Source organism: Chionomys nivalis, chromosome 8 (assembly GCF_950005125.1).
Source record: "Chionomys nivalis chromosome 8, mChiNiv1.1, whole genome shotgun sequence".
Classification (NCBI taxonomy): Eukaryota; Metazoa; Chordata; class Mammalia; order Rodentia; family Cricetidae; genus Chionomys; species Chionomys nivalis.
The window spans coordinates 37,674,020-37,962,377 of NC_080093.1; the positions used below are offsets into that span (position 1 = coordinate 37,674,020).

The 288,358-nt window shown below is 37.6% G+C and overlaps 2 protein-coding genes across 4 annotated transcripts; one reads left to right on the forward strand and one right to left on the reverse strand.

The window, feature by feature from the left end:
* Positions 1–15,684: 15,684 nt before the first annotated feature.
* Positions 15,685–143,363, reverse strand: LOC130879654 (aldehyde dehydrogenase 1A1). Of its 3 annotated transcripts, XM_057778382.1 has the most exons (14): positions 143,191–143,363; positions 52,650–52,729; positions 44,010–44,114; positions 37,461–37,601; positions 36,180–36,309; positions 34,645–34,706; positions 32,288–32,416; positions 30,968–31,081; positions 26,862–26,964; positions 25,664–25,848; positions 23,117–23,281; positions 20,844–21,001; positions 19,007–19,081; positions 15,685–16,264 (listed from the first exon to the last, which is right to left on the reverse strand). In XM_057778382.1, the coding sequence occupies exons 2-14, from the start codon at positions 52,713–52,715 to the stop codon at positions 16,192–16,194; spliced, it is 1,506 nt and encodes a 501-aa protein (XP_057634365.1). In that variant the 5' UTR covers positions 52,716–52,729; positions 143,191–143,363; the 3' UTR covers positions 15,685–16,191. The 3 variants fall into 3 exon arrangements, with proteins under 3 accessions (XP_057634365.1, XP_057634367.1, XP_057634364.1); XM_057778384.1 differs by lacking the exon at positions 52,650–52,729 and having other exon boundaries at positions 143,191–143,360; XM_057778381.1 differs by lacking the exon at positions 143,191–143,363 and having other exon boundaries at positions 52,650–52,778.
* Positions 143,364–212,350: 68,987 nt separating this feature from the next.
* On the forward strand, positions 212,351–231,691 carry Anxa1 (annexin A1). The gene is made up of 13 exons (XM_057778144.1): positions 212,351–212,498; positions 218,253–218,332; positions 218,617–218,725; positions 219,333–219,427; positions 220,154–220,267; positions 221,237–221,327; positions 223,035–223,114; positions 223,907–223,963; positions 225,214–225,307; positions 226,084–226,179; positions 227,054–227,112; positions 230,356–230,478; positions 231,350–231,691. The coding sequence occupies exons 2-13, from the start codon at positions 218,267–218,269 to the stop codon at positions 231,404–231,406; spliced, it is 1,041 nt and encodes a 346-aa protein (XP_057634127.1). The 5' UTR covers positions 212,351–212,498; positions 218,253–218,266; the 3' UTR covers positions 231,407–231,691.
* The last annotated feature ends 56,667 nt before the right edge of the window (positions 231,692–288,358 follow it).

The window sequence follows — 288,358 nt, forward strand, 5'->3', positions numbered from 1 at the left end:
ACTGTTCTTATTTTATGCTCACCTTTTCATCACAGTAGGCCATTGTTTTATGCTTGTAAGGAATGAAAATTTCAAGAAGCTTTTGCTTAATATTTCTCTCTGTTGGTTTGTACTCTTACTTTTACATCCTCACATGGTCTTCTGATTCCAATTATAGCAAAGACTACCATGTCTCTGTTAAGTGGTCTTGAAACTTTTGATGAAAGTCAATGCACTTTCATATGTGACTTATGTGACTTATTTCTTGACCCTCTATTCCTAAATGGTGCTCTGTATGTCTGTCTTTTATTTAACTTATTTTAAATTTTCTTTAGAGAATTTCGTGCATGAGTACTGTAGTTATATCATTTCTAGTTTTCCATTTGCTTTCCTAGTTCCTCCACTAACACCCATACAACCTCTCAAATTCATAGCCTCTTCTTCCATAGCTATTATTGTGTATTATTATAAACATGCATTCAGGGCTGACCACTTGGGATTGAGCAACCTATTATAAGGTTTGCCCCTGTAGTAAACTGATTCTCTTTCAACAACTACTGATTGTCTACAGCTCTTCATTTAGTGGTAGCCCTTGTGAAACACTCACCATCCATATTTCCATGTTTATTGATTCTGTAATTATGCATGTCTAGTTTAGGCAGCCATACTGTTGACATTTCACCAGTTCAGCTTTCCTATCATGACTAGAAGATACAATATAGCACAAGACATTGTGGTTCTCTGGCTCTTAAAATGTTTCTGTCTGCCTTCTGTAATGTTCCTTGAATCTTTGGAATACAGGTTTGGTTGTAGATGTACCAGTATGTTCTGGGTGTCCCATAGTCACTGATTATTTTCATTTTAATCAGTCATGGATCTCTGTAACAGTCTGCTATCCCCAAGAGTGACAGACTGCCTTGCAAAATGCCAGAAATAGGGATGGGACATCCCCCTTTGAATTGTTGTCATGGGTGTCTGAATAGCCTATGGTCTAAAGGCCTTAAAAGTATAGACTGTTGCCATTGCCCTAAGAACTTGAAGCTAGGATCTTAGTGATGAAGCTCCCACATATATCAGACACAGGGTTTAGGGGAATCATATTGGAACTACCTCTCATATCAGAAAGAACTCCACAAGCTGGAAAAAGGGTTGGCCTTAAAAAGCTAGGTTCACAGCCCCAAAATAAAGAGGGTGCTGTGCTAGCTGCCAAAGATGAAAAACAATCAGTAGTTCTACCTGGCTATAAAACCTACAAATGCCAACAACCAGCTATGAAAGATATTCTCAATGGCACAATAGAGGCATCTCTGTCTTGGTTGCAAACAATAACTGTCTAATTAGACTTAAGAATCTCTCAAGAAGAGGAAATTTATGCCTTGCACAATTTACCTAATGAGCTACCCTGACTGGAAAGGCCATAGACTCTAGCAGAGAACCAGCTAATGCCATGTCCCTAAGCCAATATAATTTTAATTGTGCTCTAAATGGCCACGGATAAAATGTTCAGGATATTTAAGCATTGAGACGTGGATCAGACACTAGTCTACATTTTTTTCAAAGGAAATCTAATGTGTGATTAGCTAGTGGGTCCTGCAGCAGCCTTATGGTAAAATACGTAAATGCATAAATGCAGACCATATGTAGAGTCACCAGAGCCAAGAGTCATAGGGAAGGGGACTGCTGGTGTCAGTTTTAAAATCAGAGGTGCTAGGACTGATGCTCCGAGGGAGATGGGAGTCCTTGTAATAGATGTGAGGAGTGGTAGACTATGATGGAATGATTGTTTGTAGCATCCAGAAAAACCCAATTGAGTCTGTGATAAGTACCAAATCTCTTCTATCACCTCTAACCTTTCAAAGCTTTGTCAGAATTTCTACTGAAAGAAACAGAAGCCAGGCCAGACAATGTGATATATAAGGTCTTCATGTCTCTGTGTCTCTGTCTCTCTCTCTCTGTTTACTATATTACTGTATAGCCTTTATTGACCGGGAACTGCTATACAGGACTGCTGGCCAGGAACCCACAGAAATCTGCCTGTATTTGCCTTCCACGTGCTCAGATTAAAGGTGTGAGCCACATCCAGACTCACATTCTTGGTCTCCTCAAGGACTTTAAAACTGTCCTTAAGAATACTGAAAATGAGGATTGAGTGCAAGAAGCAAATGACAACCCAAAGTATTGCTACTGAAGAGCTTCTGGGAGTTTCAAATTTTTTTAAAAAAATTATTTCTTTTGTTTTTTGAGATTATAATTACATAATGTCCCTTTTCCCATTTCTTTCTCTAAATTCTTCCACACACTCCTCTTTGCTCACTTTTAGATTCGTGACTTCTGTTTTCACTGATTGTGGGTTATTTTTACTGGTTAGTGCATCTTCACCAGATGGAGTCAGAGACCAGGGTTAGACTTGGGAAGTTCATGTGGGAATGTCAGTTTGTTATCGTATTTGAATGTTATGTCAATGTGACCTGTGACCTCATTTCTAGATATGATTAGGACACTTCTGCTGCAAGGACGGAGTCATTCCATATGGCTAAAAAAAATAACTATTTAAATATATATAAGAACAACACAGGCATTTTAGAACAGAAGCAAGCAATGTATCCTAAACTTGCCAGCAGCAGTAGAGACTCTGTACATAGTCATTGTCAATAACATTTTGTGCTCATTTGTTCCATCTATTATACACTATGGCACTGGAGCTGGAAACATAGAAGAGACAAATGTTATACAAATAAGATCTCTAAATGCTATAAAACAATAAATACATTTTTTTTTAAAGTAAGGGACCTGGGAACCTGATATTAAGACTTTAGTGGATGAAATTTGTAAATAATATTTAAATGTAGACCTAACAGTGTGAATAGGAGTTGGTAAGATTCAAGATTTGACAGATTTTTGTCATTTAGAAGTGGCTGAACCAGAAATAATTGATTTATTTCATATGCAGATAGTAGTACTAGTACTATTATTTTAAAAACTTAAAAATATGGAGTAAATATGTACTTAGAGATTTAGACATGAATGTATGTGTGTGTATATTTGTGTCTGAATGTTTGTGTGCATGTATGCATGACACATTCGTGTGTGTGTGCATATATATATATATATATATATATATATATATATATGTAAATGGAAGAAATCTTAGCTTTGCTGCAGCAATCTATGCACGATCTTAACCAAAAGGCTGAGAAGAATGTTGTTGAAATATGTAAAATATACTTTGTTTATGTTGAGATTTGGCCATCATCTTTGCTTGATGCAGTACTAGGGAGTAAACATAACAAATTCATTGTCAAGTCTATGTTTCCTACCCTAATTTCTGATGTCGTTTGTAAGCACATGAAGAGCACTTACTTGCCTTGCATTTTGTTAAGTGATTTCTCTGTTTGTTACAGTAACTAGCAGATCAGGATCTTTTTCTCCCCCACTCAAGTGGCACAATGACAAGAGACTTATATCAGGCATGTAAACAGCATCTTACCTTTTAGAGACTTTAAAATCCAATCCTGGAAACCACAGCATACCCCCAAGGAGTACCGGTGCATGCTGATCCATATTTGACTCTTAGAGATTTGCCATGCAGTGCTGATTCTTTCTGCTCCTTCAAATGTCTCATAACAATCATGAATTAGTATGCCACTCTGATCCTGTTTCTAGTGGGTGCTCTCAGAGCTTCTCATTTCTCAGACCCTCCACAGGGAAACACATTGTTTTAATGGCCTCTTGATGATGGGTCTGGTTACTCTGTTGGTTTTCATGCTCTCTCGGTGGGGCTGGTGTATAAATAGAAAACCACAGAAACAAATGAACACAGATATGATGGGTGACCAGAAGCAGAACTTAGTGGTCTATGGCAGAGCAGACAGAATAGAAAATACAGGCTTTGTCATCTCAGTGATGGGCTATTTACACCATTTCCTGTTTATAATGGAAAAATATTCTACTTGAGGTTTTCTGAACCATTTGTAGAATTTTTGAAAAGGAGACAGTCTTCTCGTCCTTAGATTTCACCGTTCTTCTCTTGTTAAAAAGGGAAACAGCATCTAGACCTTATGTTCTCCATCCCCTATCTCTGTCACTCCTGCTTTCTCTACATTTGTCTTATGAGAACACTTTAGTAGAAATAATTAGCTGTACTTGATCACAGCTAAATCATTTTCTTACCCTGAGAGATATCATTTAGGGCCCGCCTAAAATGCAGCTTCATTGTCAGGGATAAGATTAATCAAGATTCAAAACTTATTTCAGCATTCAGAATTAAGAGATATTTCTTCTGGGCACCTAGGCAAAGCTCACAAACTACATCATTCAAAATAAGCTACAGCAATGAAGCCCCTGAAGATTAACTACAGTATTTATGAGGGGCTATAACTAAGTATAAAACATAAATTTTCCTTCTCTGTTGAAAGTCCTGGCTGCAGCTGGGGGATATGTAGAGAAAATGAACAACACAGAAACATGTTAGGAACACCCCTCATGCCTCAGGGCCTGATTGACTGAACGGGTAGGATTTAAGCATCAGCTCTCTAGTTTGTATCTGTGAGTTTTGTCAGTTCAGCTCTTTTTTTCCTCAATGTCTTTACCTATAAAATTGGAATCATTCCATTTTGTGAAGCTCGGGAGATTGTTGAGATTGGAACAAGATGAGTTTTTCTAAAGCAATTGGTCTGTAAATGTTTCTTTATTAAAATCACATCTCATTATTAATAGCCTATTTGCTGGCTTGCTTCTCTTTCCTAAGATATGCCTCTAGGCATTGATTCTCAGCTGTTGCTGACCTTGCTCCTTCATCTGGGCCACACTCATCAGTACCAAGAGACAGTTTGGTTGTCTTAGTGGCTGAGGAGTGTAAGTAGCAGGCAGAAACTTGAAACAAGAGGCATTTATAAACACTCTGCCATGACCAGCTTTTGTTTCATCAAGGGCTTGCATAGTCCGAAAACTCAACTCTACAAATTAGTAGTGTTCTTTCCTACTAAGTACACACTGTACAAGGATGTGACCTTTCTAGTGTTCTAGCTCACTCTATCCATCCTCCCATCATTCTGAACTGAGAGCTCTCAGTGAGGAGTGAGTTCACAGACATTTCTACTGTGACCATACCTGGAGTGTCCAGTTCAAGGACAGAAAAAGAGCTGTTGAAGTATGTTCCAAGTTTTTTCTTTTTATCAAACTTGCCAGCAAATGGCTAAACTTGTCCTGGAGACCTGTCCCTGGGGAGTGACCGCTCTGAACTGAGACTCAGAGCAGTTCTACTAAGGAAGAACAGAGTGCTCATGGCACAAAAAGCAGAGCATGGGCTTTGCATTGAGGACTGAAACTTGAACTCTGCCTTGAATTTACATTAAGCCTCTGTCTTGTGAAAACTATAAAGGCTTTTCACAGCTCAGCAAACTGACTGGCTTTTACCACTTCCAATAGTCAGGACATTCGTGGCAATGGGCAGCTTCCCATGCTGCAGAGTCCTCAGCCAATGTCTTCTACAAACAATGGAATCAGTAAGGTCTTTGTGCCATGCTAAAAAGATTAATGAAAGCCATGATGTACTGAGCAAGATTTAACAAATAGTTGCTATTATTGTTGCAACTTTCAAATTTCAGTGGCAGATGTCAAAATAGTAGATCTCCGCCTTGTTCTATTCCCTTGTCTTATCTCTTTACAAGACAAAAGCACAATAGAAAAAAAAGCAAAGCAAAGCAAAACAAATGAAATCAGGAGTCAAAGAAAACATTTAAATTATTCCTAAAGCCCAAGATGACATAAATTTTGTGGTAGCCAAGGTGTGTGTGCTCTTGTTTCTGTAGCCTTTCTGACAAGAGGAGGCTCTGATTTCCTTTACTTAGGTTTCTGGACCAGACTTAAAAGTAATAGAAGATCCCAGAAAGGTATGTACCTTTGTATGTGACAAGCAGATTGAAATGAATGGCATTACTATCATCTCCTGCCTTTTCCATTAGGGTAACTTATAGATAAGGCTGCTCTCACATTGAGAAAAGATATTTGTCAAATATATAATAATGAAGAGGAGAGAGAATAGAAGTTGAGAGCTTATTGTTTCACACACGTAATATAGAAATCTTTCCTGACTGAATGTGTGTGTGTGGGGGGGGGGATAGGTATATAGAGGGATGGGGGGATGGATGGATGGATGGATGGATGGATGGATGGATGATAGATAGATAGATAGATAGATAGATAGATAGATAGATAGATAGATAGATCGATGGATAGATGGATGGATAGATAGATTCACAGATAGACAGATAGATAGGAGAGATCCATTTCATTGGCTCATGCATATGACTTAGGATGTAATCTGTGTTGCCTTGAGTTGTGTGCCCAAACCTGGGGGATGGAGACTCTAAAGGAAAAGGATGGTTTTCTGACAGTAAGGGTTTAGAGTTCACTATATTTCAAAGGTGAAAAGTTATGTTTACTGATATCACATGAAGAAGTCTTACATTTCTTTCTTTTATTTTTTACCCTCTTTCTGTTCCTCTTCAGACTTTTCTCTTCCCTGCCTTTTCTCATCTTCTCCTTTCTTCCTTCCTCCCATTCCTTCCTTCATAATTTTGTGTTATTTTTCATAGATACAGAACTTCTTGAGGTGGTAGATACAAGTGATCAAAATCCCCATCCTCTTATATATTACACAGAATTAACAGTATACATTAAAAGTGATTTGCACTTAACAACACATTGAGTTGGAAAATATAGTGCTAGCTTTCCATCGTTACAACAAAAGGTCCAAGAACATCATCTTAAAAGAGCAGTGATTTGTGTAGCTCCCGGTCCAGAGATGGCAGTTATTGGATAGTAGGCTTGTTTCTGGGTATATGATAGTTCAAAGTATCCTGGTAGGAGCACAGTGGGGAGGAGGCCTCTTTGCTTCATTGTAGCCAGGAAGCCAAGAGAGAGAGGAAAGGACCAGAATCACAGGATCCTTTTGGGGGGCATGTCTTCAGTGACCGCACAGGAATTCAACTTAAGAGGCAACTGTAATGGTCCAAGCTGCAGCTGTAACAACATGAATCAAAATATGGCTTCCCTTAGATTTACTATAGTGTTACACATAGATAAGCACATTGAAAATGGAAAGCACTCTAAATAAAATTATACAAATAGTGCTAATAGAACAAGCATCAGAGCTTAGCAATGGGGCTCAAAGTGATGTGGGGACATTTTCCTCATGGTCATCTAGCTAACTGAGTACCTCAGAGGTATAAGGAAGAAGAAAACAAACTCCCTGTAATTGTACCTCATAGACACACACCAGAGAGCACTTTTCTCAGAACATTGGACTCTGACCTGTAGGCAGGATTTGCAATGATAAACCTATTGCCAATGAAGAGCAAAGGTCAGAGAGATAAAGGAACTTGGCATGGTAAGAATCTAGGTAAAGGTTAGGGCTCAACAACTACACTGAGAAAGATAGGGATTGGTAAAGAGGAGACAATATTACTGGTGGTTGACTAAGAAAAAAATCACTGACCTACTTATACTTAGTTTTTCTCTGGATGTAGGTGTTGCCTGAAAAGTTTAAGTTGACCGTGGCTTTCTTATTTCATCTGAGGAAAAAATAATGAGGTTCATGATAATTCTTTTTGATTTTTTTTTTCAGAGGAGGAGACAAGACCTAAGATAACATCTGGTCATGACTTAAAAGATTTTGTAATTATGACAACGTTTATATTAAAAGAAACATTGCAATTTCTGAGAATAAAAAATGGAAATTTTTAGAAAGAAGTAAGTCAATTAGATCATTTCAGGGAGAGTGTATTTGCTTCAAAGCCATCTTTCCTAACCTTTTCTTTCCTAATCAAGGTTTTTAAATATTGACACGATAGAAACTTGGGGTAGATAACATGGTGATGCTATTGCCTCTTTTGAACATTCGAGGATATTTTATACCTTGCCCAATATTTATCCATTGGAGGCCAATACTATCCCCCATTCAGTTATAGCACAAATAACAGGAAAAAAGTGTCTTCAGACATGGTAATTGCTCTTTACAGACACTTCAGAGTGAGTGATGGCTTAGCATAGAGATTTGTAGAGGACTGACTTTACATGGAGGTTCCTTCAGCATCCACATCAGTATCAGGCCTCTGCGTAGGGAGAACACACAGAAATCAGAAAAAGGAGCCATGTCCTCTCTCTGTGTGTCTCTCCAGAGAATGTGAAGCCTCTCTTAGGAACCAAGCTTAATATTCATGGGGATGTAATAAGAGCACCCGCTTTTTCATCCCAGCCACCAAGCTAGCTTAGCCCCAAAATAACCACACAGAAATTATATCACTGCTTGGCCCATTAGCTCTAACATCTTATTGGCTAGATCTTACATCTTAGTTTAACCCATTTCCATTAATCTGTCTATACAGAACCCACAAAGAAATGATTGCTAAGCTTGCCTAAAGGTGAAATGATCCTCCAGGGTTCCTGCTTCATAAAAGAGTCTGTGAGACATTCTGCAGGACACAGAAGAAAGTGACTGAACTGTCCTTGAAATTTCCTGCTTCATGGAAAAGTCTGCTGGATTCTATGGACCTGTAGGCTGAAGAAAGATGTCCAAATGGTATAGAAGAATTTTGGGTGACTGTCCAGGCAGTGAGATGTCTCTGTAAATCTTAGAGTTTTGGAAGTTGTTTATAATGCACATCCTGTTTACTTAGGTAATATTATATCCTTCTGGAGTTTTTGATGGAGTTGAAGAATTTACAGTTATAGTTATAGTTTTCCTTAGTTATGATAAAAGATAAAGTAGATATAAATATTGTAACTGTAATTCTTGCTTGAATTTGTTTTGTTATATGTAATTTTACTATGTTAAAATTAAAGTCTTCCTTTTTGTTTAAACAGAAAAAGGGAAGTGGTATATGAGGTTCTTCTATCTTGGAGGAGAACCTCCAACCACTACTTTATTAAACCACCACAATCCCTAGCTGTATTCTAAATGATTTTCCTTATACCTACAAATAAGAGGAGTTCTCAGCCCTTGTCAAGGAAACCTCTCTTTGCAACAGGTGGAGACCATTATAGAAAACCGCACATGATCAAAATACAGAGTTGTGGAGCCCAGTCCCAACTGACTCATTTACAAAATGACTCTCAAACCCAAGACTCGGGGATCATTACAGAGCGGGGAGTAGGGTGGGGGGTAAGAACGTTAAGTGCCAAAGCAACAGTATGCTTGGTGAGAGATTGTGTCTCCTAAAAATAAGAGAAACTACACATATGAAATCTCATTAACATAGTTGCAAAAAAGTATTTTATAAAAGACATCATTTGTGTTAATTAAATAAATGGTGGGGAAGTGCAGCCATTATACCTGGTTCTATCTCTTCTCCCTTTCAGTACTTGCATATAACTGTCTTATGCCTGATTCTTTATTTTCCAGAATTTTCATTGGTTTTTCCCACTAGTTATAATTTAGTATAAGATAATTATTAACTCTAAGGACTTTCTCATTTTCACATTTTTTTTCAAATTCAATTTTATTTGTTTGAAAAAAAAGAAAGTATCTTTAATTTTTGTTCCTAAATTATCAGGAGTGCTTTGGAAGCAATGAGAACTAATTGCATGACCTTGGGATTAATGTTTACTTAAGCTTTTATTTTTTTATGTATACAATGTTCCTCCTGCATGTACACTTCCATGCCAGAAGAGGGCACCAGATCTCATTACAGATGGTTGTGAGCCACTATGTGTTTGGTGGTAGTTGAACTCAGGACCTCTGGAAGAGCAGCCAGTGCTCTTAACCTCTGAGCCATTTTTACAGCCCCTAAGCTTTTCTTTTTTTAGACAAAAATCAATGAATACTAATTAATAAATACAAAGGTAAAACAAAAATGGGAAGTTATAGAACTGTTTCCTTTCTTGGACAAGTGAATAAAATATAAAAATAAAATACAAATAAAATGTGGATGAATGTTACAATAATTCATCAAGTGTAGAGACATATTTACAGAGTCCCATGGGACAAAGAGACTAATACAGAGCTAGCAGGAGGCTCAACAAGCTCTGCCCCTCGTTGCTTGGTAACTTCTCCTATGTTGATTTAGTCATGAGTCTACAATAGAAAGTTACTGGTTCCTGGGCTAGAAGAACATCAGGCTCCTTTCCAAGTCAGACACACACAGGGTTCCATAAGTAAGGGATGACTTCACAGTGGGCAGAAATGCTAAGCCCTCTGTCTTTCAGCCCTCTAATTCTCCTCATTGATTTCATGAGGTTGAGTCCCTGAATTAAGCAACAGGTGACCAGCATCACTATAGCTGCAAGCCACATTTGAAAACAGACTCTTCTATTTATTGTTCCCTTACTCCTCTTGTCTCTATTAGCTTAAAGATTAATTCCCTTGACTGTGCTGAAAGGCAGTGAAATTCATTTAATTAGAACAAAGTGTGCTTAACCAACTTTGGGGCTCACATTCTTCTGCACTCTATCCTTTCTTTGATAGCTAATCTTCCTGTTTATCTGAAGACAATAATGAAAAAAGCAAGCAGTTTAAAAAGAACAGGCAAATAAAACACATTTCAGGTGGGTTTAACTGAATTTACCTAACACTTTAAAGGAAGGCTGAGAAAATAAGCAAGCAGAAAAATCAAAAATACAATGCCAAGTTCAAGAGGAAGACTTGAAATCTTGAGTAATGATTGCTTTTTGTTGAATAACTTGTTCTAAGTTTTTTATTAAGTAATTTAGTATTAAGTAACTAAATAATTTAGTAATTTGTATTGTATATCATTAAGCACTTGTAATCTGAGGATCTTACCAAACCAATACTATTTCATTTACTAGAATAATTCAAGTGTATAGTTATCATTAGTCCTTTTTAATAAAACATAAATAGTAACTTAGGAACATGAAGCAATGTTGCCTTAAGTCCACGTTCCGTTGATTCAGAAGACTTTATCTAAACTCTGTAGTTAGGTTCCAAGGTCCTGATGATCAACAGTCTCTCTCATTTGCTGGATGGTGACTATGTGAGGAAGATTTGAGTCTTAATCAAAATAATGGCTATTGTGAGGGTTGAAACCATAATTCAGCAACAGTATGACTCCAAAGTTATACTGTCTCGTGTAACTTCACTTTGAAAAGATGGTAAAATTTCTCTATAGCTAAGAGACTTTTATCCATTTCATTTTAAGCAGTGTTCTCTCAGGTCTCCAGAAAGTTGGTGGTTTGGAGAATTTCTGGAAAAAATCCATGACTACAAAGACTGAATGACTGATTACGATGTCAACAATGTTGAGAGATTGGAATTTTGCAAGTCTGCAGACAAATTCTCTGAAAACATCTTTAGGTCCCTGGTAACCAATTTGCCTTCCTCTGAACATGAACAAACCAAATAAATATCTTTGTAACTATAGGGTAAGTCCTTTGAAACATGAGAACAGATCTCTAGTGTCCACTAACCAAAAAGCTTAGCAGGTTGTCCAATCGCAACTGAGGCCTATAATAGAGCAGTGCCCACTGTCTTTAATCCACCTAGTGATATAACCACCAATGTGTTTAAAAGCATATTGTTTTATGATTGTCTTTGTTCTATTACTATAAAAAGCTCATGCAATTGCTGTCTTATCAAGATAGATTGTGTGGGGAGTCATGTTCCCGGGTAATGGCCCTTCATATTTAGACCAGAATGCACCTTCTCTTTTGTTTGTTTGAGGTGAGAGCTGTTCCTTGCATCATTAGTTTCTTGTGACTAAGGGGCAGAGTTCAAATGAGTATACTAAAGCAGGAAATGAGAGAGACTTCCTCTAAGGAATATAGCTGCGTCTACAGTGGTCCAAGGAGGAAAACACATGTTTTTCCTCTTAATGTAAATATCTTTGCCTGGATTAGAATAAATAATCAAACATTTACTTTACAAACCCTTTAAATTATCCATTTCCTTTGTCTTTTCTCAGTCAGTAATATTGAATTTCATGTTTCTTAACTTTCCTTCTGCGGCGATTATCGACAATCTGACTGAACTAAGTATGCCGAAATATTTCTTTGTTGAGAATGAAGAGAAAAAATAAAGCAAAACATGGAAGATAAACACAGCATGGGATCACCCTCAATTTCTATCATGTATCTTTTATAAAGGTTTGATGAGACAATTATGAAATATTGATGAAAGCCTGGGTGTTAGGTACTAATACTGTCAGTGTTAAATTATTTCAGTGGGAGGTAATTCCACTGTATTTTCGTGAAAGAACAACTGTATTTATAGAACTGGAGAGGTAACTTGGGCTGACTTTCTAATATCTACAAAATATTCCTACAGGGAAATAGGTCTCTGTGTAGATAATGGGTCTGATAGAGTCAAGGCTAGAAAATACCTAAGATTAGTAAGTAAATGATGTAGGAGAGTTCGTTTCACTGCTCCTGCTGCTCTTCTGCAAGCTTGAAATTATTTAAAACTAAGTTAGAAACTAAGTTACTCGCTTAAGCCATTTCTGCACCTTCTCATATTTTCCTAGAGCTAACAAATCTTTGAGTAAATAACTTTTAAAAAGTCCAACTAAAATCCTAACACTAGGTGAAATCGTTCATAGTGCATCCATCTCAAGAAATTATTGAACACTGAATGGGGTTGGATGTTCAGGGGCTCTGCTCTTGCCTTGCTGTAGATACTACATGAGGTGAGAAATTTGAGTTTCTTGTGGTTGGGAATTGTTTTTCACAACTATGATTGCGAACCATTTTTCCCTTTGGGATAAACCAGAATTGAAGAACCAGTTCAGAAACCTGCTTTAGAACTGCTTTGGGGTGGGTAAATTTCAACAATGAAGTATTCAACACACTGAAAAATAGGCTACTGGGCTTTATAAGAAAGATATGAGGAGTGATAAGCAGATTCTATGGGAAGGAGACTCAATTGCTTAACGAATGGGGATTTTTAGGTAATCACTTTTTTCTGAGTTACAGAAAATACAAGTAAGATCTCTATCTTAAGTCAGTTCTGTTTTGTGTAAATATTAAGAAATAATCAAATCACCACCATTCACAAATTTCAATGAGGCTATTTCAAAAATAGTTACAGAAGTATATGTCTTTAAAAAAAAGAATGAAGGAGAAATGAAGATACAAAAGGGGAAAGAGGGCCGGGCGGTGGTGGCGCACGCCTTTAATCCCAGCACTCGGGAGGCAGAGGCAGGCGGATCTCTGTGAGTTCGAGGCCAGTCTGGTCTACAAGAGCTAGTTCCAGGACAGGCTCCAAAACCACAGAGAAACCCTGTCTCAAAAAACCAAAAAAAAAAAAAAAAAAAAAAAAAGGGGGGGGGAGGAGAGAAAAATTTCTGTAAGAGGAGACATTCAATAACCTGTATCTGAGGTTTGGTGCCCTTCTTCCCTGGATGGAACATACCAATTTCTGCCAATTAGCTTAGTATAAGTGAAAATGAAAATCTCTTACTACATCAACATTGTAGATAACGAAGTCATATTTACCATAGCAAAGCTAAATTCTTCATAAAATCGCCCACACACAAATTATTAAGGAAAGGCTTTAAGAATTACTGCTGGTGTGGTTTTCATACAATTAATAAAACACAGCGTTCAGACACTTCAGAGAAGCCAGTACAAAGCAGAGAGCTTTTTGTTTAATCCTGCAAAGACTTATTTACACAAGGAAGGCTTGATTTTTCAAATATTGGAACCTGCTTCTGGCTTTTGTCTTGTTCTGTGCTCAGCCTTCTCTAGGGTGTATGAGACATGTTCTGGCGAGGTGTGCTGCCACAGTATTCATGCGACTGCCTGCTAACTAATGCATGCACAACTCCAACGCATCTTGTGAAAATAGAGGATTTGTTCTGGGTTTAAGAAAATGAAAATTAGATGAAATAAGAAAATGACATCCTCTCATCTGCAATTCTAACTTTTTTATTTTCAATGATCAAACGCTGTTCAGTTTTCCCAAGATTTCCATTTCTCCAGATTTCCAAGTGGCAGTAATTATGTTGAAAATCTTACACTGTAATTTTAATGCTGGCAAAACTAGTAAGTTTATGTAAGTCTTGGGACCTCAAAATAGGAGTTGAAATTACTTTAGGTCGCTGGAGCCACTGAATTTTGTTGATTCTCACACAACTATGTGAAGATAGCTATCAAAGTGTCATAATGTCATGGTCATGATGCAGGACCATGATAAACTATTTTATTTGTGATCAGAATCTGGAAAGCGCTGGTCTAGAGATCACTAACTTTTAAATTTTAAGTCGTCAAACTAAGAACATTTAGAATACACACACCAAAGCACACAATACTATTGATTTTATTTTAGTCCACGTTGCTTTCCACATGGGAGCACAGGCTAGAAGGATAAGGTCCTACTTTGAGGGCATAATGGGCACGTGGGACTACAAAGAAGGCATCATCTCAGAGGACCTTATGATCTTCAGAGTGCTCCCTCTTCCAGCAGCAGTGCTTCCCACAACACCTTCTTTTTTTTTTTCTAACCACTGGACCATTCTTTATTTGCTTTCATTCAAATTATTTCACATCAGTTTTATTTTTTTTTCTTTTTTTCTTTTTTTATTTTTTATATGTATTTATTTATTTATTAAAGATTTCTGCCTCCTCCCCGCCACCGCCTCCCTTTTCCCTCCCCCTCCCCCATCAAGTCCCCCTCCCTTGTCAACCCAAAGAGCAATCAGGGTTCCCTGCCTTGTGCGAAGACCAAGGACCACCCACCTCCATCCAGGTCTAGTAAGGTGAGCATCCAAACTGCCTAGGCTCCCACAAAGCCAGTACGTGCAGTAGGATCAAAAACCCAGTGCCATTGCTCTTGAGTTCTCAGTAGTCCTCATTGTCCGCTATGTTCTGCGAGTCCGGTTTTATCCCATGCGTTTTCATACCCGGGCCAGCTGGCCTTGGTGAGTTCCCAATAGAACATCCCCATTGTCTCAGTGTGTGGGTGTACCCCTCGCGGTCCTGAGTTCCTTGCTCGTGCTCTCTCTCTTTCTGCTCCTGATCTGGACCTTGAGATTTCAGTCCGGTGCTCCAATCCCACAGCACCTTCTAACAAGGCTGCCTGAATAAGCTTGGTGTTAAAGGAGGCAAGCAGAAAAGCAAGCTCATGACTAAAACAGATTTGGGGAAATGTCATCATAAAACACACCTAAGCAGTTATAGGACTTCTCTGAATCTGTACTTTAAGTTCAGTATAGAGTTGTAAACTGAAGAAGAGCACGTGATAGAATGTTTCTGCTCTTTTTTTTATAACTAATAATACTAGAAAATGATATTTCTTTCCCTTTATGCCCCCAAAATTAGCTTGTTGTAAATCTAGTTGAATTCCTTCATGAAGTTATTCCCTGTTCCCTCAGAATTCATCTCTACCTTTTTGCACATTACTGAATGCAGGGTTTCAAAAGCCTCATTTCCATTACACACTCCCTTCTTTTGCTATGTTGGGGTATATGTGTTTGCTTTCCAGAAATAAACCACCTTGAGATGACAGTTATCAAGTATTAGTGGGATGGCACATCTGCTCAGAACTTTTAAGGCATTTGGAAATCAGTTACAAATCATGTTTGTCTCTACTATATGTCAACTATTTCAAGAATTCTTCTGAGAAGTAAATTTTTTGTTTATTTGTTCTTGTTTTGCATTGCATGCTTTAACTCAATTTAATACTGCTTTTGACTGACCAGTAGAGTTTATTGCCATAGCCCAAACTTATACCAACATAATTACAGACAAACAAAATCATGCAAAGGGTGCCTTTATTATGTTTTACATTCTAATTCCAGCTAGGAATTTCATTTGACAAGCAGGCATGACATTCTAGAAAACATTTCACCACACTCAGCGGGGATAACCACAGGGAACAGAGTAACCTACTCTGCGGTCATTATGTGTGTTGAGTAATTCAAGGGGTCACTGAGGGACAGAGTTTAAATCACTACTGGTTCTCCTTACCAAGTAAATATCCTAAACAAGTATCTACACTAAAGCACCTGATCATGACAGAGTCACAAAGAGCGTGCACCTAAATCTATCCTATTCATTTGGGGCATGAATTAGGGTCACATATTAGAAGGCTAGTGATTCTTTCAGATTAAGCTACATGTTTTCTACGTGTGACATTAATACTGATGAATCGCTTATGTTTAAGAAATCAATAGAAGAACGAGTTAAAGGAGAACAGCACTCTACTGGTGACTATAGATGTGTCCAATTGCTGAAGGGTTTCTCTTCACTCTGCTGGCTTCTCTATGAGTTCTTCTGAGATATTTTCATTGCGACAGTCTTGAGCTCAGTGTATTCATAAATGCCATGCTCACCCCTAGAGAGGAAAGAAAATTGCATATATAAACATGATTGTGTATTACAGTGAAAGTCAAATATAATCCCTGGTAATTTGGTGCAAGGGTTTTTTTTTCTTATCTGAATAGGGACAAAGTAAAATATTTACTAACTACAGTATAGTCCATGTAGTGGTTAGCTTACCACAAGCTTCATGACCAAATATAAACTCCCCAGTGCAGAGCAGTATCTTAAATGTCTTTTCTTTAAAATAATTCAGAAGTCTGATTATTTTCACAGAAAATATCCATTGTTTCCATTACTCTACTTGACCACATAACTAATTTTTCAAATCGTAATTCAACCTGGTCAGATTTTGTGAGATTACCAAGTAAAAGAGGTGTAGCTGCTATTGTACTGTATGATCACTGAAGATCAGTAGACGAAACTGCCAGCTCTACCAGAGCCTACACTCACCATCTGCATTGCTACAGAAGTGCTGAGCAGGTAGAAAGCCACCAAGATCTACTTTCATCCTGGGCTCTCTTCTTCTGAAGCTGTAGTTTTAAGGGGATCTTTTGATTCTTGGCAAAACAACAATCCAGTCTTTCTACCTTTTAGGTTGATTGTATATAATTTTAGGGAGAAAAGAAACTAGAGTGGCCTGAGTCAGGCTCTTGGGATTTCAGCAGAGGTTGACTTTCCATAATCATCATGGAAACTTCTAAGCCAACCCCAAGTGAACAGCAGCTGAGACAAGTCAATCTGTAGGTACCAAAGTAAAATTTAACCAGGGTTTTGCTCCAGACCAATTTTGGAAATTTTGGTTTCTTTCCACCTGGTGAATGATTTATTTAGGAGGAATGCGCTCAGCTATACTCTGCATTGTTTTGGTAAGAAGATAAATTGCATGCTCTTGGGACCATTCTCTATATTATAACACCTATACACACACAGGTTTGCAGAGGAGCAGGATTTTGGTCCTTCTTACTCAGCGCTGCTCCTGAATACTTCTCCTGTGTATATAGAGGATGTCTTATCCTGCCTAGGGTCACAATCTCCTTATATTAATTACTCTGTGAATAAAGTTTTGAAAATTATTCTTGAATGCTTCAATGAGAATGCTTTATCACAGTGATTAAAGGACTTCAATTCAACTTTCTAAATTCTATTAAAAGATAGTATTTTCGCAAGTGTTTTCTCTGAAAGAGGTAGATAATTTAGCCCATTATTTTGGCCAAATTGTTTTCCCTTCTGTTTAGAGCTGCAATCTCACTTGGCACTCACTGGAGAATCAAATGTATAATATTGTTCATTTTGAAGCTGACACTATTAGGTTTGGTCCATGTACATTTTCAAACACAGAACACAGGAATAACTGCTTACGGTTCTTTTTAGCTCAGAACGTCTATGACTTATGCCTTATGAGTTCTGTGCTTTCCAGGCCTTACGAGTTCTGGGCTTCTAAATCCTCACTGCACACATCAGCTGGTCATTTTATCATAGGCTGCTGATCATCGTGCTCAGCTCAGGATGACGTCTGTGACTGCATTTCCACTAAACTTCTGCATGACCTCATGCTTCTCACCACAGACCATGAAATACGTGGAAAGGCTTTAGGATCAGGTCGTGTCTGCTCTCCCTTCTGTGCCAAGAAATTAACTTTAACAATGACGCAGGGAAATTGCTTAAGTTGATAAATATAAAGTAAAATAAAAAAATCCTAGTTCTTGTTTTAAGAACAATTGTTAAGAATGTCTTCTTGCTCTCATTTTTATTGATTGACTGAAAAAAGAAATATCCTATGAAGTACAGAGAGATTAAATATGGAACATTCCCAAGATAAAGTAAGTAAATGTGAAGTGAGTAGGATTACAAAGAGCTAGATTTTTGTCATGCAACCTATTCCAGTGCCAGCAATGACCACAGATTCAGAAATCAAATCTTAGGCTTCCTGGATTACCACTGAATGTATTAGGAACTGCTTATCCCTAATTTTGACTTTTTGGGGCCCTGTTTTTATCTGATTTCATTGTTTCTACCTTTTTTTCTTTTTCTTTATTTTTTTATTTTCCTTTTCTTATCTTTCTTTCTTTTTCTCTTTCTTTTGAGACAAGATTTCACTGTGTAATCCTGGAGAGCCTGGGACTCACTATATAATCCTAGATGACAATTTGAACTCACTATGTAGACCATTCTGGCTTTGAAATCTCAGAGATCTGCCTGCATCTGTCTCCCAAATACTAAGTCTAATTCTTGAGAGTCATTAGTGAAAGTCACTTTTCTGGAGACATTTTTCAGCAAACTCCTTAACACATGCACCAGTTTTTAGGTAAATGTCACCAGAAGCATTTTATTTTGGGATAAGACAACTTTAATTCATTTTAGTGCTATATTTAAAGACCTAGAATGTTCCCCCATTTATTTAAATGCATTCCTAGATTTCCGGTTTATTCTTTTACTTTCTAAAATTTTTTTTTCCCTAATAGCCTATTGTCACTTATATCATAGACAATACTAAAAGCATGCAACAATTCAGCTATCATGGCGGGTACTTAGCCCAGTTCCTTATGAGCAAAAAGCGCTTAATAAAGTATACTCCTTATGCAGTTGCTCTTCTGCACTTTGGTAGTACTTCCAAAATTTTAAATGATATTCTGTAGTAAGAAACTCCAAGGAAGAATGCAGGCATACTTCACTTAAGGTGGTGAAAATGGATCAGTCTCCTTGGAGTGACAATCCTTTTCACAAAAATATGTTTGTAACACAAGGTTTTACTTACAATTCACGTCCATTTCCAGACATCTTGAATCCACCGAAGGGGCACTGGGCTGACAAGACCATATAGCAGTTTACCCTGAAGCAAGGAAGAAAAGGATATTACAAATAATTCTTAACTTACCCCATAATTACAAAGTGGGAACTGAAAGACTCAGAGGTCTCTTTAAGTCTTTAAGTCACTTTAAGGTCTATTATTCAGTGTTGTATACTTAATGGGATAAGAGGGGAATAAAGCAGTGCTGTAATTTACAAGGCAGAAAGCAAACACATATATTACCTAGGAACAAATAAATGGTACCACTATTAGTGTCAATAGTTATAAAAATGGATTCATCTGAATTACAGCAGAGGGAGGGGCCAGTGTACCAGGAAAAGAAGTGTGCAGTTCCAGGTTGTGAGGTGCCCAACTCGAGTGCTGGGAGCTGAGTTTGGATCATCTGCAAGAGCAGAAACTTCTCTTCATTGGTGAGTCAACTCTAACTCCACTTTCCTATTTCTGTAAAATTTATTTGTCTCTCTCTCTATCTGTCTGTCTGTCTATTATTTAGAGTGTATGTTTGTGTGCCTGATTTAAGAGGACTTATTAGAGGTTGTGAGGGCCTGGCTCTCACTATGCTAGTCGTTGCAAGGTCTCCATGAGTTCCTTAACCTCAGCAAGTTCCTGCTTTTACCATAGATATGATTAATAAATAAGAGCTTTCAGGTAAGCTTAAATGATGAATTTAAGAAATAGATTGCAATTTTGAGTTATTAGTGACTAACTGGTGATTTCCTTTGATGGAAGAAAAGATTTTTCAAGCGGGAAGGAGGGTAAAGAATTGCTTGGTTGTGTTTTTACGATGTGTTTTGATGCCTGATTTTCCTTAACTGTACTAGGTGAGAAAAGGGAAATAAGCCTGCTCTATTGCTAGGACTGAGGGAAGGAAGGCTTGATGAGAAAAAGGTTGCTGAGGAAACAGTCCAGGGTACAGAGCTGGCTGGGCAAAGCAGCAGTTTGAGAGGCACAGCTGAGAATGTAAGTTGAAGTATAAAAGCTGAAGACAGATTAGGTCAAAAGTGAGTGAAAATTGCTTCATAAATTTATAATGGTCCTAAAATCATGACATAAAAAGTGACATAAAAATCCTAGAATAAGAATTTACTATACAAAAAAAAAATACCCTAATATACAAGCTGAGCACCACCTTGCCTTGGATGCAAACCCAGGATCCAACTTACTCATGACCCTGACACAGGAACATGATGAGTTCAAAGCTAATCTGAACCAAAGAGTGAGTTCAAAGACAGACTCAGCAACTCGATAAGTTCAAATCTAACATTATATATATATGTATATATATAATGTAATATTATTATTTTATATTTATACATAATATATTATATATACATATATATGTATACACACACATATATATGTGCATATATATAATAAAACTGGAGACAGTTCTGAGGGCTAGAGCACTTGTATAGACTCTACAGGGCACAAGGTCTAGTATTCGTTGTGGAATATAATAAAGACAACATCAGCAGCAGTAATAACTTTCCACATACATAAGGTACCAGAATATTATCTAACATAAACTTGAACACAACAATTTTTACCTCCGCTGTTCAAAATAGTACTCCATACCTTGAAAATAATTATCTAGTAATTTTGACACTGTACAAAGTAACATGCATAAAATGTTTTAGAGAGGTAACTTGAAAAAGTTGGATAAAGTTAATTTGGCTTGAAAAAAAGACAATTACTTTTCTAGTCGGTCTGATAATTTCAAATGAGTATTCAAGTCTGAAGGAGGCCATACAGGAAGGGCACAGCTTACTTCAGATGCACTTACCACACTACCCCGGCCTGAAGAGCAGAAGACACAGTGACAGCCTTATCCAGGTCTTTTGTGAAGACTCCAGCTGCAAGGCCATAGGTAGTATTGTTCGCTCTCTTGATCACATCATCTATAGATTTAAACTTCATGATTTGCTGCACTGGTCCAAATATCTACACACAAATAACACAAAAATAGATTAACAGTATATACAGTACATCATATGCTTCCCTAGAAGCCATTCTCCATGGGCTAAGCTCTCTCACTTTAGACCTGTGTGTAAAGATCAAAACAGACGACCATGGTCAGTGAACATGGAAACATGTGATCATGTGTGATTGTCTCTATGGAGCACACACCAATCTTCGTGCAGCATTTATTCATACATGCTGTGACAGAGTGCCCCAAAATGTAAGGACCAAACAGCAAATCACTAAATGTATCATTTCTTTGGAGACATCTAAGCCTAGTTTTCTTTGTTGCTCAAGTTATTGTACAAGACAGCATGATCAAGAAAGCAGTCCTGTGCTCTACGAGTAACAAATAGACAATGACTGAGAACAATGTTTATGCTTTGAACACCAGTGTGTCATTGATTTAAATATCATCCATTTTATTATGTTTATAGCATTTCATGATTATAAATACTGTGTAATATAACACAGATTTTTATTTCCAAGTGTCACACTGAATGCTATGCACCAGTACTGAACAAAATGACTCCTTAGTCGAAGCCTAACTCTGGAACTAATCTACATTAAAGCCAGAGGTCCCTAGCAGTGGCCACCATCACACTTGATTATTCTAGTGTGAGCCAGTCTTTCACTTTTGCTGGAATCTAGTTAATAAAGCCCCCATACAACTCAGTCTATATCTCACTGCACAGGTAAGAAGAAGCACTTGTGTTTTCTCAGAGATATTAAGCTTTTGTACTTTGAAAAGTTATTAATCAAACTTAAATAAAAGAGAGAGATCTTGGAATGTTAGTATACTCTCCTGGGAAATATGAGCATGGTTGGCAAAAACTCAGAGGTGTCAAAAGGTTTTCTGGTTCTGAGTCTATTGGAATATCATGGGGGGAGTTAGTGACACCTCCCTGTAGGCTGGGGCAGACCCTGGGGTTCTAAACTCTCTCATGACCCTGTAACTGGGAAGCAAAATGGTGTGACTACTGGAAAGAAAAACAACTGGAGCAGGGTTATGGTGGATTTGCTGCAAGTTGCAGCAACTCGCAGTCTAGGCCCTGGGCTCCTATTTCGAAGCAGCAGATAGATGAGCTATTCTAGTGAGCACATTATAGAAGCACAGCAAATGCTTCTTGAATGAAGATTATTTTCTGCTTTACTGTCCTTCTCATCCATGTTAATCAAGTTCTACAAGAACAATAGCTCTAATCAAAGAGGATTGGCCAATAAGTGCAGAAATTCAAATGCAGTTGAGGAGTGAAATGATACAAACAATCTAAATGTATTGTATGATTCACATATGATGGTTTTATTCTGTTCTTTATATTTATTTCCTCTTCTGGCACAGCTAAATAGTCCCCTTTTCTCTGTATTTTCTGACATTGTGTAGGTAACGATAATAGCCTCTCAGATCCCCTGCCATATCAGGGACATATGTTTAAATTATGATTGCCTTTGTAGTGTAGTACATGTCATTGTAATTGTCCAAGACAAATGCTCATATCTTTGCATATATTAAAAGTCCTCAGACTCATGATATATATTAGCTACCATGTTAATCACGAACTAGTTCCTCTTAATTATTCGTTGAAAACCTGGGTACCATCCTTATTGATGCTACTTAGATTGCACCGCCCTCCAGAACTCACTTTCACTTCCCATACAAAGCCAGTCCACTCTGTCTCTGAAAGTTTGACTTTTTATTTTCATTTATTTATGTACTTATTTGTTTGTTTATTTATCTATTTTTTCCATGACTGAGATCATCCAGAGTATGTTGTTCAGTGCCTGGCATATGTAATGCAATGGTGTGCACATTTGTTTCTATTTTGACAAATGGCAGGGCCATTTCCCATTCCTTTAAGGCTGTGAATGAAGCACCTAGAGAAGCTTCTGTGAACTTTGTTCTGTGTGTGACATAAACTAATTGTAGACAATTGGATTTCTCATTGATCCTTCTTGATCTCAAATTACTTAAGGGTTTACCAGCAAGCATTTCAGGGGAACACTATTCAAGGAGCTGTGGGTTTTAGAGGGACATGGGTTAAATACAGAAGAACGTGACAAGCCCAGAAACAGAATCACGTAGAGTTGAACTATTACCTCCTCTTTGGCAATGCGCATCTCATCCGAAACATTGGTGAACACTGTGGGCTGAACAAAGAAGCCTTTGTTCCCCCAGCGTCCACCACCACACTCCAGTTTGGCTCCTTCTTTCTTCCCACTCTCAATGAGATCGAGTATTTTATCATGTTGTTCCTTGTCAATCTAATTGAAAGAAATAGAGAGAAGGAAAGTAAATGAAAGCCATTATATCAGTGGTCCTCAATATGTGAGTGGCAACCATTGGAAAACACATATTTTTGATAGTCTTAGGAACTCCCAGCCACAAATTTATTTTTCTGGTTACTTCATAACTGCAGTTTTGCTACTTAATGGTGACTCACTTCCTAAGACCACGAGAAATATGTGTTTCCAATAGTCGTGACCCACAGGTAGAGAATCACTGCATTCAACAACTCTAACATCCAGGATACCCTCAAGTCAGTTCAGCAGAGGTTCAGCTCATTCTGCCTATTCTCGGTTGTGTTTTTCCTGTGAAGTTTTTGGAAAGAAAAGTGTAAGGGTCTGTAAATTTAGTACATTTACTAAGCACAGTGACTGGACCTTTCACACATCTGTCATGTATTCGCCTTGGAAGAAATGTGTTAATGATTTAACACATACGCCTGAAAACTTAGTCCTTACGGAGATAAAAGAGTGACGGGAAAAAGAAGACTTTGATCTGTGTCCAGTGAGTATGTCACATGAGAAGCAGGTGTTTTTGACTATAGGAGACCTTTATTCTTCAGAGAGGGAACTGTAGTAAGGAGAGAGGTTACTTGTTGATTCCCAGACGCTTAACCCCAAAATAATCACACAGAAACTATATTACTTAAAACACTGCTTGGCCAATTACTTAAGCGTATTGCTAGCTAGCGCTTATATCTAGAATTAACCCATCTCCTTTATTTTATATTTTACCATGAGGCTCGTGGCCTACTGGCAAGGTTTCGGTGTCTGTCTCTGGCAGGGTTACATGACTTTTTTTTGACTCTGCCTTTCTTTCTCCCATCATTTAGTTTAGGCTTCACCACCTACCTAAGTTCTGCCCTATCAATGGGCCAAGGCAGTTTCTTTATTAACCAATGGTATTCACAGCATACAAAGGGAATCCCACGTCAGGGAATATGCCTATTCTTGGGTCATGTGTACTGCTCAGAATGCCCTTTCAAACAACAGGTTGGGGTCTTGCTCCATTCAGTGCAGTAGGCTGCATTCCAGTTTCTAACAAAAAACAGTTATCATCTTCCTGCTTCATTAAATGAACCACTTCTAAATTATATGGCCATTATCACAGAGGTATCTTGTTTGAAATAATATTTTGCATAAGAAAGAATTAAAAAGAGATCAGATTTCTGTTTGGAAAAATCGGAAGCACTGAACACTTAACATACTTGCTGAGACATGTGGGTTTCCGATTACCCAAGTTTTCAAAGTAGGAGGAGGTGAATGATGAGTCTTGGATTCAAAAGATTTGCGCAAACAGCCTGCCTGAAGTGAGACAGGGTTCAAATAGATGGAAAATTAGAGACAAGGGGGCTAAAAAGAGGGGTCATGTTTGGTATTGGTTTATTTTCTGTCTTGAATGGACAACTGGCAATCTTTACATTGTTGGACTCTGCTAATATTCCCAGTATTGAAATGATCAGAAAACCTTGTCAGATGTGCTTTCTAACTACACTTAACTCAGCCTCTACACTTTGTTAGAGTAAATGCTAGCTGCTATTAGCCTTTAACTGAGAAAATTTGGCATGGTATTTGTCAACCTATTGCTCCAAAATCTTCAATGTGCAATATTCCAAAGAACATTCCTCAAAGATTGTCTCATCATTGGTGTTCTGTTGTGGAATCCCAAGGGTTGCTTTAAAAGCCAAGACACTGATATTGCTACATAATGGGCAATAAAGCTAAGTTGTGGTGTTATGTGGATATGTCTAACTGAAGTATCCTAAAATTGGAGTGAACTGTAATAGGAATCAAAAAGCACACTGATTGAAAAAGGCAAGAAGCTGATAGTATTGGCAAATTCTCCTCTTCTTGTGTGTTATGTGTATGTGGTGTGTACTCATTGGCAAACACAGCAGAATAAGCTATCTCCATGAACTCAGAACTTATGAGTTTGACTGTTCTAGTTAGTCACTTTGCCCTGGAAAATTCCTGCCTTATTTCCTGAACTTTGGGGCTAAATGTCAACTACCACATACATTCAGTTTTTATCTGGGTGCTGGATTCAAACTCTGAACTAATGCTTGCATGGCAAGTGCTCTATCCACTGGGATATCTTCTCAGATCTTTATATCTGTACATGTTTCATTCCCAGCATTATTCCTAAACTGTTTCTAGATATGTAAAAGTTTTTCGCCAACACAAAATTAAAATGATTTCTTTACTATTGGGAATTAGCCTTTTTAACATAATGAGGTCAGAGTTATAATGTCCACTAGCAAAGCACATAGCTAAGAGGTAAAGTCAATGCTATCAACATGAGTTCTAGTAGTTCTTTACACTTGGATTGGAAATGCTTGTCTTTTTCTATTGTATACTTACCTGAGGGCCTTGATTTATTCCTGCGGTCAGAGGATTTCCAAGAACGTATTTCTTAGCTCGCTCAACACTCCTTTTCACAAACTCATCATAAACTGATTCCTCAACAAAAATTCTAGATGCTGCGACACAACATTGGCCTTGATGGTAGAACACACCGTGGTGTGCAAACTCAACAGCCATGTTCACTGCAAAGGAAACATTTACATTAAAGCAGAAATGTTTTCTAAAGCACACACTTGTGCGTGTGTGCACATACACTCACCCTGAAGAGATGGCTGAGTGATTAAACGCACTTGGAGCTCTGCTGGTGTACTGGAGTTGAATTCCCAGTGCCCTTGAGAGATGGGTCACAATCTCCTATCGCTACTTTCTCAGAATTTCTGAAGTCACATGTGAGCCAAGAGTTACTGATTCAGTTGTAGTGAGGAGATTTTAGATAATAATAAACTGGGGACCGTGCCATGTGTTGTGCAATAACCAGAAAATAAGTTTTAAAATCTCCAGTGAGGAGCACAACAGTCACAACAGCAAACTTGATGAACTATTTATGCTTAGAGTCTCACTGTAATTATGCAACTATTGAAGGAATGCTAGACCATAAATTTTAGTGAAATTACTCTGAAATCAGTAACCTGACGATTTCATTTGTTAGTAAAATCAGAATAGTTTGGAATTTTATGGATGGGTTCACATACAAATGATAAACTCAATGTATTTTAAGTTCACTAACATTAATTGGAAAAAAGAAGAAATTATTTAAACAGAATATTATTTAAATACATTATTCTCTATTCTTCTTCTAAATGGTCCTGAGTGAAGGCAGAAAGAAATTATAAAATTTCTGACAGCAAAACTCCTTTTGGCTCCAAATGGCTCAAGTATCTCATGTCCTATGCCCAATTAAAGATACGATGATACAGTATTATCAAAACCACATCAAGATTCTAGGTGCAGTTTATTTATACTACCTCAGATTGAAACTGGGAAGGAACAAGCTATTCCAACACAAGACAGAACCTTATCTGCGTGTTATTTATCTAATATATGGAACAATTCAAAGGCTTTGCAGAATAATCACAGACTCGACTTAATTCCTTACACCTTGAAGCAAAATCACCTGTGAGACTCCAGGTGATGTGTGACATCATCAGGCATTGGGAGGAAGAAGGTGAGATGCTAACAAAGGACTTGTACTCACAGTCAGCATCTGCAAACACAATGCAAGGACTCTTTCCCCCCAGTTCCAGGGTGACCCTCTTCAGATTGCTTTTCCCTGCAGCTTCTTTGATCAATTTGCCAACCTGAAATCAAACATCACAGAGCACACTTAGTTTGTTCTTATTTAGATAAGTTCATTTAATTCTTTCAATTTATAAGACATTTACACCACCATGTAATTTCATTCGGAAGAAACATGAAATGCTGGTGTTCAGGACCTGGCAACATCAGGTGTGAAAGCCTCCACCATGAAATCAGCAAATACGAGACAAATCAGAAAATGTTTGTGGACAAGAGCGGAGACACTGTAATTGAGAGAGCTGACTTTCATGTGTGGACAGATATCTTACTTTTCGTTTTCATCATAACTTTCTTTCTGTGTTTGACCAGAAATACCCCCAAACACATCGCATATTGAATTCTTATCCCTCTGGTGACATTTGGAGAACTCAGTTCCTCCTTAGTTTGGGTTCATCTCTTAGCACAGATTCTCTTTGAGCCCTCCTCTGATGACTCTAGATGAGTGGGATTCTTTTTTCCTAGTCTCCCAAAGAAACATGTGAAAATACACCTGGAATGCCCTAAATGGTATCATACATATCTGCAAAAAATTTCCCACTAGTCTGCCATCTTCTATGTCCCCGTGTGCTTCTCACCGTATGCTCACTGTTTATGGATCTCAGTATCCCCTTCACTCTGGGCTGGGCTTCCATCTCTCCTACACATGTGCTCACTCTGCACAATCGATACTGAAAAGACTGGCGCCGAGCTCTGTGTTCCTTCTGCCCTTATCTGTAATCCTCCCGTTCCAATTTCTTCCCTAATTCTACTTCCCTCATCTAATAGATGACATTAATTTCATTTTCTTTTCTTTTTTTTTAGATCTGTTTGATTGAAAGCTATTTTCTAAACAATAGTTTTTCTTTTCCATCCCTAAATCCAGCTTTTATAATGACTTGGACTTCATTATGTATACCACAATCACATTCTAATAAAAAAAAAACATTTGCCCTGTCTTCTAGAGGTACTCATTATATTTTGCTTCTTTAATCCTCTGTGTTTCTTGTGCTATTCCACATACTGGATAACTATTTCTGTCATATCAGAGTGTTGAGATCATTTCTATGTGGATACTGCATTGCAATTATGCATTACAGAAAAGATATTCATTCTACTAAGATTTTCATATTATTACTAATTTTATAAGCTTAAATTTGATTGCTAAAATTAAATGAATAGACATAAACAAGTTAGTCATGTCCTGGAGAAGCCCTACCTGAAATTTGCCTTCCCTACTTCTCTTTCATGCTTCTGCCTTCCTTCCTTTTTTGTCCTTTTTTTATTGCTGACAGTGTATCCCTGTATAGCTCAGTCTGATTTCAAACTTGTGATTTTCCTACTTTGCTTCCCATGTGTGGGTAGTGGTGTGTGCCACCATGCTGAGTCTCTGTAGCACAGTCTCTGTGACTGTTTTTATTTAAGAAGTTAGTGTTTTCTATATAACAAATTTAACCTTTCTGGAGTTACCTAATCAAATTAGTAGAAAAGTTCTCCTAACACAGCTAACGTTTGTCATGGTTAATGGAGTAAGACTAGAAGAAAATTTCTAAAGCTACACATGCCAAAGAATGAATAGGAAAGCTGGTTAGAAATATGAGGGTGGAATAAAGATTTTACATTTGTCGCAGTTTCAGGTGGACAATTTGAAGCTTGCTTGAATTTTCTCAGAAAAACAGCAAGTAATTTTTATCCCATTATTATATCCTCTTACTTTGAAACAGTAAAATTTAATTTTCCCAAAGAGGACACGAGAATGGTCAAAACCCAAACTACTCATCCTCTTGTGGTATCCCATGTGAAGTAGAGGTGAGCTGTGTTCGGGAAACTATGCTTACACAGTGTGGGTACAGTTCTTTTAAAAATGAGTTCTTTAAAATTTTTTAATGTCTAAATTACATGAAAATTTTTGTTAGATCATTTCATTATTGTGACCATGAGAGATGCAATCAATCTATCATTTGCTTCTGGATTAAAAATGGCTCAGGAATTTTAGTATAAAACAGGTAACAAACTTTGAGAAAAACGAATAAACAAGTTTCCACAGAGCGCTTGTGTTGGGCTAATGCTATGTTTCCCCTTATTGTGGCTTCGAAAATGGTGTTGTTATCATTCTACTATTTAGAGGCCACCATTGTGTGGCTAACCCTGAACAACAGAGTCTTTGAGACTAGCCAGACAAGAAAAAGAGATGAATCTGCAAGGACACATATGCTCTTGATTATCAGACAGTGGGAACACAGACGGAAACATTGTTTAACTCATGATTTTCTTAGCACTTCAGATAGGAGCACCGAGGCAGTGTGGGAACACTGGGTTCAGGTGAGAGGTGCAGATGCCCACAGGCAAACCAAAACCTGGGAAAAGGAAACAGTGACCAGGATATTTCCTGAGTTCTCAGGGGGGTGTTAAATGTCTTATTCTTCAGGCTCTCCTTTTTATTATGTAAAACTGAGAAAATAGATATTATATTCACCTTTTCAAATAAAGAAATTGAAATTTGGCCAAGATACTTAATTTTTTAGATACATAATACTAAGAGAGTTAAATTGGAATTTGAACCTGAGGTTGCCTGATCTCCTAATTTCAATGTTTATTGGGGGGAGGGTTCATATAAAGAGGCCTCAAAATGGTGCATGAATTAGGATCATTTATGATAATTGAGCATTCATGCTACATCTGGGGTCAGGACTAGAAGCCTTCAGCACCGATGGCCTGGAGAAGTCAGCACAGGTTTTAGACCCAGATATGCCCATTGAGTCCCCATTGCAGACGAGTGGAGATCTCAAGATTCTATCTGCCTGCCCTTTCCTTCCTTGATCTATTAACCTACAGCATCACCACTACAGAAGTTATCACCATGTGTTAGACATCCTCATATTTTTTTTATACCACAGAAAATCCTGAATGGAGCAATTAAAAAAAACATATCTCAAAGACTTTGCACCATGAACTATTTTTATACAGTCTATGGAAAAAAAATGAAAATGTGTTTTAGAAGATCAAGAATAGAATACAAATAGAATTAATGTTTATCAATTCAACTCTCTGAGAAGTTTAACAAAATATTGAAGCAACTAACTATGATTACAAGAAAATCAAATTTAAGTTTAGCTTATTTTGAAAGCTGTTCTTGCTTCTCAGTCCTCAAGTAGTTAAGAGAGAAACCATTCCTCAACACCTCCATCAAGTTTTGGCACCTGTCTGGCTTCAGCTGAGATTTCCTTTCCTTGATCTTCTGCCTTCTCCATCCTATTATCTTTTTGTAGGTGTGGATTGCTTGGTATAGTCTATTCTTGCTTATTTATCACCTATGCAGATGAAGCACGCAGTTATCTTTTCTGTTGAGTAATTAACTAATAAGTGATGGCCAAGTAGGGTGACTCAAACATGACTTTGCTTGAAATAGCATATTTTCTACATTTTTTTTTGTTTATAATCGAAGCTCATGCAATATCCAGAACTATATTCAAGCCTTTTTCTCTCCCTCCACCTGCCACTTCTTCTCATAGGGTTTTGGGGCTGTTTCCTGTTTTTCAACTTTGTATCAGTTGAATGGTGACATCAGAAGCACAGAACACTAAGGCTCTCCATCATAAACATGGAAGGAAGAGGAATTTCTCTACCTATCAAGGTATGTTGGGTACGTAGTACAAGCAAGATGCTAGTGTTGAGACTCTACTATTTGATTTTCTTAATGTAGAGGTTGTACTTACATTCACTCATATAAATCACTGTGGTCTAATTTATATGCATTACCATCCACTTTCCCACTCATCTGAAAGCCCAGAGCCTATATTTCTAAGAGATAACAAGAAACACTTTGAAAATTGCAATCATTCTGAATTAGTAGCAGTTATTTTCTTTTATCCTAAACTCACCCACTTTGTGCTTTATAAACATATTTCAAGGACAGGGTAAGTAACAAATCATTGAAACAAAGTTGTTTGAAGAAGTGTTGGCGGAGAACCAGCTGTGGAGACCAGGCTTGTTCTCATTAGAGAGGAGGCACCTGGAGACTGGCACTACCTGTGTTGATCCTGTGAAGGCCACCTTGTCGATGTCCATATGAGAGGAGATGGCTGCCCCTGCAGTTGGCCCATAACCAGGAACAATGTTCACCACGCCAGGAGGAATCCCTGCCTGCAAGTTAAGAGGCAGACAGTCAACAATCAAGAATTTAATTCTCAATAGAGGTGACTACACGACAGAAACTGTTTTCTTCTTCTAACTTTAAAGTTTTTTTCTACCAAGAAAACTTCACTTAAGTATTTATTCTTTACTATTATCATTTCCTTTCCTTTTCTATATGAAAATGTGCTCAAAGGTGATAAGATGGAGAAACACCTTCTTCCAACATTGTAGTTGCAATGATTAGCTGTGTCAACTGTCAGAAGGGGGAACTCCTTGAGAAGGGAGCCAGAAAAAATATGATAAAGTATGTACTCAGAAAGAAAGCATTTAGTATCCTCAACAAAGCTAAAAGTCTAAAGAGAGGGCACATTTTCAGTTTTTCACTCTTGACTTTCCAAGCAGAGTAGCAAAGCTACAAATCCCTAGAGGTGTTGTTTATCAGGAAGACATTGCATAGCAAAGCCTCTCATACCAGAATGATAGTACAGTGTGATTCCTGTTCCACTGAACGCAACAAAGACAGAGGCACTAGTTTGATGGGCATACTAAGATTTCAAGGTATTTGAATCAAAAATGCCTCATTTTGACAAATTTTGTCCATTTCAAATTGAAATGAAAAATATCTTAAGGATATTGTTTCAGATTTCAAAATTCTAAGTTGCCCTTTTGACTTTTTGGTATTATATTAAGAGAAGAAACCAGCAAGTTGTTTTTAAAGGGTGAAATCACTCATTTTGTTTAATTAAAGTGTCATGTACTCTGTGCACTTTGAACAGGAAAGAAACTTTATCTGAAGCTGTGATGGACAAGTGACCCAATGTTACAACAAACATATTGGCACATGTGGCCTCTAACCTTCAGTCACATTCAAAGTAAAATAACTGGAGGAATTCACAACAACAACCCAGCAGCAGTGACAACACACATTTCAGCAATGGAAAGAATGTCATTATGTCCTCAGGAATTACGTTCATGAGACTGGAGCAATATAAGTAATGGATTACAAGGTAACTGGCTATAAGCCGCTGTCATTACTTATGTGGAGACACACTTGTATTGGCTGGCAAAAGTCACAGCTTGTAGTTCCGCTGCTTTCTTCTCCATGACTGGGCAGAAGCCATGTGTGATCCGTGAAGCTCACCGCAGTGCAAAGCAGGCTGTAAGGTGAACGGGGGACCCTGAATTTACCTGCACATTTAGACTCTGGAGACTTACCTCTTTTACTAAAGATGCCATATGAAGAGCAGTGAGAGGGGTTTGCTCTGCTGGTTTGACGATCACTGTGTTCCCACAGGCAAGGGCAGGGCCTATCTTCCAAATGAACATGAGCAACGGGAAATTCCACTAGAAAGCAAAATTGAGCAATTTTACATTGTCTCAAAACACAGTTTCTAAAACAGCTTGCCTTGATAGATGTTGAATAAAAACTGGTAAATTCTGTGTAATTATAAGGCATACCTTACTTAGGTTCACTGCTAAAAGTAACTTGTGAATGATAAATGTTCTGAACTAACCACATAGAAGGGAATAGGGAAACACTCCCAAATTTAATCAACTGCTGTTATTTTGAATTCTTATTCTACAAGGATGATATTATTTTATGTTTTTTTTAAATAATTAAGTATGTCAAATATTGTAGTTAGTTTAAAAATATGACATTCTCACCCTATATCTCCCTAGAGAGCATTTATTAAATTTACCCAATTATAAGATCTTTCAGCACATTTTATGTCTAGGAGACTTCATTTTTTCTTTTTGGATCCTGGAGACTGAAACCAGGTCATGGACATACTGAATGTACTTTCCACAATACAGAACTTTGCTCAGCCCAAAATAAACAATATCATTGAAGGCAAATCAAGTTCACATTCAGTGGGATAAATGCTTGGGTTTGGATTTTAGTAAACTCTTGGCCACCTATAAGAAATAAGATATGCTACTGCTTCTCTCTAATGCATTCTCCACTCGTGAGTCCTGAAAACAGCACTCTCTATTTTAGGTATTGTCCTCAGGATTAATTGAGAAATTCAGAGCTATGGCAAAGCGCACACCTGCCTATCATGAGTGAAGCCCAAGGTTTGAATCCCAGAAAACCAGAACAACACAGGGGAAGTTAATGTTTAAATGTATCCAATAGTTCTAGCTGGTAGAGTGAAGTAAGTATATTTGAACATTTTTTAAGTATTTGAAGTACTGGACAGTTCCATGAAATACATTGATATATTCATCTCACTAAAAAAGGAGAGTCAATGTCATTCCGAAAACTTTGGGATAAACTTCACTGTGTTTTAATTTTGCCTTTTAAATTGTATCAGATGTGTCTGGCCAGTGTTCTCTGTTAATCTTGGAGGAAATCTGGTTACATCCGGAACATGATTTTTTTGGCTGAATAAATTTTTTTCTGTTTTTTTTTTTTTTATTAAAAATTTCTGCCTCCTCCCCGCCTTCCTTTTCCCTCCCCCCCACTCCCCACACCCCACTCCCCTCCCTCTCCCTCTCCAGTCCTAAGAGAAGTCAGGGTGCCCTGCCCTGTGGGCAGTCCAAGGTCCTCCCCCCTCCATCCAGGTCTAGAAAGGCAAGCATCCAAACAGGCTAGGCTCCCACAAAGCCAGTACATGCAGTAGGATCAAAACCCAGTGCCATTGTCCTTGGCTTCTCAGCAGCCCTCATTGTCTGCCATGTTCAGAGAGTCCAGTTTTATCCCATAAACTGGATGTCCTTGGGCAGCTGAGGAGAGAGAACCTGAAATGGCCCGATCCTATAGCCATACTAATGAATATCTTGCATATCACCATAGAACCTTCATCTGGCGATGGATGGAGACAGAGACAGAGACCCACATTGGAGCAATGGACTGAGCTTCCAAGGTCCAAATGAGGAACAGAAGGAGGGAGAACATGAGCAATGAAGTCAAGACCACTAGGGGGGCACCCACCCACTGTGACGGTGGGGCTGATCTATTGGGAGCTCACCAAGGCCAGCTGTACTGGGACTGAAAAAGCATTGGCTGAATAAATTTAAGTACTAATCTCTGTTAACTAATGGTGTGCAATACAGGCCACAAACTATTACAGTTTTCATGGAGATTTTTCTTTCCATTTAAATCAAAAGATATTTTCCAGGACTTGAGCAGTGTTGCTGTTGCTATTGTCCATGGTAGGAAGTCTCAAGGAGCAGACAGAAGTGCTGAGAGCTGTGGACCCTGCTGTGTCCCACTGAAATAGCTCAACACAGATGAGCCACATCAAACTTTGTCTTACACTTATAAAACACAGTTCATGAGAACCAGAACAGAGCACAGTTCCCAAAACAACCCATGCAGCAAACACTTAGGGCTTATTTGGCAACACTGAAACATCCTCACAGGGTACAGTAGTATATTGAGGGGGTTCTGGACCAGATAACTCATATCCAAGAAGCTCAGTTACAGGAATATGGTTCAGACAGTCAGGCTTACTGTATTTTCTGCACGCAAAAACCATCATATAAGCTTCACTTCTGTGGGTATGACCTTCAGATCAAATGGAATCACAGCTTTCTTTCCCCCATGGGAGTCATTAAGAAGAACTTACAGGGATGATTTGGCCACACACTCCAATAGGCTCACGTCTTGTATAAGTGAAAATATCTCCATCTGAAAAACAGCAAACACACCATCCAGCAAAGGCAAATGTGGGATCTACTCAGGGCAGGGTGCTGTGAGGTTGGTGTGAGAGAGGAGTTGCACAGTGAGGAACAAAGGGAAGCAAAATATCCCATCCTCAAGGTTAGTAACATAAACAACGGAGCTCTCAAACAGCAGTTAGAATGGAAAGGCTGAGATACAGGAAAATAAGTCAGTAGGTGGGCAAAGATCTGACAGGGTTAACTCCATTCCTAGTATTCTAATATGGCTGCCTTCCCTGCAGCACCCGTGTTCACAGAGTGATGTAGAAAGGAGCTGGGAGGTGAGGTCCCCTTTGTGTAAGGGTGGAGCCACATGCAAATGTTTCCAGCATTTCAAATCTCCCAGTAGTACCAATCTTTAAAAGGTAAAAGATTTAAAATAGCAAACCATCTCCCCAGAGTAAGCAGTCTTTCTCCTGACTTGAAATTATAAGTTTTTCTCTTGCCTATCAAACATAAATACAGTGTCTTCCAATCTACCATCTGGGTTTGGTCAACTCCTGTGCTACGCTTTGGTGTAGCTACCCTGGGAATTTTGCTGTTTTGTGTTTTGTTCTGGGTCTACTGCTACCACTGGGGTGCTTTCCTGTCAAGTCCTAGCAGTATTCTTAGCAGCTTCTTCTACCTTTCCTAAGAGTGGGGTGGGAGCCACAAAACATCCCCATTCATGTTCCCTCTGTTGTCTCATTTCTATCTTCTTACTTCCTAGTGACCACCTCTCAAACTGAATCCTTCATTTAGTGGAAATGTATGCTAGTGTCGGAACTGGAAGGGGACTCTTAAGATCCTGAAGTCATTCCAATTATAGACATGAAATTCAGCCTTTATTTTACTGCCAAATTGATTCTTTCCCTCTGGAAATACTTTTCATGTGTCTGTTCTGCTACATGCATACAGAGTAATACTTGTACAAATCCTTCCATGCAAACCTTTAAACTCAGCTAGTAAATATTTTCTCATTATGTTTTGTGTGTTTGGAAGCATGTTAATATGAATTAATTTTTTTAAAAAAATAAATTGAACTTAAAGGGGCACAAATAAGCATCCCTGCCTCTTTCTGGACCAAATGTCTTAAGCAATTACATTAAAGGTGGAATGTTGATGTTGTTATGGAAATGAAGCAGAAATCAGTGATTTCAGTGGCCAGCTTTGAAAGTTTGAGCATTTAGACACCTCACTTGGATTTGTAAATGATGATTCTGTGAGAATGGCTCACCTTACTGCCATCTGCACCCTCCATAGTTTTAATTCCCACATGATTACCTTTAAAATCTATTGACTCAATACAAGTCTCTTCTTCAGAAATATGTTTATCCAAAGTCAAGGGGAAAATAATTATTGCCTTATTGTTTGACATCTTTCTCAGAGTTTTAAGTTATCATCTCTATGGTGGTCACCTTGCCTCTCCCACCAACCTTGCTATTTTTCTAGGTATACTTACCGCTTGGTATTGTTTGGCCATGGATCTTGTCAGCCCAACCCGCACAATATTTTAATGCTTTTATGCAGCCTCCCAAATCTGCCAAGTATGCATTGGCGAAGACTTTCCCACCATTGAGTGCCTCCATTGTCTGAAAAGCCAACACAAACCACAGTTTACAATCCAGAAAGAACATTAGATTAAGAACATTGCCCTCTCTATCTTTCAACCATTTTCTGAAGAGGCAGCTCTCTGTCCCTCTTGTCCCCCTTCCCTTCTTCTCTTTTTTCTTCCCCCTCTCTCTCCATCTTCCTGTCTCTCTCTTCCAACATACCTTCCCAATACCCTCTAATAAACTTTCTATACCCCCCCCACAAGAACATTTCTCGATGGAGCAGGATCAGTGGAGTGCTGTTCCAGAAAATCCAGTTCAACCCCTACAAGGTAATTTACAGTTATCTGTAATCCCAGTTACATGTAATGTTATGGTTCCTTCTTCCCTGTAAACACATTAATCACACACACAGTACAAAGATACACATAGTACATAGATACCCCCCACACGAAACAATTTAAAATAAAAATGAAGAATCATATAATAACGTATGAATGAGCGGCATAATTGGACTCAGAAGTTTACTAACAAGAGTAAAAAAAGATGCAAAAAGTAGGTGGTTGGTATCATGAGGGGCAATGTTTTGGCAATTTTCAAAGATTCATGAATTTCTCCCTAAAATACTTCTGAAACAGTAAATTGGAAAAACCAGGGACAATGTTAAAGGAACATTTGACCATGAAAAGGACTCTAAACAATTCTAGAGAAAAGTCAGGATGTTTGTGTGCTTTCTTAATCAAAAAACTGGCTATTTCGATCAGTAAGTCCTCTTGGGAATCCTCCTATGTGCTGTGGAATGATCCTCTTGTACGCTGTAAAGATTTTTTACTCAAATTGGTTTAGTAAAATGCTAATTGGCCCGTAGTCAAGCAGGAAGCTAGAGGAGCAACCAAACTAAGGATGACAGGAAGAAGGGCAGATGTCAGGAGTCGCCAGCCAGATGCAGAGGGAGCAGGAGAGGAAGGTGACATGTTAATAAAGGTACTACGATGTGTCAGAATATAAGGAATACAGGTTAACTTAAAATGTAAGAGCCTGTTAGTAATAAGCCTGAATTCCTGACCGAGCATTTATAGGTAATAGTAAGCCCCCAAGTCAATTATTTGGGAAGCAGCCAAAAACAGGTAGGAAGAGAAACGTCCAACTACACCTAATGTATCTTGCTGTTGGTGTTGGTTAATACTCACAGCCAGCAGCAGACGATCTCTTTCCATTAAGTCAGCCAGCTTGTTCAGCAGACGCCCCCTCTCTGAAGCATCCATGGTTCGCCATGTCGAGCCAATCTGAAAAGCCTGTCGTGCAGCCTTCACGGCTTTGTCAACGTCTGCCTAGAAGTCACAGAGCATTCTATTCAGGAAAATCAAATTACTAGATGAACAAAAACAATATCACAACCGTATAAACAAAGACACAGTCCTCATAAATAGAAGCTAGAGCTTCATTAGCCCAAAGCCCAGAGCCTTCCACACTCTCTGCACCACAATATGCAGGAATGGTTTCTCTTGAGTAATATTTATACTAAGCGCCAGTAGCCTATCAAATAGTCAAACTCCTAGAATAGACGCTATGTTTGGATAGTTGTTACTTTATTCTATTGTGATGGAATATTGAGTATCTACTTTATTTAAAAAAATTTCCAGTTCGTTTACATACATTAGCTCATTTGATTCAGAAATAAAGGAGACTATCTCTTTTACCAAATAGGGGCTAAACTAGCAAATTTTGGTACATTTACAATGTATCCAGTTTGAAAGGAGAGTTTATGGCATACATGGTGCATTGGTTTGCATGAAAAATGTCAACTATACACTTAAATGTTTTACCAGTTGCCACTCAGGTGTTAGCATTGTTTGGAGAGGTTGTGAGACCTTTTGGACATGGGGACTAAGGAGCAGAAGTGGAGACACAAGTCATGAATGGCACATGGGTTATAACTGGGATTCAGTGGCATCTTGAGATCTCTTTCTGCTTTCTGGTCTAGTGGGGCCCTAGTATCACCCTCCTGCCACTGGGCTCTCTTCTTTTCCTTGACCATTAAGATAGACTTCCCCTTTCCTAACTGGGAGCACACACAGATCCTTCTTTTTTAAAGTTGCTCTGTCAGCTGTTTTGTAAGGAGGATGAGAAGAGAAACGCACTCAGACCCTTCCTTCTGCAACCAGCTTGCTCTTCCCAGACTAAAGGAATGTGCACATGTTTACAGTAAGAGTACAGTTCTTGTTTTCTCTTTTGTTGGCACTTTGTGAGACTAGAGAGGCTACAGACTCTCCAGAGACACGGAAGTTGTCTGTTAGTGCAGAACTTGAGCTAGGCCCTTAAATACTTTTCTCCCCATCAGCAAAGGAAGGAAATGTGATGCCCAGCAAGACATCCCCAGCCATCCAGGCTCTCTAGAACCCCTCAGCCACTTTAGGTTACCCCACAATTCACCATGAGGTCTTTCTCTTTGTTTCATTTTCTCTGTCAGGAAAATAAAAGATTCATTTGTGCCATATTATTATTTGAGATAAAAGAGACTACTATGTTTCAATGTGTAAGAACTTTATTTTAAATAAAAAACTTGGTGTGGAATTAAGGTAGATTAAAGTAACAGCTGCTAAAACACGTGACCCTGAGAGATGGCTCACTTGAGTCAAAGCCCTTACTGCCATGCCTTACATCCTTTTCCCACTCTAAAGCCCACATGGCAGCAGGGCAGCAGTAGAAAACCATTTATGGCAAGCTGCCCTTTAACCTCCACGTGGGTGCCTTGATACACGGGTGTGTCATTCAAGACAGTTTTTTTTTTTTTTTTTTTTTTTTGCGGGGTAACCCTGGCTATCCTAGAACATGTTCTGTAAACCAGGCTAACCTTGAACTATCTCACAGAGATCAACCTGCCTCTGCTTCTCGAATGCTGGGATTACAGGTGTGCACCATCACTGCCTGGTTAATATATTAATATTTTAAATATAATTATTTTTCAAAATGTTATTTCTAAGACCGGCATTGTGTGGAACCCCATAAATCCTACAGGTCAGTGGGTTGCATCTTTATGTAGGAGACTGAATTCGTCTGAGAATTAGAATGTCGGGAAGGAGAATACCCTATACTTTTTAATTCCTTACACTTAGCTGAACTTCAGTTTTGCCTTCACCTTAGAGAGGCATGGAAGGCTGTATTTCTCAGAAAGCATTCTGCAAGACAGCAAAGAAGTCTACATGTGTGTAAACTGAGATGGAAATAAAGCATGTCATACTGCAAATGCGCCTGCATTTATGAGACTGTATTATCGCTTACATTTGGACTCCGTTTCATTTCACAACAGATTTTCTTAAGTTTTACCTAAGAAAATCCAGTAAACACTTTTGGAGAAAAAAAAAAGCAAACCTCAAAAGTCTGAGTTTTCCCACGTGATCTATGGATACATTAACACACGTATGAGCATGTGCATACATGTACACACGTGTGTGCGCGTACATAAACACATCTCTATGATAGACCTGTGAGATGCAGTTCTTGTGTATTGCGTCATTGGCCTTCATCAAGTATTAGCTCTCTTGAGTCTCCTCCCTCTCCCTAAGGATGGATAGAAAACGATTTTGAAACAAATCTTACCGTTCCTACACAGACCTATCATAAACAAAATTTGTTCTTATGTTTATATCTTTTGGGGCCATGGCTCCCCTTTCACAGCATTTATGTAATCCTGTAAGACCAAAAAGCCAGAAAGAAAGAGTAGGGACTGTGAATTCTTTTTTTTTTTTTTTTTTTTTGGTCTTTTAAGACAGGGTTTCTGAAACTAGCTCTGTAGACCAGGCTGCTGGCCTCTACCTCACACTCACAGAAATCCGCCTACCTCTGCCTCCCGAGTGCTGGGATTAAAGGCGTGCGCCACCACTGCCTGGATGGGACTGTGAATTCTTAGTGAAACCAAACACCCAGCTTTGAATCCTTATTTTTTCCTTTTAACCACGTAAGATTTGAGGGATGCAAGCATCTGTGTGTCTTTACAGCATTCTAATTGTAGGCCGGCTAATGACAGGACACGGAGGTAAAGATTTTGTTCGGAAGCATTCACTAAGTTGGAGGACCATAATAACCAAACAGCACCTTATCATATTATAGATACAGCCTTCCCTCAGTATCCAGGAAAAAACCAGTTCCCAAGTCCTAGAAAGCTCACCTTGCTAGGTCAAACTGACATAGAATTTGCATCTAACCCGCAGGCCTTTTTGGTTAAATCTAGTTTATTTCTGATACATAAAACAAGGTAAATAGTAGTTAAAGAACAAGGGCTAAAAGGAGCCTGTGACCTCAGTGTCCATCCAGCGGTGATACACTGCACCACATTACACCGTCTATGTCAGCAGTTACACCTTCTTATCTCAGGGCGGTTTTATTTACCAACACGGGACTCATGGATGCGGACCGTCCAGTCTGTCTTAAAGTAACATACATTGTTTGAAGTTCATTCCTCTTATTCAGAACAGTTGTCTCACAGTTTCTATACATCAGACATGCTAAACGTTCATAGACAACTGTGGTCCAAAAGAGACCAACATGAGAGCGACTACAGTAGCGTAGTCTATCCCAGCATGCTTTTCACCTTTCTCTGTCCTCTTCTACACCGTTTCTGTCCTTGCATACTGTCCCCAGCCTCCCATTCATCTTCCCTCCCCACTGTCTCTCTAAGGCTTCCAGGCCAATATCCTTCATGTAATTAATCTTATCACTTTCCCTCTCATGTTTACCCCTGGTTGCTTCATCCACAATCCTAAGGTCAAGGCTCTCTGTTCGGTTTCAAAGTTCAGCATTTTCTGGCTCCACTTTAATGCTAAGACTTCCTGTTTGCCTTTCACCTGCTCCGCTCGAGACCTCCCTTCTTATCTTGGCTCCTGAAATTCCCGATAGAGAATGCTCTAGCAGAAGGTCCATTTACTTTTTTTTTTTTTTTGGTTTTTCGAGACAGGGTTTCTCTGTGGCTTTGGAGCCTGTCCTGGAACTAGCTCTGTAGACCAGGCTGGTCTCGAACTCAAAGAGATCCGCCTGCCTCTGCCTCCCGAGTGCTGGGATTAAAGGCGTGCGCCACCGTCGCCCGGCTCCATTTACTTTCAAAGTCCTGGTTCGGTGTGTTAACCTATGGCAATCATCACCAGGCCCACATCTCAGTGGCATATAGTAATTAAGAGCTTCTTATTGCTCTCCTGGACAGAATGCAAGTTCTTTATGGCCAAAAGTTATTACTATAGATAGTTATCATAAACTTTTTCTATTTATAATAGCAAGGAAATGGAAGCAACTTATGTGTTCACCAAAAGATAAAGGGAAATGTGGTTCACATAGAAATAGAATATTTTTCAGTTGTAAAAAAATGAAATAAAAATTATCAGGAAAAGAAATGGACTTAATACACTCAGGCTCAGAAAAGAATCAAATGTTCTTTCTCGTGTACAGATGCTAGCCTTTATCATTAATGTTTATATGCAGACTGTTGTGTGTGTATAGAATAACATCGATAAAGGCTGCTGCCCCACACTTGTGATACCATGAGAGGCAGGATGGGGCCGGTTGGCAACCCCATTCTGCTCGTGAATGAAATCTTCAAGACCGTTAGCCTTTGACCTAACAAGCCACTCCAGGATATATCAGGTTTCTTGTGACTCTGAACTTTAATCAGATTATGCTAGAGTGACTAAGCAATGCTAGCCACTCCTCATTAGATTCTTCACAAATTGTATGAACAGAAATAATTCTAAAAAGACATTGTTTAAATAATTTTTTTTTTTAAAAAAAGGAAACAGAGAGGAATGTGGTCGTGAAGCCAGCCCTAATTTATCACAAATAGTTTATATGACTGACAATTGCTTAGATGACTCATTTGTTCAGCCAACCATACTGGCACAGAGACTTAGCCTACAGTTTGCCTGGGTATGAATTAGTCTCCTTGATCTTTCTACGGGAGGGGCAGTTGTCACTAAGCACAGAGCAGATCAATGTTCACTGGCAAAGGTGCTGGGATGTTCACTGAATCTTCCTTCTGTGCCTGAGGAAGACAGCAAACCTCATTGACTCTCCTAGTAAAGTTCTGCCTGACAAGGCTTCTACTGAACCCAGGCAGAGTTTTGTTTTCCTATTGGGACTAACCCCATTGTCAGAGCAAGATGTTCCCTTGGAGCTAAATGTTCAAGGCTTCATTGTTAAAGCAGCAACAATATTTCTTTTCACTAACTGTCATCTATAGATTCATAGTCTTGAGTGACATTGAGAAGGCATAGGCAGCGGATGGGTTCTTAGCTTGTGTATATCTTACTGCATGTTTGAATTATTTTTCTGTTTGTTCCTTCGCAGTCTTGTTGGAGATAGTCAACGAATGAGGTTGGCATTTGAGGTAAAGCCATACTGTGTGTTGTATCTCAGTCATAGGTATAAAACATTTATTTCTCCCCTTTTTGAAAAAAAGAAATGTGGTAAACACATTTTTACTTTCTTCTGGGATTAACTCAGAGGATTCTGGGTCACCAGTGGCACATAGCTGTGGATGGTAATTATCTCTTTGCCTAAGTTTGGTTGTCTAGAAATCCATCAAGATGCACCCATCAAGCCAATTGTCCCAATCATCCTACCTTTATACTACTCCAAATCTATATTTCCCATTGTGCACCTGCAACCATTTCGACAAATGCATCTTTCATACAGAGAAACGAACCACCACATGAAGAAAAGTTAGTGTGAATCCTTCTCTTTTTTGATAAATAGAAATTAATTCGAATGCACCAATGACCTAAAGGAAAACACAGACCTATGCCATTACTGAAGGAAAATGGGCAAAACTCTTTTCAAGATATTTGATTAGACAATGACTGGAGAAGTTCCCAAAACACAACCATTAAAACAAATAAAATTTTTTAAAAAATCTGTGTAGTGTCAAGTTATAATTTTACAAAACAAATGGGTGATGAGCCAGTCTACAGGGGGAAACATTAGACTATTCATCTGACAAATGTTTTCTTTCCAAATTTTATAAGGGTCTAATATAATGAAAAATATTCAAAATAATCTAATTTAAATAGAAATTATCCCAAAAAGCATTGCTTAAGATGTGTAAATGGCCGACAAGAATATGAAACTTTGTTTCTTTGCTAACTATTGGACAAACTCCAAATAAAATGGTAATTGACTGACAGTCTCTTACTCTGCTCCTGATCATTCTAAGCAAAAATCAAACTGTGTAAAATACTGTTGGAACTACAGGAAAAAGAAACCCTTACATACTGTAGTGTAGTGGGAATGTGATTTTTCCAGTATTCAGTATAGCATGAAGATCCTTGATCTCCTTGTTCCCAAATCAATGATTTTCAATAAAAAAAAACTTGGTAATAAATTGTTCTAAATGTTCTATATCAGTCTTTGGCTTTGCTTAGCAGATGTGAAAGAATAACCGTAAACTTATAAAAGATTTCTCTCTCCTTTATCCTGATGAATTTTTTTCTATGAATCTGTCTGTATAATAAACCATGACACTATTTCAAGTGAAAAGCAGTCAAGGAAAAATAGTTTGGAAAATAAATCAGCACCTCACCCAAGGCATCCATTGATGGTGTTTGTCTTATGTCAAAAACAACAGAATATTTACCCAACTTCCAGAGCATCCATGTTTTCATGTCTTTCATTGATCTTACACTGGGTTTTGAGCTCAGGATGGTGAGAAGCAAAAACTCTTGGTAGAAATTTGACTTGTGGGTGTTAGAACTTACCTTGTCCCCTTCTTCCACATGGCAGATGACCTCCTCAGTTGCTGGGTTAATAACAGGAAATTTCTTGCCACTCACTGAGTCATGCCATTCATTGTTAATGAAGATCTGAGGAGATACAGAGAAAGCAGATACAGGTAATTAAATATGTATTAAGTTTGAGGCTTTTTAAAACTAGAGTGGAGGTATAATATGTCTACATATTGCATGTCTCTCCCTGTCTCAAAATGTCCATCACTTGTTTTAGTTAGCATGAATAAACATACATACAAACATTTGTGCATACTAAGTAAAAAAAAACGGGTAGTTTTTTCATCTTGACCTTTGGTCCCACAGTCCCTGAGTTCAGCCTGTGTGTTCCCCACGCTCCATGCTTCAGTTACCAGGTCCTCCTCTATTCCAGTTTTCTCTTCTGCTGCAGCCTCAGCATCTTTGTGTTTCACTTCAAACTAGTTTAACCAGCATCTCCTCATGACCTGCTCACTGGTTGCTCCAACTGAAAGTCATTTCTTTTGTTCCAAAGTAACACATTTCTCCTACTACAAGATTAGTGTATTCTGCTCTGTGTTAAAATTAGATACTCACAGTCTATGAGATTACAAATCAGCCTACATATTATAACTGGCCTTGAAAATTATCAAGGAATTCACTCGTCATCAATAATTCTGTCTTCTTTCTGCTATATGAATTGTGTTATTACCCCAGATTTTCATAGATAAACCAAGAGATCAATTGTATCATAATTTCTGAAACTTGTAATTTCACTTAGAAGTAGAGGCAAAGTTTGATACTAACCTGACCACATTTTGTTATGCTATTGTAAGACTAGCTAATTCTTGCCTGAGTCCCCATGTCCTTAGCTCTGTGAGTTCTCAGTGATATCCCTGCCATAGGTGACTTATGGCCCATGATTTCTTTTGGTGAAAGAGCAATGACAAAATGTGCATGTCATTTTGATATTAGAATCATTCAGGTAACCTGAACACTACTCCTTCATACTAAAGGCAGTAGAAGCTTCTGAATAATATTGAGGTTTATCTTGTAGGGATCAGGTGACTGCAGAGGGAGGCTTTGGATAACCCTGTGAGCGACTGTGACTCAGCAGCATTCAGGTTTAACCTTTAATACCAAAGAAAATCCAGTGTTTGTTTAGTTTTATTTACATAACCAAATCCAGAATAAGCACTGTAAATTTTTTTATTGAGTTGTTTTCTTTGCAATTTTGTACAAGTACTAAGGATATTCGGATTAGTGCTTCTCCTCACTTCTCTAAACTCTCCACTTCCACTAATCCTCCCAACCTCTTAGTACACCTGTCTTATCCCATAAGAACAAATATATTTGAATAACTACTTATTTTATAATTATATTAAATGGGTATATGGAGAAATTTAGTTCAATGAATATTTATTACAGAATTATTAAACCGATTTGAGCTTATTGAATGTCCTATCATGAAGAGAACTATACTTTTCATTTGCTGTTGACAAGTTTGGGGCACAGAGCTATTAAAATAAAATATTTTGTCACATTTAGTCATTGACTACATTATAATTATGATTGTACTCACAGTGCTTTAGGATATTGTGTATGTATTAGAGACAGATATTAAGCCGGACTTCACAGAAATCACTGGAATTTTAAAGATGTCATTCATAATCTAGGAATTCCAGGTTTTTTGTTTTATTATTTTTCAATCTGATAAAACAATCCATAATAGCTTTATGGGAAATTTAAATTTGACTTCTGCTTTTTGCACTTTTCATATATCAAATTAAAAATGATATACATACTACCCTCCTGTTTACTGGGTGTAGTTTACTGTCCCAACTTACAATTGTTAAAAAAACAAAGATTCCTATTCGGAGTCAAAGTTATTAAGTCTCCATGTATTTGATGATAAACAATTCTAAATAAGAAATTTATATACTCTGGTTTTTCTTCAGACCTTATAATTTTTTCTCCTTTTACAAAATATAAAATGTCTTCAAAACATTTCTCATTTAGAACAAAATGAGTTTAATTAATATCTTCTCTTTTTATCTGTTGATATGAGATTTGATGACCTATTGGTTTTTAATTCCTTCCAACAAAGTACCCCAAATTCAAATTATCTCTGCACAGTGGTAACTGGGCTATCAGCTCAAAGTTCTTATAATGGATTTCAATGTTTTCTTAGTTGCCAAGAGTGTATGAAAACACATTTTCAATGTACAAAGCATTTTAAGATTTTCTAAGGGAGAGAAATGCAAAACAAAAAAAAAAAAAAAGAAAAAATCAGTCCAGATGCCAGATCAGCAGTGTATGCTACCAATTCTGAAAGGCAGGGACACAGCATGGACAGTGATGGCTGATATGACAACATGTTGGAAATGATACATATAATAATGTGTATATTTTCTCATCGTTAGAAACCTGAAAATATACCAAGACTATTGGAAATCATGAAAATAAGATGAAAACTCATCGTTAGAAACCTGAAAATATACCAAGACTATTGGAAATCATGAAAATAAGATTAAAATCAGGATAGAGGTAACAGTATGAGAAATGGAACATGTCAAGTGGATCTTAAAGATTTTTTAAAAAGAAAAATAACCAAGACTAGATTACTCACAACTAGTTTTAACCTAAGCCCTGAGGCAACAAAGCAAAAGCTTGTGATTCAAAACTAAGAGGGTAAAGGAAATAAGAGAAGAAATACCATAGGGCAGGAAACTATCTTAGTCATGGGGTGGTGGCAACAAAGTGAGAGCAATGGGGAGAAATGCAGACTTCCTGTTATTTCGGTTTTACACTATTGCCTTACCAGTTATAGAACTGCATGGTCATTTGCCCTTGTTTTAAAGCCATTTAAGTCAAGGAGAAAGGAAAGATGATGCTGCATTTACTTTGGGCTACATCATCTCTAATTCCAATGGGTGAGAGAATGATATATATATATATATATATATATATATATATATATATATATATAGCATCTTATATGTTCTGGGTCAGAATTTATCTGTTAGAAGCACTAAAGCTTCTTTCTATATTTCCTCTTTAGCAGTATTAGGCCCTCTTCTTTCTAAAAAAAAAAAAATCAATGTAGAGCAAAGTCATTAACCCAGGTTGGATTGCTCTTCATATGGGTGCACCACATTTTCTGAATGTTCTCACATAGCCTTGTCATTCTGGAAAGGAGAAGGTGAAAAATTCAAAAGGTATGCTCTATGCTTGAAAAACCATGTGAACATACAGACTTTAAGAAATGGAAACAATAACTTTCAAAGGTTGTGTGCTATTTACTTTAGGATTTGTGTTGAGGTTTCCTTGAATGAGATTGGACTATCACTGTCTTTAGTAGTCAGGGAGAAAAGGATGGCATATAGAAACACATCATCTAAAATAGTATAATCTCTCAACTTTATATTCTGGCTTTCTTTCTTTCTTTCTTTCTTTCTTTCTTTCTTGCTTGCTTGCTTGCTTGCTTGCTTCTTTTTGGTTTTTCAAAACAGGGTTTCTCTATATAGCTGGAATTTGAGCTGTAGACCAGACTGACCTCAAATTCATAGAGTTCTGCCTGCCTCTGCCTCCTAAATTCTGGGATTAAAATCACGCACCACGACTGCCTGACTGGTTTTGTATCTTAAGAGCTGTATAACCTTGAACAAGTTTGCATGTTCTGTGAGCTCAGCTTCCAAAGCTTGGAAATAGGACCGACCATAGTACTATTTCCTAGTTTCTGGAAACTAGTTACTTATTAATCTCAAATGAGATAAATACTGTTTTAAGTTAAAATTACGAATTTTACTAGCATTGAAAGTTGAACCATTTCAGGACTCTAGTGTTAATCTTTAAAGTATAGTTCAGGAAGGTACCAATAATAAGTGATAGACTTCTAAGTACCAAATTAGACTTATGCATACCAAATAATAAGTGTTAGACACTGTCTACTTTCCATAAACTACTTACTTAATTCTCATAGCTGCTTCCCAATTAGCATCTTTAGCAAATGCTCATTCATAGATAGATAGAAAAACTTAAGTCCAAGCAGATTAGCAGTTTGCCTAAGTTAGGTTATGAAATAAGTATGAACTTTGGACATTGAATTCAGGTCTCTCTTATTAAACAACTATACATCACAGAAATTCAGCTACTTGTTCAATTGCTTCCAAACCCTGAGAAAATAAAATATAGTTTTAGTCAGAAGTTAAAAAAGATTTATGCAAATGAAGGCAACCATAGCATAGTCAGCTTTATCGTAAAGGTTGTTCTGCCCTCCTTTAAGTATCTTCAAGATTTCCTCCAGGCTCCATCAGCCAGTGTGGTCAAAGAAAGCATTCTCAGAGTTCATGTACTTTTCTATTCCATTTTATGACTTTGACATATCTTCTCAGTTTTCCACTTTCTTGCTTTGAGAACATTCCACAATTTTCTATTTAATGTATTCTGTCTACTTGTTTGCTGCCCAATAAATCCGTTAAGAATATAATTTCTTGAGACAATATATTAACATTATATTATCTGATATGGAGCAATCATACAATGAACTTATTAAACAAAGGAAAGGGAAGCGTTGGAGAATAGATGAGAAAATGGGAGAAATTAAGGAAAGCAGGGAGGAGTTATTTGAAATCTTAAGTAGCCTGCCTTTGTAAATTGTAAGAATTTTAAAAGAGAGAAAAATGTAGAGCTCAATAAAAATCAATTTTAAAGAATTTAAAAGAGATAAAAGGTGGGGGTTACTAAAAATGTCAATATTCAAATTGTGCCTAGCACAGAAAATTCAATTGTTCATAGTTCTTTGTACACACGTGCACACACATACACACTGATGGGAGAGAGAGATCAATGAAACCAGACACCTAAGAATGAAATCACCTGTTATAGCCAAGATTTAATCCATAGTGCTTGAAGTAATATAGTTCACATATAAAGTGTGCACCCGTGTCTCAACTTCCTCCTCACAATTTCTCCCAACCCAAACCTTCCTTTTCATTCTAGTGAACAGAATTGTTTTCATCTGCCTTCCCTATTATCTCCTTTCTCTCAAAACTGGTACTCAATAGCTTCTTATGTTCTGAAAAAAAGCATCCAAAAAAGTTCACAGTCAACACCCTCCAGGACTTAGGAATGGGCAGACAAAAGTCAAAGCAAAGAATTGCACACCGTGTTATTTCTATGTCCCTAAGTCATGGTAGTGACCATTGTAGCATGAAGGCTTAACTAGTCAGGATTCAAGATCTAGACTTGTTTACAAGCTGTATAAGGTTATATTCCTCAACCCTTTGGTTTCTTTATCTATGTAAAAAATTTATAGCTTCCAATAGGGCTGCTATGAGCAAATAAATGAAATTATTATCATTCATTTTCATTGCAATTATTTAGTGTGGGTATGAACTATCAGTAGCAGGTGAAAATGTCTTCTGAGCATGAAAGAACTCTAAGTTAAGGAGTTAAGTTCAATTATTAATAAAGTTTGAACTCAATGTGAAAATGTTTGCCTTCTTGAATTTCCTATTATCTCTTTTTAAAGGAAGGTATATAACATGAGAAAGAAAACTTGGAATTAACAAATCCTATGAGAGAAAAATCTTAGAACCCCGAAAGCCTGGGTAAACCTGGGAGGCTGATACTCGTGCTCGGGTGGAACAATAATATAAGGCAGACTAACAGAAAAAGTGGCCGAGAGAAAAGAGGAGAATGGCACTGTTAAAAACAGACCTGGGCAACAGATCAAAAAATGTGCAGGATGTGATTGTTAATGCTAGTCACTCCCCAGGAGCCAAGTTCTGCCTCATGTGCTTCTTACCAGCTGGGACGGCTCACACCCCTCAGGAAATGGGGCTCTTCATCACCCCATATCAATGGTAAGAAGGCAGAGGCAGGTGGAGGTGATGGAGTTTGACAGGGGGTCCTGTAACTTTAAAAGGCGCTCTTCATGCAAAAGCTCTGTACCAGGACTGGGGCACATGTAGCTATTACTTACAACTCCCAAGAGGGTAACGAAGATAGGGATGTGACGGGGGCTTTTGTATTGTCTTGTGAGATAGTTCATAAACTCCAAACTTCATTTTATGTACTCCATGATAAAGGAACTAAACTAGAGAATAGTCCTAGATGTATCATTGAATTGTTTGGCTTAAATTTTTTTCAAATAATTTTGTTTTGTTTTTATTATTTCACAATTATATAAATATATACATAAAAATATTCTTGAAGTTAAGATTATGTAGCTGTTCGGCTACAGGTGATATTCTTTTTATTTTTGTTATTGTTTATTGTTCTTTGCTCCCTCAACCCCAAACACCAACCTGCTTTAGATAATAATAAAGAAAAAAAGAAGCAGTAGGGAAAATAATACATAAATTGAGATACTGGTCAGAAAAGGTAATTTGACAAATACTCCTAACCCCTGCCTTTCGTTCTTTGCAACCAGGAACTAACAGCCATTGTTTCCATCTCTAGGGAGTGCAAATTCAATACAGTTCTTCAGTGGGACACAGTAAAGGAACGTGCAGAGGCATAGAGAAAGCTCCCATTGAGGTTTAATTGCATACATAACTGGTGTCCTCCCAAGTGTGAAAATGCTGTAACCAGCACATTAAATGTTATGATGCTTACTGAGTAGACCAGACTTATGTAGAAGATTAAAAAAAAAAATCAAACTTCACTGAGTTGTGTTGCTTATTATTAACTAGAGAAGTGCATGAACATCAAACAAATGCATTCTTGGCTCTTAAATCCTTAGGCCCACCATTCTCCCTCAGAAGTTCTTATGCAGTGAAGAAGTTTCCATCTGGAAACATCTGTGTTAAGGGATTATTGGTCCTGTACTTGTCCCTTGTACTTAGACTTTAAGGAGTACCCATTTTTTCTAGTACTTTCATTTGCATGCTTCCTGAATAAGTATTAAATTAAACTTAAATCAGAGGAAAAATATTTTACTTAAATTTTTTTCTTGAGATACACACATACATACACACAGGCTCAGTAAAGTTCATAAAAAACTAAGTAAAGAATGATAGGGCATCCCAACTACAAAATCTATTTCCAGCTGGGATCATGCAAACTAAACTCTTCGTCATGATTAAACTGTAACAATATAAACAGTGTCAATGATATCAATTTTTCTGAAACACTGGGTATACAGATTTGACAAAAATTTCTTCCAAACAAGCAAAACTGGGTGAGGCAGGAAGATTGAAATATGTGGTGTGTACACAATTTGACATTTATAAGGGGTTAGAGCTTGTGGACTCTCTAGACTTTTGCACAAAAAAAAAAAGAGAGAGAGAAAAAAAAACCAAAGCAAAAACAAAAAACCCCCTAAATTGTACAGCATGTTTTTTCTTTGAAAAGTTTGTGAAAGCAAGCTTATGCTGTTCTACCTCCTAGTCAGCCATAATCAAGGCTCACTCCTCTCTGTAGACCTTGTCCTCAGGAAAAGCACGTATAAGCCAGGCAGCTCCCACACTTGATGTGCTTAGAAAAATCCAAAGGCTGCTGTGTTTCAAAGCCACTCCTCCAAGTTCATGTATAAGGAAATAAATGCACAAAGTGGGTCACTTGGGCCCTTGTCATCTCTTTTAATACTCTTGGTTGGCATTTTCTAATTCAGAAGTCAACATGACTCTCCCCAGGGTTAAACAGTACATCTCTCACTTTATTATTTGAGTCATACCACACAGCTATTTTAAATAGCTTTTCGTGTGTGTGTGTGTGTGTGTGTGTGTGAGAGAGAGAGAGAGAGAGAGAGAGAGAGATTTCTTAATTTTGGAACCCTAGGATCTGTGACAAAAGTAAGCATGAAACTGTGTGGTAGAAAAAAATAAGAGAATCTTTCAGGACAACCACAGCCTGATCAGTTTCTGACTCTCCCTGGTTGAAGTTTTTGAAGTCTTGTCTCTCTAAATATTTATCAGCTTACAATCACATGTGTTCTCCAAAAGTCTCCAACAATAACAAACTTTCCTGTAGAAATAAATAAGCAGAGTTTCTATCTCACAATAAACAAATAACTCAAGTCCATTGGAGGTTTTGGCAACAACTTCCATTCGATGCTCAGAGTTAAGTCCTCCAATGTCAATACTCTGTTATCAAACATACGGTCATGTTATTTTGTTTTAAAGGGCTATGTCTCTTTAGAAAGAAAGAAAGAAAGAAAGAAAGAAAGAAAGAAAGAAAGAAAGAAAGAAAGAAAGGAAGGAAGGAAGGAAGGAAGGAAGGAAGGAAGGAAGGAAGGAAGGAAGGAAGGAGAGAGAGAGAGAGATAGAGGGAGGGAGGAAGCAAGGAAGGAAGAAAGGGAGGGAAGAAGGGAAGGAGGGAAAAAGCTGTTCCTACATGGCCTACATGTCTGGCTCCTTTCTAGTAAGTTCCTCTGTTTGTCTTACCATAAGTGCTCACTGCACAGGGTTAATAGACCTGCTGCTCACTCTGGTTCACTGCACTCTGGCACAAGAACCATTCACACAGAGCAAAATTCTTTTCCCTTGGATGTATGTCAAAATACAAACTTACGAGAAGTTGTCTGATATGGTCTAAAATTCACCACTGAATCAGGCCACTGGCTTTGCAAGCTTTTTGTCTTCCTGTTTGCAAAAAAAGCCCCAATCGACCATGCTTTAGTCAGGCGCCCACGGAAAGCCCTTGTCTTACCTTGGTATATTGAATCTTCAAATTGGCCAGCGGGGCAGGGATTTCAGGTTGTGCAGGGGAAGACATTGCTGGTTTGGCTCCTGGAACACAGGTGACAGGCTCAGCAATTTGGTTCTGTTAGGGCATTTGCTCCTTTTTATCTACATGCACTAAGGGTCATTTGCATATTAGGATATGATTGGATGGGCAGACTCAGTGCAGGGCAGAAAGAACACTACTCTCTTCTAACACCTAAGGCTGGCAGGGAGCCTTTGCCTTTAAATGTGAATCCTTAAGGAACCTGCACCTCAGCCCTGAAGTTCCATCTGGAGACTGCTCACTATTTACAGATGAATTAGTTTACAAAGCCAAACCTGTGCTGAGGGTGTGTGTGTGTGCAGCTGCTCCTGACGCTGGAAGCCAGTTAATTTTTCCCCTTGCCTGTTCATGCTTTGTTAGGTTATTATGTAACTTTTTCTTCTCTAACATTCTGGGTATCAAAGATTTTGATATGTAGAAGAGTCTAAAACAACATCTGTTCTCCCTAGTGTCCAGATGACCATGAATCTGCAGGACCCGGCTGCTAGCAAATCCATTCTTGTCCCAGAAGATCAGGGTGTTGTTAAAAAGAAACCCCATCTCTCTACACTTAAAAAAATTCAGCAACCTCTTCTCATACCAGAATCCTCAAATTGTCTATGTCTTTTCGGTGGGAACAGAACGCTGTGATACTGTGAAGGACTTCTCAGAGGTCACTGTCGCAGACCCTCAAAGAGCGTTATATCCAAGGCTTCTGTGAAAATCCGTTTAAAGCGAAAGTAGTGTCTGATTTGGGAAATGTCTACGCTTGTAAGTCATTACTCTAAGCAGTGTAGCAGGAAAGAATGTAAATATCACTCCCAAAGAGTTTGAATTCGGAATGGTTTGAGCCCAGAACTTCATAAAGGACCATTTTGACCTCTAGTGTTTTCATTTTGAACACAATGCTTCTCTGTTAGACGCTCCAGCACAAGATATGGCAGGAACTAGATAACATTCTTTGGAGGCTCTGGTTATTAAGAATTAGCGATAACCTCTTTGTAGTAAAGTTGCCATCTCCCCTGCATGGCATGGGGACTTAGCTAGGGGCAGGAACAGGAGCTTGGGAACCTGTTTCTCTTGCGACCCTGACCAGAGCTTCTCATTTGGTAAACAGAAAGTGGAATACAGCTTATGATCATAGACCTCACAGGACAAAGCTGAAATCTCATTTCAAGCAAAGCATCCCCAGTCAGTTATTCCTCCTTTCGATTTCTATCTTGATAACCATAAGATGATCCGCACATAGGCTGACGATCGGCTTAGTGTCTTGGCGTGAGTAGTTACATTTGCAGAAGTTATGTTTAACCTTTTATTCATCCAGGCATTGGCAGACTTTTCCTCATGGAACAGATAGGAAATATTTTCATCTTCCTGGAACGTACCAATTCTGTTTCAATGCGTTCTATGCCAATTAAAATGAACAACAGATGACAAGAAAATAAAGGCACATTTTTAAAAATGGAATTGTGTATGTTAAAAAGGAGGCCTCCAGATCCATGACCCTGACCATCTCCCCAGGTTCAGCAGGTCCTTGAGTATCTGTTCATCTTGCTTGAATCTGGATCAGAACTTCTGTGTTCTTTAAATATTCTCTCTCACTCTCTCTGTCGTCTCTCTCTTTCTCTCTCCTTATAGATTTTTCTTTTGAAAAAAATTGAACTGTTTTCTCTTGCATTAACGCTTTTGAGTTAAAGGCTCAATTGCTCAACAGCTATTACATAACACACAGAGTGGTGCTCAGGCCAAAGCCCAAACAGCTGTGTTTTGCAGAGTCACAGTTGTTTGTGGATTCGAAACTGGTTCATTTGGTGTCTAGAAGGGGAAAAACACAGGCTGCACAACATACTTGACATGCCATCCCCCTTATTCTCTGAATGGGCAACATCATTCATTGTATTTTCTTGGTTAATTATGTAATAATGTGCTCTTCAAATCAAGCATTATACGGGGAGCTAAAGGGCATTTTGGAGACAGCTGCCTTGCCTACCCACTTAGTTTCCCAAGTATTTACTAAGCAACGTATATGCACCAGCCATTCTTCAGTCTTCAAAACAGACCAGCAGAACTGATCTTTTTTTTCTCAGAAACCACAAGCCTGATATATGTATTTTGAAGGCTTGGTTTTTTAGAAACGCTCATTTCTCAGAATGGAATCACAAGTAAAAGATCTTTCTTTCTTTCTTTCTTTCTTTCTTTCTTTCTTTCTTTCTTTCATTTATAAGGGAAAAACTAGCTTTGGTAAGATGATGGGCACTAGACTAGAGTCACAGTCAGATATTTTCATCATATTCCAGAGCTAATGATTTAATTTGGTTTCTTCAACGGAGAATATTTCATCATTTCTTTCTCTGTGGCAAGTTAAATTGCTCTATCATATATACCTACACACATACTGGGGGAGAAAAAAAAATAGTTATGTGATTGCCTCTAGCTCTTCACAAGGCTGTTTTTTTTTTTTAATTTTTGTGGGATTTTTTTGCTTTTTAAGTTTTATTTTTAAACAAAAAATGTTATGTGAAAGTGTAGGCGGGAGATTGTGCATATGAGTACAGGTATTGTAGTAGATCATAAAAGAGTGGCAGATCCCTTGGTGCTGGACGTTCAATTGGTTGTGAGTCACCTGACATGGGAGATCTGAATAGATATCATGTCCTTTGCAAGAGCAGTGTGCACTGTTAGCCAATGAGTCACCTCTTCAGTCTATAAATCTGTTCTTAGCCCAAGAAATGTACCAACTACAACATCGGTCATCATTCAAACCAATTTCATCAGACTGCACATCCGTCCATGGCTCCATTCAAGATGACTTCTGGATAAGATGAAAATCTCTTCCTGACAGGAGTAGCTAAACCTTTTCCTAATATGAATAATTCAAATAAAATTGAGATCAGGTAACAAAAGTGAACTGCATGGTGAGATGAACGTTTCTTCAATTGACTGAAACTTTGCTTGCTCTCAAAATGAACATGCTGAAATCCTAGCCCACAGTGACAAGGTGAGAAGTGGTGACTTCGGGATACAGTGGACTATGAAGGGAATTTGTGGTGCTAGGGAGTGATCCATAGCCTCATGCACGCTGAGCAAGCACACTATGAGTGGCATACAGTCCCTGCCTCTCTTGTTGATTTCTTCAATGTGAAGATCTAAAGGGAAGTTAGGAGTCTGCCACCCAGACATTAGTGCTCACGTACCTGACTGGACTCAGCTCTGCTGGAGGACTTCTGGCCTCTAGACCTTGGAGAAATATATTTAGATGTTTATATGGTAACCAAGTTTCAGAATTTTGTTGCACTAATCTGAAAAGACTAAAATGGCTTTTTCTTTTTCACATTGTAGGGTTTCCAGATCCAAGCTAGCTGAAGGGGGCTCTGAGTCTTGGTTAGATAGATCCTGGGTCTCATGCCCCACCCCTAGAGCCACTCCTGCCTTCAGCATGACTAAGTTAGCCCCATGGTAGATATGCCTTTTGATAACTATAATTTTGCCTGATACAATGTCATCCTTGTTCATATTGAGGGTTGAGGTTTAAATAATTGTAAAAAGTAGTCCTTGCTTAACACGTGATTAATAAGCTGATGTTAATAGCATGCATTGAAAATTAAATGCATGCATTTGTGGGTTGATTTCTATTCACTTACTATTCTCCATTTAGACATATTTTATCGCCTCTGATTTCTCTGGCTTTTTACATGCTCTGTCATTGCTTTCGTGTTTGTTTCATGCAGCTAAGATATGACATGTAGCCCTGGCATTTGATGCGACTGGGACACTTACTGGAAAGTAAGCTCTCTAAAATTAACTGTGGCTTAGAGACTTTATAAGATATGATCCTTGGTTCATAAGGTTTAGCTTGCCAACACAGCACTCAGTGTTTTGTCTATACTTTCCACTTTGTTTCCTGATAGTGGAGAGCGAAAATAAAACCACTGCACACATTCGTGAGGTCATCTGCTTGGAACTACTTTAAAATATTTGGCAACTGATCTGCTTCATGCTTCCTACATTTGTGTCGTGCATAGATTTCCCTTCAACCTGTTTATCATTTTACTAGAAACAATTCTTCTTCTCCACTTGACTCAAAGCTTAAATCACATTATTTCCGTCATTTGAGTGAAGTACTTAGTGCATGTGGCATCAGGCTTGAGCCCTAGAAAACAGTGTTGGGTCAGAAATGAGATTTCAAGACATGGTAGGAATAGTGATCTTTTCCCCTCCTTTATGATTTATCAAACTCTTTAATACTTAAATGTATCACTTATAGAATGTTTAAAAGCCTTGAGAGTGCAAATCAATATGAGGCTATAAAATGAAAAAAGAATATAACCACCACATGGACACAGAAGCCTGTCAGAGTTTATTGACCTCACATGGCATTGCTAACCCTTTTCTCATCCTTTAAATTACCTCTACTCTGGGGCTGGAGAGATGGCTCAGCGGTTAAGAGCATTGCCTGCTCTTCCAAAGGTCCTGAGTTCAATTCCCAGCAACCACATGGTGGCTCACAACCATCTGTAGTGAGGTCTGGTGGCCTCTTCTGGTCTTCAGGCATACACATAGGAAGAATACTGTATACATAATAAATAAATATTTAAAAAAAATAAATAAATTACCTCTACTCTAACCTCAAAGACATCCAATTATTTAATCTCTGATTATGTCACTTGTCATGAATATATCTGAACATTTTTGCCAGGTGGCATGAGAAGTCCTTCCGTCTATGTGTTACAAGCATTTCAGGCATAGAGATAAGTTTGTAAAGATTTGTTAGGTCTACAAATTTCACAATGAAACATTTGAGTTCTTATCAATGTTGTGATCTTGGAGGATCAGTCCAAGCTTCAGAATCATAAGCTTCTTTTGGGTGTTTCCCCCACCCAGATCATCGTGATACTGAAGGCCATTAACATTCCTGGATTTATTTCCCAGGTTCCTCTGCAATCTACTGTCTGAACATATTGTGAACCAATCCCATGATGATTTTTTCAAAGGCCTTTGAGAGGAAAAATTAATCATCCCTGATTTGGGTACTACCTACAAATTAGCAAATGGGTGAGTGGAAAACTTTGGTTAATATTTCCTAGGGACTGTAAACTTGTCAAACAATAATACTAGAAAGATTATATCAAAATAGATTATTTTAAGAATTATCTTTACAATAAAAGTTAGTTGAGTTTATGTACTGACCAGGGAGCACAAAGTACATCTGATGAATGTTCACTTGCACTACTGAACACTTACCTAATAACTGACACTGTGATAATAATACAGGTGAGATGATAAACCACAGTGCTTTTTATAGAGAGGCCAATGACTGCAGTAAGTAACTAGGATACAGATGGTTTTCTGGAGGGCTTGATATTGTCTAACTCTTTCAAATATAATTTCTTTCTCAGAAAGTTGATTATAATATAGTTACTATTGCTAGCCATATGATTTTTATCCTATAATTTATCCTGTAATTTGACTGAATTTGTTTTTCATTGTGTTTGTGTGTGTATATCTGTGTGTATACATGTGTGTGTGTTGTGTGTGTGAAGTCTTTATGTTTTGAAATTTACAAAACCATGTTACTCACAAATGATAATAATTTGACTTCTGTTTTTCTTTTTTTTTTGAAATCCTTGGTTTAGTTCTTTTGATAGTGCTCTGGATAAGATATTTTTTTCTCAGAACTCTTGATGAAAGGACAAAGGAAACTTGAGTTCTGTGTCTTTGTCCAGTTGACTTGGAAAGGCCAGTTTCTATGACTGGAAACTGTCTCAGAGGAGTGGAGGCTTTGGGGAACCAACTTTTCTGTCTGGGCTGTGGTTATCAGACTTTAGGCAGAGATGTCTGAGGTATTCTGTGGCCTCTTCTCAAACACTGTCGGATTTAGTTCTTTGCTGATCCTTTTCTCCCTGCAATAATATATCTTGATAAATTTGCTTGGCATAAGGCATCAACTTATGCAAGGCCTCTTGTTCCCAGGTATTTTTTTTTTTTTTTTTTTTTTTACTTTTTGTCTTCTTCATTTCTCATTACAGGTCCTCTCACCCAACACCTTACAATTTTGGAGCCTTATTCCTGTGAGTTTGAGTCATTCTATATTAGATCTGGTTGGTAACTCAACTCATGCTCTGGAAGAATAGTAAGCACTTCTTAAATACTGAGTCATCTCTCCAACCCCATGGACATTTTAAAAATCAACTAAAAACTAGTATGTAAAGTTGCATCAAGTGGTTGAAATTCAGCTTCAGTGTGTGTTATGTTTTGAGTATGAACTGTCTCCCAGAAGATGTGCAGTGAGCACTTAGTCTCTAGGTGTTGACACTGTTTTGTGTGTGGGGGCAGGCAGTTCTTGAAAACTTCAGTAGGTTGAGTCAGGCTGCAGGAAGTTCTGGAATGATCCCTGGTTCTCTCTCCTCTCTGTTTCAGAAGGTAAGGTATTTCCTTTGCCACATTCCTGCTGCTATGTTGATATTCTCCCTCAGCGTCCAGAATCAATGGAACCAAGAACTTTGCTTTGAAATCTGAATCCATGTGCCAAAGTAAATAGTTCCTGACTTTGATCTTTTTCTGTCAGATATGGATCACAGAGAAAAGAAAAACTTTTACAATGTTAATTCTGATGTCTTGAAATTATGCATGATTAAAATATGATTTATCATCTATCTATCTATCATCTATCTATCTATCTATCTATCTATCTATCTATCTTTTTTCCTACATGACTCCAAAGGTATCACTGGAATATTAAACGGTAAAAAAAAGTTTCAGATTTGATTCTGAATCTTGAGATGATATTCCTGAGTATTTATTATATAATTGATAAGAGAGAGGCAGAAATTTGACTACAGCAGGAAAAGGCAAAGTTACCAGTGAAGGGACATGATGTGCTACCTGATATAGATATGAATAATTTACATTGGTATGGATCTTGCTTTATTGATATAAATTTAAGGTCAATCTTGTTATATGTATATTTCTGCTCTTGGTTAAGGTATTGTAATTGTGTAGTTCATTTAAAATGTAATGTATAATTAGGAAATATAGGTTGTTAATGGATAATCATTGATAATAGTCAAGCTTATAGTCATTTAGTTATATTTTCTAGATAAACAGGGATATATTTCAGTTAGATAGGCATTCTTCATATCTTTCAAAGACTACAGAACATGGCATTTAAAATGTTTTAATAACTTAGGGCTTTTCATTACAATGAGACATATCTGCTCCTGGCAGCACCAATCTACTTCAAGAGGAAGATGGGCATTGAAGAGGCTCCTTATGGAGTTGGTTAGCCATTTGGGCAAAAAACTGCTCTTGCCTGGACTGATGCATAAACTAGACATGAAAAACCCATAGAGAGAGGACTGCTGAACTTGCCTAAAGGTGAGATGATCCTTTGGTCTTCCTGTTTCATGAAAGAGTCTGCAGGATGCATAAGAAAGTGACTGAACTGTCTTTAAAATTTCCTGCTTCATAGAAAAGTCTGTTGAATACTATGGGCCTGTAGGCTAAAGATGGATACCCCAACAGTACAGAAAAATTTTGGGTGACTGTCCAGGCAGCAAGATGTCTCTGTCAATTCTACAGTTTCAGAAGTTGTTTATAATGTACTTCCAGTTTACATAGGTAATATTATATCCTTCTGAAGTCTTTGATGGAGTTGAAGAATAGATAGTTATAGATTTCCTTTGTTATGATAAAAGATAATATATATATATATATTGTAACTGTAATTCTTGCTTGATAACTGTTTTGTTATATGTAATTTTACTATGTTAAATTTAAAGCCTTACTTTTTGTTTAAACAGAAAAGGGGAAATGATGTAGCTGTTCCTTCTGTTTGTGTGTTGCTTTCATTAGATAATGAATAAAGAAACTGTCTTGGCCTAGTTGATAGGGCAGAACTGAGGTAGGCAGAGAAGTTAGAACTGAATTCTGGGAGAAAGAAAACAGAGTCAGAGAGCTGCCATAGAGCCGCAAGGTCAGACATGCTAAATCTTTCCTGGTTAACCACCACCTCATGGTGATATAGAGATTAATAGAAATGAGTTAAATCAAGATGTGAGAGTTAGAAAATAAGAGGCTAGAGCCAATGGGTCAAGCAGTAACTTGATTAATACAGTTTCTGTGTGATTATTTCCCAGAACAAACAAGAGGCCCTCTCTCCTTGTAACAGTTGGCACTCCAATGTGGTAAACTAACTCCATGTAAAACCAGAAAGGGCTTGAAAAGGAATTCTAGACACAAATATAATAGAGTTTATCACAGCTGGTGGTGTGCTGCAGAAAGTTTTTCCTGACTCAGCATCATACCACAAAAAAAAAAAAAAAGCCACGTGGTTTTAAAACATGGCTTCTTGGGCTGTGCCACCAGTGTGAACGCCAACTATTATGCATTTTAATGGCATTTGTGGGCCTGGATATTTCTTTGCCTACTCGGGGTTGCGAGGAAAGTATCTGAGATCGTGCCCGTGGCTCAGCTTTTCCTGCCTGGGCAGACTGTGGGATCAGGCTTGGGCAGGTGGGAGAGCATGACAGATTTCCACCACCATACAGAGATGCTTTCAGGCTGCACAGTGCTCTGCATGGCAGATGTGACTGTAACTCAGATAAAAAGAGTTTATGTGCTGCACGCTCATTCTCAGAGTTAAAGTGCTGAGTGTGGCTCCTACCTGGCAGCCCCAGAGCTAGCAGAAATGGTACATCCACCATTTTGAAATTGGAGAAAGGTGGAGCCAACATCCAGAGCAGCTGCAAGCAAGCTGCTTAGCATTTTTAAAGCTCTTCAAGACAGTAGAGAATTAAAGATAATGCAATAGGACAGATTCAGACACAAAAGACCTCCAAATGGTTCACAGTGTTGGATAAATGTATGTAGGCTTGAGAGAGAAAAAATAAAGAGTCATAAAGTAAAGTTAATGCTTAAAAGAGGGTAAAGTCTTTAAAGAGACAGAGTACAGAACAATGGCAATGGGTTTTTGATCCTATTGCACATAATGGCTTTGTGGGAGCCTAGGTAGTTTGGATGCTCACCTTAATAGACCTGGATGGATGTGGGTGGTCCTTGGACCACCCACAGGGCAGGGAAACCTGATTGCTCTTTGGGTTGAGGAGGGAGGAAGACTTGATTGGGGGGGGAAAATGGGAGGTGGTGGTGGGGAAGAGGCAGAAATCTTTAATAAATAAATAAATAAATAAATAAATAAATAAATAAAAAAGAAAGAAAAAAGATCCAAACTATAGTAATAATTAATTCTATCATTTTGTGCATAAATGACTTAATTCTCTCCAAAAAAAAAGAAAGTAAAAAAAAAAGATAAACCATGTAAAAACGAAAAATTCACAGAGAGTCTGGATTCTGTAGCTACTCATGTTGAGGCTGGTAGATGATGCCCAGAGCCGAGGAGCACCATGAGAAATGCTCTATACACTACAAAAAGCAAGGGCATAGCCACCACCCTAGAAGCCCTACAAAGAACAGACACTGGTCACTGTTTTAATATCATCCACTGAATCTGATTTCAGATATCTGAGTTCCAAAAGTGTAGGTCTATGGTCATACTAATTGGAACACTACTGATATCATCAAAACTATAAAACAATACATTTGTGTTGCTGTAGGACAAGCTCTCGATAGGCACAGTAAAGTAACTCCCTGCTAATTGGAAGCTTGAGTTCAGAGACACCCAAATCACCTCCTGTTCCTGATGGTGATGTGAATCATTCTTCATATCATTCACTTCATGATCCAAATTCTCAAAATTCGAACCAAACCCCAACAAAAGTCACACCCGTGTTGAGGTGTGTTAAGGGTTGATTGATATATCAAAACTTCATGAATATGGAGATTCCTAGGATAACTGAGCCACAGCCCAATTATCTTATGGGTCATTTATGGTCCCCATAAAAGCCATTCCTTTGATGATTTCTATGTCTGACCTAACATTTTTGAGACTTTCATGTAACATTTTTCAAAATGAATCAAACTAGCCATTTGCCATCCACCGACCCACATCTCAGAATGCTGTCAAATAATTCTGAGACATAAAGGAGAGCTGTCCTACTTTGCTATAACCACCTACATGTGATTTGGGTTTCCCCTTTGTATGTTGTGAATATATTTTATTACTATTGGTTAATAAAGAAGCCATCTTGGCCCAAGTTAGGCAGGAAAACTAAACTGAATGTAGGGATAAAGAATGCAGAATCAGGGAGACACCATGTAGCTGCTGAAGGAGAAAGATGCTAGAACTTTCCTGGTGATACATAGATTAATAGAAATGTATTAATTTAAGATATAAGAGTTACTTAATAAAGAGCCTGAGGTGATAGGCCAAACAGTGTTGTAATTAATAGAGTTTGTATGTGATTATTTGGGTCTAGGCTGCTGTGAAATGAATGTGCAGTCTTCATTTACATGAATGATATACTCACCAATGTATTTGAAAACTGATTTGGTTTATTGCTATCTTTTTGTTCTATAAAAGTTTATGAAACCATTTCCATAGAGAAGCCTGTTATTTGGGAGCAAGCTGAATCCATGTTCCTAGGCCATGGTCACGCATATTTAGCTCAAGAATAGACTCACATTTCCTTTGAAGTAAGAGCTGTTTCATGTTGATAGATATTGCTCCTCAACATGGTTCATCTTGAGCTAAGCAATCTGCTGGGTTTGAACAAGGTATTGGCTTGTATAATTAGCCTGTGTGCCTAATTAAGCATGTTTTCTTGGGAGGACATTCTTTCTGGGACCCAGATTTTCCTTTGATTTGGCAAAAGTTCATTTATTTATTCTGAATTGATTGAATACCATTTTATTTATTGATTTACTTATGTTTGTTTCCAGATCTTTTCTTTGACAAAATCTTGACATTTTGTCCTGCCACCTTTTCAATATCTAATTCTATGTTTCCTGTGACTTTTATTGCCTATTGTAACCTTGCAATACATATAAGTTCTTGATCATAAAGATGCCAATGATAGGGAACTCTTGCTCCTACCAACGCTACAGGGTATAGATAGCAACGGAAACTCCCCAGGTAGTGTAGTAGACTCATAGTGAAATCCAAGGCAGCAAGCCTTATCCCTGAGTTGGAAGGAATCCTTTGGTCAGCCAGGAAAGTTGAGGTACACAAGGAGTACAACTGAGGCAGAGTAGGAGGAAGAAATTTGGAATGAGACCTAAGGGGAAATTTCTCTTAAGCAGGAAGCAAGTCTCCTCCCCAAACAAATCCTAATAGCTATCTTAGAGAAGACTAGGATTTGGGGGTGAAAATGGGAAATGGGTTGAAGAAATGAGGAAATATGTGGAGAATAATTGCCTTTTGGTTTTCCAGCTTGTTTTATGATTGATAACTATGATTGTTCAATGTGAATTGGAAAGAGTTGTCTATGTTTTGTATTCTCAAATTGGTTTTATAATACCAATTGTGTTTAATAAAATACAGTAGAGTATGTGCTCAACTATAGGTACTATGAAATAAAAATGAAGATCAAAAGCTGGCAACATACTTTTACCAGAATTTAAAGGTACTTAAGGAAACAAACTAAGTAATTAAAAAAAAAAACTAAACAATTTAACCCTGATATGATACAAGTATATAAAAAATAATAAGAAATTTCTAGTTTTCAAAAAAATGTGTTTCAGAAACTATTAGAAAGAGATGTGATTTGAGAAAAAATTAATAAATTAATAAAGAAATTGTAAATATTTTGTCAAAATTGAGATGAATTCTGAAGAATTTGGCTTTTCAGTCCCCTACTCTTCTTCTACTGTTCTTCTGGTAATGTGCAAGAATAGAAAACTCTTTATCAAATGAGTAACATAGCTGAGATGATATCTAGAAGGAGAATAAATGACCCATAATATCTAGATTCCTTAAAAAATAATTAAAATGAAATACTCTGCATTTACTAAAGAATTTGAAATCAAGCGCTTGATATGAAAAGTAAGATTTTCTGACATTTATTTCAAATTCCCATTTGTCAAATCCCACAGATGGGTTCACCAGGTCCTGTTTCCTTAGTGAATTACTGGCTGGCTACCAATGACTTTCAAGGAAGGATAGTCACTATTTTCCACATTGTTGGCACTGGTGAGTACAACAAACTCCGAGGAACATCCCAATCCCAAGGTCACATAGACATCCCTGATTAAAATCAATGGATCACCAAACAAACAAAACAGAATACCACAAAAACATGAATGGAAGAAAAGGACTTGTAGGGAGGAATGGGGTTGACAGCAGTAGGAAGGAGATAAAGAAGGGTAGGGGTGAGAGTGCCTAAAATGCCTTCTATATGTATTGAAATTGTCAAAGAAAAGATTTAATGGAAGTTAAGAGAGACTTTCAATTTGTGAAGACCTCTCCTTCCATGCCTATTAGCTCTTAGGACACAGGGTCTTTACAGAAAGCTTTGCCTTCTGAGCCTTTACTGTCCTTAAGGAACTTCTGGCCAAGAATGGCATGGCTTATCATGTGTCCATAATGTGCACTCTGGTTTAACACAATTGTATTGAATGTGTTCATGATATCTGCATTTATATCATCAGTTTTAAAGTATTATTTTGTGACTGAAACAGAATGGGGCAAAACTTTAATCTGCCTCTAGAAATTTTCAAAATAACTGACTTGCAAAGCTATGATAGGTTTATTTTTACCTTCATTTTTTTAAACTTACTTTTCACTAAGACTATTGTTGTTACTACTATTATGTCAATATTCATTATTATTATGCCTTATTTAATATGTGTATATGGATGTAATTATAAACATTTTAGAGTGATTTCTGAATTGTGATTATGGCATTAATAGATAGGGCTTAATGTCTGTTTATTGGCATTTCCCTAAGCCTGTCTTTTTTGAAAAAACAAAATCTATTTTTCCAAGGTCATTACTTAGGCCTAAAATACAGACCTTTAAAAGTTAAAGAAAAATGAAAAGAAAGCAAAAATGTCATCTTCAAAATAAGTTTGCCTTGCCTGCTTAGAGGCTTACAGAAGGCAGACAGTTACCTTGGTTGGTTTTATTGTATCCTAGGTATAAATTAGATTCTGATCTTCTCTTCAATGTATGTGAGACAATAGTTTATATGTGTACCTTCAGGTTTTGAAGATGAGACAACCTGAGCTGACAGTAATTTAGATTATTATGTTTACTACAGAAGTAAACACATGACCCCAAAGAATTAAGGTAGACATACCAGGCTTTTTATTTTTTTTCTGCTTTTGATCGCCTTGTGAACCCAAGTGAGAAATCAATGATTTTTTTCAAAAGGGATTTTCACTTATTATTATAATAAGTGCTTATTATTATAATAAGACTTAAGTTATTGATAAATAGTTAATGGAACATTTGTGAAAGAGAAAGCATGACTGTGAACATGTTTTCTTTATGTTTTAAATGTTCCAACATATGCATTCTGCTATACTCATTTTTGTTAAAGAAATGTTCTCTAAATTTTGTAAAGCAAAATAAGTCAGAAAAGAACCATTAACGGATAAAAAAGATATAGATAGCTATAGATATAAAATATATTTTTGGCATACAAGTTTAAAGGGGAAAAAGGAGAGAAATTTTTTCTGGAGCAGAAAGGACTTTAGAGTGTAATTTAGTTTTGTTCTAAAAGTAAATGATTGTCTCAAAATGGAAATAGCAGATAAGGATAAAACCTAGAAGGTTAACATATGTCATATGAAAATTTGTAAAAGTTAAACCTGAAAGAAAGATGGTGTGGACATGACTGAGCTGGATGTAATGAAAGGTTATTCAAAATTCCTAAGGCCAAAATTCAACACACTGGTGTAGAACCAAAGCCTAACTCTGTTTACAACAAGGTTCCTAAAACACTGATCTGATCTTAACAGTGTTTACAGAAATAACTTCCTTGAAGAACAAGGATTTAAGGTTTCATCTCTTTACCAAATGGACATTTAAACCACAGTGACTGGCTTTTATGCAGGTGCAAAGACTATTTATTTCCCACTGGTTAGAGTTGCCATCGTAACAGCAAGAAAGATTCTATTAAAAAGAATTATTTCTACCTGGGATATTTTCTAAGATTATATAGTAGTCATCAAACTTATTTTAGTATTTAATATTAATTTATTATATTTTAAATTTTTAAATTAAAAATTTTAAATATCATACATTCTGCTTATGATTTCCCATTTCTTAGCTCCCAGCTCCTCCCTACCTTCATACTCACCCAACTTCATACCCTTTCTTTCTCTCTTTTTCTAGAAAACCAACAGGCAAAAAGAAAATAAATGAAAAAGAAAAAAGAATACAAAAAACACACCATATATATATATATTTATATATACACATACAAATAAAACTCATAAAATATAAAATAGGAAACCATAACAAATTAGTAATGGGCCAGTAAGACAAACAAACAACAAACCCAAACAAAACAATATGAGGCAGACCATCTCCAAAGGAACTACTGAGATCATTTTGTGTTGGTCCTACTGCTGGACATGGGGCCTGCTCTGAAGTCTGGTTTGGATACCCACTGAGATTCCATTGTAGAAAATTATCCTTTGCAGGCAGTTGTGAATTGGTGATAGCTTCTTGGTAGTGGATAGCGACTCATGCCCTCTCAATCCTCTAAGCACTGAGACCCACCCAATGTGAACCTTTTCAGGACCTGGGCATGTTGCCACAGTCTCTGTGAGTTCAAATATACACCAGTCTTGCTGCGTCTGGAAGACACTGTTTCCTTGTTATCCATCCTCTTTGGTTCTTACAATCTTTCTGCCTCTTCTTCCACAGAACTTCCTGAGACCTGAGGGAAAGGGTTTGATGAAGCGATCCCATTTATGACTGAATGTTCCAAAAATATCTCACTCTCTGCATGTTGTCTAATAGTGGGTCTATATACTAGCTCCCATCTACTTCAAGAGAGAGGTTCTCTGATGTTGACTACATGAGGTCTGATCTAGGAGCACAGCAAATATTTTAATCTGCTTGTAAAATCTGCTTTGTAATTCTCTTGATTGGTGGTTAGCTGATCAAATATTATATGCTTTTTAAAAGTAAAATAAATAAATAAATAAATATGTTCCTAAGACAAATATAATTGCATTAGTTCTTCTGAATATAAGATCTACTCCTTTTGGAAAAAATTATGTATGTATATATGAAACAATTACTGGGTATCAGGAAAATTGAGGAGGGGGCTGTATAAACAATCTCTATTAAAAGGAATCATTACACACTTACATTTAGTTTCGTGACACTGAAAACTAAAAACTTAGAGTTGATTATAAAATTCTCTGCAATGAGCTCCTGGAAAAAAAATACAAACAGCCAACCCACCACCAGCAAAAAACAAATTTAAAAAGTACTCCCAACAACAACAACAAAACTAAAGGAATTAGCACTAAAACCAGGTGATTTTGCAATTAGGAAAGAAACCCTGTCAACCCCCTCCTTTCAGCTTCAGTGCAAAGAGTCCTATCAAGTACTTTAAAGAACCCTTCAAGCTACGAAACTTCAATATATAAACCCTAGTGGCCAGATTTCTCACCTTGAGCTCACACCAACTTCTGAGGACTTGTTTTATCAGACTTCAGAAAATCTTGGTGCTACCCATCCTTGATTACAATTCTGTACCCCGATAACAGAACTCTAAACCCTCTGTCAGAATTTCCAGTAATCCTTTCTCTTTTATAGTTCTTAAATCCTGTTACATTTAGGAATTCTAACATTGTTTGATGTTGGAATTTTCAAATCATGAAAATGATAATGATCTTGATTTTAGTGAAACTACAATAAGAATGATATTATATCCTCTCAATAGCCATGTTTTTATATGGATTGCTTACTTAGCTAGGTCTTCTACTTTTATAATGAAATTTTCATGTTTCAGAAGATTTAAAATTTTAATACCTTCATAAAAGAATTCTCTTCTTACTTAGTATAGTTTTGTTAAAAATAAATACTGGTTTAAACAGATGAAGACCAAATTCTTTCAACAGGAACTCCACCTGAGAGGGGTATTACCTCTGCTTCAAGTTCAAATTCCCAGTACCTAAAGAAATAAAACTTCTTCCTACCAAGAAAATATTAAATGAATCAAACCAATTGAATTAATATGCTGTTGCTTACATTCATCATATTAATATATAGCATACTGAAATCTCTGGGAAGCATATGACATACAATGTGCATCTTACAGTAACCTTAACTCCACTGATTCTTTGAATCCTTAAATTCCAATTTTACAAAAACAATATACCTTCAATTACAATACCCATGGCATTCATACCTTAAGAGCTAGTGCTTCCTGGTTAAATATGTCTTCAATTATTTACCAGTTATTTCCTTGCCTTAAGATTGCTTTTTTATCTACTCAGCTTTGGATCTAAGGGAGACCTCTTCTGCCTACTGAAATGCATTAAACGATGCTTGACCTCCAAATGCACAAAATATGATACTTGAACAACAGGGAGAACTGTGGACTGAGGTTCCTAGACACCATAGCTACATTAAAGATTCTACAAATGCTTAGAACTTCATAATTATATTCTATAGATAGTTGGAATGTTGCAGATGCAGAGCCAAATTATCTTCCTCTGACTTTGGTGTTTACATAACTGTTTTTATGCCCACCTCTGTGTCTGTTCTTTCTTATGAATATCAGTATTTCAGACTATATTAACTTACAAGACCAGTAACTTCCATTGATCTAAAAGCTAAGAATGCCATCATCAAGAATAACATCAGCAGGGTGGTTGTGGCTCACGCCTTTAATCCCAGCACTTGGGAGGCAGAGGCAGTCAGATCTCTGTGAGTTTGAGGCCAGCCTTGTCTACATTAGCTAGTTCCAGGACAGTTTCCCAAGCTATAGAGAAACCCTGTCTCAAAAAACTCAAAAAAAAAAAAAAAAAAAAAAAAGAATAGCATCAAAGATCCTCAACAGAGGTTTCCCTGACGTCTGACTCCCATCTCCCTGCTGTTCCCATGAAGGTATCTGAAAAGTGCCTTGACTTATGACTTCAGTTCTGTAACTTTAATACATGATGTTGCAACATGAGCCTGTGTTTCTGGGCCAATAACACACATATTTGGCTCAAGAAGAATCTCTTGTGTTCTGCTCAGGGTGAGAGTTCTATGTCATGTCAACATAGTTATTTTCTAATATATAAATATTTGTGTTCAAATACAGGTAAGCTTTCTATCTGTCCTTTGGAACAAAAGGCTCTTCAGCAGGTAGGCTTCTTGACAATCTTGCAGTTCCAGTAGCAACATAAATGCATATTTATTTTATGCGGAAGCAAAATAGAACATACGATATTTGTGAAAGCTATTAGCTATAAAAACAATTTTTGTATTTACTTTTGCTTGCTTAAATGTGTTCTCACGTTAGAAATTTTTCAGACATAGCTTGATCTGTGACCACAGTTCCACTGGCCTCCCAGGCTGTGCTTTTACACATTAGCTGGATGTTGGTTTCCTAAGCACAATATTATACCAACTCTTGCATCGATATTTGCAAGCTTGTGGGCTATTTATTTGTTTTGTGTGTGTGTGTGTATGTGTGTGTTCTGTACACTTTTTCACACCTTAGAGACATCTACCTAAAGAACCCAGATTTTTGTATTGGGAAAGGCTGAAGAGTGATTTTTAGTTTGTGTAGTACACTGAGATCATTGAGTCAAATGAGAAACAACATATTCTCCCCTTCTGGGCTTGATTTGAGCTCAGGTATGAGGCTTCATCTGAAACACCTTACATAGGCGGAATTGCCTCGTTTCCTCATGAGACAGCCAACCATTGAGGGAAAACAGCTCTTGCCTCGTTTCCTCATGAGACAGCCAACCATTGAGGGAAAACAGAGGCTCTCAGATTGGTGACCCCTTTCACGTCATCTGGAAATTTTTTTTTTTTTTTTTTTTTTTTTTACACAAAGCTGCTAAATCAGAGACTTTGGGATGGGGCCACGACACTTGCAAAATAGCCAGTGTTTTTGAGGAATCGGTTGAGAGCAACTGCAAGGCCCCACTGCCGTGGACTTCCGCTCTTTTCGTTTGCTCTTACTAACCCACCTTCTCTTTTACTTTATATTTCCATATTCCAAAAAAAAAAACCTTAATTCTTTTTCCTTGATTTCTTCTTTCTCATGATAACCAAATCAAAACAACTAAACTTCAGCATTGCTGAGTTCCTGTTGGTTTTTCCTGAAAAACCGGTTCATTTAATGAATAAAAATTGGTTATATTCAGCCTACAATGTTTTGGTTTAGATCTGGGTTTAAATAACATGTCATTGGAGGGCTCTGAATCTGAGTTGTTTCTGCCTTTACTGCATAATTATATTTAACTTATGGTTAATATGTATTCAATATACATTTATATCTCTCGTGATTACTGATGCACTTTGTGCTTTCTGTTGGTCTTTGATTCCTTAGATTTAGATTCTACTGCACAAAATAGACACATCAAGTGGAAATGGGAGATTGGTTCTTTTCCTCTCAGACAAGTTTGAGCTTGATTCTGGAAACTAGTGTCAGAGTGCAGTCATATGGAGACTTCTTCCAACTTGTCCCTGCATTTCCGAGGCACACTTGCCTCTTGACTTCTTGACAAACAAAGGTTTCCACAACTCCTATCACATCACGTGTGACAGGACTTAGGATGAGAAATAAAAAGGAAGAAATATGGTTATCTATGTGTTGATACTTTCCTGGAACTCGGAGCTAGCAGACAAGAGTCCACTCACATGTCCACATCTAATGTCAAGGGAAGGATAAAACTGCCCATAACCCTAAGTTTCAGGCTCATACATATGGTATTTTCAAAGAAAGAATGGTTACTGGAGAGGCAGCCATCAAGTCCTGCTCTCTACTTAACTTTATTTATGCTTATGGCTTTTGCATTGCTTCCCCCTCTCACTACGTGTGTGTGTGTGTGTGTGTGTGTGTGTGTGTGGTTTAAGCACACGTGTGTGCTGGTCTTCTAGATTTAGCCCATGAACATGCATGCAGAAGTCAGAGATCAGCTGTCATCGTGTTGATATCACTTCAGCTTTTTGATCCTGCTCTAGCTTGAAAGAAATACGTGTTAGTCTACGACCATCCCATCCTGAACATTCCCAATCTTGTCTGATCTTGGAAGCTAATCAGGGTCAAGCTTCTTTAGCACTCAAACAGGAGAAATAGATTTTAGTGATTGACCTAAGCATTTAACAAGCTCATAAGAACGTTTAAATTCCATCCCTATACTTTTCAAAGAATGTAATGGCTTTTACCCCTTAACTTGGATGTTTGTAGGTTCATTCTGCATGTTAGAGTTGTCATTGTAAATTCTTATTGCACTTTGAATTGCACTCTCTAGACCAATAGGAATTATACTATTATTCAGTTAGTTACTATTGACCTTACTTACTCTTTAAGAATTTCATACATGAATAATGTACTTAAATCATTTTCTCCCCATGGTCTGCTGTTCTCTTCATTTTGACTACTTTCAGATTTCTGCAATAGTCTCCATTTATCGCAAAAAATAAGTTACTTTGATGAGGGGTAAGAGCTGCACTCATCTCTAGGGAAAAGTATTTAGAATACAGTTTAAAATATGTTAGTTTAGGAAAATGCCAATAGTGGGTTCTCCTCTAGGGTCTATGATTTCTATATTCGTGGTTACTTCACTGGATTTACAGGACCAGGCATGATTTCTCTCCTCTTTAAAGAAATTAAAGTCCAGTCATATAGCTCTTAGCCTCAAGATAAAGGTACCAGTATTGAACTATGAGGACTATCTTGCCATGTTGGTCATTGTAGTTCCTCTGGATAGCTCTATCGACTGCTTTTCTCCCTCGGCAGCTTGCATACGTTTACCTTCATATATTATGAGAGCTAGTCTCAGGGCAGAGGCTTCCGGGTTATTTTCAACTTGATTCCTCCAAGTTTTGTGTTTAAAGCGTGTGATTTCTTTTCTAATAGAATTTCACCTTCAAGTTATTGGCGCTATCCAAGAGCAACAGCAGAATCTATGTTGTTTGGGAGTCTCTTGGATCCCTCTGAACAACAACCCAAAGAGAGGATTCCCATGCTTAATACAGGGCTTTTGTTAGATAGTCAGTCCATGGCTCTTGGGGGATCATTACTACCCTATGAAGATGAGCTCTATTTTTATGTAGTTTATAATATAAAAATATCTATATATGTAGACAAAAGGCTTGTCTTCATCTCACCTAGTCCCACTGGACTGGTTTCTCTACACCCACAGGGTCCCCCTCACTAGTTCTGGCATTTGCTTATGAGATAACCACTATGAGGCTTATTATCAGTCACAACTGATTGACCATTATCTTAGGTTATTACTGGCTATTAAATTAACCCATTTCTATTAATCTGTGTATTGCCACGAGGCTGTAGCTTACCTGTGAGACATGTTACTCCTTTGGCCGCTACATGGTGTCTCCTCGACTCTACCTACTCTCTCTCTTTTTTTTGGTTTGGACTTCCCACTTAGCTTTACTCTGCTAAGCCCATTGGTTGAAACAGATTAATTTATCAACCAATAAAAACAACACATATGTAGGGACATAGCCCCACCCATTGGGGGCGTGTTCGCCTCGGGCTAATGTTTACGGATAAATCTGCCGGGCGTGAGCCCAACAGCCCTTTTTTGTCTTTTGCTCCGCCGCGGGAACCTGTGGTCCTGTAAGTCTATTTCCTTATTAAAGCTGTATATATCTATATAATCTGTCTACATTCATTTGCTCCGCCACATTTGGCGCCCAACGTGGGGCTATTTTGCCCCCGACCCGGCACAGGGGGGGCGCAAGCTCCACCTTTCCCGGCTAGTTGCCTGAGCTCAGGAAGGCGATTTACAGCGTGCTCCCTGCTCGCTTTCCCTTCCCCCACTCCAGGCCACTACGGTCGCAGAGCAGCAACCCCCACAGAGCAGTTAATAGCTCCCTGTTTCTTCCAAACCTTCACTGCCTGATTTAAGTGAAGCACCCGCGGTTTTGAAGTAAAAGCCACCAACCCCTTTCCTTAACAGGCAGTACAATAATTTTTGTTTTGAGTTAATTGTTTCAGACCGGCTCTGGCTTAGACCACGTGGACTCAGGTGCATTTCTTTAGCCACCACTGGCAGGAAAACTTCATTACAGGTACATAATTTTCTTTTATAAATAAGAAAAATGTCTGAAAACATTACCATTCAAGACTTTAACAGCCTTTTCAGTTGTACCATGTGGGAGATTTTACAAGAAGTGTCTGTCAGCCCACAGATATGGATCTTTCTGGGATTCGTAGTTTTCCTTGGTACTGTATGGTTTGATAATAGAAATATGATAAAGTCTTTACGAGACGAGGTTAAACGCTTAAAAATAATTGAGAATGACAACAATCTTCTCAAAAATCAGTTTAAAGTTCTCCAAACAGAGAACAGATCTTTGTTTAACACAACTCGACAAACTGAAAAACGCTTAAAAACAATTGAGAATGACAACAATCTTCTCAAAAATCAGTTTGAAGTTCTCCAGACAGAGAACAGATCTTTGTTTAACACAACTCGACAAACTAAAAAAAAATTTAAAAGAGGTACAGGCTGATGTTAAGGAAAAATTCATTACTATAAAAGAGGGAACAGCTGATTTAAGTTGTAAGCTTCAGTCCCTTTCAGTAGGAACTGAAATATTAACGACTAATATTAAGGAAAAATTCATTACTATAAAAAAAGGAACAGCTGATTTGGATCGTAAGCTACAGTCCCTTTCAGTAGAAACAAAAACATTAACTAAGAGAATCAAAACTGCTAAATGTGACAATCGGATTTTGTCTAAAGCTTATGACAGATTGACAGAAAGATTATCTGTACAAAAAGGCACGGTATATGCTATAAAACTTATGTCCAAAGATGAGACATTATCTCTAATGGACAAACTTCATACTTTAGAATCCTCAATGAAGGCTTTAAAACATAATTCTGGACAGGAGATTCAGACATTAAAAAAGGCAATGGTAAATAAAATTAAAATGATTGAGAAATTTCTAAATTGTGAAAAAAAAGAGCAAGAGGTAAAAAAGCATATTTTAACTAAATCTGTGGGTAAATCCCTCCGGGACAATTCCCACAAAGCTCTACCTACAGTTCTACCTGCCTTTCCAGTTGTAACAACTGAAAAAGTAGTTGGTTCCAAAAACCCTAGGTTCATCAAGAAAGATACATGGGAACCTGTCCGTATAAATGATCTCAAAAAAATTAAACAGGCTGTAATGACTTTTGGAATGAATGCCTCTTTTGTTAAAGAGATGCTAAGGTCTTGGGCCACCACGAATAAGGTCACGCCCTCTGACTGGTTTCAGCTGAGCTCTGCTGTCCTTGAGAGTGAAACACAATTAAAATAAAAATGCTTATTCAGGCAAGAGGCTAGACTTTTAAAACAACAAGAAAGAACAAAGGGAACTGAGATTTCCATAGATCAAATTTTGGGAGAGGGGCTATTTTCTGAGCCTCAAAAACAAGCTAATTTGGATAAAAACATACTCTCCGTGTGTACTACAGCAGCCTTAAGGGCTTGGGACAGGGTGCAAGACCCAGGACAGAGGATGAAATCATTTGTCAGAGTTAAACAGGGTCAGAGAGAACCCTTTAGTGACTTTTTACAAAGAATAACTAAAGCTGTACAAATAGGGATATCTGACCCAAAAGTAAGACATATAATGATCGAGACTTTGGCTTATAAAAATGCAAATGTAAAATGCAAATGCTGCGTTGGGGAAGGGGATTTGCTCTTGTCTCCACAGGTGAGGAAAAATTGTGGATTCCAACAAAATTGATAAAGGTTCGTTTTGATGAAGAAAAGCCAGTTGAAAAAGATAAATAACAATTCAATCACATGGATGACAATCATACTGATGGTAAGTAATACAAATAGGTTGGGGGCAGGGTTCTCTTCTTATCTCCACAGGAAAATACCCATCTTCAAAGAATTTAAGGTACCCCTAATATTTAATTACTAATGGAGGGACTTGTTCTATAAGTATTAATTTATATATATATATATATATATGTCTTAAACTTTCTTTGCTTTTCCTCATATCTGTGTCTTTCTTTATATGTCAGTATATGTCCTTGTTGTTAATGTTTAAATTTCCCATAACAAGCAACAAATTTTCCTACAGTAATCTTTAAAGTTTCCAGGATGAAGATGGGGCCCCACAACATCAACTCCATCTGGTTTTTATGACGTCATGATTTTTTTTTTAAAAAAAAAGCGCTAATATTAGACCTGTTTTTTGGTACCAACTACAAGAGACAATTTCGAATGGTACACATTTTTGACAACACTCTGGTCGGACCTTCTCAAAATGCTCTGAGACTAGTTACAATTTTCTTAGGTCAAAGGTTAATTTGGGAATTTTACCATCATTTGCTTTCACAGGACCCCCTAAGAAGAACGTCGCCCCCATGTCAGCTATAAGCAATCTTAGAGGACGACGTCCCCTCTCCCAACAGAGTTTGCCCTCAGGGTTGGGGACATCTTTTAGTGGTTGGTTTAGGGTTGAGGGGATGGGGTGATAATTTTTTGAAAAAAAAAAAAAAAAAAAAAAAAAAAAAAAAAGAGAGAGAAGAGGAAGAAGAAGGGGGATTAACTGGTTTTTTGGGATGATTGGTATTTGTAAATTACTGTTTATAGAAAATTGTACTGGTACTGTTTCTTGTATACTGATATGTTGAATATTAAATGTGAGTGTTCCTACCTCTATTTTTGTATGAGTATGCTTATAACTTTGTCTATATTGTATTGATACTTCTACCATATTACATTGTACATTTTTACCTCTGATACTATGACATTGTTTACAGTTAAAGATCATTGTCTTCATATATTGCACAGTTGTTTATTCTTTTAGTCTTCAAAGTTAGATAGGTATTGAGAATTATATGTTTGTCATATTTATTTTTAAGTTTATCAGGTCTTTTAGTTACATAGAGATTATATTTAGTATAGATAGTATGATCTTCAGCCTCTTCGAAGAGCTGTAGAAAATGGCCTTTAATCTAACCTAAAATTTCTATGCCAAAGAGACACAATTACTCCTGGCAACACCACTCTACTCCCGAGAGAACGTTGAGCACCAAAGACACTCCACTGGGAGTTTGTCTTCTTGGCAGAACTGGCCTTTGGGTTAAGAAAAGCCCATACCTCAACTTCTGACAAAGATACAGAATATCCCTAAGTGGATAAAACAGGATTGTCTTATCTTGCCAAGACAGGGTAGGATAGTCCTAAGAAAGTTCCTTGCCTTTAATAATGGTATGCCAGTTATGTTAGGCCTTAGCCAAAGTTGGTTGACTCAACATTACAAACGAGACTTTGGGTGATTGCCCAGGTAGTCAGTTGTCTCTGTCAATTGTTGCACATTTTGGATATCTCTCGATTGTTAAGTAATCTTTATTCCCTTCTCAGATCTTTGACGGAGTTGAAGATTATATAATTGTAGTTACTCTCTATGTTATTTAGACTCCTTAAGATAAAATGTTTAGCAAAAGTTTTGTTCTCAATATTGTTTGTTATATTTATTATTTGTTATTATTGTATATAGTTGTATTTGGTTTGGTTCTATCTTATTTAGACAAAAGGGGGAGATGTAGGGACATAGCCCCACCCATTGGGGGCGTGTTCGCCTCGGGCTAATGTTTACGGATAAATCTGCCGGGCGTGAGCCCAGCAGCCCTTTTTTGTCTTTTGCTCCGCCGCGGGAACCTGTGGTCCTGTAAGTCTATTTCCTTATTAAAGCTGTATATATCTATATAATCTGTCTACATTCATTTGCTCCGCCACACACATATACAGAAATGGGTTAATTTAATAGCAAATACTTCTTTCTTCTATGGTTTTCAGGTTATTACTATTTTTACCATCATGTGTCTAGTGAGTAATTTTCTTCTTTTATGTTTTCATTTTGATACTTAAATCCGAGTTTCATGACCTTTGTTAGTTTTGTAGATTTCTTAGTTTTTCATTTCATTAATTGTGAGAACTTCTCAATCTGAACTCAATCTATTTTCAAGCCTCCTGTCACCCTGTCCTGGCTCTGCCTGCTGATTAAGTTATCAAACTTCTAGCTTGGCTCCTCACTATTCGGTTCTCATCAACCTGTCTCTCACATCATCCATTGTGTCTTACTGAATTTTTCTACACATTTTTATAGACTTTCAGTAATTTATTATGTTGTATTTGATACTACTTTTAAGTAAGACAAATAATGTCACATTTAACTAAAGAATTCAGGAGAACTATGGGGTGTATTACATCTTTATGCATAAATGGTAAAGAAGAAAGTCTGAAGTTCTCCTCTGGACTAACATTAATGAAAACTCACTAAAGTTTTTGTTTAAATAGAGGTCTTGGAAAAGTCAATGCAGGTTCATTTTAAAAAGGATATGTTTCAAAAGACACAGAAGCAGCCATTTCCAAATTCTGAATGTCTTTAAAGGCTCATTTGTTTAAATAACACATCTAAAGATGTTTTAGGGAACTGCACAAGACTAAACACTTTCACACAGATCTCCATATGGGGGGGGCAAGAAAATGGAACTGAGATTTTCTAAGTATTTTCAACTTACACTTTATCAAAACTACACATAAACTGTGAAATTGTATCTGTTGCTGGTTGACTCTACAGGAAGAAGGAACCTTTTATCTACAACTTCCTGATACCCTTTCTTGGCATTTGGGAGTTACCACAGTGCTAAGTCTCAGTACCGGAACACCAGGAAGAATGACAAAGGCAATTTATCTTTGTTTATCAAATGTCAAGAAAGGAAGAATCTTTTTTCATCCAGTTCTGGCTGAGGCTATGACCACACCCATAGCCAGTCATTCAGAGACCACGTTTTTCTATTACATTCTTGAGTGGGTAGAAGTCATTAAAAGGTGTGGGTCTCAGTCTTACCTCCTCTCCAAGCCTTACTGTGCCTCTTTCCTGACTGCTCAAACCTTGGACCATACATAAGGTTGAAACCCCTGAAGGGCAGGAATGGCTTGATTTTCTCTAAGATTTCAGATTCCTCTCTCCTTGTGACTTTTGGAGTTTTGTCAACTCCCTCATTGGACCAGTTGCATATTTATCACTCTTACTTTGAATTTTCAGCTGTGAAGTATCTAGCCTGAATTAAATTCGCATGTCATCTAGCCCTCTAATGAAAGAAATGGAAATTATTTCTTTAATCAGAAAAGAAAGAGCACAATCACTGAAAGAACACCCGATTGGCTCATAAAACTGCTATGCTTTAATGATTTCTTAATTTTCAGCCTTGCAAGTTTTAAGAAGCTTTTTCTTACGAATAGCAATCAATTTCTGGGAATTTTCTTACTCTCTTCCATTATAGGTTTTTTTAAAAAAAGATTTATAGATGTTCATTTTTGGAAATGTGTTTCCTGATTATAGCCTTCCCCCACTCACCTCTTTTCTTTTTACAGACCTTCCTGATTAACTTCATGTCAAAAGTTATTTTAATCTTATTTGCTTCAATATTAAGTTTCATTTTGCTGTTTAGAGTTTCAAATTAAGCTAATCCTAGATAAAACTCCACTATTACTCAGACATCCTTGAATGTGTCTGCAGAAAATTAGTATTACTCATCAGGAGCACTTTTGCAAAAGGGGTTAAGATCTTGGTCAATAAACTCAGTGCAAATGGAAGCCCCAAATAAATTTGTGGCTGACAATGCATTAGTTGTCAGGGATGAGAGTTTAGTTTGAACGCACCCCAACAATTGCTACAGACATCTGCTTCTGACTCAACCTCCTCTCTTCTGAACATTAGTCTTTGGTTATGCTGGTAGGGACAGAGTATAGGGATATTAATAATTGAAAGTCATTAATTAATTTTCATTTTTCTTCACATGGACCGAGAAATTTAAGGACCACTGAATTTATCCTTATTCCCCCTGTGATAAAGAGAACAAGAAAAGGAAGAGATAGACATGTTACCTCACAGAAGCTTAGGGGCAGGAGCACTCTGAAGTGCAGTATCATATCTAAAGGCTGCTGTGTACCACTCACAGCTATAGAGACAGGGCACAGCCATGATGGGTGATAGAGCCTCCCGGTAGATAAAATAACAGACAGGCAGCAGAGAGGCACTGGCAGCTTAGTGACCACAAAGAGAAACAGTGCCCTTAGCTCTGAAATCAACTTAATGATGATGGACACAGGAGCAAACAGGTAGTTTCAGGTGATGTCACAAGCAGCAAAAGCCCTGTCAGAACTCTCGCATTTGGAATCAGGAAAGGGGAAACAGGTTGGCTGTCAAGGGAGAGGGGAGCAAGAGGGATATTTTCCAGTTAGGTAAGTGTAGTGGTGTAGGGCATTGTGAATGTAGGAAAGGCTAGTCAACAGACCGTTTCAAATGGTTTAATTTTATACTTAAAAATTCACCATTTTAGAAAGTAGAGATTCCATTTCAAGAAATCATTTTTAGAACAAGCCAGGTCTATTACAAGCAATGCATGAATCTTTGCAGGATACCAAACTTCACAGCACGGGGACAGAGAAGGCTTAAGGAACATGCTTCGACTTTATAAGTAAATATTCTTCGATACTTTCAAGTGGAGCCAGCAACAGATGCCCTGTGGAGATTTGAATTTGATTCCATCTGAAATGTTTGTCTACAATGACCTGGGGAACACTTCCAGGATCGTCCATAGGGCCAGTTTTTGTGCATTTTTCTTGTTGTTTCTGAATGTTTTCTAAAGAGAAAGTTTCCCTTCCTTCAAAGATGAAACCCAAAGCGGGTGTTTATTCAAAATGTCTGTAAGCTATCCTGATTACTTATTTAAAGGGTTTGCACAGAATCCTGACTACTGGAATTCATTTTTTTTCCTGAAGGGAGGCTACAGTAGCTCACAGTATAGAAAAGTTCAGCACATGTGTTTTAAGCATTCTCAAAACAAAGTTTGTGTGGATATGAGAACAGTTCTTCTTGGGTGATCGAATTATGGTTATTTTTTAACCCAGATTTCAAAAACCATCTCTCAACCAAGTGGAAATACTTCTAGAAAATGCCTTTCCCTTTAAAATTGCAGCAAGGCATTCATGCATGTTTCTCTAGGAAGATCAGTTTCTTAGGTGCAAGGGCCATTTACTTTGCAAACACCTACAGTCTACTAAAATGATCTATGAAAAGTACAAACTCTACAAAGAAGTTGCTGTCTGTATTTCAAAGTCCTCAAAGGACTCTGGCAAGTGCATTTAGTAATAGCATTTTTGTTTGTTTTGTTTTCCAAAATATGGAGGAATTTCTGCAATTCAATTCCTCCAAACTACAAATTTCTAAGAAACAGCTGATAGCCAAAATAGTGATGTAGGGCCATCAACACTGTGTGCATAGATCTCCCTCTCTACACAGAATAGTGAGTTCTCAAGTGAAAGGGCAATTAGAACTGACATAATAAACTATCTTATTTTAATAACTATTTAAGCCCATCAAACAATTGATCCTAATGGAAACATTCCCTTATGGTTTGAGTTTGGAGTTTTCTTTAATAATTCCAAAAATAACCATTTATTTTATCTTGACCAGCATAGAGAGGCCGCTTAGGATCTTCCAAAAGGCAGACCATTAATTTTGGAGACGAATATAAATAAAATCATTGTGGCCTAATGTAGAACTAAGGTTGGAAAACCTTGGCCCCCTTCAGCTTCTGGCTTAGGAAAATACTCCACTTCAGAAGTCTGTGCTAATTCCTGCTGCACTTTGCATCAGCACCAATGAAATGTACAATGGCTGTGATTCTAGTGCTGAGCAACCACCACTGTATTCAAATGTTAGGATATTGTTGCTTGTTCAAATCAGACTTCTGAAGAATTGTGTTGCCTACCAGAAACACTGCACTGGCACAGAGTTGTGGTTCTTATGAGCATAATTCCGCTCTAACTGATCTGAAGATCAAGGTAGGAACAACTTCTATTTGTTTCATGACCAGAAGGAACTGGAAAGGTTTGATAGGCTCAGAGTCATGTCGTCAGAGTCTGCCTCTCTTCCTAACAGTGATGGAGAATAATGGAGTATGGAGGAATAAGCTGGAAAAAACCCTTTCCTCCTCAAGTTGCTTTGGGTAAGTGTGCTTTACCATAGCAATAGAAACCCTAACTATGACATATCTATTTGATAGACTGCTAATGCGTCATTGCTTCCAAATCTGTGGGTCATAGTTCAGTCTTCAGCTGGCAGATAGGTGGCTCACACTGATGTGGTCCAGTAGAGCATCCAACACAAAGAATTTCTATTTTAATTTTCAGTTATAGTTTTTAATTATCACCACAGACTTCCAACGGTCAGTTATGGGAAAACCTCTGAAGGAAGAGAATTTAAGTTGCTTTTTTGGTTAATGTTCAAGGATACTTCCCAGAAAAGGAATGCTATTTTGCCTTGTGAAGTAGGGACTATAGCCACAACTTCTTCACAGCATTCTTGTTTTGGTACAGGTTCACTTTTATAGGTTCCTTTTTGTTGTTTATTGCCTTAGGGTAAAGTTAGTTTTTCTGTGATTATAATCATATGTTGTCATCCCAACTTCTTTTCTCATATCTCAAATAAATAAACACATAGAAGTCTCAGTGACTACAAAATATTACTTTTTACTAATCCGTGAAAGGGAAGGATCTTTACATAATGCCCACGGTTCAGTTTAAGAGTAGAAAGCCCTGGAGAATTTTGGTGAAGTTTCTTCCAAGCACACTTCTTTAATGCATAACTTTTTCATGTCTACCCTGGACTCACCGTCTTTATATCTCTGTACGCTGGCGTCCTCCTGCCCATAAGCCCACTATGTGATGGAGAGACTCCTACTTTCCATCAGAATCCATCATGACCTTCATCTGTGACAGCAGCAGCGTGATTGCCTATGACTGAACACACTTTTCTTGACTCTTCTCACTGGCTGCTCACAGACACTGCTCCGAGCAAATGCTGACGACTACAGCTTCCCTCTTCACCAGATAAGGTGGGAATTCTCTCTGCACCTTCAATTTTCTGGCCCTCCAGAACTTTAGCTTCATTTCTTGTTGCAACAGTAATTATTATTCTTTAAAAGGTCTGCTTCTAGTTTCCTCACTTGCTTCTGAGAACATCTGGACGATCCATGCTGTTTTTTTTTTTTCTTTTTTCTTTTTGGTTTTTCGAGACAGGGTTTCTCTGTGGTTTTGGAGCCTGTGCTGAAACTAGCTCTTGTAGACCAGGCTGGTCTCGAACTCACAGAGATCCGCCTGCCTCTGCCTCCCAAGTGCTGGGATTAAAGGCGTGCGCCACCACCGCCCGGCCGATCCATGCTGTTTAAGGGTGTTTGTAGAACCATTTTTGGTGTTCACCTCCTTTCCTGTTCTTCCCCAAACTCTTCCACTTAGTCATAATAGATGTGGATTTAATTAGAAATGACTTAATTATTCATAAGTGTGAAAATTTTTCTTTTTTGTTTACTGATTTTGCCCACCTGTTGTTTTTTTACATAATTTACACACTCACCATCTGCCAGGCTATGTCCTTTCTTCACAAACTATAGCTAGGATTCCTAGGTGTCTTCTGAGGAACAGAACTTTCTTATTTTTGTGAATTTGATTAATTATAAAAGTTTCATCTCGCCGGGTTCCAGAATAGGAACCAAAAACTACGGAGAAACCCTGTCTCGAAAATCCAAAAAAAAAAAAAAAAAAAAGTTTCATCTCATGGTGAAGCATATAATTTTAAGGACTAATTGCTTCCCCAAGACCATGACTTACTTATGTCTCTTTTATAGGTTTGCCAGGTTTTCCACCCACACTTAATATGTATTTAGCCGGGATTGGCTGTTTGTTGTCCAAACAGCATTTCTCTGTGGTTTCATTTTGTCTTTTGTTCTTATTCACAAATTCAGCACAAGCTTTACCTTGTCTCCTTACTTGATTCAAGTTGATCTCTTCGTCTGAATGTATAGATTTTGGACATGTGATGCACACTTATGTTTGTATACTGCTTCATTTACAACCACTTCCTGTACTTCTATACTAATTTTAATACACATTTCTACATACATGTTTGTAGCATTTTAAGCTTCATTTTCATCTTGTTACAGCACAAAATTTTACTCAATAGACTTGATATTGTACAGGATATTGACATGAGCATATCAAGCATTTATATTGTTCTTCTCTGAACTAATATACCTATATCACTGCATTGACCACCCATACTGAATAATCTAAGAATGACGTCTCATACCTATAGTCTTAGCACTCAGGAGGTGGAGACAGGAAGATCTGAGATCATTATCAGCTGCATGACAAATCTGAGGCTCCCCTGAACTAAATGAAACTATATAGGATACATATATTATATACATATATATGGTATATATTTTTGTTTCTAGGTATATGTATATGCATACACACAAACATATATATGTGTTTTATCCTTAAGATAAAAACCTAAAAACAGAAACGTTGGCTAAAAAAAGGCTATTTTGTGATTTTAGTATACCACAATTTGAAGACTATTATACTCAATTGCAAAATGATGTTTTTCAGATGTGTTCTTCCTCCAAGGAATTAGTAATAAAATAACACTTCATCTGAGTGAGTGTACACATGTATGCTAAATATTGAATTCAGAGATTTGAACATGTTAGACTGCTTTTGAGTTTCCCTGCATTTCTCTTGTAATGACAAGAGAAAAATCTTCCTAGATTTGGCCTGAACATTTAAATTGAAGTGTTGGAATTGTTTTCCAATTGCAGATTCTGGCTCTAGTTACATCGTGTCTATGAAGCCACTGCTTCTTAGACCTCTGGGAATCGCAGATTGAATTACTGTCATGCTCAGTGTTATAGGCAGAGATCAGCTTCAAAGAGGAGGACTTAGATTTCAACCCATTCACAGCAGCAGTGGCCATGGAAGCTAAATACCGAGAATCACCCTTCTTTTACTGTGGTGCCAAGTTCAACTGGCCTCATCGACAGTGTTTTACTCCAGATAAAGGAGCAGCACGTGCTATGTGATCTGTGCACACAGAGCTTGGATCAGATTGACTTCTGCAGACCTCGGAGTGCACATGGTCAGCACTTCCTCACATTGGGCATCCATCATCAGGCCAGAAACCAAACAGATGCATCTACTCTCACATCTAATCATGCACTAAGCCCTAGTCATTATGGATGCGGCTGTCCTTCAATTCCATTGCCACTTGTGTTCAAGGCCTTTAAGCATCACCTCCTTCTTGCATTTGTATCTTACTTTTTTACTCTTTACTAAAAGATCTTTAGCAGCAAACACACACACACACATACACACACACTTGCCCCAAAACAGCTTAACAAAGCAAAGTATAGTGGAGAGAAATTATCGATCAAACAATTTTAAGAACAGAGAGGTCTTCAGATGTAGCTTCATACAGAAGTTCAAATTATACCATTGAAATTCTGTCTCTTGGCTATTGTCAGATTGCTATTTTATTTTTATTGGCCTGGAAATCTTGTCTGTCATCTCAATCTTGTTGATTTTATGATGTGACAATGTACCTGTCCCATATCTTGACATTGGAACCACTCAAGACCAGCAATCATATCTCAGTCACCTTTCTTTTCTTTACTATGTACTGTGCTGCCCCTGGCTGAAGCCCAAATAAATATAGTTAATTGGATGAATGCACTTGTAAAATCAAATCCCAGGTTTTTGAGTTAAAGATTGTTGAAAGTATGTTTCCATCTTCTGATGGAGTCTAGTTTCTTAATTCGTGCTGAGAAAATTTGCCTATGATAGCTGAGCAGAATGGCGAAAACATGCTGGCACAGTCTTCCATTGGTGACGCAAGGGTATTTTGTGGTTTGGAACCATTTACAAATAGTGGAGAAAAAGATTTCGTAACTATCCCAGCGATTAGAGCCCTGAGTAAAGAGTCCTATTAGCAGTCTTTCTGGCAGTTGGATAGCTGGAATCCCACCCAAGACTGTATTTCTATATGCATAAATGTGAAGATTTACTTAAGACGCTCGCTCACATTTTATAGATAAACTGGGATAGAAGAAGTTCTTGAAATAACACATCTGTCACGACATTCTAATCTGGTTTGTGATATTTTCCTGTCGTGAACATATACAAATGGTTATTAATGAACACAAGGCGTCCATTTTTACAAGACTTGGGCTATTATGATCGAACACACTCAGAGCCACTTCACCAGGAGGCTTCTTTTAAAGAACAAGGGGCCTTTTGTCTGCAAGCCCTCACTAGAGTGTGATAGGCTCTGGGGCAGTCCTTGGAATGTCTTAACGGCTATGTTGTCCTGTGACAAACAATTGGAGAAAGCATGCACAGAACCAGAAATCAAGACAGTTTATTAAGAAAGGGAATGCACTCCTGAGCATAAGAATGAGATGGTGAGCTGAGGAAGAACCATGCCCTCAAGTAGGCCAAAGGCCTTGTTACTTAGCCGCCCTCTCTGATATTCGTTTAGTGTGTGCTTTTCCCATTCTCGCTCTGCTTTCTACATGAAGCCCAAGTAAGGCCTAGTTTTCAGTCTTTCCCTGCTACTGGATTCCTTTACATGTTAATTGTGGTGTTACTGTCTATATAATTCCTATTCTCCTGCCACAAAAGTGGTCATTAACTTCATAAAGACTAGGACATTGGAGTCATAGAATTCTGGGCCTGATTCACACGCAGGACATTGCAGCTACATGTCATTCACTTGTGTTTACTGGGTTTTGGTGTACCTTAGTCAAGCTCGAATTAAAGTTTGGTGCAAACAGCAACGCCTACCACAAAAATGCTCTTGTGGGCACTGCCACAGAAACCAAACACAAACAGGACTTCAGGTGTATACACAGGGAGTAGCCCAAGTTATAAAAGCCCAAACATAAAGGCCTTTTGAATTGTAAAGAGGTGGAAGGTTAAGAGAACATCATGGGAAATGATAAAGCTGAACATTTCAGTTTCATGGTGATTTAACAGTACATAAGGCAGTTAGTTTATCCTCTTTATCACAACCCAAACTGCTGATTCACTGTGCAAGAAATAATGCTGAGTCACTTTGCAAGAAGTTAAAAGTCCAACTTATCAAATTTCCTCAGAAAAAAAAAAGATAGTTTGATTAATAGATGTATGAAACCATGTACCAATTTACAATTACTTATTTTATTTATGTGTAGTGTGTGTGTGTGTGTGTGTGTGTATTTATGCCTAGGCACATGCAGAAGCTGGAAGGTTCCCAAAAAAGGGAATTGGATTCTTTGGAGTTGAAGTTACAGGAAGATGTGATGTACCTGATGTGGGTGCTAAGAACTGAATCTGGTCCTCTGCAAGAGCAGCCAGTGCTTGTGAGAGCTGAAGCATTTCTCCCGCTGTGGCTTTATTTTACCATGCTACATTAGCCACCCGGATGGTAGAAACATTCAGAGTTCCATATAATTCTATGGGAAATGTCACACTTCAGACGTATTTTATTTTCTATTTATATAGTTGTTCAAATTTGTGGGTTTGTCCTTCCTAATGGCTTTGTTTTTATAAAGATTTAAGGTTAAAAGGGGCCTTTGAGATGAGTCTGTTTCCTTTTTCACAGTGAAGTAGCAATAGAAAAGTACTCAGACGAGTCACAAACGACCAGCAAAACACCGAACAGTTGCGGCTTGTATGTGTTTGATGATAAAGTAATAAAGCGGTAGAGTTCAGTTTTATGATTAATGCTAGGTAAGAAAACCAGTTGACATTCTTTATCTCAACCAAAAGTGCTGACTCTCTTGCAAGAAATAATGCTGACTCATGTACCAGGGTTTCTCTTTTGGACCACCAACCAGCTCCCCAATCATGACATGGAGACTGATTAATTTTGAATGCTCAGCCTAGCTAGGCTTGTTTCTGGCTAGCTTGTTTTTAACTTAAATTGACCTGTTTCTCCTTCTTTACCCTTTGTCTTAGAGGTCGTATTACCTTCCTTCTGTATATATTACTTTCACAACTTCTAGTGTCTAGCTGGCTGACAGCTGCCTGGCTTTTGTCCCCAGGTATCTCACTGAAGCCTAGCTTTCTCCTGTTTATTCTCTCTGCCTGCCAGCCCCATCTATCCTTTCTCTCTCTAGCTATTGGGCATTCAGCTCCTTTAATCTGGTGCCTTAAGCAGGCAGGGTGAAACAAATGCAACACATCATTGCATCATTAAACAAGTGCAGCATAAACAAAAGTAACACACCTTTACACAGTTAAAGAAATGTTCCACAGCATAAACAAATGTAACACATCTTTGCCTCGTTAAAATAATATTTCACAAGAGACTCACTATGCAAGAAATAATGATATTTGCTATTGACATCTGAGTCATTTCTCCAATCTGTGGCTTTTATATATTTTGTTTTGTTTTTCAAGACAGGGTTTCTTTGTAGCTCTGGAGCCTGTCCTGCAACTAGCTCTTGTAGACCAGGCTGGCCTCAAAGTCACAGAGATCTGCCTATCTCTGCCTCCTGAGTGCTGGGATTAAAGTTACATAATAGTCTTTATTAGCCACTTAGATGGTGGAAATATTCAGGTTCCATACAAGTCTAAAAGAAATGTCAGAGTTCAGATGAGTTTTATTTTCTGTACATATATATTTCCTCAAATATGTGAATTTATCCTCCCAAAATGTTACGGTTTTCTGTCTTTTTAAGAGACAAGCCACGCCCACTTCCTCCCCCATCCTTTGAGGCAGGCTGACCTTCAGCTTCTGGCCTGAGCTTGCTCTCTTTTCCATCTTCCTCTAGGAGAGGCAGCTTCACTTCTGCCTCTCTCCCCACTTCTCTGCTTCCCCCTTCTCTGTCTCTCCTCTCCTCTCCTCTCCTCTCCTCTCCTCTCCTCTCCTCTCCTCTCCTCTCCTCTCCTCTCCCCTCCCCTCCCCTCCCCTCCCCTCCCCTCCCCTCCCCTCCCCTCCCCTCTCCTCTCCTCTCTCCCCCCGAATAAATATTCAACCTCACCCTGCATGTCGTGCCTATCCATGTCTCTGTCTCCTGCCCGCCTGCCCTGTGTCTCCCTGCCTGGGACCAGCCACCACTCTGGGACTGGCAGCTGTCTCTGCCTGGGACTGGCTGATCCCAGAGCCCTCTGCCTGCGACCACATGGCCAGTTACCACCATTTGGGACCTACAGCATTTCTGTTGCCTACTGCCGCAGGGATCTTGCAGCATTTTTTTTAAAAAAAGAATATTACAAAAGACTTTGTTTTATAAATATTAAAGCTTAGGAAGTGTCTTTGAGATCAGTATGTTTACCAGTATTATTGGATGGTACTTTAAATATATAAGTCAATATTAATGACTTCCTATTAGATCCAGTTTGTCTAAAATGGTAAAGGCACCGGTGTTTGGAGACAACTTTAAGAAACTATTTCTAATATAGGAACTTAAATTTTCTACAGTGATCTATAATTTTCTGAAAAATGTATGATTGGTCAGCAGTTTGGAAGTGGTAGTGTGGGATAGGCGAAGGTGTCTACAGGTATCAATAGATATGGTGCCTATTCTTCAAAAGTCCACTTCAAGTTGGATGTGACTGGTTTTGTTCTTTGTTCCCACACTTACTAGAAAGACACTTAGCCCATTTGAAAGACCGTTCTGATCTATGTTGTTTAGCTCTTTAATGACTAGATTTTTTTTTTTTTTTTGATACAAGCTCAAGGGCTAGCGCTTTGGTCTTCTACCGAAGCCCGCTGCACACAGAGTGTGTTATTGTGAAGGCTGGGTTTGGAGAGAAGGTGGGATTTGAAAAATCTCCTCTTGTACTGTACTGTTCAGATCATTATCTTATGCTCCTTAGTACTTTGTAGACCTGTTTCAGCTGGTGCCAGTACTATTATGTGCTACTTACTATATAAAGGAGTTTGTGTTTATGAATAATGGGAGGGTCATTCATTTTCAGCTTTGTCATGGTGAATAATAAATTTTCTCAATAATTAGCCTAAAATGTTTTTGGAAGGACAAATAAGGGATCAAAACGAAGGAAGAAAAGGATGCCAACTCTTTACAAAACCAGAACCTTGAAAAATGGATCACTATAATCTGTCTTCATAGAGAAATCCACTGTGATTTGAAGGGCTCTTAATTTGTCCCTCCAAGTTCCCATTCTGCAAGACGCATGGAAGGAAACATTTTCCTCCTTGACAGTAATTCTTCTCATTTGTACAGGTTATGTTCTGTAGAGAATTTTATAAAGGAAGAACAAAGTGGAAATTGATAGAGAAAACACCAGATGTGTTTCTCTCAAGAAAAATTGCATTTGTTACTTGGAATCATAGTCTATTTCTCAAGGCTTAGGATAACCTTTACACTGAGTTGGATATTACAGAGAGGATCAAGGGTCAAGTCACTGACCGAGAGTATGAAATAATTGGATAATGGAGTACACATAGTTAGCATACAATTTGATTTTTGATCTTGAAGTTACTAAACTCCAGCCCCCAGCACGGCTAATTTCACAACCTTCTTGTTCAATAGCCCTTTATGTAAACTGGAAACAACACCCTCTCCCATTTTTTTTTAATTTTTATTGAGCCCTACATTTTTCTCTGCTCCCCTCCCTGCCTTTCCCTTTCCCTTCGTCCCTCTTAAAACCACATCATTCCAATTGCCTTTTGATCATGCAGGCCAAGAATGAAATGAGGAGCTCTTAATCACTGTCCATGGAGGAGCCAGGCTGCTGAGCTGGTGGCTGACACCAAGCATGGCCCCAGCTCCTCCAAGCTACAGTCTGTGCTATGGGTAAAATAATTTTTAATGGTTAAAGAATCCCTCCAGTGCTTTGCCAAAGCTTTTTGACAAATTTATTTTGTAGTCCAAAGCATCGAATCTTTCACATATACCATTTTAAAAATATTTCATAAAACACAAATTACTTAATCTTTATCTTTCATTTCAGAATCAAATGATCAATTCAAGTAATTATCAAAGCATTTTTTTCTTTCAAAGGATCAAATTTGCTTTATAGGTTAAAATCAGTATTTTGAAAAATAAAATAGAGTGGAATATAACATGCAGGTTAACATTCCAGGATCCCTTGTAAACTCAGGTCTGAATTATTGTAAATCAACACAGGCCATTTTATTTTTGAGTTTTTTGAGAGAAACAGTCTTGTCTGATTTAGAATTGTCATGCTTTATAAAGTTATCTTCCAAAGATTAAACGTGTCTGCGTAGACAACATTGGTTAATATTTCATTGAAATTCCAAACTAATCAAGTAATATTGCGCCAAAGATTATAGCAGAAGAATCAATGATTAATTAAGAATTGCCCTTACAGGTTTTATTTTGCTTTTCAAGACAGAGTTCTCTTTGGAGTCTGTCCTGGAATTAGTTCTTGTAGGTCAGGCTGGCCTCAAACTCACAGAGATCCAACTGCCTCTGCCTCCCGAGTCCTAGGATTAAATGCATGCGCCACAACCACTGGGCTACAGCTTTTCTAAAAGTAAGGGTGAGTTGACTTTATGTACTGACAGAGAACACAAAAGTGCATATAATAAATGTTCACATACTCTTAAAAGTTAACTTGCTATTTAAACATGTAAACACAGGAGCAATTACAAACACAGGCACTTTAAATAGAGGACAATGGCAACAATCAGTAACCAGAGTGCAAATGATTTCTCAAAGTTGTGATGATTTGTAATTCTTTTTCTTAACATTTATTTATTTTTTATTTCATTTTGCATTCCAACAAAGGTTTTTCCTTCCATCACTTCTCCCACCCCCTCTTCACCTAACCCCTAGCCCACCCCCATCAACTCTTCTCAACAGGTAAAGGCTCCCACTGGAGAGTTGACACAGTTTGACACATTAATTTGGGGCAGGATCAAGCCCGTCTCCTCTGCATTAAGTCTGAGTATGGCATCCCTTCATAGTGAATGGGCTCTGGCCAGCTAGCTCCAGCACCAAGGATAGAACTTGGTCCTACTGCCAGGGAACCCTCAGAGAGCCCAAGTTTCACAACTGACTCCCTCATACAGAGAGCCTAGTTCAAACCCATGGAGGCTCCACGGCTGTCCAACCAGAGTTCATGAGTTTCTGCAAGCTTGCTTCAGCCGTCTCTAGATTTCTTCGTCATTAGTAATTCTTGTTGTCTAGCTTTCCTGGGATTGTGATTTGTGGACTATTTTTTTTTTTTTTTTTTGCTTTATGTTTAAAAACCACTTATGAGTGAGTACATGTGATAATTATCTTTCTGTGTCTGGGTTACCTCACTCAAAATGATGAAATTGATTGATTTAGTAATTTCTTTTCTGAAAGTTCACTACAATATAAAGTTGCTTTTAATATTCTTATGTGTATTTTCTTTTTTAAATGAGGAAAAATAAAGCATAGCACATTTGCATAATTATTTATGTCTGGTTGAAAATATTGTATCTGTCTTTGGATTCTGGAACTGAGATTTGCATGCAGACAATACAATCCATTAAAGAGGTCAAAATACAGCAACACTCTCTTGGTTGTTATTTGGTTATTTCTAAAATTTCATGGAGAATACTTTTAGCATCTATTTCTTTTTTTGAATTTTTTCTCTTCCTTTTATTGAAAATACCTTTTTCCTTCATATTCTATATACTGATTATAGCTTCTCCCTCATCTCCTCCCAGTTCCTCTTCACCTTGCCTCCAATTCAGATTCACAGCTTTTCTGTCTCTCATTAAAAAAGAACAGGCTTCTAAAAGATAATACTTTGCATCATCTTACTATATTTTAAGTTATTATTATCCATTAGAAGCTTGTTCACTAAGCTAAAAGCCATAATAATTACTCAATGAACTTGTAAAGTAAAATATATATGCACATACACACATATATATTATTTTTACATATGTATATATTTTATAACTTTTAATATATGTAAACATATGTATATTTAAAATGAAAAATAACCCTGACATGACATTATAGGGCCATATCCAATGATGCTGTTGAGGTAGTTTTCTGTTGGTCATGTTTTGCTGGGCATGCTGTTTGCCTTTAAGAGTAACTTGTTTCCATAGGGAAACTTCCTTGAAGAAAAACTAAATTTTATTTGCAAGTGGTTATCAATTGGAGATAGCTTCCAGGTTAGGGATGGGGGCATGTGTCCATGTCTTTCAGTGATAGGACCCCGTCTGATGCAGACTTGTGCAGGCCCTGTGCGTGCTGCCTCAGTCTCTGTTGCACTGACCCTGTTGATTTTAAAGGGTCTTGCTTTCTTGGTGATCTCCATCCTTTGCGGCTCTTACACTTTCTGTGGGGTCTGGGAGTTCCTGAGTTCTGCAGGTAAATCCTTCTGTGATCAGGCATCACAGTGATGTGTTGCTGTGAGATAGAGAAGGATCAGGAAGCGAAAGCATGGATGGTTATTTAAGGTGAAAAACCTGCTTCAGCCTACCATGGAGCATTGTAACACTCAAAGGTTTTGTCAGTGATGGGAGTCATGGTAGTGAGATGCTAAAGTTCATAGTTAATTATTTTCTAAACACTCCCTTCTCCACTCCCTCTGAATGCTTAGATATTATATATGACCAAGTTTTCAAAAGAAATTCCATTAGTCTGAAAAAAAAAAGCTAGCAGGATATTCAGAAACTTTTCTATCTTATTTTTGCCTTTTTCTTCCTAGGCTACAGAGGAAGGTATTTAAAATCATGGTTCCCCAAAAACTTGATGAACACTTCATTTAAATCATATACAGGGTCAAGAAAATAGAGCAGTAACAGGTCAGTGTGCACCCCACCAATCTTCCTTCACTCCCCTTTCGTCACAAAGGAGGCCAAACTCTGTAAAGTCCAGGACCATCGACTGTTCAAAGGCTGCCATTGCTCTTTGGAAGATAAAATGTAAAGTCCTTGGCTAGTAGTAAATCTGCTTCAAGGTAGGCGTGGCTCGCCTCAGGCTCCTTTCTCAACTCCTTTCCCCTTTCCTTCTGGTCACGTGGAAGAACAGAAGTCTCTGTCTTCAGTGTGTGAGCTAGAATGTGGTGTCTTCCTATATCAAGGCTGCCCATTTGTCTTCTTGTTCCCTCCCACCATCTTTTGGTCTCTCCCTTGATCCTTCCCTTCTTCCTGGGATTACAGGAATGATCCATCGTGCTCAGCAAAGTGCTTCGTTTCTTCCTGTACTTCTTTGGTTTTGTCCTCATTTTCCCCTTTTCTTTTTGCTTTGTTAATTATTACCTCATATCTTTAAACTTTATATGACTTTGTTTCAGGAAATCTTTTTGAGACCCTTTAATCTGTAGTTACTCTGTCCCCTCAAACTCTTAGAGAAATAAATGATGCCCAACCTTAAAAATTCTCCACATTTTGGTGACTATGACTCTATTACTTCCACTTACCTGTTAGACAACTGAGTTCCAGAAGCTAACAGAAGGTAGATGTATTTGACAATACATAAATCCTAAAATATATCATGTACTTTGTGGTTCCAAGAAAATTTTCCTTATGTTCCAAGTTTATAACTAATTGTAAAGATATTTCTTATGAAAGCAGAGCACACTAAATGGTTAACTATTACGAATTCAGGCATTGAAATGTGTTTGAAGGGAACTGTGGGCAGCAAGAGATAGAATAGTGTGGACTCTGGCAGTATCATTGTCAATGTGAAGTTTACTTAACATCACTGTAAATACTCATGAGGAATAGAACTATAAAAAGTAACCGTGCTTCCATTTTTAGACAAGTCCCTTCTTTGGTATATGTGGCCTAAGCACATGCTGTCTCTTGCTTTGCAGCCCAGATAAAGTTACACCCACTGCCTGGCATTTCATTCCCTTGAGTATTTACATAATCCCTCTGGCTGTGACTATCAGTTTACAGAGCAAAGGGCTCCCCTCATGAGTTCTTGAAGTCATACACTTGGCTGCATCACAAAACGTGTTCTACCTGGATTATGCATGGCAGTGCAAGCCCCCAGGTGATGATAATTTCAGGGAACTTGATAAATTACCTCCCAGGAGATGTTGCCTGATGTTCTGTGAAATCAAACCCCCTAAGCAAAAACCACCTCTGACAAGTTGTCTTCTTTCAACACTCCCTGGCTTTAATAGGACATTTTACTACTCAAGGCATTGAATCTGTCTGGAACAGGAGAGTGGCTCCTGCAGGGACTCCTTGGAAATCTCACATGCTGGGATCATTTTTCAGGACTGTCCTTCAGAGGAAAGATGGTATGGGTTTTCGTGCTTTTACTTTGGTATAAAAATGATAGAGATTTCTAGCATATTTAACAGGAGGATACCCTGTTAAGTTTTTTTAGTGTATCAAGTAACAGCTGATATTAGTTACTAGATGAAAATTATTGAACCTGCCTATCCTGTAAGTAGAGGGAATAGAGAAAATCTTGACTTCAGGCAATAAAACCACCGTGATGATGCTCAGTCTTCATTTCTTTATGTGTCCATTTACAGTCTATAAAAGCTAGAATACTGATACCTGTAATCATTTCAAGTGCCAAGTCACCCGCCTACTGTTTTATGGGTGTTCTTCAGGTGAGTTGCTGCTATTAAAATAAAAAGAGGGAAGAGTGATATGTGAATATGCCAGTGTCCTTCACTGCCGAAGTTGTCCTTCTAAAGAATTTTCCCGTTACAAACAGAAGCACTGAAACCACTCACAAAGTTTCTCTTGGATGCTTTATATATGCGCATATGCCATTTATGGAGGCTTATGTATAGAAATGGAAACTATAGAAGATGCCACCTTCATCATCAAGTGAACTTCCATTCAGAGCAGTATTTAATGATGGGTTTACTGATTTGCTATATTCCCATATTTTTTTGCATTGTTAAGTCAGCCTTTCTATGTTGTCATAAATTTCTTCAATTTAAGTAAACTTCTAGAGAAATTTTATTTCTAGCGTTACCCAAACAGTTCTTAAGTACAGTGCAAGAGGAGCCTGGTATCCATAAAAACTGGAAAATTGGGTTTGAACACAGTTGTGACATATATGGTATCTACTAACTGCGCACTGGACTCTGTTGTTGGAGGTAATTCTGCATTAGCTTTTGCTCTGGCAGGAGTAGTCAAACTCAGAACCACTCGTTCAACTTGGTAAAGTACAAATTGCTGCCTTCTATTTTTTTTTTTTTTTTTTGCTGCCTTCTATTATAACAGAGTTTTGTTGGTAATAAACAGTCTTCTCACATTCTTTTATTTTGGAAGAAGGTGAAATAACTTGACTGCTGCCTTTGTGCCTCTCCAGCTGTGAGGAGGATGTGTTTAGGATAAATCCTTAATATCCTTTTTAGAAGCATGTTTGTCATTTCTTATTCAATGTAGATTACTTAAGCAGCTGACATTTATTTTCTCTCCCATTGCCTGATCTTGGTACCTTAAAAGCGGTTTTCCATTTGTTTTGCATTTATTCATGGTCTAATGGCTCCCAGAGATTTTCACTTAGAATTTTCTTAAGGGGTAGAATTTTAAGATCTTTCTTTTTATATTATGGCCGTTAATGATACGTATGAGTTAAAAAAGAAGCCTCTATTTGCTGACATCAATGATACATTAACGTTGATCATTTGTTTCTATTTTAACCATTAAATTTGATTATATAATTCACTCGATTACATAGTATATAAAATACTCATTAAGCTTCATAAAGAATATATTTGTACATTGAAATTCAGAGCTGACCTAGACCACATTAATTTTGAAGAATGGAATGCCTTCCTTTATAACAAAAGTTGACTTTGGAAACTTCATGCTTCAAAGCAAAGTTTGACTTTGGACTACCAACTTGTAGTGAAGCTTCTGAGTTTACAAGTTTTGAATATAAAGAGTCACAAAGATTTTACTGTTCTCTTCTCATATTCATCAAATCATGTTGATGATAACCCAGAGATTACTCAGGCATGCACATGAGCTACACAAGTTCAGAGGGAGATTTCAATAAAACATGTCAGAAAGGAAATTCAGTTAAAGGTACAAATAAGAGTTCACCCGTAAAAATCCCTACTGCTACTCATTCCTCAAATCATGAAATAGGCTCTGTCATTTTGACATATGGTATGTTTCTTTTCCTTCATCACCTTTGAATTAATTGGATTGTATGGGGAATGAAAGAAAAGGGGGACTAATGGGAAGTTGGAATTCCCAGTGGCCCCTGCTGCTATTTGTAACCCTGAAACATTTTGAAATCAGTAGATGTTAACTTAATAAGGGAAATCCTACTGGTCGCATGTCTCCTTTAGACAGTCAAATGGTGTGGTTGAGTCTGTGTCTCTGTTCAGTCCTTTTTCTTCAACACAAACTGGGGACAAATGATAGATTCCAATTAACTCAATTTAGACTAAGAGAGATGCTAAGTACTACAGCATTTTTCAACCTTCAGAGATGCCGGGTACAAAAAAGCAAATGTTAAAAGTGGGGGAAATGGTAAAAGTAGCAATAACCAATCCAAGGCTTTCATCTGTGAAATCAGTGTTCCTAACTTTCTACAAGAAAGCTTTTTATCATTTAATTCAAACCTAAGGTTTGAAATGGCATTGGGCCTTCGCTGATTTTTGGTTCCACATTTGTTGTTATCTTAGGAATAGGAAGGACAGTTGATAAGCACAGATAAATTATTTATTTAAAAACGTGCATGAGGGAAATAGCTGAAACATTTTTTTGATCTATATAAACATCCAAAATGTAGAAAGATTTTTATTACAACATATTGTCAAATATGCAATATAAAAGTTTCATATGAGAAATCTTATTCTAATTTTATCATACAAGGAAACCAATTATACAATAATTTCAACTCCTCTTTCCGTCATTACATTTTATTATTTTCTCATGATTTGCTCCTCAGAGAAAAATGCAAAGAGCTCTCCATTCATATTTTGGCTTCTGATACTCTAGTTTCTTGAATTCTCATACACAATAAAATTACACTTGTGAAGATAATTTCTAATGTTGCAAAATTATGCTGCTGCAGGCTTATTATTTAAGATCTAAATTACATGGGAAGTATAGTTGTAAATTTGTATTTCTAGTCCTTGTGACTACAAGAAAAATGTAAAGTACCAAATTCATTATGATAAAATAAAGAACAATTTATAACTAAAATTTAAAATAAAGACCATAAAGGAAGAAAGATAGAGTCTTAAAGTCTTTGGATTAGCTTTGAGGGCATTTAGCCAAACATGAAATGTATATTAGGGAACTTGAAGACCAATGTGAAAAGGCAGGTAAGCTCTATCTACCTGACTGTCATTATACAAGGCATAGTACCATTAGTTCCTCAAAGGAAGTGCTGCTTTAAAAGAAATATATTCTTCAAGGTTTTGTGCTACAACACACTCGATAACAATTCTTTTTCAGGGTCTGTGGCTTGCAATTGGTAGTTGTTATATTTACAATGGATAATATGATTTTGTAACAATAGAACTAAAAGAGAATTTTGGTGAAATGACTTAAGGCAGATTGTTGCCTCAATGTCATTGGGCTCTTGTGGTAGACTGTCTAATCTCCACCCTTCTCTCTCTCCCACATTACATTAGAACTGCTGGAACCCTAAGCTGCTTTCCCAGCACACAAAGTGGAATATTATTGGAAAGCAAGTTTCAGATACAATACAGCTGCATGATTCCTACCAAACGAGTATAAGAACTTTCAACCCACATGTTATTTAAACCAGGTGAAATTCAAGCTGTATGACAAGAGTCTCAAAGAAAAATTAGTGTGTCATCTATTCATGACCAGGGAACTCTCCCGTCATGCCTGTGTCACAGGCATGATCAAGGGAATTTTAGGGATAAGGAGCTTCTGGAAAGGCAGCCAGAGCTTACCCCATCAGATTCTAACACCATCTTGTCCTGAGGAAATGCATCAGTCCCTGTCATATTGGAAATGAAGTAGTGATACTAGAAGGCTCAGGAACAGTGATTCCTTCTTTGTTATGGAATATTGAACAGACAGGCTTTTTCAAAATGCTTCTGAGATACCTGATGAGCATATTGCTTTTTGTAATACTAAAAAAAATTACCTTCTCTAGCCCATAGAATAAATTTCTACTATAAAATGTAGAAAATATAAAGTTTATCGGATCTGTCTTTGAAAAAATTTAACAGTGTCCTGAAATATGTATAGCATTTTTCACAATCTCTACTATAAAATTTTCTATTGTAAAAGATATTTAATTTATAAAAATAAAAACATTCTTCCTTTGGGTTCCCTATACATAGAACTTTATGTTGAAAATTATGTTTTTTTCCAAATTATACTTATATCATTAATTTGTAGACAGAAACATTAAAGGCAGGAATATGAGGAATAACTGGTCTCGCCACCACAACGAAGACTGAAGGACCACCCTGGACCAATAAGGAGTCCAGAGCTTCCCACCAGTGCAGGTAAAACTTCCATTCTTACTTGTGGTTTTACATTGATTGACTTTTCAAAGTGATTTATTTTTGTTTTTTATGCTTGTCTGTCATGGCTCTAGGATAGTCTACAAGAAAAAACACTTTCAAATTCTTTTACCTGATTTTCTTTTAAGTATTCAGTAAAACCTTTTCAGCATTTCATTTGGCTAAGCAAAAGAGCTTTAAAGTTATTTCCAAAATTCTTTAAATGTACATTAAGCACTCATTTTTTCAAATAAAATTAAACAGTAGCCTGATCTTCATTACAATTATAAACATGGAAAACATAGTAAGTCCTTTTGAAATGTGAATGGAAAATCTTGGCGCCATCTGAAAATGAAACAATGTGGAGGAAAATCTCACACAGCTCATGGGCAACTAGTCTGGGATCCTCCAAGTTCTTCTTCTCCCTTACTCCCTCATGTGCATGTCAGCCTTGCCCTCCTCTGCATTCATGCCCTTCCCTTCTCATCCCATCTCAATACGTAGCTTCTGGTCCACTGTTCTTTGCTCATCTGTCATTTTATGTACTGTGTGTACTGTGTGTCTAAGTCTCTGCTTCTCCCACAAGGCCACAGTCTATGGAAAATAAAAAGGCTATTGTAGTATTCCTTGTAGGTTCACTGCAGAAGGAGTGGTAGATATGAAGTAAACTCTATAAAAAGTTTGTTAAGTATGGGAATGGATACCAGTGTAATGAGAAAAATACTACCATATGGATTTCAGGGCATTTCTGAAAATTAAAGCTATTAAGGTGTATTAACTCAAAGTTTTAAAACAAATAGCATGTTTTTCTTAGTCTCATAAGCATTAGTAAATGATTGAGAAATTGCACTAAATCAAAAATTTCATCATTTTGAGTGAGGTAACCCAGACACAGAAAGACAATTATCACATGTACTCACTCATAAGTGGTTTTTAAACATAAAGCAAAAAAAAAAAAATAGTCCACAAATCACAATCCCAGGAAAGCTAGACAACAATGAGGACCCTAAGAGAGACATACATAGATCTAATCTACATGGGAAGTAGAAAGTAGAAAAAAGTAGAAAAAGACAAGATCTCCTGAGTAAATTGGGAGTATGGGGACCTTGGGAGAGGATTGAAGGGGAGAAGAGGTACGGAGGAGAGCAGAGGAAAAATGTAGAGCTCAATAAAAATCAATAAAAAAATGTCAAGACTGTCGTACATTTTGGTCTAGTGCACACAAGTAGGAAGAGGTGGCATTCTATAAATTAAACCTCAAACTCCTCAAACACCTATCCACTAAGTTCTCCTTGTTTGGGCTTGAGGGGTTAATAAGGGCTGTGTATATCTCGGACATAAGGAGATATGACAGGAGAGGCAAAGCTGTCTGTCTTGGCCTTCCTGTGATCTGAGTTTAAAAAGGTAGACATGTCTCTGAGTTCTTTGGAAGTGAAACGAAGCGATGGGCTGATGCAGGGAGCAGGAGGCGCCAGTGCCTGACAGGCTAAGGTGTGACTTGCTGAATGCTAACCATCTCAGACATCTTAGAACTTGTGAGTGGGCAATTGCCCAGGGAAGGATCTGTGTGCAAAGCCCACAGAGACTACGGAAAAGAAAGGGCAAGGGAGATTACTGGTCATCTGGTCTCTCAGATCACATGCAAAGTAGACGCAAGCACAACAGCAAACACAACCTTTGGGCATTACTTCTACAAAGCATATTTACCAAGTGCTCACTCGCTTATCTCTGAAGACTTGGTTAAACATGCATTTGTAATGTTGTGTTTCTGACTTTCTTGCTTTCTGTTTTTTATAACTCTTGCTGTTTTCCTATTTTTTCAACTTTTAAAAATATATTCCCTGCTTTAGCAGTGCAACTCTGCCTCTCAGGAAGAAATAAGTGGAAAGAAGAGAATACTCAATCATAAAAAACAAAAAAGAATTTTCAATGAAAAAAACTGGAACTAAGGATTTATAATTACATACTCAATATATATTATTATGTGTAATATATTATTAAGTATAGTATATAATTAGATATATATTAAAAGTTATATACACACTTAATTATATGTGTTATTCCTCATTTAAAATGTTAATATTTAGAAAAGATTATGCGGTTCTTTTAATTTATGGCATCTTAAGAGACTTTTATGAGACAAGGTCTCACTCTGTAGTCATGACTGGCCTGGAACTCTCTTTGAAGCCAGGATGACCTTGGTGAGGCTGGTCTTTAATTTATTCCATTTTTATAGTCTATCTTTTCTTAAAATAAAGAAAATACCAGTGTCAGTAGTAATGATAAAATTTATCTTATTTTTTTGAGTAAGACATACAAACATTGCAAAAGATTTGTATACATTATTATTCCTGATTATACTTTAATAAACATAAATATACATGATGTTTTGTATGTTTTTTTGAGGCCATTGCTTTGTTCTTTATCCCAGTTCTTTACTTTCATGAAATTTGCTCCAGTTGAATAGGAATTATAATTTATTCCTCTGTAAATGTTCAGTACTGGGGACATATTGGAACACAACAAATTCTTTTTATTTTGTTTTTTAAAAGGAAAACAAACTATCTTTTCTAATTTTACATACCAATCCAAGTTCCCATTCCCTCCCTTCTTTCCATACCCTCCATTACCCCCATCCACTCCTCTGAGAGGATAAGGCACATTGCTTTGAGAAAGGTCCAAGGCTCTCCCTATTACATCTAGGCTGAGCAAGGTATCCATCCAGAGAGAATAGGTTCCCAAAAAGCCAGTAGTACAAGCAGTAAGGATAAATCCTGGTGCCACTGCCAGTGGTCCTGCAGTTAGCCCAAGCCATGCAACTGTCACCCACATTCAGAGGGTCTAGTTTGGTCCTATGCTGGTTTCTTCCCTGTCCGGCTAGGGTTGGTGAGCTCCCATTAGCTCAGGTAATCTGTTTCAGTAGTTGTTCCCATGATGGTCTTGACCTCTTTGCTCATATTCTCGCTCCTCCCACTTTTCAACTGGACTTTGGGAGCTCAGTCCAGTGCTCCAATGTGGGTCTCTGCCTCTGTTTCCATCAGTTGCTAGATGAAGGTTCTATGGTGACATTTAAGATATTCATCAATATGACTACAGGGAAAGGCTAGTTTGGGCACTCTCTCTTCTATTGCTTAGGGTCTTATCTGGGATCATCCTCATGGATTTTTGGGAAGTTTTCTAGTGCCAGGATCACAACATTCTCTTTACATATAGCCTTGGCTTGGTTATATTTCCTTTACTCCTCTGATGAATAAAGATTAGTTGACCCTGTGTGTGCATGGACCTTTGGCTTCTTATTCCTTCCTTTGATATATCAATGGATTCTTTTCCCAATGCTGCCTCAGTGTAGAATGACTTTTGAACTTGGGGAATTCTTACTCCTCCAGTTTTGTTCCTGTTGTTGAAAACAGAGTTTAGCGTTCTGGATATTTTTGCATCTCCATATAAATTTTAGAAATAGATTTGAGGTATCCACATAATAATGTTTTAAAATTTTGTTTAGGATTGCATTGAGCCCATTCAGTGATTTTCAGTAGAAACAATAACATGATCGTACCAACTTTTCCTAAAGTAACATGAAAAATCCTATTTATTTAGTTCTTTGCTATCTTTCAAAGGGGTTTTGTGATTTTCCTCATATACATCTTTGGTCATTTTCTTAATGTGCAGCTAAGTACTTCATTTTTGAAGGATGCTAATGTTAAAATTTCTAAATCTCAAATTTCACTCATTCATTGTTTATACATACTAATACAATTGAACTTTATCAATTCTATACTGTGCCTTCTGGCTATAATTGCTTTTCGTCCTGGAGTTTTGTGTTCTTGTTTTCAGTTGGTGTTGTGGTTTTTGACGTCATCATTTTGACTTCAGCGTTGAATGAATGACCTCAGAAAATGAGTGAGCAAATATTTTCTCTGATTTTATCTTCCAGAATAAGAAAAGAAAATTGCTAAAATATCTTCCTTACTAAGCAATAAACATTATCAGTTTATCAGTCTATTCACCTAGATCTGGAGCTTTCCTTATGAAAGATTATGATTCATTGATTCAATTTCTTAAATAATTATGAGCCTATTCACATTGTTTCTTCTTAACTGCAGAAGATTTAATCTATAATGAAATTGGCTATTTATTCTAGGGAATCAAATGTGTTGTTATGGAATTGTTTATAATATTCCTTTATTATTTTTAATATACATGGGAAACTATGATGATGTGTCAGCTTTCATTTCTGCAGTATTAATTTTTTACTTTTCTTTCTTTTTTATCATGGAGAAAAAAACAAATTTGATCTGTACTTTAAGTGGATCTGTATTGCTTTTCTTGATTTTCTATATTGGTTTCCTGTTTCAATTCCATTGGTTTCTACTGCTCTTTTTCTTGTGACTTACTGTGGATTTAACTACTCTTCTAGTTGTCTAGGGTAAGGTGTTCAATTTTTCAGACAATTTTCTCTCTTAAGATATTCATTAATACCTCCATTCTCCCACTAATCCCTGTTTAAGGCATCCTACATTTGGATTTTTCTTTCACCATTTAGTTATAAACATTTTAACATTATTAATTTTTAATTTCATTGATTTATTTTGCATCCAGACTACAGTTTCCCATCCATTATTTTTTCCCCAAATAACTAAAATGTCTCCTGTTTATCTCTAACTCAGTGATTAAGTGTTCACCTAAACATATGACTTGCTGGGAAACAACTGGGAAGCAGCCAGTTTAGAAGTAGCAGTTCCGTTCAGGTGCATTGTCAGTATGACGGTTCAAATTAGAGAAGTCACTCTGTGTAAAGGTCAGAAGAAAAAAATGGGAGGGAGAAGCTATGCCAAATACAACACAGATTTGTTCCCAAACACTTTATCCCCTGCCAACAGTAGCCCAACATCTCTGAGTCACCTATAATCCAGACTTACTATAGGCTCCTAGATCATAGCACTGCTCGAGATCTTCAGGAGGAAGAGTAGCTTGCTCGGCAGCCTGAAGTTGCTGCAGAAATTCCTCCTCCTTCGGACTCAGCTATTCTAGTTTGTGTCTCCATTGCTATGATAAAACACTGATCAAGAGCAACTTGAGGGAAATGAGGATTTATTTGACTCACAGGTTGTTTACAGGCGAGCACCAAGAGCACAAGGCAGGAACTCTAGGCAGACACTGAAGCAGAGGCCACAGGAAAACATTAGCTTTCTGGCTCGCTCCCTAGCTTTCTCAGTTTGCTTTCTTAGAGTAAGTACCCAGATCCACCTGTCCAGGGCTAGCGTTTCAAGCAGTGGGTTGGGCCTTCCTACGTCAATTAGCAATCAAGAAAAAGGGGCCCCACACATGCCCATGGATTAATTCAGTGGAGATATTTCCTCAAATGAGGTTCACTCTTCTCAGGCATGTCAGGTTATATTGTTTCTATTTCCCCTTTTAATTTTTCCAAAATTATATCCTGTTCTATATGGAATCTTTGTAACCAGCTGTTACATATGATATAATAAATTCTTGCTCTGTTTCATGGATATGTCATTAAATTTTTTTTCTTTGAAAAGTTTATAATGCATTTGTTAATACGTTAGTAATAATATTGTGATAAATATTTTAATTAGAAAGTCTTTATAAGATATTCATCAGTATAGGATAGGGTCATTTCAGGTTCCCTCTCCTCAGTTGCCCAAGGTACCAGCTGGGGACATCTCCCTGGACACCTGCGAGCCCCTCTAGAGTCAAGTCTCTTGCCAACCCTAAAATGGCTCCCTTAGTTAGGATATATACTTCGCTGCTTCCTATATCCCAACCATCCCAATCCCCCAAGCTCCTCCCATCCTCCCCTTCTCACATTTCTCATCCCATTTCCCCTTTGCCCCATGCCACCTCACCCGCAAGTTCCCAATTTTTTGCCCGGCAATCTTGTCTACTTCCCCTATCCAGGCGGATGACTATACGATTTTCTTTGGGTTCACTTTCTTATTTAGCTTCTCTAGGATCACAAGTTATATGCTCAATGTCCTTTATTTATGGCTAGAAACCGATTGTGAGTGAGTACATCCCATGTTCCTCTTTTTGGGTCTGGGATACCTCACTCAGGATAGTGTTTTCTATTTCCATCCATTTGCATGCAAAATTCGAGAAGTCATTGTTTTTTACGGCTGAATAATACTCTAATATGTATATATTCCACACTTTCTTCATCCATTCCTCCATTGAAGGGCATCTAGGTTGTTTCCAGGTTCTGGCTACTACAAATAATGCTGCTATGAACATAGTTGAACAGATACTTTTGTCATATGATAGGGCATCTCTTGGGTATATTCCCAAGAGTGGTATTACTGGATCTTGGGGTAGGTTGATCCCAAATTTCCTGAGAAATCGCCACACTGATTTCCAAAGTGGTTGGACAAGTTTGCATTCCCACCAGCAATGGATGAGTGTGCCCCTTTCTCCACAACCTCTCCAGCAAAGGTTATCATTGGTGTTTTTGATTTTAGCCATTCTGACAGGTGTAAGATGGTATCTCAAAGTTGCTTTAATTTGCATTTCCCTTATCGCTAAGGAGGTTGAGCATGACCTTAAGTGTCTTTTGGCCATTTGAATTTCTTCTGTTGAGAATTCTCTGTTCAGTTCAGTTCCCCATTTTTTAATTGGGTTAATTAGCATTTTAAAGTCTAGTTTCTTGAGTTCTTTATATATTTTGGAGATCAGATCAGACCATTGTCTGTTGCAGGGTTGGTGAAGGTCTTACATATCACCTTAGAACCTTCATCTGGTGATGGATCGAGGTAGAGACAGAGACTCAATTTGGAGCAACGGTCTGAGCTCTTAAGGTCCAAATGAGGAGCAGAAGGAGTGAGAACATGAGCAAGGAAGTCAGGACCACGAGGGGTGCACCCACCCACTGTGACAGTGGAACTGATTTATTGGGAGCCCACCAAGGCCAGCTGGTCTGGGACTGAATAAGCATGGGTTGAAATTGGACTCTCTGAGCATGGCGGACAATGAAGGCTGATGAGAAGCCAAGGACAATGGCACTAGGTTTCGATCCTAATACATGAACTGGCTTTGTGGGAGCTTAGCCTGTTTGGACGCTCACCTTCCTGGACCTAGATAGAAGTGGGAGGACCTTCGTCTTCCCGCAGGGCAGGGAATTTGGACTGCTCTTCAGTATCGAGAGGGAGGGGAATGGTGTGGGGGGAGGAGAAGAGGATTGGGGATAGGGGAAGGGGAGTGGGGGGAGGGGGCAATATTTGGGAGGAGGGGAGGGAAATGGGAAATGGGGAGCAGGTGGAAATTTTAATTAAAAAAGAATAAAAAAAGAAAGTCTTTATAAAAACTTATTGATATATTGAATTTTGGGGGAAATGTGTATATATAACTTCATTCATACCAAGTTATATTTACATCTTACAGATATATACTCTGTAAGGATATTTATTTTCTATACAAATTCTCTTTATATATAAATTCTATATAATTCTATACAAATTAGCTTTTAGTACCTAGAAAAAACAATCCCCTAAATGGCATTTTAGTTATAAACTCACTCCCCTTTCTTCGTCTTTAGTCGCCTCTCTTTCACTTCCTTCTCCCCTTCCTTCTGAACACTTCTTCCTCCTCTCCTTTCCCTTTCCTCTTTTACTCTCTCATCTTGTCATGATTATAAAACAAAAGAATTATGAGCTAGAGAGATGGCTCAGCCATTAGCAGCATTTACTGCTTCTGCACAGGACCCCAGGTATTCTGTTTCCTCATCAGTTGCTCACAGTCATGTATAACTCTAGTTCCGAGGATCTGACACCCTCTTCTTGCCTCTACATGCATTTGTGAGACACCTAGTCAGAAACACATAAACAGAAATAAAAAATAAGTTGAAAAAAGACATGTATTATTAGACATGTATTAAAGGAACAGAAATTGTACCTACACTTTCTGTGGGGAGAGATTTCATTGAGTGTGGGTAGAGATAAGAACATCTGTGCTAGAGATAGAAGGAAATGTCGAGGATATTAACATCCCTGTAAATGGAACTTGTTAGCATATAAGAAATTAATTTAGAATTTCTTGAGCTAAGAGAACATATTTGAATTAAATATATTCTTTCTTAACAGATATCAAATGTAAAATCTTAAAACCATCTGTCCTTTTTCTGAAAGTTTTCAGTTAAGTTCATCAAAATAAAAATGTCTAGCAAGTTATTGTGTTGTCAGGCAACACTTCCAATATGAGATCTCACAGCTAAGAACCAGAAAAATGTTGAGCCCAAAGAATGTTTCCCCCAAGACAAATGAGTCAGCATCAGCTATTTCAAGAAGTGTAAGAAGGCGTCACAAAGGTCCCCAATGAAGATGGATCTATCTTCAGACTTTGATGCTTCTCTTTTGCAATGAAAATGCTCACATCTCCTCTCCCTGGTCTTCAAATGAGATATAGTCAAGGCGCCAGGATGTTTTCTGTTCCATCCTACCGAGGTACTAACTGTGAAGCAGGTCCATCACTACAGTGTGCTGAGACTGTAGGACCTCCTGTGGTCAGAAACCTGTGGTCACACCTCCCAGCTGGGAGACAGGTGTCTCATCCGGATCACTTCAGACTGCAGAGCAGGAGGAGGAAGAGAAGGCATGTTTGTGTTCCTGTACCTGGAAATGTTCCATGTAAATTTAAGAATCCTGTTTCCTCCTTGTACAAATGCCAGTTTCACCTATAGTGAGTGGGTTCTGGTTTTGTTTGTACCTTTGTTTTAGCTTCAAAGAATTACTTTGAAGTAGATTCTGTTGGAGACCAGAAGTTAACTTTCTCTACTTAATAAGCATATACAGAATGCTTGTGGATCATAAGAAACTTATACAAATTGAGATTTGTGCTTCTGATCCACACATGAAGACTTTAAAATGCCAATTAACCCAATTAAAAAATGGGGCACTGAACTGAACAGAGAATTCTCAACACAAGAAATTCAAATGGCCAAAAGACACTTAAGATCATGCTCAACCTCCTTAGCGATCAGGGAAATAAATGCAAATCAAAACAACTTTGAGATATCATCTTACACCTGTCAGAATGGCTAAAATCAAAAACACCAATGATAGCCTTTGCTGTAGAGGTTGTGGAGGAAGGGGCACACTCATCCATTGCTGGTGGGAATGCAAACTTGTCCAACCACTTTGGAAATCAGTGTGGCGGTTTCTCAGGAAATTCGGGATCATCCTACCCCAGGACCCAGCAATACCACTCTTGGGAATATACCCAAGAAATGCCCTATCATATTACAAAAGCATTTGTTCAACTATGTTCATAGCAGCATCATTTGTAATAGCCAGAACCTGGAAACAACCTAGATTTCCTTCAATGGAAGAATGGATGAAGAAAGTGTGGAATATATACACATTAGAGTACTACTCAGCTGTAAAAAGCAATGACTTCTTGAATTTTGCATGCAAATGGATGGAAATAGAAAACACTATCCTGAGTGAGGTGTCCCGGACCCAAAAAGATGAACATGGGATGTACTCACTCATAATTGGTTTCTAGCCATAAATAAATGACATTGAGTCTATAATTTGTGATCCTAAAGAAGCTAAAAAAGAAGGTGAACCTAAAGAAAAACATATTGTTATCCTCCTGGATATTGGAAGTAGACAAGATTGCTGAGCAAAAAATTGGGATCTTGGTGGTGGGGTGGGATAGGGGTAAGGGGAGATGGGGAGAGAAAAATGAGAAGGGGAGGATGGGAGGAACTTGGGGAATTGGGATGGTCAGGATAAAGGAAGGATGGATATGGGAGCAGGAAAGCATATATCTTAATTAAGGGAGCCACCTAGAGGGGCTCCCAGGTGCCCAGGGCGATGTCCCCGGTTAGTTCCTTGGGCAGCTGAGGATAGGGAACCTGAAATGGCCCTATCCTATAGCCACACTGATGAATATCTTGTGTATCACCATAGAACCTTCATCTGGCGATGGATGGAGATAGAGACAGAGACCCACATTGGAGCACCGGAATGAGCTCCCAAGGTCCCAATGAGGAGCAGAAGGAGGGAGAACATGAGCAAGGAAGTCAGGACCGCGAGGGGTGCACCCACCCACTGAGACAGTGGAACTGATCTATTGGGAGCTCACCAAGGCCAGCTGGACTGGAACTGAAAAAGCATGGGATAAAACCGGACTCTCTGAACACGGTGGACAATGAGGGCCGATGAGAAGCCAAGGGTTTTGATCCTACTTCATGTTCTGGCTTTGTGGGAGCCTAGCCAGTTTGGATGCTCACCTTCCTAGACCTAGAAGGAGAAGGGGAGGACCTTGGACTTTCCACAGTGCAGGGAACCTTGACTGCTCTTCGGACTGGAGAGAGAGGAGGAAAGGAGTAGGGGGGGAGGAGTGGGAGGAGGGGGAGAGAAATGGGAGGCTGGGAGGAGGCGGAAATTTTTTTTTTCAATAAAAAATAAAATGAAAAAAAAAGACAAAAACTTCAAAACTTGATTACAGACAAGGCTGAGATGAACGACTGACAGAGACAAATGACCCTAGCAATGTTCTCTTCTCTGACATTAGACCTGCCAAGAGTGAAGCTAAGTATGTATGACTATTTTCATAATTTTGCACTGTTGGAAAAATAATTTTTATACGGTGTGATGAATACAGCTTTTGAGCTGTTACTGAATGAATATGTCAGAACCAGTTAATTTCTGGTTCAGAGAGTTCTGAGCAGACAAAAATCAAGCAGAGAAGATCTGTTCTTTGTCACAAGAACTAAATTAAATGTAGTAAATACTTCAGAGCTTTAATTTTCAGGAGGTAGGATGCTTACATTTTAAATAGTTTTTGTACTTGATATAATGTCTTTAGTTATATTCTATGTGGGTGAGCTATGTGATTTGGGCTAGTAAATATATAGTTGCACACTTTTTTAACGTATGTGACAGAAATTTTTTTACTTTGTTATTATTAATAATGCTCTAGAATTCTAATGAAGAATAATGCTCTTCAAATTCTAGAAGTTATTTAACACTCTCAGGATCTTTTTTGGCTACTGGAGAATATGTGTTCAAATTTTAGTAATACAGAAACATTTAGGTAGATATGCTATAAGTGTGTTAATTATGTTATTGGGAGATAAAACCTATTTAATGCTACACTGACCAGTCCACTTGGTATTATAGAGGTCGTGCAGTTTTTAAGTTATTTAGTCATTCTCATTTTTTCAGTTGCTAATAAGTACACTTGAAATATTCTTTCTTTTTGTAGAATAATTTTATAACACTATATAATGGTTTAAAATCAATACCTGATAATTCTAGAGAATATGGACTAATTAGAAACAGCAAAAAAATGTTTAGACACATATAATTAACTTCCTTTTAGTTTTTAATCCATTGCAAAACATACCTTCTTTTTTCCAGTAATAGTTGTATGTTCTCTGTGTTTTAGACCATAATTATTTATTTTAAAGGAAATATTTATAAAATGCCATATATAAAATATTATTTGTAAAATACATATAATCAAAAATGTCAATACATTTATCATTACATATATGAATAAAATATAAGTTATTTAATTTAAAGATATAATCGTTTCATTTTTCTTGTAAATTTCTGATAATCCAATAGCTATGTAAGAGATAATTGATAAGTTTGTCATGATTTGGTACCACACGTGATAAACTGTGTGTTATGGCAGTATGTATTTCATTGCCATATGGATGGGTTCTTTTTTTTTTTTTTTTTTTTGGTTTTTCGAGACAGTTTTTCTCTGTGGCTTTGGAGCCTGTCCTGGAACTAGCTCTTGTAGACCAGGCTGGTCTCGAACTCACAGAGATCCGCCTGCCTCTGCCTCCCGAGTGCTGGGATTAAAGGCGTGCGCCACCACCGCCCGGCGGATGGGTTCATTTTTAAAAAGAAATCTAAATATAGTTCTTAATTATGCACTACTTGGTTCAACAGCAGTTGCTAAACATTTAATTTTCTTTGGAAAATAATGTTTTTGTTTCATAACATAGTTGGTTTCAATATGGGGCAAATTCCAAGTTTTATCATGATGAAATTTTTGCATTTTATCATCTTTTCTTTTCCCTAAGCTCTGTAAATAACATTTTGCAAGGAAAAAGAAACTTGAGCCAGGCGGTGGTGGCGCACGCCTTTAATCCCAGCACTCGGGAGGCAGAGGCAGGTGGATCTCTGTGAGTTCGAGGCCAGCCTGGTCTACAAGAGCTAGTTCCAGGACAGGAACCAAAAAACTACAGAGAAACCCTGTCTCGAAAAATAAAAAAAAAAAAAAAGAAAGAAAGAAAGAGAAAAAAGAAACTTGAAGGTCGTTTAAGACATCTGAGGGAGAATCGTACTTCTCTAGACTCTAAGATCCATTCCGGGTTTGGGAAATTTGTTTTGGCATCTTAACCCTTTAACTTAACTTATCCTTTAAAAATACAACAGCTCTAAATTTATGAAACTTTTAACCAATATTCAATTCTCATATGCATTGTATTAAAAGGAAAGTAACTTAAAAATAACATATAGTGAGTGAAAAAAATGCCGATTCTCAAGGAATATTTAAAATTTGACCTTAGTTAAATGATGACTGTTACCTAAAGGCAAACCATAGCTTCTGAGAGCTGTATACTTTCACTGGTCCATTTTTCTCCTTCATTATCATTTACTATTGCTTAGATTTTTATCTTATTTGGATTGACCAAGAGAATTGGGTATATAAGACTATAGGACAAAAGGAACATGTGTAGATAGATGTTTTCTCACAGTGAAATATGTATCTTTAATCCAATGGTTCTCAACTTTTCTATGTTGGGATCCTTTAATACATTTTTTTCATATTGTGGTGACCCCTCCAACCTTAAATTAATTTCACTGCTATTTCATAACTGTGAATTTTTTACTTCTATGAATTGTAATGTAAATATCTGATTGCAGGATGTCTGGTATATGAACACTGTGTTGTGTAAGCTGTTCGACCTCCCAAAGGGGGTCATGATGCACAGGTTGAGAACCACTGCTTTAATCACTCAGAAGCCTCCAGGGCATGGTGCGGAAGTTTAAAAGCATAGATTTAGAGGACTGGTTCTGCGTTTGTTGCTCATAAAGTGCAGGATCCTAGAGCTGTAGCTATTTTCATTTGTACTTGAATTTCTCATATATAAAATGGGAATACTGAGAACCATTTCTTCAGGTTTCAGGAGAGCTTACTATTTAATGACCTATGCAGAACATCTCGTGCTCAATGAGACATCTGATAATGTAAGCTAGTATATTTACCGCTCTTAGCACATTTCTGTGCATTTTTAGGGATAATTAACGTATCTTGAAACAGATGTCAAGACACCACAGTATTAATATTCAATTTCCTCTCTGCTTATTTTGTTATGATGGTGTGTATGTGCATGTTCATATATGTATATATGCCTGCATGGACAAGCATGCCTGTATGTATGTATGGAAAACAGAGGTAGATATCATTGAATATTTCTCCACCTTATTTTTGGGGACAGAGTTTCTCATGGAACCTGGCACTCATTAATTAGCTAGCTTGGCTGGATCTTCACCTTGCCTTCCCAGAAGCTGCATCTCAGGAATGCACTGCTCTGCACAACTTTGTACATGGGTGCCAGGGATCTCAAATGTATATATGGCAGGTACTTTAAACCATCTCTTTGACTTCTATGTTGACTTCATTTTATACAAATTTTCCATTTTTGGTTTGGTTACAGTCTTTCTCTTTTTTTTTTATTTTTATTGAGCTCTACATTTTTTCTCTGCTCTTCTCCCTGCCTCTCCCCCTCCCCCCTTAAACCCTCAGCCAAGGTCCCCATGCTCCCAATTTACTCAGGAGATCTGGTCTTTTTTCTACTTTCTACTTCCCATGTAGATTAGATCTATGTAAGTCTCTCTTAGTGTCCTGATTGTTGTCTAAATTCTCTGGGATTATGGTTTGTAGGCTGGTTTTCTTTATGTTTAAAAACCACCTATGAGTGAGTACATGTGATAATTGTCTTTCTGTGATGGGATACCTAACTCCAAGTGATATTTTTTAGCTCCATTTGTTTTCGTGCAAAATTCAAGATGTCATTAATTTTTTCTGCTGTGTAGTACTCCATTGTGTAAATGTACCACATTTTTTAAATCCATTCTTCTGTCTAGGGGCATTTAGCTTGTTTTAAGGTTCTGGCTATGACAAACAAAGCTGCTATGAACTTAGGTGAGCACATATCCTTATGTTATGATTGAGCATCCTTTGGATATATACCCAAAAGTGGTATTACTGGGTCTTGAGGAAGGTTGTTTCCTAATTTTCTGAGAAATTGCCACACTGACATCCAAAGGGGTTGTACCAGCTTGCATTCCCACCAGCAATGCAAAAGTGCTCCCTTTTCCCTACAACCTCTCCAGCATAAGTTGTCATCAGTATTTTTTATCTCGGCCATTCTTAGAGATAAGATGGAATCTCAGTGTGTTTTTATTTGCATTTCTCTGATAACTAAGGATGAAGTGTCTTTCGGTCATTTTACATTCCTCTGTTGAGAGTTCTCTATTTAGGTCTGTACTACTTTTTTTTTTTTATTGGATTATGTGTTCTTTTGGTGGCCAATTTCTTGAGTTCTTTGTATATTTTGGAGATCAGACCTTTGTCTGATGTGGGGTTAGTGAAGATCTTTTCCCATTCTGTAGGCTGTCGTTTTGTCTTGTTGACCATGTCTTTTGCATTACAGAAGCTTTTCAGTTTCAGGAGGTCCCATTTATTAATTGTTTCTCTCAGTGTCTGTGCTGCTGGGGTTATATTTAAGAAGTGGTCTCTAGTGCCAACGCATTCAATTGTATTTCCTGCTTTCTCTTCTATAAGGTTCAGTGTGGCTAGCTTTATGGTGAGGTCTTTATAGCTTCCTATTTACTATTAACAAATCTTTATTAAACTATGAATTTGGAAAGTAACTTAATTACTCATTGACAGTTTTCTCATCTGTAAAGGAAATAGTAGCAGTAACTGTCACAGGTTTATTGTGAATGAAGAGCAATTGAGCCCCATAAGTCTTAGCTGACACTATCATCATCATCACTATAATCTATCTGAGGTCTAAAGTTTTAACTCAGTGATAACAAATACACAATAAACACTTAAACTGAAGGAGATATTATAATGCAAGAAAAATTATAAACAAAAAGGAATATACCAAATACTAAGGGACATCTATTTTCAATGTTCACTGTTATAGGCTCTAATTATGTCACTGATCAAGAATGAAGAGTTACATATGGACACATAGAGAAATGCTATAACAAGGGAATTCAGATCCCCATCAAGATGAAGCAATCAACTTTTAAACTAATAGTCAATAGAATAATTTCAGATATCAATCACAATCTGAAAAAAATGCCAAGGAACATGGCATGGTTATGTTCACTGAATATAACTCAATGATTGCATTGGGGTAAAGAAGTCCATTTTTAAAAGTTGACATTTGAATTGACTCCTAAATATTAGAAGTATATCTTTATGTTCAATAGAATACACAATGATTAAACATGAAAAATATATCAATCATCGTAATATACAAATGGGATTTCTTTAACCCACTGAAGACAAATTTTTTAAAAGTGGCTCACAAAACAGAAAGTCCCACTCTGTGTATATGAGATATGCAAGGGTTAATATGATTATCAACTTGACAGATCTAGAATACCTGTAAGAATGATCTTCCTTATGGTAACTGAGGTGGCAGAGAGACAGAGAAAGGAAGAGAGGAAGCTCAAGTTTCTAATTTTAAATTATTGTAGATGAAATTGTATACCCCAAAGTTTACAAAGTTCAGGGATTAAAGCTTTTAGCAAAGTGACTATATGAAGCCACAAAACAATCCCACACCAGTTAAGAATTATGGATAATAAAAAAGATTATTTATTTGAGGGGAAAAACTTACAGATCACCGTCCCAAACAACAGTCCTCTAGTCGCAAAAAGGGAAACAGAGAGTCTAGCAGGTGGAAGAGGAGCCTGAAGCAAGAGCCAGAGCACATGGTCCCTGCTACTTTCTAAAGTATAAGAGACCACGCCCCAGAGGGCTGTTATCTTAAAAGCTATTGGATGAAGAAGCAGAATGTGCTACTATAGCACCTATATTCTGAGATAGGCCCTTTAAGAAGACAATGAAGGTTACACAGATAAAGTCCTGATTTAGTGAGATGCATTCATGCAAAAGGGGAGGAAGAGACATCAGCTATGAATTGGCAAAAGAGAAAAGACCTGGGGGTGGAGGGACAGAACAGCTTTCTGTAAGGTTAAATACCTAACCATAGTTCAGTCTACCCGCACCTCAATCTTGCATTTCTGTCCTTCAGAACTGCCCATAATAAAATTCCGGTATTTAAATATTTGTCTTATGTTTTCTGCTATGGCAGTTACAGTGAAGTAACACACAGAGATATACACACACACATACACAATACACACACGCTGAAGTATGAGTGCCAAGCTAAATAGAATCACAAGAAAGTGAATAGCCAAGTCTAGGACACGTATTTTTAACAGGTCTGACTCCTTCAGTAGGCGCTTGTCACAAAGATAGCACAGAAGTGAAGTATGATACTCATTAGCATCTTGTTTTGGGGACATTTTATAGAAAACTGAAAAGATTTGAGTATTAACTAGGTATTAGATCAAAATTAGCATATTAGATTTAGTATATTTATAAAAATCTGTGTAGAAAAATTTTATGAAAAATAATGAGATATCCCTATTTGGTATTCCATGTAACCAATTAATTTTTAATATTTAGGTACACAGTAGGTAAGAAAGAATAGATTCCAGAATCTCTTCGGATTCTTAATGTATCTAATAGGAATGTAGAGAGAAATGTTCACAAAGCCAGGCAAGCTGCTTTCTTTCCACCTCTGCTCTGCCCCTTTCCATCATGGCGCAATCTGAGTTCATGAAAGAAGACTGAAACCTTTTCAACTCACACTTCGACCGTTGGATTTGGAATCAGAAAGAAAAAGTTTATGACTACAGAGTCTAGAAATAGCAGAAAACTCAGTCAAACAAACCCTGGGAAAGGTGGGCACAAATCTACAGTCCTTCTTGTTCTCCATGTCTTAGTCAAGGTTTCTATTGCCACGATGAAACACCATGAATAAAGAGCAAATTGGGGAGGAGAAAGCTTATTTGTCTTATACTTCCATATTGCTTTTCCTCATCAAAGTCAGGTAAGGAGCTCAAATAGAATAGGAACCTGGAGACAGGAACTGATTCAGAGAGCATGGAGGGGTGTTGATTAGTGGCTTGCTTCCCCTGGCTTGTTCAACCTGCTTTCTTATAGAACCCAGATTAGGGATGGTAGCACCTGCAACAGGGTAGGCCTTCCTCCATCAATAACTTTTTAAGAAAATGCATTACAGCTAGATCTTACAGAGGCATTTTCTCAATAAACTTTCCTCCTTTCAGATAGCTCTAGCTTGTGTATCAAGTTGACATAAGACTAGCCAGCGTACAGCCAGCACACTTCATGTCTCCTCTTCCTATGAGTACACACAAAAAGGACCAAAGAAAAACAGTTATGTTGGTGATGACATTTGACTAGCATTTAAAAAATGGAACTTCCTACACTTAATAGCTATAAACACTGGATAAAATACAAAACAATCAGCACAGGCCTGCAACAGACAAAACCAGACAAGGACTGGAAGAGGTCATAAAAGATGCAACAAACATGGCTGAACACAATTCAGCACAATCCACTCCAAATGTGCCAGGCAGCCTCTGTTGTAGCAGTAGGTAAATGGCCCAGCGAAGAGCCAAGAAAGATCAGGCTGACTTCTATCCTAGAAGAATGGGAAGGAGATCACAGTTATCTGAGTCATTAGAGAGGGCAGAGAAAATGCCACAAATGAAGCCAGAAGGGAGGTGGAATTCTTTGTGTTACCCTTGCCCAAGTATCCCATTGATCTCTGATCTGTGCATACTTGGAGAAGCCTGAACAGAGGCCTAAGGAGACCTGAGCTGTTCCTCATCACAGTCAAAGGGAGGATTCAATGTGATTTCAGTCAAGGTAATGTCCTGGTTATGATGTAAAAAGAATCAAATCAAACCATATAGAAGTAGAGAACACATTCCACACAGTACAACTCAGTGGAATTTTACAATGCTATGATTTCCTATAAACCACTGAGAGCATCATTTCTTCAGACCTGGTGTGGAGTAAGTGTCCTGGGATAGAATATCCCTGGTTCTGTTCATTTTCTGGAGCCTCTAGGTGGTGTTTTATATTTAGCCCAACTATTTAGAGTTAAATCTAGGGGTTCAATTTCTTATGTAGCCACAAATTTCAACAGGAGACATTTAACATTTAAGGAATGTGTGTGATCTTTTCTTTAATGCATGCTTTTATCCACAGTGGCTTTCTTTGAGGTAGAAAATTGCCTTTTCCAAACTCAAACTCTGAAGTCTATGCTGTATAAAGCTGGAATACCGTGTTCCACTCTTAATTAATCTTCTTGAAAAGAAATATGCCATTGTGACCAACTGATTACATTATCCTTTTATGTAAAATCTTAAGTAAAAAGCACTGCTCAATATTTACACAGTACAAGAGGTCTTTCCCCTAGGAACTCTGGGGAACCTAAAGTATGCACTGTACCTTTAAAGTCATTTTGAACTTCAAGTTAGTGCTTTATTAATCAGTGGACACATTTGATTTGAGAACCTTCTGTGTTTTAATTTAATAAACCTGTTGGTGGTTTGGTTTTGCCAATTTTTATATAATTTAAGTATCTGAAGGCTTATTGACCTGAAAAATTTAATGACACCATTGCTGATAATTCTGAGGCAGGCACAGATGAGCATCCAGGATTTCAGCTACCCAGCCGCAAGTTCTCTCTCTGGAGCCCATTGCTTTCTCTAATGTGGGTAGACACCAGGCTCAAGTTACTTTTGTTTCCTAAACTAGACAAGTATTTTTATACCTGAAGTAAAACAAATTGACAATAGTAAGGTAAATTAATCATTAGCATGCCTTCCTTTGTGTATGTAACTTGTAGAAAATTTCAAGCACTGGAACATCTGTTGAAGACAGAGACCTGAATCCTCGTGGCATGCTCTGGTTACTTGATGAAAAATTCAGAAACCCAGATGCCCCCCCCCTTTTTTTTTTACCATTTCACACGGTTATGGCTCCTAGGGAACTTAGAAGATGGTGCTTTAAGTCCCAGCTTATAAGTATTGATGTTTTGGGTGTCTAATCCAACGGGACTCAGAGCCAAAGGAGCTTTCGCAAGGGGAGAGGGGCATGGCAAATATGGAGCAGTAAACCAAATCTACCAACATTCTAAAAATATTTCCCAGGGTTTGCTTCATTTTAGTAGCTTAAATTGTTTGTGAACTTGGCTGTGTTTCTGTTGCTCTTATTTTCCTTCCTTTTAAACTCAATCCTCCCCAAATTACTAAGAATTCCCACAAGTGAGCTTACAGAAGTCAACATGATTTTTACATTGAAAGCTGTTAATTATAGCTGCTATTCAATGCAAGCATCAAAGCTCCAATCAGTTTCATAATTTGCCCATTGTGTTGACTCTACTAAAAAATCAGGATTTGATATAACGTAGAACTTTCTTATTTCAGAGTTCTTAAAAACATGCTTTTAAAGATGCTGGATCTTGTAGAATATATCAAAACAAAGAATCTTTCCAGCTTTTTGTCATTGGAAATTCAGCAAGCAACAGGGATACCCTGCCAAAACTGGGCCAGTTTCCTGCTCTAGGAGATCAGCTGGAAGATAAATGTAGCCTGTCTAGAAGTGCTAAAGAAAGCTCAGTTTCTCCTCACTCAAATCTATTTTCTCTCTACGAATATCAGTGTTTTACTCAGCAGTCCTAAAAGAACACTTTGAGGAGATTAAAATTGATCATAAGCCTGATGACATTATTGGTTTGTATTCACGACAAATGTAGTCCCAAACATCACACATTCTTTTAAATAATGTTTCTTGGTAATAAGTTGTGTATATATTATTAGGCATCATGATGTTGACTTTTCTTTTTCTGCAGTCACATTTGGTTCTATCTTAAGTCTCTCAGCATCCGGCCTCTGGGTTCTGGTACTGCCGGAAATTTCAAGGGTGGGCTCTCTCTTATGGTATGGTCTGAGACTGGAGTAGTCCTTGGTTGACTAATTCCACATTCTCCACACCATCCTTAACCCCAGCACTTTCCATGTGCAGGACAGACTGTAGGTCAAAGGTTGTGTGGCTGGGCCAGCATTCCAACCCTACCACTAGAAGTCTGGCCTGGTTACATGAGATGGCCCGTTCAGGCTACAATCCACCATTGATATGAGTTTTAGCTGGAGTCATCTTTGAAGATTCCTAGTAGTTTCCTTTGCAACAGATTTCTACCTCGATCTAAAATACCCCCACTTCCAAGTATCTCTTTAGTACACCACCCCCATCAACCCCTCAACCTGATCCCTTGTGTTCCCATCTCCTCTAGGCCCCAGTTCACTCATGAGATCTTTTCTATTTCCCCTTCCCCAAAAGATCCATGCTTCCTGCCTTGGGTCTTCCTTGCTATGTAACTTTTCAGGGTCTGTGGATTGTAGCATGGTTATCCTTTACTTATTCATCTAGATATAGATATATGTGTATATATATATATTGTTGTCTGTTATAGAGTTTATATTGTTCTTGGCTTTAGGCAACTAGTAGGTTAATGAGATCTATCTAGCTATCTAGCCATCTACATATTTTTTTTTAAATACATATACTCATAGATCTAAACTTTCCTCTTAGAAATGCTTAATTTGCATCCACAGATTCTGGTAAGTTGGGGCTTTATTTCATTTGACCCTCTGAAATTTTTATTTCCCTGATTTCTTTGACCATGGGAACTTTTTATTCCTCTGATTTCTTTGATGATGGGAACTTTTTATTCTCTGATTTCTTTGATGACTCACAAGTAATTCAAGCATTGTTTATATATTTGTGTAATTACTGTGTTTATCTTGCTACTAAATTTTTGTTACAATATAAGATATGGGAAATTATCTTGATTATTTCATATTTAGTAAAACTTTGTTTCTTATTTTAAATGTTTTAGTGTTTCTTGCTTTCTGTGTTTACCATATAATCATTTGTTTGTTCAGATATCCTTTCTGCAGTTTGGGGAGTTATTTTCTTAATAAGCCTGTTATTCCTTAAGGCTTAATACTTAGTACCACTCAGTCAGAGGAAAGAAATGCCAGTAGCACCCACAGCAACAGACCATAAAGAGTTAAAAAATGCAGCTAAAGGCAATTAGAAGTCACTAAAACATCCCCAAAGAACATAGATCTGAACATGGCAACACCAATGCAGTCTATCATGAAGATCAAATTGATTTAGGGTAAAATTGGAGCAGCAAATGAATGAGAAAAGTTTAGGGGGAAAAGAAGTAGAGAAAAAGGGAAGGAAAAAGACAAATGAGACAAGACTGCTTCCTGGGGAAGATAACAGCCAGTGGTTAGAAGAGGGGGGTATGGACAGAATTGCAAACAGTGAAAAGGATTTTCAAAGTGGGTATATTTAATAAGTAGAGTATACAACAGGATATACAAGTATTTTAAAAATTCATTACAGTACAACCAAAATGCTATTAAATAGAGGGAAACACAGGGACAAGGAAGAAAGAAGGAAAGAAAGAAAGATAGAAAGGAAGAAAAAAGGAAGAAAAGAAAAGAGGGGAGGAGGGAGGACAAAAGAAGAAAAGGAAAGAAACAGGGAAACTAAAGAAAAGAAAACAATATTCCCTGTAATGGAAGATGCAAATAAATAAAGTTTGATGAATATAAGTAAAAAAATTATTACTGAAACCACTAAAATTTAACATTTTTGAAGTCAAAAATCTTGCTTAAACACATCAAAAGCAAGAGAAAAGGGGATGAATCATATGAGGAAAATAGTTTTCAGAAGACTGGATATTAGAGGTGCTACTTTCTGGGCCCTGGGATATTTGAGACAGCTAGTCATATCCATTAGTAAGGAACCAATATAATAGTGGACTCCCATCTTTCTTCTGTTTTAGCTGTAGTTGAACCTGTATATCTATGTTCACCAGAGCTCTCTTCACAGAGGCCATTGCATTTCTTTGGGAACGCGGGTCTCTGATGGCCCCATTTAGCTTTATGTTATTGTAGGCTTGGCAAACACACTCTTTGGATTACCCAGATAGTAACTGGGTTACTGCGTATATTGGGGGAAGGAGGAGGGATCAACTACTTTCAAGACTTGAGTATAACTCACCGTATTGGAGGGGTGCATTTGTACCAAGTATTCCTCTAGAATTAAGAATTTTTTGGCTCAACTTAAATACAAAATGGATGACTAGGTGGTTCAAAAATTTTATCGGCCCATTGGCCTCAGGCGTAGGGCTATCAAACTGTAACATAATTCTCAGTTGGGATCTGTTCTAAGGCAGGAAAAGCAGGGTGATCTTTATCAGTGTACTTCTGTATACTGCAGGCCACACACTTGGGCCATCGGTGTAAGGCTCTTCTGTTCTTCACAACTGCCCTTCTGGGCCTTCCCTTTTCCAGGGGCTGTGACAAGCCCAGTTGAGGTCCCCAGACTAGTATGTTCTTGACTTCAGACTCTAGGGCAGCTCAGTTTTTGACAACAGAATGTCTCTCTAGATGAGCCTTGATTGCTGTCCCTTAGTCAGAAGGTGACTCATGAGGTTTCTGCTGTTAATATATCTCCTATAGAAACAACTTTCTTGCCAAAACCACAATTGAACGGAGGCTTCCGAGAGCTGTGACATCTTCTGAGGACAGTCTGTCTGGTCTTCCTCCTGCTTACACATGGGAATCTGTATAGAGTCCCTCCTGGACCAGGGACTTGCATGGCTGATCCTGTATTGGGTTCCCATCTTTGTAGGGTACCACCTTGTTTCTTCTCTATTTCATTATCGTTTTACTTCATTCTTGCGTCTCCAAAGCTTTTCTCAATTTCACTCTGTGGATTAAAGTGTATATCTTTTCCCTGATTCTTTCTTTCCTAGATTTTCCAGAGGCATCCATTGCTCTACCATTTTACCCAGAATTCCCAATAATCAGAAAAATCAGGAACCTGGCATTAATACAATAATATGTTCATGTTGATTGGCTATTTGCTTCTCACAGAAAAAAAGCCACATGACATTAGTTGGTGCATTTCTGTCAGTTCTAGAACTTTCCTTTGTTTTTGTATAGTACTACTACAATGAAGGATGATTAATAAAAACTCAGAGATAGAAATTAGGGTTCAACCTGAAAATCAAAAAAGCAAAGTAGCCAGCCACTGGCTCTTACCTTAACCTTAGTCCAAAAATGGTAATCCTACTTCCAGGAATCTCAGAATGAAACTGTGACTAAGATCTGTCTCCTCCTGTCTTATAATTTTCACTAGTTCTGGGATTAAAGCCATGTGTCATTGTCATTAGAGGCATGTACCACCCAGTTTCTATGGCAAACTAGTGTAGCTACTGGGATTAAAGTTGAGTGTTACCATTACCTGGTCTGTAAGACTGAACATTGAGGCTTTTTTACTCTCAGATCTCCAGACAAACTTTATTTATTAAAATACCTTTGAAATGCTACTACATTTCCCCTTTTAGTCTAAAATGTAAAGGAAGGCTATAACTAATAAAATGAAAGCTATATACAATAAGCACTATAACTAAATACAATATATATAGGCAAAAAATACATCAACAATGTCTAGTACATTAGTATTTGATAAACTCAGAGAAATGCTCCATATTTATTTTATCTTGGTGAGTTCAAAATTTTGTACCTAACGTTTTACCACAACTTTCATTACCATTCAAAACTGTCTTTTTATATCTCTCAGTCTATATACTTTACACTTCTTAAGTAAATTTCATTCCTGAGTCTCATAAATGAGGGAGATTATAACTATAACTCTCTAGTCTTCAATTACCTCATTAGACCCAAGAAGGAAATAACATTAACTAAGTAAGCAAGAAATGCAAACAAGTGACTTCCAAAATGTGTGTAATGACAGAAACAGCTGGCTGCCTGGACAGTCACCCAAAGTTCCTCTGCAACGTTGGGCAATCCATCTTTAGTCTCCAGGCCTAGCATATCTTACAAATCTTTCTGTGAAGTAGGACATTCTGAAGGGCTGTCCCTCCTTGTTTTGGCAATGTTTGGAAGTCACACTCACTTCTTTTGTGTCCTCCTGTCCAATTAGGATAGGATACTGTCAGCAGTTGAGGAAAAGACATTTTCTTGCCCAGTGGCTTACTTTTGACACAAAGACTGTAACTGCATGTGAAGTTTCTTCAATACCTATTATCTTCTCTGAAGTAGATTGGTGCTGCCAGCAGCAGACATTCCTCATTGTCATAAAAAGAAGTTATGCTATTAAAACAGCTTAAATGCCATTTTCTATAGATCTTTGAAGTGTTTGAAGATGACCTGTCTATCTAAAATATATATTTGTTTGAGGTTGAAAGCATACTTAATGTGACTCCGAGTTCAATTATACTAGGTGATTAGCTACTAACCTATATTTTCTTATTATCTTAAATAGTTGGTAATAATAACCTTTAATAATATTATTTTAATAATAACTTCCAATAACTTGTGTACTTTTTCAAAATTACCACTGACCTTATTTTGATTGATAAATATGAGAATTCCCTCAAAATATGTACAATTTTTTCAATACAATGTCAGGTTGCATTAAAAAGAATAAGTAGTAGCATGATTTACTTTTATAAACTCAATAGTAGAGGAAAGATGCATATCTCAGTTGTTGCTACACATGCTAAGCATTGAGTCCCAGAAAATCTATGGATATTTGAGAAGTAAAAACTGTGAACTAACAATATGGTTGTCTGCTGCTTTCAAATTCATGGAGTTTGCTTACTAGTGGGCATGGCCAGAGCTTTTAAAGCAGAATGGAAAGTATCTTAAGTTGTCACATGTAGTAATGTACGTTTGTGTCTGTGTATGTTGTGTAGAGAACAGGCTGTGCATACATATTTTAAGTGTTGGTTAAAAGTTACTTTATACTAGTGAACTGTTGTAACCTAACTTGATATATATCTTAACTTGTTTTTAGTAACTATGTTTCAGCCAATTTCAAGCAGTCAATTCTTCAAATTGTATTCAAGAAAAACAGACCAAAGCCAAAATAACTTGGGCTTCTTCTCTTCTGTTTTCTATATTCCACTTTCTTTCTTTTCACTGACTACGAATACAACCTACCCAGATAGAAGAGTGGGCCATTTGGACCAACTTTGGGGATAACTGTTTGAATCTGGAATTACAGATATAGTCAACTGAGATGTAAATCATAGGTTTGTTATAATTTCTTCTTTAATCAATTGGCTTAAAACATATCAACAGGGACTGAACAGATGGTACAGCAGTTAAGCACATCTGTTGATCTTGCAGGTGACTTGGTTTGGTTCCCAACAACCATATGGTAGCTCAAAACTGCCTATTACTCCAGTTGAGGAAGGGTCAGATTCCCTTTTTTTTTGGCTAAGCAAGTATCTAACATACATCTTGTACACTTAAACACATGCAGGCAAACACATACAATAAAAATACATAGATAAAAATAAATATTTTTAAAGGTTAAGGAAAGAATCCACAAATATATGTTACCTATGCATATGGTATGGAGAAGAAAACTTATTTATTGTTATATGATTAAGAAAACCTGAACACTGCTGCTTTAAGCTTCTTAATTTTCTTCTGCTCTTAACCATTATTTCCCACATATGAAATTGTGACATATCTTATTCTTCATGTCAGTTATTTCCATGGCTACTTTGGCCTTGTTTGCTCTATCTCCCCAGCAATGCACATAAAGGCTTTTCTTGAAATAGCTTGTCCCATCTGTACCTTTCTCATGGACTCTACAGCAGTTACCGACAGCATTCTAGTCTTGTTAACTACTCGAGCTCTTCCTTTCTTTGGCAATAAGCTTGTCTTGCCTGGGGAAGTTTCTACTTGATGCGCTCATCCTTCTACAGAGTTTCAACCCTGTCATGTAGACTCTGCTGTTTTCTGTGACATGAATAAAGGGCAGACCAGCAAGTGTGGTCTACAGGGTGTAAGCAGTGCTCTAGAACACTGTTCTTTAACAAATGGTTTAATTAGCTTCTCATAGGACTAACACAATCCTTACAGAAATGGTGTAATTTATGCTCTAGGAATGACAAAGAGACTCCTCTTGATTGAATTGACAGTGTGAAGAGCTGCCAGCTAAATCTCTTTAATTGGCCTATACATTTTAATCAATGTCCTTTATTTAGACATAATGAAATCTCAGGTAAGAATAAAACTTGTCAGAAAAATGATCAGATCTGGCAAGTTCTGGTGTGCAGCTGACTGAATCTTTGCTGGTTTACTTATAGAAAATGGTGTGTAAATATTTTCTGTCTGCTGTGACTCCCCACTGCACTGCGAGTTCCTAGAATTTTCCTGTCATGTTTATTATTCAAGAGTTAACTTTATGTGTGGAATAAATAAAGATATCAATGGGCCAGAAGACCTAAGGTCAGTTCTCTCTGACTTTGTATTTGTTTTTGATTGATACATGGTTCTCTTTTCCCTCCCATCTCTAGCAACCACACTACTTCATTCTTGACTACAGGATCAATGGGTTTGGATTCCACATGTTAGCTAGAGCATGCCCAATTTGTCTCTCTTTGCTTGACTTAACACATTTAGAGCAAAGTGCTGCAAGACTTCTTTGTAAGGCTGAATAGTGTTCTGCTGTGTATATATGTCACATTCTCTTTGTTCACTGTGCTGCTGACAGACATTTGTGCTGATTCCATGTCTTGGCTCCTGTAAATAGTGTTGAACTAAACATGGAGTTCAGATGTTTCTCTGATATCGGGTTTCCTTTGGGAGTACAATAGGATTAGTGGACTAAGGGGTAGTCAAGTTTTGAGGAGTCTCCTTACTGTTTTCATAATAGGCTACTCATTCTCATTTTGGCCAACAGTGGATGGATTCCCCTTTCTCTGCATTTTACCACTGTTTGTTACTTTTTACCTTATGGCAATAAATATCTTATATAAGGTGATGTTGTAATACAGTTTTGACTTGTAATTTTCTGATATTTAGAGTTGAATGTTCTTTCTTCTAAACTATCTGTGGGCTCTCTTGCTCTCTCTGTCTGTCTGTCTGTCTGTCTATCTATCTATCTATCTATCTCTCAGAAATGTCCAAGAAAATTGAATAAGATCCAACTAAACAGCAAGATTCCCTTTCTTCATAGAAGGGAGGAAGTGATGCTATTTAAAATGTTCATACATGCAGAGTATCCTGAGACTCAGTGAGATCATTACCATATAACTTCAAATACCTGTCTTCACAGATATAGAGAAAAGATAATCAGTCCCAAGGCACATGTAGAACCAGAAAATATTCCCAAATACCCAAAATTATTTCAATCAAAGGAACAAAAGTGGAGATATCAGAGGATTTGATGTTAAAATTAACTGTTAGTGACATTAACCAAAATAGTATGGCAGTGATGTACAAAAATACACAGAGAACATAAGAAATGAAAGGAGAGTCCAGAGCTCTGCCAGCACTTAGAGCCAGCTGGTGTTCTACACGTTCACCAAGAGCACAATGCGGAAAGAAGAATTTCTTCAGTAAACGATGGAGAGAAACTGAATAAGCACATACAAAAGGATCAATGGAATGAAGATTTGAACATAAGACCTGAATCTATAAAAATGCTAAGAAACGAGAAATGCTTCAAGACATTGGTAAAGGCAATATCTTTTAGCTAAGCTCTCAACACCACAGGTAACAGAAGCAAAAGTAGAAAAATGATGTTACACTGGACTAGAAGTTACTCAGCAAAGCACATAATAATAGAGTGAGCAGTAAAACTATAGAATGGTAAGAAATATTTTCAGAACACACACTAGACTAGATATGAATTTATAAGAAATTCAGAACAGCTCAGCAGCAAGAAAACGTCTAATTTTTAAAAAAGAAATAAAATGTAAGACCGAAATGAATGAAGAGGCCAACTGTGCAGAGGATAGCAGCTTCTATGTTCTGCTCATTACGTGCTTCCTTGCTGCATTTGAAGTTTATCCTGCAAGAGATCTTATTCAGACCCAGGACTTCATCTATCAACTCTACCAGAAAGAAAAGTCCCAACTCTTCCCTGTTTCCTGAACTCTAATCTGTCTAAACTGTCCCTCAACTATGTGGCTCTATCAGAAGCTTAATCTCTCCTCAGCCAAAGTGTACTTTACAGCTGAATGCCCAATGTTTTTCAATGTTGCCCTTCTCATCCCACACACATAACCTTGAATCTCAGCACACTTGTGTTTCTTTTTTCTTCTCTGGATATATCCAGAGTTTCAGGTCAAGGTTTTCCATTCTTCAGAGTGCTGAGTGCTTTGGTTCTTAAAAATTCTTTTTCCTCCACCACTCTGTCTAAATTTATGACCTTAATAGTAAGAAATTAATCTTTTTGCCTCAAGCCTCTTGTCTTTTTACATGCAGTAATTTATTATACTAATAAACAAAATTTGTCAGCTATCACTTGCCTGCCAACTGTAGTCTTTTAGGAATTTGAGCTGTACCACTAAAATATATCCCTGTCTCCACTCATCATGGAAGACTGTTATTTTATCTCTTGAATACTTCTTAAACTACTAAACTGTCTCCATCCTCACCACCAACTTCCTGATCTAAATCTTTATCAGTGGTGATCCACTACTCCAGAGTGGACATATGGCCAGTTGCTGGGTGGGTACAAGTGAGTTTAGATATGCAAGGAGTCATTGGCTTGTCCCTGTGTAGAGGAAATTCAACAGTCAATAGAGGAAAAATTTAAAAACTGGTGATGCCTTGGATATAAAAGTATTGCAAAATGACATGTGAGTTTCATATGCTAAAATATTGATGATCTAATGTAATGACAAAAAGTCCCCAAAGCAGCATATCCTGTTAAATTGAATAATGAAGATAAAAAATGCTTGGATGGACTAATATTCTATAAATGTATGAGATCCAAAATAAAACATCTGCCAACTATAACAGAACAACATGGACAATTTACAATTTTTTTATAACCTGATCTTCTAGCATCATAAAAAAGACATTATTGCTAAATCTTATCTCATGAGAGTTTTCCCAAAAATAACACATACACACATATTTATGTAAGTTTCAGCTCTTACACATAATATTTTGATGTAGTTTGAATTAATTAGTATACATTGTCTTTTCACTTATGTCCTCTTTAATTTTCATCAGCAAGATTTTGTGGGTTTTAGCACACTTTTTTTTATACTTTACGTTAGATTTATTCTTATGTGTGTTTTGTTGTTGATGCTATATCATATGGAATTATTTCTTATTCTTTTTTGATTATTTGTCAGTACAGAGGAACACAGTTGATTTTTTTCCTGTTCATTTTGCATCCTGCTGCTAACTAAATTTATGATTACTACTAATAGGTGGGGGTAAATCTGTAAAGTTATTTTCATTTGCACTATGATGCATGTTAATAGCTGATTCTTCTTCATTTGGAATTTGCCTCTTACTAGAAATTTTACTCTGATTGGTAGACAGAGCAAAAACAGATGCCTTTTCCACTCTGATTGACATGGTCAAACAGATTTCTTTTTCTTCCAATTAATATGGTGTAGTATGTTGGTTGTTTCTTTTTCCTATTTTTATTACTTAAAAAAAATACCAATCCAAATTCCCAATCCCTCCTCTCCTCCCAGTTCCGTCCCTCTCCCTCCACAGGCCCTTCCCCCACCCCTCCAACCCTAAGTGTGTGCCATGCACCTTGCCATGTGCAAAGTCCAAGGCCCTCCCTACTAATTCTAGGTTGATCAAGATTTACATCCAAAGAGAATAGGATCCCATGAAGTCGGTATATGCAAGTAGAGACACATCCCAGTGTTTTGACTGTTTTTGTATGTTGAATCATTCTTACAATATAGTGTTAAATCCAGTTGACAATGGTTTATAATACATTTATTACACTATTTTTTATGTTATTAACTCACAACAAAATTCTCAAAAATGAGACTTTTGCATTAGTATCTATTGTGGATACTGATGTAAAATTTCTTGTAGTGTTTTGCCTGGTTTGGGCTCAAACACTCCTGATCTGGCAAATCCTGATGTCAAGTATTTTCTTTTTTTCTATTTTTATGGGATTTTATGGGAAGAGTTGATAAATTCATTAATATGCTTCTATTCTCCTGAGAAACCTTCACTTATTTCTTCCCTCAATTAGCTCTCATTCTTCAGTTGTCATCTCAAAGTCTCTTACTCAAGGAGATCACCACTAGGCTTTCCTCTTAGCGTGGTTTCTCTGACACTCATTTATCAATAGCATCACGCACAGTAATACTTTCTAACTCTGCAATTAAGTTGCTTTCATTTCTATCTGCTACCATTATACTGATGTGGCTGAAGAAAAGACTAGTGTTTCCTGTGCCTATCATTGAACCCTGTGTTCCCCATGCCAGATACATATTGGACCTGCAGTAAATTCTAGTTGATGTACTGAATAGTGAAAGAATCCATGGATGATTATCTTCTGTGCTTTAGCCACCTAAGCCCAGGCTCTTCCAAGGATTCATGACTATTGATTCTCAATTTCTCTCTTCAAAACTTGTTTTTGGTGTTTTGCTCCCTGCTCTGCAGACCATTCTTTCTTGTGCGCTTAGAAAAGTTGCTGTTGTTGATTGTTCATTGCACATGCCTGCTTTACATTGTGAACTTGTACCAAGAGACAGATCAGATCACTCTAGTCAAAGCCGCAAAGCACAATTGTTCTCATGCTGGAAACCATCAGCACTTGGCTATGACAAAGCGTTGAAGCACACAGAAACAGTGACAGTAAATGGGCTTTGAGGATTTGGAATTTGCATTTATCATATTGAGTAGATTTCAAAGAAGCGGTGATTTTGTTGTGAATTGACTGCTATGGTCAGGAAGTAAAGGCAATTCCATAACTAGGCTATTTAATAGTTATTATCTAGGCAGTAGAAAAGAACGGAGCACAGCCAAAGCTGTAATTAGCGAAAGGGCATTTGGTTTTATTTGTGTGTGTGGTTTGGATAATGTGCTTGCTTTTGTCTTTTAGGGCATGATTACACAGTGCTTGGGTTGTTGTTTTGTTCCCTCAAAGTCAGAGTGGCTTTGTCTTTTCCTGAAATTATGTTCAGAAGGGGAACAGCATAACCTAACTGGCAGTACCACTCTAGCTTTCCACAGTAGGAAGTTACTGTAATAGCTCCTGGATTTCAGAAATAGCTTTCCTTCTTGAGTGAACCACCTCAGTGAGGAGCAGGGTGTTCAGGAGACTTTCCACAGCAAAACCGTTTGTAACTAAGTCTAAGACTACCAGGCAATATCTAGGCAGTAAGACTGAGATGCACAGGCTTTTAGGAAAGAACATTTTGTTTAGCATTTTTCTTTCTGTCCTAGTTCCAAAATGATATTATGTTATTGAGTTATGATGCTAGATAAATAAAATTCCTTACTTATTGAGAAATGCATGGCATTTATTGGCCTGTATTTACTATCATAACCACACAGAAGATCAGGGAATCATAGCAGTCTTCAAAACATCTTAAAATATCCATAGCCTCTTTGCAGAGTTTGAATAATTTTCCCAAGATTATCTACACTTTAACAACAAAGGAAATGGATTTTGAGAAAGCAAATCGGCCACTGATACTGGTTTGATGTGTGCTAAGATTTCTGAGAAGGATCCCAGTGTTCTCTGCAGCGTGAAGGCAGTAATAAGTACAGGCTGATGCCCCTTGTGCGGTTTCAGCTTTTTTATTAAAGTAGATGGTTATTTGATAACAGGAATTGCATAGCTAAGAGGAGCAAAAAGCATTGTGATTTACCCAAATTCTTCTGGGATCACTGAAGCCCATACTATGGAGGCTTGCAGAAAACCACTCTGTACTTCCTTGTATGAGAAGGCTTTGATCTTATCTAAGGTTAGGCAAAAGCAGTAATTTGTCTTCAGGTCAAATTTGAACTGAGACAAAACACTAAGTCATTGCTGACAACTTCTTTACTAAAGCAACTCAAAGTACTACACAGCTATGAGTTTTTGTAAGGCCAATTTTACAGCTTAATTAAAGCAAATAATCTACAGGTATGCAAACATTACCATATGTGTCAGAGAGAGAGAGAGAGAGAGCATGAGAGAGAGAGAGAGAGAGAGAGAGAGAGAGAGAGAGAGAGCGCATTAGAAATGTGTGTCTGAGGACAGAAATTGCTCAGCTTTCATAAAGAGACTCAGAACTCAGGGACAATCTAATCTTCAGTACCTGTGTATCTGGCCCTTGTAGGATTTTTCCATCATTTACCAAAGGTTTTACTACTTTTCCATAATTCTAGTACTTTTCTCAAGTTAAGTTTGCAGCATTATGAAGAGGAAATAGAACTATCAGGAAGACCTATTCATCTTACGTAAAATGATATTTTATGGCACCTTTAGACCCCAAGGGTAAGGAATCATTTCTAACTGTAGCTTGTTCTCATACTTCTTACTTCTTGCCTTTTCACACAGCCTTTCTTATGAATAATTAATCTCTTTATCTCTGTCTGTCTGTCCTTCTTTCTCTCTCAAAAATACCTATGAGAGAAGAAACAGTCCATCTTTTATTCTAACACATAGCATGACCTCCTTTCCTCATGAAAAATGTATTTTTATAAATATTTTATATTTTTAAATTTGTTTTTGTATTTGATATAATTTATATATAAATAATTATGCATATGCAAGTGTACAAACACATGTATAAACACATGTTAAGATCAGATTTTTATTCAGAATTATCAACTTTTTGATCTCCAATTTATTTTATTTATTGAAAAATTTTCCTTGTTCCATTTATATTCATTTTCTAAAAAATAATATTTCTGAAAATATTCAAATCCTACATCTATTAAAGAAATTGAGTCAACAAATTAGAAGGGTCGCCGGGTGGTGGTGGCGCACGCCTTTAATCCCAGTACTTGGGAGGCAGAGGCAGGCAGATCTTTGTGAGCTCAAGACCAGCCTGGTCTACAAGAGCTAGTTCCAGGAAAGGCTCCAAAACCACAGAGAAACCCTGTCTCGAAAAAAAAAAAATTAGAAGGGTCATTGGTGAACTCTATCAACATCATGGATTCATTTATCAAAACATTACATACAAGGACATATGTATCAACTACTAATGAAGGAAATTAATGTTTTGCTAGTAATATTGTATAAACCTAAATCTCAAAATCCAAAGAGATGGAATACTATGGATATTTTAAAATCAGTAAGATCCATTTAAATTACTTACTGAATGAATTGACAGGATAGCAGGTGAAAATCCAGTGATGATTAGAAAACAGTTAAATTACACATATATGAGCAAAATTTGTGGATGTAGCCAAGACCAGTGGATCTTGAGAGCACCTTCCCTCTCTCTGCTAAGTTTGGTTATGTAATGCTAACTCCTGATTATGTGGAAGAATAACGGAAACATGAGTTCAGTATTTTATATATAGAGAAGGCAGAAAGCAGCACACTCAGAAGCCATGAAGCAGTTGAACAAAATTCTCAGTGGCAGGACTATGTTATCTTCCTATAAATGGTTCAGAGAGGCCTGTGAGTCCCTTCAAAGTCCCAAAGGCTTTGACACTGCTGTTAGTTGTATGGTAGAACTAATCAGTCACTACTGCTGAAGACAACAAATCATTGGAGGATGTGAACAATTTACTTCAAAAGAAGATACTCGTCAGGAGAGTTTTCTGTGTGTGAGGCAAGCAATGCCAGGGATGCAGGTTTTGTGAGTTATCAGCCATCTATGGGTAGAATTTTGGTGATGTGGTGGCCAGTCATAACCCATGCTATTGTAAATAACTCTTCACTCATGCTCCTGTAAGCAACCCTAATAAATTTTCAGGAAAGAATGAAAGAGAGGAGAGAGAGAGAGAGAGAGAGAGAGAGAGAGAGAGAGAGAGAGAGAGAGAGAGAGGAAAGGATGGAGGAAGGAAGTAAGGAGGAAGGAGGATGAGAAGGAGGGAGGAAGAAAGGAAGGAGGGAGGGAGGAAGAAATGTATTTCAATATGAATAGTCTGTAAATAGCCTCCCAACAATAGATGTCTTGAACAGTTAAACAAACTCACTTCTGCTCTTATTTGAATCCTCATTTACTCATGAGTCCCCTGGGTATATTTCTGCTTGACCATCACACCCAGAAAACAGCTTTCACCCAGACCACTCACCTGTTGTGACAGTTTCTTAAGTCTAGATTTAAGATGCACACTGAATTTTTGTAAATCTCAGTAGCTTAAAGAGCAACATAATTCGTGATCTGCCTTGGGCTTTGTTAGTTCAAGACACAATGGTGTCAATTTTTCTCAATTCTATGCTGTTTGAGGGCAGCAGGAGTTGTCAAATGTGAGGAATTAGAATCATCGGTCTTTCTTATTCACCCACATGCCAGGAATTTGATGATGCTGTAACTGAGATTCAAGTTCTGTATCTTAAATGAAACACTTCTGCATTGTCTTTCCATGGTTTCCAAATGTGAAGATTGGATTTGGAAGGCATGCATCCTGAGACAGAGATAGAGAGAAGTTCTCATGACCTAGTGTTTAAAGTGACATAGAGTTATTCTTGCCACAGTCCAGTCAACAGACTTTTATCAAATTCATGGACTCTACTTCCCAGCTATGATCTTATACAGAAGAACACTGAAATCTTGGTGATGTCATGTGCTTGGAAGATTCAGTTGCCATAGCCTGGTTTTGTAAAGAAAATAACTTAAGTGTCGTTAATTTATGAACAACAGAAGTCTGTTTCCCAGAGTCGTGGAGCCAGGGAAGTTCAACAACATAGCAATAGCAGATTCAGAATTTAAAATAGACTTGTTATGCATTTTCAGATGACAAATGACAAATAGCAACTAATGCTATGCCCTCAAGAAAATATCAAACTAGCTACTCAAGTCCTTGTATTGTGGGACCTCCCAGAGACCTCCGTTGGGGTTTAAGATTCAACATCTCACTCTGGATGTTGAACATCCAGACACAAAGATTGAAACCATAGCAGAAGTACCAAAGGAACCCTTTGAGAATATTACAATTGATCGTAAACCTGATGACATTATTGGTTTGTATTCACCAGAAACGCAGTCCTAAACTTCATACATTCTTTTACTTAATGTTTCTTGGATATAAGTTGTATATTTTAGACACCGACATAGAATTATTTCCAGATTCAGTGCAATCCAAACCAAGATAATGTAGATTAATAAAATCTGCCTGTAGAATAGAATCAAATAATTTTATTTATTAGCCATAGAAACTTACACTGAATGTATTTTGTTGGAAAAAAATTGTTCCCATCTGTGGCAGGAGGAAGCTTCTCTGAATTTCTTTTAGAAATTAAGAAAAGACTATGCAGTTCTTTTGTCTTACCTGTGGGGTCAAGGGTATTCTAAGCAATAGGAAATTAAACATGGGCAATTTCAGTGTTCACTGAAACTCCCTCCTGGTACTATTCTATATATTTCTGTTTACTTATTATTTTTAAATGCATCTTCGTATTCTTTACTATATTTCTAAATTCCAACACCCCTACCCTGGCAAGAGGCATTTTTGTTGAGTAATCCAATGAAAATAATAATTAATGGCACTTATATATGCCATTATTATATATATATTTCCTTATATGCTAAACCCAAAATAACATTTAAAAGGAGAAAGACTATCAAGAAACAATTATACTGCTGTGGTGTATTAAAATGTTAATGGTTTTGGAAATGCAGTCTGACATACTTAGAGTCAACTGTTTGCAAATTAAATGCAAAAGTTTGGATATAGAGAATAATAAATTTATGGTTAAATATTACCATTTGGAAAAAATTTCTAAGAACATTATGAATTGTACTAATTTTCAAAAACACCATTGGGTCACCCACCTTTAACTCATCTATCAAAATCTCTGTCTGTGGATTAAACAAGCTAGTTGTGAACTTGGCATAACTTAGAACTACCTAGGAGATGGGCTACTGAGCATATGTGTAGGTGATTGTCATGATTCAGTTTAGTTGGAAAGATCTGCTCACTGTGAGATCCACTGCTTCCTGTTTTATTAAATCGAGAAAACGAGCTGGCACTAAGAAGCCTTTACTCCTCTCTACTTTACTGTGGATGCAGTGTAACTGGCTTCTTGCAGCTACTGTTGCCTTTACTTCCTCTCCATTGTGGACTATACCTCAAATTCTGAGCCAGAATCAACTCCTCTCAAATTGCTTTTATATGGGCATCTTAACACACACAGGGAAAAAGAAACTAAAATATAAAATAATGTATATAATCTGACAATCTAAAGAATAAATGCTGTTATTAAAAACAGAATTCAGTTCTTCTTTTGGAAGACTTAGGACAGTAAATAACACACACCAAAAAAGCAACCATCTGGATCCTTCTTAGAAGAGAGGACCAAAATACCATCTTGAAATGGTTTCCAGTCCTCTGTATAGATTCACCTTTCCTGAAGTAAAATCTAAATCTATTAGCATAGACACAGTAATTACTCTAATGGTAAATTAATCATTAAAACTATCTTTAGAAAACAGAATATGTTTTATTTAAGAAAATACAAAATGTTTAAAAATTATAATTTTAAAGGCCAAAAAAAGAAGAGAAAGAGAATTCCAGATTACTTAGCTCTATAATATTTACAAGCAATATATGTAATATTGAACTATAAAAAGTTTTCTATTTGCAATTAATGAAAGAAAATATTTGATGGAAATATTTGACCACATGTTCACTTTCTCAACGCTTACGTGATTCCAAACACACACAAATTCTTTGGTTGTAACCAAGAAATAAACCTTAATTTCAAGAAAAGATATGACCTCAGAATAAAAGGATAAAAAAAGATATTTCAAACACACAGAAAAAGAAACAAACTGGTGTGGTCATTTTAATATCTGACACAATGGACTTCAAACCAAAACTAATCAGAAAAGACAGAGAAAGACCCTACATATTCATCAAAAGAAAAAAAAAACCATCAGAAGTCATTGCAATTCTTAACATCTAGCCACCAAAGGCAAGGGTACCAAAGCTCATAAAGGAAGTACTGCTATAGCTTCAATCACATATTGACTCTCACACATTGAAAGACAAAGACTTCAATAGCCCTACTCTCACCAATTAACAGCTAATCCAGACAAAATCTAAACAGAGAAAGAATGGATATATAGATGTTATGAACCAGAACATTTCACACAAACAAAAAGAATATATGACCTTCTCATCATCTCATAGAAAGTTCTCCATAATTGACCACATACTCAAACACAAAGCTAGTTGCACCACATACAAGAAAACTGAAATAACTAACTGCATTCCATTTGACCACCAAAGATTCAAGTTGGCTACCAACAAACAACAGAAAACTTACAAACACTTGGAAAATGAGCAACTCACTGCTACTAAATGAAAAATGGGCCAAGACAGAAAGTAACAAAGAAATTTAAGACTTTCTAGAATTGAATAAAAATGAACACACAGACTACCCAAACTCATAGGACTCAACGAGGGTAGCTCTAAGAAGCAAGTTCATAGCACTAAGTGCTTTCATTACAGGTAAGAAGTGGACAAATCTCACACTAGTAACTTAAAAACACACCTGAGAATTCTAGAAATAAAGGAATAAATTACACCTGAAAGGGGTAGACAGCAAAACATAATCAAGCTCAGGGCTGAAATCAATACAATACAAACAAAAGAAAATACAAAGAATCAGTAAAAAAAAAAAGAGTTGGTTCTTGGAAAAAATTAATGAGGGCAACAAATAATAATCCAACTTAACCTAAAGGTAGAGAAAGATGATCCAAATTAACAAAATTAGAAAGAAAAGGAAGGTATAACAATAGACTGATGTGGGATTTCCCCTCTGTATGCTGTGAATATCATTGGTTAATAAAGAACCTGCTCTGGGCCTATAGCAGAACTATATAGGAACAGAGCTAGGTGGGGAAAACTAAGCTGAATGCTGGGAGAAAGGAAACAGAGTAAAGAAGTCATGGAGCCGCTGCTGGAGATGGATGTGCTGAAACCTTGCTGGTAGGCCACTACCTTGTGGTGATGCACAGATTAATGGAGATGGGTTAAAATAATATGTAAGAGCCAATAAGAAGCTAGAGCTAATGGGCCAAGCAGTGATTTAAATAATACAGTTTTTGTGTTACTATTTTGGGAACTAACAAGCAACCTTCCTTCTACAATAGACACTGAGGAAATCCAGAGAATCATAAGGATATACTTTAAAAACCTGTGTTCTACCAAGCTGGAAAATCTAACAGAAATGTGACACAGTCATATCTGATAGGAATGGCAGAAGTCATGAAGCCAGCACAGCTGTTTGACAAAGATCACAGTACTCGGACAACTTGGACTGACTTCACTGTCCCCCTTGAATTCTGACTATATGGATGGTGATGCCAAGTGTCCTAGAGCTGCTGCTTGATAAAGAACACAGTGCTTGAATGATTTGTACTGACCCTTCACTGCCCTTACTGGAAGTTGCTCCACTACTGTTCCCTATGTCTTTAACATGTTTAATGTTTGAACTCCTTGCACTTAAGGGCCCCTCACTGAAGGTTAGAGCTAGGACAATGTGACAATTATTGTGAAAATTGATGTTAAGAATAAAACTTATAGGAGCTGGAGAGATGGCTCAGTGGTTAAGAGCATTGCTTGCTCTTCCAAAGGTCCTGAGTTCAATTCCCGGCAACCACATGGTGGCTCACAACCATCTGTAATGAAGTCTGGTGCCCTCTTCTGGCCTGCAGACATACATGCAGACAGAATATTGTATACATAATAAATAAATAAATACTTTAAAAAAAACAAGAATAAAACTTATAGTGATTCCCTTGGAGAACTAGCTATATAAGAAATTAAGTCTTCTATATTAATTATTACTTGAGTGATACCAATGAGCACAAAATATGGGATCTGGAGCAAATCATTTAAGAAAAAAACTTAGGGAAATTTTGAAGCTAATAAACTGTGACTAAATCATTAAGTTTTTGCATTTTGCCTCAGAAACACAGAACTACTATGAACAAGGAAAATATTCTTGATTGCAAAGTTAATGACACTCCTTGGTACCTTCCTGAAGGCAAAGTAAGCAGTTTTAGGAACCCTGATGTTCTTTTACCTCCCTTTTTGTAAGCTTAAAAATGGTTCCTTTCAGCTTCATGGAATTGACTTGATCCCCCCTCTCACAGGTAATGGACCCCAAGTAAATTCTATGAATTAACAGCCTGTTTCCCACCTCCATGGTGAACGAAACAATTCTAAACTAGCTACAAACATGCAGTCTTTGTATCAACAAAGTGCAGACATCAGTTCAGCTCAACTGGAATCTACCTTGGCTTCCGAGATTACAAAAAGATTTTTACAATCACTCACTTATTTTGTTTCAGGACAGAGCTTAAGTTCACAAACAAAAAGGGGGAAGATGACACAGCCATACCTGATGGGGATGGCAGAAGTCATAAAGCCAGCACAGCTGTTTGACAAAGATCCAGCAAAGCTGAGCCACATGATGGCCGCCGTGCCACCTTTGCTTTTCATCTCCACCATTGCATACATGAGAGACTTTTAGTATTTGTACAATTTGGTAATATTGGATTTATGGAAAATTTCTTATGAATCATTTATGCCTTCTCCCAAGAATGCTATTTCCAAGCTTCCCCAACACAGTCCAAAACATATTAGTCCCCCCCACACACACTTTAGGGAGATATCCTTATCTACTTGAAGATCTTCTTTATGCCTTGGAGGTTGTGACACACATAAAGAAGCCAGAGGTCTCTTTATGAGGCTATGAGACATTTTTGAAACATCTGTCCCTCTACTTACTCAGTAACAAGATAACCAAAACGAAGTCAAGGTAAAAAGATGGTCTAGAGGAGTTGGGCACAGTTCAGATCACAAGACTGTTTCCACTATGTATCCAGGAAATCACATGGCATATACAGCAACAAAGTCAGTCTAACTGAAGCTACCTCTGGCCTAGACAGACACTTATCCTGATGGGCAAAAAAAAAATGAGGTAGAAAGATGATCAAACTATTCTATAAAGATATAAAATATAAGCATTGTATTATGCCAGAATTTAAATATAACTGTAGCGGTTTTGAGCTGAGGATATTTCTTGGGCATTCTGACCTTCTAGAGTTGGGAATACACTGCTTGGAACATGGCAGCATGCCCAGAACGGCTTAAAGATTGTTTTGGTCAAAATGTCCTTGTAGCCACAGAAGCAACCAGCCTGAGAACAACTTTTCATATATCTCTAGAAACTTTTAAGAATCTAGTTCTTAAAAATTGAGTTATCGGGTTAATGAGTAAAAATGATAACTTTATTAATGATGTTAAAACTTGAGGGAAAATGATTGGAAATGATAACTCTGTTTTGTTATAGTTTATTAATGATGATTAAAAGATGAGCAAAAGGAAGTGAGACACATGTCCAAAACAAAAATGATATGAGCAACATGAATGTAATCCTACTTACTAAATTCTGTATAAATAAAGAAGCACTCTGGCTGCCAGTCAGTCAGGCTGCAAGATTCCCATGATGATCATGGCCTGGATCACTCCCTCCTCCGCCTACTCTACTCTGCTGGGTCCTGTCCACCGTCATGGATGGCGCCAGGCAGAAATGGATAATTTTCTTAATAGTTACCACTTACCAAAGTTAATTCAATATCAGAAAGCAATTTAAACAGACCTATAACCCTTACTGAAAGAGAAGCAATAATTATAAGAATCCCAACTAGAAGAAGCTCAGCATCAGCTGGTTTTAGTACAGAATTCTACCTGATTTTCAAAGACGAGCTAATACCAATACTACCTAGAATATTCCACAAAATTAAAACAGAAAGAACACTGCCCAATTCATTTCCAGGAAATGCATTTGAGAGTGATCAACAGGAAAAAAATCCCAGTAGCTGATGAGAAGTATATATGGATCATGAAGAGTAGATCTGAGGAAGACACCAGAGTACCCGTTCCAAAATCAAGAATTAAGGAAGAGAGCAAGTACAATGGACTTTTTAGGAGCAAATGTGTTTTAAAGGCTAAATGGGAATATTTGGGTATACATTGTAGATGAAAAAGATTATGTAAGGTAAAAATAAAAAGAGAAAATACTAAAAATATTGCACTTTTTGTGGTTATTGTTAGTTTGGTTTTGCTTGTTTGCTTATTTTTTTTTTTTTTTTTTTTTTTTTTTTTTTTTTTTTTTTTTTTTTAGACAGAATTTCTCTGTGTAGCATTGGTTGTCCTGGAACTCACTCTGTAGATCACGCTAGCTTTGAACTCATAGAGATCCACCTGCCTCAGCCTCCTGAGTTTTGGAATAAAAGGCATGCATCACCATGGCCCAGTTAAGATACTGCACTTTTAAACTTAAATTTTGGTACAAATTTCTATGTCCATATTGACTAACAAGAAGAGAGAATCATAGATCATCTCAAAGTTTGCTTTGTGTATTGACTGGAAAGTCAGGAAAGAGTTGCCGATGACACTGGCTAATGTGCAAAGCTAACACAAGAGTGTGATTGGGTGTTTATACTTGGAAAGTAGCTAGATAATCAGAGCGGGCAATAGACACAAGATCTTCAGACGTAAAGCATGATGCAAGCATTATCTATTGACACTATAAACACAACCAGCATTCTTACTCATGGGGCCATCTTCTCTTGGCAGTTGTGGAGTGGTGTGGCAAGCTAAGACTCTCATCTGGGATAAAATGAGGTTTAAGCAGGAGCATGTGGGTGAATTCTAAGAAACCTCACATCTTGAATTATAGAATAGTACATGTGTGGCTTTCATCTTTTCTGTTATAATTACAGATGAAATGATTAAAGATAATATAGCCATATAGTAATCAAAAAAAAGTTCTAGAGAGTAGCAGAAACATGCCCCAAATGCCGTAGGACTGCAGTGCCAATGAAAATAGTCACCATTAGGCATTTTTTCAAATTAAAATATAAACTCCAAATTTTAAGCCATTTAATTACTTTATTGCTATTATCAATAATTCCCAAATACCATCATAACTAAAACAGGAAACCCATGATATAATCTAGGAAATATTTCATAAAGGCTCTTACCGAATGAGGAAAGGGCAATTAGAAACAGAGAGACCAAACATGTAAAATATGCCATGCTTGAATCTCCATGGGGCAGAGAGATGTGGGAGGGGCTGAAGACGGAGAAGCCATTCTGAGTTTCCATCCCCTGAAGCGTTCTTTTCCTGGCTGACCCCTACTACTCATATCTGATATACTGATCATGAAGTTGCTTTCATCCTCCTAAGCTTTTCAAGTGTTTTGTTCAGTTTTGCAGCTTTTCATTATTATTCCTGTTTAGTTACCCCACATTTCCACTTTCAATATTTTAAATATTATATTTGCAAAATTTCCTTTCAGCTACCAAATATTATTTTTGTAAATCTTCCTTTTAACTACTAGTCCCCTGAAGCAGAATTTACTTAATGCTGTCTCAGGTTCATAAGTGGGCAACAATATAACCATATGCACATGCTGCTTGCTATGCCCCCCTGAATATACATGAGTTAATTTGGTATTCCATGAATGGTTTCAAGGAGAGACTTCAATAAAAAAAAGTTAGAAATCAATTTTTTATTAATAAAATAAGACAGAATTACATGACAATTATAAAAGATAAAAGTCTTTTTTGCCAATGATTCAACAAATGCTGAGGATTCTTAAGGCTTGCTTAGAGTTTTTGAATGCCTAACTTATAGAGGTTAGATATTTAGGAACCTATGATGCTTTACGATATGGTGATGTTCATAATCTGAAGGTTACCATTAAGGTGATTTGTTAATTTAGCATTCATTTTGGAGACTTGCCTTCTTCTCCATGTAGTAATGTTTTGGCTACTGAAGATAATTAGTGGACACTGTCATTTAAAGTTGACTTTGAAACTTCAAATACATACCAACCCCTAAACTTAAAACTTAGAAAAGAAAAGAGCATATTATGTAAGTTGCAGTTGCCAAAGCAGAAAGATAGGGAAAAAAATCACGAGACATTTATTCAGTCACATCTTGAAAACATGAGATTTATCCAGATAGGGTAAAAGCACTCCTGATGAAGTAGAAATCTTTTCTTTGTTTAAAAAAAAGGCTAAAATAAATTTATTTCTTCACAAAGAAGCCTGAAAAAAAATGTTTCTTGATAGTAGCAAACCAAAATCCAATGCATCCTTCTTATTCTAGCATTCAATGGCTGCTCATTGTTTATAGGTTATGTGGTCTTCTATAGGACAGCCCGTTTTACATTCTATCATCATTTCAGCCACATTCCTAATACCTTAGTGTCTTTCTGACTTTACCCATGCTGTCCATCGCTTGGAAGGCTGTTCCTCTCCTTTGTACCTGGCAAATCACATCCCACACAATGAAATTCAAATGCATTTCTGCTTGAAGCTTTCTATAATCATACAGATAGAATTAATCACATTGTGAATATACAAAAAAAAACAACATAAACTCTGTAGGTCAGTCAAGGCAGTTAAAGCAAAATTGGTAAGCTTATGAGTTTGAGAGGCAAGTCCATCTAGAATTGTATTACCCTGTATTGTTGGGAGAGCCTTATAAAGCTTTTGAATCTCGTTTTCTTTATCAGCGATACCTGAATTGTAGTATATAAACATTCAGTAAATAGCAGTTGCTGCTGCTGTTAAAAGAAATCATTTCTTAAATCAATGCTTTGGCTCTAATATGCAGAAATTTAGCTGTTCTAATTTTAGTGCTACAGATCTGCCCAGTTGGTGTAAACTCCTAAAGAATTAACTAACCCATTGAGAACACAGATCTACATTCCTTTGAGTGTTACAGCCTCCTTCCTTCTCTTGCACTTGCAGAGACTGAGGGAGGATAATTTCCAAAGCCTACAAATCATGGGACTTTGTACCGAGTGACAAAGCAAACAGACATTCTGCCACCCTTCCTGGCTCCTGCTCTGAACTTCTCAACCCTGCCTGTTTATCACTAGCTAATTAAACATAACTTCATCGTTCAGCCTTCTTCCTCCCTCTTCTTGCTGTGCTCTGTTAAACCTCTCCCCTTTGTCCCATTAATTCTCTCCAAATATCATACCTCTCACTGGCTCGACTCATGGGGGAATTTCCCAGCTTCCTTCTGGTTGTAGAATCCACTCTGTCCGTTCCTCTTTTCAGCTCCCAAATCTCCTGTCCAGCATCAGACTCCTCCCGACACAGTTCTATCCACCCTGTAGATTGTCTTCCGGGCCTGGATGTTCTCTCCTAGCCATTCCCCTAAGCAGGCCTAGTTCTGGACTGTGTCTCTTTTGTGAGAAAGACAGTTCCAGTTTCTAGGACATATTCAGCTTTGCCAAATTTCTCTGTCTTTAGATGCCTCTTCCACTTCCCCCGCTGAGACAGATGACAGACATTTCTGGGCTCAAGTTTTTCAGAGTGGGGATGAACAGATCCATTAAAGCTGATGATCTGCCTTTGAAGTTGTTTTTCCTTTAAGAAATTCATCCACCTGGAGTGTCCTGTCACATTGAGAAGGTGTTAAAAATGCATTCATCACAAGAGGATCAGATTTAGTTGATCTTTGGGGACGGTTGAGCTATTTAATAGTTCACAAGACAGACCTGAAGTGTGTGTCTAGGACTTGAACCAGAGCAGACACTGTCACTGGGTTTGTTCTTACACTCCTCCTTCCTGAATGACTTAAGGTTTGTGTCACCTTCCATCCCTTGTCCTTAGTCATAGTTCACCTCACACTGACAGAGACAGACTGTGCCTTCATAGCTTTCCAAGACAGTTGCAGAGAAGGTTGGCAACATAACAAAGCCTGGAAGACTGCCAAAGAAGGGTTGATAAAGGGAACTAGAAAGGCTTAGACTAGGGAGCAAGGCCAGCTGACGGGTCCTGGAAACCCAAGGAAGCAATAGTGGGAAGTCACCTGACTGTCATCCTCTGGCTTCTGTCTTGTTTTTCTTCTTACCTTTGTTTTCAAAAGTATGGATCTGGGCTTGGAAATCTTCCAGTCAATGGGGAAACTGGGGCAAGAGAGTTTTTACTTAAAAAAAAAAAAATGTTTCTTCATAAAGACAGAAAGATGATGGTGGGAATCAGTCAGCTTCTTAGTGAGATAGTGTCCTTCTCATGAAACACACACACACACATGAATATGCACATGAATGCATACACACAAATACACATACACTCATGTATTCATGTACATATAGGCAAATGCATGCACATACAAACACATATGCACATATGCACAAACACATACATGCCAACATACACACACACACTGACATATCACCTACTCCTTACTCTGCTTTGGAAATGCTCCTCAGTACCATCACTGTTCAATCTGTAAAGTAAAAGATATTTTCAGTCTCATTAAAAAGCAAGAGGCACCCTTTCATGTACAGATAAGTGTATTTCTCACCCTTATCAAAGAAGCTTCTTTATGAAGCAGACAAATACATTCACAAATCCCTACCTGGGCAAAATGCAGAGAACAGGGAGCTATTTGGAAACCCAGTCCCAGTTGCTATGACAATAAAACTTCTACACCTAAGCCTCAGGGAACATTTCAGAAGAAAAAGCAGAAAGACTATAAGGGACAGAGAATTAGGACATCTGCTGTGAGATAGTGTCGTCTATAGACGGCCCAGAAGCTCTACCCACAAAATCTCAAAAATATGGTTACCTAAATAAGATATGCACAGTTGATAATACAAGTTGACATCCTTGTATGGATGGGAGCAATTTCACAAGGCCCAATCTTAGAAGAAGAGCTTTAGGGAACTAATAACTCCTGGGGGCGGAGGGTGGGGATTCAGTCTTCTCCAGGTACAAGGTCCTGGTAGGTTACTCAGTCCCAAGCAGCCGAGACTACACTCACACACATTAAAATCAACACTAAGTGAAATTAGGAACATATGTGTGTGTATGTGTGTGTGTGTGTGTGCACGCACGTGCGTGAGCATTTGTATGTGTGACAAGGAAAAGAGGTCATGAATTTTAGAGGGAATGAGTAAGACACGGAAGCAGTTGGAGAAGAGAGAAAGGAGTGAAGGGAATATAAACACAATACAATACTTATGTATTAAGTTCTCAACAAAAGTTAAATGTAAATTTAAAAAATAGGATACTTTAAAGATTTTATCCTCCTTATAAAGGAAATAAGCAGTCTGGGTTTTTAAAAAGTGAATGTTAATAACTATAAATCACAATCATTCTTCTAATCCATGCAGTCTTAAACTACTAAGTATAGTTTTCATCAATATTTCTGTGCTTAGTTGCAAAAATAGACAAGAGCTAGTGTCACGTCTCTGTGGTTACTTACTGTTAAGGAGACTGTGAGCTTTACAAGTCGGGGTTTTCTGAGTACTGAACTTGACCCACAGAAGAGTCCAGTCAGTGGCAGTGCCTGCAATAGCATGCTGCAGAGCATGAAGTAGTCTCAAGTCTTCACTCTCTCGGAGCACAGAGAAGAAAGGTTCTGAAAACTGGAGATCAGTTTTTCTAGTTTCAGTGCACACTTGGGTTCTGTTTATTCTCTTGGTAAAGGAGCTGATAAATAAGTATTTTCTTAAATATTTAAAAAGTGGGAATTATTTGTGACCAGTAATTGTTTCAAGCTAATAGTTCCTCTTTCCTGTTCTTTCTGAGAAGAGCACACTGAATTTGGCTGCCTATCACTCACTTCTGAAAATGGTAGATGAATTCATTGTTCCTTGAAGAAGTGATTTAGGTAATGAAGATAGATTTTTTTTGCACTGTGGTCAGATAAGATACAAGGAGTTAGTTCCACTTTTCTGTATTTATTTAGATCTGTATCCTAGTATATGGCTTAATTTAAAAAATAAACACAGGCTACTACATAAAATATGTATTCTTTGTCATTGAATTGAATATTCTATAGAAATATGCTAGGTCTATTTTATGAATGATGTCATTTAATTCTGATGTTTTCTGGCTATTTGTTTGTCAAGATGATCTGTTTATAAAAGAAAGAGGGTTTTGAAGTTTCCCACTAAGTTTAGGTTAATCTGTGTCTTGAAATCAGAAATATACTTTTTATAAAATTTGGCACACAGAGTTTGGTACATGTTTCTCAGGGCTATAGGGTTTTCTAGGTTAATTGTTCCTTTGATAAGAATGAGATGCTTTTCTTGATCTCATCTGATTAATTTTGGTGTTAAGTCTGATTTGTTAGATAGTAAAATAGCAAAGCTTACTTGTTGGTGCGGGAGAATTGTCTGTATTCTGTCTATCATGTTTTAAATAAACACTGATTGGCCAGGCAGGAAATATAGGCAAGAAAACCAGACAGGAAGTAGAAATGATGTAATGAGAACAGAATTCTGGGAAGCAAGCCTGGCCCCCTTCATGTTACAACTTGTTTCTCTCATTTTCTCTTTGTTCCATCTTGTTGACATCACTTGTCATTGTGTTTATGGGTCTGCACAATCTTTGCATACATGTTCAATTATTTTTATGTTAAGTTAGCTGTTATTATTAACATACCACTCTAATTTTGCTCTTCAATGTCCCCAAAGGATCCTGAATTAAAGACTTCAGATTGATGTTATTGGGAATAAGTGGAGCCTTAAGAGCTGGAGCCAACAGAAGTCTTTGTAGGAATAAGGGAAATCATTTCCCCTTCTTCCATACTTGCTCCTTTCCATGAAGAAATGTGTTTTTAATTTATTTATATACCACATATTTTAAAGTGTATGGTGAAGTCAGTCATGAGATATATTATACTGAGACAGTGATTTGATGCAATATAATCACTGTTTCTTTCTAGCCTTGTGTGTTGCTGTAGCATGTATGCTGAATGGGAGAGCCGGATGGGAGTGGAACTACTGTCAGAGAGACAGCTAGAATTTCCTTAGTTGCCAGGTTTAGAAGAATAAGATTCTGATGTTACATACTTTTATTTTAAGTAAAATTATCTAAAACACAAGTGTTCAATGGAGATTGAATGACCTAGCCCAGGAAAAAAAATGAATGTTTCTAGTTAGTCTGATATAAATTGAGAGCATCTATTTTCATTGAAAATAGATTTTTGTTTATACAGTCTTTTCTGATTACCATTTCCCCTCCCCTCTACTCTTCTCAGTTCCTTCCCATTTCCCCTCTCATCTAGATCCACCTCCTTTCTGTCTCTCCTCAGAAAATAAGAAGGCTTCTAAGAGATACCAAATAAGATAAAATTAGATAAAACAAGACAAATCAGAATAGGAAAAATTAAACAAAAGGAAAAGAATCCATGGTACAAGAAACAGATGTAGATGCAGAGACTAACTCAATCACAAATTCAGGAATCCCATACAAATACAAAACTGTAAGCCATAATACATACGCAAAACCTGTAAAGTTAAAGATAAAATTAAACTAATAAATAAAAAGAAGTAAAGATTTTAAAAGCTCTGAAATGATTTTATGAGATAAGGAATCTCCAAAGAAGCTGTTGAGTTTGTCTTTTGTTGGCCGTCTACTGCCGGTCATGCAAACTATCCTTAAGAGTAGTTTGTTTTCCCCATGAGACACTGTTGGAGAAAACTAAATTTTTATTTTCAAGTAGTTATCAATTGGGGATTGTTTCAGGGTTAGGAATGGGAACATATGTCCTCTCTTTTCATTTCTTGGACCCCATCTGGCACAAGATCCTGGGCATGTTGCCTCAGTCTCTGTGAGCTCATACTTGTGTGAATCCTGTTGATTTAGATGTCCTTGTTTTTCTACTATCCTCCATCACTTCTGACTCTTACGATCTTTCTGCACCTTTTTCTGTAAAATCCCTTGAGCCCTGAAGGAAGAGATGTGATGGAAATATCCCATTTAGGGCTGAGTGTTTCAAAGCATCATACTCTGTGCATGTCTAATTGTGGGTCTCGGCATTAATTTCCTTCTGCTGCAGGGGAAGCTTCTCTGATGATGGTAGAGCTAGGCACAGATTTCTTGTTCAATGAGTTATATAGGTATAAGTAATGACCTTTCTCTCTGTTTGTGGAAATGAACCTATAACCATGGGACCCCTTTTGCCAACAATTCATAGGTAACTCATTCTAAGTATTGAAGTTTCATTTGATGGTGAGAGATGTCCAGTTGTGATTTGGTTTCTGCCATTATTTGGCAATTTCATTTAAATAGCTTTCTTATTTGTATATAATTTAAGAAACATCTACTACTATATTAGGTTTTCATATGACTCTCAAATGACACTCAATTTTAATTGTACCTCCCATCACTTTCTTCCCTCCCCTTTCTTGTGTGGAGAATCTATTTTTTTTGTCATCATTGTTTTCTATGTGAAGAATTCAGTTTCATGGTAAATTGTTATTTTAATGTAATTCTCATATTTTCTGTGTCAAAAATTTAATTTTGAACATATTGAGTTTACTTTATTATTAATTTGCTTATCTATTAAATATACATGTGTATTAGATTCTGAGGACTGCCCTATGACAAAATATGAGTGTTTGGGTGGCTTATAAAACAAAACATCTCTCCTACTTCTGGAGGCGGGAAATTCAGGATCAAGGTTTCTCAGTGTGGTTTCTTCTGAGCACATTCTCCTGACTTGCACATGACTTCCTTATCCCTCTGCAGTCCCATAAACATTTCCCTTGTACATGCATCTAGTGAATTATAATGACATGAGTTCTTTATATCATTGCCATGTTTGAATACAGAATAATCACATTCTGAGGCACATAGAATTGGAAACTCACTATATCAATTTTTTTGAGAAGGAATATAAAATTCTGCTTTTATTATATTTTCTGTTAGAAATGGAGTTGCTTATAGAGATATACTACCCAGCACTGTGTCCTTCTTTAATTAATTTGTCATCGAGCCCAGGCTCAAAAATAATCTTAAAATGAACAGAGATAAACTTGCATTCCAGGCTCTGACTCTAATGTAGTGTTCCTTGCCTTAACGGGGCTTTAGAATCCAGCTTAGAGTCCAGCGCATAGCTGGAAAAACAGCTGGAAGGTGTGGCCCTCCAGATAGGCTTAGCCCAGTCAGGACTTGGCAGTGGGAGCAGAGACATTAAGCAATTCAGAAGCATTTGAGAAATAAGTCTGGACTTGGTCTGAAAGTCCAAACACAAAATCAACATTTTCTTTAAAAAGGAACAAATTGGATTGCTTGTGCTTTTCTGTGAAGCCTTTGGAAATTGTCTATATTATTTCACACATATTTTAATAATATGGTTATCAAATCTTCTGTAGCATCAATGGATGAGTAAAATACTGCATGGCATCTTGACATCTGTTTACCTGGTATTTTCTCAAAATACTGGTATTTTTAATCACTGTTTTATTATTTAGGCAAAAACATTTTTAAATTTTCAACACATATTCTAAAATCTAATGTGTCCACTTATGGTGCTTCTAAGGCATAATTAGGTTGTATACTTTTGGGCCTTTTCCATAATTCATGTTTATAATTTTCACATGTTTAACAATGTATATAAACATATATGAAAATACAAGAAGGAAAATAAAGCAAACATAAAGACAAAACAATAGTTTTTCTTTGTAATTTTAGTGTATAAATGAATAAGTTTAAATTACATACATTATGCTTTATTCTTAAGGAATAACTTTTTATGAAATATAGTCTGAAACATCACAATGTATCAAAATGTTCTATCAAAACCATGAAATACCATAAATAATATTAATTAGTAGGTCCATAATATTCACTATAACTATAGAGTGGTTAATAATATTTGTAGATGTGCTGAACTAATAATCCAGGCTGTGTGAGTTCCTTTTTGTCATGATATTTAAGACATGAAGACAGATACAAGGCTTAAATACTCCTTTAAGTAAGGATATCTGACTGCATCTGTCTCCAGGCCCCTCTTATAGCTGTCTCCTAGGGTTTTGGGTAATATCAGGAAAATGAAGACCAGTGATAAAAAATGTTCATTCCATAATGTAAGTGGGCATAAAATCTTCTTGAAGCCTGTATTTTCCAAATAATATAGTTTTCATCATAATTTTAAAAGTCTATGGCCTTTTACTATGTTGTAATTCTTTATTTTTCAAGTAAATCTTACAATTTAGATGTGATATCAATCTAGATTATATTAAAGGAGATAAGAAGAAGTTTTTTAAAGGAAAGTAAAACAACACTCACACTGTAAAATCTAGAGTGCTAACAGGATTCCAGATATGTAGCTATGCATTTGCTACTTCTATTCATGTAAGACTTTCCCACAAAATCTAAGGTTTAAATTTTAAAGAAGCAAACAAATACTGTGCTATGGATAACCTGAAATGCAAATAGCAGAAGGAGTGTTTTATAACACAACAGACTATGAAAACAAATGCCAGAAGCAGCATCTTTCCACAAACATAAGATACAGGATACAGACAACTGAGGACCACAAGATGTCTAACACTGGAGACAATTAATATAAAAATCATAAAAGTCTGTGGGATTTTTTTCTCTTTCAAGTTGTTTTTGGGAACTAGTGACTGACCTGAACCCACAAGAATAAAGATTCCAAATGGCTAAGTGTTGAGTAGGAGAGCTGGCCTGAGGAATAAAGAAGATGAGAAATAAAGAAGCAAAGGTAATATCTGGAACCAGAAGGTCTTGCATAAACTAATGACTTCGGCCAAGCAAGTTTCTTAAGAAGCACAACATCATATATACTATTGAAGAGGGAAACCAGCCAAGGTCAGCAGAAAGCTAAGTCTGACAATGTTGGCAAAGAGAACCTAGGATGCCTCAGACACAGCTGCCTGGGGACTGATCATGACAGCCCAGGTGGATGAAATCAGGTCCCAAGAAACCACAGCCTTGACTCATGCCAAGCACTGTCTCCAGGCTCAGACAGACTTGCCCTGTCTGAGAAGGACGCAGAACTAAAGTTCCATTATCCTTTCATCGCGGCCTCTGAGAAGTCTTGGATCTCTCCGACTGCCTACAGACTCTATCTGTCCTTCATGTGACTATAAACATGATTATCTGGACTCATGTAACAGTCACACATACAGACATTTTGTTGTTGTTGTTATCTCTACATAGTACAGAATGCATTTGACAGTAAAATGTGATGTACAAGTTGCAGAGTGTTTCTTTTTAATGACTCATCATAAAAGTCTCTCTGAGCTCAGATGTTTAAAATGTCATTTTAAATATACTATTCTCTCTGTCCTCTTTGACAGTGCTATTTATTTTTATGAGCCACTGAGCAGGGTTTGACTTGTCTGTTTGTTGCCTTCCTGGTCGCAGCCTCCATTTCTGCCTGAGACTCATTCGTTATCCAAATAACAATCTCCTGTCCTCTCCTATTCTTTAAGCTTAATCAATACAGTGCCAAGTCTTTTTTCCCTATCGTATATTCCAAATTTAGCATTGATTAAGTCATGTGGTAGAAATCCAATGATCCCAATAAAAATCATTCAGCATTAGGTTTCACTCTTTAATTAATGTACACACACACACACACACACACACATATATATATATTAAAATCCCTAATCTACCAAATATCACTGCCAGTAAGTGCTGAAATTAATGAGTAAATGAATAAATGTATGAGAAGAGGAGGAAAATATTCAGATAAAAGGCAGTTTTTAAGACTCTCTTGTTCTAAGTCTCCATCTTCCTAAGTAAAGATATTTTTTTAATTTGTTTTATAATATTGGAGGCTCATTTTATGACACATTTTATGGAAATTAGCCCTTTACTGGTATGCTTGGGAACATAATTAGAGAGTGCCCTGGGTATTTAACAAAATTTGGAAAGAGAATATCCTTAGTGCATTCCCAAAATTCCACAAAGTTTTCTCCTCTGACCTCTGAATAATGCCAACAAAGATTTAGCGATTGAATCTGGCACAGGCTTCATCAGAAAACTGTTTCCCAGCCCCTACACCCACCAGTTTCCATTAGAAATGTCTGCTCTGACTTACAAACATCTAGTTCTTTTAAATAAAGAAGTCAACCCACCTTCTCTGAGCCTTGAAGAGACTTATCTTTTGACCTTGGGTCCTCGCCTAACTCCCAAACATTCCTGCCTAGAATGGCAGGGAGGATCCATTGAAGGTCGGTCCTGTAATCTCAGCAGATACAAACAGAATTAGTTTCCAAGCCTAAGATATCTAGCCTTGCTTAGCAGCATTTTGATACACTGAAACTAAGTTACTATGGACTATAATAATTCCCCTTTGCTTAAACTATTGTCATTTGTTCTCACTGACAAAGTAGTAGACAGTTCTCATTTCTTAATTTTGACAACTATTGGAAATAAGTGTGTGTATACACATTATATATACATATAAATAATTTTTTCAGTAAACATCATAAGAATATTGAATAATGTGTCAAACGAGCTCATTCTACTCATAAAAACTTAATACAAAATTAAAATTTATATAAAGCTGAATTCAAGGTCTATGCATTTTGCATGAAGGCAGCATATCCTAATGTATATGCTTAAATTCTAGAAAAGCTTTGACAGCATCTCAGTATGTTTATACAAACTTGTATTCTAATTGAAATAGGTGGAGAGCCTAGAACCCTGCTCTTTTGTTCCTTATCCCACTGACCTCTGCAGTAAATATTCATGGCCACTATCTTTCAGCAGCATGTTTCTGGGGAAACTTCTGATATCTATAAGAAGTAATTGAAACAAACTTCCAAATTATGCTTCCCAGAAGGAAAAATTCAAGTAGATATCAATATTTGAATAAGGAAAACCATATTGTTTAGAAGGGTAAGGGGATATTTCTTACATAAGAAACAAAATACTATAAAAATATAATTAACTCATTTGTGACATTAGTGTTTCAGATTATTGCTTAATGAAATATTAATTACTGAAAACCAAACAAGCTAGATTGGGGAAAATAAATTAGCCACACGTGTAATTGGAAGAAAGGAATAGAAACTACAATAAACAATATTTTATTTAAATCAATAAAAATTAAAGACAAAACCCATGAAAATGAGGAAATGATCTGTAATTGCTAATTATAGATTCTCTTCTCTGAAATTCGTGTTGAAATTTAATCTAAATTAAGAGATATTAAATTAAGTGACATTAAGATAATTAGGGTTCTGCCTTGGTACATGCTTGAAACAATCCATGCAATTAATGTAATAATAAGACATCTTGAGAAAGAGTTTACTGAAAATAAATTCCACTGGGTTTCTCATGGAATGGTAACTTCTGCTCTCTCGAGACCCTGCTAATTGGAAGGCTATCAGTAGGTACAACCTTGGACTAAAATTACAATCTGAAATGAATTTCTCTCTTTATGTGTTATACTCTATGCTTCTGTGGTTTTAATAATAGAAAAGAGACTAAGGTGGTGAGTTAAATATTTAGTCAACATAAAACAGCATTTGACATATAATAGAATGGAAAAAGTTTTAAAATTTGGACAACACAAACAGTAAATATTTCAAGTCAGACCTTATATTAATTCCTTTAGGTTGCATAAGTGTATAAATGGTGGTGTAAACTGGATTTTTTGAATGAGGATGGTAGGCATATCTCTGGGAGATTATTTTGATTATGTTGATTGAGGTGGCTTTAAAGGATGAAAGAGTATGGAAAGCCAGCGGAGCATAGGCATGAACACATCACTTCATCTCTGTTTCAACTCCACACTGTCTTGAATTTCCGAAAAATCATGGTTTGTAATTAGGAACTGTGAGCTGAAATAAACTTTCTCTCCTTAACGAGGTTTTGGCAGTGTCTTTTATCAGAACAAAAGGAAATAAAGACAAAGTGTTTCATTGTTATCTTGCTTTATTACATAACACTATGGTGAGTTTATAAAGCATTTATAATGAGTTTCATTCTATTTTCCTATAAGTTTGAGATATTTCAAGCCAAAATAAAATTAAAACATTAGTATGTATGCAAGCAGTCACTATTTCTGATATTTAATTTCTTATAAAATTTGTATATTGGTGTGGGGTTAGTATATATATTTAAATGATATGAAATATGGTATATAGCTTAACTGACTTTGTTGAAAATATATGTATGTTGTTAAGGGAATTAGTAGGATATGACAATATCTGCTATTTAAGGTGTTCACAGTCAGAATTTTACTCTTTTTTTCCAGGATAGCTTAATGTATTGTTTGAGATTACTGCTACACATAAACTGTGAACCAAGGCTTAAAGATGGCATCTATTATAAAATTTGTCATATAAATTTGATCTGTGTCAAAGGCTAAATTATCAGCCTTCCAGAGCAGTCCCAGAACAGTGAGTGAAGACCCTAGTTGTTAAAGTTTTGCATTTTTTTAATTTAAAAGAAATTGTGGTGACGGAGAATAAAATAAGACAAAACTCTGTAAATGTAAAGCCACAGAAGTTCTAGTTTAGTTACTGCTAGTCAAGTAAAATCACTCCTTCATAACATTTTATTTCATAATACTAGGAAATTTTCAAGTACTAACTCTAAGCCAGGCACTTTTGATGACAGAGCAGAGGTGTTCATTAGGATGTGATTGCTAAATAGAGACAAATGAGGGAAAAGTATATGTGCATATTTATGTGTGTTTCAATAAAAATACATAGCATGTGTGCTTCTGTTATGTAGATATTCAACTGGATATATTAGCTATTATTTCATAAATGCTCATGAAAATTTGAGATTTATTCTACCTTTCTCACACATGCAAATCAGTTGTATAACTTGAAAATTCATTTATTATACCTTAGTAATAAGATCTTGACAAGGCGAAATCTCTTTGTTGGCCAGTGACATTAGGACAGCGCTAAGAATCTCCATCCTTGTCCAATGGGTTACTTTTCTAGGGTTTTCATTCTTTGTCTCCTTCTGAGCACTTTGTCCGTCCTGTACTTTTTCCTAGAATTCCACATCAGTGAACATCACTGTACATCAGCATATCCTTTGACATTATTCCTGCTTTATGGGTGAGAGATTTGGGCACCACATATTGAAGTTATAGCTTTCTGCTTCCTAGACACTAACTCTAACATTGAACTATATTCTCAGTTTTTCTGGCCGTCTCACCTCTGTCTAATTGCTAAGCATCATGGTGGGTTTTGCCATCTTAGAGTTGATGCCACTAGGGTAGTTAGGAATCCAATGGATTAGAAACAAGTTGTAACATCATAAAAAGATTCAACCAGGACACCTAATGTCTTAGTGGTGCCAAGCTAAGTATCTATAATATAAAGCCCTTCAACATGCACTCAGTATTCAAAGTACACTATTCTGAAATAATCCTTCTGAATACTATGAATATGCATTTCTCTAATTGGTTAATAAAGACTGGCCTATAGCTAGGAAGGAAGAGATTGGGTGGGAAAGCCAAACTAGGAAAGTGCTGGGCAAAAGGGTAGAGTCTCGGGAGTCAAGAGCATATGCAGAGAAAGCAGAACAAGCAGAAAATGGGGTAACAAGTCATAACTTATGTAGCAGAGGGTAGATAAGAAATATGGGTTAATTTTAAGAGTTAGCAATTAGGAAGTCTGAGCTATTGGCCAAACATTGATAATTAATATTAAGTCTCTGCATGGTTACTTGGGAACAGCTTGCAGTATAGAAACTTCTGCCTATAGTACACAATGGATCACACGTTTTATATACCCTTTCTGCATCATAGAATAGTAGCTCCAAAAGACTTTTCAAAGTTAAAATTGTCAAGGATTGTGATTTGACTTATATAATGATATTGCCTGAGTTCTTACTCTATACATTTAAGTAAATTTCAAGAAATGGAGCCACGCTTATGACAATTGTTCACTGGAGTAAGAACAGGAATAGTGTCCTGTTTAGATGGACTGCTCTTCAGTATCGAGAGGGAGGGGGAATGGTGTGGGGGGTGGAGAAGAGGAGTGGGGATAGGGGGAGGGGAGTGGGGGGAGGGAGCAATATTTGGGAGGAGGGGAGGGAAATGGGAAACGGGGAGCAGGTGGAAATATTAATTAAAAACGAATTAAAAAAAAAAGAAAGAAAAAAAAAAAAAAACCTCTGGTTTTCCCTGCTATTAGACAAGATGGACACCAAGTCTATTGTACAGAGAAATAATTGAATTTGGTTTACAGTTGGGCATTTTCAGAAATAATTCTCTCCATTCAAAGAAAGTTAATTTGCTCATTTCTCACTAGCACTTCCTGCTCCAACTTGCAAACACATATTTTGGGAAAAGCATTTTATTAAAATGCAATATGCATATATAAAGTTGTATGAAAATTAAGTTTAAAGTAGATATATTTTCACAGTTCTCGCACCATCAATAAGTCCTGATCCAACCACTTTTCCAGTGTCTGCTCTCTGTACCTCAAGTTGCACCGTGTTTCTAATCTCCATGCCTTGCGTTCTTTTGAGTCTTCTGAGAACAAAACAACATACATTCGGTAGTTTCTGGTTTCCTTTTGTACCACATCGCATTTACTAGATGATCCAAACTTTTTCAGTATTTGCCACATTGAATGCAGATTAATTTTTTTCACTTCCAATTCACAGAGTTCTTAGAGGAAGGCATCCCACAAGCTGTTAACTTTGCTCATATTAAAATCACTTTGGCATTTTCCAGTTGGTGTCTGCTTTGGAAAATGTCACAATTAAAAGTCTTGCACATATTATCTGGTGAACACATGTGCACAATTCTGTTTTGAATTGCCAAGTCACAGTCATGCATTCACAGAGTTGTGTGACAGCATGGTGGGAGAATTTTACACTGCAAGTAAGATTTTTAAAGTTCTCCGGTTTGTCCATATATCAACATTTGACATTCTACATTAGTTTCTGTTCCTACCTATTTGATACCAAATGTAAGTTTGCTAAATAGGCGCATGATCAGAAATATCCTCAACCTGTTACCTTACATGAACTTGACCTTGGCAGTGTTAGCTTATTTATTCCTTCCTAATGAAATGCATCTGGGACAGAGTGAGATCACCCACGAAGGCTTCAATAGTGAATAATTGCCCTTGGTCTCCTGCTTCCTCGGAACAGATGATCTTAGCTCTCAGTTGCCATGGTCTCAGCACAACAGGTTGGTCAAGACAATTTTTTTTTTCCAATTTCCTTTGATGGAGACGCTGCAGGATTTTCTCCATCAATTAGAATCAATTTCACTCCAAAAAATGTATTTTGGTTACTATAGTTTTTGTTGCTGTTGTGGTGGTGGTGGTTTATAACTTATAGCTAATGAAGAAGGGGTTGTTCATTTGTGACGTAACTCTTCATGGTTTTCAGAAGTGTCCTTGCTCATGATAGTTGTGAGAGTTGAAAAGCAGGCTGTTTGTCTGCTGAGTCACCTTTCTAAAATTCTTCCTTAGTCAAAAGTGCAACTTTTGTGTTTGGGGAAAAAAAACCAGAAATCCACTCAGGAACACATTGAGATCTTATTAGCTTCTCCCACTATCTTTGTGTTTCCTTTTTTCTGTTTCACTTTTTGACATTTCTTACTATATTTTTGAGATTATAATATAAACACATCATTCAACCCTTTACTTTTCTTCTTCCAAAACCTCCACTATAGCCGGGCGGTGGTGGCGCACGCCTTTAATCCCAGCTCTCGGGAGGCAGAGGCAGGTGAATCTCTGTGAGTTCGAGACCAGCCTGGTCTACAAGAGCTAGATCCAGGACAGGCTCCAAAGCCACAGAGAAACCCTGTGTCGAAAAACCAAAAAAAAAAAACAAAAAAAAACAAAAAAAAAACCTCCACTATATCCCTCCTTGCTTTTTTTCAAGTCCTTGGCCTCTTTTATTTATTAATTGTTTAACATGCATAATATGTATGTGTATATACATATATATTTCAAAATATAACCTACTCAGTATGTATATTACTCGTATACATGTGATATAACACGTATGCACATGTTGTATACATGTGATATAACCTACTCAGTATGTGTATTACTTGAGTACATGTGATCTCTCAACTGGTATGCTCTTCCTTGGGGAAGACTACTTCTTAAACTATTAGCTTTTATTTCATATCTTTTCCACCAAATGCCTTTTGGCATTTTTTACTTGTTCTGAAAGAATGGAGTAATTTTTCACATACTTCTCTGAGTATAGATACATACAATTCTTTTGAGGAATAAATGTTATTGTTTTGTTTTATTAATATATATTAATATTACACAATAAGATGACATTTCCATACAAGTCATAATATATTTGGATAATATATATGTAGTTGGGCATTTCTCTCCCACCTGCCTGTTACCAAATACCTGAGAGCTGCTTCCCAAATAATTGATTTGAAAGCTTAATATTACTTATAAATGTTCGGTCAATAGCTCAGGTGTATCATTAACTAGCCCTTACATTTTAAGTTAACCTGTATTTATTATTTATGCTCTTTCATATAGCAGTACCTTTTTAACATGGCACATTCATCTCCTGCTTTCTCTGCATCTTCTGGCAACTCCTTTAACTCCACCCTTCCTCATCTCATTACTCTCTTTGTCTTACTCACTTAACTGCTTCCTGTTCAGGTATTGGTCAGTCAACTTGTGTATTAAACAAGTCAAAGTGACAAATCTTCACAGTGTACAAAAAGATATTCCACAGCATATTTACCCCATATTACCCTTTCTAGTTCTCTCCTTTCTCACTGATCATGTTCCTCTTTTCAACTCCTCTTCCTTTTCCTGTGTGTGTGTGTGTGTGTGTGTGTGTGTGTGTATGAAAGAGATAGAGAGAATGGGATTTTTAGGTTGTTTATGGTAGTGTTGGAGAGGGGAGAGACAGGGAGGGGAACAGAGAAAAATGTAGGGCTCAATAAAAATAATAAAAAATCCATAGCACTTAGGAGGCAGAGGCAGGCAGATCTCTGTGAGTTTGAGGCCAGCCTGGTCTACAAGAGCTGTTTCCAGGACAGGCTCCAAAGCTACAGAGAAACCCTGTTTTGAAAAACCAAAAATAAAAAAATAGTAAAGTAAAATAAAATAAAATAGTCAAGTTTCTTCTGCCTTTTGTTCTATATTCAGGGAGGACCTTCCTGCTTAGTCCACTGATCTACATGCCAGTCGTTTCTGAAAATATCGTAGACACGCTGAGAAGTATACTTTGTCAGCTTTCTTGATAGCCAAGACCATCCTTCACCAAAGAATAATTTAGTATATGCATATTTTAGAGGCATTTTAGCTCCATATAAAAAGCCTATTAGAATTTCATTTGATTTATATAACAATTTTGTATTAATATTTGAAATATTAAAATATCTATGATAGTTCATGTCATTAACATTGTTTTGTACTTTATTTAGATTTCATACTTGAATTTTTACATATCTTATACTATTACTATATTTAGGCTGAATATTTTTATATTTTCCCCCAATTGCAAATATATTATTTTCCAATTTCCTTTCAACCTTGTTATTGCAAGGCCAGAGACACAGTAAGTGAAGCTCCCACTGGATTCTATCCTAAAGATTTGATGAGAGTACTAGAAGGAAGTGTTTTTTTTTCCCTTAGAACAGAGATTTTAGACAATTTCTTTAATCAGTTCAACATAAGGAACAGCGATATTGAGGCTGAGGCACAGAAATAGTGAGGTTCTTGGAGCTGGTATTTTTGAAGCAGATTTAGTACATTATCAACTGTCCTCAACAACTCTAGACAATAAGTTTATTCTCTTCATCTGAATTAAATAAGATTAAATATGTCTCAGTTGTCTTTGTATTTAAAAGATATGAACATGTTTGAATTTGGCCTTCCCAAGTGATTCTCATACTGGCAAACTTCACAAAAGCATGATTCCGTTATTTACTATGAATGTGTGAAAAGGAACTTAGTGAGATAGATTTGAGCATAAGAGAATCATTGAAAGGTTTTCTAAGGTTGTTTCATTAAATAGGTGAACCCTAAGAGATACAGTGAAAAGGGTGGGTGCTCCAAATGAGAAAAGCAGAAGTTGTGTGAGAACATAGCAATCATGACATTTTCATGTGTGAAGAGTTTTCTTTCAGAACTTAGAAAGTCACTGAATAACCATATTACTCATGGGAATTTATTAATTAAAAGTCACTGATAAAAAAAAAAACAAAGCAAAAAAACCAACTGATTATATCATGAGTAGCATAACTGTACTCTGAACAAAGATGGCAGATTGAAAGTAGAAGTAAGAAAACTGTATAAATCAGGAGTTAGAACTGAAGATGTAATGTGAACTGGAAAGTTGATAGAGATGGTTTGGGTTCAAATCCATATGATCGGAATGTCCACAGAAGGAGACACTATTATGGAAGTAAACAGTAACAGGTAGGACAGTAGGAGTTTTCCTTCTCCAGGAAAGGAGGGCATTACTCTATTCAAAAGTTATTGATACTAAAAAAAATAGTTTCTGAGAAATGGCACTGAATGTTTTGGGGTAGAGTTGGAAAAAGTAATTTTAGAGAAGATGTCTCAGTGAAAATTAAGCATTGTCTGATGAGGCTCTAAGTTATGAGATTCTGATCTTCTTTATTGTGTAGAGAGATTCTGTAACATCATAAATGATGTCTGGATGATCTGGATTCTCTGGTCACCTTTGGAACAAGGTTAGGAAATCCATCTCAAACATTGGCTCCTCATTCTAGTTTTATTTTATCCCATGTATTTTTATGTGGATTGACTTCTCCTTTGTACCAGGCTTAATATCTATCTGGTTCTCTCATGTTAATAAAATGCCTTCTTTAACATACTCATGTCTATATCTCTAGAAGGGCCAAGATTTCACATTTTTTATATATTGTACTTCAATATTATTTTGGTGTAGTAGTGTGAACAAAAGACTTATTCAGATAGGTTTTATGGAAATGGGGATCAAAACGCTGATTGTTTCCAAGAAAATATTATTTTTATTATTATGTATGAAATCACAACACAATTTAACAAACATTTTTTAAATACTGTGGTAAACCATGTCCCTGCCTTAAGAGGAGAAAACTGTCCCAAAGGTCAAGTGAGCCGTAGATCTGCAGGGGCCAAAAGCAAGCCATCGTGTCAGAACTGAAGCGTGACACAGTTTCATGAGGGTGGCACCTATGAAGAGGCAAAGTGTCCATGCAAAATCTGCATTTTCTTTAAAATGAAGATGTATGGATTACTTATCTGTCCTAAGTCTAGTTTAGGTGAGGCAAAATAAAAGATGGAGAACAGAAGGACACACCCCTTGTTTGTTTGAAGTGCAGGAGAAAGGTGGGTGTGGAAAGAACAGGCTTAGTTGGCTCAAGGAGCTGTGGTGTGAGCCAAGGTCCGTTTTATTTGTAGTCCCTCTTAGGAGACTGAACTGTCCTGCTCATCAGACCTCATATTATCCTAGTGTGGAACCGTTCAGACAATAGCCTCTTTATTTCCTTGTGTACTTGAGCTATGGCGGTGCCTCTTGATTCCCACAGTGAAAGCCCAAATGTGATTGTTTGCTGTAGTGCATACATAGAGATAATACAATGTTAAAATCTGAGATACATCCTCTCCTTAATTCCCAGCTCATAGAATTAACACACAGTAAAGACATTTGCTAGAGTTTTTGTTTTATGAGACATTAAGCTTGTACTTGAATATAAAAATTAGGCAACATTTCAGAAACTATTTTAAAAGTAAACTCAATTTTTTCCAGTTCTAATTTTATATAAGTCTGCCCAAACAAATCTATTTAGGTGGTCTTTTACTCAAACTCAGACTATGAAAAATGTCATTTGATAGAAGCTCACCCATATTTTACCCATCTGATTATAGCTGAGATGCCTTACCTTAAAGTAAAAGAGGCTCTAAAATCTAAATACCTTGTACTCTGGTTTCATCAAGAAAACATACACATACAACATGAAAAGGATTTAGTGGTGCATGTGTGTGTGTGTGTATGTGTGTGTTTAAGAAATAATAATAAAATAAAAAGAGGCCAGAGGCCATGAATTTGAAAGGAAATTGTGAGAGGGACATTGAAGTAGTTGGGGGAAGAAAGGGAAATTGCATAATTACAATTTTTTAAAATAAAAAAAGACTATAGACTAGGCTAAGAATTGTGGTTCTTGCACATTCTAGCATGTAGACAATAGGATCAGAAGCTCAAGGACAGCCTCAGCTACATAGAAAATTTGAGGCTAGCCTGGGCTATGTGAACTCTTTCCCCAGCAAACCCATCCAAATCAAATCTGAAACAATAGCATTCTCAAAAGAAGAAATCTTAGTCTATACTTCAGTTCCTTGCATATATCATGTAGTCCTCCAACCCTCCTAGTTAGGGTATTCCCCTAGCCTCCAGTTGAAGGAGAAAGCAATAAGCAAAGGCCCTTTGGGGACATGTAGACCTTCTGAAACCTGCATGTTTAAATATATTTTACAATTAATCTTCTATTTGCCATTCTCTCTCCCTCTAGAAGTGCCAGGAAGACATACCATCTGCAGAATGGCCTGTCTGGTCTACTAGAGAACAGCCATTCTCAACCTGTGGCTCATCACCCACAAAGGCTATCCAAAAACACAGATACTTACACTACAATTCAGAATACTATCAAAATTTCAGTGATGAAGTAGCAATGCAAATAATTTCATGGTTGGAGGTGTCATCATAAGATGAGGAACTGTATTAAAGTGTCAAAGCATAGGGAAGGTTGAGTGTCACTGGTTTAGAAAAACATAGATAAGGTAGGAAGCAGGAGGAGTTGGCTGCCTCCATCACATGCATATAAGTAGAAAAACAGTCATCAAGCCGGGCGGTGGTGGCGCACACCTTTAATCCCAGCACTCGGGAGGCAGAGGCAGGCGGATCTCTGTGAGTTCGAGACCAGCCTGGTCTACAAAAGAGCTAGTTCCAGGACAGGCTCCAAAGCCACAGAGAAACCCTGTCTCGAAAAACCAAAAAAAAAAAAAAAAAAAAAAAAAAGAGCTAGTTCCAGGACAGGAACCAAAAAACTACAGAGAAACCCTGTCTCGAAAATCCAAAAGAAAAAAAAAAAAAAAAAGAAAGAAAGAAAAAGAAAAAAAAAGAAAAGAAAAACAGTCATCAAAAACGGATTTCAATGCCTCAGTCTACCTTCCCCATCAATAGACTCTAGAATGTCATTGCTCAAGACCGACTATGCTGATTGATTGGCTTGGGAGTCTTGGTTTTGTTCTGCTTTCTGCGTTTTTTTTTTCTTTCTTAGACTCCAAGCCAACCTAGCAGATGTTGAAATGTGGATCTCTATCACCACCTGCTGGGCAACAGCATATAGTGCCGCCAAATAATAAAGGGAAAAAAAAAACAGTTGTTTTCTATAAGCTTTATCTCCTTGCTAAGTCTCCACTCACTTTCTTCATTTCACTTTCCCTTGATAGCCATGCTGGCTCTCCACATAGTTGTTATCTTTTTTCTCTTTAATTTGTAATTTTTTTTGAAAGAGAGTTGATAATTAAAAAAAAAGTAAGGATCATTAAACACAAAGGAAATGAACACAAATTACTTGAGGAATAATGAGCAGAATGAGTTAATGGAAAGGAAGAAAAATGTACACCATCAATTTAAGGCTAGATAGTGTCTGTGTTTGAACATTAAATTTAGCTCCAAACTTCCTGGCAGGCACGTGAAAAAAGGAAACAGGATGGGTTTCATGGCTCTTGTCTGATAAAGAACCTTATCAGTTTTTCAGTAGAGAAAAATTCAGAAAATCCTTGGGTTATAAAGGAGCTGAATTCGTACACAAGGAATGTACTTTCTCTCGTCTCCTGCATACATTATTAAAGTTTTCACTGTTGCTGTCTTCACTGCTGTTATCTTATACACAGCCCTGTAAAACATCACATTGGCAGGAACCTTGACTGTCTAAATCCATCCTGAGTGAGCTGCAGTGGGACCCAGTCCTAAAGTACACATTAACGATGGCTGGAGAGATGTCTCAGTCAGTAGCATGTTTTCCAAACAAACTTAAAGAAAGAAGTTAATTCCCAATGCCCAAGTGATGTGGGATGTCCTTCCATGTTGTTTTTACTGTTTGACAAATAAAGCTATTTTGGCCAATGGCTTAGTAGAGTAAAGCCAGGCAGGAAAGCCGAATAGAGATATAGAGAAAGAGTAGGCAGAGTCAAGGATACTCCACATAGCCACTGAAGAAGAAAGATGTCAGAACATTGCCAGTAAGCCACAGTTTCATGGTGTTATATAAACTAATAGAAATGAGTTAATATTCGATATAAGAACTAGCTAGGAATATGCCTGAGCCATTGGCCAAACAGTGTAGTAATTAATACAGTTTCTGTGTAATTATTTGGGTCTGGGTGGACAGGAAACAAAAACATATTCACTGTCTACACTCAAGAAAAACTGGGTGCAACTGTACACACCTGGAACCCTAACACTAAGGAGACAGAGACAAGAGGATGCCTTGGGCTTTCTGACCAGTCAGCATGCTGGATCAATGAAATCCAGGTCCAGTGAGAGATCCTGGCTGAAAACTTAAGGTTGGCAGAACTTGAGAAAGACATTCAACACTTGACCTTTGGCTTCTACACACACTCTCATAGACACACAGACACAGACATACACATGCATGTATGCATGCACGCACACACACATACACACACTTGAAATACTTGAATACATATATACTCATATAGATAATAAAACCAGAGAAATTTGAGAAATACTTTTATGGCCTATGAAGAGGTTACTGATAAACTAAAATCAAACAAATTACCAAACAACAGACCCAAGTCTATTTTTCTATCATATGTCTTTACTTTAAAATGATAACTGGGGGATAGTTGAAATAACTTATAATTACATGATTTCACAACCGATGTTAATGATTAATATCCACAAACCTATAGATTAGAGATTCTATTAAATAGTTGTGTGATTGTCCTCATCCTCTTACTTTAAGAAGGTAACACTGAATTTACCTGTGATGACAGGAATTTCATGAGGATGAAGTGATGTGTGACATGTCAGGCTGTGGCAGAGTATATTCAGGAAGCAAACAGAAAATACACTATTGTTGATTGTTACAATATTGCAGAAGGTAAGACTTATTCATTTTTGTAGTCTTGTACTAAACAGTAGATTTGTAGATTTTCTTCAGTGTTTCTTGGTAAATAACAGAAAATTAATTATGAATGATAGAGTATAGTAGAAAAGTATAGCTATATGCAAACCACAATACTGACTAGTCATGTTGTAGATTTTATTTTACGTAGTTGAAAGAGGGTTCATAATCATGATCATTCACTCTCAATTTTGATATGACGTTTCCTAGTTTACTTATTTACCGTTCTCTAGAACTTAAGTTTCTAAGAGGGTATTATATTCTCTCTAATTTCCTTTGAGTCTATGCTCATTTGCATTCTTCCTACTTCATAAATGAAGTTTGAAGTGATACAGTTCAGCATTTGCATGGGCTGCCATTCTATTTCTGTCCAGCTAAAAATAAAAGGAGCAAGATGATTGGGATGCAGTTATCAGAAGGTCTCCAGTCAACCCATACCAGTAGCTTTGGAGACCTGCTCTGCAAGACAATCTTCCCGAGTTCAGGTCAGAAACCACAGAGCACTGAAAGGGAATTTAGGATGGCTCTAATCTGAGGGAAAAGGCACATTTGTGTGCTGTTCCAGTCATGTCTCTTTATCATTCTGCTTCTGTTCTAGTTCTCCTGACTTAATTCTAACTCCTCCTAGCTTCTACTCCTGTAGCCTAAAAGTCCTCCTTTACAAACAAGGCTTGGAGTGATAAAAATAAATTACACAAACTAGCTCTCATTGGTCAAAAGCTCATTCCTAGGGGAAGCAATAAGTAGCTAAACCATTTACCATGGCAACACAAGGTTTCAAGGTTTCAGGAGTAAGGCTGTGATTGGAGCCCAATGGCTCAGTGTCCATAAGACCTTATCAGCTATATTTGGCCAATAAAGAATTGGCATGCCTTATCCAGGGTGTTTTGTGTAGCAACCTTGGTTGGACATCTGTGACTCTGACCTTAGGCATAGCTGTAAAGTTTTAAACTTATGATCTGTTTACAAAAACCCTTAGTCTAAGTTTGAACTTGCCCTGAGGTAAAAGTGAATTAATTGTGTGCAGTTAGTCTGAGCAAAAGAATAAAAGCAGGTTTTTAAGTGTCTACAGTCCTCATGGGACAGTAGATCTAGTTAAGAAGCATATCCTAGCATATTTTCTATATATCAAAATTATACAGATCAATGAGAGGCCATCTTCCTGACCATCCATAGATATATGTGTTCCCAGTAGAAGGAATATTTTATTTTCTTGAGATAAATACACAAGCAGTGAGAAAACACTAAAATTGGGGAAGAAATGAAGTGACTCATGACAGAAATTACATATAGGGAGAAACAATTACCTACAGCCAGTGACCGTACAGATGTTCCAAGTAGGGCTCCCCATCAGAGACTCTCTCATCTGGAAGGTCAGCCTGTTGAACACTAGTTGTTACCTGCTGTATATTTCCATGGCCTCAGACAAACCCACATCCAGTGAATTACAGAAGCTCAAGAGAAAGGAAAGAGGTTTTCCTCAGTAAGCAACAGTCACAGGAAGGATTTAGGCAGAGGGTTGAAGGAGATGACAGACATGGTTTCCACATCCTATAGCTTCTCCAGATGGAAACAAGGAAGACAGCAGCAAGAGCAGAGAAGCATCTCTGCTCTTTATAGGTGATGGTGGATGTTCACAGATTACTATGTGTGAATCACAAACCTGGGTAGGTCTAAAAGTTCAAAGCCATTATTCTGAGATACCCTATCCTACACTGGGGTGATTTTTAAACAGTGGGTTTTCTTTCATCCCTTTCAAGAAAGACTGATTAATTTTGATTTTATGTTTGTGTCTTACCTGCATGTGTAGTTTTGCACTGTATGCATGCCTTGTGTTTGTAGAAGTTTGAAGAAGGTACCACATACATGGGAACTGGAGTTAGATTGTTGTGAGTCAACATGTGGGTGCTTGAGATTAAACTCAGGTCCTCCAAAAGAGCAACAAATGCTCTAAGGGCTGAGACATCTTTTCAGCCTCTGTTCCTTTTAAATTTAAATTATTCTGTAGTATACATTGAAAGCATCAAGTGACATGTGATTGCATTATTCTAATCAACCTTTTCCCAGTATAAAGTATTTTGTGTTTTCATTAATGTATATTATTTCTATAATCATAAAATATATAAAACAGTTGTGGTGTTATTTGATTTTGATTCTGTCATGTAGCTACTCTGTCCCTGTACCCATCAAATGCTTGCTAAAATGTGACCCTAGCATTTATTTAATCTCTGTCTATATTGTGCAGCATAACATTACCTTACTTTTGTTAGTAGATTCAAATTATACATTGTATTCATTCCTCTGCTGATTTAGGGTACATCTGTTATGTGAACTATCAGAAACTTGTCATATTTCTTTATCCAACTAACTAATTATCTTGTGCATCATGAATAATAAAAACCCAGAGACAGATGTTGGGGTTCAACCTGAAGATCAGAAAAGAAAAACAGCCAGTCACTGGCTCTTACCTCTACCTCAGACCAAAATGCCAGTCCTGCCTCCATGAATCCTCAGAATGAGACTGAGTTGAGACCTGTCTCCCCGTCTTATTTCCCTCTTTAGTGCTGGGATTGAAGGCATGCATCACCACCACCAGGTCTCTATGGAGAACTAGTGTGACTGGTGGGTTTAAAGAAATGTGTCACCACTGCCTGGTCTATATGCCTGGTCAGTGTGGCTGTTTTACCCTCTGATACTAAGGCAAGCTTTATTTATTAAGATATAAATGAAATATCACTACATCTTATGCCAAAAACCGCACATATAATTTAACAGTTTTACAGTAACACAACATAATACAAAAATTTTCTCTTAAAAATGATTAATTCAATACATATTATTAACTGTATATATTTATATATTAAAACATGTAACATGTTTTAAACAAATCCACCCTACTTTCTCTCCCTCCTCCCTTTCATTGTTGTTTTCTTTTTTTTTTTTCTTTTTGATTTTTCGAGACAAGGTTTCTTCGTAGTTTTTGGTTCCTGTCCTGGAACTAGCTCTTGTAGATCAGGCTGGCCTCGAACTCACAGCGATCCACCTGCCGCCTGGCTCATTGTTGTTATTTTTTAATCCCTCTTGAAACACTGCTGTATGTGCATGAAGTCCAAAGATCTCCTGGAGCATGAGTAGCCTTTTAGGAACCACATCCCTGAAGGAAACTGATGGTCCCTCCTCCTTCCCCAAAAGCTCCTCAGATTAGGATGGGGCTTTGTGAAACTCTTGCCCATTGTGCTGGGATTTGGGACAGACTGATAGTGTCTAAGTTTTGTGCATTGTGGATGCAGTTCCATGTGCTGTGAGTGCATATGTGCAGCTGTGATGTCATGGCCACCAATTATTTCATTACAGATGTCCACCCACTCTGGTTTCTACAGTCTTTCTGCTCCTTTGATCCTTAACCATTGGGGAGAGAGGGTGTGATGTAGATGTCCCATCCGGAGCTGAGCACTCTACGGTTTCTTATTCTCTGCACATTGACTTGTTGTGGGTCTTTGTTATCAATCAACTACCATGACAAAGAAACTTCCCTGAATGATGAGAGATGCCCTAATATGTAACTATGAAGATAATAACGTAGGGAGAAGTTTATAACTATATTCAGTTGGCAGGATAATAGTATTAGGTTCTCGCTTGGGGCCTATGAGTTAGCTAGCCATTCTTTTGGAGGCTAGTTAGTGCCAGGCATAAAAATCTATTTTATAGGGAGAGCTTTAAATCCAATTCAAAAGTTGTTGAGTACTCCCATCCCATTCATGCCAATGTTGCACCAGTAAGCATGTCTTTCCAGACCATATGTTACGCTAGCTTTCAGGGCTCACAACTGGGTAACACTATTGATTGTTCATCTCTCCCATTAGTACGCATAGTACTTTCCAGCACTATGTAAGCTCGCCGTTAGAAATGAACTTTCCGGGATAGTACCAGTTTGATTTCTCCGCATTATATACAGGAAATATCTAACAGGCTGGGACGTTTGGTGAGTTTACATACCATGAGTCATAGGACTTAATGTCATTTGAGTTCATTATGGGATCCTATAATCTGTTGAGATTTCAGGATATAGTTTTACTCTCTCATCTCAACATGCACACAACATAAATTTTATTTTCTAACATGCCCACAACATGGATTTTATCTTCTATTTAATCACTTAAATAGTGTTGTAATTTTTAGATAAATCCAAGAAAGAATCTGGAACCATGAGTGTGTATGTGAAAATCTGTGTTGTTCAGATGCCAGGCTTTTAACAGCTTACTCAGGCAGTTTGAGTTATTCACTGTCAGAAAACAGTATTTAAAAACTTGCAACATTTTAATTGTGTTTCTCAGTCTGTTTTGTGTGTGTGTGTGTGTGTGTGTGTGTGTAAGTGCAGGTGCCCATGAAGGCCAAAAGTATTGGCTCCTGGCTCCCCTTCAGCTGGAATTACAGGTGCTTATGAGCCACTGAACATGGAAGCTGGGAGTGAAACTCAGCCATATGTACTATCAACAGCAAAATTCTTTCTCTAACCTTATAACATAATTGTTATTTCTATAAATATTTTATTATAGTATTTACATCTTAATGTAACCAATCATTTTTAAAATATTAATTTTCTTTTGCATGAAATAATAAAGTTTTAAGGTGTGGTAAAACCTTTTATTATTACCTAATTTCCAAAGTGGGTAGTTTTTGACAATCCAAATGGATAAATTTTGTTTTAATAAATCATTCAATGGCTTTATTTTAAGACATACTTATTATTGAATATTTCCAAATAAAAGTCATTTTGACCATGGATGTCATCCAAGTACACACTTCTTAAATATCTAGACTTTAGACCTCATTACACTGTACTTAGGTAATTGAAGTCATTATGCTAACTCTAAGGGAAAAAAAAAGTAAAACATCATTATCTTGACATTTACCATGGCCAACTTTAAAGTAAAAAAAGAAAGAAGAAAAAATGGCATGTATATGAAAATGAAATCATGACATTTAAGTGTTGATGAAGATATTCATAATAATTATATTTTATAAACACTTTATGTATAGAGTCAATAGTGGCCAACATAATTACAGCATTTGTTTCCAATGATGTTTTAAGACTGAAGATAATAATCCAACAACCTTTTTTTGCCTCTAGGATTTGAAAGATAATTAGCTGCTTTAATTAAAGGCCAATGAGAGATTTGGAACAGGGAGCCCACACAGAAATTAAACATATGATTAATTCAATGTGCTCATCAACTGTGCTAAAGACAGAAAGCACAGCCTTGATTGCGATGAAGAGTACAAAAAAAAAAGAGTGTGTCAAAAGCTTTGCCATGCTGCTTATCATCCTTTCTTCTGAATACATTACTGCCCAGATAGAACCCCAATTTATGATGCTTCAGTTTTCTTCTGATTTACTTTACAATGATGCAAAAATCAGTATGAATTCAATTATAAAATATCATACTTTAAAGACTGAATTCTGATCTTTTTCCTGGGTGACCTTATATGGTGTGCTGTTTTCAATCAATGCTGGACAGTGGGAGAACCACAGCTCCTGGTCTAAAAAAGGTTCATGAAGAAGCACTTAAAGCTGCACAGTCTACAGTTCTATGACATGGGCAGGTAATGTTCATTAAAGTTTGAGTTACAATGGTTTGTGTTTAAAATGGATTTGATTGTATGTAAATTAAGGAAAATCAAAATGAGGATAATATATATCTAAGTTCTTTTCCTTTCTATAAATGACATCTGCATTTGTAAATGTAAGTGGGCTGTCTGGATGTCAGCTACCTGTCTATGCTAAAAAGGAGGAGTGACAGATGCAGCAGTAAAGGAGTAGGCAGAGAGTTCAGGTACCTGCTTCAGCAGCCTCAAGCTAAGTAAAAGTGGGTGATGGCAGATAGGCTTTTAGTCTCCCGAATTGTATAAAAAGATCATGCAAGAGTTTGGAGATCAGTGCAGGATACCTGGTCTGCACAAGGTTTCTAAGCATTTATCTCATCCCGAGCTCTGGTTACACTAGCATAGGATCAAGAAGGTTGCTCTCATTCTCATCAAACTTTTGGATCCAATATGGTCCATATTTAGGGTTCTAAGAATAACATTTTATTCACAGAAAAAAGCCACTCTTTGATGAAAAAAATTGAACATTACTATGCTGTTTATCAGGGATTCCCATGTTTGCTGCTCTGGCATATTCTGATGGGTGAATCATTTGGCCAGTACCATGCTTGAGGAAACAAAGAAAAACAAAAACAAATAGCTAAAAACCATTGTTTCTTATGTCCTTATCACCAGATGTTCAGACAGACAGTTTCATAAGTAGTTACACCTACTAAAGTTTTAATAAATGCTTTTTTGAGAACAATGCAATTGCCTTGGTTCACTTTCACTTTGTGAATTCTCTTTAATAGCTCTTTCTAATTTGGATAAAGTTTGTTTTATTTATAACCATTACTTCTGTCACTGTGTTAATAACCTGAAAGAAAAATCAAGGTTTAGTTTAAGTTTGAGACTAACAATGGTTTGTCATTTAACCTAGAGGGAAGAGCCAATGATATTGTGATACCATAGCTTGCCTATTTAAAAAGACAATTATAAGACGCCAAACAAATTCTGGCATATGCTTTTAAAATATTATTCTAAAATACTCTAAAAATGTTCTAGGAAATAGGTTGAGGATATAGCTAAGGATATGTCATTTTTATATTTTAACATTTTAAAAGACCTCGGTACTTCTTTGAGTGAGAAAGTAACTTTTTAATTTACTTTATGCAGCACTGAACACAGATTTCAAATGATATTCAGATATATTTTCCAGAGATAGTACTATTTGTTTTCTATAGTTGAGAAATGAGTCAAATATCAAAGAACAGTTTATTAAAGAGAATTCCCCCATGATTGGTCAACACTGACTAAATAAATGAATAGGTAAGACCCCTACCCCATTAGGGTAGCTCTGAGATAATGTATGAGGTGGTGATCTTCTTCTCTGGAGAGTGAGAAATGCGATGTTCAGTGACCAGCATACCTGACAAGGGCCTCTTTGATGTCTACCCGTGAAAAAGAAAAATTGCCCATCTGGAAATCCTCTGTAGCTTTCCCATTCAGTTGGTTGGATCCCAGATCCCCTGGGCAGAGCAGTAGGACACCGCACCTGGATCCCTGTGGCATCTCATCTGTATCAGTGAGTTTTTATTCCCATTTTATACTTAAATTCTTGAGACCTTTTAACAGACTCACGTGGTTTCATATAACAAAATAGTCTTTCGGTATTGGAATGATTATCTAAAACAATTTCAGGATGTTTTGTATTTGTTTCCTAGACCTCAGTTAACAGCAAGTATCATGAATCAAAATGAATTCCAGATTTAGCATTAGGCTTTATCTCACTTTCTAAAATATTATTTTACTCACAACTACGCAATATTATTTTAAGAAATATTTCAAATGTCACAGGACAATTGCTGCATCACTGTCCATTTTAGTTGCATAGATTGAGAGTGTAGTTCATGTTAATGAGGTTTTCAGTAATTGTTTTTATAGCTAACAAAGGTTATAATAGTAGGTAACTGCTCTATCCATGAGCCACTTGAGCAGCTCATTTTGATCATGTTTTTACATTTCTGTTATCCTCATATCCATTATAAGCTAACATTTTGCAATACTGAATCCAACTGATATTTTGAGGTTGGTACAAAAGTGATTATAATTCAGGATCCATAAATTTTAAATGACAAACCTATCTTTATTAATCAGAAATAGAATCATAACAATCATCATATATTTATCAACTAGTGATGTTCATTTATCCCTGTAACATAAACACCAGTATATCAGAAGTCAATGAGTTTTGTGTTTTGTGTTTTTTTTTTTTTTGGCAGTTTTCCAACTTTACTTGACATTCAACAGGTTAGTTCTCATTCACGATGACTGTCTGTAGATTCTTGAATGTGGTAACAGATATGTAAGTTACCAATGTTTAGAGCTTGTTTGGTGAGTCCTCATCCTCATTACATTTTCTGGACAAACATACCCAGATATAGTATGGAATTCCTTATTCCTTTGGCCCAGAAGGCTTTATTTAGCTTGGTATCAATCCATACATCTGGAGTCCCCATCTCCTTCATTGATGTGGAAGTCCCCTCTGTATGCTGTGATTACCATTAATGAATAAAGAAACTGCCTTGGGCCAGGCGGTAGGGGCACATGCCTTTAATCCCAGCACTCAGGAGGCAGAGGCAGGTGGATCTCTGTGAGTTCGAGGCCAGCCTGGTCTATAAGAGCTGGTTCCAGGACAAGCACCAAAACTACAGAGAAAGCCTGTCTCAAAAATCAAAAAAAGAAAGATACTGCCTTGGCATGTTGATAGGGCAGAACTTAGGTAGGCAGGGAGGACTGGACTGAATCCTGGGAGAAAGAAGGGCAGAGTCAGGGAGAAGATAAGGAGATGCCATGAACCACGACCAGAGATAGATGTGCTGAAACTTTGCGGGTAGGCCACAATCTCATGGTGATATACAGATTAAAAGAAAAGGGTTAAATTAAGATGTAAGAATTAGCCAATAAGAAGCTAGTGATTTAATTAATACAGTTTCTGTGTGGTTATTTGGAGGCTAAGCTAGCCATGTGGTTGGAAGAACAAGTGGCCTTCTCCTACACTTCATGGCAAATTTCAGGATTTCTTTTTGTGCCCTAGAGGCATGCTACTTGAAGTCCACGCCATGGTTGTGCTTGTGAATGTTGATGGTGTATTCTCGGGTCACCACCTTGTTGATGAGAGAATGGCCCTTCTTCTTGCCACCCTTCTTTGCAGTGCCATTCTGCCGGGCTCAGGTTGGAAAGAACAGGCACAAGGGATTGTGTCTCAATGACTTTTGAAAACATTTTCAGTATGTTGTTGATTATAGGTGCATTTTTCCCTGCAAAAAAAGGGTCAAGATTCCTGATGAAATGGAAGTTTGTCAATAAGAAGTTTAGTGAATACAGTGGATGTGTGGACTAGCTGATTTTTTTAATGACACAAACTAAGATGTATCTGGGAAGATAAAATCTTAATTAAGAAAATGCCACCTAAGTTGGCCTATAGGTATATCTGCTGGAAATTTTCTGATTAATGTCTAATGTGAAAGGCCCACCCACAGGAAAGTAGATACTTAATTATATACCTGGCCTTAAATATTACATGAAGCCAAGTGACAAGGATTACATGATAATCACAGAAAAAAGACCTAAAGCCCAATGTAATAGTATATAAATTTCACAGCTATATCAGTCTAATTTCTGAAAGAATTGTCAAAAAACAGACTGAAAAAGGAAACTAATTCAACAAATGGTGTATAAAAACTGAATATCCATATATAGAAGAATGAAAACATTCAAATCTGTCACCCTGCAAAAGAATTGGTTCAAGTTAGATAAAAAGACCCTAATTTAAAAGCTGAAGTGTGAGAAAAACACTTAAAGATATGGGCATAGGCAAGAACTTTCCAAATAAGAATCCAATAGCACAAGAAATGACCCAGGAAAAGAGAGAGAGAGAGAGAGAGAGAGAGAGAGAGAGAGAGAGAGAGAGAGAGAATATCTATGGCAGTTATGCATCTGACAGGGAGCAATATCTAAACTAGAGAAAGAACTGAAAATATTAAACAACAAAAAAGATGTTGTCAATCAATCAATGACATTAACTGAAAGTTCTCAAAAGAAGAAACACACTGCTCAATAAATGCTAATGAAAGTGTTCCACATCATTACCAACAGAGAAATGTGAATTTCAATGATTTTGAGTTTGCACTTAATCCCAGTCAGAATGACTATCATCAAGAGGAGACAACACTAAATATTTGAGGAGACATGGGTAAATACAAAACCAAAGGGGTAATGTTGGGGTAAAATGGATACAAAGGAGATACCCTTATTAAGTAACTAAAATAATGTATGTTTTTTATTTATGGTTCCTATACTTTATATAATTATGTAAAATCATATATGTATACATCACCTGAAAGTAGAACGAGAGCATAGGGCTCAATTTTGGAGGAAAGAGAGATAAAAGAGGCTACGAGTATGTGAGGGATTGAAGTACATTATCTGATTTATGAAATATACTATATAACCCAATCTTGTATTCAATGAATATATACCAATGGAAAAAATAAAAGAAATATAAAATGTAAGTGTACACTTTATAAAGTATATTGCTAATCACTAAATAAATGCTATTTTGATTAAAGCATCTTAAGTGATAAATATTTGTAGAAGATGGTTTTAGTTAGGATTACATTGAAGTTATTCATAGAACATTCTGTCCATCTGAGATATACATCACACATAGAGATTAGTCTGATTTCTAACAACTTGACTTATTTTCCAGTGGTATGAAATCACATATATTCAGGATAAATCATGATTTGAATTTTCATCACTTCTAGAGTTAGCCACATGCATTAGCATGATGCTGTCTCTTGGGCAGTAGTAGTGAGATTCAAGTCCCAGTGAGTCACAGGACTATGAGAAGAAATAGCCAATGAGGTACTGCTCTGCTAAGTTGTAATGTTCAATAGGTTAGATGTATTAAATGCCTTTTTCAAATATAATATTGTCAACTATGTTTGTCTGTTCTTCATTCTCTCACTGTCCCTAGTCCAGTTCCAGTGCCTGGACCATGCTTAGTTGTACACCTGCTTACGTACAGCCATAACATGGGCCTGTAACCAAACCACTGAATCACATGATAACGTGAAAGTCAAGCTCAAAGATTTCACTCATGTTTGTTTTACTGTGAAAACTCCCCTTTTTAGTAAGTAATTTCTTGCCATTGTCTCTGTGAAACACCCTTAGACATGAAATAAATTTATAAACATTTTTAATTTAAGAAAACAAAACAGCTGGGTGGTGGTGGCCCACACCTTTAATCCCAGCACTCGGGAGGCAGAGGCAGGCAGATCTCTGTGAGTTTGAGGCCAGCCTGGTCTACAAGAGCTAGTTCCAGGACAGGAACCAAAAGCTACAGAGAAACTCTGTCTCGAAAAATCCAAAAAAAAAAAAAAAAAGAAAACAAAACAAAACAAAACAGTAGCATAAGCTAAGCTTGGATCTCTGTTGCTTGCCACTACAACATACTCCGTAGCATGGAATCTCGCATACCCCTTATTAGAGAGTGACTGGTAGGAACATCAATTTCCCACTGCAGTATTACTGTGAATCGGGGTGGCAGGGGACATGAGATCATACACACACACACACACACACACACACCTATTCACACACACCCTGTTCCTGCTAAGTAGCTTTGCTTCAATAACCAATACTCTCAAAAGAAATGGCAACCAAACAGTGTTCCATGGACAGTTTCTGAGTTAGTAAATAAAAGCTTTTCAGTCTGATATGGAGCGGTGAGCTGTTGGCATCAAAAGTCTCATCTGAATAGCTTAACCACTGGAGTGTAGCAGAAGGTCGCCTCAAGTGCAAGCTCACACCAGAGTCAGTACAGAGTTGTTTTGTTCTGATGATCTTTCATGCTCTTTCCAAGCCTCTGGGGATTCTGTAAATTGGACATTGTTTGGTATCTCTCCATCATTCTCAGTAAATGACAGCATAAGGAATGTTATGAAAATGATGCCTCATATTTGGGCGATTGGATGATCTTAAAAATTGCAGGAAGTCTTTCATGTAGGCATATCTGGCTCCAACTTACAGTTCATAAGCACCACTGGATGTCGTTTCCCATATAACACTAACTTATTTTCACAGTGTCTTTTTTTTTTCACTTGAAAACACCAGTGGGAATTACAAAGAGAGGGGCCTGGACTTATAAAGGAGTAGAACAAACACTGTATCTAAGCAACGGTAAGGTAGTAGGTTCACATATATAAACATCATGGAGGAAGTGATTACGGTTCATTGAGAATCATGGGACATGTTTTGTATGCCAGATATTCCAGAGAAGTATGAGTTCAGGTGAGTATGCCCCCTCTCCCCACTAGATTATTACCTCTGTGAAGTCAGGGGTCTTGCTTCATTCATTCCGGTGTCTCTAGCATTTGGCACATCGCTTGGCATAGAAAATATAGTCAATTCACAGTGTAATAGCTCAAGAATTGAAGAATTTGAAAGAAGTGACTGAAAACCACAATTGTATTGGTGCTTCTCATGGGCATTAGTTCTTTCAGGAAACATCTTGCCTTGATGAAATTAAAATACAGAAATACAGCATAGAAAGAAAACGTGTGCATAGAAAATTGAACTTTTCCTATGAGCAATGCAAGGATACCATTGAACACATTATTTCCTTAGATCTTGTTAAGGTTATATGAGTGGGACAGGAATGAAGATTAAATGGGTACTGTGTAGTTGTTTGTATGTCGAGATGTGTGTTCTTAACTATAGATCTGCAAAGTAAGCCCTCCCTTCCTAGAAAACATGTTGAGGGATGTGGCCTGCCATGCATAGGATGCTTTTGGTCAGTAGGGGGAGCTGTGATCGAGTACTACCACATGGTACAACCTCTGTTGTTATACCACTTCTACAACTCATAAACACTTTCAGTAATGTAACATGATACAAGATTAACTCAAAAAAAAAAAAAACTTAGTAGCCCTCCTTTACACAGATAATAAAAGGACTGAGAAAGAAATCAGAGAAACCATCACCTTTCATAATAGCCACAAATAGCATAAAATATCTTGGAGTAACTCTAACCAAACAAATGGAAGACCTGTATGACAAGAACTTTAAATCTTTGAAGAAATTGAAGAAGACACCAGAAAGTAGAAAGATCTCCCATGCTCTTGGGTAGGTAGAATTAACATAGTAAAAATGGCAATCTTGCCAGAAGCAATTAACAGATTCAATGCTATGCCCATCAAAATTCCAGCAAATTTTTTCACGGACCTCAAAAGAACGGTACTCAACTTCATATGGAAAAGTAAAAAACCCAGGATAGTCAAAACAATCCGGTTCAATAAAAGAACTTCTGGAGGCAACACAATCCCTGACTTCAGAATCTACTACAGAGCTACAGTACTGAAAACAGCCTGGTATTGACATAAAAACAAACAAGATGACGAATAAAACCTAATCGAAGACCTATATATTAATCCACAAACTTATGAACACCTGATCTTTCACAAAGAAGAAAAAATTTAAAATGGAAAAGAGAAAGCTTATTTAACAAATGGTGCTGGCATAACTGGATATCAACATGTAGCAGAATGAAAATAGATCCATATCTATCACCATGCACAAAACTCAAGTCTAAATGGATCAAAGACCTCAACATAAAATCAGACACACTGAACCTCACAGAACAGAAGGTGGGAAGTACGTTTGAACACAATGGCACAGGAGACCACTTCCAAAGTATAACCCCAGTAGCACATACACTGGGAGAATCAATTAATAAATGGAACCTCCTGAAACTGAAAAGCTTCTGTAAAGTAAACGACATGGTCAACAAGACAAAACAACAGCCTACAGAATGGGAAAAGATCTTCTCCAACTCCATATCAGACAGAGGTTTGATCTCCAAAATATACAAAGAACTCAAGAAATTGGTCATCAAAAGAACAAATAATCCAATCAAAAAATGGAGTGCAGACCTAAACAGAGAACTCTAAACATAGGAATCTAAAATGGTTGAAAGACACTGAAGGAAGTGCTTAACATCCTTAGTTATCAGAGAAATGCAATCAAAACAACTCCGAGATTCCATTTTACACCTGTAAGAATGGCCAAGATCAAAAACACTGATGACAACTTACACTGGAGAGTTTGGGGGATAAAGGGTATACTCCTGCATTGTTGGTGGGATGCAAGCTGGTACAGCCCCTTTGGATATCAGTATGGAGGTTTCTCAGAAAATTAGGAAACAACCTTCCTCAAGACCCAGTAAATATACCACTTTTGGGTATATATCAAAAGGATGCTCAATAATACCACAAAGGCATGTGCTCAACTATGTTCATAGCAGAATTGTTTGTCATAGCCAGAACCTGGAAACAACCTAAATGCCCCTCAACCAAAGAATAGATAAGGAACTTGTGCTACATTTACACAATGAAGTACTACATAGCAGAAAAAAATAATAATAACTTGAAATTTGCAGGCAAATGGATGGAGCTAGAAAACATAATTTTGAGTGAAGTAACCCAGACCCAGAAATACAATTATCATATGTATTTAGTCATAGGTGGTTTTTAAACATAAAGCAAAGAAAACCAGCCTACAAATCACAATTCCAGAGAACCTAAACAACAATAAGGACCCTAAGAGAGACATACATGGATCTAATCTATGTGGGAAGTAGAAAAATACAAGATCTCCTGAGTAAATTGGGAGCATGGGGACCAAGGGAAAGAGTTGAAGGAGACAGGAGAGAAAGAGAGGGAAGTAAAGAAAAATATATAGCTCAATAAAATCTATTTAAAAAAGAGTTAAACACTCCCTTATACCAGATTTACTTCTATTCTTTCAATATGTCAGTTCTCACCACCTTTATGTTATCAGTATAGTATAAAAGAAAACTTACATTTTGAATCCTGTATGTTAAAGGGAAATTGAAATGTATTGTCTTACTTACTTTTCTATTGTTACGGTGATGAAACAACATGAATAAAGAGTTTATTGGGGACTTACAGTTTCAGAGAGTAAGTTTGTGACAGTCATGGAGGGGAACATGGCAGCAAGCAAACAGGCATGGTGCTGAAGCAGTAACTGATAGCTTACATCCTTATGTACAAATAGGATATAAAGAGAGCTTACTGAGAATGACATAGGCTTGTGAACTCCCTGCTGTCACAAATCTTTCTATAACTTCCACTAAATGGAGTCTGACCATTCAAATCTATGAGCCTTTAGGGGCCATTCTCATTCAAACAACCACATAATCCTCCATACCTTAGAATTCTCAGAAAGAATGTAAATGTGCTATGTATTTTAGTCTTTAGTTTATTATCTAATAGGATGTAAAGTTAATAAAACAGATATTATTTTGCACACAGTTGTTTTTCTTTTTTTCTCTACCCAGTGAACCACCTTAAAAGACAAACAAAACAAATCCTCTGATTACCGTTGATGCCAAATCTATTCACAAAAGGCACTCCCAAATTTTCACCTTCAAGATGCAGGTCAGTACTATTGAAAAGAACACAGAGAAGGGATTAAGTTCTAACCTGAAACTAACCTTTCATGAGAGAAGTGACAATAAAACTCACACAGAGGAGGATAAAATCATTACTCTAGTAAATGATCACTCCATGTGGCCCAGGATGTTGGTGTTTTTCATGAAAGATGTTCATATTCATCAAACAAGAACAGACATGAATAGTGCTGGAACACCACAGGGCCAGCCATTTCATGCTTGCTAAGTTAAGTATTCTTAAAAATCTGTAGTATTTGTTTGCACACACCTCAAGATGTTTGGCTGGCAGGCAACATCATTTACATTGTTCATTTATGTCTCTGTTGAGGTGAAAATCTTTTAATGTTTCAAATTTCCAACATGTATATGAAAACATGTAAGACTTCAGACATGGGTGTTGAAGTTACTAGTTTAGAGTAGAGTAAGGCTACTATAAATTTCAAATAGTAATTAGTCACTTTGTTTTCTACTCCAGGTTTTAAAGAGTATTCGATGGCTCATGGTTTCTCTTAGATTTATGCTTAGCTCTAGCCAACTCCCCATCCTCTTTGACTCATTGCATGAGAGGGAAAAAGTGACTCTGAGTCATCAATCTGATGTCATATGTGCTGACTGAAACCCAAGGACTCAAAACTCAAAGAAAATTGTGTATGTATATTCAGTTTCCCTGACCTCACATTCCCAGTTCCTGTTCAGAATACACCTGACAAAAGTGGTTTTGTTACCCTAAGTGATTAAACAATACACAGAACGCACATGTAGATATTAAAATAGTTTTAGAACTCTGTTGATACTAGGAATACAAAACATGAAAATGGCCATGTCTCATGGAGGGTGAGCCTCTTTCTCTGATGAATACTTGTGAATATATAAAAAGCACATGATAATTATTAACAGTAGATTGCATATTATGGAAAATGAGATCTTGACTCAACAATTGGGGTGATCTACATCATGTCCAACTTAAAAATATTCTAGCCTTGTCCTAAGGGTTTGTACATAGGAGGAATATATAAATACATAAGGGGGAAACAGGTAGGTGGGAAAAAATTATAGATCTGGACACTCACTACCCCCTTCTCTTTTCTTCTAGGCTGTTATTCCTGGAGCTGTTTATTTTTTTAAAAAGGTATTTAAAAGTTTAGATACTTTTCTATGTGCAGAATATATAATTAGGAATACCTATGCTTTAATTTTCTTTTGTATTAAGTGTGTGTGTGTGTGTGTGTGTGTGTGTGTGTGTGTGTGTGTGACATGTGATTTAGGGAAATGTCAGGAGAAAACAATTTGAGAAAACTGTTTCTCTTCTTCCATAAAGTGGTCCCTTGATATCAACCTTAGGTAGTGAAGATTGACGGCTGATGTCTACCCAGAAATACCCATTTACATAAAAAGGAGCTGGGTAAAGAAAAATACTTTATTCACTGTGGAAAAAAAAAAAAAACACTCCCTAAGGTTTACTATGAATGTTTCTCTTGATCATGTGGGAAAAACAGCTTGAGCAGTGTCTTTACAGGAGAATTAAAAAAAAACAAAAACAAAAACAAAAACAAAGTACGAAATCAAGAGTGAGTTCTTGAGTTACTTAGCTAAAAAATTCAAGCAAATTTAATTGAGAAGATCTTTTCTTCACTCTGATGTCAGTAAATAATGACTGGTTTCTGATTTGGCTACAATCTCCAAATCATGGGGATTAGTTATAAAGTTTTTCTTCTCTCTTCCATGCAATCATGTGTGAACCCAGTAGCTATCTGGACAGCTAACTCGGGATTTTGCAGATTCATTTCTTGTTTAACTTTGATGCTTTATTTTATTTTTTATTTTTTGGAAAATTAGTGGCCACAGAAGTTGAGAAACAATCATAGAACTCTCAATCTTGCTCTTAAGTGTTGTCTCCCAGAGGAGAGATGCTTCTGTAATCCAGCGTCCTCCAGACAGAGGAATCGTATTGCCTCGAGCTGTTTGTCTTGGGACTAAGAATGGAAAAGCATTCTATGGTTTGTTCCTCTATTTGCTCCTCATCTGTGAGAAGTTCAGATACAATCTCCAGCTTCCTCATCTCAACACAGCAGCCTCTAAGCCAAGAATAGTTAAGTGATGGGTCTGCAGACTAAAGGAGGCTGAATGCATGCAGCAACATCAAGAAGAATGCTGCTCTGCAGAACTGCCAAAAGAAAGAAAATGGGACTAAAATGAAGCCTCACATAGTCTTCCGGTGGGGTTTCTGGATGCATTTCACTGCCACAGTACACCATATCATTCCCATAATGTGAGTGGATTTTAGAGAGCATCTGTCTAGAATGCAGTTTTACTATGCAGTCTATTTGTTATAAATGCTTAGCAAAATTTTCACTCTGATGATTATCTCGAATACCACCATAGAATCTTGGTCCAGGGTCAGATGGAGATAGAGACAGAGACCCTCATCAGAGCAACAGTCTGGATCTCCCAAGGTCCAGCTGAAAGGCAGAAGGAGGGAGAAGACGAGCAAGAAAGTCAGGACTGCAAGGAGTTGGTCCACCAACTGAGTCAGTGTGCCTGTTCTAATGGAAGCTCACCAAATCCAGCTGGACCGGGACTGAATGAGCATGTGATCAAACCGGACTCTCTGATTGTGGCTAACAATGGGGGCTGACTGAGAAGCCATTGATAAAGGCACTGGGACTTGTTTTTACGGCACGTTCTGGCTTTTTGGGTCCCTAGTCTATATGGATGCACAGCTTCCTAGGCCTGGATGTAGAGGGGAGGGCCTTGGACTTCCCACAGGGCAGGGTTCCCTGCCCTCTCTCAAGCAGGGAGGGAGAGGGAGGAGGGGGTGGGGGGAGCAAGAGGGGATTGGGAGGAGGGAAGAAGGTGTAAATATTTGAATGGAAAAGTAAAAAAAGAAATAAAAAAATTAAAATAAAAAAATTTCACTCTGTATATATTCTCCAAACTTATCTTGGTTGTTGAGTTCAGTGTTCTTTGGCATTTAAATTTATTCAAAGAAACATATTTTTCATTTTGAAGAGAAGCAATAAAATATCGATCTAGCAGCCTAGGAAAATAAATAAGAGTAAAATTATATACCATCAAAACTAGTAATAGGAGATTAATATCAAAATATAGTATTAATTTCTCTAGAATTGTATTGTACATCTATGAATGAAAATTCTTAGGATAGTAAAAGAATAAATGCTACTTGAAACAATGGTATTGAAGATGTACTAAAAGTATAGAGAACATTTTAAAAGTTAACATTAACTACTAACATTTGCATATACTGTTTGAGTTTCATCCCATTCAACAATTAATCATGGCTTACCCGGTTTATATTTTTCATCATTTTTAATGCCATGACTCATCAGGGTGGATGAATTAGTCTCTGACGGCCAGTTCCCAGCAGTTGAGCATCCAGGATCAACTTCCTGTTCTATGGTTCAGTTGTCAAGACTTTTAAGGCAATCCTTAGTTTCTTGGGAAATTTGTAGTATTTTCTCAAGATTCCAAGATCCTGTAAATATATTTTTATTATTTTAAAACGAAAACTACATATGTTTCTAGCTCTCCTCATAAACAGCCAATATATTAACTTTCTTTTAAGTATTTGCATTTAATTCAGTAATTGAGCAAAATATCTTAAAGTTTACATCATTATGCTAGATTCTATGAAAATGAGAATACAATAAATACCCTGGGTCTTTTCCTTTACTCACTCAGATGCTTAAATTATGTATAAACAAAGTTGCAGTTATAAAATTATATGAAAGCTAGGAAAAATAGAAATGATATCATAAGAAAAGGGAATTTTAATCTTATACTATCCTGATTTTAACAGAATGCATGGGTTTTACACATTATGTAGTCATTGGGACGTCATAAAATGATGCAATGCTTCCTTCCCACAGGTATCAGTCATGCACCTTTACTCCTGGGCTGCTGACAGGCCAGAGAGAAGACAGCCTTTCCCTCACACACAGGAAGCAGCACCTTAGTTCTATGACTAACCCAAGCTGGCCACAGGTGATGGACTTAGACAGTCTACAAGTCCTGATCTGAATTACTCTATGTGTAGTTCCTGGAAACAAATGACTGGGGCTTCATCTCCCTCACCCCGGAAACTTCTTAACCTGGTACTCTAATCCTTAGGATTTTGGTGACGTCAGAGTAGATACTTACGTCACCTCCTTGTTAAATGAAAATTATATCGTCAGCTTTTTACCTTACTGTAGCAGAAACCAGAAATACTGTTGGTGACTAGAACTCATTTGTTGTAATTGATGTCTTCATAGTAACTACTGTGATAAAATTGCTCATTCTCTGTTACACCAACATGTATCAAACAAATATTTTACCTATTACAAAACTCATATATTTAATGCCTTTCATTATCCTGCAGTTTTAGTTAGGGCTTCTATTTATGGGGAAAACACCACAACTAAAAGCAAATTGGGGAGAAATTCAACTGTACAGTTGATAGCCCATCATTTATAAAGTCAGGGCAATAACTCAAGGCAAGAACTGAAATAGCTCATAGAGGTGTGGTGCTTATGGACTCCCTCTCCATGGCTTGCTCCATGTATTTTCTCATACAGCCGAGGACCACCTGTGAAGGCGCGCTATTGCCTACAGTGAGCTGGGCCTTCCCATTTCAATCATGAATCTAGAAAATACTCCACAGGCTTTCCTACAGGCCTATCTTGTGGAGGGAAGTCTTCACTTGAGGCTCTCTCCCTCCAAATGTCTCTAGCATATATCAAGTTGGCAAAGTAATACCCAACACACCTCCAAATTTCCATATATGTCAATAATAATTATCAAAAATACTGAAGTCTGACTTAATTTTTAAAATATCTGGTGGGATAAGTGCTTCATAATTACGCTGGGTGGTGGTGGTGCACTCCTTGAATCCTAGTGTTTGGGAGGCAGAGGCAGGCATATCTCTATGAGTTTGAAGCCAGCCTGGTCTACAGAGAGAGTGCCAGGGCAGGCTCCAAAACTACGCAGAGAAATCTTGTCTCAAAAAACAAAACAAAGATTGCTTCATAATTAAATTAAATATACAACTATCTGGAAAAAGAACAATTACAATTTCTATAGCTAAAACTATATGTTTCACAAATATGCCAAGTAGAAATTTCTATGACTTAGATTAACTAGAATATCAGCTGTATACCTGGCATAAGAAATGATACAATCAAAATTGCACAATTAATGAGGCTTAAAGACAATTTTATTCTGAATGTTGTAAGGTATAGTTTGTAAGATTTTTAAGTAAAAAGGCAATGAGGTACTGTACTATTTCCTGGGAACAACAACAGCAAAGATGCCAGAGAAACCATTGATAGCAACAGTTGTCAGAAACCAAAGAAAAAGCATCTGTAAGAATATATCCCCAAAACTAAACTTTCCCATTTTCCTGTCTTCCTTTGAGTAAACTCAATAATAGGCCCTAGACACAGGGAATAATCAAGGTAGCTAGTAAAGTCTATCAATTCCCCAGAACAGAGAGACAGATGAGAATGTATGGCGGTGAAATATGGCTCACTGCAGTAGACTTCTGTGAGAAAAAGTGGACACAGGAGAAACCTTGATGTTACAAAGTAGGAGAACAAATGAGTAAGTAAGGTTCTCTTGACCAGAGTCAGACAAAGCATTACTCTATTCCGTTTCTCTTTGCTCCACATAAAGAGCCATCATTGCAGCATCAGTGAGGCTTATTTTTATGATATTTTCATGCTGCCCATATATCTCAAATCTAACTGACCTCAGACCATTGGTGAAAGGAATTTTCAGTACCCTATTTGGCTGGGAGAAGGTAATTCCCAGGAAAGTGTGGTGTCACTAAGAGTGTCTAAAACTTTGCATGTCATCTTCCCAAGCAATGAAGAATGGGGCCTATGGTCAGCTATGTGACTGAGTGACTTCATAACATCTTTGTCACAATCCAGGTTACATACTTTCCAATTCTGTGTTCAGCAATTATTGGTAACATGGAATTGTAAACAATGAAAAATGTTAGAACCAAGGACTTTTCTTTGCTCAGAAAGCTGGTTGTGAAATGTTACCAGCACAGTAACAGGTCTGCCATGGTCTTGGTTTCCAACTGGTTTCATCATGGCTTGATTTTTCTGTATCCTTCTTCTGGGTTATTCGATAATATCTTGATTCTTAGCATACAAGATAACTTTATTTAACAAGCTTGCATAATTTGAAGCTTATAGAACAAAATTATTAGGTGGAGTAAGATGGACAAATGGACAACCAGAATCTTAAGACATTTGGAGATGGCGTTAGTCTCACTTTTCCTCAGGAATTACATCACAATTAAGTCAGCACATCCCTAATAAGACAAACAGCCTTCTCATAAAGTACTATACATATATTAAATATTTACCCTATTGCTTTTCTTTCCAAAAGGATTTTAAGTATCAATCCATTTATATAGTCAGCTGTTCAATGTTCAGGTGTGAATGCTTTAAAAATGATAGTATGGAAATGGGTATGGATTCTTTCCTGAAAATCTCACAGACTACAAAGAGGGACAAAGCAGCCAGAAGTTAGAAGGCCGAGAGGGTTGAGGACTATTTTCAGGATCACCATGGAGATAAAAGGTAGAAGAAGTCTTCTTAGTTGAAAGGATTATAAGGAGTTATGTGTAGGATAGGAGTATGGATACATAAAAGAAAGGCACACAAACTTTAAATTGGGATACAGGGTTAATAAAAAAGTGGAAGAAGAGGAATTAAAATTAGAGGAAACAGATGTAGATGCAGGTAATGGTGGGGCTTTACAGAAAATTACAGAAAGAGAGGAAAAAGAAAATTCGTGTTTATTTATATACTGATTAATACATTTTCCAAGGGGGGCATAGTATTAAAATGAGTCCTGATAACTTATTGCTATACTCAAAGAAAAGAGCATCTCTCAATACTCGTTGCAGAACCTTCTTCTTCCAGTAGATGGCAATTAAGGGAGAGAACTTGCCAAAGTGTTCAATGTACAGAGAATAAAAGACTGTTAAGTTCTCAGCCCTAATGCTACATATATGTCATATCACTCATGAATATTCAAGGGACTAGAAAGGTTCTAAAAGCCAGAGATGATCAATAGCATTAAGGACACTGTTTTCCACACACAGCGGAGCAGTTGCACATATGAATCTACAGCTGCTGTGACAAGTGGTACAAGATCTGTGCAAACTTCATAAGCCTGAAATCACACCACTAGATGAGTAGATACTGCTTTTATCAGTTCCTGAAGAAAGGAGGCTCCATTTTCTTTAACAGCGTAACCACAGGTAAGTCGTCTATATACCAGCGAAGTCTCTTCTCCCAAGAGTATCTCAGCAATATAATAATAGATTTCAAAAACTAAAATTTTGCCTTACATTTTTTCCAAGGAACTTCTTATGTACAATATTTTAAACAAGAGTAAAACATATATACCATGTAACAAAATTACCTTTAAATTTGTATCATTATGCCATATTCCCCTAAATGATAACAAGCATCCATAACCCAGCAAGTAGCCAACAGCCACCCACACCATTTATTGGGAATTTGGGTAGTGTTTTCTCTAGACTGCTTCCTCTTATCTGTGGGTGAAGGTTTCTTACAGGTCCCTGAGGAAGTTGAGATAATGGCCAAGTCCTGGGAAGACCAACAGTAACCTTCATTGATAAATAGCACCTGTCAAGTTTCAGGAGTTCTCCCTTTTCATATTAGCCTGGAATGAATCCATAGTCAAACCTCTTCTCTAAAGCATTTTTAACTTCCATTTGACAAATACATTTTTGACTTCCGTTTTTTTTTTTTTTTTTTTTGGTTTTTTGAGACAGGGTTTCTCTGTGGTTTTGGAGCCTGTCCTGGAACTAGCTCTTGTAGACCAGGCTGGTCTCGAACTCACAGAGATCCGCCTGCCTCTGCCTCCCAAGTGCTAGGATTAAAGGTGTGCGCCACCACCGCCCGGCTTGACTTCCGTTTTAAAGTTAAGATATTCTTAAAATATCTATGCTGGCTTATTTAATCAGTTCTCTTTCAATCCTACATCTCTTAGCTGCTATTGTTTGTGCATCAAAATTCAAAAAATTCAGTATCAACACAAAACTATATAGAATCCAGACTCCCTGTGTATTTCTCCTTGTTACATTGCTGTTTCCTTTTTATTACTTTTATTCTCTCCTTATGGACTTTACTTTATTATTTTCAACTTTTTATGTCTTTCTATGACTGTCCATACTCTTTTTATGTCTTTCTTAAGCCTACACACACTGTAAAACACACTGGAACCTGTTCAGAGCTTTTTATTTCCAATCTGGACCTCATTTACTGCATATCTCTAATAATTTTTTGACCCTGTGAGAAAACTTTAAAATACTTAGCCAAAGTTGGATCCTTCTTGTGGCCCCATTGGCTGGTTCTTCCTGCTTCTTGGGTAGTAAGAAGCAAGCCTAAAGCTTTCGACCTGGTCAGAGATGCATTTGACCAGGAAATGCATTCAGTCCCCAAACTATGGAATTCCAGCGCCTTGCACTGAGGCGTGCATTTCTACTTACCTTTTTATTTCTAATTAAAGTGGAAAAATGGTGTTTATGTCCTCTGCTGTACCCAAAGAACTTCTTAAAGGAGCCATGCCTTTTTTTACTTCTTTTTTCTTTTATTTTTATTTTCAAGCTTTTCAGGATCTATGGAAATTCGAGAGCCCCATGTTGCCATTTCAAAATTTTTTTGTTCAGTTTTACTCTTTTATTCTTTGTTCTTTGGGAGCTCACCACCCAGTTCCTGAATAAATGCATGGAGGCATTTTCTTTCTTATGAATGCCAAGGCTTGTTTCTAGACAGCCTTTCCTAACATAATTACCCCTTCTATCTTTTATAGCTGGGCTTTTATTGTTCTCTATTTCTATACTCCTTTCTTTACTTCTTATTCCACCACCTGTTGTATAGCTGGGTGGCTGACTCCTGGTGTCCTTCTGCTTTTTTTGCTCCTCGATTATTTTCTACAGATATCTCTTTCTATTTATTCTCTCTGTCTGCCAGTCCCGCCTTTCCTTTATCCTGCCTTGCTATTTGCCATTCAGCTCTTTACCAAACCAAATGGGTCTTTTAGACAAGCAAAGTAATTCATAGAATTAAGTCAATACAATGTAAAAATAAGTGACATATATTTTCATCACTAAACAAATGTTTGACATCATAAACAAATGTAGCACATCTTAAAGTAATCTTCTACAACAGGATATGTTTTAAAAACATGTTAGTCTGAAGCAGGAGAATTACCAGGAGTGTGGGCCCATCTGGGACTATGCAGTGAGTCCCAAACCAGCATGAGCTACAGAATAAAACCTGTCTCAACAAAAAATAAAAATAAAATACTAACAGCAACAGCAACAACAAAATTAAACAAATTAAGAATAGCATGTGTTCTAATTCACTTAATAGTTAGTCATGTGTACAAAGCAATTTATAATGAAATGTATAAATAAAAGTTATGGTGCTTGACTTTTGCCTGTAGAGGAGAATATGTTGTCTGTTTCTTCATTCTTTTATCTAATTGTGATTCGTTACACCCTCTTAATAAAAACCAATTTGAATCTTAATGAAGGAAAGATATATTCACCTCTAACATATTCTTTCATGTACACGTCAGTTATGTCTATCTTATAAGTGGTATTGTCATTTCCATATTATAGGTTAAAATGCTCTGAAATTTAGTAGGTTAAATGATTATTTAAGTTTGTATGGCAAATAGAAGAATCATAACTTTTTACTTATGAAATTCTCACCAATCAAGACATGACCACAATGAAGGTAAGAATAGTGCACTGGGATGATGCTCTTGCATACTGTAAAGATTTGTCACTTGTATTGGTTTAACAAAATGCTGTTTGGCCAGTAACCAGGCAGGAAGAATAGGTGGGGCAACCAGACTAGGAGAATTCTGGGAAGAGGAAAGGTACAGATGCAGTCATCAGCCAGATACACAGAGAAGGCAAGATGAGAATGCATTACTGACAAAAGGTACCAAGCCACATGGCTAAATATAAATAAGAATTCTGGGTTAATTTAAGTTGTAAGGGCTAGTTAGTAATACGCCTGAGCGATAGGTCAAACAGTTCATAATGACTATAAGCCTCTTTGTGTTTATTTATGGCTGAACAGCTGTGGGACCAGGAAGGACAGGAACTTTCATCTACAAAATAGGAACTGTTTTTCACTACATAGATATTAGCTGGCCCAGCAGCTATTAACTATTTAGATGAATGGGGCCTGGGAATAAGACCTTGAGTCACTATTCTCAGTGACAGGACTCCACTGAATTGCCAGGAGTCACTTTGCTATCCTGTGATGAGGAGCAAGGATTAAGCCCTTTTGTCAGAGCAAATTAAGAGACTAGGATTCATCAAACTACAAGTAAGTTAAGTGAGGTGACATTATAATATATGTTGACTCACAGGTTTGCTATATTGGCTCACTGTCCAGTTATTTAAACAATCTGATCAAGTTCTTTCTTCTTTCAAAGAATAAATCTGAAATATAATATACATCTTCCTATATGCATTAATGGAAGGTAGGCTGAATTTTTAAGTTAATATTTTATGGTTGTATCTAGTTTTCAAGTTCAGGACACTGAGTTTAAAGAAGCAAGGAATGAAGAGGGTGTTTTGTTTTGTTTTGGCTTACAGTTCACAGAACCTGTCATGGCGGGGATGTCATGGCAGTAGGAACTCGAGGTGGCCACACAGTTGTATCCACAGACAAGAAGTGGAGAACCATGATTATAGGTGCTCATCACTCTTTTTTTGATGCAGTCCTGTAGTTTAGCTATGGAGTGATGGGTCTTCCATTTCAACTAACCCATTCAACAAAAACTCTCACTGATATGTTCAGAGGCTTGTCTCCTGTCTAGATGATAGTCAAATATTATCTGTGACCATGGCCTTGTGATGATTTCCCAAGCCTTTCTGAGACACAGAAAAGAGAATAATCACCAGGACTGTTAGGCACTTGGTTGTTGCTAATTGTTTCTGTTACGCACAAGAAGAAAATTGACACGAGGCAGGTTGTCAATAATCAACTGGGTGACTATTTAAAAGGCTTCAAGAAAGCAATTATAGAAATATATATTTTTTAGAAAAAAATGATAGATTGAACTCAATATTATGTGGTAGGATTTAAGTCTAAAAATTGTACAAGTATATGGGAGCTAAATGCTCATTATGACCTTTGTTGTTCAATGAACTCTTAAAGGAAAGAGGTGGGACACGAAGACTGAATTAGATCATGTGTGTGCTTGCTTAAGAAGGTGATCCCACTGGCCTCTTTGGAACTACTGGGCCTACAGGAAGAGCTTACTCTTTCTTGGTTAAGAGCAGCCTTCTCTGACCTGAAAGCTATGCTGTAGCTTCAACTTAGGTGGAACACTTGGAAGATGATATTTATCCTCCCTAATACCTGACCTCAATTTCTTACCTAATTGCAGTTTGGTTCTATAACTAGGGTGAACTTGGCGAAGATCAGGGAACTAAAAAAATGGGATTACTCACCAAAGGAACCTGAAGACATAGTTAATGTGCAGCAAAGAGAATCATGAGTGCATGCCAGAGAGTAGATTTTGATAATGTTAGACCGGAGCGGGGGTTGAGGATGATGAAAGATGAATGTGATAAGCTAGACTTTGTCAGTAAGGAATCCTTATCCCATGAGTAAAAACTCCCTGGCAAGGCCGGAGGGAATAGCTCCAATATTTACTCTGTTCGGATGGTTACCACAAGCAAGGGGAGAGGGGGGCTGGGGAAGGGGAAGTCTCACATTCAATTAAGTAGAAATGACAGAAATGCCTTGGCAGAGTTTTGACTAAGAGTTCAGAAGACTTTGAGAAGCAAGAGACTTGCGGAAGTTATTCAGTTGTGTAGTGCCAGCTAACTTAGTAACTGGAGGGATTGAGATCACTCGTATCTGCATCTCTAAACTGGCTCGGATTGCACTGGGATGGGGGATGGTATTACTGAGAGCCAGGGCCAAGGCCCCAGAAGGGTATAAATGTATACAGTAGAGATTTCAGTACATTGAACTTTATATATTTCACATTTAACTTAGAATTGAAAATTAAATTCAACAAGTACACTTGGTGCATTCTTTCTGTTGCTGTAGTTGTTGAAAATTTTGCTTTTCATTTCTGGAATTCTTTGGAATTTGACTTCTATATGAGTGATTTGCTGTATGTTTGGCTTTCACAAACAGCTTCTCAGCTTGTCCCAAACTCTGGATAAGTCACCCTTCCTCCACAGTGTCCTTGCTTTTCTACTGTCCTGTTTTAATTTGTCTAGAAAAGTCAGTTTCCCCAAATAAATTTTTAGGCCCTTGCAAACGGGATCAATATCTTATGCCTCAGAAGTTATTATGGTGTTTTATGCTGAACAAATCATTTGTTAGAATTTTCCATCTATTATTTAAGATTTCCATTTATTAAGCACGGTACACCTTTTTATCACTAATAATCAAAATGTAAACATTACAACACTCACGCATTATCTTCTTAATTGGCTGAATCACTTTAAATCCTTGAGATAAGCTTAAGTAGATAGCATATCTGATATGGAATGATAAACTGTGATGTGTAAACACCATAATAAAGTGAGTCGTTTGCTTTGCAGCCTGAAAATTAAGTCATCAACGTCGGATAAACAAAAAGACAAAGAAGTCACAGCAATATCATATACATTGTTAAAATGTAGGCTTCTTTGCGGTACTTTTGTCATCTAGTTCATCACGATGTCTAAAATAGTACTGTTGCCATCCCCGGACTCTTCCATGTCTCACCATATCAAAATGGGAAATTTGATATGCTTCATAAGGAGATCATCAACATGTCTTAGCCCAGCGAGAATCTAAAAATTATTGAAATCAGGTACCTGATAATAGACTTTATTGCAGAAGTGAAAATGCTATAGTTCTCATGAGCAAAGATCGGTGAGAAAACGTGTGTACATGCGTGTGTGTGTGATTGTGCATGTAAGTGTGAGTAATTTTCAAGAATAAAAACATATATAAATAATCTAAGTGAATATACTGTTAGTAAGAACGTACCTTTAAATGTCTGAGTGCTTCAAACAAAAAAGTTCATTTGAAGATTGAGATCATACCTTCAAAGGAATACTTACCCCTAGTTCCTTGATTAAAATCAGGCCATCTCCTCCTTGATCAGCCCTGACTTCCTGTTTCTTTCAACATTTACAATTACTCTCAGGTTGGCACAGAGTCACTAACTTCACTTTCCCAAGTGCATTTCCTGGGCAGATTATGGACCCTTATTAAAGGTTCAGTGCTGCATCTTAATTCTACCTGCTTTTGTAATTCTAGGGCGTTGCGAGCAAACAAAGAAAGCCATGCTTCTGCTTTAAGATTTGTCTGCTTCTGAAACCCAGAGTCCTGTAGTGTAATCATTTCTGTGGTAACCACACAGGAAGTATCTTGCCCTGACAGTTTAGACTCGGAAGAAACGGTTATGGGGCTCTGTAACTCTTCCAATCCCCAGTGTTAAACACCTCATTTACAGAATCCCAAGCTGCTGCTTTGCTTGCCTTCTTGGTCTTAGCATTGACATTTTGAGTCTTACAGTTTCATTGGTAATTTTTATGGTATTTTTGTTTTGATATCAATATGTTTTCCTAAGGACAGGCCTTTCATTTATGTTTTATCACAAAGATTGTTGGCCCTCTGTATAACAAGCTTCAATATCCATAGTTTCAACCAATTGTGAATCAAAAACATTCAGAAAAAGAAAACTGAATCTGTACTAAACATGTGGAGATTTTTTTCTTATGATTATTCCCTGAGAAATGCAATAAATAATACTGATTCATGTAGCATTTGAGTTCAAAGGCATATTGTAACTAATCCAGAGAAAAAGGCAGTGGGGGTCTATGCCTACTTGACAAACATAGATAAAGGAACTGAGAATATTTGGATAGTATTATCTGTAGGGCATCCTAAACTCAATCTCTCATAGGTACCAAAGATGGCTGTAGTCTTCTGTCAATAAAATTGTGTGTATGTTCCATGTGCAGTGTGTATTTTATAAGAAAATTTAGAAGTAGGATAAGAAACATTTCACTTGTTTTCTTTCTGTTTATTAAAGAGACAACTGTTCTGCTTCCTGAGAAGCCAAGCTCTTAGAAAAGGGATTAGGTCACATGTCAAACCTTTATTTCTTTTGCATCTTGTATCTTTAAAAGCACAAAAAGAAGTTGAGAGACATCAATGAATGAAGAACCCGCCTAATCAATTTCTTCCTCAAATGACTTCATTTTCAACAAAGTACAAAATGATGAAATAAGCATGTATGGGTGTGTGTGTGTGTGTGTGTGTGTGTATGCTAAAAAAAAACTAGAGTGTGACATTTTGGTGAATATTCTTTGATTTACTCTATTTTTGTTTTTAATCTAATGTCTTGAATTGGAGTGTAATTTTAAGAATACTTTATGGTTCAGTGATTTATTGTTTTGGACTTAAAGCAATGTTAGTTTCTTGCTCATTAAGTTATTCCTGCCTGTAAAATCATAAAACATGTAGGCAAGGTACCCTTTCTGCTTAGAACTCTTTGAACAATTCATAAGAACAGTATAGTGTCAATAAACTAAATTTCCTTAATGAGCATTTGTGATTCATTTTCAAAATAACACATCAATTCAGGTATTGTTTTCTTAAGATCTTCAAGACAGTGGCCGACAGCTCTTTTGCTGTTATAGTTAGTGTGTGATGTAGCTCTGACTGTGCTGATGATTATGGACACACCCTGATGAGACAATGGTAGCAAGATCTACCTTCTGTACCCAGAACACATTGCACTTCTTTCTCACCAAAGCAGTCCTTGGTGTTCATGACACTTGAGGTAGCTGTCCACAAAATAGCCTTGTCAGAATGTACTTTCAGACTGGAACTCCCTAAATTTCCACACATGTTCCACTATATACTCAAAGACCAATCACCTCACTAGTATTGGGGTGCATGTATTGTGTCATAATACAGATTACCTAAAGCATTTTTCCATTTGAAAGCCATAAGGGGCAAAAATGAAACATGGCACTAGAGAAATTCCCAGGAATCCACAAGAATGACCCCAGCTAAGACCCTAAGCAATAGAGGAGAGGTCTTAAGATGAAATTTTTGGTATTGCATCAAAACAATGTTACTATTTTGCCTTAATGTAAGCAAAGAATTTCACACCAAAGGATTTTATAAATTTCTAGAAATGAATAAAACACTAATTCCAATCAACATTATCATTTATTACTTAAATATATGTTAAGCAGAGAGTGGCAGCATACGTATTTAGAAGGTTATTGCATTTGACTTCGCTCTAAAATATGAGATTCAAGTCAACTATGATGCCTCTCTATCTTGCTTAATTCACAATTCAGTATTTTTCTTGTTGGTCTGTTTTGAGGATGATATAATAGCATTTATTGCCAGCAGCAATGTTTATGTATGGCCATTTTCTAGAATATGTAAACTAGTTGAAGCTACATGCACACAAAACAAGTTCTCTATACAATCAACAGATTTATTTTTCTGAAGAACCCTAAGCAAATTGGAATCAAAGCATTTATTCAGAGTTGGTAACTTCTCTGAATACAATCAAAGAAATAATGAATGAGGATATTTTACCTAGGAACTAAAAGGTGAAATGATTGAAAGGGCTTCAGAAATTAACTCAAAGAAATTTATATTTTAAAATGACAGAGTTCAAGAACAATCTCAACAGAGAACTTTCTTCCAGTGGACGAAAGTAGGTGTGACCAGGCCTGTGTGTCACCTGTGTTTCTTTCATTGTAAAAATACAGAATAAAAAAAAAAATAAATAAATAAATAAAAAAAATAAAAAAAATAAAAAAAAAAAATACAGAATAGACCACAATGTTGATGTCTCATCATTATCATTGCTTTGTTTCAACTGTCAGGCACGAAAAATTACAAAGAAGAAAACTTTTCAAAAGGAAAGAAACGTTTTGAAAATCATGACCACCTTGTGAGTGCTTAATCCAGAAAAGCTGGTTGAACAAGATCTGTACAGGAAACTGAACGACTAAGCAAAACACTGTTAAGATTTTTCACATCCTCTTAGAGAGGGGATCAAAGTGCATTCCTGTGGTTTCATGTACTATGAGAATGGGTTGTGGGTATAGGAGTGTCCATGAGCTATTTTCCAGTATTAGAAGGTAGTTGTGTGTAGACTAAGGTCCTTTTATTTGGGCCCAGTTCTTTAGTTTCATACATAGCAGTTTTCAACATAATGCTGTGCCTTCAAGTATCTCAGCTCAAGATGGCAACATAGTAAAGAATGCTATATTCAAAAACTAGAACTGGATGTCAGTCATGGCATTCTTACTTGCAAGTCATTAACTTCAACTTTGCTTTTGAAATGTGCATGGCAGTTCTCTTTTCTGCTCTGCCTTTTCTAATTGTATAACTGTGAGGGTGAAATAAATATGTTAGAGACTTTGTAAGCAAGTATATCTAAAACAGATGGAGTACTTCACTTCTGACTGATGCTGCAGAGAGGATTTCTCTTCTCTAGCTTAAATCTAAAAGACCCTATAGAGATGTGCTTAAGGAGGACATACTAGGCAATCAGCTATGACCCTGTCCTTAGTGTGACTACATAGCAGCAGTGCAAGAGTCGGGTGGTCAAAAGATAGAATCCCAGGTGATCAATGAGAATCTTCACTTTCAGGGACAGAATTTTTGGCACAAAGACATTTTGTCTATTTAGCTATACCCTCAAATAACCATGCATTCCTAAATGTACACATTTTATTCAGAAAAGAAAATAATTTTAAGTATTCCATGTTTGAGATCTCTTATAAATGTCGGGAATTATTCCAAGAAAAATTTCAATATTCTATTTTGTTTGAATGCATGACATTATTAGGCGTACCTTCTGAACCAATATTTGCCTTCCTATTTTTAGAGCTACTTATACAATATTGCTCAGCAAAGTGGCAAGGAGGCATTCATGCTTGAATCAATGGAAATAACATATGGGACAGCCATGATCCTGTGATGGAGAGTTAATGAGATGCCTACTACTCCAGAATGCTTAAACTGCTTTCAATTAAATGTTGCTAAATGTCATTTGGTCAAATATATTAAAGAACATGAGCAAGGAAATCAGGACCACGAGGCGTGCACCCACCCACTGTGACAGTGGAAATGATCTCTTGGGAGCTCTTCAAGGCCAGCTGGACTGGGACTGAATAAGCATGGGTTGAAACTGGACTCTCTGAACATGGCGGACAATGAAGGCTGATGAGAAGCCAAGGACAATGGCACTAGGTTTCGATCCTAATACATGAACTGGCTTTGTGGGAGCTTAGCCTGTTTGGATGCTCACCTTCCTGGGCCTGGATGGAAGTGGGAGGACCTTGGTCTTCCTGTAGGGCAGGGAATTTGGACTGCTCTTCAGTATCAAGAGGGAGGGGGAATGGACTGGGGGGAGGAGAATAGGAGTGGGGATGGGGGAGGGGAGTGGGGGGAGGGGGCAATGTGTGGGAGGAGGGGAGGGAAATGGGAAACGGGGAGCAGTTGGAAATTTTAATTAAAAAAGAATAAAAAAAAAAAGATTGGACATTGACACAAAATAACAATAACAACAACAAAAAAAAAAAAAAAAGAAAATTGAGGCCTTACTGTCTAAAAGCCTCAGTGTGGAGTGAATACCAAATGCATCCATATACATTTACTTCCACATGTTCATCTGCTCTACAGCAAGACAGAGCAAATTCAGTTTAATAATGCACATGACTAAACCTTATCCAATGGGTTAAAATATATCTATTTATTCTAAGGAAGAGTGGGTCATGCAGAGTCTGAGAGTTTTTCATAGCCTGACATTTACAGGAACAAGCTGTGCTTACTTAGTTTTCATTCTCCTTTTTAGAGAAGTTCATCCTTGCCTGAAGGATCTCAGTATAGGTGAGTACACACTAGAGGGTGGGATCTGCTGAGTTTCTGTCTTGAACCACAAAGAATGCAGCCAGTCAACCAAATACAAACACTAACACATTATTCCCTTGCCACCTGTCCATTCGGGCTCAATGCCATGTAAAGTTTGGCTTTAGAGTTAAGGAATTGTGGGTACAGAAAGCTTGTTGATTGATTGGGAAATGTAGCCAGACCAGCAAGGAAACAAAGACAGTTCGAGTTTCTAGGGCACTTGCTCTTCCTTCATTTTTTTCAAGTAGCTTTGCACTGACCCCAAGTAAGTATCTATTCAGGAGCTAGTCCAAACCAAGCAGGTATTAACAGTGGTACCTTTGTCTTTGATCGCTTCGTTCCACACCTGTCCTGCTATCTCCACTCAGCTTTGTCTCTAATTAAACTCAGAGTTATTTATTTTTTCTTTTAATGAGATCATTCTAAATCCCATTTGCTCACTACTAAGGTTGTTTAAATAACGTGTCTACAGCAGGTTATTAAACTAGAAAGACACTTTTCATCGTTGTCATCAGATCATTAACAGTGAGGGATTTGATTTTCAGATAGAAATAAAGAGGGGGAAGAATGCTAGAATGCAGAAACCAAAACTCCAATGGATTGCACAGACAAAACTTTTCCAAGTCTGTTGATCAATCATGGAATTTAGATTCTATTATGGGAATGCTCAGTATCAGCTCCAACAGTGATGGAAGATTTCCTTTCAGGAAACATCAGCTTCCCTTTAGTGGATGGTAAACCAGATAGTCCTGTCTGACTACTTATTACTACTGACACCATGTCAGTAGTATGAGCTCATTCTAAGAGAGAGACATGTCTTCATTCACTGTGCATTTAACACGCATTCATCTATTTATTGGTCATTATTAGGGATGGTTTCATGTTGTTCTCAAGAATAAGATTTACCCCCACATCAACTCTCTAAATAGCTGTGCTAAGTAATACGTTTCTCTATTGTAAACAGCACTGTCTTCTTTAGGACCAAACGATCCAGTTGGTTCTACTGAGTTCAAACCATATTGCATTTTAGGTACATATATTGTTTCAGTTACACATCATTATCTCTATAATAACAACCAAAAACTTCTTTGGAATTTTATTTTTATCTCTTCAAACAGGAGATGTGTCACTGTGAGATGCAAGAACAGGAATGTTGGCTGCCACATTTTCTGCTGTGATGGCAAAAATTGGTTTGATAAATACACAATAAGGAGAATAAACTTCTAAATACACTCTAATCTCTGGTCTGAAAACAGTCTGGAGAGGTCTATCTAAACTTTGAGTCGTGATAGATACAAAGTAATGTTCCAGAACACTTTTCCTAAGATTGTGTAATGCAATATAGTATCTTTGTGTTGCAGACGTATAGTCTGATAAAACTGTTACCTTCTGGTTGTAATGATGCCCTTATTTCTCCCAGGAAATTGATGGGGTCCCTCTTCAAGATCTTTGATTTCTTCTGAAATTACCTCTCTACCTTCCTCATTATTTATCATTGATCAGTTGGTTGTGACAGCTCAATAAATATTAGTGATTAATTCTTCCCATCCACATGATCTTAGCCCATCACGTATGTGAAAGGTCTGGTCCTGAGTGCTTTGTTACTGAAAGACACTAATGTTAGACTTAGGTGACTTACCTTCTGCTCTATCTTCTCTATGATTCTACATCTATTGTTCTTGTAGGATGAGGTATCAGTTCTCAATTTGAATTTTATTTTTGTACACTATATTGATAATATTTTGATTTTTCTTATTTTGAGACAAGGATCTCATTATGTAACCCTGGCTGGCCTGAAACTCTCTATGTGGACTGGACTGATTTCAAAATGACAGAGATCCTGCTGTCTCTGCTTCAAATTCTGGGATTAAGATTGTGTGCTAATTTGCTCCATGACAACAGGTCTTTTGAAGGCTTTCTTGTTCTTTCTGTAAACCTTTCCTGGACCATCCAGGGTCTATGTATGATGACTACAAGGGAGAGGGAACTGAATTTGGATGCTAATTGTCTAATTGTCATTATCTTTATGTTGCAAATTTTCTGTGAAAACTGAAAATTTAGAGATAAGTTAGGAATGAGTTCTAAACAGAACAAGTCTGGTGGGAAAGAAAGACAATAAAAAACAGACTGCAAATTCTAGGTAATGATTCCTTGTCCAAGATCCAGTGAACTGTCTGTTTTTAAGAAAGGCATCTTCCTGTAGATTGGCAAGTAGTTTGTGGAGGACTGGCTTTTTAGTTAAATCTCAAATATGAAAAGAATCTCAGCAGAAGAAGACTCTCACCAGACAATGCCCTGCCTAGGAATCACTCTGGAGTCTCTTCTGAGCCCTGTAACACATGCAGACATAAGGAACACTATGTTTCCATAGCTGAGGTAACTGCTGTCCTGTATTAAACCCTGCAGCTTCTTCATGATGTAAGTATTTGCATAATTTTCAGTGACCGCCCTTAGGGAAAATGTGGCTTTATCTACTCTTTCATAAGGAGAAATTTAAAAAATGTGTGTGTGTGTGTGTGTTTGCGGTTTTTGAGTTCATATTTCAGTTCAAGTATGTGCATTTTCTTTCTTTTTTTTCTTCTTTCTTTTTTTTTTTTTTTTTTTTAAATTTTGGTTTGATTCAGATAGATCTATTCAATCGCCCACAAATGTTTCTCCCACTTCCCTACTTCTGGGCAAATTTTAAAGTTAGATGTCCAAGTTTTGTTGCTCTGTAAAGCAAGATTGCTCACAAAGTGGATCTTTTGCTAATTTTTCTCAGAAAGCTTTATTTATGTGTTTCCTTCACTATGTAATAACTCTTTGCAACAAAGTATTTCTATTTCAACAAAACTCAGTCTACAGAGTTTTATTTAAAGAATATATCTTATATTGCATTAAGCTTGGTACATTCAAACTGCATATAACTGTAACTTAGATGTTTCAGTTTAAAGAAAGTTCAGGAGACCTTGAGATTTAAGAAGTACATGAAGCAGTTTTTCTGATCTGAATTTCATTTCCATATTGCAAATATCAAATGCTCTAAAGAATATTTGCCCAACCCATCATTTCTAATCCCAGGGACTTTTCTATGTTCCCTCTTCACCTCGTTAAGCCTTTATTCTCTTTACGCTTAGAGTCCTCTGAACAAACCTCCCTGTGTCCACAGCAAATAAGCCCTGACCCCAAGCAGCTGACTTCTTGTTCATCCAGATGGAAATTAAACTTCAATGTGCATATTGCAAACACCTGCCACCACCTGTTAAAAATGCAAACTGTGGACCAGGAGGCAGGTAGAGCTTCCAATGGGGAGGGGCCCTCTCCAGTAGCCTAAGACGCTTTAATTCTCAGGATGGCCTCCTGTCAACCCTCAAGTCAAATTTGAATTTTTCAGTGCTGTTTTGACCCTGGCTATCACAGGTGGAATTTAGAATTGTTCCTTTTTTCACATTTTGCTTATTTTAAGCCTCTCCAAAAAGATTCTTGCTTATGTATCAGATTTACGGAGAATGTTAGAATTTGCATGTTTGGCTTTGAGCTTAAAGATGATCATATTTATGAAGAGAATGTAAGTTCTCCCCCTCTCCCATGTTATATTTTGATGCTCATTTCTGGCAGTTTCAAACCCTTACATATTTGTATGGACATATAAAATTCATCAACCCCTGAAAAGTTAAGAGTGTGAATTTTATGTGCTAGTTGGTTACTGAGAAGTTACCTCTAATATTTCTGTGATACTGTGATGACCATATGAGGTCTTCTGAGCTATCCACGTTTTTAAACCAGTCTAAGTTTTCTGTCCTTCATTGTTACAAAAACTAACTAAATAACTAACTAAATAAAAAGCAGTGTGATATTTATAAAACTCATCTGTTTTCATTAAACTAGAGTGTGCCTGTTTTTTGACAGAAACATGAAATGAATCGCTTTAAGGAACTTGTCAAATCGAAGATAGCCATATGCCAAAAAGGCATTCAATAAAAAGCAACATTTTTTAAGATACCAAAAAGCAGAGAGCAATCAAAAGGTTCCTTCTATTCCTTTGCTCTTTATGAAAACAATACAACAACCTCTTTCTTCTAAATGTGTGTAAAATTTTCTTTCAGCAGCACACAGCTCCAGGCCTGCACATTTCTGGGGGTGCACAATATAAATACACAGGAGATCTGTACTAACTATTCTGCAAGTATCGCAGGATAAGTTCTTCCTAGAGGAATCACTCTGACCTGTCATGACTCCCAAAGCAATAAGTGAGCATTTAGCAACAACTGGACACAGTCCACAATCTGAAACAACTGGACATAGCCTACAACCTGCAACAACTGGACACAGCCTACAACCTGCAACAACTGGACAAAGCCTACAACCTGCAACAACTGGACACAGCCTACAACCTGCAACAACTGGACACAGCCTACAACCTGCAACAACTGGACACAGCCTACAACCTGCAACAACTGGACACAGCCTACAACCTGCAACAACTGGACACACCCTACAACCTGCAACAACTGGACACAGCCTACAACCTGCAACAACTGGACACAACCTACAACCTGCAACAACTGGACACAGCCTACAACCTGCAACAACTGGACACAGCCTACAACCTGCAACAACTGGATACAGCCTACAACCTGCAACAACTGGACACAGCCTACAACCTGCAACAACTGGACACAACCTACAACCTGCAACAACTGGACACAGCCTACAACCTGCAACAACTGGACACACCCTACAACCTGCAACAACTGGACACAGCCTACAACCTGCAACAACTGGACACAACCTACAACCTGCAACAACTGGACACAGCCTACAACCTGCAACAACTGGACACACCCTACAACCTGCAACAACTGGACACAGCCTACAACCTGCAACAACTGGACATAGCCTACAACCTGCTACAACTGGACACAGCCTACAACCTGCAACAACTGGACATAGCCTACAACCTGCAACAACTGGACATAGCCTACAACCTGCAACAACTGGACACAGCCCACAACCTGCTACAACTGGACACAGCCTACAACCTGCAACAACTGGACATGGACACAGCCTACAACCTGCTACAACTGGACACAGCCTACAACCTGCAACAACTGGACACAGCCTACAACCTGCAACAACTGGACACAGCCTACAACCTGCAACAACTGGACACAACCTACAACCTGCAACAACTGGACACAGCCTACAACCTGCAACAACTGGACACACCCTACAACCTGCAACAACTGGACACAGCCTACAACCTGCAACAACTGGACACAGCCTACAACCTGCAACAACTGGACACAGCCTACAACCTGCAACAACTGGACATACCCTACAACCTGCAATAACTGGACACAGCCTACAACCTGCAACAACTGGACACAGCCTACAACCTGCTACAACTGGACACAACCTACAACCTGCTACAACTGGACACAGCCTACAACCTGCTACAACTGGACACAGCCTACAACCTGCAACAACTGGACACAGCCTACAACCTGCAACAACTGGACACAACCTACAACCTGCAACAACTGGACACAGCCTACAACCTGCTACAACTGGACGTAGTCCACAACCTGCAACAACTGAATTCAGCCCACAACCTGCAACAACTGGACACAACCTACAACCTGCAACAACTGGACACAGCCTACAACCTGCAACAACTGGACACAGCCTACAACCTGCTACAACTGGACACAGTCCACAATTTGCAGGGATCATTCATTCCCAGAGCTGTAAGGAAAGGTCTTCTCAGGACCACAGTCCTTAGCTTGGAGGAAACTCTTCTCTCTGGTTCTTCCCATCATCCCCTCTCTGAGCCATCTCTCCAGTGTCTTCTGCTGACTGTTGTCAACTGGACATACTTAGAATCTGGGGAGGTGAGTATTCACAAGGAACTAATAGATCAGATTGACTTGTAGGTATTTACATGGCAAAATTTTGAAGGTTAATTGATGTAGGAAGACCAAAGTCACTGCTTGTGAGTTCCTTTCCTTTGCCAAGTGGTAATAAACAGTATAAGAAATAAGAAAGGTGGCTGGGAGCAAACTAGCAAGCTAGCATGCTTGCATCTCTCTATCTCCTTGACTCCAGGTGCACTGTGATTAGAAGTTTTAAGTTGCTCCCAGCTTGACTCCACCACCATCAAGGCATGCAACCTGGAACTAAAAAGTAAAAATGAGCCATTTCTTCCCTAATTTGCTCTTGGTCAGGATATTTTAGCAGAACCACGGGAAGAAAATTATAATCAATACTCTATACGTTCAGTTCCTTTGTACTTCTCAAAACCCTTTTCTTCATTGTGTTTTCCAACCTCTTGTTTCTCGAGCCTAGCCTCTCACTATCGAAATTCACAGCCCATTTTGTACTCTTTTAAAATATAACCATAATGTTGCCTTTTGTTGATGCAAAACACCCAACTTGCACTTCAAATTGGAGAAGAGACTTTACTCTGAAATCAAGTACCAGTGACCATGGCTTGGAGAACACAGATTTAGCTCACCCCAAATCCATGGTGCAATGTATAAACAGTCTGATGTTTGGTTGGCTGGAAACTACTGCTCTGCCTGTACATTCCAAATGGTTTATCTAATAATCACAAAGTCATTAGGTCAGGCACAGAAATGGGCAACAAAGACTCAAAAGATGGCCTATGATAATTTAGCTCTGGGGTTGCAAGATTCCAAACTGTCTCCAATCATTGACATTCTAACCATTTAATTAGCCTTACAGAAGGTACAGCTGAAGATGGTTTTACACTCTCAAAACACTGTTTGTGTCTTTCTAACACTTGGGTTTCTTTACCAGGATTGCTTTCTTTTACAGCCCACACCTCTCAATTACCTTCCTCTGTCTGTTTTATTTTATAGATGTTGCCAAAAGTAAACACACAGGCCATGAATAAGACTCTTTTCTTCAGTGCTAGAGAATGAACCCATCTATGGTTTTATATATATATATATATATATATATATATATATATATATATATATATATTAGACAAGCTCTGATGTTTCAGATACATCCCCAGTTTTAAGAGAACACTTGACAAAGTCTTGCCAGTAAAGGTAGTATAGGCAGTCTTGCATTATCACCAGTCTGGTGTGTTTGTTAGTTCTTTTTTAATACATATTTATTTTTATGTGTACATTCATGTGCCTGAGTATTTGCATGTACCTTCAGGTGCCAGGGGAGGCCAGAGATATGAGATTCCCTGGAGGGACATACTCATGACATGGGTGCTGCAAACCGAACCAGGAACCTTTGCAAGACAAGCAAGGGCTCTTCACTCCTGAGCCAGCTCTCCGGACTCCAGGCTGCCACCATTTCTTTGAAGAGTCTTTCCTTCACTACTATTAATTTTAATAACTTTGTTTACTTTGGCATTTGAATTTTCATTTCTGAATATTTATATTTTGCTTATTTTGTTCTTTGATTTCCTATTTTTGTCAGAATCAATGATTCCTAAGAGATTTGAGATATTGTCTCTATTATCCTTTTGTGAGTGTGTGAAATATTGTTGGCAGTTTGGAGAGAATCTCTTCATTTTGTTCATTTGCTTATTCTCATAAGAGATTTTTGCTTTTCTATTTTTTCCCATCCAGAAATTATGCTTGTTGATAATATATAATGTTTATATTACATACTTTTTTTTTAATCTTAGATCTACTTAGATCCATTGGTCTTGTGTGGAGTTGTAGGTCGACATGTATTTGCAGACTCAATTAAGAAATACAAGCTCACAATTGCTAAGTTTCAGAGTTTGTAAAGAATGCCAGCCTGCTATCCAAAGCAATGTGCCCCTTTGCATCCTTCCCACAATGGATAAGAATTCCTGCCAAGTCACCAATTGAATGTACAGGAAAGTGGATGGAACTGGAAATCATCCTGTTAAGAGAAGTAGGTCAGACACAGAAAGATGAGTATCACATATTTTATCTCTCTGTGGAGATTATATTTTAAAAATGTACACACAAAGGACATGAAAGTAGAGGGGAACTGTTTGGAGGAGGAAGTGGAATAGCATGAGTGGGATGTGTGCCTAAGAGGGAGCCAGGGGCAGAAACTAAATGCTGCACGTAGGAGAACCGGTCATAGTGATGCTCATTATTTTGTAATATTAGTATATGCTAGCTGAAATGTTCTTAATTAAAAATCTGTTGATCAAACAAATAACTTTCGGCTTTGAATTCATGCGTTTGTTAATTTTTAATCAAAGGTTCTGTCACAAGTGTATTAAAATATTGAGGAGAAAAATTCTAAAGGAAAACATTACTAAGTGTTACAGAAGAATTTATATGCAGACTCAATGGAACTAAACTACCATGAAGAAAGTTGGAATTCCCAAATTTGGATTTGAATAACAGTTTTGTTCTTATGGAACCAAGAAGCTGACCTTAACACATACCTTATTTTTTTTTTTTTTGCCCCAAATTTTCTGGGAATTTTTCAGAATAAAATTCATGCTAACACTGCATGTGACAAATCCAAAATGTAAAAGGGGAAAACAGGATGGCACAATCATGTACAAAATTACAATTAAAATTACAGAGCCTAACATGGTCCTGCTTTAGGTTCAAAGAAATCATCAAATCATTTACTGACATTGCCTAAGCAACTCCATAGAAGACTCTAACCTGCCACTGGGTTTTTATCTTCTCTGATATTTATGTTTTCTTATCTGGAAAAGAAATGCACAGAGATATAGAGACAAGATTTTAGTGCAAATGTATTAGCTATTTTTATTTGGTAGCAATTTGAATTATGCTATTAGGATAAAATAAATGTAACATTCTTTTAATATATTCATGAAATTAAAATTTACTTTAAATCTCAGAAACTAAGTATAGTAATAATTTCAATAAAAATGAATTTCCACATTATTATTGCTAATTATTGTTATTATTTTGTTTTCTCTCACAGCAAGTGCTGGGTTCCACAAACAACCACAGCGAAACACTTGGTAAAATAGAGGTAAAAAAACAACAACAAAACCCAAAACTAATGTTGATAGCTTGTCAGTGACACGCATGCTTAAGCCTGAGACATTGGGTTGGTGGCAATCATGACACACTGAATGTGGCTTCTGTTCAGACAGCACTAGAGGGAAGACACATGAGCAGGTTCACATGTACTCAGGAAACCTGCTTCACCTGTCTGTCCTAAAAGCCTAGAATTGCATCACCCCTATTACATGGGTAAGTAAGCTTTTACAAAATGGATACACTATAACAGTATCTACATTCAGACTCATAACCTTATCATAGCCATACAATTACCTTACTGTCAAGAAGAAGAACGGCCTATCTTATTTTAATAGGTAAATTTTACATGTTTATGAACATTGCACAAACCATGTAGAATATACCAGTAACACACTCTATAAGAAAAAGGACTGAAAACTTTTGAACTGTCAGTGTGTATGTGATTTATGTAAAAGAGTGATTGGCTTCTTTATTTAGTTATTACAGAAAGACAAATTATTACAATGTCTATTTTATGACAGAATACTTACTTAATGTGAAAAAGAAATGGCTAATAAATAGCCAGATTCCTCATTTGTGTTATGTAACTTGTTACAATACCTTTAGAAAACTTTGTAGTAGCATTTACTAGGGTTTAAAGTATATATGCATAACCTGTTACCTGAAAAAAAACCAAAGATATGCATCAGAATGTTTATAGAAGCATAGTTTATACTAGTTAGAAGTTAAATGCTGCCAGTGTTCAATGAAGGAAAATTTTTGAGTAACTTGGGACTTACTTATTGAACAGGAGCTATAGAGAAATGAAAAATCGAAGACATAACATGCACACAATAATGACAATCACAACAGTCATGCATACACTCTCAGAGTTGATGAATATACTGCTTGGAAAAGTCATATAGGATGTCTAATTCCTGTACCTCATAAATTTTTGAGTTTTAAAAAATATGGAAAATTACAGAGAAAGCTATAATAACACTTCTACTTGATAGCAAACTACTCCAAATGTTTCTTGACTTCAAAATGTTTTTGTTTCTTTTAAAGAAAACAAATATGTAAATGTGTTAAAAATCCATCCTCATTCTCTATGCCATTCATTTTATTCTCAGGGTTAAACTGTATCCACAGCTTGGAAGTATCCTTCTCAATCATACTGTTGAGGTGTGTGACTTAAATGCTCACAATTCTGAAATCTGTACCATTTTATCTTTAGAATTCTTTGTGTGTGCTAAGCATGGAACCCAGGGCTTCACAAGTGCTAGGCAAGTGCTTCACTATTGAGCTAGATTGTGGTTTTGATACTTTAAAATTACCTTCAGCAATAGCCTACTTATTTTTTGCCATATGATCCTTTCAAATTATTTCATATATTCAGGAATTATTCATATTGTCTTCTCTATATCTAGTTTATTCATACTATGTCAAAGTTATCTACAATTGATGAAATACACTGAATGGAACTGAATGGAATTTTGAACAAATAAAAAACTTAATGTAATTATGTTCTCTAGATTTTGTATGAAGAAGAGCACAGCTGTAGGTGAATCCACTTTACTATCCAATTACAAATCCAGACTGTTCTCAAACTCACTGTGTAGCAGACGACGAACTTGAATTCCTGAAATTGCTGCCTTCATTTCTCAAATGCCAGGATTATAGGTGTGATCTTCGACTACTTTTAAACTCAAAATTCAGTTGGAATAAATGCATAACACACACTATCGTAAAACAAAATTTCACAGCATAGAATGAAACTGGGTGATTTCTATTTCATTTGTTTCATTCCGTTCTCTGACCCTAGAATTACTGGACCTGTCAGGCGGGTTACACCCCTAGACTAAGTAACCCGCCAAGGCGGTCAACAGTTTTGTATTTATCATTTCTACAACCATTATGCATTTTGATGTAAATGTTGGAATACTTTGCTCTTTGTGGATCTCAGCCTTCTAGTCCCATTGTCTTCTCATCATCCAGCTCTCATGATAAACTATTTTATTTGTCTAGTTCTAAAGTGTTCCAAGTCTAGCTCATTTTGCTGGAGTCAGGGCAACTATCATTCATTCTCTTTTGTTGAATTCATATTAGGAAAAGAAGAGAATTTATCAAAGGCCATTTGACAAATTGTTTTAAAAAGTATTCTCCCCCCCCTTCAGATTTCTTTATAAATGAAGTTTTCTTTCTGTAACTCATTTGCACACAGGTCAGTTTGCTTTTTTTCTTAAGTGAGATTCAGTAAAGGGAAGTCCTTATCAAGGTTGTAGCTATGTACATGGCCTCTTTATTACCCAAGAAATGTTCTTTATTTTATGTGATATTTATAAAACTGAAGAATTATGATAGTAATAGCTTCCCTAATTCGGGGGGAGAGGAGGAGAGTAGGCAGAGTAGAGGAGAATAAGAGAGGAAATTATTTGTCTTATTTTTGAAATATTTATCAGGCAAGGGGAAATACATTTGGAATGTTAGTTCTCAAAACTGCTTTATCTAGGAATGTTGGAGACTAAAACAACGGTTTTCATTGGCTGTAAATGGTGAGTGAGAGGGGGCTGCAGGAAGTTTGGGATCTGGGTAAACTTGTGTTCTTTGTGGTTCTATCTGCGCTCTTCATTCTAGAGAGTCACCAGTCACTAGGCTCAAAGGGTGCTCTGAGTACTCAGGAATCTCCTCACTAAAGCCTCCTCCCACGGCCACGGCCACACCTTTTTTTTTTCTTCTTTTAACAGCTTCCTTGCCAGGTTTTACATTAGAGGAAATGAAATGAATGTGCTGTGGAAACATAGCACAGGTAGGCTGCTCTCAAGTCTTTTTTTTTTTTTTTGCCTTTTCTTCCTTCATTTTGCTTTTTAGCTCTTGGTGAGTGTGTGAGGCTGGTGAGTCATCTCCTTCAAGAAACAGCGGGAAGGGTGAGTCATAGTTTAGGAACTGCAGTTGTGACTCCCCACATGGATTGTTTAACCCGTGGTTGTCCCTTAGGGGTCAATGAGAACATCCTTCATCTGTTCTGTAATTTTCACAAACCCCTGTGACAGCACAAGGGAATGATGGTGTCCTGGTAAAAACTCCAGTGGTGTCCACACAACAAATATTTATCCCCTGTACATTTGGGAGTTTCCCTAACTTTACAGTAAAGCTGGAAACTGTTTTGGGAAGCATTTTTAAAGCATATTTCCCCCTTAATTTTACTATAATAAGTACTATGTTTAATCTTGCTATTGTGAGTTTCCTACTTATCACAAACTCAAGTATATAAAGCATTTCAAGTTGGTTTATGCCATAGGACAAAAAAAAAAAAAAAACTAAACAAAATGAGATTACGTATCTCTTCTATATTCTTAATTCTACTTTAAATACATGATGTTTTTATTTCCTAAGGCTAGCAATGTGCATGAATGCACCAACATTTCTGTTACTGAAGTTAGACATATAAGTAAAAATAGATAAAAAATGGAAATTAACTAGAGTTTATATAATTATCTTTTCGCTTCTCAATTGACAACATAAATATGATGCTGAAAAGCTAGTTTACATGTGTCAGAATCAATTTTCCATTATGTCAATCATATTAATTTGTATCCAATTAGTTAACTTCTATTTTTAACACATACATGCAGCATGCATCCAAAATATAGATGACTTTCTGTTAAGTATTTATATTAAATGGTCACATCGGCTTCCTTGAAATTGGCATTACTATTTAGTAATGTGCCATAAGTATTGCCAGCCTCAAAATAGTACCTCTATTGGCTTTTTAAGTTTCGTTCTCTTTCTTTTTTGGCAAAGACTTTTCACTGTAGTTCAAGATAGACTCTTCATTACTGTGTAATGGAGGCTGACCTTGAACTCATGGCAATACTTTTGTTTCAGCCTCCCCAGTGATGAGATTGCATTTCTGGTCCAGTGATTACCTGGTGTGGTGTGTGTGTGTTTGTGTGTGTGTGTGTGTGTATTGGTATACATAATTTATGGAGCTCAGAGATCAACCTCAGCCAAGGGTGTCATCTCCATTGGTTTAAAACTCACCAATTAGAATCAACTGGATGATCAATGAGCCTCCAGGATCGCTCTGTTCCTGTCTCTCCACTGTTAGGATTATAGTCGTGCCATTATGCCAGGTTTTTAGATTTAGCTTCTGGGATCAATCTCAGTTCATCATGTTCATGTGACAAGCACGTTAGTGACGAGCTACCATCCAGTAACTATTCACTGACTTTTATGAGCACGAAATGCAAAATCACCCAAGAGGCCTGTGAGGAAAAGAAAAAATGACAAAATATAAAACTACCATGCAAGCAAAACCTTACTGGGCAAAGTTCAGAGGAAGGGCAGATACTATTTTACGGTTGTGTGAAGAATGAAATGAATCACTGTTGAGGAGCCTGGAAAAAATTCCCTTCCATACATCAGGTAGGGATTTTCCCGACACCCATTAAGCTTTACAATTCACGGTTCCAGGTCTTTGCTTATTGCTCAACTTTTCTATTACACCTGGGCTCTACTTATACTCTAACTATGTACTTTGAGTCTATTCAGAAATTAAGAAAATAGGCTCTCCTCGAATATCAACATTTTAATTAAATGTCATTGTAATTAAATTTTTAGCATTGATTATTGAAAATGCCGAAGCAATCTAGAGCTTCAGATTGTTCCTATTTCTTATTTATGTTAGTACGAAAGTCTTGTTTGGCGGCCAGGAGCATTGCTGGTGAAATATAAAAAGTACTCATTACAGCATAATTTTAAAACCCACAAATAACTTGTATCTCAACTGTCTGCAAGTTCTTGAGAGTAAGAATAGCCTTAGTGATGGAACTTCTACATACAAAAATGGCAACAAATTCAAAGAAATAAAGTAAGTTTCCAAGGTCACATAGTAGTAAGTGTTATGGCTGAAATTAGCACCAAGTCCTCCCCCTTTTCCTCTTCTCTTCTACTGTTGTAGTTAATGAGCTTTTTATTCTATAATGTGCTTAGTTTGAAAGAAGTTCCAGTTCCTTAGGACGGAGCAAGGAGTTTAACATAGCTGAAGCCCAATGCATTCTGCCACTCCTGGGAGGAATAAAACCACAGAAGAAAGAGGGGGAGAAAATCCATCCTTCCTTTTCCCTTTTCCGTTCTGTAACTGAGTCGGTTCAGGGAGGAGTCTTGCAAGACTAGTTTCTCCTTGGTTTTGACCAGGGCTGAGCCAGTTCTTCAAACAAAAGACAGCCAGTTACTAAATTCTGGTTGCTAGGTGTGGCCTCCGTTCATATCCTATAAAATCAGAAGTCCAGCCCTCCACTTTCAAACTGAAACCATCTGAACAGAGGCTTTCTTCAGTTCCTTGGAAGCCAAGAAAATAAAAAGGTAAGGCTAAGTTTTTGTTTTACAGAGTTCTGCTTGGTTTAGAAAATACAAAATTCTGTAAGAACTCCTTGCTTGGTTTTCCTGGGGCTTCAGAGAGAAGTGGTGTGACTGCTGAACTAGCTTATAGTTACTGCTAGTGGAATTGAATACAATTTAATGAATCTTACTGTAAAAATTACACTGTGATTTTATCTTTTAGACATCAAAAATTATAAAGTTTTACCGTTCTCATCTGCAAAATGCAGTTTTGAAACTCTGGCAAGTTTACTTTATTGCCTTATTGCTGAGTTACCAGAGACAGGAAGAAAGTGTGCTTCTGCTCCGGCAATCTTAAAAGGAGCTTTTTCTTCCCTCCTCTGTGGAACATGTTGTCTCGAGAGCTTTGTGTTTTCTGTGAGTACAGTGCTGGAGCACGAGTCAGGATGGAGGTGGGAGCCCAGAGAAATCAGAGGTGGCAAACTGCAAAGGACTTTTTCAAAAGAGAAGATTCTTGTAGCTAAATATTTTTCTTTAATTAAACTAAATGCATATCAGCGTCAAAGTCATCCCCATGCCCTCTTTTAATTAACGTTTTGAATGAATGTTATGTTTACTCATAGTTTAAGAAGGTCCGCTTATTACTCGTTTCGTTTAAACAGGGTGTGGCCACACTCCCTCCCTATTATCTCTGTGTCATAGACAGGCTTTTCTGGTGCACATTTAAAAACCTAAGGGGAAAGCAGATTTTTCCTGGCTGATGTCAGATGATAAATCATTCCACTGACTGCCAGATGGGCCACAGAAACTCTCCTTCCTAATGGCATCTTGTAGGTCACATAAGCTAAGGATATAAACGCCCTAGAAAAACACAAGGCAGATCTAAAAGTACACATCCTTGCAGAGCCTTGCAAGAGCAAGAGAGGACGATCCCTAACTACACACTTGGCGTATTACAAAACCTTTCTTCTGGGACTTTTCTCTTAGCCCTCTTGAAAACACTAATAAAATTTCTTTTCTTCCAAATTCTGTGAGGCAATTAAGAAAGTTGTGCTTCTTCTTTCCATAGATGTCTATCTACAAGTGTGTGAATTCTGAGAAATCAATGTCCCCCAGTACTGAGTGAGGAATGTGTTTTGCTCGCTACAGATAAGGCCTGTTTCAGCTGATTCATATGTGGTAAAATGCTGGTTTCCTGATTCAGAAATGGTTTCTTCCTCAGAAATTACATGGTTACCAGAGGCCAAGAAACACACCCACACCTCTTAGATACCAAATATGAGATTGATGTTGACAAGACTATAGCAACACTCTTAAGAAACCAGCTTAATTTACATGCTTATTAAATACTTTCCCTCCCTCCCTCACCTCCCTCTCCACTCTCTTTTGAGACAGGATTTCTTTGTGTAGCCCTGGCAGTTCTGGAACTGGCTCTATAGACCATGCTGGCCTCGAACTCACAGAGATCTGCCTGCCTCCTCCAGCCAAGTGCTGGGATTAAAGGCGTGTGCCACCACCGCCTAGCAATTTGTTACATTTTTAAATTCAAAACAAAACAAAAGAATTTTCTGATCTTTAGCGGATGAATCATGAGCAATTCTAAAAGTCAAACCTTTTTCCTTCAAGCTTGCACATATTTGTCAGAAAGATCAAATATTCAGCCTACTTAATTTCTCCTTCCTTTATGCTAGTTCTCGTCTATTAGTATTCTAGGTAAAACATAAGCTACATGCATCAGAGCTTCAATGGATATTAGAAACTTTATTTCAGCATTCTCATTTTATAAATTAAGTTTCATGCTTTTTGTAAAGTCAGATTTTGTAGAGAAACTTCAAATAAGGTCCATGACACCAGGATTCTTCTATTTAAAAATACTATTGTTTTGGGCCAAATTTGTTGGTTAAATGTGTGTAGCTGTTTCCAATGTGCTGTTTGTTTATTCAATGATGCTTATTTGTTTATTTACTAATAATTCATAATTTTTATGAATACACAGTATTCCAGGTGCCTCATGAGGTATTGGATTTGTACAATGAATGGGCTCTGCCTTCAGGAAAAACTACTAGAGGTACAGACGACAACATGACAGGATAATGTATAATCGCATGAGGTTATTGGATAGGTAGAGACAAGATGCTTTGGAAGGTTCCGTAGTGAAATGCTGAGTTCCAGTGAAGGCACCATGAAGATGTGATAAATACTCAATAATTACTCTTCATCAAATAGCAGTGAGTCAGGCAAAAGACATTGTGTAGATGAGGTCAGAGTATTCCAGGCAACAGAAATTCCCTCTTCAGAGGCCTGAAGCAAAATATCCAGGAGGTACCTTCTGTTAAATGGCTATTTAAAGTGATGTCATTGTACAGTCTAATTATCTTCTCATGTGGGCATTGCACAGTCTAATTATCTTCTCCACGTGGGAAGGACTTACAAAACCTATTCAAAGCCCAGCTGCACATAAGAGAGATGCATGTGAAAATCAACACCCTCAGGCTGCTGTGAAGCCTACGGAGTCTCCATGGATTTTCTATTAATGAATCTGATTCTCAAGAGTATTAAAAGTAGTATTGATCTTGTTCTCATCTCTTTGTTAACTAGTGTAAAGTAATTTATAGTATTTTGCAGCCAGAAGCATGTATTTATATTATGACTACTGATACTATTAGCAGGATTTCTATCTGAAAAGGACAACATGTACGTACAAAAACAATGAAGATGGTGACTAGCTATTTTGTCAAGAAATGGCTAGGGATTGCTAATATCATTAGCAATCTGGTCGTCCTAGCTTACAACCAGGACATAAGCCACATAGCTCTCTTCCCTAGGGACACTGTCTTATGTTAAGTAAGTTACTCAACGAGCTTTTCTTCATTTTGTGTTTTGAAATGAATACAGCAATAATGCTGAAACCAGGAAGAGTTGGCAAACCAGGAAACTCAGCTGCTTTCCACACAGATTCTGGAAGTCACTTTCCAAAGCACTCAGAAAGATAGAAAACTGAAGATGACTACGTGCATATACATATACCAAAAGGCTAATCCTTAGAAGTTTCCCACTTAATCTATATATAAGTAGAAATTAATAGGTGGTGCATATTCATAAAAGAGATTTTTGAGTAGAAACAATGTGAGATAGTATCATGTTCTAAGGGGGTTATCCCTCAAATGAGCTCATTTTAATTCTAGAGATTAGCTTGGATTACAAACTCATTGGTAACTAATTGAAATATATATTGAGAAGAGACAACATTATAGTAAAACAAAATAAAATTGAAGAAACAAACTCTTTTGAACCCATTCAATTAAGTTTGTGTCCATGAGGAATCTAAGTGCTGAGCAGGCAAAGTAAATCAGATCTGCCTGACATTCTTCCTGTGGTACTTGAGACGTGTGCTCTACGTAAGTCATCTGGTTAATGAAGGTTATTATCTTGCCACTTAACAGGCTGTGATAACATTAATTTCCTTTGGAACACATGCATTCTTTTGCAGCCCTTGCATCTTTAAACTTTGCTAAAAGGTGGGAGCTGACTTTAGAATCCATTTTCTTCTGTTGACATTCATGAGAACCATTCTGTTCTGGATGCTTTGCTTTTCTGGACCATCCTTCTGGGCTATCATGCACATTGGGCTAGAATATAGATGCTCAGAAGACAGAAGTTCAAAGCTGTATTTTCTAGGGACCCTCTTGTCAAGTAAATTGTTCAACCTACTGCTTCTTGTTCTGTTGCACAACATAAGTAACGGAGTCATCATTATTTCATTAAGCTCTCTCAGTTTTCGAAAAGAATGTTGGCTCTACTCAGGTCTCTTTAATAGCATAAAAACTGTGAAAGCCCCATACTTTCATAAAAATCCTAAGATCAGTATTTAGCTTTCATACTCACTTTTGATATTTTACTATATTCTGTTTTGAAGAATTTTTTTTTCTGTCTCAACTGAAAACAGTGAAATTACTGATTTGATTTTTTTTTTAAACAAGTGATCAGATCACTCATTTTGAGGACTACATTTTACTAGAGGCTTGGGTGTAGTGGCCAAGAGAACAACTCTGAATGCGGAAACTGCCAGCACGACTGTGAAGCTGAAGGTGTGTCAACTTGGCCGTCACAATGTAAAATACTGTGTGGCAACAGTAATTGCACTGGATTCGACCACAGCGGGACGTGCAATATCATGCATGATTGCATATCATGAGTTTACCTGGGGGGACAGCTTCGAATACGTTGGTTGTGGGAGAGAATACAGGACATTGCTGAATGTCCTTCATACAGACGATGGAACAGTAACTGAACCAGCCTTTTTGAGCATTATCATTTCCCTGTGGTATGGAATCTTGTTAGTTACTTGGAACTTAGTCATTCTTCTAGCAAATTCAGACTGAAATACTTTGTCTGGGCATGCTAGACAGGGACCAGTTTATGAGTTTGATTCTTCATAATTCTTATGGCTAAATTCCATGAAATAAAATCCCAGGGATTATCTTTTCAGAAGTATTCACTAAGAAATCTCCAAAGGGCATGAGAAATAGATAGGTGTTGACATTGCACACTGGTTCCCAAAAATGTGAACTCAGATGAAAGGAATCATGTATGTGGAGAAAGCAGATTAACTGTTAACATACTTAACATTTTAAAAAGATTTTGTTCCATTTAATTCAAACATCACAGCTGCAAACTGTACAGGCACCTTAAAAAGCATCCTCTAAGATACTTGCCAAAAGTTAGGCATATTGCCTCATTACCCAAGTGATTTTTGTTAATACAACCAATAAATGCATAAAACAATTATTTTATTTTTCTGGGTGGCATACAACAATAATATTTAAACTGTTTAAACATGTAGAACATGAAGATAGTTATTTATTCAAATGGTTTTATACCAAACAATGGGGGAATAAAAAAGAAATCTACATTATTGAGAAAGAAATATATAGAGTTTTGAGTTGATCCAGTCCAGCAGATTGTTCCAGATTAGTTTACTTTATAAAAGTAAGCATGTTTTCTCTAGACCTGCTTTTAGCACAGGCCCTGATGAATCCCTCAGGTGCCAGGTTGACTATTGACTGGTCCTGCTCTTCTCTCTTTGCCCATTACCATGCTTACCATGATACAGAAATGATACTCCATCTAAAATGAAAATGTTATCACACTGCTTTCAAAATACATACCTACTAATGTTGCTATTAGCTGTGGACCAACATTTAAATTCTTTGTTCCAACTTCCATCAACATTTCTCCATCTAGTGAACTTTACTCTGCTTCTCATATATGATGAAATTTCCTCCTTTTTCCCCCTGTGAAACTTCCTGTCAGATTTGTTTTAACTCATATCAGTAAAGCCTCACCTGAACCAGCACTGTTCTCAGAAATTTCCTTAGCCTTTTTGCTTTCAGTAGGAGAACACAGACCAGCTCTAGATCCCCCAAGGCAAAGGGATGCCATATCAAAGCTTTGTACCCTCTGTGCTTAGCGTCTGCTGGGTGGTCTGGAAATTTAGATCAGAGACCCTGTGCTTATATGCTACAGTCCTTAGAGGGCAGGGCTGTAAAGACCAAGAAAACAGCCCCATTCCATTTTTGAGTAGAGGCTGTGGGTTTCTTTTTAACAGTAATAGCAGTCCTTAAAAAGTATCTACACCTCACAGTTTAGTATTCTCAGAAGAATAATCATAGTAAATAAGAACTAGTTTACTGTCTATTGCAGTGTCTCCAATGTATTAGGTAATATTTATGGGTGTTGGGTTTGTTGTATTAAAGTATCTACCCATTCTCTTTCCAGATACATCTTCAAAAATGGCAATGGTATCAGAATTCCTCAAGCAGGCCTGGTTTATTGACAACCAAGAACAAGAATATGTTGTAAGTAGTCAAAATATTATGAAGTAGTTACCATGTTAAAACAGACATCAAAGGCCAGGGGCAGTGGTGGCACACGCCTTTAATCCCAGCACTTGGGAGGCAAAGGCAGGCCGATCTCTGTGAGTTTGAGGTCAGCCTGATCTACAAGAGCTAGGACAGGACCCAAATCTACAGAAAAACCCTGTCTCGAAAACAACAACAACCAAAAATTAAAAAATAAAAATAAAAAAGACATCAAGACGGATGAACAAATGGAGATTAATTTATGTCTCTCATATACATAGCAAGCTGTAAAATCATCCAAAGGTGGTCCTGGGTCAGCAGTGAGCCCCTACCCATCCTTCAATCCATCCTCGGATGTTGCTGCCTTGCACAAAGCAATCATGGTTAAAGGTGAGTGTGCATCCATAGAAGAGTTCCCTCTTGAACAGTTCACAGAAACTGCTTAACGATTATTGGGACATGAACCTGAGTGATACAATGTCTTTCTCTAGGGACATAAAAAATTTACATAATAGCCTGTACCTATATCAGTACTAGAGTGTCTGAGGCAGGAGAATTGCCATTTGAGGCCTACATGTGCTGTGTACTCAGTCGCTGCCTCCAAAAGAGGAAGGGCACGTTCCTGCCAGTGCTTAAGAAATTTTGGTCAGTGATGAAATCCCTGTTGCTGGAATAGAGGTCCTTACCTGCCTGTTTCCAGTAGAAAGCAGTGTTTAAATCAGAACCCGTGATCACACTTAGGGTTTGAGCATGCATCTGGAACACTGGCGTCCAGAAACTACTAATTGACTCTTCATCTTCTATTCACATTAATGAGATGCCATCTTACATTCTTCAGCTTTTTGAGGACCATGACATTCATTCTCTAGGCTAATGTCATTCTCTTCCTCAACGTTGTTATGCTGTACCTTGACCACCAGCTTGGTAACAAATCATTTTATGGCAATTGTTGGTGATTAAGAAAATTGATGTTAAAGCCTCAAATCTTTATCTCCAGGTGTGGATGAAGCGACCATCATTGACATTCTTACCAAGAGAACCAATGCTCAGCGCCAGCAGATCAAGGCAGCATATTTGCAGGAGACCGGAAAGGTGCGAGAATGGTGAACCCACACGTTGATTTGCTTATGTCTATGTGGAATTGAATTCTGAAGCTCAGTTCCTAGCTCTTTCCGTTTTAAACCTTTTGACCCATTATCACCAAGACAGAAATCTCAGTATTTGTCTCCTTCCTTGCAACAGGATGACTTTTAGCAAATTTGGTTCACACACTGACCAATTAGCTGCAAAGTTTTCCAGAGGTGATGTTTTGTGTTGTAGGTAAGCCATCAATTTAAGGAAAATAAGCATCGAAATTAGTGTGGGAGAAACAAAGAATTTGTTCTGATTAAAGTGCTGTTTTTTTTTTTTAAATTGTTTGTTTGTTTCTTTTACTACAACTAAAAATGAGCAAACGAACTTGATATTTTTCATAGCAAGTGTAGATTATTGTTAACTGGGTGCAATAAGAATCCTGGGTGGTATCACTTTTTAAATTAAAGTGCTTGTTAGTCCAATGAAAAGCATGGAATAACTTTGTGTTCTGAACTTTGTGACTCCTTTCCCCTAAGAAACACAGAGAACACAGTCCCTTAGGAAATTTGTTATAGATGCAGCAAATTTCATCTCATTCCTCTAGATTAAAAGATTGAGACAGCATCCTAAACATCCCACATGCTTTCAACGCTTAATGAGGGAGCTATAGAGAATGACCAACGTGAGAAATGTCACGAGGTGCATGACTGTTGGCAACTCACTCTAATCCTTTTGTTCTTCCAGCCCCTGGATGAAACTTTGAGAAAAGCCCTTACAGGCCACCTGGAGGAGGTTGTGCTGGCTCTGCTGAAAACCCCAGCCCAGTTTGATGCAGATGAACTCCGTGCTGCCATGAAGGTAAATGCTTTTTCCCCCACAACAGTTTTTAAGACTTGTTTTATTTGTATGATTGTTGTGCTTGAATTTATGTCCATATGTCTGTCGGAAGCATCCATTCCAGACTCCCGGCCTGGGATTTGCTTTGGTCTGGACTCCAAATCCCATCATGCCAGGTCCTGACTCCTCCCCAGGGAAGGGTCAGGACCACTCGCACAGGGCATTTAAGTGGGCTCCCTGAGAAGGAAAACATGATCCCGCGTTTACCTGTGCTCTCTGTTTTCTCTCTCCCCTGCCATGCTCTCGCTCTCGGCCACCCGAGAGCACTACTACTTAGTAAAACATGGACATTTTATTTGGTTTAATTTGTTTTAATTGGATTTCTTTGCACCGGCGGAACGGCTCATGTTAGAAAATATTCCTAAGAATGTCCTCTTTCTGTGTCTGGGACTCTCAGAGGTCTATATAGGATCATATTATTGGAGATATGGATGGTTGTGAGTCACTACATTGATGATAGGAATTGAATCTGGGTCTTCTACCTGAACAAGTGCTTTTAACTACCGAGCCTTCTCACAGCTTTCTAAATGACTCTTTAAGAAAAATTCCTTTCCGAAAAAAAAATGTGCAGGACAAATCTGTGATTTACTATAGCTGGGCCTTCATCATCTAGTAAGGACTGTCAATCACTTCAAATTCAGTGAATAAGCAAGTTAATATTTTAATGAATAAATTAGCAGATACATGAAAAATTAAATATTGGAACTAATGTTCTTCATGCAATTTTAAATGCATGTATCAAATATCTACATTTTTAAATCTTTACACCAAATACTAAACATAAACTATTTTCTTTTTAGAACAATATTCGATTTTTTTAATATGAACACAATTGACAAAATGACAAATTACAGCACACTTTGTGTGGACAAAATAAGTTGATATTTTGAATGAAAGAATGTAAATGTATTTTCTTTTCTTTAAATTCAGGGACTTGGAACAGATGAAGACACTCTCATTGAGATTTTGGCATCAAGAAGTAACAAAGAAATCAGAGAAATTAACAGAGTCTACAGAGAAGGTCAGTTCTAATATCTGAGTTCTTAGTCGGACAGTGTTATGATTTATGGCACGAGTGACCCTGGCAGGTTCCACTATGAGGCAGACAGATATGCCATGTGGAGAGAGCTTGGGTATAGAGTTTATTCAGGGGGTATTGTGAGGGTATAAGGGTAATGGGTATGAGAGGAAGAGATAGAGAGAAAAAGAGGGAGAGAGAGAGAGGAAAAAATAAGGGAAAGAGAGGCAGAGAGTGTGATAGAGAGAACAGAGAACAGGCAGAGAGAGTGAGGAAAGAAGACAGAGGAGACCAGCTTGTCTCCATGGGAAAGGTGAGAAGGAAGGGAGAGATTGGGAGTGGGCGGAGCTTGTCTCTTAAAGGGACAGAATACCCAGGTCACCTCTTGTGTGATTTAGAAAGTCTACATTTTAAAGTGTTCCCTTCCTGGTTGATACATATCCCTGGAATGCAGGATGAGATGGGAGTGAGAAAACACAAGCCCCAATCCATATGCAGCTTACACCTTATTAGAAAATGTCCCCCCCCCCAAAAAAGAAAATGTCTTCCGGGTCTAGTGAACATAAATTGTTACAAAGAGAACTGGATTCAGAGCATTGACTTTACATAGCTTTAAGCACATTTCTATTGCTCTGAACTACACTGTGCCTTTTATTTTGAAAAGACTAAATAGTAAGAATAAATATTTTGGATCAGACCACTTTCCATTTATCTTTCTGATCTCTTGCTGGGAACTTTACCATTGAAAACATAAATCATTCAGTTCCTCTTTCTCTGTGCTTAAATAGATACTTGGCATGAAAGACTCTCAGTGACTCATTGTACAGAAGCCTCGAGTCAAATGATTCAGTCCTCACTGCACAGGGGATGGCTGTACATCTCTGGGGATTTTCTAGTTCCTCTGAACTGTTGGCTTTTTGTTTTGTTGAACTAATATGTGACATCATGAAACATCCTTATGTCTGACCCTCTTACCAAGCACTCAGGGGACACCATTGCACATTGTTTTCAATTTTAGTACATGAGTCAAATTGGGGCCATTTTCAACCACGTCTTCTGTTATTATTACTCCAGAACCAGTGTCTTAGAATCATTTCTCAGTAAAAATAATTAAAGAAACATAATTATTAATGTGTTTGATAAAATGCAAAGGAAGACATCCACATTTTCCTATGATCCTAAAGATACAGTCCAGAAATAGCTTAAGGTGCTACTTTTACTTTGCTACAAATTCAGTTATTTTTCCCATTAAAGCACTATATTTTAAAATAGCCAAATGGATGTCTATAGACATGAGATTTAAATTAAAGCAACATACTTGAAATTGAACATATTGAGTATTTATAAATTTAATGTAAATAAATAGCCAATGATCAAGCAAGTACTTTTTCTTTTAAATACTGTTCTATCCATTCTAATGATTAAATTTTCAAATATTTCAAAATGATTTGGTAAAGCTTGTTTAAACAATTCCTTCTTGTTAGCTAGTATGACTCAATTTTCATGCACAGTATTTCTCAGTTTCCTTCCATCAATCTATAGGAAATTATTTTATAGCCTAACATTTCAGCTGCACAAGTTTATCCATTTTCATAAAAATATTTTAAGATATGTTACACAAATCATTCAACCATGTAAACTATCAGTGAATACAGAAATCATGATTTTTTCCAATAGTTTACTGAAAACATTTATGTTCTCATCTCATAGAGCTAAAGAGAGATCTGGCCAAAGACATCACTTCAGATACATCTGGAGACTTTCGGAAGGCCTTGCTTTCTCTTGCCAAGGTATAACTTAGATATCTTTGCTACTATAAATAATAAAAATTTAGATTTGTGAGTGTTTTCAAAGAAGGAGAAACTCTTTCCTTTAAAAATAATACCACCTAGTTGATGAATAATACTTGTACGTATTTGAGGAAATAATGTGATATTTTGATATATTTGTATTTTTTAATTAATTAATTTTAAGCCATCTTTTCTCATTTTACACACCAATCCCAGTTTCTACCCCCTCCCCTCCTCCCGCTTCCTCCACCTTCCTCCATTCCACCTCCATTCACTCCTCAGAGAGGGTAAGGCTTCCCCTGGGGAGTCAACAAACTCTAACACATTACTTTGAGGCAAGATGTAGAATTAACGATATAAAAATTTCATAATCCACTCTCTACTACTTTTTCAGGTGAGATATTTGAAGCTTATCTTCTGGTCATTAAAAAATACCCGCTCTGCTTTGATTATGTTCATCTTACTGTGTAGTAATACCACAATGTACTCCTCGTGTCTATTAGAGACTGCCCTTCCATTAGCATCCTCGAATCCAGTCCCACCCCGCCATCTCTGGTCATCAACAATGTATAGTCTGCATCCATGGGTTTGGGTGTTTTAGGAAGCACATCTAAGTGAGGTCATGCCAACTTGCTTTGTTCTGTCTTGCTTATGTTCCTCAGAGCGGCACTGCTGAAATGATAGATACTGTTTTCACTATTTTTTCCTCAAAAATTATGTCTGATTTTAAGAGAATTAAATGTATCATTACATCCTATAGAAAAACTTACAATATGTTGGGACATTTTTCAGGGTGACCGCTGTGATGATCTAGGAGTGAATCAGGATTTGGCTGACACAGATGCCAGGGTAAGCAAGAGGGAGATAATATCACGGAAGCAAACCTCCCTACCTTCTTATTCCTTCTGTCTGGAAGTAGATCTCAGGTCTTGTGAGAAGCCAATGGTTTCTTAGTGTTCATTTCATTAAACATAGAGTTTTGTAGGCCAGGAATGGAATGCATAGTCTTTATGTTTCTAATTTATTTCATTGTTTAGAAAGTCAGAGATGACTAAAAAAACAGCGAGAATTTGTCTGTCTTTCCCAAAAACTGTTAGACTGAGAACATTCCAAATTTTGACTTTAAAATATAAAAATATAACTATATGCAAGCCCAACCCCTTGGAGGTAACAAGTTGTTACCTATTTGAGATTCTCTTTTCTCTGTCTCTCAATTTGCTGGGACTAGAGGCATTCACCATCATGCTCAGCTGGGAAAGGAATTTATTACTGAATAAAGTTAAATCAAGAAACACATTGAACATTCTATTTTAATAGAAATTGTGCAAACATATCAAAAACAATAATGATATATAATTGTCTATAATAAAAATTACTCTTACTCTTATTTTTGTGAACATGCTTTCCATTTTCAGACTATTAGGGCTCCCTGATATATATTTATAGAAACTGCATGATTAGTATGGTGAATGATTACATAGAAATTAATAGTTTAAGGTGGGTAGTGGTGGTGCAAGCCTTTAATCCTAGCACTTGGGAGGCAGAGGCAGGCAAACACTGAGTTTAAGGCTAGCCTGATCTACAGAGCAAGTTCCAGAACAGCCAAGGGTATGTATAGATACCCTATCTAGAAAACAAAATAAGAAAGGAAGGAAGGGAGGGAGGGAGGGAAGGAGAGAGGGAGGGGGAAGGGAGGGAGGGAAGGAGAGAGGGAGGGGGAAGGGAGGAAAATGTTTTAGAGTCAGTAGAACATATTTGTAGCAAAAAGGCAGGTTATTATTTTCATTTGCAAAGGAGGAAGAATTGTATTTAAATTGTTTCCTAAGATTGTACAACTTTCAAATTTTGCAGTTGAAATTTTTGTACAGAAATCATAGCATCAAAATTGCACATCCTTCAGTAGCTAATAAATGTGTACATAGAGGGGGAAAATGCAAGACCTTATTGTTCTCACTCTCAAGAAGGGCCAATTTCAATGATACCTACTCTGATTTATTAAGTACAGCATAAATGGTTATATAGCCCTTGTTAAATATAACATTTTTGTGTGTTTTTTATTTCAGTATATAGTCACATGCTTACTTATTGATTTTTGACAGGCTTTGTATGAAGCTGGAGAAAGGAGAAAGGGGACAGATACAAATGTGTTTGTCACAATTTTGACTACTAGAAGCTATCCTCATCTTCGCAGAGGTAACAAGAAATTAGTTTTTCTTGAATGTGTTTATGGGAGATAAAATGTTCCTTTGGGAAGACCAGTGGGAGGAAGGAAAGAGGTCTTTCCATATCAAATGGATGTAGTGATGCTGACCACTCAACTGCTGTATGCCTGTTTGTCAGCTTTGAACAGCCACTGTTCACGACACTGAGAACATACTTTGTGATTTTCAAGTGGGTAACATCCTTTATTTTCACCATTTCTATTCTTTTGAAGTTTTAGAGTAGTTATGACAAGAGATATGAATAAAATATAACAAATGATAGAAAAAAAGATACAAAAACCTCTCTAGGGTCTAAATGAAGGAAAGAATATGCAGACGGCCCAGAAATAAGAGAGAGCAAAAGAAAATTCCCAAATTTCTAAAGATTCAGAGTTAAGACTTAGGGTCTGAATCTTTGGGAAGGGAGAGTGTAAAAGGGTAATATAAGGTTCATTACTGTATACCAACAAGTCAAGTTCCTATATTAAACAAACTCAGTTTGCTGCGCTGAGGTTAGAATGGAAAAAACTATTAATTCTGCTGTGAAAGTAGTAAAGTCGTTAATCACCTGTCACTTCTGATAATGGTTGACACTTGCAATATGAAGATGGAGTAGACATATTATGTGGAGTCATGCAATTAGCCTTTAAAATGTCGCCGAAGTTCGGTGTACCCAAGTGATTCCTTGAATCAATTACCCTGATTTTGCTAGAGTTTCTTAGAAGACAGGCTGCTTTGAAGATATCTTAACTTCAATTTCCTCTTCAGTGTTTCAGAATTACAGAAAGTACAGTGACCATGATATGAACAAAGTTCTGGATCTCGAAATGAAGGGTGACATTGAGAAGTGCCTCACGGCCATTGGTATGTATAAGTTGCATAGGTAGAGCCCTGACTTGAACTTGTACACTTACATTTCTTTGCTGCCTTGTACAAAAATAATATATAAGCCAAAACCCCTGTAAATATAATACGTCTATACATCTATGTTCAGAATGATGCAGTCTGTAAGACAGATGAAGAAATAGGAAGGCCTTTTTAATGCAGCAGATTTTCAAGATATGCAGATGCAGAATATATTTTTGAGCTCCTGTTTATAAAGCAATGCATCAAGCAGGCCATACTACCTGGGTCAATACAGATGCTTATCAAGAGCAGCACATTCAAGTCTTGGGGTAACCATGTATTCAGTCTTGAGCAAGTCCTGCATGATCTAATCTAGTAGATCTGGGTAAACTTCTGAAAATCTGAACCTTTTACATGTCTCTTAGGGACAGTCTGATTCTTCAGCCTAGGGATCTGAATGTCTAAGGAGCTCTGATGTATATCAGTCCTGCTGTCAGCAGATCCCACTTTGAATAGCAAGATAAAGAAAAGACCCCTACAAATGTGCTATTATTCCATCCATATCAGCGGCTTTATATTCATTCTGCTGCTTTGCTGCCTTGACAAATGTTTGTATACAACACGAATCAGGTATTTGTGTGCCTGGCCCTTACACTGGTTTCCCCATACCCACAGAGAGGATATATATTCAGGGTAGATCACTACTGAATATTGACAGGGGAAAAACTGCTGATAACCACCCTGTAGAAAGTGACTCTGTCTTCTAATAAACTAAACATCCTATATTAGGCAGGAGGGCTAGAACTATTTTTGGCAAAGTTATTTCCTATTTATTCAGTGTGTATCTTTATTTTGCGATGAATTCTTCAAGCGAAATTTGCATCTCTTACAGTGAAATGTGCCACCAGCCCCCCAGCTTTCTTTGCTGAGAAACTTTATGAAGCCATGAAGGTACTGTTCTTACACACTTTACTTAGAGGACAAATATCTGTAGATAGGAGAGCACAGAGCCTAATGTTTCTTGAAAATCATAATATATAACTTTAAAACTATGCCTTATGCAGTTTGAGGGGAAACGTGTATTAGAATAAACTTGCTGGATTTGTGCATTCTTTAAAAGGTAAATGTAAAAGTGATTATATGAGGTGAGCTAGCAAGACGTTTATAGGTGATTTATAATTTGCTTGAAACCTGAGTCACCAGAAAAAGAGTGGTGCATCCCCCCTTTTAGTGTGTTGCTTTAATAACCTACTTCAACCAAGGTTGTGAGCTTTATGGTTTTGCCTTTTTAATTATGCTTCTTGCCACAGACTAATAGTGATCTTTTAAAATGTCATTCCATATTTAGAGAAAAAGAAGGCGGTATTGATATGCATTTGAAATATCACTGTTACTTTATTACTCAGCAAGGAGTTTGCCCCAGCACTTACTTTTTGAGATCTCAAGACAATGGTTATGAAGTGATCCTTCCTTTGTAACCTACACATAATAAAGCTCAAGGGAATGAGGGGGGCATGAAAAGAGCTAACAACTGAAATAATATTGAGGAAGTTCTGTAAAATGATAAACATGTTTCCAATGATTCTCAATCAAGACAGGCACAATAGGTCTAGTTGAATATTAATTAATTGCCTCTCTGTATGATATGAAAAAAGAACATATACCCAAAACTTCAGGAATCAATATAACTTTCTCTGATCTAATCTAAAACCTTAACTCTGGGCCAATGAAATGACTCAGCAGATTAAAGTATTTGGTTTCAAGCCTGATGACCTGAATTCAATCCCTGGGACCCACATGGTTGAAGGAGAGAACCAACTCCTTGAAAGTTGTTCTCTGATTTCCTCATGAACACTGTATCATGTACATCCATAAATATACCTTTGAGTGTACATACAGAGATCAATATAATAAATAAATAATAAAATATAATAAAAAACATAAAAACTTGAGATTTAAGAAAGAGTAGGGTGTAAGTAGATGAGCATGAAGGAAGAAGAGATAGGAAAATGAAGCAGGGCTGACTCAAGAGAGGAGAGCAGCATACACTTGGAATTGAGAACAGAACCAGTTTTTTCAAGACAGCAGGTATGATTAGGTTGACAGCCAAATGGCTATAGAATTATGAAGTGTAGTCAGAAGCTGCTCGTTCATTCCCGGCTGCTCAGACCCGAAATAATTACACAATACTGTATTAATTAAAACACTGCTTGGGGCCTGGCAGTGGGTGGCACAAGTCTTTAATCCCAGCACTTGGGAGGCAGAGGCAGGCAGATCTCTGTGAGTTTGAGACCAGCCTGGTCTACAAGAGCTAGTTCCAGGACAGGCTCCAAAACCACAGAGAAACCCTGTCTCAAAAAAATAAATAAATAAATAAATAAATAAATAAATAAATAAATAAAACACTGCTTGGTCAATTACTTAAGCGTATTTCTAGCTAGCTCTTATATCCTAAACTAATACATCTCCATTAATCTGTGTATCACCACAAGGTCATGGCCTACCGACAAAGTTTCAGCAGGCTCTGGTAGAGGCGTCTGTCTCCTGTGGTGGCTGCATGGCTTCTCATTGACTCTGCCTTCTTTCTCTCAGATTTAAGTTTAGTTTTCCCACCTAGATCTGTTCTGCAAAGCCACTGGTCAAAACAGCTTTATTCATTAACCAATAAAAGCAACACATAGACAAAAGGACGTCCCACACCAATGAAGGGCATTGTTTGCCCTGAGAAGATAGTTGGTTCATTGTAGGAGAAATGGGTGAGTGCTGAAACAGTTATAACAGATAAATTAGATTTATTGTTGTAATAGGAGCGGCTGCAAAGCCACCCTCAAGCAGCAAAAAGCTGCATTAAACTCTTCCCCCCGACCCTTTTTTAAGCCCTCTCAGGTTTTTAAGTGGATTTAGTCCATCACGTTGGAGCGCCACTCTGTTGTAATAGGAGCTGCGGCAGGCTGCGTCCCACCACCCGGCTAGCTTTACCCAAAATAATTACATGGAAATTGTATTCTTTTAAACACTGCCTGGCCCATTAGTTCTAGCCTCTTATTGGCTAATTTTTACATCTTTGATTAACCCATTTTTAATATTTTGTGTAGCACCACGAGCTGGCTTACCAGGAAAGATCTTAACCTGTATCTGTCTGGAGTGAGAGAATCATGGCGACTCCCTGACTCGGCTTTTTTCTCCCAGCATTCTGTTCTGTTTACTCTCCCCACCTAAAGGTTGGCCTATCAAATGGGCCTAGGCAGTTTCTTTATTAATTAACCAATGAAAGCAACAGATAGAAAGATGACCCTCCTCCATTAATTTATGATTTTAGAGAAAAGCAACAACTCTTTGCTGTAGTGTTATTTTGGTTGTGCTTTAACAAATAAAACTTGCCTGAGCATCAGAGTGAAGAGCCTGCCACACTAGTTAGCTATAGAGGCCAGGCAATGGTAGCATGCACCTTTAATCTGAGCACTTGGGAGACAGAGGCAGATAGATCTCTGTGAGTTCATGGCCACCCTGTAATACACCAGATTAAATCAATCTAAACAAGAAACAGAGCCCAAAGGAGGTGGCTCATACCTTTGATTCTAGCACTAGAGAGGTGGAGACAGGAAGTGATAAGGCTGGGTTGAGAGGAACACGAGGTGGTAGAAGACAGAAATTCAGGATTCTCTCTGAGGTTTCTTAGAGATGACATTCAGTCTGACAACTTGTAGAGACAGCATATCCCATTTGGTCTGGGGATTTTGTAGAGAGAGGTAAGAACTAGTGGGTGGCTGCCCTGCTTCTCTGATCTTTCAGCTTTCACCCCCTAAAATCTGACTCTGAGTTAGTATCAGGACCAATTACAAATCTTGCTACACTTACATTATTGGGTAGTTCAGATACAGAGAAGACTGGATGATGGAAAGCCAGTTAGAAAGCTGTAGAAACTCTTTATATTATTTGCTAATATTACTCCTGGTTTCTTCTTTCATTGCCACGCCCCCCCCGTGTGTGTGTGAGAGTGTGCATGTGTGTGTGTGTGTGTGTGTGTTATAGAGAAAGATCTACACAATGGGAGGGGAGGGAGAAAAGAAGAGCATAAAGGGTTGATTTTCTCTATGCAACATGTGTGGAAAGCATAAATGGGACTTCTTTTGAAAATACGGTCTTCGATGAGAGATTTCCTGAATGTAATGAAATCGTGGTTTGTCTGCACAGGGAGCTGGAACTCGCCATAAGGCGTTGATCAGGATTATGGTCTCCCGTTCTGAAATCGACATGAATGATATCAAAGCATTTTACCAGAAGAAGTATGGAATCTCTCTCTGCCAAGCCATCCTGGTATGTTTGACTTTTCGATAATGGCACCTCCATAAAAGAAAGTTCTTTGTGCAATATTTTCCAAAAGGAGGGCTGATGTGCTGTGCTGCAGATGTGCATTGCATATATAAGACTGACTCGGCTTCTTAGGGTGAATGATTCGTAAAGAAATTAAGCTTCACGTAATTAAGTCTAGTCTATCAAAGAACCAGCTGTGTTTTTGAAGCACAGAAAAACGGTTAGTCTTTGTGCATAAGCAGTCCTGAAATAATTCAGAGCTCTTAGAAGTATTGATACATATAGTGATTTATTTTATAGTTAAAACTGAAGAAGTAAAAGCTTAGTATTAAAATTAATTTCTAGTGTTTTACTTATTGCTAAATATTTTTCTATGTAAAATGTTTAAAAATATATGTTCAAGTCATATTATTAGAATGTTGGAAGATAACACAGAACAAGAAGTCAAGGGGGATGATCCTATTGGATGATAATTATTTAAATTCACATTATTTGCATTTGACAATTAAGATGTTTGAAGAACAAATGAGAAAATTATAGACTGTAGTTTTCACTCTTTTTTGAGTGATTCAGATATTCTTATGTAGAGTTTCAGATTATAACATACTTCTATTGATTATATGGTATATAAATTCTTAGAAATAGTTGTCCTAATACACAACAATATTTCAGAGTCGACTTTATTCTTCAAACCTTTTGATTCTCCTCTTCAGAAAGTTTAATTTAGATTCTCTTGAACAGAGCTCTACCACACACTGTGAAGTATGACCTGCTTTGCACCTGACTCTACAATTATCATTCTTTTCAATTAAAATAGCTTTTATTCGTCATGATTTTGCATCGTGTGACACAATCTCTCTTTTTTAACCAACAGGATGAAACCAAAGGAGACTATGAAAAAATCTTGGTGGCTCTGTGTGGCGGAAACTAGATGTCCCTGCAGCTCTGCAGCACTGTGATACAAGCGTCTCTTAGCTGCTGCTTTTCCTCTACCACATAGGCTTACGTAGATAGTTGCTTTAGCAGATAAAATCTAATTGCCCACTTTGAATAATGTAGCCTAGGAATAAGTTTTATATCATACCTTAGTATAATAGAGAAATGTTTTATTAGTTATTGTTATTCCAAATTATAAATCCCTGTAAGCAAATTACTTTGTTAGCGTTCCTGAGAAATAAGTTTATGTAAACTAAAATAAAATAATTTTATAAGACAATTGGTGTTATTGGCTCTTATATTTTGATTTTCTCTTTTTGTGTGTGTATGTGTGTGTGTGAGCAAATGACTAGTTAGGCAAAGAAGAAAAGTCAGTTTTCCCTATTTGAAGATGGTTTTAGGCATGAAATCACAAAGTTCTACAAGACAGCTTCTCCAAATAACCAACAATTTCCTCAAAGTAATAGGATACAAAATCAACTTACAAAAAAGCAGTGCTTTTCTGAATACCAATATCAAGCATGCTGAGGACAACATTGTGGAAACAGTCCAATCAACGATAACATCTAAAAACTAAGAATAATTCTAACTAGATACTAAAAGATATCCACATGCAAGTTTTAAATCTCTGGAGAAAGGGATCGAAGAATAATACACTAGAAGGAGAAAAGACTTCGTTATGCTCAAGGATTAGTAGAAGTAATATTGTGAAAATGGCCCTTCTAGCAAAAGCAAACTCAAATCAAAATCTCCATTCCTTTCTTTGTAGAAATATAAAAGAAATATAACACATATGGAAGCACATAATAACCCAGGATAGACAAAACACCCCTAAGCAATAAGAAAAAGTCTGGAAGGATTACTATACCAGATTTCAAGCTATGTCACAGATCTATGATATTAAAGCATCATTGCATTGACATAAAAATATACTTGTAAATCAATGATACAAAATGTAGCCTCTAATTATGAGTCCACACAATTACAGATATCTAGTATTTGAGGAAGATGCCAAAAATACACACTGCAGGAAAGACAAAATCTTTAAGAAATAGGACTGGTACAACTGGTTAATTCAAATATGAATGGGTGGACTAGACTTGTATCTAGCACACTAAGCAACATGAGCTTCACATGGATCAAAAGACATCATGTCAAGCCTGACATACTGAGACTGCTAGAGGAAAATATAGACACCGCTCTATAAAGTGTGGGTACAGAAAAAATGGTCTCGGGGCTTTATTTGCTCAGGAATTAAGGGAGAACCATTGGCAGGTGGAACCACAGGAAGATAAGAAGTTTTTATACAGCAAATGAAACAATCAAATGGAGAGGAAGATCATAGAGACAGAGAGAATATTTGCCAGATATATAACTAATAGAAGATTTAGCTATAAAATATACAAAGAACTCCAAGATAAATCATTTAGAAAGAAAATTATTCAGTGAGAAACTGGAATACAGATCTGAGTGGAGAGATGAAAAGAAGAAATAAAAATGGCTACAAAACATGTACAGGACAGTTGTGAGGCTTGGGCAAACTGTGAGGCCACTGGCAGTGGGACCAGGATTTATCCCTAGTGCTTGAACTGGAATCTTGGTGTACATTTTCTTTGGAGGGATACCTTGTTCAGCCTAGATATAGAGGGAAAGGCCTTGGTCCTGCCCTGGAAGTGATGTGTCAGGCTTTGTTGACTTCCCATGGAAAGCTTTATTCATTCTGAGGACTGGATGGGAAGTGGGGTGGGGGGGGAAGGGTGAAATAGAAGGAGGGGAAGGAGTGGGAACTGGTAATGCTATGTAAAATCAGAAAAGATTGTATTGAAAAAATTTTTCATAAAATTGTTTTATATAATCAACTATTGGGGGAAGGAAATTAAAACAACTTTGAAAGTATATGATGTCTATTTATGACATCTAAGAATTATAAAGCATTCGTCATGGCAATAGCACTTTTTGCTATAATAATTAACAATTTTAGCACTGTTAATATGAAGAGAATGCAGTGCATTTTCATAAAGCAAATGTAAATTTGAAAAAAATCAAAATCAAAATTGCATTGACGTTGCATGAATGATAATGACCAAAATAAAATAACATAAAATAATAGCAAGTCCTGGCATGGATTCACAGAATAAGTGGTCATAAGGCATTATAGGTAAAATTGAAACTGACCCAACTACTGTGGAAAACACTATAAAGAATTCTCAAAAATTAAAAGTAGATTCATTATAACTCAGCTATTTCACTCACTAGTGTATGCTCCAAGGCCTCAACACCCTAATACAGATACTTGCACAGCTGTGTTCATTGCTGTTCTGTTTACAATAAATAGAAAATGAAAACCTAAAGTCTTCAATTGATGGATGGAAAATGAAAATGTGGCAGATGAACACAATGTCATTCTCTTGTGATGCTGCGGTGATTTTAATGAGAAAGCCCACCATAAGCTCACATGTTTGAATACTTGGTCCTCAGTTGGTGGAATATTTGGGAAGAATTAGAGGGCTAGCCTTGTTACAAGAGGTGAGTATTGGGTGACTTTGATAATTTTAAATCCCATTCCCTTCCCAGTTCTCTCCCTTTGCCTATCTGGTGTACTGCTCCAGTGCCATGTTGTTTTGCCTGTTGTCATGGTCCCTGCCCTGTTGGTCATGGACTCTAACCTCTTGTGTCTGTGAACCCCAAATTAAATGCTTTCTTTCACAAGTTGTCTTGGTCATGGTGTTGAGTCACTGCAATAGAAAAATAACAAGACAGATGTAAGAAAAATGAAATCATGACATTTATAGATAAATGAATAGAACTGGGAAATGTACTGGGTGAAGCAACAAAGACTCAGAAAGACAAATGCTCTATGTTTTTTTTTCTTATTTGATGATCCTAGCTTCTAATCTTGAGATTTGAGTGTATAACCAGGAGTAAACACAGAAACCACAAAGTAAAAATACCCCATGGAGAAAGAGGAGGGGGTAGTCAAGTAAGGGTGATATAGAAAACAGGTGTTATGGAGGTAGATATAGTAAAAATTAGGGGACATCAATGGAGAGGATGGAGTATAATAAAGGAGGTGGAGGAAGAGGAGATAAGTAACAGTAAGGAATCTGTAAAAAGCCATAGTGATGCATAATGTGCTATAAGCTTACTTATGAATCACAAGTAGATATTTTAGAAATCCATGACTTGTTAACATGAACAGAATAAGTGGCCGTTGAGAGTCCAGTTCCAAATGATACATCCACAATGCACACTGTATCCCCAAGACTCAAGGGAACCTTACAAAACAGGGAGGAGAAAGATCACAAGAGCTACAGGACTGGGAAGCCAGATTTGAGATTTTTGGTTTTTCATATGTGACATAGAAGCAGTACTCACAACATCTCAATGATATAGTTGCCTAAAGAAGAACTACATTTAGATAACTCCAGTTGACATGACTACAAAAATGTAGGAAATTTCATGGATTCTGTTCTTAGATACAGGCAATCAGAGGCTGCTGAGAGGGAGAATCTATCTGTTTCATAGCTATCTCCTTAATAGATGATCTCCAACCTTAGTAAACAGCCTTAAACACACAGACACACACACTCACACACACACACACTGTTACTGTTCCGTGTTGCTAGTATATACATATACACAAGCATCACTAAATAGATTCAGTAGATACACAGTAGTAGACATAGATGTGTATATATACGGTATATATTTGTAACAATATAATAATAAAGAAATAGAGGACATGAACTTGCTATGGAGTAGAGGTAGACATAGGAAGAGTTGGAGTGGAGGATATGATGTAAATACATAGCTGCATATGAAATTCTCAAAACTATTTAAAAAATAACATAACATGGGGCTGGAGAGATGGCTCAGAGGTTAAGAGCATTGCCTGCTCTTCCAAAGGTCCTGAGTTCAATTCCCAGCAACCACATGGTGGCTCACAACCATCTGTAGAGGGGTCTGGTGCCCTCTTCTGGCCTGCAGGCATACACACAGACAGAATATTGTATACATAATAAATAAATAAATATTTAAAAAAAAATAACATAACATTTGAAAAGAGGAAAGGCTCCCTTCCCACCCTGTAGGCTAGGAGTGTCTTCAGGAACCCACCATGATGTCTGTCTGTAGCATTTGGCCTGTATTCCTCTCTAAGCCCCCACCACATTGTTGTCTCTCTATCTATGGGGGTACAGGCAAGCCAGTACTGAGGGAGTGAAAGAGGCATAGTTGGTACCAGCCTGCCCCATCTGTGGTGTAGTGGCGGGGTAGGGGTGAGTGAAAGACAACCTTCCCTCTCAACCTACCATACCCATGTGGCAAGGGAACTGACCAATCCCTTTACCAGCTGCAACACTTGGGAATGCAGGCCCTGCACCTCATCTGGGCAGCATAGCAGAGCTGACGCTATTGACTGGGGTGCAGTGAGTCAGCCTGAGACTGTGAGCATGAGAGATCTAGCCTGGCCCCTTATCTGTCATACTCGGGAAAGTGGGCCCTGAACCTCTCCTGAGCAGCACAGCAGATTTAATTCTACTGGTGGAGGCACCTGTGGACAGAATCTGAGACTGTGAGAATGGGAGATTTGGTCCTTTCTCTTGCCCATTGGCCTGCACCACCAGCGGAAGGTGGAAGAGCTGGCCCTGGGGTCAAAAGAGTGGGAGAACTGGCCGTGCCTGCTCCTCACTAGCTGCAGCACCTGGGAGAGAGGCTTGTGTACTATGCAACTCTTCTATCACCACAATAGAAGTGACCCTGCTGGTGTAGGTATGGGAGAGCTGACCCTGAAGGCAAGAAAGCAGGAGAACTGGCCCTGCCCCTTGCTCATTGTTACAAGGGATTAACTAACCAGAGCAAGGCTGGAGAGCTCACCCTGAGAAGAGGGGAGAGCTGTCAGGCTGAGCAAGCCTGCACCTACCCAGGCCCAGAACCAGGTTATGAGTTGGCCCACCACCAACATCCATTCCATCTATGATCTGCGGTAGTACATGAAGGGCCATGTTCTGCAGACCCAAAGCTGCAGGTTCCCCACTACATGGCACAACAACAGGATATCCAAGAAGATTCCCAGTGAGGGTCCAACACTGATAGTGTCACAGACACTAGAGGCCTTGAACCAGACCAATGACTCTTTGCAATGAACACTTGCACGGAAAGACATATGAATAAAAGGGCTTCCTGCGTGACTCTGTAGTTTCCATGACAAGATTGATTTTTTTTCCTGTTTTTCCCCCTTTTCTCTTAAATTTTATTTTATTTTTTGGGGGGAGGTTGCAAAGGCAGAGGACAGATACAAAGGGACAGGGATTTGAATGGGATTAAGATGTATGATGTGAAAGCCACAAAAAAATAAATAAATAAATAAAAAGAAAGTTAAGAAAATCCATAAACCCTACTATAAAATACTTGCAAATAAATAAAACCACTACATACTAAAATTAACTAGACCCAAAATCTATATACAACTCAATGAATCTATTTATAGTTACAAATCCTATTTGAAGTGGAAGCTATGAAGCTCCATGTTAAATCTAACTCTTTCAGTACTAAATATATTGGATGCACTTATCCACCACCAGAACTAGAAATTCCACTACAGGATTAGAACTAGGAAGACGATCAGCTTTATAGTCTCACTTATACCTCATGTCAGTGTATACCTTGTTCCTATAGTCGGTGTTAGGGTTGGGATTTTCTGTTTGATGTACAGGCATAACAAACACCTCATAGCTCAGAGGTATGTGAGAGCTGCTTGGAGACGAATCATCATCTTCAACCATCCATGAAGATGGAGAAGAGACTTTAAACACTTGTTAGGAGTTTTGTATTATGAGCTAGGGGTGGGGCACTGAGGATTAGCTTTATCCTTCTTATGGGAGAGTTGCTACCCATAGGTAGTCACTCTCTTTTCTAAGCTCTCCTGTCTCTTGCACTTCCATTCCTCTTCCCTAGGTCTATCAGGGACTACCATTCCTATCCTGCTGGCCGGGATACATTAGTAAAACAATACCTTTCTGATGTTTAGAATTCTGTGAAGTTTACACATAATAGTGCTGAAGTGACTGACACTTGAGAAGAAAGTGAAAAGAACACCTTTATAATAAATTAAGTGGGTGAAAAACTGTTTTGAAATAAATAATCATATTATTTGTAATAATGGGTTAGCCAGTATAATTGATCATGTCTTGTATATTCATCTTGTTATTGTAGGTAGCGCAGACTTCAGGATGATTAAATATGGCTCCAAACCGAATTAACTTGAAAATGGTGAATTGTCCAAGAAGAAGATGTTATCCTGTCTGTTACAGACTGGGCCAGCAAGACAGGACTAGGAATAGTGAGGGAAGCCACAAGAGCAAGCAGTCAAATGGAAATAGTCTTTCCTGTTAGACAACAATGCAGGTCTGGATTGTTGGTTTGGTAGCCGAAGGGACCTCCTTTCCACATAATTCATTCATAATAATGTTGTGCCTTCTTGTTTTTACCATCCTGTCTACTTTCTAGATCTGAAAACAAGCTGTAAGGTGAACATCTTCACAAACGTACTCCCATCTGTCTGGATGCTTGATTCGTGCTGCATACTCTTCTCATTGACATGGCCCCAACTGGGTCTCTCACTGTTCATGCTTTAGAGTATTACAAGAAATATGGTGATTATAAATAAATAAAAAATGAGAATATCAGCATCTAGAAAACCCTCAGTAAATATTAGACATACAGCTGTCACTGCTCAGGGCTATGTCGCCATCATGAGCAATAGATTGTCCTCTGATATGATAATGCTTGACACAGCTTATAGTATGAGAAAACTCACACCATTTACTAGAAAGAAAAATGTGATGTAAATTTTCATATTTAGTAAAATTCTATGGCTGATATGGCCTGTGTTCTCTCTTTTGCAGTTTGTCAAATCCAATAGTACTAGTTTTTTTTCCAGCTTCTTATTAAAGCAATCCGAATGACAAATCTTCACAGTGTAGAAAAGGACTTTTCCATAGCACCTCCCCATTTGCTTCCCAAGATGCCTGGAGAGCATGGAGCTCCCCTTCCCCATGTGCTCTGGGCTATAATGTGCAGTTCCAAAACCATAAGCCAAAACAAATCTTTGCCCCTTCATTTTGAGATGCTGGGAGTTCCATCCAGAGCCTAGCACCTGCTAAGTGTGTGCTCTACCACCAATCTACATAAGAAAACCTTCCCTCTGTGTAAGTTGATTTGTCTTAGGTATTTATGGTAAGTGAAGCTAACCGTCACCTCATAACTCTGTGAGCTTGGGATAAGTAACCTATTGCTCCTGTTTTTATCTGCTGTCTTAGTCCTCTTCTATTACTGTGAAGAGACTCCATGACCAAAGCAGCTCTTACAAAAAGAAAGCATTTAAATGGGGGCTTTGTCCGTTACAGTCAGAGGCTTAGTCCGTTATCTTCATGACAGGATGACAGGGGAGTACTAGTTTTTTTTTGTTTGTTTGTTTGTAACCCCACCGAAGATAGATGCCGGAACTTTATCAGGTAAACCACTGCCATGTGGCTATATGCAGATTAATGAAGATGAGTTAAATTAAGATGTAAGAGTTAGCCAATAAGAAGCTAGAGATAATGGGCCAAGCAGTGATTTAAATAATATAGTTTCTGTGTGACTATTTCAGGGCTGAGCAACTGGGAACCAATAAGTGGGCTCTTACAACAATTTCCCACCATGAAGATAATCTGAAACTATAAACCACCCAATTAAATGTCTTCCTTTATAAGAGTTTCTGTGGTCATGGTGTCTCTTCACAGAAATAGAAATCCTAAATAAGACAGTGAGGTAGCCAGCAGTGTGAGTGAAGAGAGGAATTTGAGGGTCCTGGGCATGGTTGGATTACTGAGATTCCATAAGAGAATTTTGGTGTCTAGCATGTGAGTGCCTCCTGCATAGATTAACAGCACTTTAACAGCTGGAATACATATGTGGATTCCCACTTTCCAGTCTTCTTCATTCACGTATCAGCTTATTTTCTTATTACATCAAGCATAACATTTGTTTCTTATTTGTGTGACAAAAATTCCATATGAATCTCATATATTTTGGCATAAACATGTAGCTGTAATGCAATTAGCAGTGATTCCAGCTTAATTAAGTTGTGTAAATTTTTTTTAAAAAAATGTACACACACACACACATACACAGAGAGAGAAAGAAAAAGCATTGCACACATTTGAGGCCCCAAAGAGAAGCCTACACAAACTCAGGCACATACCCAGGCTGAGTTATTAACCAAAGTATCCTTCTGGAAAAGGACTGTTTGGGACAGTGCAATGGAAACATAGTTTTAGGCTCTTTCTCTATCTGGAACCAATGAGCGTGGTAGCATTTTTGTGGAGATGGTGACCATTGAAACATTTGTGTTGGCAGCATACAAACCAGCTAATTGATTTCAAATGGTTCAACTCTCGTAATTTTTTTTTGTTTTGAGTTGATCAGGGTTTTGCTCAACTCTAGTATTTTTAAATACCATTACATCATGGATGTGGTATGCTTAACCTCTACATTTGTTCCTTTTCCATGTCTGAATTCTGAGCTCTATTTTAGTTCTTCCAAATCTATTATATTAAAATAAAACTATCAAAGGAGTGTGTAAAAAACTTACCTATACATTTGCAGAAAAGCTGTATTTTATGCATATTTTCAAATGAAAATAAAGAGAAAAAGAGCATGAAGGAGAGAGGGTGAAGCAAGAAAAAAAAATGAAGCACAGTGCATGGGGGGAAAATAAGGGTGGGGTAGGGGGAAGAGAAGGAGGGAGAAAAGAAAGAAGGGAAGAGAGGACTGAAGGAAATGACTGCCTTATCCATACTGGGAGGAATAATTTGAAATTACAGAGAAAGCATAGTTTGCCATATGTTCTGGTTGACTGTTGTCAAATTGATACAAAATAGAACCACCTCAGAAGAAGGAACCTCAGCTGATGTATTGGCCAAATCAGATCAGCCCGATTATCCCTGGAGGGTCCAGCTCATTGTAGGCAGTACCATCTCTAGGTTGGCGTGTTGGGATGCATAAGAAAGGTAGCTGACTGTATTAGGCAAGGGAAACAGGACTGATTTCATATATATACATGAACAGAACTCAGTAGTGCAACAATGCCTGTCTACTGAAGGGAAGACTAAGAATCTGTCAGTCCCATTCTGGCGCTAAAGTCCCAGAGAAGCCCTAGAGAACTGCTGACGGTTGACATTTGCTGGCATCAGTGAAGCAAAGAGGAACACGGCAGATGATCTTGCTAGTGAGAACGAGGCAAGAACACAAAAAGCAAGGGTTTCCCTTTTCCACGTCCTCTTCTGTAGGCTGCCACCAGCAAGTGTGGCTGAGATTAGGGTGGGACAGCCCACTAGATAATCCGTTCTAGAAAATCCATTAGAAGCACATGCAGTTGCTTGATTTTTAGTTGATTCCAGATGTTGTCAAAGTGCCCATTGTATCTTATTTCTCCATTGTAATTTAGTTGATTCCATGGAACACAGTGTTTCCCAGACCCTATTGACCACCTATACTTTGTACCTCTTTATTGGTTCTTTTCTGTCTTCACTTAAAGATTCCAGAATTTTTTTCAAGTTCAAAAAATATATAAAATTAGAAATAGTGTTTAGCCTAGTATGTATGCACAGTATTGGATACCACAGAAAGCTAAGAACATTGCTTATTTTTGGTAAAGGGTTAGAGACATGGCTCTGAAATTAAGAACACTTGCTACTCTTGAAGAAGACCAGGGTTTTGTTTCCAGTACCCCCATGGAAGCCTACAACAATCTGTAACTCCAGTTCCAGTGATTCTAATCTAAAAGAACACTTGCTACTCTTGAAGAAGACCAGGGTTTCGTTTCCAGTACCCGCATGGAAGCCTACAACCATCTGTAACTCCAGTTCCAGTGATTCTAATCTCCTTTTCTGGCCTGCACATGAACCAAATGCACAGGTTGCACAGAGCTACGTGCAGACAAAACACTCTTATACATAAAATAATAATTGAAAACAGTACAATTTAATGTAATAGGTAAATTACTAGTTAATTATTTAGCTGAACAAGGCATTAAAAACATAGTGAGAACTATTTGCTTAGCTCACTCAGTTCCACAATTCTTTCCTCTTTGCTCACCCAAGTGCTACGGGATCCCGAAGTTCTGGTCCAGGCATGCGGAACTGCCTGGAGTCCTGAGAGAGTAGCTAAAGTTTCCTGGGTTACCACACACATTTCAGAGCTCCGCTAATCTTCCTAGAATAAAATGTTGACAGAAAGGGAGCAACTGGGACATTATTCACAATTCCTAAAATGCACTACCAAGTGCATTTAATTACAGATGTTCTACTAGAATCATCATATAGCATCCTAGCATTTTTTCCCACAAGTTACAGAAAAATGGACGAATGTGCCAGAATGAAAATGGTTAAGACACGAAGTAAAGAAGTTCCACCACTTCTGCTTGTTAATGTTCTTTTGCTGACAGAAAAGCCAGCATTGAGCTGTGATGTTTTAGGTTTGACTCTCTCAAGGTGCAAAAAGTTCGGAAGTTTTTTAGGGGGCTATGAAAAAACAAACGTCACCTAAGCAGGTGGATCATTAGGTTTTGCACTTTAGCACCTTGGCATCGACATTACTATTACTTTTGTCCAGCTAATCTACTTTTAGACACTAATACTAGGACAGAACATATCTTTAGATATTTTCTAGCTGTGTAAGAAGGTAATGCACTATTTATTTATTATTTATTGTGATGGAGGCATTTATAATTCATTTCAAAATGATTACTTCTGTTGGAAGACTTTGACTCCGGCTTCAGCCATTTTTTGATCTTTACCACCATCTAGTGGTGACACTGTAAAATTTCCCCTTGGTGAGCTTAGTGTAAAGAATCACACTCGATAAAATGTAATACAACTACAAAAGCGTATCTGTTTATTTCTATGGTTTACAGTCTAGACCAACGCATGTCAGGAAACGCTTATGGAAAGAAGAAGACAGATAAAGAAAATTGTAGAAAAGCATAAACAGGAGTGAGAAATTATGCTTTAAAAATTGAAATTGATATTTGTTATTATTGTATGTCTGTGTATGTATAATGTGTGTATGAGTGTGGGCCAGAGGTTGTAGAGGTCAGAGGACAACTTGTGAAAGTCAGGTCTCTTCTTCCACTTCTGGGTGTAGGACTTGAGCTCAGGTTGCCAAGCTTACACAACAAGGACTTTTACATTCTGAACTATCAATTGACTCTAATTACGTGTCTACATATGTACTACTGGAATAGAAAACAATTATTTCTTTATATCCATTATTTTTGTTTGAAAGAAAATACTGGTAAACTCCCATCCAGTTTCCCTGTTTAAAGTTTACATTATATGATGCTAAGAGTTTTAGAAACCATAGGAGCCATTCTTATCACTTATGTAAATCATTGCACCGGTCACCAACTGCAAGATAGCAATAACAACAGCCATGCCCACAATTGAACTAGACAAGAACACAGCAGGACATTCTAGGTACACTGTCAGAACTATTAGCTCCACCTAGAAGTGAGCAATTTGGAGGGTACTTTGGCAGACATCGTCCCAATGAGTGCTCTCTGACCAGAAACTCTTGGCTTTGTGTTGGAGTCCTGTGACAACTGCCTCTTGAATTTGCTGCAGAATGTCTAATACCGAGCCACAATTAAAGGCAGCATCCTAAATGCTCAAGGGTTTTAGCATCGAATCCAGTGTATATGCTTGATACTACGGGAAGAAACGCAGAAAGAGCAATGAAAATGGAAACACAAGGGAAGACATGCGCCGGTTAGGGCCTCATAAAGTCAACAATCACCGCCTGGGTTTATTTCCAGCAATCTTCACATTTCAAACATCTGCCCTAAACACTAGATATTTTCTTTGCATTGATTATTCTTCTCAGGTCTGTGAAGAAAAGAAGAAAAATTTGTTTGACTTATTTGGCTCATTCTTTAGAAACAGATAATAAAACAAACCTCTAGAGAAGGAAATCCTTTAGCCAGTAGCCTTTAAGTTACCCACCCACTTGGGCGTGGCCTCTTACACTATAAATGCCAACGTAAAGTACCTACTCCCTCTCTCTTCCAGCTGCCGGATTTGGTTGCTGTTCCCCATTCAAGCAGAGGACTGTGATCTGTGCGTCTACTCTTAGATAAATAACCCTTTATTATACTCAATTCTGAGCCAGTGTGGGTTTTCTCGTTAGCATCCATCTTCATCTCACGCCCCATGAGGATCTCAGCCTCGCACCTGCCGAGTGGACATGTCTAAAAGGCCCAAATGATCCATGGTCCAGAAGGTCTCCCATCCCTGCCCACCTGGCTTGCTTTCACCTACTGGGTGATTTTTTGTAAAACCTACCACAGCAGAGCTAAGTGTGTGGCGACTTGGAAGTTTCCCTGCCATATGGCAACTTGCGCAGCTTCCAGTTTGTGCTCCCTGTTCATGAGTTCTGGGCTCCTTGCTCCATGTACAGAATTAATTTAATTGTTTTTAATTTGTATGGCAAAGCATATTTGTCAGTATTTAATCAGGCACCAAGGTCCAAAACCAAAGCAGCCCAGGACTGATTTTGTGCCACCACCGGTTGCACTACATGGCTGCAATTGTGACACCTGCTGGACAATAAAGATTATTACACCTAACACAATTTACTGAACCTTGTAACAAAGGTAAATATTTGATTAATAAATAAGTCAATAAACTTGAAAATTATATAATCGTAAACAATATTACCATACAAAATTTTTCAATAACCTTTTTGCTGATACTATGGATTATATTCTGCAAGGTTTATATGATTATTATGATACTTGTGATTTAGTGATAATAGTGATATAGTGATTGTGATATAGTGATATATTGATTGTGATATAGTGATTTATTGGATATTGGGACTCAGTTTTCTTCTGCATATTATATCCTTAAGAAAATGGTTTGATACCAGAGCCAAGAATGAGATACTTTTAAATATGATATAATCTTTACAGGTTAATAATGAACGGCTATCTGACAGAATTAATATCATTGAAAATCATAAGTCACCTGAAAAAATTAATAGTATTGAAAAAGATAATATTAATTTGACAGACACAATTAAATCCTTGTCAAAAGGTACTGAAAGAATTCATACTGTTGAATTTGACAATCAAAATTTGTTAAAAAGTCATGATAGGTTAGCAGATAGAGTATCTCTCCAGGAAGGCAATCTGCAAGCTATCCAAATAATGTCCAAGAGTGAGATGTTATGTTTAAAGTAAAAATTTCAAATGTTGGGATCATATTTTCAGTATGAGAACCAGAGGCTATGTGCCTCAATGAAATCACTGGAAATGTATACAGGCCAGGAGATTCAGGCTTTCCAAAAGATAGTTGTAAAAAGATTTGAAATAATTGAGGAAATTATTGGAGCTGATGAACATGGAAAGAAGGTGCAAGGACAGAAATTAACATTACCACTACTTGTGAGACATGACTTACCCAGGGTTTTAGCTTTCTACCCTGTAGTCTATTCTGATAAAGTATCAAGTGCGAACATGAGTATCATTACTCCTGAATTTTGGCATCCAAATCAAGAGGAGGATATTCAATTCCTAGGAACTGGAACCCTATCTCAAGTGAAATAAAGCACAAGATGAGTTGAATGCATAGGACTAGAAGGACAGAGAGGAAGACTGAGGCCGTATGTGGCTAATATTGCAGTGAATTTATGGGATTGTGACCTGTTACAGCAATGAAATAACCAGATTAACAATCCTGAAGCCCCAGAAACTCGTATTTCTGGGAACTATATTATAAGGTACTCTACAAAGAGGTAACCATCCATTCAGGCTGTAAAAGAACACAAAGCAACTAGCAAACCTTTAGTGTTACCAACAGCCCTACCTTTAAAATGGTTAATTGAGAAACTAATATGGGTTAAATAGCGGTCATTAACAGAAGACAAGCTGCAGGCTTTAGAACAGCTGGTACAGAAGCTACTAGATGCTCACCATACTGAAGAATCAACGAACCCTTGGAATCCTCCTGTATTTGTTGTTAAAATGAAGTCTGGTAAATGGAGAATGGTGATAGGTCTAAGAGCTGTCAACAAGGTGTTCTCATTTGTCAATCAGTAGAAGTTTATATTTTTCAATGTTGTAGAAATTCCATGTTTATGTGACTGATTGATACTATCTTTTCTTCCTTCTAGTTTTTAAGTGATACTTGTTTGAGTATATTTACTACAATTTTGTGGAAATCGGTAAGGGCTATAAGAAAAATTCCCATTTTTTTTCTGCACAAAAAAGTTTCTCCTTGTTAAGGAAAAGTTGAAAGGAATTTCTTATCTAGTTTACCATACTCATGAAGTTCAGTCCCATTGTTTATTGAAAATTTTAACTCTAAACTTGATATTTATGATCATTTAAACATACTTGGTATTTTTATTTATGTGCAAAGATGTTTTGCCTAAATGTATGTTTGTGCCCATGGGGACTGGGAAAAGGCATCAGATTCAGTGAAAGTGGAATTTAGAAGGCTGTGAGCCACCATGTGCTGGAATCAAAACCCAGATCCTCTGTGGGTACAACCAGTGTTCTGAACTGCTGTAGATTTATAAATATTTTACTACTAGGAATTATATTTAGTACAACTTTTCAAACAATATATGTGTAAATTTTATTTTGAACAATTTCAGACTTTCAGAAAAGTTGTAAGTCTAAAACATAAAATTTTTAAGTACCTTTATTTCAGATCCCTTAATATAACATTTTCCATTTTTCTTTCATTTCCATACAGATTAACTCCCCTCCAGAGAGAGAAAGAGAGAGAGAGAGCTCATTGTTCCCCCCCACTCCTTTCATGTCATACACACATACAAGACTTTTTGTATCTATATAAAAGTTAGGGTCCACAAATGAGAGGAAATGTGTGCCATTTGTCCATCTTAATCTGACCTAATTCACTCAATGTGATAATCTTCAGTTGTATTCATTTTTGCAAATACACAATTTTATTCCGATTTATGGCTGAATAAAATTTCAAGTATGGATCACATCTTCCCTTCTGCTCTTGTACTTCCTCATTTTCATCTTCTGAGACAGGTTTCACATGGTTGACACTGGCCTTGAACCTGCTACATAGGCCAAGGAAAGTCTATAGCTCCCTACTTTCCTGTCTCAAATTCCCTAGCAATCGAATTGCAGGTGTTCACACTGTGCACAGGTTATGTGGTGCTGGAGATTGAAATGGACCAAGCTTTCCTTATCCATTCCTCTGTCAACAAACCCTTCAGTTGGGTCCTGTATTTATCTGTGGTGAGTAGTGCTGCAGTAATTTCTGTCTGTGATATGCTACCTTGGAGTCCTTTGGACAAATTAAGTAGCCATCTTTTTTTCAGTCATGGTTTTTCAGTTGAAATATTTCCAATGACAAGTGGGAGTATTTTGTAGTAGCCCTGCAGTACTCTTTTACCCCAATGGACTGGAGGAATCCAGTACTCAAACCTTCAATCCACATGCCAAGCATGCCTGGTACAATTATCAAGACCATGTCAAGCGTAGACAATAAAAGATGGAAAGGTCATGTTGGATATTATTAGGGTCTGTGGAGTTGAAAGATTATGGATATCATGAAATGTTAGGTTTCTGTAGTAAAAATAAGATGGACCAGGAAAAAAAGAAAGGGAGTAGATAAAGTTTGGCAAGTCAGAAAATAGCTTGCACATGAAAAGATGTCAGTCTCCTTCTCCAAAGGGGGACTGTTGGCCACCACATGGGCTAAAGGAGCAGAAGCAGCAAGCAGGGTTTGGAAGGCTGTGAGCATGACAGAAAAAGCTTTTTATAGTCAGCAAGATAGCTTATTGCTTTATTCCAGAGATTAGGTATATAAGAGTTCTTAGGGTTATGGGAGGGAAGGGCTGATTGGCCATGACACAGTACCTTATTATCATATAAGGGGAAGAAAAGAGCGGGATTTAAATGCTGAGTCATACAACATTTGCAGAAAGCTCTGTGCAGGGTCATCCTCCAAGTAAGTTCAGGCATCCCAGCTTAGCGATAACATTAGTGGAGAAGAGGAAGCTCCGCTGAGAAAGGGAGTCCTGCATTTTGCACTGAACTCAGAGGGCTATCCAGACATAGTGGACTGCAGCCTTAATAGCAGGTTTCTATAACAGATGTGTGTTGGGAGCTGTGAACCCCAAGATCCTGAATTCTTGTAAACAACTTAGTTTCCTCTGCTCTGAGACAGCTTGCAGCTGCTTTTAGCAGGAGACCCTCAGGAGTTCCTAATGGCAGGGGAATGGTTTCTGGTGCATTTGGCTGGGGCGTGGTTATCAGTTAAGGATCCCTATATAAGCGGCTCTTTTACACAATAAAGGGGGAATTCTTGTGGCATTCCTGTTTAAAGGATGACTCGTGTCTCTGTGTGTCTTTGTGTGTTTCAATCTCCAGCCCCTTGTCTGGCTCACAAACTGTATGGTAGTGCATAGAGCACAGATGGGCGCTACAGACGAGTAAGAAGTATAGAAAAAAATGGGTACAGAAACACAAAGAATAGTCATAAGACAGAACCATCAAATATAAAAAAGCTAAAACAAGACCATTAAGACATATCACACAGGACTGATGATACTTGAAAACAAAAGAAGTAAAAGTAAAAGAAAAAGTGAGAGCTGGCCGGTGGCGGTGCATGCCTTTAGTCACAGCACTCGGGTGCGGCGCACTCCCTGACCAGCAGGGAAGGACGACCACCAGTCGAGGATTTTTTTGCAAATCATGCTTTATTGGAGCCTCTTGGTTGAAGGGAGAGCGGAAGCGAGGGGCCCCAAGCGCCAAGCGTGGCTGCTTATATAGGAGGTAAGGAAACGAGTCGTGCCTGGATTGGCCGATGCGCGCCTGCCGATGCTCCTGGCCACGGGATTGGCCCTAAGCACATCATCGCCACTGCGCATGCAAGAGGCACGGTTCCACTGCATTGCCTAATTTGGAATTGTTCACCAAGCGAGGCTGGGGCCAAGCGCCATCTTGTAATGGCGGTCACTCAAATTGGCTCCCAACACTTGGGAGGCAGAGGCAGGTGAGTTTGAAACCAGCCTGGTCTATAAGTCTAAGAGAGAGAGAGAGAAAGTGAAATGAGCGAACTACACATAAAGTACAGATTATTGCACCAGTCAGTGCTCCTTCTGGTGGGGTGAGCTTGAATTTTGTCCTGACCCATGATGATTCTTATAATAGACCATCCTCACTGGGGGAGGTGCAGGTTGCAACTCCAGTTCAGGCCTGTAAAACCAGACTCCTTGATGTGCAGCGCCCCAGTGGAGGTGAAGCAGATCACTTTTGGCCTGAGTTACTGGCACAGATGCTTTTAGCATGACAGTGAGCTTTACAGTTTCCATGTGCTCTCACAGGACCCTCCAAGGTGGTGGGGAACTTCTTTCAGCCAATGACTTTTGAGAGGCTGGACAAAGTTGTGCGTGGCCTTGGGTACCAAAAAAAACTGAGGCCTGTAGGCTTTCTCTTCTCTCTCTCACCTGGATACTGGGGTTCAGTTTCTGTTTATGGTTTGCACAGAGGCCTGTGATCTGTGAGTTCCCCCTAAATAAAGAACCTCTTTATTGTACTCGATTCTGAGCTAGTGTGGGATTATTTTATTAGCATTTGCCTTCATCTGGCAACCAACATGTGGTCTGAACCCATGACTCTTAGATTAAGGGTCTCATATGGCATTTAAACTTAGGGTTTAACATAACTTAGGGTTCTGTTGACATGAGACACAATTGCTCCTGACAGCACCAATCTATTCCTGCGAGAATAATGTTGAGCATTGATGACACTACACTTGGAGCTCATTTCCATGTTGGCAAAAAAGAACTGTCCATGCCTTGACCACTGACAAAATGTATGAAGTCCAAACTGGGCAAGCATGATACAAGAAAAGAGACTGCCAAACTTTGCCAAGATAGGGTAAAATGGTTTTAAATTTTTTCCTGCCTCTAAAAGTGATCTGCCAGTTACTCTAGGCTGTAGCCAAAATTGGTTGCTCCAACATTGCAAATGATACTTTGGGTGATTATCCAGGTAGCCAGTTGTCTCTGTCATCTACTGCACGTTTTGGAAGCTGCTTGATTGCACTTCCTTCCTACTCAAGTAATATTATCTCCCTTCTCAGGCCTTCAGTGGGGTTGACGATTAGACAGTTGTAGTTATTTTCCTCAAATGACTTAGCCAAGCCATTTCTAAGATAAGACTTAGACTCCTTAGGATAGAATAATTATTAAAACATTTAACATATGTTTCTTGCTTAATATTGTTTATACTGGTTATAAATCTAATTTTTATACTTGATATCTATTCTTACTGTATATAGTTTTACACTGGGTTTGGAACTCTTATTTAGACAAAAGGGGGAAGTGAGGGGGAACCTCTTTCAGTTAATGACCTTTGAGAGGTTGGGCCACGTTGTACATGGCTTTGGGTACCAAAAAGGTGCAGGTCTGCTTGCGCTCTCTCTCTCTCTCTCTCTCTCTCTCTCTCTCTCTCTCTCTCTCTCTCTCTCTCTCATTTGGATGGATTCTGGGTTTAGTTCCTGTTCCTGGCTTATACAGAGGCCTGTGATCTGTGACTTCCCCTTAAATTAAAAAAAAAAAAAAAACTCTTTATTATGCTCAAGTCTGAGCTAGTGTGGGATTATTTTATTCATGTTCCCCTTCTCCAACATGTCCCAGAGACTTAATGTTAGGCTCTCAGCCACATGCCAGCTTCTTATCCACTGGCTCTACTGGTCCTGTAGCTCTCTGTTCACACATGTCCAGTAGTCCTTGGTCATGTCTCTGTCAAAACAAGCATTTGCTTACAAATTCATAGCAACCTCACTAACATTTGGTATTGACAAAATGTCCTGTTCATCTACAAACTCACATCAAGAGGAGTTATCACTGTTTAGTTCAGATACAGTGAAAATTAAAGTTAGAGGGTCTTTTGCTCAGCAAACATTATTTTTTCAGTTTGAGATTGCATCTTTGCTGAATATCAGAGCTGACTAAACATATTCTAAAAGTTGGATGTGGACCAGATCGGGACTAATATTTATAATCTTTTAAAAAATATTTGAGGCCATTGAAAACTCATTAGTTTCTTACTACTCTAGCCTAATGGCTCCCTTTAGTAGATTGTCTCATTAGTACAGTTTCCTCTTTCCATGGACTTCTTTTTAAAGCTTATGATAATTTAAATTAAATTGTTAATTTGTATAACTTTTTAAATTAGTATCCCAGAACTATTTTTCAAGATGAAACCAAAAGAATCCAACGTGATTGCTAGAAGATAGAAAAGGCTCATTAATTATTGTGAAAAAAGATATTGAACATGAGTATTTCTTGTTCTGGAAGAATTATGGCTTTATCCAACTGAGAATTTTTTATTTCTGTTAACTAATATGCTGAAGAAATGTTCATTTAAAAGTTTTTAGGCACAGTAAGCTGTTTTCTTTGGATAAGAAAATTTTAGGCAAACCTCTAGTAATGTTATAGAAGCCTTCAAGAACATCTTCAAGGTTGTAACTATGATGCAAAAGAAAAAAATGGATTTCAATCATGTAGTGTTAAGGTTATTATTTTCAACCTGTATTCAATCTACCTTTCTTCCTTCACTGCTATATCAAATATCTGATCATAAAGTTTACTGTTTTTTATACAACACAGCAATAGAAGACAATAGTTTAGAGCCACAAGGTATTAAAAGACAGCTAATAAATAATATCCCAACTATTTTAAATTTATTAAAGTAACAAATTTTTTATATTTGGGTTTGCATATTTTCTAAAAACACTTAAAATATGTGCTTAAAATGTGACAAATTTTCTTATAAAATATAATGTGTTATTTCACACATGAATATTTGTCAGAAGCCCACAGGACTTCTCTTAACAGTAGACTCAAGAAGGTGTAATCTAGGGCAGTCAGGTCCGGCAGGCAGGCCTAGGCGGCGGAAGCACCGGCGCGCAGGCAGGCCCAGGTGGCGGAGGCACCGGCAGGCAGGCCTAGGCGGCGGAAGCATCGGCGCACAGACAGTTCCGGGCGGTGGAGGCACCGGCAGGCAGGCCCGGCAGGCAGGCCTAGGCGGCGGAAGCACCGGCGCGCAGGCAGGCCCGGGTGGCGGAGGCACCGGCAGGCAGGCCCGGGTGGCGGAGGCACCGGCAGGCAGGCCTAGGCGGCGGAAGCACCGGCGCACAGACAGTTCCGGGCGGCGGAGGCACCGGCAGGCAGGCCCTGGTGGCAGAGGCACCAGCAGGCACGCCTAGGCGGCGGAAGCACCGGCGTGCAGGCAGGCCTGGGAGGCGGAGGCACCAGCAGGCAGGCAAGTCCGGGCGGCAGAGGCACCAGCGTTCAGGCAGGCCCGGGTGGCGGAGGCACCGGCAGTCAGGCCCGGCAGGCAGGCCTAGGCGGCGGAAGCACCGGCGCGCAGGCAGGCCCAGGTGGCGGAGGCACCGGCAGGCAGGCCTAGGCGGCGGAAGCACCGGCGCACAGACAGTTCCGGGCGGTGGAGGCACCGGCAGGCAGGCCCAGGCGGCGGAGGCACTGGATGCAGGATAGTGAGGGCAAGAAACAGTGAAGCCTGCACTGAGAGCAGATTGCCCCGCTACAATTAAATCAAACCCAATAGATAGCATCGGTAAGAGGAGATGGGCAGACGCCAAGGCAAGAATCCACCCAACAATCTGAAAAACAACATGAAAACACCAGAACCCAATGATCTTACAACACAAGGACTTGAACACCCTAACACAGGAGAAGAGGAAAAAACTGACTTTTTGAAAGCAATAGAGTCCCTTAAACAACATGTAAAAAACGCCCTCATAGAAATGGATGAGAAGTATAACAAAAAGTTTGAAGAAATGAGTAAATACGTAAATGATACCCTGGGAAGCCAAGAAAAAACCATCAAACAGGTAATGGAAACAGTCCAAGAATTGAAAACTGAAATGGAAGCAAGGAAGAAAACACAAACTGAGGACCAGCTGGATATGGCAAATATAGGTCAATGAGCAGAGACTACAGAAACAAGCATAATCAATAGAATACAAGAGATAGAAGAAAGAATCTCAGATTCTGAAGACAACATAGAGAAAATAAACGGACTGATCAAAGAAAACACCAAAACCAACAAATTCTCATCACAAAACATTCAGGAAATATGGGACACAATAAAAAGACCAAACCTAAGAATAATAGGGATAGAAGAAGGAGAAGAGGCACAGCTCAAAGGTCCAGAAAACATTTTTAACAAAATTATGGAAGAAAACTTCCCCAACATAAAGAAAGATATTCCTTTGAATATTCAAGAAGCATACAGAACACCAAACAGACTGGATCAAAAAAAAACGTCCCCTCGCCATATAATAATCAAAACACAAAATACACAGATTAAAGAAAGAATATTAAGAGCTGCAAAGGAAAAAGGCCAAGTAACTTATAAAGGTAAACCGATCAGACTTACACCTGACTTCTCTATGGAAACCATGAAAGCCAGAAGGTCCTGGATAGAGGTACTACAGAAACTAAGAGACCATGGATGCAAACCCAAACTACTATACCCAGCCAAGCTATCGTTCACTATCAATGGAGAAAACAAGACATTCCAGGATAAGAACAAATTTAAACAATACGTTGCCACAAATCCAGCCCTACAGAAAGTAATAGAAGGAAAATCACAACCCAAGGAATCCAACATTGCCAACACTGCCTACAATAACCCAGGCATCTAGCGACCCTTCAACAGCACAACTCAAAGAAGGGAGACACACAAACTCTTCTACCAAAAGCAGTAAGAATAACAGGAGTTAACAACCACTGGTCATTAATATCACTTAATATTAATGGTCTCAATTCACCAATAAAAAGGCACAGGCTAAGAGATTGGATACGAAAACAGGATCCAACAGTTTGCTGTTTGCAAGAAACTCATCTCAACCACAAAGACAGGCATCTACTCAGAGTAAAGGGTTGGGAAAAGGTTTTTCAAGCAAATGGTCCTAAGAAAAAAGCAGGTGTGGCCATACTAATTTCTAACAAAACTGACTTCAAACTAAAATCAATCAGAAGAGATCGACAGGGACACTTTATACTCATAACAGGAACGATTCAGCAGGATGAAGTCTCAATCCTGAATATCTATGCCCCTAATATAAAAGCACCCACTTATGTAAAAGAAATATTGCTAAAACTCAAGGCAGACATCAAATCACACACACTAGTAGTAGGAGACTTCAACACACCTCTCTCACCAATGGACAGGTCAATCAGACAGAAAACTAATAGAGAATTAAGAGAATTGTTGGAGGTAATGAATCAAATGGACTTAACAGACATCTATAGAACACTCCACCCAAATAGGAAAGAATACACCTTCTTCTCTGCAGCTCATGGAACCTTCTCGAAAATTGACCACATACTTGGAAACAAAGGAAACCTCCACAGATACAAAAAAATATCAGTGTCCACCTGTGTCTTATCAGATCACCACGGATTAAAGTTAGAAGCCACCAACAAAGCTACCCCCAGAAAGCTGACAAACTCATGGAAACTGAACAGTCAACTACTGAACCACACCTGGGTCAAGGAAGAAATTAAGAAAGAAATTAAAGTCTTCCTTGAATTTAATGAAAACAAAGAGACAACATACTCAAACCTATGGGACACGATGAAAGCAGTGCTAAGAGGAAAGTTCATAGCACTAAGTGCCCACTTAAAGAAAACGGAGAAAGCATACATTGGGGACTTAACAGCACACCTGAAAGCTCTAGAAAAAAAAGAAGCAGACGCGCCCAGGAGGAGTAGAAGACTGGAAATAATCAAACTGAGGGCAGAAATCAACAAAATAGAAACACAGAAAACAGTCCAAAGAATCAATGAAACAAAAAGTTGGTTCTTGGAGAAAATCAACAAGATTGACAAACCCCTATCCAAACTAATTAAACGACAGAGAGAGAACACGCAAATAAATAAGATCAGAAATGAAAAGGGGGACATAACCACAGACACAGAGGAAATTCAGAGAATCATTAGATCTTACTACAAAAGCCTGTATGCCACAAAACTGGAAAATGCAAAAGAAATGGACACTTTTTTAGATAAGTACCATATACCAAACCTAAACCAAGACCAGGTGAACGATCTAAATAGACCTGTTAGTCGTGAAGAATTAGAAACAGTTATCAAAAATCTCCCTTCCAAAAAAAGCCCAGGGCCAGATGGTTTCAATGCAGAATTCTACCAGAACTTCCAAGAAGAGCTAATACCTATACTTCTTAATGTATTTCACAATATAGAAACAGAAGAGTCATTGCCAAATTCCTTTTATGAAGCTACAGTTACCCTGATACCAAAACCACACAAAGACCCAACCAAGAAAGAAAATTACAGGCCTATCTCACTCATGAACATCGACGCAAAAATTCTCAATAAAATACTGGCAAACCGAATCCAAGAACACATTAGAAAAGTTATCCACTATGATCAAGTAGGCTTCATTCCAGAGATGCAGGGCTGGTTCAACATACGCAAATCTATCAATGTAATCAACCATATAAATAAACTGAAAGAAAAAAACCATATGATCATTTCATTAGATGCTGAAAAAGCATTCGACAAAATTCAACACTCCTTTATGATAAAGGTCTTGGAGAGATTAGGGATACAAGGGTCATACCTAAATATAATAAAAGCTATTTACAGCAAGCCGACAGCTAACATTAAATTAAATGGAGAAAAACTCAAAGCCATCCCACTAAAATCAGGAACACGACAAGGATGTCCACTCTCTCCATACCTCTTCAATATAGTGCTTGAAGTTCTAGCAATAGCAATAAGACAACATAAGGGGATCAAGGGGATCCATATTGGAAAGGAAGAAGTTAAGCTTTCATTATTTGCAGATGATATGATAGTATACATAAGCGACCCCCAAAACTCTACCAAAGAACTCCTACAGCTGATAAACACCTTTGGTAATGTGGCAGGATACAAAATCAACTCCAAAAAATCAGTTGCCTTCCTATACACTAAGGATAAGGAAGCAGAGAGGGAAATCAGAGAAGCATCACCTTTCACGATAGCCACAAATAGCATAAAATACCTTGGGGTAACTCTGACCAAGGAAGTGAAAGATCTATTTGACAAGAACTTTAAGTCTTTGAAGAAAGAAATTGAAGAGGACACCAGAAAATGGAAGGACCTCCTTTGCTCTTGGATTGGGAGGATCAACATAGTAAAAATGGCAATTCTACCAAAAGCAATCTATAGATTCAACGCAATCCCCATCAAAATCCCATCAAAATTCTTCACAGATCTGGAGAAGACAATAATCAACTTTATATGGAAAAACAAAAAACCCAGGACAGCCAAAACAATCTTATACAATAAAGGATCGTCTGGAGGCATTACCATCCCTGACTTCAAACTCTATTACAGAGCTACAGTACTGAAAACGGCTTGGTACTGGCATAAAAACAGAGAAGTCGACCAATGGAATAGAATAGAAGACCCTGACTTTAGCCCACAAACCTATGAACACCTGATTTTCGATAAAGGAGCTAAAAGTATACAATGGAAAAAAGAGAGCATCTTCAACAAATTGTGCTGGCAGAACTGGAAGTCAATCTGTAGAAGAATGAAAATAGATCCATATCTATCACCATGCACAAAACTCAAGTCCAAATGGATTAAAGACCTCAATATCAGTCCAAACACACTGAACCTTATAGAAGAGAAAGTGGGAAGTACTCTACAACACATGGGCACAGGAGAACACTTCCTACGTATAACCCCAGCAGCACAAACACTAAGGACATCATTGAATAAATGGGACCTCCTGAGACTGAGAAGCTTCTGTAAAGCAAAGGACACTGTCACTAAGACAGAAAGGCAACCCACTGACTGGGAGAAGATCTTCACCAACCCCGCAACTGACAAAGGTCTGATATCCAAAATATACAAAGAACTCAAGAAATTAGACAGTAAAAGGTTAATCCATCCAATTATAAAATGGGGCACTGAGCTGAACAGAGACTTTTCAACAGAAGAAGTTCAAATGGCCAAAAGACACTTAAGATCGTGCTCAACTTCCTTAGCAATCAGGGAAATGCAAATCAAGACAACATTAAGATACCATCTTACACCTGTCAGAATGGCTAAAATCAAAAACACCAATGATAGCCTCTGCTGGAGAGGTTGTGGAGAAAGGGGCACTCTCATCCATTGCTGGTGGGAATGCAAACTTGTGCAACCACTTTGGAAAGCAGTGTGGCGGTTTCTCAGGAAAGTCGGGTTCAACCTACCTCTTGACCCAGCAATACCACTATTGGGAATATACCCAAGAGATGCCCAAACATACAACAAAAGTATATGCTCAACTATGTTCATAGCAGCATTGTTTGTAATAGCCAGAACCTGGAAACAACCTAGATGTCCTTCAATGGAAGAATGGATGAAGAAAGTATGGAATATATACATATTAGAGTACTACTCAGCAGTAAAAAACAATGACTTCTTGAATTTTGCATACAAATGGACGGAAATTGAAAACACTATCCTGAGTGAGGTAAGCCAGACCCAAAAAGAGGAACATGGGATGTACTCACTCATATTTGGTTTCTAGCCATAAATAAAGGACATTGAGACTATAATTCGTGATTCTAGAGAAGCTAAATAAGAAGGTGAACCCAAAGAAAAACATATAAGCATCCCCCTGAATATTAACCTTCATCAGGCGATGAAAGAAGACAGAGACAGAGACCAACATTGGAGCACTGGACTGAAGTCTCACGATCCAAAGGAGGAACAGAAGGAGAGTGAGCACGAGCAATGAACTCAGGACTGCGAGGGGTGCACCCACACACTGAGGCAATGGGGATGTTCTATCGGGAACTCACCAAGGCCAGCTGGCCGGGGACTGAAAAAGCATGGGACAAAACCGGTCTCACTGAACATAATGGACAATGAGGACTACTGAGAACTGAAGAACAATGGCAATGGGTTCTTGATCCTATTGCACGTAATGGCTTTGTGGGAGCCCAGGTAGTTTGGATGCTCACCTTAATAGACCTGGATGGAGGTGGGTGGTCCTTGGACCTCCCACAGGGCAGAGAAACCTGCTTGCTCTTTGGGCTGAGGAGGAAGGAAGACTTGATTGGGGGAGGGGGAGGGAATGGGAGGTGGTGGCGGGGAAGAGGCAGAAATCTTTAATAATTAAATAAATTAATTAATAAAAAAAAAGAAGGTGTAATCTACTGGTCTTCTGCTCTTATTTAACAGGTTACTAATATTCTGTATTTACCCTTCACCTTGGTTTCAACTAACATAAAAGCAAAGCTCAGAAAATTAACTGTTTATACAGGAAAAAGGCCTGAGTCACTAAAACTAGCTTCAGAGAAAAAAAAAATTCTCACTTGGGCACCCTGCTGGAGTCAAAAGCAAGGTCCCCAGAAGAGATTCCTTTTAATTCAACTAGCTAGATGCTAATGCCAATCAAGTCCACAGGTCAGTGTAGCTAGCAACTTGTGTTTCCAACCACTGCTTAACACTAAAATAAACCTCAATAAGTATTAAGTACATAGGTGTGTAAAAATGTCTCTGCAACTTAAAATTAAGAGCAAAATTTGTGGGTAATGGATAAAAGTAATCATCTCTACAAATAGGGCATTTGTGAGTACGTGTCTGAAGAACTGGTTGTTCTTCATCTGACAGACATACAGTCCAGGGAAGCAGGATTGAAGAATATTATTATGATGACTAAAGTCTAATATTACAATTATAAAACAAAACTAAGGAAAGTATAAACAGAAAGACCACAATGAATAAAAAAACCTGTTTAAAGAAGTACATGCAAATTGAACTTGGCAGCAGCTTAGATAGGCAAGACACTAGATGTTTGTTTATGTATGTATCTATTTAGTTTAGGGACACATTTTCAACTCCTTTCCTTTTTCCTTATTATGTATTTTACTGCTTGAGACTTTTACACATGTATAAAATGCAGTACGATTATAACAACCCCTACTCCCTTTCTCCAGTTCCTCCAATAGACCTTCAATATATCCCCATTCCAATTTCATGTCTTCCTCATTTATAAAATAAATTACTAAATCCAATTAGTACTTCCCATATGTGCTTTACATATGTGCACGGGTATAGGGTCTTGAACTGGAGTGTGAGAAACCTACCAGTGTTCCAGCTGAGCGGTAGGTGGCGCTCTCTGTAAGTTCGAGGCCAGCCTGGTCTATAGAGTGAGTTCCAGGACAGGCTCCAAAGCCGAGAAAAGAGAAACGTTGTCAAAAAAAAAAAAAAAAAAAAAAAAAAAAAAAAAAAAAAAAAAAAAGATTTTTCTTGCCATAGCAGCTATCAATTGCCAATAGCTCCTCAGTTAATGATGGTGCCTGAAGAACACCTCCATCATCTATCCCAGAGTATTGGCTCTGCAGAATTTTGATCTTGTGTAGCTCTTGTGAAAATAGCCACAGTTGCTCTGAATTCATAGCTGCATGTCACATTCCATATTCCAGCTATTGCTTCCTTTTCACCTCCTCTTTTGCTGTGTTCCTTGAACCTTGACAAGGGTATGAGTGGGGCCAGTGAGCTTGATTAAAGATGTCTTATTTAGCCCTGCGCACTGAACTTTTGACCAGTTTATGTGTCAAAAGTCGCATTGACTGACCACTGCAAAAAGAATCCTCTCTGACAAAGGTTGAGAGCAGCCCAAATCTATGAATATAAGCATTTTTATTTAGAAAGAAATTTGAAAGCGTTTAGCTAAACAGTAGCAGATTGAATGCTAGGGAATATGACCTTCCCAGCTGTGATCTTTTGACCAGAATGACAGTAGCAGATATGAAATGCTCTCCTGTGTAGCATGCTAAATCCAATTAGAGGGTGTTTAGCTACTCCATAACAGTTTTTCCACCATTATACCAGTGGCTTAATCTTGCCTGGTAGGGTAGTACTGTGGTTTGCAGGGTCCAGAGCTGCATAAGACTATCAATTACCACTTTCTGGTGGTGGCAGCCTCCAGCAGCACAGGGCCATGACAGGAATCCATGGAGTCAGAGAAGCTAATCTTTTCTATCTGAGTGGGGGTTAGGGGAAAACGGCACTCACAAACTCTTTTGGTGTTTGTTTTCCTTCTTCATTCTTTCTCTGCTTTATTCTTTGTCTTCTATCTCATGTTGTTTTACAGATTTCATTCCCTAACAAAATCTTCCAGGCAGCACAAGAGTAAAAACGGTTACATTCCATTTCTCAAGTGAATGATTATAGGTGAAAACATGTTTTTCATCTCCCTCACATGATTAAACATTTCTGTATTACAGGTGAAAAAATTTATTCCAAGAACCCACATACATTCATACCCAAGCAACTTGTCATAGATTACCAATGTGGCAAGCAAGGTGTTCTTGTCAGGTCTTTTACTGGCAGGCTGCATTTTGCAGTTACAAAGAAATGGCCAATTGCTTTATTACTTATTTTGAAAGGTAATCTTATAAGGAATCTTAAAGAAATCACAAACCTAAACTTTTATTTATGAAAAAGAATCAGTCATCTCTACATTAAATCTTTAGGGTACATATCCATTCATTAATAGTTTTTTATTATTAGGAGATTGAGGACAGGAATGGGTATAAGGAATTAATCATCTTTGGTCATCAACCCAACCTAGCAAGGAGAGTATGTCAGCCAGTGATACTTGGTCTGCTTTGTTCTTGTTCCATGACCTTAAAGAGCTTCACATTCAACTATATGCTTTTGTAAAACTTTGAATTGTCTTCTTGGGGTTTTCACCTCAAAATTATTTAACAAAGACATCTTAGTCTAATGTTGTTATTTCCAAAGCTTTGTTTCAGTTGTGATATACTCCAAGGTCTGTGAACATATCTCTCAACCTGAAGGTTAAAAGAGTTTAAACTAGTTGGGCTATAGGGACTCAATTGTTAGTTGCTAAGTTGAGATACAATCTATGCAGTCTCCAATGTGAGTCTCACATATCCTGCTATGAAACACATCCTTGCATTTATTTTTATTCATCAAAACTCTGTATAAGCTATCACTATTATTATAAAATTAGACAGTACAGCTTAGGGAGGGATCATCTTCTTGACAATTCACAGGTAAAAATTCCCAGTAGAACAGGATGTTTCCAGGAGATAAACACACTGTATTACAGGCATTGGAGATCTCCCCACATCCACTCACACCATGCTAGATACCAGAGAAAGAGAGACGAGGCAAACAGGTAAAAGCACAGCATAAGCAAAAGACATTATGGGGTCTGCTTTCCCATGGCCTTGCTTAAATAAGATTGGCCCCTCAGAGAATCCTTTTCTGGTGGGCTGACATCTGGAATTCAATTGCAATTTACTGCTCTTCTGACATGGCCGTGGCAATCAATATCTGTTCTATCCATCCGTCTGTATAGTACCTTACAGCTTTATGACAACTAGCAATCAGGGTGGAACTACCCATGTCAGTTTGAGATTTATTTCTCTATGTCTTACAGAAGATGCCAGATCTTGAGCATACAGCTTCTTCATTAGCTAAATGTGCAAAGAAAAGAAAAGAAGTTGAGAGCCTGTCCCTAAACTAAATAAATACATCCAAGAACCACACAGACACATATCAGTCAATAGACAACACATACATATTAATACAGCTGAGTCATCCAACATCACCTTTTAAAAATATCTCCTGTTGAGGTTGGAAGGTAAAATATTCCCGCATAGGCCCCTCTGTGTTTCTACTTGGTTTCCAGCAGGAGGTACTGTTTAGGGAGGCTGGAACTTTAAGGAGGTAGATCCTTGAAGGAGGAAGTGAGTCACTTACAGAGCTCTTTGGGTTATAGAGAGTGTTATACTTCTAGTTTTATCTCCACTACATGCTGGAGTGAAGATGGTGGGTATCAGACACATGCTTGCGCCACTAGGTAGCTTCCTGTTGCTAGGCATCCCACTCCATGATAGACTTTATCCCTTGAAATCATAAGCCAAAACAAGATGTTCATATTCTTCCTTTATTTTTGGAATATAAACATGTGAGCCTATGCTTCTGATTTTATTTCAGTTTCATCCTCAATATAGTATGTGTTCAAAATTCACTGTAAATCAATGCATTGAAAGGCTCACTTGAACACACAAGTTTCCAGTTTACTCATCTGCAAACTTAGGTAATGAGAGAGAGGTGAAAAATAGCTAAGTGAGATAATCTCACCAAGATGCTGTGGATGAAAGCTGAAAAGAAGCCTGTGTCTACAGGGGTTGACAGACTGATTAGAATTTTAGTACTGTGGTGAGACTGGAATGTTATGGGTCCAGAGATTAATTACCTTTTCTTGGGCTAGCCTTAGATCTTGGAAACACTGCTATTCAAGAATTGACATCTTGTGACTAATAAATCAAAACCTTTGGAATCTATTGGCTTAGCAGTCCCGCTGACTTTCCTGAATCCAAACGCTAATACTACCAGCAGATAGCATTTTAGGCCTGTAGACTTGGCTTACCCATCTTGCTGTAACCACCTGTCTCGTGTTTTTAATTTTAATTATTTTAATATTTTAAATATTGAATTTTAATATTTTAAACTTGCCCCGATATGACTCTCTTTGCTCCATAAAAGTATCAGACTTCATGAAACTGCCTTCACCTTCAAACATGAACTTTGAGGTAAACTAATCTGTGCTCCTGGTCCACTGTCACTCAAAGTGGTTCCAGAATAAGTCATCTCTTACTCACTTGAAGATGAAATCTGTGGTTTTGAGTTGAGAGCACATCCAAGTCTTATAATTTCCATTCATTTTTATTATCGTTGATGTTGCTTTTAATATTATTATCAATATTGTTATTTTTGAGGGAAAGAAGCCAAAAATAAGCACCAGGAAAGAAGATACGAGGAAGAAGAAATAGAAAAAAGAAAGAAAGCCAGCAAAATTAGATGAAAATGAAGAGACAAAAGTTACAGAAATTTGGGTCATGGTCTGTGCCCCCAAAAAGCTAGGTTCAATCACTAAAAGAAGATCCAAAATAATAGTTAAAAGCAGAAAAAGAGAATTAGTCCATGTGTCCATATTAGGGAAAGGGTCAAGAAATCCAATGACTCTCTCTGGTCTATCTTTGGGGTTCTGAAACAGAGTTTGAATAATGTGCCAGGGATATTGCCAGGGATATTCATACCTAATGACCATGTTAGCTAAAAAGTAGTCCCAACTACTATTGAACTATCACTGTTTCTCTAGTGTTGCACATCTCTTTCCTGTTTTGGAGAGCAGAGAATTTTATTCTGACTGGTCCAGAATTTTCTCCTTCTAGCAGAGATGCCTGGCGAAATTGCTGTGTCTTGGGTTCATTATTCTGTATGTCTGGTAGTTAATGTGTCTCTTTAGAATGAATTCATTTCTGTCGGGCCAGTTACAAAAGGAACCAAACAGGAAATGAAAAAAGGAAAAAGGGGGGGGCAAAAAAAGTTATTGGACTTTGCCATAAGAAAGATAAAAGGTTTGCTGAGCTATAAGCACATTTAAGTTTTTAGGTATTTTGTTTATTTGTTTATTTATGAGGGGCGCAGAGAAGGTGATAATGTGTAGACATCCCAGTGTTGCGGTCTTAGAAAAGACTTTATACATACTTCAGTTTTACATTGATCAATCAGCATTCTGCACTTCTCTAAGGGACCAAATCTCCAATCCTACCGACAAAGCAAAGTTGCTGTGCTCAAAGCCATGGAGAAGGATCTCAAATGGACTGAGCCGGTACAGTGCTGCCCCCTGGTGGTTCCCCTGTGCACAGAATGGTTCAGAGGGACTCGTTTCCTGATGATAGTCCCTCTGTTCGTGAAAGTACATTTGGCACAACAAGATGTTTAACTGGAGCAACAGATAAAACAATCTTGAATTTTCATTACAAATAAAAATAATGTAATAAAGAATATTTGTAAAAGAACTTTAAATTACTGCCCTCATGCCACAACAGCTTGGAGACTACCGTTGTGATAAACTATGAAAGAAAAACAACTTTTTTCAGCAGTCTGATTTAGGCCTTATTTCCCCCAGGAAAATGTGATTTATCTGCTTATGTGTGCATAATATCTATTAGTTTATGTGAATGCAGTAGCTGGCAAGTTGATGAAAGATCATTTAATAAGAGATGTGAGATTTGTTGGGTACTTCTTCTGGAAAAAATTCAAGCGTGGTAAATAAATTCAGGTTGCTGTTTGTTTGTTTGTTTGTTTGTTTGTTTATTGAATTCGCTAACTTTTTGCCTTACAATGCATGGGAATATTTTCCAAGATCAACTTTGTGCATGTGGGATCGGGTAGGATAACTCCTCTCTAATACAACTGTCGGGTTTTTTCTTTTTCTTTTTTTTTCTTTTTTTTTTTTTGACAAAACTACGGATGGGATTCAACGTCACTTGGTAAACTACCATTTTCTTCAGAAAACATTTCATTGTAAAGATGAAACACAAAGTTGCTTCGGAGATAAATTAGCACACTGCTTTCCTCATCTGATGGTAAAGGCGAATGTGCCCGTGTGACCACTAGATGGAGATATTGTCATTTATAGAAGGCAGTCGTGGCTGAAGGGCTGGGAGATTTATTTTTCCGCCCTGTGAATAAGAAAAATTATATATGTCCTCTGTGACCCACAGCATACATTTACTGCCACCTACCATCCCCCAACACACGAGAGAGAGAGAGAGAGAGAGAGAGAGAGAGAGAGAGAGAGAGAGAGAGAGAGAGAGAGAGAGAGAGAGAGAGAGAGAAATAAGCTCATTTGAGTGGCACAGAGCAAAGTTAAAAGACAAACGCCGTCTCAGGAGTTAATAATGGATTGGCCACAACAGAGCTACAAAATAAATACAGAGCGAAACATCCCGCTCGGAGTCTGACATTGTAATTACAGGAGTGGAGCGGGTTTCTCTGGAAGCATCAATGCATTCTACATGGGTAGGATGGAGCCCTAATCCGATCAGCTGCAACTGCCACAGCAACAGACGGACACCAAAAATAGGCCCCCTCTGGTAATCTGTCTGGATTACTAAATTCAGTGATGGCTTGGCAACAAATCAGGGAAATGTTTGCGGAAAAGGATTTAAATATATCATGAAGTTCTATCTGCTTTACAGAGAAACGCACGAGGCCCCGATTCAGAGTGACTGCTTCGGAGCTGCTTCCAAACAACCAAGTTCATTCTGTCAAAACATCACCTTGCAGTCCTGCCTTTTGCAATTTAATCATCTTAAATCCATTAGTGGGGGCAGGAAAAAAAAATAGATTTCAAAGGGTTCTTCCGATATCGCCGCCTACATTATACATTACAATCTTAGGGATAGCATTTTAGCATTATTAATGATGTTAGTGTTAGTAACTAGGAGATTATATGGATTTCACTTGAAATAGTTGAAGGTAAGATTTGTTCTTCGCTGTACCAAGATGTCTGTGACACAGTCACGGGTGTATAAACAGAAAGTAGCTTAATACTTGGCGTATATGCTAAGTAGTACTGACTGGAGAGAAAGACACTTAGGTTGACAGTGACTGCAGATTCAGAATTTAAAATGAAGTAGTGGTAAGTATTCTTGGCGGACATAGTCCTAAGCATTTAGGGTTAATTATTTTATGGGCTGTCATGACAGTTTTTTTAGCGCGTCAATACAGACCTTTCGTCACCATAGGCCCACATTCTTTTTCCAGTCCAGGAAAGTATTTCGGGTGTGTAACATTCAGACTGTTCTGCCATTTTTTTCTGTTGGGTACTGCAGTTGCTCACTTTAAAAACAATGCTACCCCCTCCACCCTAAGCTGTTCAGGGCAAAGTCAACCAGGATGCTTCAGAGGATGCCGGTAAGGGTTCTGTTCATCATCTTCCTTCTGCCTCTGAGAGGACTGACCTCGTCATATCCTGGCATTCTTAAAACCTGTCATTTAAAATGCAAAACGAACAGTAAGTGGTTTAAGAAATAGCAGCTATTCTACAATGCATTTACTAAATACATCACACAGAAGTTATAAATACAAATTTATGATAAAATGATACCTCTAATGAAAGCCAGAATAATAACTTCTAAGGTTTCCGAAGAATCAGTCACGTTAGTTCAGCCATACTTGCCAAGTCCACTTGCAATATTCTCACCCTAACTGTTTCTACTGTTGACCAGGAAGCCTGGGAAATTTTGTTAAATGCGTGGGTGTTTTACTTTTAAACTATTGCATAAAATATATCTTTTGATATCTGTATTGTTTTTTTACCTACCTATGTGACCCATGCCAATAATTTTAAAATATTCTCAGAAATTTATAAAGTTTATAAAACGCAGGGAACTCTGAAGCATCGACTCTCTTTAGCACTTAAAATATGTGGATATATTTTGCAGTCTTTATTCTGAGAGGTTGAGAGGTTCCTTTTGTTAATCAGGAATCATGTCCTGTGATTAACACTACCTTTGATGTAACAAGCTCACCTAGTTTTAGAATCTTATCACTGGAAATTTTGATAGCAGTCAATGAAAGTGCACTCAATCATTGATGGGAAATTATACACATGAGAGAGAGAGAATAGTGAATAACTAGCAAGCAGTACAAACTATAACCAGGCTATAGAAAATTTTCTTAGACCCTTAATATTCAATTTATTTATTATTTTAAATGTCTTTTTAAAAATTTTGAGATAACTATATCTGTGATGTATATGTTTAATAATATTTAAAGAATAAGAGACCTTTGATTTTTAGCATAGCACGATATTCATGACTTTTGATAAGTCTTTAAGTAACGATATGAACATTGGTGAGTTTGTATTACGTAAAGATCTCATGGGAAGCAGTAGTAAAACACTGGAACAGTATGATGCAGTTGCCTGCATGACTAGTAAGGCTTCGTCTTCTCTGAATGTACACAGGGAAACAGCCGTATACATAAAATATCAAATGCTAAATTGTTTGCAGCAGTAGCTTTTTTTCTGATGTTTGTTTCTTCACCAAGGTAATTCAGTTCTTATGACTTCTATCCAATCCAGAAGGATCGCTTTCTGATGACTCTTCAAAAGATACATATTACTTTCAATATTGTTATTATGAATGGGGGTTAACACCAAAACATGTATCACTTAGGAATAATGACCGTTTACTTGTTCTTCTTTTCTTTGGTCTCAAAAATAAAGGCAGGTTGTCCATTGAAAATACAGAAATTAGTGAAAATCAAATCAAGGCATATCAGCTACATAAATATTCAATCAAGTTTTAAAGTATGCATTATGTTGAGAAAAATAAAGTTGAAAGTTGTCAGCTTAATGACTGATAATTGCACAGCCTTTGCAAGGCAAAGCACACTGGGCGTGTGTTACCTAATATATAAGCACTATGGATTCTGCTGTGCCCCTTCTGCTGCTTTGTACAGTGTTGCCGGGATATCAATTTTCAAGACATTATATCCAGTTGTAAGGTTCATTCTATTTTCTTCATCACTTCTAACACTTCTTCGTTCACTTTCCTTCTTGTAGCTGAGGTTCTGTATTTTACAGAAGCACTGTCTAGACTCCATGTGATGACAGTATCATGAGCACAGACATTTTTCCAAGTCTGTGCCCACAGTGCACAGCCTTCAGAACATTTTAGTCAAATTAAATTCACTTAAACCTACAGACATATGGCCATGCTGAAGTAAGGTGACCATAATGACTGAAGATCTAAGATTGAATTTCAAAGTTTAAAGCTACTGAATATCTATTCAGATCATTGTTATGAAAAGAGCACTGGGAAGAATCAAAACAATAACGAATAATTTTTGCCCTCAACACTCTTGAGTTGCAAGACAATGACTATACTACAGCAAAGGAGAATACTCTAAAAGTTGTGTTAAGAGGAGGAAATGCAGTATGTAGGCACATGTCCAGGGGGTGTTGAAGGTGCTTCTGGAAGCCAAGTGAGCTGCTGCAGACCCCTGCTGATTCAGTTTGTGCATATATCCATAGGGAACTCAGTTTTGTCTTTGCACCATTGTATACAGGATCAGCAGGACATCCAGGCAAAAGTTTGGTTACAGATTTGTGTAATCTTATGGAATTGAGACTATGTATATTTGTGTGTTTGTGTATGCATGTATATATGTGTGTGTGTACAAAATTATTTTCACAATAGTAAAATTTAAAGTTGTGGTAGTATTATGGACATGCTAATTTAAATTCATTATTCCAGAATTCTGGGGGGCGGGGAACTAAGGATCATAAATTTGAGGTCAGGCTGGGTTCTACAGCAATATCCTGTTTAAAAATGGACATATAAATACAATTTTTGGTCTTCTCTCCTCTTCTTTATCTCTCTCTCTCTCTCTCTCTCTCTCTCTCTCTCTCTCTCTCTCTCTCTCTGTGTGTGTGTGTGTGTCTGTGTGTGTGTGTGTGTCTATGACATGTGTGAGGTGGGATACTCTCACCCCAGCTTATGTGTGCAGGTCAGAGGACAACTTTGTGAATCTTAACCTGGGTTTCTGGGGTTGAACTCCAGTTATCTGTTATCAGTCTTTACTTTCTATGCCATCTTGCTGTGCTTCCGAATTTTAAATCTCTTTTAAACTTTTAATAAGCTATTTTAAATCTTTGTGTATATAGTTACTTCATTGCTCTAAGCAAGCATCTGACAAGAAGCAACTTTAAGAAGGCAAAGGCAAAGGTTTTTCTGCTCATGATTGAAGGGGTAAAATCAAGAATGGTATGACTGCAGGTGATCAGGGAACAGAGAATGGAAAACTATGATGCTCATTTGACTTTCTCTCTTGCCTTCTATTTTTTTTTAATACTAGGCCCTAGCCCATGAAATATCATCACCCACATTAAGTTTTATTTTTTCCCTGTAAACACCTTTAGTGCTACATAGGAAGGTATGCCGTACTAATGCCCTAGGCATTCATTAATCTAATCAATAGAAATTAAAAACATTATAATGTGGAAGGCACTAGGAAACTCCAGGGAAAAATATGAAAAAGTAAAGAAAATATAGTGAAGTTTTAATATTTTGACAAAACAAATTGTCCTCAACTTGTGTGTACCTTAACAACATATCCTTGAGGCAATTTAACCATATACCTTATGTAGCATATACTCAAGTGGTGTGGGAGGTCCTTCATTCTATGTGTTGCTTTCATTGGTTAATAAAGGAACTGCTTTGGACCTATAGCAGAGTTGTAGGGAACAGAGCTAGGTAGGGAATACTAAGTGGAATGCTGGGAGGAAGAAGGCAGAGTCAGAGGGACGCCATGGAGCAGCTGCGAGAGATAGATGTGCTGAAACTTTACTGGTAGGCCACAACCTTGTGGTGATATCCAGATTAATAGAAACGGATTAAACTAATATGTAAGAGTTAGGCAATGAGAAGATAGAGCTAATGGGCCAAGCAGTGATTTAATTAACAAAGTTTCTGTGTGATTATTTCATATCTAAGCTATCTATCCAGCTGGGAACAACCAAGCGGCCTCCCTTTTCCAACACTCAAGAAAGCTTATGTTTACTCACAAACTGATTATAATACAGACACTTCAAAAAACTGCTTAAATGATATGATACCCTCATAGTAATGTTTCTCATCAGAAAGCAAATTATCTAGCCCATATTTTCCCTACTCCTATCCTAAATATTCTCCTTGAGTTCTTGACTTAACCACTCTTATACCCCTCTGATCTCCTCCTTCATATTTTCTTTTGTTTTGGATTTTTCTTCTTCTTGTATGCTTTCATGTTTTCATTGTTATGAACCATGTTGCTACTAGTTTAGAAAGCCTTGTTAAGAAACATTTAAAATTTAAAGTTTTACTAAACAGAGCTGTCCATCATGTTTCTGATTGCTAGTGTATCATTTCAAAGATGTCCCATTCTCCAGATTAATTCCTCAAGAGACCATCTCATTTCTTTCCAGAAGTCCTTAAATAACACTGCCAAATTCATGCACCTTAAAGTCAGTTTGCATCCTCTTTTTCTCTTTTAAAGCTTTAGAGATTTCCCTCTCATCAGTAACCTCATGTGGCCACTTAATATTAAAATTTAATTAATTAGAGTTAAATAAAATTTATAGCCACTTTCTCAGTTGCATTGGCCACATTTCAAGTGCCCCATAGCAATATGCATATCTATAACATGGGACAGGACAGAAATAAGGTTTTGCCTTGTCCTAGCAAGTGCCTTTGGGAGCGTCATATTCTAACAATGGATATTAGCTCAATCCATTTATTTCACACCTAAGACACCCTAGTCAGATGCACTCCTTTCCTTTGTCATTCTGAGTCCTGCAGGTCAGTCATAGCTTCGCCTCTCTTCTTTAATGGTAAGCTCATATTTATAAGTCATGATGATCATCTTCAGCACAATTTATTGATTTATATTTATTTGTAGACTGTGTATATGTGTGCTGGTAAGATTTGTAACCCTATGATAAAGCCAGTAAGAATTCAGGAGAATATACACTCATAAGTTTTCCAAATAAGAGAGGAAAAAAAGGTTGCTTCTGGATCTGCATTATTATGAACTAAGTTATTTTAAGTTTGCAAACTTGGGCAAGAGATATTTCAGGCATGAGGATCCTAAGTAAATGGCACAATCCTCTGCGTTCATGATAAGAAGAGTACTATCAGAGAGGTACCACTTCCTCCAAATCCATCTCCAAACTCAGGATAGTCTCAACAACTTAAAGGAAGAAACATTCATTTCTTGCCTCATGGTGTCAGAAGTTTCACTTGCTTTTGTTGTTTTGGGCCAATGAAGAGCAGAATACCCTGACGGTGGGAATATTACAAAAGAGGATGGCAAGGGAGGAGAGAAAGATTGCAGGGGCAGAGAAAGAGGGAAGGAGAGTAGGGGAGGAATTAAGAGGAGGGTAGGAAGAGAAAGGGTGAAAGAGTAAGGGAGGAAAAGGGAATGGAGGAAGAGGAAGGGCAAAAGAGGGAAAGAGAGCAGGGGTGGGGAAGGAAAAGAGCACGTGAGAGCCATCACTTGTGGTTAGGGTTCTAACATCTTCTTCAAGGACACATTCACTAGTAGGCCCCACCTATTAGACTCCATTTCCTTCCACAAGTGGCACTCAGGTCTTCAAACTTATACCATACTGCCTTTGAGGGCTTTTGAGTTTCAAGTCTCATGTATATTGCTGTAGATTCTTGTTCCTTTTGTTTGTTGGTTTGTTTGTTTAAGGATATTTAAAGTGGGATGGTTTTGTCTCGAATAAAGAAGTTGCTGTCTGTGTGCTATTTGCATACTACCCTGTCTGAGCATAACAGTTCTAGCCCATGACACTAACAATGTTATCTAGCCATTGGTGACTTACTTTTCCAATGAAAATCATTCACTTTGGCAGTAATGCTTTACTTTTTCCTGCTGCTATGGTCTTTGCTGTCTGTGACTCTGGTGTGTGTGTGTGTGTGTGTGAGTGTGTGTGTGTGTGTGTGTATATATATATATATATATATATATATATATATATATAGAGAGAGAGAGAGAGAGAGAGAGAGAGACCCAGAAGACTTGTGACAATACTCCCCTCCATAATTCCAGCAAGCACAGAAAACCCTACTTCTCTGCATTGAACTCCCACATTAAATTCCTGCTGGTGGCAATGGTGGCAATCTCTTCACCGACTGTGTCACACTCTATTACTTGTGTATTGCCACTAATGTTAAATAAAAAAAAATTGTTAATGGGTTAGTATGCCCTTCATATCTGATTTTCCAAGTTGAATTTATATCCGTCATTATTGGCCAAATGTCAGAAGTTGATACATGCCATATGTAATATAGCCAGAAAGCTTTGCTAAATGTTGGTTTAAAAAAACATGGGTAGACTCTTTCCATTTCTCAACAACTCAAGTATCCATGTCACTGACAATTTCACTGAAATTGACAGTAATACAACCTGACTGTCTCCTTTGTCATTCTGGAAAGGCAGCTAGAAGAAAATACATTTAAAGCCTCAAAATGCATTCTCTGTAGACTGTGTCCAGTTTATTATTTTTCTTCATTTTTCCCTCTTCTTTTTGCCTTTTATGACACAAGATCCCACATTTTCCAGGCTAGCCTGAAATGCAAATAGAGAATGACCTTGGAATCATGATACCAGTCCCTGTTCACCTCTCACATGCTGTGATTACAGACATGGATCACTAGGCTTGATATTTTTACCATAGGGACATCAAATGTAGGGCCATATATGCTAGGCAGTCACATCACCAACTGATCTATATCTTCAGCATTTAATCACTAAGGATAAATGGTACAAGAATGAGTGAGATAATGTGCTTGTCAATATTGTTTTGCCTCTGTATCAGAGAAAGAACTACTGGACCAAGTTCTAGACAAAATATCAGGAGAGCCTGTTTTAGTTGAAGCTTCCTGTCCCATGTCAATGCTATCCAGAGAATCATGTTTCCTCCTGCCTCTGTGTTGGCCTGGATGCTGTGTAGATTCCTCTGAAACTCAAATTAACGTAGAAAATGAATCAAAATAGTGGAAAATTCAGTGGCTGTTGAAAATATTTATTTTTAAGAATCATAAATTTTCCAAGCTTAAAAGTGGATGATTAGAAGCATCCGGAGTCTAAAGCAAATAAGTTGAAAGCGACTTTTAGACAGATAGCGGCATGGGATTCTGATCAGTCTACTGGGAGGTTATCGCCAAGGGAAGTCCTTCACTACATGATGTGTGCATTGAAATTACCTTGTCCTTTAACAAGAACATCACAGAAAGGTCAAACATCAGACAGACCCTCATTTCCTGTGGTTGCCGGCTGCCCAACTACCTAGTTTGAGTAGTAGAATCATGTTTTCAAAGATATTGTCTTAATTCTTACATCATCTCTAATCTCTCTTGAATGGAACCACCAGCATTTGAATAACTACATCATGACAAGCTCAAAGTTTTGTATTTGGTATTAGTTTTATATCCCCAAACAAAATATATTTAATATTATTCTTTAATAGTTATTAGCCCTAGTATTGGTTTTCTTTTCTTTTTTCTTATTTTTTTGTATTCTTTTCTCCTTGAGGAGAGCATTTGTGTTCAAAGTTCTGTTTATTTTTTGAGTGGTTTTAATTTACAACATTTAAAATACTTTTTTAAAATAAACATTCCTGTAAAAATAGCCTTGAAAATAAAAACAAATCCTATTTCCTATTCGACAGTCTTACAGGATCTAGATAATATTAACAAATAATGTATATTTATTTCTTCTTTGATAAGTATTAACAAACATTTCATACACACATATGTATATTTCTGTAATTTGGTCATAACCTAGAATGGATATGTATCAGCACTATGGAGCAGAATCCTTATTGTAGTGAAGTGTTTGTGGTAGATTTGCTGTGTGAACATCCACAAACTTTTGCAGTATTGTTCTGTGATAGGAGCCCATGGCTTGGTGTTATCAGTGGAAGCAAGTTCGTAAGGTTTGTCCTTAATTAGTTTATGTAAATGTTACTTTGAAATAATCCCTTAAAACAATCAATACACTGCCAATTGTGACTTCTTATTTACATTCTTATTTAGTAAAGCAGTTTCTCTAATGAGGGCTTCCAGGCAACATTTCATTAGCCTACTGTGAGGTCCTGAACACACTCTAGAGGGAAAAAAAAGATGGTATTGACTTCGACATCGCCATTAATTCAAACTACTTCCTTTTATTTGGTACAAATTGGATAACTTTGTTACACCCATTATGCATTTCCCCCACCTCAACACACACAATTAAGTCCCCTGAATTATACCTCCACAGAAAACTTCAAATGTCTTTCCTTTTTGAAATACTAACAGAAAATACTGAAGAGTGTATTGTATCTGTGAGTTTGATTACATTGAGCCTAACAGATAAAAACGAGTTTGTTTCTGCTTTAAAATACATACATATAATGGAAAAACTTTAAATGCACATACTTTTCTAATATAATTCTGTCCATTTGTTAGCAATAATGCAAAGATACAGAATACCTTGTGATGCGATCCTCATCTTGTGTGTCACAAGTTTGTATTGTATTTAGCTGTGGCTGCACTTGGATATTAGTTATTATGTCTGCCATTGCATAGGGACTGAAAATGTTCCTGCCTGGTTTTGTGGGGGTATATTTACTGGTGTATGTGTGTATATGTGTGTGTCTGTTTGCTGTCTGTGTGTGTGTGTAAAGGAAGATTCATTTTCTTGCTGTCTAAAGCAAATTATATGGGACAAGAAAGATTAGTTTCATGTTATCTGTTTCACAATTTACAAAGCATTTTCATGGCTACATGATCATTTTAATACATCCACCTCAATACCTAACTGAACGCAATTGCTAGTTGAGTTTCAAATGTCCTCCTTTTTACAGGAGTACAAACTCAGGCTGTACCTGACCATCAGTTTGGGATTAACTGATCAATGGAAATAAGACGTTCCTTTCATTGTAATAGGGTAGAGGCCTTTTTTCTCCTCTTTCTAGTTTCCAGTATTTCATATCTTTAAATGATTGTCTTTAGCTATGACTGTGGTTGTCCTGGTTAGTCTTTAATGTCAATCTGATACAATTCCGAGTAATCTGGGAAGAAGTAACCTCAGCTGAAGATTTGCTTTGATTCGATTAACGTTTGACCATGTTTGTGAGGAATTTTCTCAGTTGAAATGGATGTGGGAAGGCTCTGTCCACTGTAGGTGGCAACATCCCTAGCAAGTGAGTGTGGAATGAAAAAGAAAGCCTAACATAACGGGAGCCAGCTTAGTTCCTACCATACAAATACCACTCATAATTATACCTTTGATGATAAAAGCCAGGGGAAAGGAGCTAGAAAAAGTAATATGGCTGGTTTTATTATAGTGCATTAATGGAAACTCATCAATTCATTGTCTTAGTTTGATTTCCTATTAAGGAAGACTCAGGAGGAGGCACACATTCACTACTGGTGTGATTGGGTGATTCCAGGTATCACTAGAAATAGAACATGGGAAACTAAATGGGAAGGTCATCTTCTGATCAGAAAGCTTGTTACCAAACAAGAATACACTGTGACTGACTCTCTTAATTCCATTAGGGAACCCTGGAAGACAGACTAGAAGAATGTTGCAGACTTATTTAGTCTAACAGGCAAGGGAACTGGGTACTGATGTATTATCTTAATCTGTTCAGACAGCTATAGCACAAAATCCATTAGCTGGAAAGCCTTTAAGTGATAGAAGTTTTTCTTCCTATTTCAGACATAGAGAAATCCAAGATGAAGGCACTAACAATATGGTGACTGATAAGGCATCACTCCCTGGTTGATAGATGGAATGCTTTTCATATTAACCTCCCATGAACAAAGGGATAAAGAATCACTCCTTAGCCACTTCAATAGAACATCAGTTCCATCCCTGGGAGCTCTGCTGTAACAACCCAATCACATCCAAAACCCAGCTCCTAAGCATAACTATTTTGAGAGTTAGGTCTTCACCATATAACTTTTAAGAGAAACACAGACATCAGGTCATAGTCTGTATACTTCAATCTAGGATTAGTTTTTCAAAAATTAATCCCCAAATCTAAAATTCTTTAGCAGGAAGTCAGAGTAGTGTGAGTTGTCTGACCCAAAGTACCACATTGAAAGTATTGTTTAAGAAACAAGCCTATCATATTTCATTGACCTTGGGGCTACTGTAATTTTCAATTGTGACTACCCTTGGAGAACACAGATGCTGGTTTCTAAGTTTTGACACAATACTTAGTAAATAGAATGCAGATGTGCTTTAGTTTTGTAGAAGATACCTTAAAATGTTAGTAAACTATAAGCATTCCAGTAACAAAGACAATTGGAGTAATTCTAACTATTTCCTTTAAAAGCTATGTGCATGCTTGTAAGTACCCTGTTTATAGGTAAAGTCCATAACTGTGTAAGACTGTGAAAGAAGACAGAACTCTCTTCTGCTATTGTTTGTTTGAGATTCTATAGGTAGGAGAAAGTTCACTTGATCCTCTTTCGCAGTAAAAGTGACACATAACCATATATCACTGTAACTTTTACTTATGGTGGCAGAATAGGCTTCTATAAAAATCATGGCCAAAATTATCTCCAGATTATCTTTGGTCCTTAGTGGTCTAGAAAGTCATTTGTGTCTCCAGAGGAAATTCCCAATTCCCCCTCTGTTGTTTCTGCTCAGATTAAGCAGAAGACTTTTGATTGAAATGCTGCCATTTCTACAGTCAAGAGAAGCATTCAGATTGTCATGAAATGTATTTGTGTTGTTTGATACTGTTGCTCTAATCTCTCTCTCTCTCTCTCTCTCTCCTCTCTCTCCCCACGTTTCACATCTAAATTGTATAGATTTTATTATAAGTAGTAAAATAGACTTCTATGATAATAAATAATTCATTGAAAAGAGCAAAGATGATTGAATATAAAATGAGCATCTATGCCAACAAAACATATTTTATCATAATCATATTACTTATAGTCATAATTTAATAAAGATTATTGAATCAGGCTTTAAGTATCTTGTATATGTACATCCAGAACATACGAGTAGAGCACTAACGATATAGGTTTTATCGCTCTTCTGTTTGAGACAATTTCTTAAAGCTGGAACTGCTTTTCTTTACTTATCTACCCCATATTCTGCACCTCTGTTTTTAGTTGTTGTGTGTGCATGTCTATCTCAGTGTGTATACATCTATGTGTATATGTCCATGTGTGTCTCTGTGTATATAAATATCTGTGTGCACATGGGCTTGTATAACTGTGTTTATGAAGTTTATGTGTACATTTGTGTGTTTGTATGTGTCTATGTGTGTATTTGGCTCTGTGTATATGTATATAAGTGTGTCAGTTTCTGTGCATATGTAACTGTGTGTGTGCGCACGTGTGTATACATGTGCATATGAAAGCCAGATGATAATCTCTCATTATTCTTCAGTCACAGTCACCATTTTCTATTTGGATGAAGTTTTTCACTCATCCAGAACTTGCCAAGTAAGCTGTGGTATCTGGTCAGTGAACCTCAGAGTTCTGCCTGTCTCCATTTCCCAGGCTCTAGGGTTACAAGAGTGTGTCATCACACTCAGCTCTTTACATGGGTTCTAGGAGCTATCTCCCCGGCCCCACTGTTCACTTTTTTTTTTAAAGTTTCTTTGTTATTTTTCTTTTATCAAAAATATTCTCTTTTCTGATAAAATCCTGATTATAAGTTCCTTACCCTCTTCTCCCACCTTCCAGTTACTCCTAACTCCCCACCTGTCCCCATCCAGATCCACTCCCTTTCTGATTCTCATTAGAAAAGAATAGGCTTCTAACAGATAACAACCAAACATGACAAAATAAAATACATTATGATGAAGCAAAAATTATCATATTGAAGTTGGACATGAAAGCTGAACAGAAGGAAGAGACCCAAGAGCAGGCAAAAGAGTCAGAGACTCGCTCTTTCTCATAATCAGGAGTTCCATAAAAGCACTAAGCTAAAAGCTATAGTATATATACAGAGGACCTGGTAAAGGCCCATGTAGACCGTGTGTTTGCTGCTTTAGTCTCTGTGAAATCATATGCTTCTTGCTTGGTTGGTTTAGAGGAAGGACTTTGTTCTGGTGTCCTTCATCCCCTCTGGCTCTTACGCACTACACTAGGTTTCCTGAACTCTGAATGAAGGGATTTGATGTAGACTTTTCCATTTAGACTCTCTTTCCATATAGTGTCTTGTGGGTCTGGGTTAAATTAATATGTAAGAGTTAGCCAATTAGAAGCTAGAGCTAATGGGCTAAGCAGTGATTTAATTAATGCAGTTTCTGCGTGGTGTGATTATTTCATTTGTTTTAGATCACTGGTGTTAAGTTGCTGGTTGTGATCTGCTTTTTAATCAATTTATTGCCTTGGGAGGAGGAGTCCTTGAGTTAGCAGGGGGTGCCCACTCGCATGGGTTCTGGAGCAAAGCAACAGGAATGAGGAGGAAGGTTAGAAGAGGAAGAACTGTGTGATCCACAGGAGATGGGACGAAGGGTTCAGGTAAGACTGCTGAGGGTGTTCTGTTGCAGAGCTGGGGATGAGACTGGGGGATTGGAACTAAGGAAACAGGGAGTGAAAAGAAAGTCTGCAGGTAGCCTACCTGGTTTTCTGGCAGGTGTGACCTGTAGGTTATCAGGGGCTTCCTTGTTGTGAGATATCGGAATGAGCCTAAGCTGTAGGCTGAGCTTTTATAATCAAGAAGTCTCTGTGTCATAATTTGGGAGCTTAAAGGTGGGATAGAAAAAGATTCCTTACAGTTCCTGCTGGAGTTGGAGGCTGGGAAAGAGTAATGAATGTGAAGAGAGAAGCTAAAAAGGGAAGAACTATGGGATTAACAGGAGATGGGAAGGGGCAGGAAAGGCCACAGTGGTGTTCTGCTCCAGAGCTGGGGATAAAACTGGGGGATTGTATATGGGGGAAAAGAGAGAGAAGAGAAAAATCTATGAAAAGCCTACCTTGTTTCCTGGCAGGAGAGGTCTATGTATTAGCTTGGGGGCATCTGCTGGAGTCGGGGGCTGTTTCCTTGTTTTGATAGGCTGGTGTGTTCCCAGTGAATCAACTATTTACTTTCTAGTGAACTATAAAGATTAAATACTTCAAGATCTCTGATATTGGATCACTTTATAGAACAGGCTTATTTTGACAAGAAGAACAAATGAAGCAGGACAAACCCAGGTGACTATAATTTGATTTCTTACTAATGAAAGGCTACAGAACTGGCAAGTACAAAGTCATTGTCTCATTACTTACTAAGTAGCTGGTAACCTATAAATTGTTTGAATGGCTAGTCTTTGGTTGTCTATTGTTCCATGGAACTGAACAAGGAAATCCACGTGTCATTAATGAGAACACTGGGTGCTTCTAGATTTATTAAGGCATACAGGATGGCTTGTACTACCTAACGTCAATGATTGACTCCTGGATCAGGGATTCAAGTTTAAATTCACATTAGTATAATTAATTTGCTTTACATAGTAAATATTCACAAGTGTGTAGGTGCACATGGGTGAGAGGGCAGAAGAATAGAAATAGAAATGTGTGTGATATCTCAATCTCTATACATAGAGACAGACGGACAGACAGATGGACAGATATATAGGAGTGATTAGTGAGTCTCATTGGGTGCCCTGGATTCTCGTAGATGATCTTGCATTTCCATCTCCAGTCCAGAGCTACTAAGAGTCCTGTGACTCCTCTGTTGGTGCGCTTTATCCTGACATTCCTGTTTCACTTTTCAGCCTCTGTGGAGCATCAGTTCTCTTCTCTGTATCTGTCTGTCGCTTGTGTATGCATTGGACTCTGGTTCTACAAAGGTACTTACAGAGAGTGCTGTTCAGTACATATACTGAACCGAGATTTCCAATAAGTATACACTGTTCCAGCCCTCAGAAATCTTTTACTTCAATTTTTAAATTTTTTTTGATTTTTTAATTAAAAGGTGATTGTATCATTTCCCTCCCTACCTACAATCCCTGATATGGCATATTTGGCTACCTCCTTTCAAATTCATGGCATTCTTAATTAATATTGTTACACACACAATATATATATATATGACTAAATATATAAATATAAATTGTTAAGTCCATTTAGTGTTGCTTGTATGTATATTTTTAGGACTGACTACATGGTATTGGATAACAGTTTAGGGGACTTATTCCCAAACTAATTCTCCCTCTCTCCATAGACTTTAATTGTCTGTAGTTGTAGTTGTTGGTTTTCTTTTACTTTTGACTTTTTACTCTTTTGGCCTTTGGTCTTTGGTCATTTAGGGGTGAGCCTCCCAGCTCCCAAGGAAATCACACATGGAGGCTTATTCTTACTTAGGAATGCCTGGCTTTAGGTTGGTTTGTTTCCTGCAAACTTTTTAAAAATTATCCCGACTACCTTTGGCCTCTGGGATATTTCCTTTTCTTACTTCTGTATAGCCTACTTTCACTTTTACTTTATAGCTGGGTGGCTAGGTGGCTGGGTGGCTGGGTGGCTGGGTGGCTGGGTGGCTGGGTGGCTGGGTGGCTGGGTGACTGACTGGCCTCTGATGTCCTCCTCTCTTCATTCTTTCTTCCTCCCTCTTCCTTTGTTTATTCTCTCTGCATGCCAGCCCTGCCTATCCTTTCTCCTGCCTTGTTATTGGCCATTCAGCTCTTTACTAGAGCATCAGGTGTTTTAGACATGAAAGTAACAGAACTTCACATACTTAAACAAATGCAACATAAAAGAAGACAACATATCTTTGCATCATTAAACAAATGTTCCACAGAATAAACAAAAGTGACACACTTTACAGCAATATTCTGCATGTAGCTCTTCATCTAGGGGTAGGGTCCAGTGAGCTTTTTTTTTCCTTAGACATGATGGAATGTCAACTGATGATGTATATATTTGTTTAGTCTTCTTTTTCCTTCAAAACCTTCAGTTCTTGTCTGCTTTTATTACCACTTCCAGTCCCAAATGCCTGCCTTTTTGTTGTGTTAAGGACATTACAAATCCCCTTTTGCCCCTCTTTCCTCATGTACATAGAAGTTCTTTTCACCCCCACGTCCCTGACAGAATTATCTCAGGCTGGAGTAGGTTCCATGGGGAGAAAGAACATCATCATTTCTAGCCAAGATATCTACCGAGTGGAGGGGAAGTATGCTGGCTGGAGAACAGTAGATTAATATTAAATATGTATTGAATGAGTGCATCAGGGTATGTTCACAAAGGGAAATTGAAAACCAATTAGAAAAGTCACATTTCTCATTCACATATTATACCTTTCCCTCATAATAAACTACATTTAGCACAAATTCTGATAGAATTTGAAACAGACATATTTATCGTATTAAAGCCATTTTTAGAAATGTATTCTATCTCTCAGGACACATATATTCCTTTCTCTAAATGAAGTGCTTACTGCAAGTTCATTGATCCTTTCCCATTGTTTTTGTTTTCCTGTTTCTTTGCCCTGGGGATTATTATTATCCTGGATGCTGAGGCATATCAAGAATCTTCATGTAAAAATTAATACACGTGCTTAACTGGAAATTAAAAGCTGCTGTGTTTTCATGGACTCTAGACACATTCTCCCTTGCTCACACTCACCCTCTGATTCTTTTACTTTAATGCACTCTCCGTAGAATTGCTTGATCAACGAAAGCGTGTCTCTTGATGAAAACAGACTGTTCCTCAAAGAGCAAATTAAGGACTCTCAGTCCTGGAGGTAAAACACTGTGAGTTCATCACGCAGTGCTGTAAAACAAATGTGATATGTGCCTGGCAACTCTGCCACACAATCAACAGGAAGCCTCACATTCTGAGATGGGCTGCTCCGCACATTTTCATCAGGTACTTGCAAATGCAATCAAAATAAGCCAATGGGATGTAAGACTTGTTGTCATGACTCAGCCTGTTGGATTTTTCTCCCCTTTAGTAAATCATTTATTTCACATTAAATGAATGTGCTGTATTTTTAAAAGAACATTTGAAAGTCCATAGTGTGTCGGAGGAAAGAAGATAGTTTTATGAAGAATCACTTCTCAAGTAGCTGCCCCAATCCCTTCTGCTGTTCATCTTTCAACCCTCCTCATTGTCATTTATCCTATTTTCTGTTTTCACTGTTTCTCTTCTTTTGTTTGCCATCTCTTTATTCTTCAGTTCAGGTTTTACGCACAATGAATAAATGCTTGTAAGAAAAATAAAGTCAAACAAATATTGATTACTTGGTAAATCATTTTTAATCATTTACTAAATATATAGAGATGCAATAATGTGCTAACTTTTGGTGTGCTTATGTGCACATATGGTTTTCAGTAAACCAAGGTTCATATTTAAATGTGGTCCTATAAAAACACACCCGATTTTATATGATTATTTTGAAATACAGCTGTTATTTTCAGCAAAATTCAAACAAAACTCCCTAGTTCATATTATTTACTAAGTTCTGCATATTAATGCAAAGGGTAAACCAACAACATTTTAATTTAAAATTTTTATGTGTATGAGTGATAAGTGTTTTGCCTGCATGAATGTCTGTGCACAACTTGCACTTTTAGTGCCTTCAGAAGCTAGAAGAGGGCATCAGATTTTGAAACTGGGGTACAGATAGTGGTCAGATAGTGGTGAGCTGCCATATGGGTGCTGGGACTTAAGCCTGTAATCTCTGGAAGAGCAATCAGTGGTCTTAACCACTGAGTCATCTTTCAGCCCATAAATACTTTAAAGAATGGTCACTGTCTAGATAAGGAGGTGGAAGTTTACATTAAACTCTTATCTTTATGAAGCATGAAAAATCAGATTTAACTAATTATTTTATTATTCATTTGTTTAATAATTTAATTTATTTGAGTCGGTGTTCATGAACTCATCTTTTTTTTTTATTTAGCTTATTCACGATTTATTTTTATTTTGATGTCTGATCTTGAATAATACTGTGTTTTTTTTTCCAGTTTAATTATTTTATTCTAAATTTTTTTTATTTGAACTTTTTTTTTATTCTTTTTTACTTAAAATTTCCAACTGCTCCCCGTTTCCCATTTCCCTCCCCCTCCTCCCACATATTGCCCCCTCCCCCTGTTCCCCTCCCCCTATCCCCACTCCACTTCTCCTCCCCCTAGTCCACTCCTCCTCCCTCTCGATACTGAAGAGCAGTCCAAATTCCCTGCTTTACATGAAGACCAAGGTCCTCCTACTTCTATCTAGGTCCAGGAAGGTGAGCATCCAAACAGGCTACGCTCCCACAAAGCCAGTTCATGTATTAGGATCGAAACCTAGTGCCATTGTCCTTGGCTTCTCATCAGCCTTCATTGTCCGCCTTGTTCAGAGAGTCCAGTTTCAACCCATGCTTATTCAGTCCCAGTCCAGCTGGCCTTGGAGAGCTCCCAATAGATCAGTTCCACTGTCACAGTGGGTGGGTGCACGCCTCGTGGTCCTGATTTCCTTGCTCATGTTCTCCCTCCTTCTGCTCCTCATTTGGACCTTAAGAGCTCAGACGGTTGATCCAAATTGGGTCTCTGTCTCTCTCTCGATCCATCGCCAGATGAAAGTTCCTGTGCCATTCTCCTTGGCCTCTCGTCAGCTCTCATTGCCCACCACATTAAGAGAGTCCGGTTTTATCCCATGTTTTTTTCAGTAGCAGTCCAGCTGGCCTTGGTGAGCTCCCAATAGATCGGTCCCCCTGTCTCAGTGGTTGGGTGCACCCCTCATGGTCCTGACTTCCTTGTTCATGTTCTCTCTCCTTCTGCTCCTCATTATAACCTTGGGAGCTCAGTCCGGTGCTCCAGTGTGGGTCTCTGTCTCTATCTCCATCCATCGCTAGATGAAGGTTCTATGGCGATATGCAAGATATTCATCAGTATGATTATAGGATAGGTTCATTTCAGGTTCCCTATCCTCAGGTGCCCCAATGAGCTAACTGGGGACATTGCCCTGGGCTTCTGGTAGCCATTCCAGGTTCAAGTCTCTTGCCAACCCTTAGGTGGCTCCCTTAACTAAGGTATGAGTTTCCCTGCTCCCCCATCCAACCTTCCTTTACCCCCAATCACCCCGATTCCCCCAGTTCCCCTCATCCTCTCCTTCACACTTTTCTCTCCCCATATCCCCTCATCCCCATCCCACCCCACCCCCCAAGATTCCCATTTTTTGCCCATCAATCTTGTCTATTTCCCATAGCTGGGAGGATATCTATATGTTTTTCCTTGGGTTTACCCTCTTGTTTAGCTTCTTTAGGATCACAAATTATAGACTCAGTGGCCCCTATCCATGGCTAGAAACCAATTATGAGTGAGTACATCCCATGATCTTCTTTTTGGGTCTGGGTTACCTCACTCAGGATCGTATTTTCTATTTCCATCCATTTGCATGCAAAATTCGAGAAGTCATTGTTTTTTACAGCAGAGTAGTACTCTAATGTATATATATTCCACACTTTCTTCATCCATTCTTCTATTGAAGGGCATCTAGGTTGCTTCCAGGTTCTGGCTATTACAAATAATGCTGCTATGAACATAGTTGGACAAATGCTTTTGTCATATGCTAGGGCTTCTCTTGGGTATATTCCCAAGAGTGCTATTGCTGGGTCCAGGGGTAGGTTGTTCCCAATTTTTCTGAGAAACCGCCATACTGATTTCCAAAGTGGTGGCACAAGTTTGCAGTCCCACCAGCAATGGATGAGGGTACCCCTTTCTCCACAACTTCTCCAGCAAAGGCTATCCTTGGTGTTTTTGATTTTAGCCATTCTGACAGGTGTAAAATGATATCTCAAAGTTGTTTTGATTTGCATTTCTCTGATCGCTAAGGAGGTTGAGCATGACCTTAAGTATCTTTTGGCCATTTTAACTTCTTCTGATGAGAATTCTCTGTTCAGTTCAGTGCCCCATTTTTTAATTGGGTTAATTATCCTTTTAAAGTCTAGTTTCTTGAGTTCTTTATATATTTTGGAGATCAGACCTTTGTCTGTAGCGGGGTTGGTGAAGATCTTCTCCCAGTCAGTAGGCTGCCTTTTTGTCTTAATGACAGTGTCCTTTGCTTTACAGAAGCTTCCCAGTTTCAGGAGGTCCCATTTATTCAATGTTGCCCTTAATGTCTGTGCTACTGGGGTTATACATAGGAAGCGATCTCCTGTGCCCATATGTTGTAGGGTACTTCCCATTTTCTCTTCTATCAGGTTCAGTGTGTTCAGATTGATATTGAGGTCTTTGATCCTTTTGGACTTGAGTTTTGTGCATGGTGATAGATATGGGTCTATTTTCATTCTTCTACAGGTTGACATCCAATTGTGCCAGCACCATTTGTTGAAGATGCTTTCTTTCTTCCATTGTATACTTTTAGCTCCTTTATCGAAAATTAGTTGTTCATAGGTTTGTGGGTTAAGATCCGGGTCTTCTATACGATTCCATTGGTCGACTGCTCTGTTTTTATGCCAGTACCACGCTGTTTTCATTACTGTAGCTCTGTAATAGAGTTTGAAGTCAGGGATGGTAATGCCTCCAGAAGTTCCTTTATTATATAAGATTGTTTTGGCTATCCTGGGTTTTTTGTTTCTCCATATAAAGTTGATTATTGTCCTTTCAAGATCTGTGAAGAATTTTGATGGGATTTTAATGGGGATTGCATTGAATCTATAGATTGCCCTTGGTAGAATTGCCATTTTTACTATGTTGATCCTCCCAATCCAGGAGCAAGGGAGATCCTTCCATTTTCTGGTATCCTCTTCAATTTCTTTCTTCAATGCCTTAAAGTTCTTGTCAAATAGATCTTTCACTTCCTTGGTTAGAGTTACCCCAAGATAGTTTATGCTTTTTGTGGCTATCGTGAAAGGTGATGATTCTCTTATTTCCCTCTCTGCTTCCATATCCTTTGTGTATAAGAGGGCGACTGATTTTTTGGAGTTGATCTTGTATCCTGCCACATTACTAAAGTCGTTTATCAGCTGTAGGAGTTCTTTGGTGGAGTTTTTGGGGTCGCTCATGTACACTATCATATCATCTGCAAATAATGCAAGTTTAACTTCTTCCTTTCCAATTTGAATCCCCTTTATCCCCTTATGTTGTCTTATTGCTATTGCTAAAACTTTGAGAACTATATTGAAGAACTATATGGAGAGAGTGGACAGCCTTGGCGTGTTCCTGATTTTAGTGGGATGGCTTTAAGTTTCTCTCCATTTAATTTGATATTAGCTGTCGGCTTGCTGTATATAGCTTTAATTAAATTTAGGTATGACCCTTGTATCCCTAATCTCTCCAAGACTTTTATCATAAAGGGATGTTGAATTTTGTCAAATGCTTTTTCAGCGTCTAATGAAACGATCATATGGTTTTTTTCTTTCAGTTTATTTATATGATGGATTACATTGATAGACTTGCATATGTTAAACCAGCCCTGCATCTCTGGTATGAAGCCTACTTGATCATAATGGATAATTTTTCTAATGTGTTCTTGGATTCGGTTTGCCAGAATTTTGTTGAGGATTTTTGCATCGATGTTCATGAGTGAGATTGGCCTGTAATTTTCTTTCTTGGTTGGGTCTTTGTGTGGTTTTGGTATCAGAGTTACTGTAGCTTCATAAAAGGAATTTGGCAATGACTCTTCTGTTTCTATATTGTGAAATACCTTAAGGAGTATAGGTATTAGGTCTTCTTGGAAGTTCTGGTAGAATTCCGCATTGAAACCATCTGGTCCTGGACTTTTTTTGGAAGGGAGGTTTTTGATAACTGCTTCTAATTCTTCACGACTAACAGGTCTATTTAGGTTGTTCACCTGGTCCTGGTTTAACTTTGGTATATGGTATTTATCTAAAAAAGTGTCCATTTCTTTTGCATTTTCCAGTTTTGTGGCATACAGGCTTTTGTAGTAAGATCTAATGATTCTCTGAATTTCCTCTGTGTCTGTGGTTATGTCTCCCTTTTCATTTCTGATCTTATTAATTTGCAAATTCTCTCTCTGCCGTTTGATTAGTTTGGATAGGGGTTTATCAATCTTGTTGATTTTCTCCAGGAACCACCTTTTTGATTTATTGATTCTTTCAATTGTTTTCTGTGTCTCTATTTTGTTGATTTCAGCCCTCAGTTTGATTATTTCCAGTCTTCTACCCCTTCTAGGTGAGTCTGCTTCTTTTTTTTCTAGAGCTTTCAGGTGGGCTGTTAAGTCTACAATGTGTGCTTTCTCTGTTTTCTTTAAGTGGGCAGTTAGTGCTATGAACTTTCCTCTCAGGACTGCTTTCATAGTGTCCCATAGGTTTGAGTATGTTGTTTCTTTATTTTCATTGTCTTCAAGGAAGACTTTAATTTCTTTCTTTATTTCTTCCTTAATCTAGGTATGGTTCAGTAGTTGACTATTCAGTTTCCATGAGTTTGTAGGCTTTCTGGGGGTAGCATTGTTGCTGAATTCTAGCTTTAATCCATGGTGATCTGATAAGATACAGGTGGTTATTAATATTTTTTTGTAACTGTGAATGTTTGCTTTGTTACCGAGTATGTGGTCGATTTTTGAGAAGGTTCCATGAGCTGCAGAGAAGAAGGTATATTCTTTCCTATTTGGGTGGAATATTCTATAGATGTCTGTTAAGTCCATTTGATTCATTACCTCCATTAATTCTCTTATTTCTCTGTTAGGTTTCTGTCTGATTGACCTGTCCATTGGTGAGAGAGGAGTATTAAAGTCTCCTACTATTAATGTGTGCGGTTTGATGGCTGCCTTGAGTTTTAACAATGTTTCTTTTACGTACGTGGGTGCTTTTATATTAGGGGCATAGATATTCAGGATTGAGATTTCATCCTGATGAATTGTTCCTGTTATGAGTAGAAAATGTCCCTCTCCATCTCTTCTGATTGATTTAAGTTTGAAGTCAACTTTGTTAGAAATTAGTATGGCCACACCTGCTTGTTTCCTAGGTCCATTTACTTGATAAGCCTTATCCCAGCCCTTTACTCTGAGTAGGTGCCTGTCTTTGTGGTTGAGGTGTGTTTCTTGTAAACAGCAGAATGTTGGATCCTGTTTTCGTATCCAATCTCTTAGTCTGTGCCTTTTTATAGGTGAGTTGAGTCCATTGACATTAAGTGATATTAATGACCAGTGGTTGTTAACCCCGGTCATTTTTTTTTAGTAGTAGATTTTGTGTGTTTCCCTTCTTTGAGATGTGCTGGTAAAGGGTTTCTAGATGTCTGAGTTACTGTGGTCATTGTTGGACTCCTTGATTAGTGATTTTCCTTCTATTACTTTCTGTAAGGCTGGATTTGTGGCTACGTATTGTTTAAATTTGTTTTTATCCTGGAAAATTTTGTTTTCTCCATTTATAGTGAACGAAAGCTTGGCTGGGTATAGTAGTCTGGGCTTGCATCCATGGTCTCTTAGTTTCTGCAGTACATCTATCCAGGACCTTCTGGCTTTCATGGTTTCCATCGAGAAGTCAGGTGTAAGTCTGATAGGTTTACCTTTATAAGTAACTTGGCCTTTTTCCTTTGCTGCTCTTAGTATTCTTTCTTTATTCTGTATGCTTTGTGTTTTGATTATTATATGGCGAGAGGATGTTTTTTTTTGATCCAGCCTATTTGGTGTTCTGTATGCTTCTTGAACCTTCATAGGTATATCTTTCTTTAGGTTGGGAAAGTTTTCTTCTATAATTTTATTAAATATATTTTCTGGACCATTGAGCTGCGCTTCTTCTCCTTCTTCTATTCCTATTATTCTTAGGTTTGGTCTTTTTATTGTGTCCCATATTTCCTGAATGTTTTGTGATGAGAATTTGTTGGCCTTGCTGTTTTCTTTGATCAGCGTGTTTATTTTCTCTATGGTATCTTCAGAATCTGAGATTCTTTCTTCTATCTCTTGTATTCTGTTGGTTATGCTTGTTTCTGTAGTCTCTATTCGTTTACCTCGATTTTCCCTGTCCAGCTGGCCTTCTGTTTGTGTTTTCTTCTTTGCCTCCATTTCAGTTTTTAAGTCTTGAACTGTTTCCATTATTTGTTTGATTGTTTTTCCTTGGTTTCCTAGGGTATCATTCACTGATTTACTCAATTCTTCAAACTTTCTGTTATACTTCTCATCCATTTCTATAAGGGCATTTTTTACATGCTGTTTAAGGGCGTCAATCACTTTCATAAAGTCAATTTTATCTACTTCTTCATGATTAAGGTGTTCATGTCCTCCTGTTGTGAGGTCGCTGGGTTCTGGTGGTTTCATATAGTTTTTCAGATTGTTGGGTGAATTCTTGCATTGGCGCCTGCCCATCTCTTTCTCTGAATGCTCCCCTATGGATCTTCTTTTACCGGATCAGGTCTCCTTGCCTACTGATGTACTTTCCCAGTGATGGCACCCTGCAATGATAGCTCTCCTGGTGCTCCAGTGATGTCTCTCCTGGTACCAATATCAGATCTCCGTGCCCAAAGACGGCAATCCTGGTACCCAGATTAGCTCTACCACTGATGGCTCTCCTGGTGCCAAGATCAGATCTCCGTGCAGGTTGGGTAGTT

What these genes read in the sequence shown, in the direction of transcription:
- LOC130879654 (XM_057778382.1), bottom strand. Translation starts at nt 52,715, where the DNA reads ATGTCTTCCCCTGCACAACCTGAAATCCCTGCCCCGCTGGCCAATTTG. An exon ending in ATGTGGAAGAAGGGGACAAG is followed by an intron (nt 37,602 to 44,009) that starts GTAAGTTCTAAC and finishes TGTGACTTCTAG; the next exon opens with GCAGACGTTGACAAAGCCGT. An exon ending in CCTTCACAGGATCAACACAG is followed by an intron (nt 26,965 to 30,967) that starts GTAGTGCCAGTC and finishes GTTTGATTTCAG; the next exon opens with GTTGGCAAATTGATCAAAGA.
- Anxa1 (XM_057778144.1), top strand. Translation starts at nt 218,267, where the DNA reads ATGGCAATGGTATCAGAATTCCTCAAGCAGGCCTGGTTTATTGACAAC. An exon ending in CAAAGCAATCATGGTTAAAG is followed by an intron (nt 218,726 to 219,332) that starts GTGAGTGTGCAT and finishes CTTTATCTCCAG; the next exon opens with GTGTGGATGAAGCGACCATC. An exon ending in TAACAGAGTCTACAGAGAAG is followed by an intron (nt 221,328 to 223,034) that starts GTCAGTTCTAAT and finishes CTCATCTCATAG; the next exon opens with AGCTAAAGAGAGATCTGGCC.